This window comes from Arvicanthis niloticus, chromosome 15 (genome assembly GCF_011762505.2).
Source record: "Arvicanthis niloticus isolate mArvNil1 chromosome 15, mArvNil1.pat.X, whole genome shotgun sequence".
Classification (NCBI taxonomy): Eukaryota; Metazoa; Chordata; class Mammalia; order Rodentia; family Muridae; genus Arvicanthis; species Arvicanthis niloticus.
In genome coordinates, this window is record NC_047672.1 from 22,816,142 (window position 1) to 23,061,978 (window position 245,837).

General features: G+C 39.5%; 6 protein-coding genes across 14 annotated transcripts; 4 read left to right on the forward strand and 2 right to left on the reverse strand.

The window, feature by feature from the left end:
* Positions 1 to 6,403: 6,403 nt before the first annotated feature.
* On the reverse strand, positions 6,404 to 137,986 carry Mgam (maltase-glucoamylase). Of its 5 annotated transcripts, none has more exons than XM_076913481.1 (94): positions 137,826 to 137,986; positions 124,450 to 124,573; positions 122,640 to 122,767; positions 114,430 to 114,547; positions 113,021 to 113,130; positions 112,374 to 112,525; positions 111,121 to 111,292; positions 110,177 to 110,276; positions 109,449 to 109,561; positions 108,673 to 108,798; positions 106,620 to 106,751; positions 106,295 to 106,411; positions 105,302 to 105,415; positions 104,394 to 104,478; positions 103,006 to 103,123; positions 101,291 to 101,462; positions 100,012 to 100,128; positions 98,541 to 98,695; positions 97,284 to 97,368; positions 96,505 to 96,561; positions 95,879 to 96,003; positions 92,951 to 93,039; positions 90,940 to 90,989; positions 90,366 to 90,533; positions 86,517 to 86,669; positions 85,991 to 86,191; positions 84,019 to 84,170; positions 82,864 to 83,032; positions 82,515 to 82,611; positions 81,637 to 81,749; positions 80,398 to 80,523; positions 79,221 to 79,349; positions 78,865 to 78,975; positions 78,518 to 78,580; positions 74,613 to 74,747; positions 73,778 to 73,865; positions 72,656 to 72,794; positions 71,711 to 71,844; positions 71,563 to 71,597; positions 71,355 to 71,471; positions 70,807 to 70,955; positions 70,159 to 70,243; positions 69,214 to 69,270; positions 66,252 to 66,376; positions 64,581 to 64,669; positions 62,163 to 62,212; positions 61,599 to 61,766; positions 59,016 to 59,168; positions 58,489 to 58,689; positions 56,429 to 56,583; positions 54,878 to 55,046; positions 54,551 to 54,647; positions 53,451 to 53,563; positions 52,057 to 52,182; positions 50,690 to 50,818; positions 50,332 to 50,442; positions 49,986 to 50,048; positions 47,700 to 47,834; positions 46,858 to 46,945; positions 45,656 to 45,794; positions 44,747 to 44,880; positions 44,596 to 44,630; positions 44,391 to 44,507; positions 43,850 to 43,998; positions 43,172 to 43,256; positions 42,315 to 42,371; positions 37,159 to 37,283; positions 35,445 to 35,533; positions 32,963 to 33,006; positions 32,376 to 32,543; positions 29,333 to 29,485; positions 28,785 to 28,985; positions 28,246 to 28,400; positions 27,092 to 27,260; positions 26,768 to 26,864; positions 25,972 to 26,084; positions 25,488 to 25,613; positions 24,417 to 24,545; positions 24,062 to 24,172; positions 23,715 to 23,777; positions 19,726 to 19,860; positions 19,229 to 19,316; positions 18,291 to 18,429; positions 17,187 to 17,320; positions 17,036 to 17,070; positions 16,828 to 16,944; positions 16,281 to 16,429; positions 15,575 to 15,659; positions 14,333 to 14,389; positions 12,087 to 12,211; positions 11,037 to 11,125; positions 9,976 to 10,016; positions 9,227 to 9,397; positions 6,404 to 7,314 (listed from the first exon to the last, which is right to left on the reverse strand). In XM_076913481.1, the coding sequence occupies exons 2-94, from the start codon at positions 124,571 to 124,573 to the stop codon at positions 7,240 to 7,242; spliced, it is 10,851 nt and encodes a 3,616-aa protein (XP_076769596.1). In that variant the 5' UTR covers positions 137,826 to 137,986; the 3' UTR covers positions 6,404 to 7,239. The 5 variants fall into 5 exon arrangements, with proteins under 5 accessions (XP_076769596.1, XP_076769595.1, XP_076769597.1 ...); XM_076913480.1 differs by lacking the exon at positions 137,826 to 137,986 and adding an exon at positions 133,318 to 133,456; XM_076913482.1 differs by lacking the exon at positions 137,826 to 137,986 and adding an exon at positions 133,318 to 133,334 and having other exon boundaries at positions 124,398 to 124,573.
* Positions 137,987 to 149,682: 11,696 nt separating this feature from the next.
* Tas2r38 (taste 2 receptor member 38) lies at positions 149,683 to 150,678 on the forward strand. The gene has a single exon (XM_034519764.1). It carries the CDS (start codon positions 149,683 to 149,685, stop codon positions 150,676 to 150,678), a length of 996 nt encoding a protein of 331 aa, XP_034375655.1.
* Positions 150,679 to 163,681: 13,003 nt separating this feature from the next.
* On the forward strand, positions 163,682 to 173,751 carry Clec5a (C-type lectin domain containing 5A). Of its 2 annotated transcripts, XM_076913485.1 has the most exons (7): positions 163,682 to 163,880; positions 164,297 to 164,395; positions 165,139 to 165,213; positions 167,867 to 167,926; positions 168,322 to 168,458; positions 171,082 to 171,188; positions 172,534 to 173,751. In XM_076913485.1, exons 2-7 carry the CDS (start codon positions 164,317 to 164,319, stop codon positions 172,646 to 172,648), a joined length of 573 nt encoding a protein of 190 aa, XP_076769600.1. In that variant the 5' UTR covers positions 163,682 to 163,880; positions 164,297 to 164,316; the 3' UTR covers positions 172,649 to 173,751. The 2 variants fall into 2 exon arrangements, with proteins under 2 accessions (XP_076769600.1, XP_034375308.1); XM_034519417.2 differs by lacking the exon at positions 165,139 to 165,213.
* Positions 173,752 to 178,224: 4,473 nt separating this feature from the next.
* Positions 178,225 to 183,234, reverse strand: Or9a4 (olfactory receptor family 9 subfamily A member 4). 4 transcript variants are annotated; one of them, XM_076913486.1, is made up of 3 exons: positions 182,913 to 183,234; positions 182,052 to 182,155; positions 178,225 to 181,323 (listed from the first exon to the last, which is right to left on the reverse strand). In XM_076913486.1, the coding sequence occupies exon 3, from the start codon at positions 181,291 to 181,293 to the stop codon at positions 180,349 to 180,351; it is 945 nt and encodes a 314-aa protein (XP_076769601.1). In that variant the 5' UTR covers positions 181,294 to 181,323; positions 182,052 to 182,155; positions 182,913 to 183,234; the 3' UTR covers positions 178,225 to 180,348. The 4 variants fall into 4 exon arrangements, with proteins under 4 accessions (XP_076769601.1, XP_076769603.1, XP_076769602.1 ...); XM_076913488.1 differs by having other exon boundaries at positions 182,045 to 182,155; XM_076913487.1 differs by having other exon boundaries at positions 182,852 to 183,234.
* Positions 183,235 to 194,958: 11,724 nt separating this feature from the next.
* On the forward strand, positions 194,959 to 199,762 carry LOC117721056 (olfactory receptor 9A1-like). Its single transcript, XM_076913490.1, has 2 exons — positions 194,959 to 195,066; positions 197,430 to 199,762. Exons 1-2 carry the CDS (start codon positions 195,042 to 195,044, stop codon positions 198,398 to 198,400), a joined length of 996 nt encoding a protein of 331 aa, XP_076769605.1. The 5' UTR covers positions 194,959 to 195,041; the 3' UTR covers positions 198,401 to 199,762.
* Positions 199,763 to 211,848: 12,086 nt separating this feature from the next.
* Positions 211,849 to 217,257, forward strand: Prss37 (serine protease 37). Its single transcript, XM_034519614.1, has 6 exons — positions 211,849 to 211,967; positions 212,185 to 212,338; positions 213,526 to 213,667; positions 215,661 to 215,914; positions 216,558 to 216,694; positions 217,004 to 217,257. Exons 2-6 carry the CDS (start codon positions 212,305 to 212,307, stop codon positions 217,148 to 217,150), a joined length of 714 nt encoding a protein of 237 aa, XP_034375505.1. The 5' UTR covers positions 211,849 to 211,967; positions 212,185 to 212,304; the 3' UTR covers positions 217,151 to 217,257.
* Positions 217,258 to 245,837: the final 28,580 nt, after the last annotated feature.

Consider the following 245,837-nt stretch of genomic DNA (forward strand, 5'->3'; position numbering starts at 1 on the left):
TGACTGGTGGTGATACATGAACATCTACCTCCCTGTCTCCCCCCTCTTTCTCTCTTTCATCACCTAGCTTCTCCTCTCCTTCTTCTCCTCCTCTTCTTACTCCTTCTCTTCCTCTCAGTACTCCTCCCACCTTAGCTCCTCCTACATATCACCCTTCTTGTTAAAATGAAACTTTTCTCTCACAATACAATTAGAGCTTAATTATGCCAATTTGTACCTGTGAGGTACAAGATAGTCCTCATACCCAGTCCAACATTTTGTTGACTAACCAGAACCTCTGTCATCTCTCCTAACTAAAACACTTAGTTCTGAACCTGGCTTTTTCCTTGGCTTTAGGATGAATGTCAGCTAACGACCATCCACTCAAATCTTTTCTCTCAAGGTAAATAGCCAGAATTGGCTATGAGGCTATAAGTTTTCAACCCCGTCAGAAATCCGGAATGACTGAGTTAACTATAATTGTGGGAAGCACAAAGCATAGCTTCTAAAACTTAGCCAATTTATAGAGACCTCTGAACACCTGGACATTCCCTCTACTACATAACGTTGGAGCATCTGTTCTTCCGCCTTCTGGCCCAGGATCATCTGACAGACCTTAGTGATGCAGAATTATTAAGGGCTGATTACTCTGTCTAGGCAGATATAATCAGTCGACTGTTCTGCAAGTGTGTCCTTTTCTGGACAGTAATTTGTCTGTAGATGGAAAGAGGCAATTCTTGTCTAGTGGCTGTCTCACCACAACTGGAGTAACTCCAAAGATGCTCAATTTCTTCTTAGAATTCAATATAGGAAGCTGTCAGGAGCAGACAGGTCTCTAATCAAAATGAACATTAATACAGAAATGTTTGTCATGTCAATTCTGTGGATTTTTGATGTTTTGAAAACCAACTATCCATGTAAGGTAATCTGGACTGTTGCCTGTTAACTCCACTCAGCTATTTCTAAATAAAACATAGAAAACACCTAACAATAAACTCCAACCCATGAATTTGCTGTAGTTCCTTAACTCACAGGCTGACCATCTCAAATCAGTTATAAAAAGTTAAAGAAGGACTGGGTCTAAGCCTTGTATTCCTAAGTGTATTATACTGGTACAATGCCTATGAGGGTAACAATATTCATCTCACTCTTATATCAATAAGAGGCTCGTACCAATGAAAACCTTAAAATTTGTAATCAAAGTAAATTGGTGCCGTTTAAGAATTTATATCTAATTATACAGATTTCTACTAATAGGTTATGGCTATGCAATAAACCCTAGCTAATCCTCTCTATTCCCACAAAACCACTACTTTTCCCTAGAAAGACAGCCCAATATTAACCACCTTAGTCCCCAAGCCCAGGGAATAGGGGCGCTGACTCTTCATTAGCTTCTTCAAGCTGACTATGGGCGTTGAGATATTAGAAGAGGAGTGGGGGGAAGAGAAAATTGATAAGCCTCTGATGCTGTGTCTTCACTGCCTCCAGATGGAATTCCCGGACCTCAGAGGTTTGAGCAGGTCTGCCCAGCTTGCTTGTTGAGTAGATACACCAAGGCTGATCATTCTGCAATATACAATTCTCAAAACAAATTTTAGTATCAAGATAGTTTTTTTTTAAAAGAGGGCTGACATTTTATTAAGGATGTTGGTTCTAACCGCTTTCCTTTTATTCCCCCTCTTTTATTGGATATTATAATTACATTTCAAATTTTATCCCCTTACCGCATTCCCCCCAACAAATTTATTTTCATTGTCACTTCATAACCGTAATTTTGCTACTATTATAAATCATAATATAAATATTTGCATTTCCCAAAGGCCTTAGGCAACTCCCATGAAGGGGTAATTCACCCCTCCCCACAGGTGGTCTCAACCCACAGATTGAGAACTACTGCCATAGAGGACAGAAGAGAATTCACTTCCCCTGAACTCATATCTAGATGTTCGTTAACCACTGTATGGATGCTGAGAACCAAACCTGGATCCTCTACAAGAGCAGCAAGCACTCTTAACTGAGCCACTTCTCCAGCTTTCCCCTACTTCCTAGTCATTCTAAATAATCAAAACACTAAATAACCATGAAGTGGTAGGCAAAACACCTCTGGTGGATACTTTTCATGCCTGCAATGGCTCAGCACCTTTAAAAATTGTTCTTATGCTCAAAGAATTTCTCACCTTAAGAATTTTGCATCCTCAAGAAGGAAGACATTTACCTTATGTTTGTTTCAGTATAAGATAGCCTTTGTTAGAGAGAAAACACACCTACACCTCGTTTCAAATTGGGAAGATACATTGGACAAAGATTTATTGTTACAAACGTTCCTACTACTTTTTTAAAATGATTGTTCCTTCTTAGAATTGCCCCATAGTTCACGTTTGTGACATTATTCGTGTTGACATGGTGACACACAAACCCACACTAATTTAAAAATGTACTCGCAAATAACAAATGAACTAAAATCATCTTTCAGTTTGATAATTAGCAGCTAGAAGATATTGGATCATATACTGAGTTGATTCATGGAAAATTATTAGAACATTTTGGATGGAAGAGACAAGTATAGAATCTAGTACCTCACTGTTGTCAGTTGGCAAGCCAGAGTAAAGTTAGCTTTGGGTATGTATTAAGCAGTTTGTAGAGGTGAGCTGGTGGTTGGAACCATCACAGAAATGCTTCCTTTCAGAGCATCAACCCCCAATGTCAATGCAAATCTCTCAGTGATTCAGCTGGAAAAACAAGAGTAATGAGTGTTGGTAAAACTGATCATATCCACTAAAGACAGCACAACCTTGGCTTTGTTGGTACATAAGACATTCAATGTAACATTAGTAAAAGAAGAAATAAATTGAAAATGTTTAGAATTTTTAATTTTTTATTTTGACGAACTTATTATGATCATGGTAATTGTCAACTTGGCAGGATGTATAGTGGAGACAATGAGACAAACATCCAAACACTTCTGTGAGGGACTGAGTAATTTTTAAGTAATTTATAATCATGCCTCTGAGGAATTATGTCTGTTGGGATAGTTTGGTTGGAAGGTCCATACTAAAAGTGACTGGTGTCATTCCTTAGGTTTGGATTCTGTACTCTCTAAACTGGAAGAAGATAGCTGAATACAAGTTCTTATTGTTCTCAACCTCCTGACTGTGGACACTAAGGGACTGACTGGATCCCTTAATCTCTTAACACTTTGTCCTTCCTTGATAAACTGTAGCCAAAACAAATCCTTCCTTAAGCTGAATTTGTCAGAGCATTTTATCACAGCGATACAAAGAAACTAGAATTGTGTATACAAATTGGAGGTTTCACTGTGACATCTTCATGTGTGTGTGTATATATATACATATATATGCATATATAAATACATATATATATATATATATCTTCTCTCTCACACACATATACTTACATATATGTAGGTATATATTATACTCTAATATTACCACCCTATTATCCTCCTATTTTTCACACTTCCATGCCTCATTGAAGAAACATGTATATATTCATAAAATATATTTAAGAAATATATATGTGTATATATATAAATATACATATTGTATATATAAATATATATTATATATATATATTCATGACACATGACTATATAGTGACATAAGCAAAGCTATATAGATATATGTTGTAGTTTGAATGAGAATGCCCACCAAAGGTTTTTATATTTGAATGCTTGGTCCCCAGATGATGGAACAGTTTGGGAAGGATTAAGAGGTGTGTCCTCATTAGAGGAGGTGTATTACTAGGGTTGAGGCTTCAAAAGCCCATGCCATTTTCTGTTCTCTTACTCTCTAGAATCCCTATTTAATTACTTCTTTTATAAGTCACCTTGGGCATGGTGTTTTGTGACAGCAATGGGAAACTAACTGAGACAAATACTTATGGATGGAGGCTTCAGTGGAAGATGGTCCCGTGGGCTCACCACCTGCTGGCCAATTTAGCTATCATCTGGGCCCAGATCCAGCACTTTGAGTCAACGTACCCAACATCTACTCCATCTATAAACTGTTGGAACGTGCAAATGATCCTGTTCTTCAATATAGATTGACACAGCAGCCTCAAGCTTAAGCATTTCTGAGCACAGATTTTAAGTATTGTCACCACAAAGAATGATAAAGATATGACATTGTGACATCTATTCTTTACTTAGCTGTTTTATATTGTACTCAAATATCAAAATATTATGCTGTGTACCATAAGTATATATAATATTTAAAGAGTCAATACTGAATTCAAGAGACAAGAGACACTGGCACTTAGAATATTCTGTCCATTTTTGTGTAATGTTTTCTTTGTGGTGGTTGACATTTAACCATACACCTTTAAAAACATTCTTCCTTTTTTTTTTTAACACATTAGGAGGCATCCCGAAAGTCATCAGTGGGACCCTTGACACTACAAATGCTCCAAACAACAACAAAATGGGTTTCCAGTATGAAAGGGAAGATGTGAGGAAGCATACATACCTATTTGAAACAAATTGTATTTAAAAAATAAACTAAAATTAAATATCCCTGTTGACCATTCTACATACTTTCTTTTTATTTTAATTTTTAGCTATTATTTATTATTTTTTGTTTGCCATGCCATACATTTGGAAGTCAGCTGACAACTTTGTTAAATCCATTTACTCCTTCCACTTTTATAGGTTCTGAGGAATGAATTCATAACATGTAGCAAGTGAGTTCCCCATCTGAGTCATCTTGACAACCCAGCTACACATTTCCTTATACAAATTTTAATTAGTGCTTTAATCAATACAGATGTAACTCATGTTTTGTTCATGTCATGGTTGATTTTTTCTTTTTTTATTGGACATTTTAGTTATTTACATTTCAAATGTTATCCCCTTTCCCGGTTTCACCTCCAGAAATCCCCTGTCCCGTCCTTCTACTTCTGTGATGGTGTTCAGCCACCTGTCCACCCACTCCCATCTCCCCGCCCTGGCATGGAGCCTTCCCAGGAACAAGAACCTGTCCTCCCATTGATGTCCAACAAGGCTATTCTTGTATTCATGGCAGCTGGAGCCATGGAACCATCCACATGTGCTCCTTGGTTGGTGGTCTAGTTCCTGGGAGCTGTGAGGGTTATATTGTTGCTCCTTCAGCTCCTTCAGTCCTTTCTCCTTCATTGGAGACCCCATATTCAATCCAATGGTTGGCTATTAGCATTCTCCTCTGTGTTTGTCAGACTCTGAAACAGCCTCTCAGGAGAAAGTTCTATCAGGCTCCTGTCAGCAAGCACTTCTTGATATCCGCAATAGTGTCTGAGTTTGGTATCTATATGTGGGATGCAGCCCCAGGTGGGGCAATCTCTCGATGACTTTTCCTTCAGTCTCTGCTCTACTCTTTGTCTCTGTATTTCCTCCCATGGATATTTTGTTCCTCCTTCTAAGAAGGACTGAAACATCCACACTTTGGTCTTCCTTCTTCTTGAGCTTCATATGGTCTGTGAATTGTATCTTGGGTATTCTTAGCTTTTAGGCTAATATTCACTTATCAATGAGTGCATACCATTTATGTTCTTTCGTGGGTGAGTTACTTCACTCAGGATAATATTTTCTAGTTTTATCCATTTGCCTAAGAATTTCATGAATCCATTGTTTTTAATAGCTGAGTACTCATTGTGTAAATATACCACATTTTCTGTATCCATTTCTCTGTTGAAGGACATCTGGGTTGTTTTCAGCATCTGGCTATTATATATAAGGTTGCTATGAACATAGTGGAGCATGTGTCCTTGTTATATGTTGGTGAATCTTTTGGGTATATGCCCAGGAGTGGTATACCTGGGTCCTCAGGTAATACTGTGTCCAATTTTCTGAGGAACTGCCAGACTGATTCTCAGAGTGGTTGTACCAGCTTGTAATTCCACTAACAATGGTGGAGTGTTTCTCCTTCTCCACATCCTTGCCAGCATTTGCTGTCACCTACATTTTTCATCTTAGCCATTTTGACTGGTGTGAGATGGAATCTCAGGGTTGTTTTTCCCTGATGACTAAGGATGTTGAACATTCCTTTAGGTGCTTCTTGGCCATTCAGTATACCTCATTTGAGAATTCTTTCTTTAGCTCTGTACCCCATTTTAATAAATTACTTAAAGAACTCAAGAAGTTAGACTCCAGAGAACTAAATAACCCTATTAAAAAATGGGGTACAGAGCATGGTTGATATTTTACCAACTACAGTAAGTACTATGCTTCTTAAATAATATTCATAGCTTGTGAGAAAGTCATTACCAAGTTGTATGGGAAGGTGGCTAATTAGAAACCATAATCTCTTCCTGTACCAGACTGCAGGAGTTCTGATGGTACAGCAAACAAGAGAGACAAGCTCCGTCTTCTGAACACCTGGGAAGCCTAATGCCAAAGTGAAATCTCCAAGAACAAACATCACAACACTGACAATGTCTTTTAAATTCATTGCTTTATTTTTCTGTGGCATGTAAATCAAGGATGTTTGTGTGAACTGTTGTTATTATGTACATGAGATATGGTCAACAAATAAAATTTATACACTTTAAAGCACACTTCTATAAAATAACTTATTTTGTACATCCAACTTCTTCCTTTAGCTCTCTCTACTTAAATCTCCTTGTAGCCTTCCTGAATATTAATACTTTCTCCAACCCATTGTTCTCCTTCAAATGAGTTGACTCCTCCTTTTCCCTCCCCACAGGCTCCCTCCAGCTCTTGCCTACCTTTGCCTCACATCCTTCCTTCTTCCTTCCTTTTCTGTTCTTTTCCTTCTTCCTCCATTACAATCTCAGCATATTGGTCTTCTCCCTCATATCAACTTGCAGAAGATATTTCTGCACACTTCTTAAGGTTTTGCTTAGCTTCAAACAGGCTGCCATGGCAAGATTTCTATTGTATCTTTAGGACATCTAAATCCACTTCTCTCTCTCTCTCTCTCTCTCTCTCTCTCTCTCTCTCTCTCTCTCTCTCTCTCTCACACACACACACACACACACACACACACATACACTTCAACATGGATCACTTTCACTTTCATCTTCATGCTTTCAATAAATGCCATATGATGAACCATATATACCACACTAGTTATATAGGTACATTAGAGATATTATCTTTGGGAGTCATATACACACAAAAAAATAATAAAATAAAACCACAAAATATCCTAACCCTACTGAGAATGAAACAATTGATGAGATACAATAATTATATCATTATGAAGTACAAGTAGTTTAAATCTGTTCATAGTATCTTGTTTTAAAAACTTATGAAGAACTCCATGTCAGTGAATTGAAATAATGCAGGCTGATTTTTTTGTCGGTCACATTGACACGTAATATCTGTTGGAAAAAAAAACAAACAAAAAATGTATTGAGCACTAATTATATAAATTTTTCTGTACACAAACATACAGGGTGCAAGTCATTGAGCCACATGGCCTTGATGCCAACTATTTTATTCTCAGCTGAGGAGGATGTTTGCTAATCCTTAGAGTGGAATGATTGTTCTGTGATAAAATGCTCCCATTCATAACCACTGATGCATAGGCAAGCTGACCAGGGTGCCCTGTCTTCCTCTCTCCTGCAGGGGTGCTACCTCCCCTTTTACTTCATCTTCCGATGTCTCCTCAGCACAATCACCCACTGCCCAGGAAGTCTAATATTTCTGTTTTCTTATACCAAACACTTTACAGAAGCCTTATCATATGAGCAAGTTTTAAGTTGTCCATAAATTAGTTCACAACAGAATAGGGGAAAGTTCTTTAAGAGATTTTGTTAAAGGTGTTTGACAAGAAAACCACAGTACAACAAAAAAATTTTAAATTATAAGATTGAAGAAATCTTTTTTTCAGGCTATGAAATCATAAATTGTTCATATTTAGGGGAGAGAGAGAGAGAGAGAGAGAGAGAGAGAGAGAGAGAGAGAGAGAGAGAGAGAGAGAGAATATTATGGGAAGAACTGTTCTCATTTACCACAGCACAGAGTAACAGTCTTGGGACTGAAATATTATATGAATCCTGAGTTTCTAATTTTAATTTTCATAGGATGAGAGAATGTCTATAATCAGCAATTTTCAAATTACTTCAAGCTGTACACATATCGTAGAAAGATTGCCGTTGTCTACACAGTGGGGAGCATCATTGTTAACACTAGTGTTGTGAGTGTATGGGCTACAAACCATTCAAAGAATGCTTTAAGAAGGAATTTGCAATAATATCAAGAAAACATTGGGTTAAAATACTAATGTCTAATACATGTTTAGTGATCTGAGAGAAAACTTCAGACAAAAGTGTAAGAATTATTTCACTCTTAAGATCTGTTTATTTTACTCTATGTAGAATATAACTTAATTGAAAATCTTTTAAAGTAAGTATTATATCACATCTTCAACTGACACCAGGTACATTGATCATATTCCAGGTCAAGCTCAATGCCCAATACTAGTGGGCCAACACAAACTTGACTCAATGGGTTAAAAAATAGAATGAGAAAGAAAACATGAAGTTGGGTGGTTAGGGAGATAGAGGACGTTCTGAGAGGACTTAAGGAAGAAGGATGAACATGATCATTAATAAAATGGTAAATTTATCATGTTCCAATAGAAGGCCACACATTCTATAAAACAATGATATTAATCTCCAACTCATGAGGTTAAGGTATTATAAATACCTCTTTATATTCAAATTTTCTTTGATAGAGAGTAATTGTGTACTCTACCTAACATTTTCTCTGTAATATCATTTAAAATATTAAAATATTGAGATAAAACTCTAAGCCTATGGAAATTTCCAAGTTTCCATAAATTTAAATGGAAAAAAATAAGTAAGAAAAAATTGTTTCATTGTTTTCTCTTTTTCTTTTGTTTCCTTTTCTCTTCTTCTTTCTCCCTTTTTTCTTTCTTTTTTCTTTCTCTTTTTCTGTTGTTGTTCCTTCTCTATGGCACTTTCAAGAACAAACCAACTCTTTTTAGGGTAGTTGATAATGCCTGACATTCTATAAAATATTGTAGTTTTAGCTATTTGAGAATTTGGTTTTTGAAACAGAATGAGAAACAAGTGTCACTAAGGTTTTCAGGCAAGATGATAGATCTGGAAAGTGACCAACAATATTTTTATTTCCAAATGACGAATCTGTGTCTTTTCTTTATCTCCACGCTGTCCACAGCTGACTCTGAACACAGTGACTGGAGGGGCATTGCACAAAGTATTCCCAGCTTTGGAAATACCACTGGGCTTTCCAATGTTTACAAACCTGGGTTTGGGGGTTGTAGTCAATGGTGACTTCTTCATTCACCTCTTTCCAAAAGATCCTCACACTGGTAATAGAAGGACTGCCCAATCCCCAGATTTCAATGTAGCCTAGATACAAGGGTGCTGTGCCAGTGATGTAATTGTTATTCATCACATGTGTCTGCAATGTATTCTGCCAAATTGAAAATAAAACAGAAAAGAAAAAATATCAAAATAAGTTTGATTTTTTTTAGGCATAAATGTAAGTCATTTATGAGGCAGCCTCTGTCAATATCTTATGTTTTTGTTCTTAGATAGTGAAAACCATGACATCAGTTCCCTGTCCCCTGATGCTTTGCCCTGCCCACTTTGCATAGTAACCATCAGCCCAGTCTCTAGGGTAATGTTCTAGTTTAAGGATGGACTTGTACTCTGTAAGTTACAAGTTTCAAGTATCAAGAACTATATATTCTACACATGGAAAGGTCACAGCATGTGAAGAACATTTAGAGACAGCACAGGAAGGAGGGCTAGATTACACAGAAAGATTACCCAGCTGTACAATGGTGCATTAAAAACAGTCACTGATGAGACATGAGTAAGTGCAAACATTTCTAGGGAGCATAAGATACTCCCCTGTGAGGTTTGGAGGAAGGAAAAGATGAACAATAAAGAAATCTAGGAAGAACATACACAGCATCCCTATGAGATCCACTATTCTGCCAAGGCTGCAGAAGCCTACACTCCCTTCATGGTGTCAGTCATACTCACCTGGCTGACAGAAAACTTGGCCAAGTAGTACCTATTTGTATCTGCAAACAGACAAAGGGTCAGATGTGAGCTGGGCCTGTGTGATTCAAATTGCTGGCTTTCTTAGCTGAGAGTTGGGGTTGTTTGTTTGTTTGTTTGTTTGTTTTTCTTCATTACAGTAAGTTTGCTTTTGCAATGGATGCTCTCTCTGTGGAAGTTAGTCAGGTTCTACACTCATCCCCAAATGGACACAGACCTTTGAAATGAGTGTGGAAATGCATATAACTGTCAGCTATCTCATATAAAAATCACCCAACCCCACTTTACGTCATTTTTCTTACAGTCTATTTAGTCCCAACTCTCCCTAGTTATCTCAGGATTTCCAGATTCTTTTTGCTAGAAGCACACATCCACACCTGTAAATACACTGGTATACATGGAAATACGCTGCCTTGCTTTGTCTTGAGTGACAATGGGCACTTTTGAATGTGATCTTGAGAAAACTTAAAAAGCAAAACTTTCTGAGAAAGCATGGTGTTTGGCTGTGAGGTGGAAGTGATGGGAAAGTCAACTTGCTAGGAACCAGCACCTCTCAGGGCTTCCTCTGCCTCCCCAGTGCTGGGCTCTTTCTCATTTACGCCTTACTCCTCTGGAAACCACTGGCTTCTAAAACTGTGCTGCCCACAGCAGAAGGCACCATAAAAACTTAGCTGTACAAGTTTAAATGAATATAAATTAAATAAACTTCAGTTTCTTGGATGCCCTTCTGATGACATTTTGAGAGTCCATTAGACACTGTGTCTACAGCTGCATTGAGCAGCCAAAGCCCCTTGTGGCTAAAAGTTCTACTGTGTAGTAAAGAGTACTTGAGTTGTCCTCCTAAGAAGTTACCAACTCCCATAAACTCCTGATGGAAAGTCCCTCACATAAGCAGTGCATTTAGCATTGTCTCGCTGGGGCAACTAAACATGGAAAATGGTGTAAATCTCATGAAAGTTTATCTCAGCAGAAAGGCATGAATTTAAGATAATCAAAAACCTCACCCATGATATGGTCAGGAATTCCAGCCATCCCCTACTTACTGATGCTTTTTCCATCATCCCAGTAGAGCCAGCCCTCAGCAACTCCCTCATCATTCAACGCAGCCTTGAGGCCCATGAACTTCTTCCGGCTGTGGTGGGAAAGGAGAGAAGGATTAGCTTAAACAGCAGTCACAGCCACAAGCCAACAGGTTTCGCAGTGACAAAGGAGCAAAATGAAGTTCTTCCTGGGGTGGAGAGTGGGATGTCAGACCAGAAGACCCTGAGAAGCAGTGTTACATGCAAGCAGAAATAGCTGGACCATTGCGCATCCTAAGTGAATGGCTTCACCAAAGCATCCAGGGCTCTTTTCCAGTAAGGCTCTCAAATTAAAAACACATAGCTGACTTCCTTCTTTCCCCTTTCCTGAGGCTGTAAACCCCTTTCATGACCCATTGCCTAAAACACATGGAGGACAAATGGGTGAAGTTTTGAGGTGTGATGTCAGGTCCACATGGATTTCAGTGAGCAATTTCCATCCTTTTTCTTCACATAACAACACCTCCCCTTCCTCATCTGGGAATGGAGATGATAGTGACACTCCACTCAAATAATTTTGTTTCTCATTGATAACAGAAAGATGGGAAATCATGAAACATAGTTCTTACTAATGGCAAAGTCAGAGGCATGCAGCAAGATTTTACTTGGGGTTGGTGACTGGTGGATCACATATAAACTTAGGGCAAGAGCTCTTAAGTATCTCAGGTATCAGTTGCCAGATCGTTAAATGTTTTCCAGGAATGGTTTATTCTTAAGGAAAGAGTGGAAGATTCTAAAAATATAAATTATGACTACCTCCATTTTAACTTATATTATTGCAAATGGCACTTCTAACCTGCAATTTCAAACACTCTGATCTAAAACAGTGGATAAAAGTTGTTCAGAGTTCGGAGTTTTTAAAAAGTCCAAATACAAAACTGCAAAACAGAAAATTCAGTGCAAATACTTTCAGATTTCAGAGTTTTACAAAAGGGAGAAGGAGCTTCCTCCACACAAGAGTAAGCTCACTAGTATGTAAAGCAGAAACCTAGCCCCACCCCCAACCCCACTCACCTTAACTGGGTGTTCATGGCAGGCTCCTGCCAGGGCAGAATGTAGCCTCCACGAATATGAAGATTAATGTGCTCAAGAGGGGCTTGCAAGGTCATCCACTGCTCTGTTGCATTAATATCTACACCCTGTGGGCGTAGGGAGATGATGAGTGATGCACACATCCAGAGCAGTGCATTCAGCAGAAATTCCAACCACCTCCTGAACTCATCTTCTGGTCCCCACGATTCAACACATACCATCTATACATTCTGCATCCATCTGCTCCATAGAACACATCCAAAAGACTTGTTTCTCTGCCTTTATCTTTGAATATATCTGTCTTGTTTGACCCCTTTATTTTGCCTCATGTGGCATCTTTATCGTTCCCATGTGCTAGTTCTTGTCTTGCCACATGTGAAGTGAATCCTGCTACATATGTGACAGTTGTACTCTGGCTAGAGTCGGAAGTCTCATGTCCTTCTATATTTTCTCAACTAGGCAGGGATTCTTGGTGTTGGTACCTTTGATAGTTTGGACCAAATAATTATCTGTTGTGAGGCTATATTGTGTTTTTTTCTGACTTGGGACAGTTCAGCTGTTTTAGGCAACCTGGTTATCCTCTGTTCCAAGAAAGTCTCCATACCATACCAAATTTCATGGGACATTCAATAAGTATAGCATACTTCAGCCCAGAATTGATGGACTCAAGCAACTCCCCTGCCATAGCCTACCAAGAAGCTGGAACTACAGGCTTGGGGTATGGTACTCAGCAGTGCTGTCATAGCCTTTTAAGATGTTAAACAGTATTGTTTCTGCCCACTAGAGGACAGCGGCACTGGATCTCCAGACTCTTCACTGTGTTGCCATAAAAAATTTTGAAAAGCAAATATTAGCACACCATTGTGTTATTAACTCCAAATGGGAAAGTACCCAAAATTATAAATCCTAGAACTTAGCAGAGAGTTTTGCACTTTAGCAAGGCTATGACTCCAATAGTCTACTAAGATGCCTAAGGTGCAGACTTTAAGGCATCTCCACTCTCAGGTTCAAGTCTCAGGTTAAGCAAAAGCAGGCCACCCTCCCAGTGAGGACCTCCCTTAAGGTATATGCCCTGTGTGCCAACCTGTTTAACCCTAGTAGAAGCCCTGACACATTCAGAAGGACTGTTAAAGTACATGCCAGTCAACATGCAAATTCAAGACCATGTGAAAGCCACTTAAGGGAAATAGCTGCTCTCTTCCTACAGGGCCCTCATGCTAGATTGAAAGCTAACTCTTAGTGTATGTAAGAAAAAGCTAGATAGCAACAAAGGAGACAGGAAACAAAACTACTCAGTGCTCCTAGGACAGAGAAGCTGTTTGTTCTTGTTGAGTTAACACGCAGATTCACTGCAATGTACTTGAATGAGAGAGGCTAGGGTAGGGCTCTGCTTCTGGTCTTCCTGCTCTTCTCAGGAAGTCAGGGGAGATGGGCTAGTTAGAGAGGAAGGATGCTCCTTTCCTTCCATTCTCCCCTAAGAATTAAGCTCTCTCTGAAGTATCTTCGAGACCTTCTCTTCCAGCTTCTTTTCCATTATCACTATCGCCCAGATATCTACAACAGAGAGCCCCTGTATAAGTTAACATGTATTGTTTGGACATGTATTTGAGGGCTCACTTATTATATAATGATTCAGAGGAACGAGTAATGAGTACCTGTACCTGCAGTTCTCTTCCTTGGGTCATGAACCTTTGGGGAGTAAAATGACCCCTCTCACAGGGGACAGCTAAGACCATCAGAAAACACAGATGCTTACATTACAATTCATAACTAGCAAAATTACAGTTATGAAGTAGCAATGAAAATAATTTTATGGTTGGAGGTCACCAAGATATGAAGAACAGCATTAGGAAGGGTGAGAACTACTAATCTATATTATAGAAGCATATATTTAGACACAAAAGCAAAGGCCTCTATACTAGAAGTAAAAAGTGGTTAAGGGTACATTTTCAAGAAGTGAATAATCACCATCCTGCTTAGTAATGTCACACAGGAAGATAAAATGAGGCAGGCACTAATTGAGAAGTTCTCCATGTCACATCAGCTCTCTAATCTTGCTCTAACCCCACTCTAGAAGATGATAAAACATCAGCCACAAGAAATAAATGGTTTGTGCAAGACAACTGCACATGGTTTCCAGGGTGGGTGTTTGGTGTGAGATCTGTCAGATACAAAAAAAAGTTTGTACTGTACTGCTATCACGTTTTATAAACATTTAGAAACCTTACCGTGTAGTAGTCATACCAGCGGGCTCTGGGAAAATATGCTGAAACCTTTGTGACATTCTGAAATTAAACACAAACAAGGTGTCAGTAGTAGAACTTTATCTAGGACAGAGAAACCAATATACACAGAAAGAAGTTACAACAGTAGTGAGAGCCTTGAGTCTCACTCTTTTGTAATCAGCACTAACAGGAACACCACTTCCTCCTACTTTCTTTAAATGGAAAGGTTTTTTTTTTTTTTTTTTTTTTTTTTTGTTTTTTTTTTTTTTTTTTTTTTTTTAACAATGTCCCTCATAAGGTCCCTTGGACTGTATAACTTGAATGGCCTTTTCCTTACAAAAACACCCTACTTCATATCTAGAGAGAAAAACACTCATGTTTTGCTAAGAAGCAAAAGAAAAAACTTTCTAGGTATAGTAAGATCTGAGTAATATTAATCAGCCAGTCTTTAATCAGAAACCCAATCATTCTCAAAGGATGATTAAAATAAAAACAGATTTTAGCTGCTTTCAAGTTTCCTTACATAAGGAAGAGCTATGAGGTGACACACACTGCTATACAGCAGTTCACACAACAAACTTAATTTTAATGGTGAGAGGATTGAATGCTTGCAATGAGTTCCTTTTCTACAGTCCCTACCTGACTCCAAGCCCCCTGTACTAAATAAGGGAAAGCGTATATCTTCAAATATAACACAAGGTTATTTATCTTTTTCACTGTCCTATGGAGCAGAATTGTTAGGATAACTTTAGACAGAGAGAATCTGAATGAGGTCACCTAAGTGGTTAATTATGTTGAGAAAGTTGACAGAATTTAGGGCTGATTCTTCACAGTTCTAAGAAAAATTGATGGAACCAGGATGAATGGAGAAAAAAAGGAGTTGTTACAGTTTTGTCCATAACTGGAAAGAATGAACTTTCTGTCTCTACCTTGCCCATAACGGAGAGGTAACATAAAGACAAGAGGAAACACATGTGAGGGTCATTCATGGATTTGGCTTTGAGTCCAAGTTATCAGAATCAGTGGTAAACCTTTCTACTATGAAAGAATAGCATGCTCCGCCCCAGGGCATCATGGGTGTCCTGACTTCACCTCAATTGCCAGTACAACTTTTAATATTTCTTGGGTCAAGTTATAAGAAGGAAAGAAATGGAAAAGGTGGATCCCCAACACACAGGCCTTATCTCTGTGTTTATCCACCCTGACAGCGGTGGTCCTTCTACTCTCAGAGGCCCCCATACTCACAAACTCCAGCACAGGGCTGACTAGGAAGGCTGGACCCAGCAGGAACTGTTTGTCTATATTCCAGGTCTCCCGGTCTGACACAAACCTAAAAATGGAAATCAAGATGTCACAATCAGATTCCAAAAAGGCCCCAGCCTAAGATCCTAAAGAAATCCTCAAGTCTGAACTCAAGCCAGAAATGCAGCTGAGCCCAGCAGCATCTCTGCTCTGTTTTGATCACATCATATAGACCGCACTGCCTACAAGTCACTTCTCTCAAACCTCAGAAGGAATTTGGCCAGACTGGCTCTATAAAATATTTCCATCCCTCTTCAACACAGCATTAAATATAAAGATAGGCCTCATCCCCCAAACTCCCCCTTAAACACCCACTTTAGTGATAATGTTGCCTTTGTAAGCATAAACTACAGGAGATAATACAGTTTTTGCATGTCCCAATAAGGAATAAATTATGGTATTTTATTTATCTTTTGTTAAAAAAAAACCTTCTATCCAGGATTTATTGTTTGTATAAAATTGAGTTATAAGAGGGAATAAAGTATTCTCTCTGCTTAGACAGCCAAGAACAAACTGGACTGGTGATTTCAATTGTTGAATATTGTTGCACTTGTTGTTTCAGTTGTTGAAAGAATTGTTGCATCGATGCCCACACAGCACATTAAATGAGTCATTCAGTTGGTCACAAAAATTCCTGTTTGACACTTACTCATGGAGAAGAGGCCGCACAACTGTGCTGCCCTCCTTGTGGGCCTTGTACATCAAGGTGTAGAGATACGGCAACAGGGTGTATCTGGTCTCCAGCACACTTCTGGAAATATCCTCAAAGTTTTTATCCCAGGATACAGGGTCTTGTCTCTAAAGCAGAAGGAGTAAAGTTTTTAAAGCCCACGCAACATACCTAAGAATTCAACATCACCCAAGGCTAATTGAAACTGCATATTACAACACTAAAATGTCATATGCTAAATATAATTATGAAAGATACTTCTACAATAACAATAATGGACTGGGAAAATCAGCAAAAATTCTCTCAAAAAAAATTTTAAAAAATCTAAAAATGTTTTTCATGGAATATAGTGGAAAAGAGTTTCTAACCAAAAAGCCACCAAAATAAGTATTGAAGAATATTGTTTATAGGAAGAGGACGTAATGGCTTGGAAGATGTCTCAGGGAAAACAGACAGCAGGAATATACAGAGAAACTGAGGTGGTAATTTTAGTGGCACAGTACAGATGAAGAGGGTGACATCATACCCTGGTCCCAATGGTGTTGTGGTTCCTGGAGAAAGGGTAAAAGGCACCCAGCTGCATCCAGCGAACACACATCTCATACTGAGCATCTTGAAAGAACCCACAGATGTCTGACCCGGTCTGAAATAACATGGAACAAAGTAAGTTCTTCTTGTTTTCCAAGAGACACTGCCATCTTCCCAGGGAGGAGGAGCATGTAAAACACACTTACATAGGATATGCCAAAGAGGCTGAACTCCATCATGCCTGCAATGAGAGATGCAGAAGAGTCAGAACAGTGATTCTCTGCCTCCTCCTCCACCTTCACCAAGGATCTTCTTCCCATCCCTGCCAGCAGAAGCCCCTGGGCACAACCCACACACCAATGATGGATTTCCCCAGCTGGTCCCAGGCAGCTGTGTTGTCTCCCAGCCAGTGTCCTCCCCAGCGTCCAGAAGAGGGGAATGTGGAGCGGGTGATGACAATCCCTCTCTCTCCTGTCACCTCCTGCACAGCTCTGGTTAGGAAATTAAGGAGGAAAGTTGAGGGTAGGACAGGAAGGACCCAGATTGTGTTCTTTGGAACCATAGAGCTTAGGACCCTCTGGCTGATGAGACAATAGAACTAATGCTTTTTCCTAGTAGTCACTTAATGACTTCACCATATGGTAAACACTTTGCACTGTCCCAAAATATTAATCAATCACAAGACCTATCTGTTTATCTATTTGGTGTTTGGTCTTCTATAATCAATGAGATAACAGATAAATTCCTTTACTAGACTGAAATTGTGTAAGTTTTATACATTGAGGTCACCAGATGGGACTATGCTAAATCTGTAAGCTACCCTGGGATCATATAAGAATGGCTAAAAGTCTCAGTAGACATGATTCACTTTTAAAATAAAATAAATTATAGTACCTTGTTTTCCTTTGTCTCTTTTAACCAATGCTATCACATCACCAGGTGTAATATATAATCATTTCTTCTGTCCCCATGCACGTGATCCTCAAAAGGACAATTACTTTCTCAATGATGAGACACTGCCATATTTAAACCCACTTTATCAGCCATAACTAAAGATCTTTCCCTATGCAGAAGTACTTTTTAGTTAAGAAATAAGACTTTCTAGACAAGTAGATCTCAACCTCTGAGTCACAACCCCTTTGGGGTTTGAAGGACCCTTTCACAGGAGTTGCCCAAGACCATCAGAAATAACAGGTATTTATATTGCAATTCCTAACAGTAGTAAAATTATAATTATGAAGAAGCAATGAAAATAATTTTCTGGTTGTGGGTTCACCACAACATAAGGTACTGTATTAAAGGATCACAGCAGTAGAAGGTTGAGAACCACTGTTCTAGACAATTAACCACTAAATTCTTCTTAATCTCTAGAATGAACAATAAAAGGAAATACAGGGAAGTTGTACCAGTGACTGTCCATACCCACTGATAATGCCAACTGCAGAAAAGTGTCCCACTTACTCATAGGTGGGTCTGGTCTGGGACCACCCATACAGGCTGTGTACATCATAGTGTCGCACCCGGGAACCATCTGGAAGGATCTGCTCACTCTCCATGCACAGGGTCTTACTGCTCAGGCCCCTGTCCCTGCCTTCCAAATCTGAGAAAGAATTTAAGAATAAAAGGCAGTTCTGAATCTTCTCATTGCTGACCTCTTTTCTGTATTCTAAAATCTGTATCATAAAACTAACAGGACAACCCTTGGTATGTCCTTTTCCCTAGGAGCATGAGAACAGTGAACTGAACTGCAACATTCCTATGGGTGATTTCAACACCAAGTCCACTGGAGAAACTGATGGTATGGGAAAGCGTGCAAATTACCACATACTCTGGAACAATTCTGAGCTGGATTGTTGATGTACAAATTGCATCCTATAATTCCTATTTTACCCCTGATACAGAGTTTTCTGAATCTTGGCATAGAAAATTGAGATTCAGAAGTATCATAGCCTACGGAAGGTCACACAGCTAATAGAATAACTTATAAAACTAATATATAACTACTAGAACTTTAAATTTCCTTGACTCCCTGAGAATGGGAAGCTCTTTTCAAATAATCATTAATAGCAATTACATTTCTCTATATAAGTTAACATAAATCTGAAGAACTAATAAATTTATCTGTTAGAACTCTTTACAGACATTACCACTGTTGGATATCTTTTGTACTGACTATTGAAATTTGCACAGAGGCCTAGGTTCTTGAGCACACACACACACACACACACACACACACACACACAAATTATATATATATATATATGTTTGTGGTCCCAGTACACCACAGCATCAGTGAGGACCTGTCCTTGGTGGTGAGAGTAATTTCTAGCTGCTGGTTTCTAGCAGAGTTCATCTTTCCAGTCATTGCTCAGCTGGTAGAAAAAACTCAGGGTCCTTACATGGTATGTAGGGAGGATGGTTCAGAGTAGCATCACTGCAGCCAGAAGGAACTGCCCCATTCACAAAACTGGAAGGCTCATTCATATCCTACAAACGTAAGAGATGTGGTTTATACATAAAGATAGTCACGGAATTAATGAGTCAAGGAATTAATGAATAAAGCAGCCGGCCTCTAGTGATCCCTACAGATGCTTCCCAGGAAGAGCCATCATCCTCTGAGGGTAGGGGAAGTGGCTAGAAAGTACAACTCAACCCTCCACATCAAGCAAACTTCCAAATAGTTTCCAGTAACCATCACCAAAGCTTTGCCGTAGGTATTTTAGAGGTCCTAAGAACTAAGGAGGATCAGAATTGCTCCAGTCTCTGTCGGATGAAGTACAGAGTGGTACACCCACAGTCTTCCTGAATGACTTGCATCCTCTAGACTATATAAAAATCCCCCACTATCACTCATATATACACCCACATCTATCCATGTGTACACATGCATACTCACAATCCACAGGCCATCAAACTTCAAGCTCTTTGCTGGTTCCTGTGTGTTTGTGTGGAGTTCTTGGATCTCCTGCTTCCACCACGTGGCTGTTGAATTACGGAAAAAGTCTGGGAAGGCCACATAAGCTCGGTATTGCTACAAAAGTAACAAAATTCACCTGTCAGAAATGAACACCTTGGACAGCAAATACTTCCTAAGAACTTAGTTCAAATACACTTTTGTACTATGTGGTGGTTGACAACAGTAACCAGAATAATATATTCTTGGCATGTTTTAGAAATATTAAGTGCAGAGATACCTGAGCATAAACTACATACCATCCTTTTCAACATTTATACATTTTCTGGAGACTGCTTTTCTTTTTCATGTCAACACTCTGAAATTACTATTTCATGTTATAGATTCCTGGTCCTCAGGTTGACCCCTACTTTATAATAACTCTCCAGAGAGAAAGTAGGAGCCAGTGAGAATGTATAGGAGAAAGACATTTTTCTGGTACTGAATGCCAAGTTGGAAAAAAAAGAAGAAGAAAGATTTTTTTCACTCAAAACAAATGAATAACAATTCATAATATCAGACTAACTCCTATGTATCTCTGTTACTTGGATTTCAAAGAGTGCATAAAACCCATAATTTTATGCTAATCAGTGTAAGAAGATGTAAGTAGGAAGCTTCACCCTCTCTTTCTCTTCATCTACTCTCAAATAATAAAAGCAAGGTTCATATGAAAATTGGATCCAGGGTATCACTCTTTAATTGCACTGAAAGCTTTAGTGAGCTAGGGCTTTGACTAGTATTTTTAGATTGATCTTTGTACTCCCAACTCTAACTATCTTAGAACCTGAGAAGTAATTTTAAAATGATATAAGTTTTCATTAATTATTTATGGATTCATTCCAGTTAGAAACAGCAAGTATCAACAAAATCTTATATATTATTCCACTGTTGTTCATTTGGGGATGCTATGGTCTTTGGTATATTTTAATAAATGGCCTCCCCTATGTTATTTATCATATTATGAGAGTCAAAGAGCTAAGAATCAGAGAGCCAAGAGTGAGAGAGTAGGGACAATACAAAGAAAGCTTGGTCAGTGGGCTACAGTTACACAGGGTCCAATGTCTAGACACAACACAAAATAGGATGCTCTCAAGTAAACAAAGGCATCAAGATTCAGAGGTCTGACTCAAAGAGGCAAGATTCCATTACACTGGGGATCTTAATGAGTTACTTTCTGGTATATCCTTTTGTGAGAAATGGATGCAAGACAAAGAGATTTTTATATGACAAACAAGAGGCCAAGGTCAGTTAATGAGATCCTTACAGGGTGGAGGGGGAAGGGAAAGGGAATATGAATAAATAGAAGTTATGAGCTATTTCTGAGCCCAAATTAAATCCCTTATGGAATACAAGTGGGAAATTAGGCTGGCAGTGTTTTATTAATCTATGTACAGCTTTGATGATCCTTATATGTGCACTAAAAAATGACCCACCATTGTTCAAAGAACTGGCTCTGCCTTATTCTTTCTCTTATCAACACTTGTCAGATTGTATCTGTCCTCCATTTGACAGGTCTTCATTTTCTGATGTCATGAGTCCACCTGTATGACTGGCCCTAGGATTGCTTACAACAGTTCACTACAAAAATAACAAAAGGTATTTTCTGGATCCAAATCTACACTTAGGGATTAAAGGCTTGAGCCTTGATGTCACAAGCCTTCTGTTCTGTTACCTGGTCTGTTTGTTTCATACATGCATCAGCAATTACTGGACATCAATAAGCTTTTCCTCATGTGACTCAAAAAATGATCTTGTAAAATACATGTTTCTTATGACTATTCTATTGCCCAAGTGTCACTTAGGATAGTCTTAATATTTTATGTGATAGCTACTGAAGTATTTCTTACCAAGGCTGATTTCAGGCCTGATATTTCCTTGTGAAAAATTACCTGGATCAGAGCTTCAGGATTCCAGGTCATTTCATGCTTAATGTCACATAGTATTTCACCAGTTGTTATGCTATGAACATTGTTCTCAGATTATCAAGGGCCTAAAGATCAGAGTCAACATTGCTTTAAAGGCTGAGGCAGTATAGAACTTATAAGTTAATAGCCAATCCTATGATTGATGAAATGATACCTCTTCCAAGGTCAACAATTAAATCCCATAGAATCTATGTAATTGAATGTCTCTGACCTGTGTACCCATGAGCTAACTGAATTTCTGTGAGAAGTGATGGAAAGCAAGTCTTATCATACAATAAATGATAGATAATAGACAGAAAGTCTGAAAGGAAAAAGTAAGACACATAATGGGAAAGCAGATCAAAACATATATAGATTCTGTTAGTAACATAAATCAAACATAAAGCGAGCTTGAATAAATTATACTGATAGTTGAAATATTCCCTAATCAGGTTCTGTTCTTTTCTACTGCATCTACTAACAGAAAATAAAGATGTACAGTCTAAAAACCACAAAACCCTGTCCAAAGTGTGAAGATTTCATTTTATATCTACAGCACTATTGCTCTCAAAGTGACCAAGGTGTTCAGAGATCAAAACCCAGTAACTGAACATCACTGGCTTGCAGTAATGAAAAGTCTACTTTTACTATACTAGAGTTATCTCAAGTCTGAGCTATTGAACCCCAGCCACATTAGTTCTATGGAATATATGACTTCCTCTCCAGGACTGAATTTGGCCTTGAAAACTAACTTCTCTGTGGAATGCATGGATATTGATCCTAATTCCTGTCAGCCCCATTGCTGGTGACCGCAGTTGTTCTAAATCACTGAAAACCCTGAGCATTGGCTAACATCTGTACTTGAATAGTTTCCCAACAAGTTTGTAGCTCGGGGTTTTTGTGTGTGACTAATATCTTCAATTACAACTGCTGTGCTTTGTCTCCACAACAATGTTTAACTGGTTAACTCTTAACCCTAATGTAAGTTTTAGACATTGTAAGTTATACTACTGATTGAGACTACAGACACAAGCTTCTTCACTTAATCACCCCTGACTAGGTGACTAGGTGTCCTAGATAAACAGATCTTTTCTTGGACTTTCCCTATTCTCTAGGCAAGTTGAAAAAAAAAAGGAACACACACACACACACACACACACACACACACATGTGTCTGTCAGGCCAGGTACATATTCTCTAGGAAATTCCCACCCCTCCCTAATGACCCTGCTTAGATATTATCAGACCATCAAACGGTTGAGAAGAAACCAAACAGGATACACACCAGTCTGTTGGGTGAGCATCTTGGCCAGAATACAGACAAGAGCAGGAGGAAGCACATACTCATCCAAGCAACCAGCACATGCTAGTGTAGCTCAGGGGAAAACAGGTTCAGAGCCTCCTTTATTTGGATCATTTACGAAGAAGAACTTTCTCCCAGGAGAAAGCAAATGTATAATACAATGCTAGACTAAAGAGGTAAAAGCAACACTGAGACCCATAGCAGAGAGGGAATCGGAGGCAGAATTTATAAGTATGGAGATGGAGAAGCCTGTCTGTAGGGGAAAAATGTACACAGAAAAAAAAGTCTACTTGATAAAGACAAAGGCTGGAAACTACTTAAAGGAGATATCTTTTTAAAAGAGAAAAATGCTGCTTTAACAATAAGAACCACAATTCAGAGAGAGAAAAAAAATCCCTTAGAGCTATCTCTCAATTGAAAGTCTGTGGACCCTTGGATCCTGACAACTTTGGATTTAAGTCACCATTATGCCTTTGATAACCATGGGCAAGTAACTTATATTGTCCGAGTCTTAGACCTTAAAAACAATAGTATTGGCATCACAACACAAATCAAAAGAAAATGTGTGTGTGAGGTCATCAGTACATGAATGACAGGAAGGACACATGTCACAAGAGTATCTTCACCATGCTCAGTAGCACTAGTGGAAACTTCCAGAACTCTGGGTATGGCTTCCCTTTCAAGATAATCTTGACTTCACTCAAAAGCCACAAAGTGCCTTTTACCTCCAATTGATCGTTCCAGTCTAAAGAAGAGTTCACAGTGATATTAGGATAATCAGGCCAGACCTGGAAGCAGAAAACAAAATCAACAGAAATGCCTCAGACAATTTGCCATACACAGAATTTCCTAGAAAACTATAAGCCACCGTCCTACAACTTCAGCTTTTGTGTAGGATTGTTATATGGAGAAGTAAATTCCATAAAGCTCTTAATTATTGTCAGTAAACATTAGCTGTAAAATAAAATCAAAGCCCCAGTGACCAAATGGACTAGTGAAAGCCACATTTACAAACATGTTAACAAGTTCCTGCTCCAGGGTGAAGATTACTGAATGACTGCCCAGTTCATACCTTTCCCCAGACAATGCCTCCATCATTGGGATATCTGATGAAGACATCATTCTCCACACCCCGGGTGAAGGCAGGATAGGGCTGTGTCTCATTGCCAGAAATGGCTGGATCCTGCAGTCAGAGCACAGTACAGGTAAGAAATTACAATGGAAGATAAAATGGTGGCAAGGGTTGGAGGGTTGTTATTCCCCAGTTTCAATTTGCACTGAAGTTTCCATGGATCCCAAGAAATAGACTTATATTAATTACACTTCTATTTCTTGCCTAGAACATAAAAGGACAAACACCCTAAGGTGATCTCCACACAAGTCCACCCATTGTCCCATTCACAGCCACACATTCACACAGGACTAACCAGAATGAGGATGACCCGCATCCCGTTGCCCTTCATACGATTGATCAGGGCTGGAAACCCGGAGAACTTGGGGCTGAGCTTGAAGTCCAGCTGCCTCTCCATGTAGTCAATGTCTGAGTACTGCACATCCTGGGATAACACAAGGAAGACTGGCTGATGGTGGAGCCAGTCCAGGCTCCAAAAGAGAATGTCTCTGTCCCAATCTAGTGATGCCATGCTATGGGTTTGGTTTCTGGGATATTTTTCATTTTCTTTTTCTCATGTGGCTTCAACCAACACCCAAAATAACATTTAATCTAACATGAAAACAGAGTAAGATGAATGATAAATCTGCCTGGAAGGACTGCTGTAAATAGAAGTATAAGCACTATTAAAATCATGTGCTTTGAAAGCTGATAGGGCATGGTTATGGTGACTTCCCACAGCAGGCTGCCCTTGGAATCAGTGGCTCTTGATCATAGAAGCTATAACTAAGTGCTGATGAGATATGGGCAGTAAGTCTGCTGTAAGTCAATGCAATGCAAAACAAAACCATGAAAGAACTGCAGAATTAGTTAAATCTGTCACCTTAATGAGAAAAGTGTGTCTGATTACTCTCGGTATTGTTTTTCTGTAGTCCTTAAAAGTAAGGTGAAGAACAGAACAATACGCAGACAAACTTGATTAAATATGAAAAAGAATCGAGATCAGGCCTATTGAAAGCTCTTGCCCTCGAGCAGGGCAGGTTGCCTCCATATGTTATTTCCTGTCCAAGACTCTGTATTTGTTAGAGCTGTACTTTGGGGCTATAACAATTCTTTATAATGGTCTGACTAATTTGGGTTCATATTTTCTACTTGGGTTCATTTTTTTTTAGTTAAGCATAAGTACTATTGAAGAAATCTTTTATTATGAAAAGAACCTTATGACTAAATTTCTTGAGCCAACCCTACTTCCTCACTCTTAGTCTGAGTCACCAATGCTAAGATCCCAGGAGCAAGAATACACCTTAGTAGTAACAGGCTCCACACAGATTTGTTTAGCTCTGAGGTTGCAGAGCCAGCACACCATGAAAGCATGACATGTACATACATAGGGGATCTGCTTAGCCACCATCTCATCATACAAGTTGGAGATCTCAGTATCATTCTCATATCCATAGCGACACAGCTGGAATCCCAAGGACCAGTAAGGTACCATCACGGGACGACCAATCAACTAGAAAACAGACAGAAAGTATTAGTACTTCTAAGGAGAAGTTTGAATGTACATTAAAGGAGACTATTTGACCAATCCAAACTAAAGAAATTCAACTCTATAAATCATCATGTCCTCCCCACTACCACAACTCACTACCACTGCTAATACCACATTATGCCTGCAACACTATGACGATTAGAGAAGCCATAAATGCAATGCTGTTGGAATGTAGGGGCTGATCCCTGTTCTATAATATACTTCTTTCTGATAAAACCAATGATTGTAATCACCATGTGAGAGTCACACTAATAAACACAGTGACTGGGAGCAGAGAATGTGATAACATTAATACATGACAATCAAATGAGCTTCCTACCTCTGTGTACTGTTGAGTGACAAGCTCAGGAGTTGGCCCAAAAAATACATAAAAATCCAAAATTCCCCCTGTGGTGCGGTATGTCAGAGCAGGCGTGGGCTGGAATGTCACATCTGAAAACAGAACAACATCAACAATAATGAAATAATTGGTTAACCAATTAGACTTGAATTAGCTCTGTTTCTCGCTTCCATTTTATACCATTAGTGGCAGACATTCTATAGTAAACCAAAATAGAACTGAGAAAGGAAAAGCCCACAGGATCCTGTCCCTTTAGTGCTCGTTAACAGAGGTTTTAAATTTCTGAAACTCTTAATTATCATAATTTCTATATCATAATAGCATAAAACTCATAAAAATATCAAAGTAGCACTAAGTCTCAGCGTCCACCTCCTGTGGCCTCACTAGTAGTTACAGTATGTATTTCTGAACTTGACTTTCTGCCCCTTTCTTGTGTAGCATAAAAATATTCCCAATCTCATTTTGCCAGAGGCATTGTTCTAACCTAAAATCTTGGCAGTAATTCAAGTTATATAGCCAGTTGCCTCCAGCTGAGGAACTTGGGGACCCTCAGGAATTAGAATTTTGCTATGCCTTCTTATGTAAGTGTTTTACATAATACCAAATAAAAGTTTAGTGAACAAAGCAATCATAAATCTCTAGGATAAAATGAAGGCTAAGCAGGACAAAAAAACATTACCCAGAGATGTTATTTTTGACTTAAAATGTAACCAAGTCAAAGTCATTCTAAGGCAGTTCAAGAATGATTGGCACTCAGTAAGAGGAGTCATCCTACCCATGGCATTGCTGTTCATCAGGAGGACTCCATGGGCATTGCCATCCTCCTCCAGCCCCATGTAGTAAGGGTGGACACCATAGGAATTCTTCTTGTACTGGGAGAAATAGGGAGAAAAGAGGTTAGGAGACTGTGCATGAGAAATTTGATTGCTAAGTCGAGTCGGCTTCCTCTGCTGAAAACAGTGGAGGAAAGGGGACGATTAAAAATATGCCCATTCACCTAAATGTAGAAGGGATCAATCAAGTGGCATCTGGAAAGAAGCAGAAGCCGAACAGTATGGAGGGAGGGAGAGAATTCAGACCACAAACACTCTGCCCTTACCCCTGGAGGTTCATCCCTGGAAAACATGCCCCACGTGTGCCAGTTCAAGTCTATCTTGAAGGTTGTGTGCTCAGTTTCCCCAAAGCCATAGATGTATGTGGAGGGCAGGCGTGTGGAGATGCGGATGAACATGTCATTGAAGGTGAAGCCAAGGACCTGAGAGTCCCAGCTGCAGAGGAGAAGGAATATTTACAAAACAAAATCATCTCCATGGTGACTTCTAGCAGCTATCCCTCAAACAAAACGTAAATCTATCAGTGTAAAGCAATCTCAAATACCTCCATTAATGGCCCAGTGGTCACCATCCTCTCATCCTCCTTCCATTGCTGCCTTTCCAAGTATCCTCTGCATAGCAAGAAACCCAAGCCATTCTCACTGCCTCAACTGCTATCACTCACATGTGCCCTTCTCCTTGAGGACTCTCCTGCAGACATCCAGGTCTGTGATTAAACAGACCCCACTCCATGTCCCAGTTTTGCCCATATTCTTTTGTGATGTCTCACCAATTCTTCAGAGCTATTCACCTTCCAAAACCCATTTGTCAACCCTGCTTTATCTTCCCACTCTCATCTCTCAATTATGTCACCAAATTCTCTCTATAACGCAACATGCCAACTTCCCTGCTTGGACATCATGCTTTTTGTCTCCCCTCTATCACAAACATTACTGTTCTTCTCCTGGAGCTCCATATTGGGCTCTTTATCAATTTTCAAATGACACCTCTTCCTCAGAGAGCCAAACTCAAGACCACATTATAAGAAGCAGTGGCGTCTCAGTAACTTGGTTACCCTGTCCTTTTTCCTATACAGCATGGTTACAGCCAATTAGGCTCCTGCATTTACTGTAACAAACATTATCCATCATAGTTTGCTGAGAACAGGCACTCATGTGCCTCCAACAAGCGTCTTCACAATAACATCTAAGATGCAGAAGGGAGCCCTGAAATATTTGTAAAATTTTCACAGTAAATGTCTTACGAATCAATCTCAGGATGCTAAAGACTTCCCCTAATCACAGAGCAAATGGAAATTGCTTCCTTATGGTTCTGGTCACCGACAATGTGACACTTTAAGCCAGCTGTCTTCAACAACAATGGCCCTGATTTAGAATGTTAAGGAAATCAGCTCCTTGGAGTCAGACCAGGAATCACTTACATTACAGTGCCTGTACCCTTCCGACGAATTTCAATCCCAAATGGGTTCTCCTTGATGAGCACATCATAGAGGCGGCTGCCAGGGGTACTGGATGGAGTGCTGGGGATGTTCAGAGGGACTGGGACTTCATACCGAGTGTGGCTTGGATCATAGATCTAGGCCAGAGGAAATGCATTTGAAGATACAGGTGGGAAAATAACTTCTGATGTTCTATAATACTGTTCTATAATGGCCTCATTTCTCTCTGGATTCTGTTAAGATACAATTTATTTTACTGAGGAAATTTAAGTGCAAAACTGCTTTTAAGGTTCTGTAGCCTTAACTAGCAAAGAGCATCAGGATTAGAAAGGCCCTGTCCGGCCAGGCCGTGGTGGCGCACGCCTTTAATCCCAGCACTTGGGAGGCAGAGGCAGGTGGATTTCTGAGTTCGAGGCCAGCCTGGTCTACAGAGTAAGTTCCAGGACAGCCAGGGCTACACAGAGAAACCCTGTCTCAAAGAACCCTGTCCATACCTGACAGCACACAAACCCTGTGTTTACCTTAAACTGCAGCATTTCGTCCTTGTGGTATGTCACTTTCAGTTGCAGTTGATTCACAGGTGTAGAGGGGAAGGCATTGCTATAAGAAGAAGCCTTCACGGTGATGTCAGCTGTGGCTCCGTGTGAGTCATACTGAATGTTGCTGACTGAGTGCAGCTCATTAACAAGGTAGCAATAAGGGACCCCAGAAGTGTTAGATACCTGGGAAGAAAGTCAATATTCTAGATCAGCAGGGGATCCTGAATTATCAAATAGAAAGTGTTAGAAAGGGCAATTTAAATGAAGGTGTGTATGTGTGTGTGTGTCTGTGTGTGTGATTTTACACATACTATATCTTAATAGATTGTCTTCAAGAAATGTACTTACTAAAAATAACCCAGTCCTATCCCCAGTAATACTTCAATCTTCACCAGATTCCTTTCTCCCTATGAATTTGAGGCTATACAAAAGTATACCAATATGTCATGCTCATGAAACATTGAGTAGTATTCAGTACACACACACACACACACACACACACACACACACACACACTTCAGCTCCATTACCTCCCAGATACAGCCTCGAGCAGTGCAGCTTGCTTCAGAAGCCCCATGTTGATCTGGATAGCAATCTATCTTTTCCTCATCCCTAATGCTGAAATCCCACTCCACTGTATAAGATTCATTCAGGAGAAGTTGGATACCTGTAATAACTGCAACCTGTAGGGTGAACAAGGCACAAGAAATTTATCAATAAAAACGAAGCCCTCAACCTAGAACTGATCTTAATAGTTGCATGTAATTAAAATGGTATAAGAGAAAAAAAAAAAAAAAAAAAACTAAACAAAAATGGATAAAAGGAAAAAAATTAAAAAGCCCTTACACAATCTCAACAAGGCATATTACTGTCTTAAAGGAGGAGAGCTATGTATTAAGTGTGAGCCTATCAGCAACAATGGGGAAATGTCAGTCTACTATTCCATTAGTCTTTATTACGTGGTGTAATTATTGGGACAAATAACCGTTGTGTTCCTTTTCAATCCTTCCCTGACCTATATGTCCCTATTTATTTTGTCACAAATATCCTCTTCTGCTCTTCTAGAGTCTAGCCTTTCTTCTTGTGCTTCTCTCCCTGGAGCAGTGTGTCCCTGTTAGTGTGGGCACATAGAGAACATGTAGTGTCGAGCATAGTCCCAGGTTCCTGTGACGGTTAAAGTTGTCAACTTCCCCTACATGGGAATCACCTGGAACCTGGGTCTAGGACCATGCGAGTGGGAGGTTATCTTCATTGCATTGAGGAGGGAGCATCTGTCCAGTGTGAGTGGTGTTATTCCTGTCTTGGATCCTGGGATGAGTAACAATATACATTCGTTGCTTTCTGCTTTTTGAGAGATTGTGATGTAACCAATTTTTTTTTTTTTTTTTGGTTTTTCGAGACAGGGTTTCTCTGTGTAGCCCTGGCTGTCCTGGAACTCACTCTGTAGACCAGGCTGGCCTCAAACTCAGAAATCCGCGTGCCTCTGCCTCCCAAATGCTGGGATTAAAGGCCTGCGCCACCACCGCCCAGCGTAACCAAATAATTTAAGCTCCTGACATCTTGGTTTTCCCACCATGATGGACCAAATCTTTTTTTTAAAAAATTTAATTATCTATTTTATATATATGAGTACACTGTTGTTGTCTTCAGACACACCTGAAGAGGGCATCTGGTTCCATTGCAAATGATTGAGAACTACCATGTGGTTGTTGGGAATTGAACTCAGAACCTTTGGAAAAGCAGACAGGGCTCTTAACTGCTGAGCCATCTCTTTATCCCCCAATGGACCAGACCTTTAAAATCATGAGCCAGAACAAGATTTCCTTCTCTACTTGCCTTTGCCATTGCATGTTATCAAAAAAAAAAAAAAAAAAGGCAGCTCCCATTCTTATATTTCTATGAGATATTAGCCGAACTAAGTGAATTTGTTGAATATCAATTTAACCAATTGTAAAACTAGTGAGTTGGGAGGGGGAATTACATTTCTTTTCATACCTAACACTAATCTAAGATCATCTGCTTAAACCTTGAAATATTCTAATAGTCTACTTATCAAATTAAATATGAAATGTTTTCTGTAATCTTTTTTAAAATATCTGACTCTTATTTAAAACCTTTTCATTTTTTTTTAAGGAGGCAAGGTGACATTTTAAGAACTATCCTGATTCTCTTCATCTCCTCCTGATCCACTACTTTTCCATCTCACCAATTCTAACTATCCACTACCATTTCCAACAAGGTTCAAATACTATTTTAAGAGTCTTTGAAAATTAAATCAAGTACGACTTTTGTAGTTCACCACCTTAGACCCTACAAAATCTGACCACATGTTTCCTCTGGAATAAACTGATGTCCACTTAAAACTAAATGTTACTGATACTACATCCACAGGATTTTCAGGGTGATAATATGAGGCTATTCTCTGTTCTTGGACTGGCCTATTCTGATATCTCAACTTGAATGGGTTTACTTTCCTTTTATGGCAAAATGAGCCCATTGTGGAACATAATTCCTGATTTGTTACTCACAAAACACATGTCCTTCTGTAGTATTTCATTTTAGAATAGCAAAGCTCTCGGGTAAAAAGTACATTTTCATCTGTATTTTAGCTGTGGCTTTGAAAAGTTCACATCAACTTCACCATCAGCACCTGGGCAAGTGTTTCCTTCTCCCTTCTCTATCAGCTTTACCTCTGCCATTTTCTTTTTATTATCTTTCCTTTTTGCTTATTTTGTTTCCCCCTTTCTCTCTCTTAGTGTTGGAGTTAGAATCTTGATACAGAAGAAAGAAAGGGGTGAAAGCATTAAAACTTAAAATAAAATAACTTCACATATTAGGCCTCAGCACTGGCCATTAGCTCTCGGATCTGCATTCATTTAACCTGACCTCTTCTTTCCTACCTGTGCTATTCATGTTCATGTGTGAATATGTACATATATAACACACACACAAATATGTATGTGTGTCTGCATGTCTGTGTGTCTGTGTATGTATGTACGTGTGTTGGTTAAGGTTGTATCACTTCCCAGTGAAAAGTTATCTTGTTATCATCAAATCCAATACATAACAACCATTTGGGTAGGATTTTCAAATACTTTTGTCTTAAATATGTCATTAAATGTATATGTGTTTTGGAGTGTGTATGTGTGTGTATGTGTGTGTATGTATATATTACATATTAGATATTAGATATTACATATTATTACATATTACATATTATATATGTATGACTTTTACATGTGAGATATATATGTGGCTTATTTGTATGTGTATTATCTACATGCATATTATATATGTATGTGATCATAATAAAGTTTGTAAGAGAGCAGAACTCTTGAGAGACAGTAATAACAAAACAAAATCAAAAACATCTGCCCTTATCATCCTTGCCCCAGCAGCTCCCTGACTCATTTTACCTCAGACATGTCACTACATGTCCCACATGTCACCACAGTTCCTGACAGTCTGACTTATCCATCGGAGGTGCAGTTATCCTTTGAGAACCACAGCGACTTTCACAAAAAGAATCACCATAAAGCCAATTTTAAAAACCTCAACAAAATAGAGACTTACCTTCATGTTTGGATCATAACTGACTTGAGGAGACATCTGAGTTACCATCCCATTGTGTTTTACTGTAACATTGTAAAGGGCTTGTGTTCCAAAAATTTTAATCTCCTGAAATGCTAAGTTGTCGGGGTCCATGTAAGTTGACTCTAAAGTGCTCACATCCAAGCGGTTCTGAAATACATCAAGCATCGTTGTGCACACATGAATGAACTGAGGTTCTGTAGGCCCTCAAATGCCAAATCCTAGAGCAGACGTTCAGCTGCTGGGAAAGCCTCTGAGTAGAGAGCATTGACTAACATATACTTAGGAGAAAAAATGAGGACATGCAGACAGACCTTTTACTTAACTATATAAAGACACTGGTGGCATAAAACCACTTCAATTAGAAAATACTACTTGCTTTGATGTGTGAGTATTATTGCCTCCTTTTGATAGCATGAGTAATGAAATTACTGGGAATTAAGTCATAAACAGGAATGTGTATACTTATAGCCATTGCAGTAAATGTAGTCACACACATACACATGCCAATAAATGCTAACGGCCAGATAAAAGCCTACACTTCAAATTCCTGAAAACTTTCTACTTACTTGAGTGACCGAAAAGTTACACAGAATGTTATTGGTTGTGAGATCTGAAAACAAAAGAGAGATGAGTCAGACTAGCATGGCCACCACAGAAGGCCAAATTTATGTCCTTCCCTTAAAGCTGAGAGTTGATTTCAAAAACCGAAGAAGGATGTCTTTTATGACAGATGAATCTAGTAATACCACCTCTTCATTCATTCATCAATCAGTGAAAACAAGTTATTCGCATTTCCTGCCTACTGGCAACAATGCCACAATGAACACAGAGCCTGGATTCTCTTTGGTAAACTCATTTCATAGACACACATATGTGTGTGTTGAGAAGTTGAATGATTATATCATAAAGTCATTTTATTTTCAACTTTTTTTCTAATGACTAGACCAACTTCTATTTCTACCAAAGGATATCAGTGGGCCCTCTGGGCTTCTGCATCTGCACTAATTCTTGTTACAGTTAATTATTTCATACTGGTCATCCTGCAAGATGTGGGGGTGATACCTCATTATCAAATTTATTTAAATCTGAATTTATTGCTAGTGCTCACCATTTTCTCATGTATCTGTAGAGTTTGTGTGTGTATTCTCTGAAAGAATATCTATTGAGACATTTTTCCTATTTTAAAATTACATTATGTTTCCCCTTTTTCAATTTTTAAGAGTATTTCTTATATCTTCACATTGACTTTTTTGTCAAATGCATAATTTGCCCCATTTTTCTCCTGCTTTGTAAGCTGCCTTTGAAAACCATCAGTTTTTCTTTTTCTATATAGAAGACTTCAAGGTTTATATAGTAGTTTCTGTCCTTGGCTTTGCCTATGAAGACCAGTGATAAAAAATATTTTCCCTACTGTTTTCCTAGAAGACTTATTTATGCTCAGTGCTTAACTTGAAATCTTGCATACATTCTACAGTAGTGAAGATATGGACAGTACCTAGAAGTCCATGGGAAGATGGTGGGAAAATAAATCATGGAACATGTACAACACAGAGTCTTCAGCTAATGGGACCATAGGAATGCTGTACCATGTGACCTTGCATAAGCCTAAGGCACGCCATATCAAATGAAGGGAGCTAGGCACAAAGAGAAGTACTTAGCCACCATATTAATATGTGATTTGAAAAATTTTAAAACAAAGCATGGAACTGTTGTTGCTAAGGGGCAGGGGAGTAGAAAAGTCACTTGATGGGCAGAGACATTGAGTTATATGAGCATGTTCTGGGAATAAAATGTGTGGCATGGGCGAAACTGGATGTCTTCATTCTTGATCATGTTGATGGTAATCAGTAAATGATTAATATGTTGAAGACATTTGTAGAGAGAATATCTTATGTCTGTATGGATGTGGCACCTGTCAATAATAAATATGATGACCTGTGGCTTAGGCAGGAAGTAGGAGGTAGAACATCCTGGAGGAGAGAGAATTCTGGGATAAAGCTAGGCAGGAGATTCAACTGTGAAGATGTGATGAAAAAATAAATTGAAGCCGGGTGGTGGTGGCGCACGCCTTTAATCCCAGCACTTGGGAAGCAGAGACAGGTGGATTTCTGAGTTCGAGGCCAGCCTGGTCTACAGAGTGAGTTCCAGGACAGCCAGGGCTACACAGAGAAACCCTGTCTCAAAAAAAAAAAAAACAAACAAAAAAAAATTAAAAAAAAAAATAAAAAATAAATTGAGCGCATGGTACCTAAGCACAGGTAACCAGCCATGTGGCATAATATAGGTTAAAATAAATGATTTTTCTTAAGTTATGATTTAGCTGGAGAAAAGCTAAGCCATGTGACCAAGGTATTTGTGAATATAGTTTGAGTCTGAGTCTTATTTCTGCGAGCATGGGCTGAGAGGAAGAACCAGACCTAACTTCTTCAGATGTTGAGTATGTTCAAATTTTTTCAATCCATTATTTCAAATAAAGCTAAGATTTTAAAAACTGTATCTTGAGAATGACAAAATTATGAGTGAAGTATACAAGTTTAAGCAACGGTTTTTTTTTTTTCCATGCTAGTTTCACCCTTCAAAAAGCTCACCAAATGTTTCCATAGCATGTGTTCTGTGGGAATCTATTTCCTAAGCTAGAGTCACAAGATCAATATTGCACAGCAACTGATTATATTAAAGGACTGATTGACACATACATAGGCAGTAAGATGTGTATGCTTATCACCAATGTTAGTCACTCAGGATTTGGGGATAATATACATTTCAGAGCATATGAACTAAAGCACCAGTCATGAAAACTTATGTGTCCCTTAATGGTCTGTTAAAAAAATGAGTCAAGCCAACAAAAGAATTTGGGAGGTATGTTCTCCTTCCATGTATGGTTCATCTATCATGGCCTCTGGACAGTATAACCAGAAGCAATTTTTTTCTGGGTTACTGCTGCTAGGATACCTGGTGAGATTTCACCCTCAGGTGGATGACCAGCAGAAAGAAAGGGACAGAGTCTGATGCAGATCTTCAATGGTCACACCCTCTCAAGACACTCACCCTTTGACTGCCCATCATCCCAGAACAGCTCTCCTCTTGCTTCTTTGTTCTCATCCAGAGCAATGAGAAGACCAAGAGGATTCTTCCGACTGTGGGGAACAGATTCACATAAGACACAAATTCTTAGGGCTCAAAGGATTTTACCAAACATTTGCATCAAATTTCAACTCAAAAAGAGTCAACCACACATGACTCTTGATTTAGAGATGGAAGGAGAATAGCATAAGTGTCTTCCTCCAACAATAATTTTATTATAATCCAATAATAATTTTTATTATAATACAAAATAAAGTATTTTAAACATCTATGAAGGACTTAAGCATGTAACCCTCAGAGTTTCTGAACCACCACCATAATTAACATTAAAACTGCAGCTCTATTCACAAAATGGTTCATTAAGAGAGAAACAAAATCCTACACAATGTTGCTACAATCCTGGGCGTTTTTGACATCGTATTCCAGAAGAATCTCAGTGATTTGAAAGTTAAATCTATAAGTGTCAATGATGAGAAATGAATAATCAAAAAAGTAGAGGCAAATAGACTAGTGATATGCTGAGACCACTCGGTGCTAAATCACCTGTCTATCTAGTATGTTCTTCACCCTGGTCCTTAGGCCAAGTTTACTAAAAGCATAAACTCAAGTGCTGTAAAACAAATGACTGTACTGGAAAGTAGCATTTGGGGGGGGGGCATTAAAAGCCACCTTTATTATTAACATATTGAAAAAGATAGGGTTGTCAAAGTCAGCTTAGAATCACATTTTCATAGACAAGGGTTATTCTTGGAGGGTTCAGACTTTTAACTAGGGAGGCACGAGAGTTTAAATGTTTGAATCAGAAATTCAGTATCAGTGCATAAATTGATTTGAAACTGGTTATTTGATAGAGAGAGTGGGAGGGTGGAGGGAGAAGAGTAATGATATTTAATCATTTTTTTTCATAACAGGGACTAAGTTGAAAGACTAAGGAAGTGAGGGAGGTTCAAAAGGCAGTTTTTAAGCCCCCTAAGAAGTCCCTCTCTGTTGAAATCCACTGGAATTAAACTTTTAAACATATGAGGATTCCGATAAGTAATTCTTTCATAGAGATAGAATTATAATTGTGTAATTGAATATGAGAAAAAGTTAGTGGCTCAGGAAAAGTGGGAGAGATAAGTTTATGTTGTTAAAATCCAATTACAAATTTTAAAAGGTGCTCAGATATTGATCAGAAGCAGGAAACTGGGTTTGTAGGAGCATAGTTAACTTAACCCAAGTCTAGGGCAGAGATGGTGTGAGGTATGAGCAAACAACTACTGATATGTCATCAGGCCACATCAGGTAGGAAGAGTACTGAGTAAGATTGCACAGAATTGAGCCTTCTCAAGTCATGAGACTTACAATGTGAAAATGGAGGCAGCCCTGAGAGAGCCAGGGATACTGACCACCCCAATTGTCAATTTATCCTCAAAGTTAAAGTGAGTAAGGAGAAAAAGGAAACTCTTTCAAAGTCCAGCAGAATGGTTCTCTGTCAAGATCATGTAAGGTAGAGACATGGCAGAAATTCAAGAGCAGAGTATAGTGACACCACACACACAGACACATAAACCCACAACATAAACCTGATGGAGGAAATAGATAAAATACAAAACTGATACTGGAGAGATGACTGACTCTCATGACAAAAGACTAAGCTCAGAGGTGTGCAAAGCATAACCACATTCTCCTTATTCACCTTAAGTGAGTGTTCAGGGCAGGTCGTTGCCATGGCAGGATGTAACCCCCTCGGACATGAAGATTGATGTGCTCAAGAGGGGCTGGTAAGGTCTTCCACTCTCCTGTAGAATTGATACTTGCACCCTGGTGTCAAAAGGAGGAGACATGATGAGGTAAGCACACACTTCTCCCTGAGCAACATATCCCACCCACCTCCCTAAGCCTGCTGCTAGGACATCATCATCATCCATCCATCCACCCATCCATCCATCCATCCATCCTTCCATCCATCGCAAACCTCGTTTCCACCTTTGGTCATTCAATTGCTCCTGCATGAAGCCTGGATGTGCGTCTCCATGTCTCCAGGGGAGTCTCTGCTCTTTGCAGGATCTCATATAGACCTCCCCAGTACCCTCACTATACACTCTGTTTCTAAGGCATGGTGGTACTGGACAGTATCTGCATTTATTTCTTGTTGACTGGGGATCTGCTGTCCCTTCTTCTACCCCCCAAAGCTCCTAATACTTTTGATATATGCTCCATTGCAAAAATCAGTGTGAGAAGACTTATTTACGTATTAGTGGCTTGAGTTGAATTTTTCTGTCTTACATTTAACACCTTTACCTGACCTTATGTGTAAAAGGTGCTCACTCATCTGAGTCATAACTTAAAATTCGTTCACTTTTCTCAGCCACAGCAGGGCTTCATAATGCAGGTACGTTTTTGAATTTTTTCTTTTATTGAAAATAGATTTTTTTCATACAATATATTCTAATTACATTTTCTCCTCTCTCTCTACTCCTCCAAGTTCCTCCCCACCTCCCCTCCTATTCAGATTCATCACTTTTTGTCTCTCCTTACAAAAAAAGGCATCTAAGTGATTATAATATAATATAGCAAAACCAAGCAGATTAGGATTGGACAAAACAAACAAGCAGGAGGAAGAGCCCAAGAAGAGGCAGAAGAAACAGATATAGATGAAATGTCTCACTCATTCATACATTCAAGAATACCATAAAAACAGAAAAATCAGAAGCCATAATTTATGTCCAAAAGCTATAGGATAATACATACATACATACATACATACATACATACACACATACATACATATATACATACACACATACATACATACATACATATATACATACACACATACATACATATATACATACATATATACATACATACATACATATATACATACATATATACATACACACATACATACATACATACATATATACATACATATATACATACACACATACATACATACATACATATATACATACATATATACATACACACACACATACATACATACATACATACATAATACAAGTAAATGTAAGAAAATAAAATAAGAAACCTGAAATGACATTATGAGACAAGGAACCTGCAATGATGCTGTTGGGTCCATTTTTTTGTGGGCCATTTACTGCTGAGCATGCAGCCTCCCCTGAAGAGTAATTTGTTTCCCTAGTAAGCCTCCCTTGGAGAAAACTACTTTTTCATTTGAAATCAGTTAACAAAGATAGCTTCTGAGTTAGGAATTAGGGCATATGTCCACTGATGCTTTCAGCTCTAATATACATTGGTAAGTGCAGGCACCATTAACAATTAGCTTAGAAAGTTCTTTTTCATTGTGCTGTTTTATAATGTGTGTGTGTGTGTGTGTGTGTGTGTGTGTGTGTACATGTGTCAGTGTGTGAATATGTGTGTTGTAAATATGTGCTCATATGTGTACACATATGTATATGGCTATGTATCAGTGGTTCTCAACCTTCCTGATGCTTCGACTCTTTAATACAGTTCCTCGTGATATGGTGAGCTCCAGCTATAAAATTATTTTTTGTTGTTATTTTATAACTATAATTCTGCCACTGTTGTAAATCATAAGGTAAGTATCTGTGTTTTCTGATGGTCTTAAGTGGTCCCGGTGAAAGCGTTGTTTGACCCCGCCCTCCTAAAGGGGTATTGACCTGCAGGTTGTAAACTGCTATTGTATAGTGTCAGAAGCCATCTAGGAAAGGATAAATGTATGCAAGTACATTTTCTGGAGATGGCCCCAATGTTTTGTAAAGGTGTAATGGGTAAGCTCGAAGAATACAAGATCTGTAGACACTTCATCCCAGGATTGCTTCTTGCTGCTGATATGCCTTTCCTGTCACTATCACATAGCCTAATTATTCCTGAGCATCAGCCCATCCTATTGGGTAGATTTTCTGTAGATGAATATGAAGATGTACTCTCATGTAGTAACACTGTGTAGGCAAATTGATGCTTTTATAATCCCTAATCAAGATTTTACAAAATTCATAAATTTATACAAGTAATTTTGAGCCCTCTAAATGCTGCAAATAAAGTTCTGGAAATCTTCATCTGTCACAGGCTAATTGCACTAGAAATAAGAAAGCAGGCTTGAGATAAATTTACAATAAGGAAAAATATTCCTTCTAGGTTACCTGTGAGACTACTATCTGGTAACTAAAAGTCACAATAAAAGTGCAAGGACAAAAAAAGTAAAATATTGACTGGTTTATCTACACAAAACTTTAAAATAATAAGACACCAGGCAGATGATTTGTCTATTGACAAGACCTGCTGACTTGTGACATAAAAAATTACTGCTTTGTAGAATAAGAACTGGAAAACTCAGCTCCGTCAAAAAAATGCAGTTGACAACTTGAGTCAACACTTTTCTTGGGGCAGAATGGAAGAGTCCAAGAAGGTAGATATTGATTCATTCTCCATAAATGTTCTTTTTACAGTAAATTTATCCTAGAGTTATTTTGTTTGTTTGTTTTCCTTCTTTTGGACCTTGGTCAATAACTGCCAGGGTATTTTGCTCTGTGTTTCTTTAGGTAGCTGCACATGGTCCAGTAAAATGATGCTGCTGTCAAGTGTGCAAACACTGACATATGATGGTCTGACTACATCACAGGGTTGGAGCAGCCTCTTGGTTTTTCCTCTTCCTATTTTTAAACCTATAAAGTCACCTTCTTTTTAAGTCTTCAATGATGAGAGCAATATTAAGAAGACATTGCCATCTAATTTTTAATCTTAAAATAAAAAGTTGCTATGTTCAGTAGAATGGCTGATGCTATTGTTTAGCTTTCCTTCTAAAGTGGACATTGGCTTGGAATGTTCTCAGTTTTGCATGTGCAGCAGCAGAAGATAACCCCACATTCTACATTGCTACTGTTTTGTATGAAATAAATTGGTAAAGATTGACACCAAAAAAAAAGTTACTGCTTTAAACGTATACTGCTATAAACTTATGGGTTTAAAAGATAGATAATGGATATTCTGTCAAGTACCAGTCTTAGTTGAAAGACATGAGAACATTTCTGCTGTAACTCTCTGTCATTTTCCTAAACTATTGTCTTGAACTTGCTATGAACTTATGGAACATAAAGATGCTTTAGAAACCATGTGATCAATTACCCTGAGAAAATATAAGATCTAAGAATGACAATAAAATGACGGTGCTGCTTTCCTCAGCTTCATCTAGAGTGGATGAGTGTTTTATTCTACAGGCAAGAATTTTCTCTCTTCCTTCTTTCCTTCTTTCTTTCTCTCCTTTTATTTCTGATTCACAAAGACTTAAATAGCTCCAAGCCTCTTGCCTAGCCAGTGAGAGGGCCTGTGAGTCAGGGAGAAAAGATGCCCAGCAACTAAAACTTTTTTACTTAATCCCCTGCTACTAACAGCAGGAGTTAATTGCCAGAAACCAGTGGTATTTAGCCACAGAATAATAAGAAACCAGCGGCTTTTAGCCACAAAAAGATCATCAGTCTTTGGTCTTTACCCAGTGGTGTGTCCCACCTCAGTAACAGTACCCCTAAATGCTGGGGCTAGATTCAGCATTATATGAATGTTTATATGAGCATTAGTGTGTCTGTATGTTTGAGATCATGTGTCTGTGTGTGTTTGTATGTGTATATGTGTTCATATGTGTATACATGGCTGTATGTAAATTTTATATGTAAATCAATCTCTCTCTCTTTCTCTCTCTCCTTCCCTCCCTCTGTGTGTGTGTGTGTGTGTGTGTGTGTGTGTGTGTGTGTGTGTGCGCGCGCACATGCACGCGCAGGCCTGACTGCTCTAGTCATCATCCTCTCCATCTTGTTTGTTTGTTTGGTTGGTTAGTTGGTTGTTTTGAGACAAGGTCTTTCACTGAACTTGGAGATACTGAATGGCTAGACTGGCTAAATCCTCTTATCTCTCCCTCTGTATCAATAAGACAAGTTATATGATAAATGTCCTGACCTACAGCTTTCTGCAAAAGCTGTGCAGCTTTTTGTACAGCTATAGGACTTTAAAAAGTTCATGTATGTTTTCACAGTGCAACATGTCATTTGAGACAACTTGAACTCTTGATCCCTGGCCATGGCCACCCATACTTGGTCCCAAATACAGGACTTCATATTCCGTTTTGAAGCAATGTCTGTGTTTTTCATTGACAGTACCATATCTCACCTGTTTTAGCTAATCAGATGGAGCAATTCTTTGCCTCTGTGCAATAGCAGCAGACACTTAGAAATACAGAAGGAAAAAGCTCTCTACAAGGACAAATTCATGTAAACAAAAATGCGATCGAACATCACACTGTTAAGTGCTTTCTGGTGTCAGAAAGAGAGATTTTATTGTTATCACCATGTAGCTGACAATGATGTAAGCAAAGATATGCTTACATCAAGCCAGGCACAAGATGACAAGATTACATGTTTCTTTATACCACTTCTCTAAAAGAGTGACTAGTTCTTGACTGATCTAAATAGGAAGTGAGAAAATTTAGCTCACAAGGGTTGAGTGACTCTTGCCAGACAACAGCAGATGACTTCCAGAGTCAGAATTTGTTACGTTGTCTCATGAGTCTGTCATAATCAAAGACATTGAACTCTAACACTGCTGGGTACATCAAGCCAGGCACAAGATGACAAGATTACATGTTTCTTTATACCACTTCTCTAAAAGAGTGACTAGTTCTTGACTGATCTAAATAGGAAGTGAGAAAATTTAGCTCACAAGGGTTGAGTGACTCTTGCCAGACAACAGCAGATGACTTCCAGAGTCAGAATTTGTTACGTTGTCTCATGAGTCTGTCATAATCAAAGACATTGAACTCTAACACTGCTGGGTTTTATAAACATTTAACAAACTTACCGTGTAATAGTCATACCAGAGGGCTGTGGGGAAATATGCACTGATGTTTCGGGCATTCTGAAATTAAACATAGACCAGGTTTGGGTATTGCCGTCTGAGACAGAGTAAGCAACTTGCAATGTACCCTTGCATAAAATAATAGAGCTGAAATTGAATACAGTAACCCCAACTTCCTAAATATCACTGATGCAGAGAACTCCCGTATTCTTCTCCAAATTCCAAGCATGGAAATGGCCCAGCAAAAACTAGAACCTTCACTGAAGCCCTTTGGGGAACAGGAACTCAAAGAAATGACCCCCTCATGATTGAAGACTTACCCAACCTTTCTCTCGGGACACAATACCCAAGGTTAGGTAAAAAAAAAAAAAAAAAAAAAAAAAAAAAAAAAAAAAAAAAAAAAAAAACTACAGGTTCAAAAGTATTTCAAGGTGGTTTAATTAGCTTTTCTGTTTAGTTAAATGCTTACCTAGATACAGAAAGTATAAATAAATGGCTCTTGCTGTATGTGCAATTACATAAAGATGCAAGAAAAGTACCACCCAGCCACAAGGTGGCATATAGTGCTGCAAGCAGTTCTAAGCACTTCGGCTAAACATGACAGAGGCTATAAAGAATCCTATAAAGGCTACTTCCCATAAGTGACTCTACATGTTTCATTTTAATAAGTGGGAAAATAATCATGCTTAAATAAACTATGGAACAATGCTCCCCTTGACTGATGTAGAAGAGGACTTGAGTGCAGAAAACTCAAGACACAGAATTCTACTCTGAAGAACATCTCACACCTCACTTCATTCACCATATTTCCTCAGCCTAGCAGTTGGAATCCCCCAGTTTCCAGAGGCCTTTATACTCACAAGCTCCAGCACAGGGCTGACTAGGAAGGCTGGACCCAGCAGGAACTGTTTGTCTATATTCCAGGTCTCCCGGTCTGACACAAACCTGGAAAGGAAATTGAAGGTGTCACAGTCAGACCTCAGTAGAAATTTGGCTTAATGCCCTGAAGAAATGCTCAAGTCAAAACCCATGTCAGAGACCCTTATGTGTTCTCTGCCTCCTGTGCTTTCTGTTCAGCTAATGAAGACTGCATACCCCATACCATCCCATTTGTTATGATTCTAGAACCTCAAATTTTGTTGAGAAATGTGTTTATGGACAAACTGTTTCTTCATCATGGCACATTTTCAATGCAAACATGGTTTTTGTTCTTAAGTCTTTATTAGAATACTCACGGAGGTAACCTGAACAAATAACGGACTAGAAATAGATAACAAAATAAAAGTAAAGGAGGTCATATAAAGAAAAATAATGATATAGAATGGCAGATCTTTTCTATTAATTTAAATTCAATAGCTGGCCTTTCATTCAAGACCTGTGGTGAGCAGCACACAGAAGCACTGATAAAGTATGAGCTCCACTAGAACATGACTGATGAAAGAGAGTCACAGCTTCAGAGTGAAAAAATTGTTTTTAATCAACCCCTACCAAGAGGTTAAACACATTGCCTATTAACAGAAATCTATCTCAACACTTACTCATGGAGAAGAGGCCGCACAACTGTGTTGCCCTCCTTGTGGGCCTTGTACATCAAGGTGTAGAGATACGGCAAGAGGGTGTATCTGGTCTCCAGCACACTTCTGGAAATATCCTCAAAGTTTTTATCCCAGGATACAGGGTCTTGTCTCTAAAGCAGAATGAGAAAAGTATTTAAGGCCCACCCAAGACACCTAAGAATCTAAGGTCATTGAAGACATATTTAAACTAAATATAACATCTATAAATTATATACTAAACAAAATTATAGATGGAACTCCTATATAATTTTTAATAAACTTGGAAACATTAGTAAATTTCTCTTTTAAAAACCACTACTACATTCTGTATGAGCTATAATGGAAATTAGTCCCTAAGCAAAAAAGAATAATCAAAATAATATTAAAGATGGTGGTTTACAGGAAAGGAATTAATGGATCTAAAGATGTACCCAGGTAACACAGACAGCAGGTATACGCTCAGAAACTGAGGTAGCATATATATTTCCATGACATAATATGGATTGGAAAGTTGATATAGTACCTTGGTCCCAATGGTGTTGTGGTTCCTGGAGAAGGGATAAAAGGCACCCAGCTGCATCCAGCGAACACACATCTCATACTGAGCATCTTGAAAGAACCCACAGATGTCTGACCCGGTCTGAAATAACATGGAACAAAGTAAGTTCTTGTTTTCTAAGAGACACTGCCATCTTCCTAGGGAGGAGGAGCGTGTAAAACACACTTACATAGGATATGCCAAAGAGGCTGAACTCCATCATGCCTGCAATGAGAGATGCAGCAGAGTCAGAACAGGAATTCTCTGCCTCCTCTTCCACCTTCACCAAGGATCTTCCTCCCAACCCTGCCTGCAGAAGCCCCTGGGCACAGCCCACACACCAATGATGGATTTCCCCAGCTGGTCCCAGGCAGCTGTGTTGTCTCCCAGCCAATGTCCTCCCCAGCGTCCAGAAGAGGGGAATGTGGAGCGGGTGATGATGATCCCTCTCTCTCCTGTCACCTCCTGCACAGCTCTGGTTGAGGAAACAAGGAGAAAACTTGATGACAGGGCAGGAGAAGATTGGACATAGAGCTTCCTCCCCAGAATCCTTGCACTTAAAATATCTTGAAAAAATCTTTTCTGTATGACAAGGAATATAGAAATATGACCCATTAGAGGAGGACTGGCTACCTGATAGGGATAAAAATAGCAGTAAGGACTCTTTAAACAGTTCCTTTCAAACTATTTTATCATGTGACAAAGTCATTCACTCGCCCCCAAGTACTAAGCAGTTACAGGATCTGGCTATTTATTCTCCCATATTTGACTACTGATATTTGAGGAAGAATACAGTAAAGCCTATCAAGATTTACCTTAAGACACTTATTTTTCTTTTGGCTTACATTGTGAGTATGCTAGCTACTTGAACAAAAGGCCCATTGACTATCCCATATGGGTGGTCAAAGACAAACAACCACCTAAAGAGATAAAGACTCACTTTCTACATAAAGAAGAAAGGTTTCTGGCACTCAGTTACCTGTTTTTCTCTTTTAACCAGTGATACCACATTATTGACTACACTACACAATGACTTACATTGTACCTATGGGGATGCTCAAGAGAACTATTGATTTCCTCACAGGGATGTCTCCATAACTCCAAAGATGTTGCTTAACAAATAAGAATTGCTCCATGATTTTTACAATTACAGTATATTTACCCTTAGAGTGGGAAACAAATGAAAATGTAGAGACACTACAACCCCCATCACAGAAGTAGGGCCAACAGGAGAAAGCAGAGTCACTCACTCGTAGGTGGGTCTGGTCTGGGACCACCCATACAGGCTGTGCACATCATAGTGCCGCACCCGGGAACCATCTGGAAGGATCTGCTCACTCTCCATGCACAGGGTCTTGCTGCTCAGGCCTCTGTCCCTGCCTTCCAAATCTAAGAAAAGATTTAAGACAGTGAAAGACAGTTATTATTCTTCTCACTCATGACCTCTTATTAGTAAAACTGATCTGTAGAACTTAAGATGAATTTGATTTCCAACTGGGCACCCTCTCCTGACTATGATCAACTCAGGACAGTGCTCTGAGCTGAGGTACAAGAAGCATTCAAGTGCTATCAATTGCTGGTTTTCCTAATAAGGTAAAGGAAGTTTAAAAACAGAGTTTTCATTCATTTGAGTAAGCTTCGGCCACAATGGCAAATACAAACCATTTATTATTGTTAACACACTACAATGCAGCTTGTGATATTATATGCCTCTTTATATACACTCGACTGTAAAAAACTGATATGTAGAAAAATTGTGTAAGTTTTCTTATACCTCAAAGAAACTAAAATTTGGGGAACTGCCATAAACACAAATAAAAGCAAAGGGTCAACTGACTACACGACAAAGGGAAGCATTTTTTTCCTAACCATTGGTTACAAAGAAAATACAGGTAGACGCATTATCATAGAGTAGATAACTAAGACATCTTACAGTGAGAAGAAGCCTTTGAAGACATTACTACAGTTGAGAACCATCTAGAAAAATTTGAGAAATTTGCCCAATATCTCCTGGGTCTTTCCACACAGAATTAGGTAAAGTACTTCCTATACTTAAGTTGAGACACATTAATTCACAGTGCCTATGAGAATGTACCCTTGGTGCCAGGTAACCCTTACTGGTCAGGGTAACCATTGCTTGCTTGGCTTATGCACAGAGGACAGTGAAGATCAATTTTATATACAATATGAGCACAGCATCATGTTATTATGTAGAAATGAATCTGTCTGTATATATTTGATGAGACCGTCACACACTGCCAAAATGTGCTAGCCTAAGAAGGAAAGGTTGAGTGTGGGGAAGTTAGTTTCCTGACTTCCCAGAAATCCTGTCTTCTTCATAAAGTACAACTGATCTTCAGCTCCTGTCTCTCCTCAATACCATTTGTAATGACAGGCAATATTTACTTCACATAATGTCCCCTAAAAGGAAGAGGAGGAACGCGTTCCTTACGTGGCATGTAGGGAGGACGATTCAGAGTAGTGTCCCTGCAGCCTGAAGGAACTGCCCCATTCACAAAGCTGGAGGGTTCATTCATATCCTACGAATGTCAGAAACATTGTTTCCATTTAAATACAATCACAGCATATAAATTCAGAGTCAAGGAAATGGCAAAGAGAGTATTAAACACCCAGTAAGCTTTGGCTATCTGCATAGGGAAAATCATCAAATGCTGGGGGATCTAGCTATAAAGAAAGAGGAATCTCTGTAGGAAAAGTCCGCCTGAGGCAGAAAATTTCCAAGGATTTTATGTGAGGTCTTAGAACAGGAGCTTCAGGTAAAAGGCCATCTGTGGAGAGGATCCAGGCAGCTCCACACCTGGTTAGAGGGAGTGCAGTGGGACATATCCAAAGCCTGGGGTGAGTATTATTCTGTTAATATATTAAGAAACACAAAGTAAATGGACTGGAGAGATCTCTCAGTGATGAAAAGCACTTGTTGCTTTTGTGGGGTTCCCAGTACCAACATGATGGCTCACAACCATCTATAACTTCAGTCCCTGTTTGAGATATTACACCTTCATAAACACTAAGCACACACATAATGTACATACATGTGTATATTACATGTAAGCAAAACAGTATATACATGATATGCAGACATACACATGGGCAAAATATTCATACAAATGAAATAATTAAAAATCATTTAAGAAAATTAAAAGAGATTTATTGAAATCTTTTAAAAAAAATAAACAAACACAACTCTCCTACACTTCATCCAAGTAAGCACACACACGCACGCGCACACACACACACACTTTCACAGGCAAACCCGCACACATACACACTTACAATCCACAGGCCATCAAACTTCAAGCTCTTTTCTGGTTCCTCTTTGTTTGTGTGCAGTTCTTGGATCTCCTGCTTCCACCACATAGCAGTTGAATTACGGAAAAAGTCTGGGAAGGCCACATAAGCTCGGTATTGCTATAAAATAACAAAACTTGGTTGTTTGTCATGAATGATTACATTAGCCAACAGAATACGCTTAATGTGATCGTGGCTCATGCAGTCTTATACCACATGGTGATAGATAATGATAGTACAAACCAAGTCTATAACAGATATTTGGAACAACATTATCTTAGAAAAACATTTAAGATAAGAAAGCATAAAATACCATCTACTTAGAATCTGAAAAATATCCAGTGAAATTTCCCCTTACATCTCTATTTGGGTGGAAGTGATCAACACCCTATACTCACTAACTCATGCAATCCACCCACATCCTGATTGTCCATCCTTTCTTAAGGACTGATAAGTAAGGTAGAAGTCCTGTGAGACCTTAGCTAAAAGTCAGGTATCAGGTGACAGGTATCAGGCTGGTATCAGAAGACCACCCCACTGGAAGAGAAGCTAAAAAAGGTTGCATGTTGTGATTTTGCACCAACTAGTATGGCTCTCTGTGTGCTGTGATTTCCAAATCAGAGGAAGCCTTCAGTTACATGTAACCTATAGTGGGAGGAGTTAAGGCTTCCATTTTAGTTTATCTTTCTCTTTCCTAAAATTATAAAAACAGTGTCAACATCTTATATGAAAAGTGTGTTCAATGTATCACTCCTTAACTGCATTTTACAGGTTTTAGGAGCAAAGATCTTGTCTTATGTTTTCAAGTTGGACTTTACATTCTCGACTGTGTTTAACAGAATTAGAGAAAATAGTAGATAATCATTCACGCTCTGCCTGCTTGTAGATTTATGCCCCTCAGCAAGAGAAATGAGCCACAGAAATCTGTATGCTTCCCCTGCTATTTATTGTCAGACATTTTAGTTTGTGTGCCTTCTTTATGTCCTTCACAGAACTACAAGCATCAGGGAGCAAAAGAATGGCATGGCAGAGAGTAGCAGCAAGACTGGGCTGAGTCACTTCCTGGTGCTTACACAAACCAGCAAACAGTCTCTTGAGGAAGAACCTATACACCAAAAGAAAGCCCAGGAGAAGATGTTGAAGAACAGATCAGAAATAGTTCAGCATGCATTGCTGCTCCACACGAGAGGCAGAGTGAATCATTATGGTAATATATGGGACTTGTAGGATTTCTTTTAGTATAAAAATAGAAATAGATATCATGAAGTCCCTAACAAAGCAAATCTTGCCCAAAAACAGAGATCCAGCTTACATTAAACCAGAGACACGAGCTTTTGAAAAAGTTAGATGGAGTATCAGGATACACAGCATTACCAGCTACATCTGAGTGAGAACTGAATTTGCTATAGGATGTATCTATAAATTAAGCCAACCTTGCTTTACCATAAAATCACTTTTGTACTTCATATTATAGACAGAAACCACATATGCACCATTTTAACTACCTCAGCACACATACTACAGGCTATACTACTTTGTTTGCTCTGAGTTAACTTTTAACCTGTTGCACACATGGGAGGCTCAGCTGGGAGTGTGTGACCCCTGCCATACACAGAGAGGCAGTAATGAGGAATACAAGAGAAGCTGACTAGCTGAACTGTTGATCAGAGGCATAAGAGTTGATTTATGACTGCTTTGGTTCTGTTCCCTAAGGATATGTCTACTGGAGATGAGAAAAGAAGGTAGATTGTGTGGAGGTTAAGTTTCTGCATTTCTGGATCACCTGCCTTCTGAATAAAGTGCAGCTATTAAATGCAGACTTCCTGTATCTTCTCATTGGCATATCTGCTGATAGGCAACATGAACTCTAGCTTTCCAGTCTTACTTCTAGTCACTTTCCTGGAATAAGTGGAGGCCCAATTTCTTAAATGGCAACGGGGAAGACAGTTGAAAGTAGCATCATTGCAGCCCGAGGAGGCTGCCCATTCATAAAATCATTAAAGATAGAAACTACATGACCCATTCAATCGGACTTGGCATGTTCAGGTGTTCTCATTGGCTGCCTTGACCACCAATTGCAAGTTATGTTCTTTGACAACTGATGGAGAGACTAAGAAGCTGTGTGCTCTGTTTAAATCCTCACAAAGTAATAAATTATACATTGAAGATAGATGATGTGTGGATATAGATTTTATAAGTCAATAGATAGATAGATAGATAGATAGATAGATAGATAGACAGATAGATTCAACAGCCACAAGAGCCCTTTACCTCTACTTGAATGTTCCAGTCAAGAGAAGAGTTCACCACAATATCAGGGTAATCAGGCCAGACCTGTCAGGAAAAAAAAATGATCAATGAAAATATCTCAAGCTATTTCTCATACACTGAATTTCTTGAAACACTAGAAGCTAGCCCTTTGGTTATGAAATACTGAACCAAGCAAAAGTAGAGTCTATAAACCCCTTAACTGTTAACAATAATCATCAACTAGTGATTTTAAAATGAATAACAGAAACTCAGAGAGCAAAAGGAAGTAGTAAATATATATTTATAAACACACTAACAGGGTGTCTAGCCCAGGATGAAGATTGCTGGGTCAACACCTGGCTCATACCTTTCCCCAGACAATGTCTCCATTATTGGGATATCGGATGAAGACATCATTTGCCAAACCCCTAGTGAAGGCAGGATAGGACTGTGTTTCATTGCCTGAAATGGCTGGGTCCTGCAATCAGAGCACAAAGCAAGTGGGAAAACATAAGTTAGAACCAAAAAGGAATAGGGAAAAAAAGTAGAACTTTTGAGAGTGTCTCTGCTTCCTTCTAAATGATAGGCTTTCTGTAAAACCAATAAGTTCACTTTTTGTATGTCATTTCTTTACTAACAATGTGGGCAAACACACAGTATGAGGGACTCCCTGCACAACCCCACCCATTGTCCCATTCACAGCCACACATTCACACAGGACTAACCAGAATGAGGATGACCCGCATCCCATCGCCCTTCATGCGATTGATCAGGGCTGGAAGCCCGAAGAACTTGGGGCTGAGCTTGAAGTCCAGCTGTCTCTCCATGTAGTCAATGTCTGAGTACTGCACATCCTGGGATGACACAAGGAAGACTGGCTGATGGTGGAGCCAGTCCAGGCTCTAGCAATCAGCACTGCTTGTGCCTGGATATTTCAATCTATGGCATATTATGGCCTTGCATTTTGGGCTATTAATTGATTTTTTTAAAATTACACTCAAGCAAAAATAAATTCATTTCAATATAAACAAAAAATATAAGATAAGTATCAATGCCTATATTTAGGACTATTATTTTTTTAAAAAACAGATAAAACCACTGTAGAAAAAAGTCCTTTGACGTTCTCTAGGGGTGTGTCCTGAAATCAGTGATATTTGTTAATAGAAAATAATGTCAAATATTCAGTCCTAAGATAATATGAATCACAAGTCTACTAAAAAACAAAACAGTCATCACTGTAGAGGGCCCAGTGTTGGAGATGATCAAAGGTAGAAATCAGATAGAGATGTTCTATTATAACAGTGGTTCTCAACCTTCCTAATGCTGCAGCCCTTTAATATAGTTCTTCATGTTGTGGTGACCCCCAAACATATCATTATTTTCACTGTTACTTCATAACTGGAGTTTTGCCGCTGTTGTAAATCATAATGTAAATATCTATGTTTTCTAATGATACGAGGTGACCCCCATGAAAAGGTCCTTCAACCCCAAAGGGGTACAACACAACCGTTTGAGAACCACTGTATAATAGGAAGTATGCTGCACTAATACAATATTGAGCAATAAATACAACACAAGCACAAAGAGTCACAAGATGATTTCTGATTATTGGACCTCTGGTTTTGAAATGAATGTTATTGATTCTGTATGTAATTACATTGGAAACCCGATACAATATTCTATCATAGAGCAAACTAGAAGCTCAGAGCTCAGGGAGCATTGTGCTGTGCTGAACCCAAGAAAGCAATCCTTGTCTGGAATGAGCTCACTGGGTTTGGATTAGTGTTCTTAGTCAAACAAAACTAGAATGGGAGCAGTGTTTTATTATCATGTCAGTAAGGACACTATACTTAAATATCTTCAAGTCATTCCTTTAAAAGAAGCAGAGGAAACCTGATACGAGAGACAGCACAAACGAGCCAGTCTTAACTTCTCATTGTTAGTCTGAGACACCAGTGTTATGAGGATAATGATCTCCTCTGAATCACTGTAAAAGATCTAGGCTCAATGAGATATGACATGAGAAAGCACAATGTGCCACCTTAAAACCACACTTAAATCAGACAAATAAATCCCTAACAGATGCACGTACATATGGGATCTGCTTAGCCACCATCTCATCATACAAGTTGGAGATCTCAGTATCATTCTCATATCCATAGCGACACAGCTGGAATCCCAGGGACCAGTAAGGTACCATCACGGGACGACCAATCAACTAGAAAACAGACAGAATGTTAGAACTTTAGAGGAGAAGCTGGATGAAAGTTGGATATGAAATCAGAATAGTTTACCCAAATTTAGACAGCAAATTCAAATCCAGAGAGAAAGTACTGGGGTGGGGAGCAAGTCAGACCTCCCTGGACACACTGCAGAAAACTTCTAAAGGACATGTTTCAGGAATTCTGAAAAACCTGATTTTATTATTCATATTGAATATATATATATATATATATATATATATATATATATATATATGTGTGTGTGTGTGTGTGTGTGTGTATGTGTAGATTCATACATATATATTCATATTCAATATGTATTCATATATTATATATATATATAATATTTAGACATTAAAAACACAAACAGAGGAAAATAGCTAACTTAGAACATAGTCTCTAAGTCTTGCTGATTGTGTGTACTTGGACAGGTATGTGACATTTCTATGCTTGTACCTTTACCTGTAAATTAGAGCTAATAATAGGATTTATCTCAGATTTTGACTAAGTAAAAGTATGCATGACACACATCCATGTGCATTAAAATTAGATGCGGTAGATATTTCCTGCATGTGTGTTGATGTGGTAACTAACAGTGTTATTATTCCCTATGGCCATGACTCACACCAGCACTGCCAATACCACCATCATCTCTATCATCTACAATGTCATGATGTAATCTTTGCTGTCATAACTCCCATTGCTATCACAGACATAATCATCATCACCAACACCATTACTACCAAAACTATCATCACATCAAGCACTGCCATCACTAACATGAACCTGAATATTATACTCTATCCAATATCCACTCTACTACAACCCCTTTCATTATTGCATGTTCAGTTTACATCCCAACCATTTATTTTACCATAACAGTCATCATTCTCATGGTCACTTTAACCAATGATATTACCACTGTCTTTAATACCACCATCCCTCATCACACCATCAACATCACCACTACCATAGCTCTACTACACCATGGCTCCATCACACTCACATAGCTCCACACTATCCCCACAACTAGTTACCAAAAAGATTCTGCTACTCTGCAATAAGTGGAGAAAGCATAATTTTAATATTGGTAGGAATATATGTGATCTCCTTTATTCCATATTATATCTTCCTCTGAGAAAGAACAATAAATTCAGATACCACATGATAGTCACATTATATGGCCATCCTGTGCAGCAGGGTTGGAACACATTATGAGTGTATTACACACACAAACATATTTCATAAATAAATTTCTTCCTACCTCTGTGTATTGCTGAGTGACAATCTCTGGAGTTGGGCCCAAGAACACATAGAAGTCCAGAATGCCCCCTGTGGTTCGGTATGTCAGGGCAGGCAGAGGCTGGAAGGTCACATCTGAAAACAAAAGAAAATGACATCATGCTGAAACCCTGTATGTTGAGAGCATTGGCCTCGGAATCCCCTCCTTCTCTCTCTTCTATCATGACATACAGACAGCAGAGATTTTGAAGTAGGTCAACACAGTATTAAAGAAGTTAACTAAAAGCTATAGCTAGCTTCTACACTAGCTTCAGTGCATTGAGGTTTGGTCTTTTGCTATGTATTGTAATGCTAAATACTGGTCCCCAAGGTCTGGTTTCCCCTAAGGAGGAGAAGATCCTCACATATACCAGTGACGCTATGTAACTTTGCTCCTTAGTTTAAAACTAATGCTTGAATAAAGATACCTACAGCCTAAAGCTGAGCAGAAGAACGGTAGGGGTTGTTTCAGTTCCCAGGCTTGAGGTCTAAGGCAGAGACCACGAAGGGAGAGAGAGAAGGTGAAGAGAGGAGAGGATGTCATAGGGTAAAGGGTCATGATAACTGGCCATGAGAGCTGGCCAGTTGGAGTAAAAGCGGCCCAGGGTTATATCTGGCAAGTCACATCTCAGGATTATTTGGAGGGAAGTACACAAAATAACCACAAAGTGTTGATATTTGTTCAGCTTTAGTGTTGATTAAAGAATTATAAATATAAAATTACATTTATATATAAGATATATGAATATATTAATATAAATATATAGTAAATATAATATAGAGAATTATAAATATAAAAGTTTTGTGTCTTCTATCTGGGAACTGAAGAATCTAAGCTCGGGTAGAAACCCCTGATTGATATTAAATGTTTACTACAACAGCTTTGCAGATTAAAAGTTCAGCAAATTACATACAAATTATATATATATATATATAATTTGTATATATATATATAAAGGGTCAATAAGAAGGAAAACCGATACCACAAAAACTAATTTGGTCTCTAGACGGCTAAGTCAGAGAGATTCTAAAGAAATTGAGAAATGATTAGCACACAATAAGAGGACACAGGTGTCATCCTACCCATAGCATTGCTGTTCATCAAGAGGACTCCGTGAGCACTGCCATCCTCCTCCAGCCCCATGTAGTAAGGGTGGACACCATAGGAATTCTTCTTGTACTGAGAGTTAATGGGGAAAAAAAGATGTTAGGAGATTATGTGCATGAGAAAGAAACTCCACAAAAATTTGATTTCTAAGTTGAGTCGGCATCTTCTGTTAAGAACACTGGGAAAACATTATATCCATTTGCCTAAAAGTAGAAGAGAACAGTCAATAGACACATGCAAAGAAGAAGCACAACACACACAGAATGAATGGTGGAGACAGAACACGGACCACAAACACTTACCCCTGGAGGTTCATCCCTGGAAAACATGCCCCACGTGTGCCAGTTCAGGTCTATCTTGAAGGTTGTGTGCTCAGTTTCCCCAAAACCATAGATGTATGTGGAGGGCAGGCGTGTGGAGATGCGGATGAACATGTCACTGAAGGTGAAGCCAAGGACCTGAGAGTCCCAGCTGCAAAAAAGAAAGGAATATTTGCAAAAAAATAAAATCAGCTTCCTAGTGGTTTGCAACAGCTGGCTTTGTAAGGACCACATAGTTATTTATTTTCACCCATCAGTACTATAGTCCCATCCAAATAAAAGATGCAAAACTCATAGATTAAAATAACCACAATCATGCCTGCTAATGGTCTCAATCGCCCCTACTTTTTCTTCTTCACTGTATCATTATGTCCCTTTAGGGTTGTTCACAAGAACAACTCCACTCACTTTATCACCCTCCTACATCAAACTCCCCATGCCTTCAGGCCTTGACCCTTAATGATTCACTTTCTACATGTATCCAGGCCTGGGATATGAGCACCTCACACCACTTCACAGTCCTGCTCTCAGACTGCTCACTTCTCATGAGAGACTCCCATGGAGACTCCAGGGCTGTTCTTGTTCTAAAGCCCACTTAGCATCCGGGCTTTGTCTCCCTCCTTCATTCTCTTAGTTACATCACTGAAATCTCCTTATTGATAAATTCCTTCCAGCTCATGACTTATAGCATTCTATCACAAATTTTCCTTTTTCAAGACCTCTCTGTGGGACATCTAACCTAGGTTTTATTTCACACATCACCTCTTACTCAGACAGACAAACTCAGATCACAGCATCTGAATCAGTACATAGTGTGATTTCCCTTTTTTTCTAGCAAAGCAGGTGTCACTGTATCAAATTCCTCTTTATGAAGTAAGTTAAAATTTAGAAGGAATGGCACACAGGTCTAGAAACACAAATACAGAACAGCATCTAATACAGAAAAGGATTTAGGTAAATACTTGTTCAGTGAATACCCACAAACCTATAACTATGTCAGCAATCACTCTTAGAATATTAAAGATTTCTTCTAAGAGCAGAACACATTTCCTTATTGCCATAGTTAGATTGAGATACCCCCTCTCATAGTTTCAGACACTGTAGTACTCAGTTCTCAGTGAGTCACTATTTGTGGACTACTGAGAGATGTGACCTTACTGGAGAAAGTATGTTAGTGGAGAAAGTCTTTGAGAGTTCAAGACTCACACCATTCCCTGTTAGCTTTCTCTGTCCTGTTTGCAGTTCAAGATGTAAATTCTCAAATTTCCTGCTGCCATCACTTTCTACCTCCATTTCATCATCACTGAGTCTAACTCTCTGAAGCTAGGAACTCAAACTCTTTTAAAGGTTCTCTTCGTCATGGGTTTATCTGTTTTGTTTGTATGTTTTAACACAGCCATGGAAAGTAACTGATCCATCATGGATCTGAACATAGGCAGTGTGATGCTTTGAGCCAGATGTCTTCAAGGACAATGAACAAGTGAGGAATATTTAGAAGAACAGTAACACAGACTCAGACCAGGAACCACTTACATTACAGTGCCCGTACTCTTCCGGCGAATCTGAATCCCAAATGGATTCTCCTTGATGAGGACATCATACAGACGGCTTTCAGGGGTGCTTGATGGAGCACTAGGGATGTTCAGAGGGACTGGGACTTCATACCGACTATGGTAGGGATCATAGATCTAGGCCAGAGGAAAGCATTTTATATAAAGACCAGCATACGCCATTACTTTATGATGTTTTCCTAGCATGCTGACAGTGATAATAATTAACAATATTGCACCATACAATTCAAAATGTCATATGAATTTTGAATTACTACCTCACAAAATATTTGAGGATTGAAACACCAGATATCCTAAGTATACTGAACTGATCACTGCATAATATATATTGCTGTAAAAGCATGGCATCAATAGTGAAAATATTCAGAGTTACCAGTCATCTCAAAACAACACTTTGCACAAGCAGAGTAATCTAGAGATGAATAATTCAGCATACTTTTAGCATGTTGGACAGAGACTGGATCTTGTATATTTTATCTTCTGAAACTTCATAATCCAGGGCTTAATCAATCTACCAGTGTACAATGTCCAATTTAATAACTTGATTTGAGTCAAGTCTCATTATTATGGGTTCTAGAATACTTTATCCATTTCAACATTGTGGTTAACATGAAAGATTCATTCAGAAATTGGTGTGGGATTTCTAAACATATGGTTTACATTAAGTTATGTGAGTGTATAAATGTGTGGACATATAAATTATGCATTTAAAACAAATGAATGTTTTAGGATTTAAAAATGATTCTGAAATTTTAATATAAGCTGAGTAATTAAGAGTAAAAATTCAATTGTTGATATAATAGTAAATATCAGGAATAGGAACTGAATATGCCAAGATTATTGACATGAAAATCAGATGAATCCTTAAGATTAAGAAAGAAGACCTCACCATACCTGAAGAATATGAGCTAAAATAAATACTGTAAAAGGACATAGTAATTACAGGGAAATAAATGCTTAGAGGACACTAAGGTGATTTCCTGGAAGAATATCAGGATGAATCTTAAAAGCTTCTCACCAGGAAACCAAACACAAAAATGAGAGCAAACAGTTCAGTTCTGGTAAAGAAACAATAAACACCAAGACTCAGAGTGTTAAGGTGGGCTCAGAAAGACAAGCATGGTGGAGAGAGCTACCGTACAGGTAAATGGTTAGTGGGGAGAAGTTGATGCTGCACACCCAATCAGCTTCATTCTGATGAGGCTACACACATAAAACAAATCACAGTAGAAGACATAGAACTCAAGTTCAGATGGGGCTCAGATTCTCAGGGCTCCTTTAGGTGAGGGCTCTCTGCCTGGATCACTGACTTATATGCACCCAGCTGCATTGGATAACTCACTAAGTACCGGCCTGTGTGGGATTCCAATCCCACCATGGTGGAAGACAAATTCATGTCTAGGAGCAGCTCACAATTTAATAAGAAAACAAATAACAGGATAGCTAGTCAATCCCTACTTCCCTGGTTTAATTAAACCATGGAAGGAAAAGCAATCACTTTCATGAGTATTTCAAAGATGTCTCCAATTATTTTATTAAAAATCATACTTCTACACTTATATTGTCAATCACAAATCTGCCCAGTTTTCTCATTTCAGTTAACACCACTACCATCCATAAACACACATGAAATTTAGCAACATGCTAGTGATTTCTTGGGCATCTTCCATTTATTCAATAGGAATGATGGAGATGATCTCAAGGTCTCAAACACTCCCATTGTTCCCCATCTCCTTTCTTATTCCAGAACAAACTCAGCCATAACTGTCCTATCTTCCCACTAGCCTCATCTGCTTTCTCTCCATGTGTTCTCTCACAACCATTTCCCTTAAACCTCAATTTGAAATTAGGAGAGGTGTCTTTATTGCACCAGATATCTAACTGATCTCATTACTCAGATGATAGTCTACAGTGTTTTGCTATGAAAATGTAACTTTGGTCAGAATTTTGTAACACACAGTAGCGAAGAAAACTAGAACTGGAAATGTCCTGTCCATATTTGATAGCACACTCTGTGTTTACCTTAAACTGCAGCATTTCGTCCTTGTGGTACGTCACTTTCAGTTGCAGTTGATTCACAGGTGTAGAGGGGAAGGCATTGCTATAAGAAGAAGCCTTCAAGGTGATGTCAGCCGTGGCCCCGTGTGAGTCATACTGAATGTTGCTGACTGAGTACAGCTCATTAGCAAAGTAGCAATAAGGGACCCCAGAAGTGTTGGATACCTGGAAAGAAAGTCAGTATCCTATATCAGCAGGGATATGGAGTTATCAAATAGAGTTAGAAGAGACAAAATATGTGAAGAGAAAGCCATAGGTACATTCGTTCATATCAATTACATTTACATAAGCATGAATTTAAATTTCTGGTCTCAAAACAATATAGTAAATACATCTCACTCTTATCCATCTCACTCTTTAACCTAAATAATATTTATGTGGAGAGGTTCTGTAGATTTTTAATAAACCCATGGGTACAGGGCTGTGATAAATACATTGTAGATTGCATGTAAAGGGTTTTCAGTTTACATGAACATCTTCAACATGGTTACCTCCCAGATGCAGCCACGAGCAGTGCAGTTTGCCTCAGAAGCACCATGCTCATCTGGATAGCAATCTATCTTTTCCTCGTCCCTTGTGAGGATGTCCCACTCAACTGTATATGCTTCTCCCAGCATGAGATGGATATTTGTGATGGTGGCAACCTGAAAGAATGGAAATTTATCCTCAGTACAAAAGCCTTGAAAGATCTGAATCTTTTAACAGAAATTAAGTATAAATGTTATTTTTAGTCTATTATCATGCCCTGCTTTTAATAATTTAAACAACACACTACAACACATGAGGACACAAGTGTATATGTATATGTGCTTAGTGAGTAATCAGGGGAAAATGGAAATTATAACTATCCTATCAATAACTCCTATGCTTCATGATCGAAAGAGATAGATCAAGGAAGACTTGTTATGTTCAATCATTTTTTTCTTTCCTCCATGAACCACTATTCATTTTGTAAGAAATAAATTATGTTCATAATTTATTTATTCATAGTCTACCCAAAACATGATCCCCTTGGTGTGGCATTTCTACAAAATAGAGCAATATGAGTAACGTGTCTTGGATTGTGGGTCCAGTAGTAAACAATTACCTCAATTCCTTGTCTCAGATTTACCAATTAAGTGGAAGACTGGGCAGTGAGAAATATTATATAAGCTTCCATTTCTAACATCCTATTTCAAGTATGGAGTTCCAGACTGATAATGTAAGACTATAAGCCCTTTGATGCTGTTCTGATTCTCAGCAGTGCATTACCAAGACAAAAGCTCTCTAGGAAAACAAGGACCTTTCTACAACACATTACTACCCATCTTCTCTGCATAAAGTGCATTCTTCTTTCTTGGTATTTAAGGTTAAGTTACAGATTCTACCAATTAAAAAGCCAAAATTTTAATGATGCTAGGATAAGCCTGTCAAAAGGTTAATTTGAGTTCACTTGCTGGGCGAGGTACTCTATCTTTAGAGAAGGACCTGCATCTTCAACTTCACCTCTGCTTTACTCTTTTCTATCCGTTCCTTTCCTTTCTTTTTGTTTTCTCTTTTTCTTTTCTTTGTTTTTCTCTTTTCTTTTCTTTGTTCTCCTCTTCTCCTGTTCTAGAATAAGAGTATTTGTGACTGCATCCAACCTGCTACTTCCAGTCATCAGACAACATAGATCTTAGTTCTGAGAAAGTTCAACCTCTGAACCCATGCCAGCCACTTTTCGCCATTGAACTTGTAATTATAGAAGGCTACAAAATAACTTTCAATCTGTTTACTGTCTCAGACTTCTTGTCACATAACCCTGATGGATCCAAACCTATTCTATGGGAACGGGGTTTTGCCTGCATGCTTGTCTCTACGTTATATGTGGGCAGTACACATGGAGGCCAGAGTTGGCATTGATCCCCTGGAACAGGAGTTTAAAAAGTTTAGAAGCCGACATGGGAATGCTGAGAATCAAACTGGGAACTTGGGAAAAGCAGACATTGTTATAACCTGCTGAATCAGCTCTCCATCTCCATGAAACTCTGTCTTTAAAGATCATGTTCATTGGATGCCTTCTCCGAAAAGCTGGTCTCAACTACTCTACTAAGCCTTGGACATCCATTAAGACCAAAGCAAATATCATACAGAGGCTGATTTACACTCCTTATTAACACCTCCACATATTTTCATATTATGGGAATTGTATCTCATACTACCCAGATTCAAACAACAAAAATTAACTTTCTGATAAGGTTAACTGACTTAATTTCTATCAAATACAAAGCATGTATTCATATATGTGTCTTTCAGGTGTCTTACACTTTACCATAGACACAATCAACCACAGAATCCTTTATTTCTGACTTTTTACGATATGTATCCTCTTCAAGTATTGTCATGACAAAATGTCAAAAGTGATCAATATGCCATTTAACAAATTTTCAGTTGACTAGTTTCCCCAAATTTGAAAGATCCTCAAAACATTCTTTATACACCAGCTCTACTTCAATGAAGAACCACCAGAGAAGTCATCAGAATTGACTTGGAAAAGGTTCATCACAGGACTGAGGAAGAAGAGGAATGGAAGACAAGTCATACAGAAAGAGTGGATCCCATTACATCTGGAAAATACCATTTTCTAATTATCATCTAAGTTACTGTAGCACTATCAGCTTTTTTTCCAAAAAAATATTTTTGTACAAATTTATAGGATAAACAATATATGCTATGTCTTAATAAAGCTTAACAAAAGGAAAGAAACATTAAAGGTTAAATAAATAAAAGCTTATAAAATTTATTTATAGGATCTCTACCTCTACTTTCACATTAGAGCACAAGCCATCAACTTTCAGATTCCCTTCCTTGAATCCTGTCCCCATACACAGTTAGAGAAAATCCAACACAAAGCGAGAAGAAAATAAGGATGGGAAAACCGGGAGCCATGTTGGCTCCAATATCTCTGTCTTTACCATCCTTCTCCAATATTCTAACCTCTTCGCCTGGCCTCAGATTTGCTCTGGTTCTTCAGAAACCCATGTGATCTGAGCAACAAGTAGCATCATGACCCCATGGAGGTTTGTGGAAAGCCTCCTCAAAAAAGAAATACTTACCTTTAGGTTTGAATTATAAGTAACTTGAGGAGACATTTGAAGGAGAGCCCCATTCTGTTTCACTCTAACATTGTGGAATCCATGTGTCCCAAAAATTTTAATTTCCTGGAATCCTAGATTATTGGGATCCTTGTAGTTTGCACTTGAAATTGTCACATCCAAATGGTTCTGAAACACACCATACATAATTATGAATAAATTATGAACACATAGATTACCTATGACTTCAAACACTTCATCCTATTCCACACCCTCAAGCTACTCTGAAGGCCTCTCAATTTCCCTCCTACTGCATGTTGATGGGGATGCAAATTTATTTTCATATTCCAATAGAGAATGTGGGGACTAGTCAGACATTTTATAGAATTGTCTTTAGCAAACAAGTTGGTTTTATTATTACTACTGCCTCTTATTGATAACAAAGCTGATATAATTATTCTGAATTAAATCATAAATAGTAATTATTTACTTCTGGTAAATATTGACAATTAAATTATAAGTACAGAACATGCATAGTCATTTTATACATATTATGCACATTCATTATTCACAAATGCTACTTACTTGGGTAACAGAAAATTCACTGAAAAGGTAAATGTTTTTGGCCACAGTGTCTGAAAGAAGAAAGAGATGTCAGATTGTCCTGGTGACTAAAGAAGACAAGTTTCATCTAACCCAGACCCAGGCAGGCACATATTGTAAGGACTCACTTATAAATAGACATTAGACTAGAGTACAGGATAACCATGCTAGAAACTAAGAAACCAAGATGCACAGACCCAAAGAAACTAAGTAATAAGGAGGCTCCAAGAAAGATACTTAAATTTCACTCAGAAAGGGAGGGAATATCCACTCCAAATATATTGGAGGTAGATAGAGGGAGGGAACTGAGTAGAAAGGGGGTTAGGAGGTAAACAGGGATGATGATCAGGTTCAGGTTGGGAGTGGGAGAGGGCTGGAAGAAAAAGCAGACATCAGTGAGGGGCATCTTTGAAAATAGCCAAAGACCTGGAATGGGAAAAGCTTCTAGGAGTTTATTGGGGTGACGCTAACTGAGACTCCTAGCACCTGGAGTTCTAGAAACCTCTTATAGCCAGGCAGTACTTCCAATAGAGGGAAGGACACATCAACCACCCACAACCCTTCAACCCAAAATTTGTCCTGCCTATAGGATGTGCAGGAATATAGTTGGTGTAGAGAGAGTGACAAAATTGCCAACCAATGATTTTCCCAACTTGACACCCATCCCAAACTCTGACACTATTACTGATACTCTAATATGATATTTTGCTGACAGAAACCTAGCATAACTGTCTCCTGAGAGGCTTCATCCAGCAGTTGAGGAAAGAGATGGAGACAGCCACAACCAAACATCAGGTGGAGCTCAGAGAGTCTTGGAAAAGAGTGGAGGATAGGACTGAATGAGTCAAAGGGGTCTTAAGGAGACCCCAAGAAGACCAACAGAGTCAACAAATTAGGCCCATGGTGGTTCCTAAACACAACTCCCAACCAAAGAGCCTGCAGGGGTTGGAATTAGCCACCTTACATACACATTTGTGGCAGACAGGAGACTGGATCTTTTTGTGGGTTCCCTAAATATTGGAGCAGGATCTGTCTCTAACTCTGTTGCCTACCATTTTATCTCTACTGGACAGCCGTGCCAGGCTACAATGTGAAAGGATTTATTTAGTCCTGCTGGGACTAGATTTCCCAGGGTAGGGTGGTACACAAAAGAGGCTTTTCTTTCTCTGAGAATAATGGAAGGAAGTAAAGGAGGAAGGTATATTTGAGAATCAGACTTGGAGGAGAACAGGAAGGGGGTTTTGATCAGGATGTAAAGTGAATAAATAAATTAATGGACAAAAGTTTTATGTTAGTATGTTTTGATTTTTTCAAAATACCCGTGGTAGTGAAAAAACAAACATATCTATCAGCAGATGAATGAAAAAATTAAACTGCATGTACACTACACTTTAGTCATTAGTATTAAAAGAGAGAAGCTCTTCATTGTGAGAGCAGAGATTAATCTGGATCATATCGCACTAGGAGAAGTAGGCGAGACAAAAAAAGAGAAACAATGGATGGACCCTTTATGCTGGGGCTTAGCAGTTGAGCTCATAAACAGAAGTAGGCAGCTAGAAGGGTAAATTGGAGAAATCTGTTCAAAGACTATGAACCATGAAAAGAACAAGTTCTAGAGAGCCAACACAGCCATGGCTGGTTATCAAACTATCAATTTTGTTTTATCCGTGGCACAATGCCTATATGCCTGCAGAGTTTGCAAGGCCACATATTTGTCTTCTCACTAATTCTATAACCATGAAAGGATCCTTTGCAGTGCTCCCAAGGCAATGATCTGCTGAGAGTCATGAGAATTGTTTGCACAATGGAGACTAAGGAAAGAAAGGAAGAATGCAGGAGTAAAGAGAGGGAAGATGGAAGGAAGGGAAGGAGGGAGAGAGGGAGGAATGGATGAATCAAGGAACAAAGGAGGGAAGGAATCAAGGAAGGGAGGAAAAGAAAGGAAGAAAATGTGCTGAAACACATAAGATGCCCGTAATTAGGAATCTTTGTGCTTGTTGCCTCCCCTGACTCAGCTATGCCTTTAATATCATTAACAGTTCCACCCCCAGGACTTGAGGAGTGGGGGAGGGGATATTCACAATGAAGATGAATTACAGGGAAAGTCATGTAAATGTGTTTTGAAGAAAATAAAGTGAGGGGCTGCTAAACATTACTGACCAAAGAGAATTCAGAAAGCAAGAAACAAAGTTAGAGACACAAAGACAGAGAGGCGTTCTCCCCCTCTATCTGTGGTTCATCAATCATGGCCACTGACAGTACAGCCAGAAGGAAATGTTTTATCTGAAATCTGCTGCTAGGATGCCTGGTGAGATTTCACCCACAGCTGAATGACCAGGGAAGTGAAGGAACAGAGTCTGGTGCAGATCTGCACTGGCCACACCCTCTCAAGGCACTCACCCTTTGACTGCCCATCATCCCAGAACAGCTCTCCTCTTGCTTCTTTATTCTCATCCAGGGCAATGATAAGACCAAGAGGATTCTTCCGACTGCAAGGACCAAAATATATACAATAAATGAATCCTTAGAGCTCAAAGGATTTGGAAAATATTGCCACCAAATTTTAAATTGATAGAGGTACTAGTCACAGATGACCTCTTTCTTTCAGAGACAGAGGTAAGAATTCTAGAAGACACTTTCTCCAGTATTGATGTCACAAGTTAGATATATCCCAAACCTCAACAACAAATGGCCAGACAGGAAACCAGTGTGTGAGCATCAGAATCACTGTATCAGCTATAATCAATGTTGTTGTTGCATTGACATACAGAATGAGGACTGCGAGAATAGGGAAGAGTCTCAGACAGAGATGCTGTGGCATCCCTATATGAGAAAGTGTCTTCACGCATCATATAGAGTTATTATTATACAAGTGAGCCATATTTTATCTGTTTCTGAGCAAAAATTTACTAAGCAGAGAAAGCATATTTACTACACAGCAGTTGCTATACTTTTATATTGTGCTCTATTCATAATGAAGGATTTCAGATTTCAAAGATGGGGAAAAACAAAACTTTCATTCTTGCAAGGTACATTAATATGAGTACACAGAATAGCCTCAAGCTGAAAAGAGAAGGAACACCAAATCAGCATTGGATTATACAGCGTTTTATAAAGGTCTGCAACTTTAATAACTAAAGTATTGAGGGACAGTCAAAGAAACAGATAAGTTTACACCCTCCTAACAAATCCATGTCTGTTATAAATAAATATAATAACTCAGTAAAACCTTGGCATCAATGCGGAACTCTTCAGTGAAGTTAAGGCTACAATTGTGAAATTGAAAGTGATATACTAGTCATTTGAATTTGTACTCCTGAACCCCATTTTGAATCACAACAAAGAAAGGGCTGAGTGGGCTGGGGGTAAAGGGGAGAAACAAAAGTCTTAGGAGGATAGATCAGGAATGCTATCCCGGAAATGAGAACAAGTGGGACAAGAGCAGAGACCATGGGACAGACAGACAGAGCAGAGCAGGAGAGGAACCCACTGAATGCAGTTTTCTCAAGATGTGAGGTTTCAGAATTAAAATTTCAACAGCCCTCAGAAAAGCTGGGAGGCTGATCACCACCAGAGCTGTCAGAGTCCTGAAAATTGAAAGGGTTTAAAGTGGAACAGGGAAGATCTCTCAAAATCAACCAGGGTACACCTCTCAGTCCACAGCTCCTCAAGAGGACAAGAAAAATTCAGAGAGAATGTGTGATCACACACCTGAATGCACCCACACATGCAGACACACAAACACACACAGAGAGAGAGAGAGAGAGAGAGAGAGAGAGAGAGAGAGAGAAAGAGAGAGAGAGAGAGAGAGAGAAAACAGAGATAGAGAGATAGAGGGAGGCAGAACCATCCTTCCTCACTACACTCCACCTTCTGCTGTAGCACACTCTGGTCAACAGATCTGAACAAAATGTGCAGTTGTGAAAGCGCAATGCACATAGAGCAGAAAAAAAAAGCATCTTCAGAAAACTACTTCATCCTTGGGAGTCAAGGTTGATGTAAATGCAGCTTTTTATCACAAAGCAGTGAGCTCACCAGTACGCAAAACAGAGCCCCAGTGCCATCACTCACCTTAAGTTTGTGTTCAAGGCAGGTTGTTGCCATGGCAAGATGTAACCCCCTCGGACATGAAGATTAATCTGTTCAAGAGGGGCTGGCAAGGTCATCCACGCTCCTGTTGAATTAATCTCTGCACCCTGTGGCAGGAGAAAAGATGATGAGGGACAGAACACACAACTCCCTGAACAGTGCACTCAGCAGACCCTGCACAAAGCCAACTGATCACCACCATACAACACAGGTCATTATTATACTTTCTTTCTCCTCTGCTGTGCTGAAGCTGCTGCATTTAAAGTTTCAGATACCGTGAGATAGGAACTCCATAGGAAGGCCAACTGAGTCAACTAATGGGACTCTCAGAGACTGAGCCACCAACCAAAAAACATACATGGGCTATACCAAAGACTCTACCACATCTGTAGAAGATGTGCAGCACAGTCTCCATGTGGTCACCCCAACAACTGAAATAGGAACTGTCCCTAAAGTTGTAGTCTCACTGTGGAATCTGCTCCCTAGCAGGGCTGCCTTGTCTAGCCTCAGTAGGAGAGAATGAGCCTAATCCTGCATAGACATGATGTGGCAGAATGGGTGGATATCAAGGGGCATCCTACCCTCTCATAGTAGAAGAGGAAGAGGAGAGGAAAGGGGAAAACAAGAAAGGGCCTCTGTGAGGGGATGACATACAGAGGGTTGCAGCCTTGGGAATAAAGGTAAATAAGATTCTGTGAAAATGCCTGGCCTTTGGGGGAACTGGGAAACAATGAGAGGGTTACAACAGGCTTCATGAGGTCTTCATGTGGTTTCCAATAAATCTTACTCTACACTGTTTCCCAGTTATGGAGATGACCTTAGAAAATGTTGATACACCTTCTTAGCCCCTGAAACATTCTCTTCAGGGGCAATTCTAGACCTTTTCTTTCACCAAGACACCACTGATTGGCCATGCTTCTCATATTCTTTTGTTCATATGTCTACCAGTCTACCAGGTAACTAAATCTTCTGACTCCTGCTTCTTAAGAAACTTCTAGGAACTAGGATTGTTTACATATCCCAATCAGAATCTACCCAAAGTTTCTTTCCTCATTCACACTTTTATCTTGTCTCTCTTGTGTAAGGTACAGCCTGACCTGATGCATGACTTCAAACCTTCCTTCACTGCCTCAAACACATCAGGGTGTCCTTCTCCTTGGTGTTCATTCCATTGAAACCTAGTGATAGATCATTCTTTCTTGTGAGGCTGCACTCACAAGAACGGCTTTTGGATTGGAGAGCAGCAGAGTTGGTATCAGTTCACTAGAAGGCACTAGCAGCCCCATTACTCCATCCACAATGACCAGGAGACATTGCAATTGTTCCCTGCTGGGTATTGGAACACTGTTGCTTTTAGAGGTGAGGAGTAGTCACATAGTTTTCATCTAGTTGTGTTCCAATACATTAAAAATATAAAAATAAGTGATGTATGTTGTTTTCTCCTCTGTCAAGCTTGCTCAACTCAATTTGGGCTTTGCAGGCCATGTCAGTGACCTCCGCTTTATCTGATACTGCCTTTTCTTTTAACACCATTAGTAAAATTAGCCAATCCAGGAAACTTTTCCTCATTAACCTTCAGTCTTCACTTTTAAAATGTGGTAGAAGAAATCATTTACTTATATGCCAGTCCTTAAGGCAAACAGACATCAGCTACTGATTCCAGGCTAAGTTTCATAAGGCTGTGTATTCATATTAATACACCTAGTTCTCAACAAGATGCATTTAACTGGGCAAGGTCAGCACTAGAACAGGCTAGCAAGAAGCCTATGATACAATCTTAAAGATGGTTTATGGTCTCAAGGCCATGTGTACATAGGGCCAGCTTTATAATACAGAATCATTTTAAAGTCTGTGTCCTCAGATTATCCCTACTTAATCCTAGTCCAGGCTCTATATCAGGTATCTCCAACAAATCCATAAGGTCTCTTATACCCATAAGGTATAAGGAAATCACAGACACACTCAAAAGAAAGCAATGTGAGAGTCACTTAAACAGACTGTTAACTACTAAGAAAACCTAGAGCATCCCCGCTCTAAAGGCAGAATTAGACAATAGCAATAAAATAAAAAGAAGTGACTACATCCTCCCAGGACAGAGAGGAGGAAGAAATCCATTCAGTTCTTCATCATCCATCCTGGACCCAATCCCACCGTAATCTACGTGTGTTGTGAGCAAAGTTGCTGACACATGATATAAAGGGCTTTGTTAGAGGAGAGCAAACTGTTCAGCTGGACTCTTAGCTTGTGCTGGCCCAGGCATGCATCATAGATTGCTTCTGTTGGCTTCTCAGCAGCAAGTTCATGTAAACAGCTCAGACATCCAAGTCCTGCACTATGTATGTCTATGTGTTTTATATATTTATATATGTCTCATAACTATTGATATTTGATGGTGACATACAGCAAGTCTTCTTAAGATTACAAAGTACAGACACTGACTTTATTTTTATTATGTAGATTGGAAGAAAACTCTGAATCAAACTCCAGTTACTAGGCCTATATGCTAGCACCTCTCCACAATGGGCCAAGTCTCCAGCTCCAGAGTGTTTGCTTGTAATAAACTGCAGAGAGGAAACGATCTCTACAAATAAGAACCTCTATAAACACCTGTAGCATGATTCCAAGAATTTACTGGTGCACTGTAATTTACTCTGTACTATAATGATATTAACACAAAGCTTTAGACTCACATATAAAAAAATTACTAGCAAGCCTGGCACCAGTGAGATGCTCTGTGTGTCCTTTCAGAACACATGAAGGATAGCTTGCATGAAGGGTAACTGGTTATGCTCAGGAGTTATGAAATCAGGCCATGAAGATAAAGTGGTCAGTCAAGACCACACTGGTGATTTTCAGAAGTGGTACTCAGTTTGGCGTCTATCATACCCGGACACTCTGTATGCTACCACCTTCTGGATTGTATAAATATAAGAAAAAAACTTACCGTGTAATAATCATACCATTGGGCTTTAGGGAAATACACAGTGACATTTCTGGCATTCTGAAATAAAATACAAACAAAGTATGGGCAGTGGACTCAGCTAGCTAAGATACAGTGACCACTATGCATTGGAGAGAAATTAAAATGTTAACAAGACTAAAATATTTAGATAAAATTACATCATCTGTCTTATGGAGACAAAAATGATGCTCCTTTTTCAACAACAGAAATTAGTCTACAAAATTGGTGCTTTCAAAATGGCCCTTGGGTTACAGGACTTAAGATAATAACAATCACCATTCTCTTATAGATATTTTCATCTTCTTCCTAAAGAAATGCAGATGACTATAGAGCAGAAGAAAATTATGCAGGCTCAGAAAGATGGAAGATTGTTAATTATATATTCATTTTATTTTTTTAAAAAATGACTATATACAGAGCAAGTAATTAGGTTCAGGTTTCATGACAATGTACAGAAGGTGAGGAAACTTAACTCGTATCAATAAATGACACAAAGGGAGAGGGTAATAATATAATTGTATTTTAACCTCAAAAAGGGAGAATTAATTAAAGAGAAAAAGGATGACACATATTGCTGTAATTGGTTCTCCAGTTAATTATAGGTAAGAATAATAGAAAATAAGGAATCATTATATTCCCTACACTTGTCTCTCCATACTTGAGCTTAGCTCACAGAGAACTGATTATATTCTTAAATACTGGACAAGATTATTCTTCCTCTCAACTGTCCTGTAAACAAAATTGTTAGGATGGCATTAAAAGCTTTAAAGGCAGAAAAAAATATATGTGGAATTTAGCTCAGAAGACAGAAGATGCAAATGTAGAGTAAGAAACCATGTCTCACAAACCCTCTCTCCCAAACTCCATGTCACTTCAGTCATCCAGCCCATTAGTGGAATCCTTATCCCCTAAGGCCTCCATACTCACAAGCTCCAGCACAGGGCTGACTAAGAAGGCTGGACCCAGCAGGAACTGTTTGTCTATGTTCCAGGTCTCTCGGTCTGCCAGAAACCTGAAAGAGAAAATACAGGCACCAATCTGACCCCAGTGTGGCCTGAGAGCAGGTTCCTGAAGAAGTGCTCCAGTTCAAACTTCAGAAATCTACCCTCAGCCTCTGCCTTCTTTACACATCACGAGACTGATAAGGATCGCCTAGAACCAATGTCCTACATGGCATATTGTTCAAACTTCAGAAACACATTATCTGCTACAAAGCATCTTTCATTTCCACACTGTAATGCAAAGAAGAGTCTTTCCCCTGCCATCTCTCTTTGGAATGTCCACTTAGGTTATACAAACATGCTCCGGTCAGGGTCCACATAACAAAACTCCAACACCAAATAGGAAAGATCTTGTGCTCAGTGGTTTTCTTTCCTGAGTTCGGTTAATGCCTTATGCCCAATGCAAGAATTATGTATTTTACTGTATTAAAAGGAGCAATAAAGATACTCTGTCTGGAGCATTCATACAAAAGGTAACTTACTGCCTCAATGTGTAAAATTGTTTGGATCCACTTCCACCTGACATGATATGTAAATTGCCCACTGAACAACAGGATTCCTGCTTGACACTTACTCATGAAGAAGAGGCCGCACCACTGTGCTGCCCTCCTTGTGGGCTTTGTACATCAAGGTGTAGAGATACGGCAATAGGGTGTATCTGGTCTCCAGCACACTTCTGGAAATATCCTCAAAGTTTTTATCCCAGGATACAGGGTCTTGTCTCTAAAGCAGAAGGAGTAAAATTTTTAAATGCCTACTCAACACAACTAAGAATTCAAGGTCACACAAGGCTAATTGAATCTGCATATTACAACACTAAAATGCCATATACTAAATATAATTGTGGAAGATACTTCTACATAACAATAATGGACTGGGAAGATCAGCAAAATTCTCTCAGAAAAAAAATTTTTTTAAATCTAAAAATGTTTTTCATGGAATATAGTGGAAAAGAGTTTCTAACCAAAAAGTCACCAAAATAAGTATTGAAGAATATTGTTTATAAGAAAAGAACTTAATGGCTTGGAAGATATCTCAGGGAAAACAGACAGCAGGAATATATAGAGAACCCAAGGTGGCAATTTTAGTGGCACAGTACAGATGAAGAGGGTGACATCATACCCTGGTCCCAATGGTGTTGTGGTTCCTGGAGAAGGGATAAAAGGCACCCAGCTGCATCCAGCGAACACACATCTCATACTGAGCATCTTGAAAGAACCCACAGATGTCTGACCCGGTCTGAAATAACATGGAACAAAGTAAGTTCTTCTTGTTTTCTAAGAGACACTGCCATCTTCCTAGGGAGGAGGAGCGTGTAAAACACACTTACATAGGACATGCCAAAGAGGCTGAACTCCATCATGCCTGCAATGAGAGATGCAGCAGAGTCAGAACAGGGATTCTCTGCCTCCTCCTCCACCTTCACCAAGGATCTTCCCATCCCTGCCAGCAGAAGCCCCTGGGCACAACCCACACACCAATGATGGATTTCCCCAGCTGGTCCCAGGCAGCTGTGTTGTCTCCCAGCCAGTGTCCTCCCCAGCGTCCAGAAGAGGGGAATGTGGAGCGGGTGATGACGATCCCTCTCTCCCCTGTCACCTCCTGCACAGCTCTGGTTGGGATACAATAAGGGATATTGAAGAAAGCCTGGGAAAGGAAGGAAATAGAGCCTCCCCTCCAAAACCTCGTGCTTAAAGTATGGTGGCAAATATTTACTGCATCCTTGGAGGAAAGCTGGAGAACTTATTTGGGAGGGTTCTGCTGGTGATAGGGCCAATAATGGCAGGGACTACTTTCCATACTTTTCATCATTTACAAAAAAAGTTAAAAAATAAAAAATAAAAACAACAACAAAATCTCATCATGTGATGAACGTAAAGGTTCTCACCAAATAGTTATAAGTTTCCGTTACTCACCCAATACTTGGATTTATGTATTTGAGGAGGAAACAGAAATTCCAAGTTTCCCATAAAGTAATTTGTATTATATATTAAGCGCAAAACATGGGGTTATTCAATAAAAGAAGCATTGACTATTTATTGAAAGTGTCCAGAATGATTAAGGAACAAGCAAAAATATGATATCAAACATCTAAAAAGATTATTCAATTCTGAGATAAAGGAGGGAAGTTTTAGCCCCCCCCCCTTTCCTGTCTGTTCTAATTAAAGATAATTATTACCACTGCACTTGCTACATTGTTTAATGCCCTACTGTCCCCATATGAATGGGTCCTTAACCCCACAGGTTCCCACAGGTGTGATGGTGCATTTTTTTAAATCTTACATCTCAATTTTAATCACAAAGCTATACAAAATTAAGTTACTTTTCAACCCATAATATAGAAAATTAAGGACAAATTAGGGAATATAAACCCATCAAAACTGCCTCCTACACATTCCATCCACCAGAGAATGGTCACTTACTCGTAGGTGGGTCTGGTCTGGGACCACCCATACAGGCTGTGTACATCATAGTGTCGCACCCGAGAACCATCTGGAAGGAACTGCTCACTCTCCATGCACAGGGTCTTGCTGCTCAGGCCCCTGTCTCTGGCTTCAATATCTGTGGAAAATGATGAAAGTCAGTGAATATCATCAGACTTGACTCTCAAATCTTGGTTGCTTTTTAAGGACACACTAAGACTAATGGCCTCTGTCCTGGTCCAGATCCCCTTCCCAGAATAATGGTCTTCCCTGAGTAACACATTAACTGATTTTCAACATCAAATTCACTGAAGAAAATAGAAGTGTGTGAAGAGTACAGATTGTCAAATTTTCACTACAGGAAACATCCTAATATTGAGTCTTTAAAAGATTTACTTTTCTCTCTCTCTCTCTCTCTCTCTCTCTCTCTCTCTCTCTCTCTCTCTCTCTGCCTCTCTCTCTCTCTCTTTCTCTCTGTGTGTGTGTCTGTCTCTCTCTCTGTCTCTCTGTCACTCCTTCTGTGTGTGTGTGTATGTGTGTGTGTTGTTGTGTCTGACACAGAGAGAGGGTGCCTGATGAGACCAGAAGAAGGCATTCGAAACTCTGGAGGTGGTGGTTTGGAGTCCTCTGTTAGGATAGAACTCACTCTTAACTACTGACCTCTCCTTTCAGTCCCATAAGTTTTAATGCACAAGTTGTTTCATATTTTCTTATCTTATTTCTGTGAGGGGATAGGGTGGTCCGCTTCTTACAGTGTAGAAAGCTTAATTTGATAGTGTCTTTGTAAGGTCACATAACTCAGAAAAATATAGTATGTGGAGCTAAGCTATAAACTTGCATAATTCCAAAGTCCATGGGCTCCGTGTTTTACATATTGGTGAAAAGAGAAGTTCTGTAAAGTATGTAAGGTATTATATATCATAGTCAGGAGATTTCTCTACAAATTAAAGAAAAGTTTTCAAACATCTCCCATAAGATAAAATACTATCTCTTTTCTCTCAGGCCCCTTTTAACAAAAATAATGGCAGAGAGGTGCTCTTTGTGATCAGGGTACCCCCAGGATGCTGGGCTCATCTTCCTTCTAGCCAGTGTGCAAAAAATGTAAGGGCCGGGGGTCCTTACGTGGCATGTAGGGAGGATGATTCAGAGTAGTGTCACTGCAGCCTGAAGGAACTGCCCCATTCACAAAGCTGGACGGTTCATTCATATCCTACGAATGTCAGAAACATTGTTTCCATTTAAATACAATCACAGCATATAAATTCAGAGTCAAGGAAATGGCAAATAGAGTATTAAACACCCAGTAAGCTTTGGCTATCTGCATAGGGAAAATCATCAAATGCTAGGGAATCTAGCTATAAAGAAAGAGGAATCTCTGCAGGAAAAGTCCGCCTGAGGCAGAAATTTTCCAAGGATTTTATGTGAGGTCTTAGAACAGGAGCTTCAGGTAAAAGGCCAACTGTGGAGAGGATCCAGGCAGCTCCACACCTGATTAGAGGGAGTGCAGTGGGACATATCCAAAGCCTGGGGTAAGTATTATTCTGTTAATATATTAAGAAACACAAGGTAAATGGACTGGAGAGATCTCTCAGTGATGAAAAGCACTTGTTGCTTTTGTTGGGTTCCCAGTACCAACATGATGGCTCACAACCATCTATAACTTCAGTCCCTGTTTGAGATATTACACCTTCATAAACACTAAGCACACACATAATGTACATACATGTGTATATTACATGTAAGCAAAACAGTATATACATGATATGCAGACATACACATAGGCAAAATATTCATACAAATGAAATAATTTAAAATCTTTAAGAAAATTAAAAGAGATTTTATTAATCTTTAAAAAAATAAACATACAAACACAACTCTCCTACACTTCATCCAAGTAAGTACACACACAGAGACACACAGAACACGCACACGCAAAAGCGCGCACACACACACTTACAATCCACAGGCCATCAAACTTCAAGCTCTTTTCTGGTTCCTCTGTGTTTGTGTGCAGTTCTTGGATCTCCTGCTTCCACCACGTGGCAGTTGAATTACGGAAAAAGTCTGGGAAGGCCACATAAGCTCGGTATTGCTATAAAATAACAAAACTTGGTTGTTTGTCATGAGTGATTACATTAGGCAACAGAAAAAGCTTAATGTGAACATGGCTCATGCAGTCTTATACCACATGGTGATAGATAATGATAGTACAAACCAAGTCTATAACAGATATTTGGAACAACATTAGCTTAGAAAAGCACTTAATATAAGAAAGCATAAAATACCATCTACCTAGAATCTGAAAAATATCCAGTGAAATTTCCCCTTACATCTCTACTGGGGTGGAAGTGATCAACACCCTATACTCACTAACTCTTGCAATCCACCCACATCCTGATTGTCCATCCTTTCTTAAGGACTGATAAGTAAGGTAGAAGTCCTGTGAGACCTTAGCTAAAAGTCAGGTTATCAGGTGACAGGTATCAGGCTGGTATCAGAAGACCACCCCACTGGAAGAGAAGCTAAAAAAAGGTTGCATGTTGTGATTTTGCACCAACTAGTATGGCTCTCTGTGTGCTGTGATTTCCAAATCAGAGGAAGCCTTCAGTTACATGTAACCTATAGTGGGAGGAGTTAAGGCTTCCATTTTAGTTTATCTTTCTCTTCCCTAAAATTATAAAAATAGTGTCTACATCTTATATGAAAAGTGGGTTCAATGTATCACTCTTTAACTGCATTTTACAGGTTTTAGGAGCAAAGATCTTGTCTTATGTTTTCAAGTTGGACTTTACATTCTCTGCTATGTTTAACAGAATTAGAGAAAATAATAGATAATCATTCCCACTCTGCCTGCTTGTGGATTTATGCCCCTCAGCAAGAGAAATGAGCCACAGAAATCTGTATGCTTCCCCTGCTATTTATTGTCAGACATTTCAGTTTGTGTGCCTTCTTTATGTCCTTCACAGAACTGCAAGCATCAGGGAGCAAAAGAATGGCATGGCAGAGAGTAGCAGCAAGACTGGGCTGAGTCACTTCCTGGTGCTTACACAAACCAGCAAACAGTCTCTTGTGGAATAACCTACACACCAAGAGAAAGCCCAGGAGAAGATGTTGAAGAACAGATCAGAAATAGTTCAGCATGCATTGCTGCTCCACACGAGAGGCAGAGTGAATCATTATGGTAATATACGGGACTTGTAGAATTTCTTTTAGTATAAAAATAGAAGTAGATATCATGAAGCCCCTAGCAAAGAGAACCTTGCCAAGAAATAGAGATCCAGCTTACATTACACCAGAGGCACAGGCTTTTGAAAAGGTTACATGGAGTATCAGGATATACAGCATTACCAGCTACATCTGAGAACTGAATTTGCTATAGGATGTATCTATAAATTAAGCCAACCTTGCTTTACCATATAAAATCACTTTTGCACTTCATAATGTAGATAGGAATCTACATATGCACTGTCTTAACCAGCTCAGCACACATACCACAGGCTATACTACTTTGTTTGCTCTGAGTTAACTTTTAACCTGTTGCACACATGGGAGGCTCAGCTGGGAGTGTGTGACCCCTGCCATACACAGAGAGGCAGTAATGAGGAATACAAGAGAAGCTGTCTAGCTGAACTGTTGATCAGAGGCATAAGAGTTGAAATTTCTGACTGCTTTTGTTTCTATTCCCTAAAGATATGTCTGCTGAGATGAGAAAAGAAGATGGATTGTGTGGAGGTTAATTTTCTGTATTTCTGTGTCACCCGCCTTCTGAATAAAGTGCAGCTATTAAATGCAGACCTCCTGTATCTTCTCATTGGCACGTCTGCTGATATGCAACATGAACTCTAGCTTTCCAGTCTTACTTCTAGTCACTTTCCTGGAGGAGGTGGAGGCCCAATTTCTTAAATGGCAACGGGGAAGACAGTTGAAAGTAGCATCATTGCAGCCCGAGGAGACTTCCCATTCATAAAATCATTAAAGATAGAAACTACATGACCCATTCAAAAGGACTTGGCATGTTCAGGTGTTCTCATTGGCTGCCTCAACCACCAATTGCAAGTTATGTTCTTTGACAAATGATGGATAGACTAAGAAGCTGTGTGCTCTGTTTAAATCCTCACAAAGTAATAAATGATACATTGAAGATAGATGATATGTGGATATAGATTCTATAAGTCAATAGATAGATAGATAGATAGATGGATAGATGATAGATAGATAGATAGATAGATAATCATATAGACAAATAAACAGATAGACAGATAAACACACAGATAGACAGATAATACTTACAGAATAACAGAAAGACAACCTTGACCTGAATCTGACTCACTTTGCATGGTGTTTGAAACCTGACCAAATCAGTTTCTATTTGTTCTACTTTATATACTACATATATAAATAAAGATACAAATTTCAATACCTAAGCAGCATGGTCATAAGCATGGGTATTGCAGTTTGCTTGCAGAGGCCCAGAAATCAATGCCAGTGATCAGTGCATCACTCTCCTGTGCTGTTTACTAATCTAAGTAGTATACAGCAGTTGTGCCAGGCCTGAGAACTCTTCCCTAGGCTGTGGAGTGCTACAGAATATTTTCTTCTCTACTAGAACTACCTGCTCTAAAAATGAATTCCTCTACATAAGCCATGAATGAATTCCTCTACATACATCTTGAATATTGGTCATAATTTCTGCCAGTTCACTTTTAGTAACTACAGTCTTTCTCCTCTATTCCTAAACTCTGGCTACAATATGATATTGTAAAAAAAAAAAAAAAAATTGCCCAGAGGGCTCTTGGTAATTGTCCTCTAAATGTCTGATGCTTGTTCTCATGACCATGTTTGTGACCAGCTCAATAAATATATTTATCTAATTAATTCTTGAATGTTATAGTTTCAAAACCATAATTTCCACCTTTCTTTGACCACACAGAGAGCAGCTGCTTCATCTCATCAGCCTGAAATATGTGTCCAAATGATGGCACCTTCTTTCTGACTTGCCAGCTACACTAGGTAAGATGCACAGGATTCACATGCCTTGATATAATCCCTGTCTACAGAGTCATCTCTTCTGGAGAGAAAAGCAAGGAGTCCAGACATGTCACTGACTCTCCACAGGACCCTCTCCTCCCCTTAGAACACTGGGTACAGTCATCATAACCACAATTCACAGCATAGAAATGAGCCACAACCATGCATTGGGTAAATGGAGCTAAATGCTTCTAAACCACAAAGCTTACTGATAACCGTGAAAAACTGCAATTCAAGAAGCATGTGGTACTTAGAATCATCATAAAAAAATCTACGCTTACTAGAAAGCAATATATAATGCGAGGCAATAGTGACATGGTAAAAGCCATGATGGGGAATACAAAATCACATGAGTCACATGGGATTTATAATCATGAAGCTATAAAAGGCTGTCTGTGGTCAGAAGGCATGCAGTAAAATAGTCAAACACTAAATAGACTGCACATTCTATCTAAAAATGATATCTAAAGAAACAAAACACCTTAATTCAGAGAAAAACATCATTCTTAGAGGTATCATCCAATTGAAAGTCTACGAGCCTCTGGATTCTGACAGGTTTATATTTGAGATCACAATTGCATTATAATACATAACCCAAGTATTTTGAGTCTTAAATCTAAATAACAGTAATACTGATATGACAGTAGGAAGTGAGACATGAATTAGAAACAGAGTGGATACATAAGATCATCAGGAAACAAGTGTCTGGAAGGATTACCCGTGTTCTCAGTATATTTTCAAGCCACATCCACTGCCATATATGGGAATTTCTAGTGTTCTTGCTGCCATTTTCAAAAAACCCTGATTCATTCCACAACCACAAGAGCCCTTTACCTCCACTTGAATGTTCCAGTCCAGAGAAGAGTTCACCACAATATCAGGGTAATCAGGCCAGACCTGTGGAGGGAAAATGATCAACAGAAATATCTCAAGCTATTTCTCATACACTGAATGTCTTGGGAAACTAGAAAGTAGCTCTTTGGTTATGAAAGACTGAACCAAGCAAAAGTGGCGTGCGTCTATAAACCCCTTAACTGTTAACAATAATCATCAACTAGTGATTTTAAAATGAATAACAGAAACTCAGAGAGCAAAAGGAAACTGTAAAAACATATTTATAAACACACTAACAGGGTGTCTAGCCCAGGATGAAGATTGCTGGGTCAAAACCTGGCTCATACCTTTCCCCAGACAATGTCTCCATTATTGGGATATCGGATGAAGACATCATTTGCCAAACCCCTAGTGAAGGCAGGATAGGGCTGTGTTTCATTGCCTGAAATGGCTGGGTCCTGCAATCAGAGCACAAAGCAAGTGGGAAAACATAAGTTAGAACCAAAAAGGAATAGAAAAAAAGTAGAACTTTTGAGAGTGTCTCTGCTTCCTTCTAAATGATAGGCTTTCTGTAAACCCAATAAGTACACTTTTTGTATGTCATTTCTTTACTAACAATGTGGGCAGACATACAGTATGAGGGACTCCCTGCACAACCCCACCCATTGTCCCAGTCACAGCCACACATTCACACAGGACTAACCAGAATGAGGATGACCCGCATCCCATCGCCCTTCATGCGATTGATCAGGGCTGGAAGCCCGAAGAACTTGGGGCTGAGCTTGAAGTCCAGCTGTCTCTCCATGTAGTCAATGTCTGAGTACTGCACATCCTGGGATGACACAAAAACAAGTGGCTGATGGTGGAGCAGAGCTTTGATTCTGAACATTTCAAACCTGCCCTATCTTATATTGTAGATATGGATCTTAGGATAGTCAATGGGTTTTTTTGTCTAATATATACTAAAGAATGAAAAAAAATCTGAGTCAATAATGCCAACAAATAGATGTGTCTGTCTGGAAAGGTTACATAAAAAATAAATATAAACACCATGAAAGAAAGTACCATGAACACAGAACGTGTAAGGTATGAGTGTAATATAGTGTGGTGTAGTGGCCCTGACAGCTACCATTGAAACCAGTGGTTCTTTTTCAGAAAAAATAAGGTTAGATGTCTAGTCATGATACAGCATGAACTGTAAAAGAACTGCATGGTAATGCTAAACAAAACAGGTGGTTAGCATATAATAGCCAGTGATCAGAGCAATCGGAGTTCTTGTTATATGACATATTAGAGGCAGTACTTCTCATCTGTTGAACATTTAAAAATAAAAATGAAAGTACAATTCAATCAGTTGTGACAGTGGTCTACAGAATCCCCTGAAAGTGTTGGATCCCAGGTCCTCAAATGAAAAAGGTAGGTTCAGTGTTTTCCACTATAAACTCAATCTAAGTCTCCTGCATTCAGCAAGCAACAATCTAGAGAAGCAAATCAAATGATTTGCTGAAATGCTTTACCAGTTTTTAAGAAGACAAATCTATATCTATGAATGGCTGCCTGAATTTGGGTCAAGAACTTTTAGACACAGTTACCTTTAGAAAAATCTCTTAATCTTATGAAAAATATTATGAGTAGATGTCTTGAAATCATGCTTTAAAAAAGTGAATAGAAACATAGTACATCAGAAACTGCCTTGGTCCAGCCTTAGCGCTTCCTTGTCACACTGAGACATGAGTGCACTGAGAAGGTATTTTGTTGGAGACAGACTCACTGTGACATGTGGTAAAGCAGTGTATCCTTGCAGAACTCATCTAACACATTATAATATAGAGATATTTGAGGTGACCATGAGGTCACCATATGCTATGACATGTACGTACATAGGGGATCTGCTTAGCCACCATATCATCATACAAGTTGGCAATCTCAGTATCATTCTGGTATCCATAGCGACACAGCTGGAATCCCAGGGACCAATAAGGTACCATCACAGGACGACCAATCAACTAGAAAACAGAAGAAGAAGCACAGTGGAGGTTGTATATAAAGTAGTAAAGGGGTTTTTCCAAAGCTACATAATCTACCAATTTAAATCCAGAATGAAGAAGGTCCCTTTCCCATAGTGAAAAATTCCTTATAGCCTGGAGTTTTTCTTTAGGTTTCTTCCTGATCCCTACATAGCTAATTTAGAAATAAAACAACCAGACACATGCTTCCAGGTTCTGAGTATAATGAGTTTCTATGCCCACCTAGCTTGTGATCTTGGACAAATGAAGTTACCTTTGTGCTTGCTTCTTAATGGTTAAACGGGAGGATATTGGTAGTATCTATCCCATAGTATGTTTATAAAGAATGAATTACATATGATATGATCTTACAGACATGTGGCAATAGTTTAGCACATGTGTTTGTTAATTACTGTACTGTCAGTGTCACACCGCTCCTTGCCATTATGTTTCAGTACCTATATCACCACTATTATCGTGACCATTAAAAATACCTTAAACATCACAACCATAACCCAGTCAAAGATACCATGATACACTGGTCACCAGCACAACCATCATTACCATCAATTCTGCCATCGTTTTAACATTCTCACCATTACTACCACAACACTAACAACCACAATCCTCAGCAGCATCACCCCTGCACCACCACTGTCATTTTTAACATCACTTTTAATCTGGTCCAATCATTGCCCCTTTCATCTCCAATAACTGCACCATCACAAGCATCATAATCACTACTTTTATCCATGATACTACTAGATCTAGCAATGCTACTATCACATCTATCAAGATTACCATCTCTTTCTACCATAAATATCATCACCACCCCAAGCATCTGCATCACTATCACTAGCCTTATTAGAATATCTGTGTGAAAATATGTCTGTTCTTCTATAATATATTAAGAGGGTATAAATTCAATGACTATAGGGAATGAATATTTTTTCTCTTTGTTGTACAATCCTCCTGCCTCAGAGAAAGCCAACAATTATGGTGATTATGTGACTGTTACACTAATGGATGCATGCTTCAGAATGCCAAATGTGCTGAATAAAATGGGATCTGTGGCAAGAAATGTCCTGCAGAATCAAATTAATTCCTTCCTACCTCTGTGTACTGTTGAGTAACAATCTCCGGAGTTGGGCCCAAGAACACATAGAAGTCCAGAATGCCCCCTGTGGTTCGGTATGTCAGACCAGGCATAGGCTGGAAGGTCACATCTGAAAAGACAAAAACCAACCAAACAAAGACAATCTAAATGAGTCATCTTCACATTGAGGAAGAATCAGGCCTAAAATCCTCACTAGCTTTTTCTTCTTCTGCAGTTTACTGACAACAGGTACTCTGCAGTGACCCACACAGAACAAGAAGTTAAAGGAAAGTCCCTCAACCATGCATGCATGCTTCCATTTTGGGGTATCCTGTCATGCTATTATGGTTTTTTTTCAAATTTACATTTATAAATACACTCAAATTCACTATTATAAGCTTTGTTTTACAATAGTTTATGACTCATAAACAATAGTAAAAACAGTGCGGTGAGCATCAGTATGTATTTCCTGCAAAGTTCCCAGTGATAACATTTTATACAAATAGTGTATATTGGCAAAACTACTATAGACCAAAAAGCAGTTAATACCACTAGATATCGTGCTTGTGTTGCACCAGTTTTGTAAACATTCTTTTCCAGATTCTTGGCTATTTACCACTTTTAAATCTATCACACAAATGATCTACACAACATCATTCTCCTAAAGTGAATGTTCTGACTCACAGCTTCAAATTAACTCAAGTTATATAGCTGGTTTCACCAACTGATCAAAAAATATTAGGAACGCAATCAACTTTGTTGTTTCTCTGTTTGTGGTTATTACAAAAAAAATTATTCCCTGAGAGGCTGTATCACAGATGGGAAGGTCAACTATGTTATGACACTATATAAGAGAAACCAGCATACATAACAACACATGAAGGTGTTGCCCTACCCATGGCATTGCTGTTCATCAGGAGGACTCCGTGAGCATTGCCATCCTGCTCCAACCCCATGTAGTAAGGGTGGACACCATAGGAATTCTTCTTGTACTGGGAGTAAAGAGGAGAAAACAGAAGAGTTTAGGAAAACTGGTCCCTGAGAAGGAAACAAAAATCATCTACTTAGTTGTGTCCAGGCTTCTTAGGAGAATAAGTTAAACGCATGAGAAACAAAGCACAAGAAAATGGTTCACTTATCTAATAGCAGAAGGTAACTGTCTGGTGAAGCTGGGAAAGAAGAAGCACAAGCCACACAGTATGAAGGGAGGAAGAAAACATGGACCACAAACACTCTGCCCTTACCCCCGGGGGCTCATCCCTGGAAAACATGCCCCACGTGTGCCAGTTCAGGTCTATCTTGAAGGTTGTGTGCTCAGTTTCCCCAAAGCCATAGATGTACTCAGAGGGCAGGCGTGTGGAGATGCGGATGAACATGTCATTGAAGGTGAAGCCAAGGAGCTGAGAGTCCCAGCTGCAAAAGAAAAAAGGAACATTTGCAAAAGAAAATCAGCTTCCTAGTGATTTCCAGCCACTGCATTTGTCAGGACTACAGAGCTTTCTATTTTAACCCACCAATTCTAGAGTCTCTCCCCAACAAAATATGCAGTAGACACAATCATCCCTGAGTCACTGTTAATTGTTCTCATCCACTGTATCAATACTTCCCTTTACTGTTATGCACAGTAGAAAGTAAAATCACTTCATCACACTCCCATTCCATACTCCCCATGCCTTCTGCTCTTAACCCTGATGGTCCACTTTCTACATGTATCCAGGCCTAGGATATAAGCATCTGAAACAACCTCATAATCTTGCTATTCTGCCTGCTCACTTCTCATGATAGCCTCTGGTGGAGACACCAAGGCTGATCCTGTTCTAAAACTCATCTCATATCCAGGCTTTGTCTTCATTCTCTTAGTTATCTCAATGAAATATGTCGAAACTGATAAATATCCTCCAAATTATGGCTTAGATAATGAATATACACATACACAGAACTGCCTCTAGTAATTTCTCTTAGAGTACTAATGATTCCCTCTATAAACAGAATACACTTGCTAGATGTGGAGATTAGAATGAGACATCCCCCATAGTTCCGTATATTTGACTACTTGGTCCCCAGTAGGGCACTCTTTTCCTCTTTGGAGTACAAGATGTGAACTCTCAACTTCTGTGCTGACATGTCTGCCTGTTTCTATTTCACCATCATAGAGTCTGACCGTCTGAAGCCATAAATGCAAATAAACTCTTTTGCAAGTTCTCTTGGCCATGTTGTTTGTTTGTTTGTTTGTTTTTGTTCATTGTTTTGTTTTTATCACAGCCATAGAAAGTAACTGGTCCATCGTGGATCTGAACATAGGCAGTATGATGCTTTGAGTCAGATATCTTCAAGGAAAACGAGCTAGTGAGAAATATTTAGGAGAACAGTAACACAGACTCAGACCAGGAACCACTTACATTACAGTGCCTGTGCTCCTCCGGCGAATTTGAATCCCAAATGGATTCTCCTTGATGAGAACTTCATACAGACGGCTTTCAGTGCTTGATGGAGCACTAGGGATGTTCAGAGGGACTGGAACTTCATACCGACTGTGGTTGGGATCATAGATCTAGGCCAGAGGAGATCATTTGTATTGCACCATAGAATTCAAAATTATATGTGAAGATTTTGAATTCCTACCTTACAAAATTTTAGATAATTGAAACACCAGATATCCTAAGTATACTTGAAAGATCACTGCATAACACATAAATCTGTCAAAGCATGGTATTAATAGTGTAAATATTCACTGTTATCTCTCATTTCAAAACACTTTGCACAAGTATAGTACTTTACAGATGAATAACTCAGAATACTCTTAGCATGTTTGACAGACACTGGATGTTATAAGTTTTCTCTTCTCTAACTTTACAATCCAGGACCTACTCAACCTACCAGAGAACAATGTCCAATGTAATAGCTTAAGCTGGGTTCAGGTATCATTGTTACAGGCTCTAGAACATTTGTTCTTCCATTTCAACATTGTGGTTAACATTAAAATTTCATTCTGAAATTGGTGTGTGATTTAGAAACATGGTATATTGTTTTGTATGTGTATGTAGGGAACCTGAAAGTATGGAATTAAAAAAATCTATTTTGATTTCAAAAATTCCTACTAAAAATGAAATATAAGCTAAGTAATTAGAATCCACATTCTACTGTTGATTCAATAATAATTCATGGGGATAGGGATTATATTGGCCAAGTTTATTATCTTGAAACACACAGGAATCATGGAAAACGGTGGAGAAGAACTCAGTTACAGTTTAAGGATATGAGCTAACATAAACTCTGAAAAGAGGGGTTTGTGATTACAAAGAAGAAAATGATTGGAGGCTTTAAGGTGGTTTCATGGAAGAAATAGAGGATGAATCTTAAAAGCTTTGTCACAGTAAAACAAGCAAAAAAAATGAAAGCAGAGAGTTCTGGTAAAGAAACATTAAACACAAAGTGTTAACATAGGCTCAGAAAGACATAAGCATGGTAGGGAAAGCTACTGTACAGCTAAATGGTTAGTGAGGAAAAGTTGAGGCTGCACACCCAATCAGCTTCATTCTGATGAGGCTACACAAATAAAACAAATCACAGTAGAAGACTTAGAACTCAAGTTCAGAAGGAGCTCAGATTCTCAGGGCTCCTTTAGGCGAGGGCTCTCTGTCTGGATCACTGACTTATATGCTCCCAGCTGCATTTGATAACTCACTAAGTACCGGCCTGTGTGGGATTCCAATCCCACCATGGTGGAAGACAAATCCCTGTCTAGTAGCAACTCCAAATTTAATAAGGAAACAAGCAACAGGATAGCTAGTCAATTCCTACATCCTTGGTTTAATTAAACCATGGAAGGAAAAACAATCACTTTCATGAGTATTTTAAAGATATCTCCAAACATTTTATTAAAAACACAAATCTCCTCCTATATTGCCAATCACAAATCTGCTCAGTTTTCTCATTTCAGTTAACATCACTACCATTCATAGACATACATGCAATTTAGCAACATGCTAGTTATTCCTTGGGCACCTCCTTCTTCTAGTCCATAGGAATGACCAAGATGATCTCAAGGTCTCAAACACTCCCATTGTTCCCCATCTCCTTTCTTATTCTAGAACAAACTCAGCCATAACTGTCCTATCTTCCCACTAGCCTCATCTGCTTTCGCTCCATGTATTCTCTCCCAACCTTAAACACAGAGATTTCCTCAATTTGAAATTAGGAGAGGTGTCTTTAGTGCACCAGATATCTAACTGATCTCATTACTCAGATGATAGTCTACAGTATTTTGCTATGAAAATACAACTTTTGGTCAGAATTCTGTAACACACAGTAGCGAAGAAAACTAGAACTGGAAATGTCCTGTCCATATTTGATAGCACACTCTGTGTTTACCTTAAACTGAAGCATTTCGTCCTTGTGGTACGTCACTTTCAGTTGCAGTTGATTCACAGGTGTAGAGGGGAAGGCATTGCTATAAGAAGAAGCCTTCAAGGTGATGTCAGCTGTGGCCCCGTGTGAGTCATACTGAATGTTGCTGACTGAGTACAGCTCATTAGCAAAGTAGCAATAAGGGACCCCAGAAGTGTTGGATACCTGGAAAGAAAGTCAGCATCCTATATCAGCAGGGATATGGAGTTATCAAATAGAGTTAGAAGAGACAAAATATGTGAAGAGAAAGCCATAGGTACATTCGTTCATATCAATAACATTTACATAAGTATGAACTTAAATTCCTGGTCTCAAAACAATATAGTAAATACACCCCACTCTTACCCATCCCACTCTTCAACCTAAATAATATTTATATGGAGACTTTCTGTGGATTTAAATAAACCCATGAATATAGGGCTGTAATAAAGACATTGTAGATTGCATTTCAGGAGTTTTCAGTTTACATGAACATCTTCAACATGGTTACCTCCCAGATGCAGCCACGGGCAGAGCAGTTTGCCTCAGAAGCACCATGCTCATCTGGATAACAATCTATCTTTTCCTCGTCCCTTGTGAAGATGTCCCACTCAACTGTATATGCTTCTCCCAGCATGAGATGGATATTTGTGATGGTGGCAACCTAAAAGAATGGAAATTCATCCTCAGTACAAAAGTCTTACAAGACATAAAACTTTTTTATGAAAATTAAGTATAAATGTTATTCTTAGTCTATCCTTATGCCCTACTTTTAGTATTTTACACAACACACTACAGCAAATAAGGGCACAAGCCAATATGTCCCTAGGGTATAGTAAGTGACAAAGGAAAATGCAACTATTCTATGAAAACCTTCTATATTTCACTGTCAAAAGAGAGAGACCAAGGAAAGCCTCTTATGATCAAACTTTTTTCATTCCTTCCATGGACCACTTGACCCCCACTTATTTTTTAAGAAATATTTTCTCCTCCTTTTCCAAACTAAGTTATTCTTTCTTGTTCATCACTTCCCAATAGCATGCCCCTCTTTGGTGCGGATGCCTAGATTATAGGGCATGTGTGTAATGTTGCTTGGGCTGCGATTCCAGTGTTCTCTGGAATCTTACACAAATTACCTCAAATTTTGATATCAGATATACCAATTAAGTGTAAGATTGGGGGTGTGAAATATCATATATAAACTTCCATTTCTAACATCCTAAGCCTGGTATGTGGTTACAGACTGATAATTTAAGACTTCTGAGCCCTTTGATGCTGCTCTATTAACTCAAACACCATTTCCAAGGCAAACACTCCCTGGAAAAACAAGGCCATTTTGGATCACATTACTAGCTATCTTCTTGATATAAAATGTGCTTTTCTCTGTATTTCAGTTTTAAATTAGAGATTCTTCCAATTAATCACTGAAAATGTAATGACTGTAGCATAAACCCGGCCAGAAAATTTAGTTTGAGCTCATCTGCTGGGACCAAGGTCTCGTTCTTGATAGAAGGGCCTCACCCTTCAGCTTTATCTCTGTTTTGTCTTTCTTTTCTATGCTTATTTTTTTCATTTTTCTTTTCCCTATAATACGGCATTGTAACTGGATCCATTCAACTCATTCCAATTCAGAGAGAAAATAGACCTTACTTATCACAAAATTTAAGTACTGAATCACTGACACCAAATTTTCGACTTTAAAAATTGAATTACAAAAAAAAAAAAAAAAAAAAAACAACAAAAAAAAAACTTTCAATTTCTCCGCTTCTGACTTTTTGTCACATCAACTACATAAATCCAATCAGTTTTCATGTCTATGGGTGATGTGCCTGCATTATGTGTGTGCAGTGACCTCAGATAACAGATGTGGCATTGATCCTGTGGAACTGGAGTTACAGATGTTTGGGAGATGGCATTTGAGTGTTAAGAATCAAGCCAGACAGCGAAGACACAGCATCAGAGGATTGTCAACTTGCTCTCCCCCCCCCCACTCCTCTTCTAATATCTCAACGCCCATAATCAGCTTGAAGAAGCTAATGATGAGTCAGCGCCCCTATTCCCTGGGCATGGGGACTAAGGTGGTAAATGTTGGGCTGTCTCCCTAGGGAAAAGTAGTGGTTTTGTCGGAATAGAGAGGATTAGCTAGGGTTTATTGCATAGCCATAACCTATTAGTAGAAATCTGTATAATTAATATCAAGATGAAGATATAAATTCTTAAATGGCACCAATTTACTTTGTTTACAAATTTTAAGGTTTTCATTGGCATGAGCTTCTTAGTGATATAACAGTGAGATGAATATTGTTACTCTCATAGGCATTGTACCAGTATAACACACTTAGGAATACAAAGCTTAGACCCAGTCCTTCTTTAACTTTTTTAACTGATTTGAGATGGTCAGCCTGTGAGTTAAGGGACTATAGCAAATTCATGACTTGGAGTTTATTATAAGGGTGTTCTCTATGTTTTATTTAGAAATAGCTGAGTGGAGTTAACAGGCAACAGTCCAGATTACCTTACATGGATAGCTGGTTTTCAAAACATCAGAAATCCTTAGAATTGACATGACAAACATTTCAGTATTAATGTTCATTTTCATTAGAGACCTGTCTGCTCCGGACAGCTTCCTATGTTAAATTCTAAGAAGAAATTGAGCATCCTTGGAGTTACTCCAGTTGTGGTGAGACAGCCACTAGGCAAGAATTGCCACTTTCCTTCTACAGACAAATTACTGTCCAGAAAAGGACACACTTGCAGAATAGTCGACTGATTATATCTGCCTAGACAGAGTAATCAGCCCTTAATAATTCTGCAGCACTAAGGTCTGTCAGATGATCCTGGGCCAGAAGGCAGAAGAACAGATGCTCCAACGTTTTGAAGTAGAGCGAGTGTCCAGGTGTTCAGAGGTCTCTATAAATTGGCTAAGTTTTAGAAGCTATGCTTTGTGCTTCCCACAATTATAGTCAACTCAGTCATTCTGGATTTCTGATGGGGTTGAAAACTTATAGCTATTTACTTTGAGAGAAAAGATCTGAGTGTATGGTCATCAGCTGACATTCATCCTAAAGCCAAGGAAAAAGCCAGGTTCAGAACTAAGTGTTTTAGTTAGGATAGATGACAGAGGTGCTGGTTAGTCAACAAAAGGATGGACTGGGTATTAGGACTATCTTGTACCTCACTGGTACAAATAGGCATAATTATGCTCTAATTGTATTTTGAGAGAAAAGTTTCCTTTTAACAGGAAGGGTGATGTGTAGGAGGAGCTAAGGTGGGAGGAGTACTGAGAGGAAGAAAAGGAGTAAGAAGAGGAGAAGAAGAAGGAGAGGAGAAGCTAGGTGATGAAAGAGAGATAGAGGGGGGAGACAGGGAAGCAGATGTTCATGTATCTCCACCAGTCAAAGATAGTTGATATATCTAGGTTGGGTAGTGGGTTACACCTCTGATTGAACAATACCAAACTTATAAAGCCTATGATTAACATTTCTTAAAAAAAATGTATAAATGCAAAATGAAAAGGGGGCATGGGATAGGGGTTTTCTAAGGGGGGGGAATGGGGAAACAGGATGGTATCTGAAGTGTAAATGAAAGATCTAATAAAAAAAAAATATATACTACCAAGTGAAAAAAAAAAAAAAAAAAAAAAGAATCAAGCCAGAACCTCAGGGAGAGCAGCTAGTGCTATTAACTGCTGAGCCATCTCTCCATATCCACAAAACGCTATCTTTCAAGGTGCTGTTCCATCCATGCCTTCTCCGGAAAGCCGGCCTCAACTACTCTACAAAGCTTTGGACATCCATTAAGACCAAAGCAGATATTTTACCAATTTTGGTTTAGACACCTTCTTAATACTTTCATATATTTTTATTTATGTTAATTGTATTCCTGACCATCCTGATTCAAACAATGTTAGTTAGTACCATCAACTCTTTTTCCATAAAATATTTTTTGCAAATGCATATGCTAAGGAACCTATGATATGTCTTAATAAAGTTTAACAAAAGGAAAGGAACATTAAAAGTTAAATAAATAAAACTCCTGTAATTTTTTTATTCATATGATCTCTTTCTCTACCTTCACCTTAGAGCACAAGCCATCAACTTTCAGAGTCCTTTCCTTGGAATCTGTCCCCACACTCAGTTAGAGAAAACCAAACACAAAGTGAGAAGAGAATAAGGATGGGAAAAACTGAAGGCATGGTGGCTCCGACATCTGGTTTTATCTTCCTTCATCAATATTCTAACCTCCTCACTTGGTCTCAGGTGTGCTCTGGTCCTTCAGCAACCCATGTGATCTGAGCAAGAAGGGACATCATGACCCGATGGAGGTTTGTGAAAAGCCTCCTCACAAAAAGAATTCTTACCTTCAGGTTTGAATTGTAAGTGACTTGAGGAGACATTTGAAGGAGAGCCCCATTCTGTTTCACGCTAACATTGCGGAATTCCTGTGTCCCAAGGATTTTAATTTCCTGGAATTCTAGGTTATTGGGATCCTTATAGTTTGAACTTGAAATTGTCACATCCAAATGGTTCTGAAACATACCAAGCATAATTATGAATAAATTATGAACATGTAAATTACCTAAGCTGTCAAACACTCTATCCTAGACCACACCCCTGAGCTGCTCTGAAGTCTTTTCAGTTTCCCTCCTACTGCGTGTTGATGGGGATGCAAACTTATTTTCATAAGCCAATGGAGATAGTGGAGGAAACTCTCAGACCTTTTAGAGAATCGTGCCTTACAATAATAGCTGATTTGCTTCCTTATTACTATTGCGTCTTATTGATAACAAAGCTGATATAATTATTATGAATTAAGTCATAAATAGCAATTATTTGCCTCTGGTACATATTGATAATTAAGTTATAATTACAGAACATATATAGTCATTTTCAGGAAAATCCCACACAATATTCATAAAAAAATATGCTACTCACTTGAGTGACAGAAAATTCACAGAAAAGGTAAATGTTTTTTTCCACAGTATCTGAAAGAAGAAAGCAAAGTCAGACTGTCCTGGTGTCCAAAGAAGAACAGTTTCACCTTCTCTTTAAAACTGATTCTTCATGGGGGCTATCCCAAAAGCTTTTGATTGTACGTAGGCTATGTTATTCTAGCTGGGCTGCCTTGTCTGGCCTCAGTGGCAGAGGATGAATCTAGCCCTGCAAAAACTTGAAGTGCCAAGGTGGGGGAATACCCAGGGGCAACTACCCACTCAGATGAGAATCAGGGATGAGGGAAGTATTGTGGAGGGTGACTGGGAGAGGGCAGTAAGCAGGAAGTAAAGTAAATAGGTAAAAAATAATAATAATAGTCACTTGAAAAATAAAACTGATTTCTCATCCCTTTCCTGACTGCTGAGCACTTCAGCATGTCTGTGGATAACACTTCTTTCCTCTTGCATCCACCAGACACTTTGGCTGCTTCTGCATCTTTGCTGGATGATGTCACAGTGAATATGAGGAGCCAAGTATCTGTGACACATCATTTTCATTTCTTTGGGATGGTACATATGTAAACATAGGACTTTTTGCTATGTAGTAGTTGTGTTTTCAACATGTGAAGAAGTGTCTACTCTGCTCCATAATGGCTATGTAAATCTATTTTATGATTTGATGCCTTTGTTCATGTCATATTTAAAATCACAACACTATGCCCAATATCAAAATAGTTTTCTCCTGTGTTTCTTCCTAAGAGTTTTATGTTAAGTCCATTGACCATTTTTTCACAACACCTAAATTGGTGAAACGACAAACATATTTATCAGAAGATGAGTGGTTAAAAGAATTGCAGTGTGCATACACAATGGAATATTCTTTAATAGTAAAGCCCTGCACTTCGACAACAGAAGTGAATCTGGATCATATTATACAGATATAAATAAGTGAGACAATAAAGAGAAAGCAATGCATGGTCTCAGTTTTAAAAAGAGCTAAATAATTGAACTGATATAGGAGACAGAACAGTATGTTTTTCAGGGGCAGGTAGAATGGTAAATTAAGAAAACCTGTTCAAAGACCATGAACCATAATAAGAACAAATTTCAGAGATCCAGCATTGCCTTTAGTGGTAATGGCATCAGTGAACATTATGGTAACCAGTGCACAATGCCTGTATGTGCAGAGTCTGTGAGGCTGTATATTGTCTTTTCCTTAATACTATAACTAAGAAAAGATCCTTTGCAGTGCTCCCATGACAGTGATCTTACTGGACTCTTCCCAGTGAGTGTCATGAGAATTGCTAGTGCATTGGAGACAAGGGAGAGAGAGAGAGAGAGAGAGAGAGAGAGAGAGAGAGAGAGACAGAGACAGAGACAGAGACAGAGACAGAGACAGAGACAGAGAGGGAAGGAGGGAGGGAGGGAGAGAGAGACAGAGAGAGACAGAGAGGGAGGGAAGGAGGGAGGGAGAGAGAGACAGAGAGACAGAGACAGAGAGGGAGGAAAGGAAGGAGGAGAGAGAGAGAGAGAGAGAGAGAGAGAGAGAGAGAGAGAGAGAGAGAGAGAGAACATATTAATGGTAAGTGCTCATACTCAGGAATGTATGTGCTGTGCTTGCTACCTCCCCAACATGGATATGCTTTTCATATCATCATAGTCCCTGCCCCAAGGACTTAGGTAAAAGATATTTACAGTGCAGGTGAGTTACAGGAACAGTCACATAAATCTCTTTTGTAAAAATGAAGTGAGAGACTGTTAAACATTACTGACAGAGAATTCAGAAAGAGGGACACAGAGAAACAAGAGACAAAGACAGAAAGATGCCCTTTCACTGTCTATGGTTCATCCATCATGGCTTCTGGCCAGTACAACCAGAAGCAAATGTTTTCTCTGGGATGCTACTGCTAGGATGCCTGGTGAGATATCACCCACAGCTGAATGATCAGCAGGAGTAAAGGGACAAAGTCTGGTGAAGATCTGCACTGGCCACATCCTCTCAAGACACTCACCCTTCGACTGCCCATCATCCCAGAACAGCTCTCCTTTTGCTTCTTTGTTCTCATCCAGAGCAATGATAAGACCAAGAGGATTCTTCCGGCTGTGGGGAGCAGATTCACACAAGACACAATCCTTAGCACCCAAAAGATTTTGACAAACATTTGCATTTGTTTCTATTGGGAAAAGTTACTACTAGCAGCTGCTGTTGTTTTCCTTCCAATACAAAGACAAGATTGACAGGTACTTCTCTCTCTAGTATCAATAGTTCACATGGGATGGAAACACCTAAAGCATAGCCATAAATACATATAAAGGAGGCAGGAATATGAGATCAGAATCAATAGGTACAATAAAAAAAATTGTGGCTGAAAATATTATTTAGAAGACAGTATCAGAAGAGGAAGAAATCCTACACAATAATGCTATGGCTGGGTATTTACATTTCATGATCAAGGAGAAGTGTCAATTGCTATGAAGAAGACACACTTTTTCCCCATAAGACAGCTTTTCTGATCAACCAAAATTATACATTAGGATCATATATAGAATGGCCATTTCCCTTATTTAATTACTTATTATTTTGTCTTGTGAGACAAACCTAGATCACCAGGAGTTTGAAAGTAATGGCAAGCACTCTGCCAGAGAGTTGGAGATAGCATCTGACTCTAGCCTTTGAGAAAGCAGTTGGAAGTGGGTAAGGATGTAGCTCCAGTGAAAATGCATTTCTCAAATATACGTAGACTTTTGCAAAGCATAATGGGTGAGAAACTGAAATGTATCAAGACGGATGACTGCTGGGGGACTAGAGTAGCATGTTCTGCCAGGGATGGCCTGTGTTCTGAAAGGACTCCAGGAAAACTGCTGCTCAAGGCATTGTGAAACTATGCTCTGTTGCTTCTAAACACTCTACCCTTGCAGCCGAGATGTCAAGCCAGGTCCACGTTTATATTTTAGGAGGGGAAAATTCAGTAGCAATGTGCAAAACAGCCTGGTATTAACACAATTTGGAAAAAAGAAAAGAAAACATAAGTCTTTGTATTTATTTTCACAAAAAGCCAATCATTTGAAGTTTTAGAATAATAAATGTAGTTCAATGGAAAACATTGGTTTCCAGAATTCTAAGAATTCTCAGCATATTAAAATCAAATAATGTGCACATCTTCAACATGAGTTGAGGACCTCAGTCCAGCCAGTGTATGTTCTTTGGTTGGTTGCTCAGTCTCTACAAGCCCCTAAGGGTCCAGACTAGTTGACTCTGATGGTTTTCCTGTGGAGTTCTTATTCCCTTCAAGGCCCTCAATCCTTTCTCTAATTCTTCCATCAGAGTCCCCAAGCTCTGTTCAGTGTTAGGCTGAGTGTCTCCCCAAGTGTTTCAGTCTGCTGCTGGGTGGATCCTCTCAAGAGGATGGTTATGCTAGGTTCCCATCTGGAAGCATAACAGCGGATCATTAATAGTGTCAGGGATTGGTGCTTGTCCATTGGATGAGTCTAAAGTTAGGCAGGCTATTGGTCGGCCATGCCCTCAGTCTCTGCTCCATCTTTGTCCCTGTATGTCTTGTAGCATTTGGGCATCTCAGTTTTCATGTGAGTCTCCCAACAACTGGAACAGAGACTATCTCTAAAGCTGTTGCCTGTCTATGGGATCTGCTCCCCAAACTGGGCTGCCTTGCCTGGCCTCGGTGGGAGAAGATGAGCCTAGCAGAGATTCAACATGCCAGGGTGGGAGGATACCTGGGGGAGAAGGGAGGGGTGCCCTTTCAGAAGAAGGAGAAGAGGCATGGGGAAGGAATTCTGTGACATCTATGTCATAGATGTCACAGACCAGGAAGGAAGGCAGATCAGAATTTAAAATGAATAAATAAATAAATTGATGAAAAATAAATTAAATCAAATAAGGGAATAGTTTCAGAGACACATGACAGAAACATGCAGCTCTTCAGCGGAGTGCAGATGGAGTCTACAACTGGAGTCAATGATGAGTAGAAATCTTTAATATGTGTCAGTGTATATTATATTATCATATAATTTTTAAAGTTATTAAATTTTAAATATATTTTGATAATATTCTTTTCCTCCCACAAGTCCTTGCAGATTTTCCCCCAACACTGACCCAACTTTAAGTTCTTTCTCAAAAAAGCAAACAAATGCCCAATACAAAAAAAAGCAAAAGCAAAATATAATAAATAAAAGAAAATAAAACCACACTCAAACAGAAAAAATAAATACCACACTGGAAAAGCACATACAAAAAACCCAAACAAACAAACAATAACAGCAACAAAAATGAAAACTGGAATCCATCATATGTCTGTCAGCTACTCCTGAAAATAAGGCCTCTTCTGGAGTTGTTGATATACCCAGTGTCATTCTATTGGACAAAACTGAGTTTCCCTCTCCCAGCAAGTATAAGTGACACTTCAGTTGTTAACCTTTGCCCTAGCACCTGGACTTTCATTTGTCACAGGAAGGAAAGAGCTAGGTGGAAGGACTGGAAAGGAAGCTAAAAGTTATAAAAAGCTGAACAGTGGATCCAAAATCTAGACATGTGAATTCGTGGGCCAAGAGCAGAGAACCACCAACAGACACGTGGGTGAAGGCAGGTAGGTGATCATCTAACCAGGTTTGCCCAGAGTGGAGTCTTCCGAAGACATGAGACTTTCAATGCCAATGCTGAACGCACCTTTGGAAACCAAGACTGAGCATCCTGCCTGTCAATGTGTTCTGACGCAGGCAGAGAGGTTGGGGAGGGATAGAGTAAAAACCCTCAAAAACCAATGAGGGTACAGCTCTAGGTCATAAGCTTCTAGATAAAAGTCAAGTAAGGTCCAAAAAGACACACTTCACTCCAGCACCCTTCAAACCCGCAGTCTGGAGCATACTGTCCCAGAAATACTGTCCTTTGTCAGCCCTGTGCCCTCTTAAACAATCCCGTGCTGTACCTGACTTCTGTGGTTGTGGCTGGCTGTTGTGTGGGGAAGATGTAGCCCCCTCGAAGGTGAAGTCCAATCTTGTCTTCAGGAAGTTCCATCTCAATGCTTTGCTTTCTCCATGCCAATTGCTCTCCCTGAGGCAGGCAGATAAATCAAACACATTGGCTTCATAGTGTGTGGACCTCTGTCATGCTGAGCTTCCTGCAGTGCTATCTCCTTCTACTTCTACTTCTGAGGGATTTAGCAGAATTACTTTCTACCCAGACAAACAAATGAAAGGAAGGCTAAAATGTAGGTCAGCTCAGGGGTTGTAAAACAGTTTTGCCATGCTGAGCCTGTTGAATGTATGTTATGAGAACTGATACTTCTGAGCTAATCCTCTGATTTCTGGTCAAGCTCAAATCGTCCATGAGGCTCTCTAATGCTTGCTCACGAGAAGCACTTTGAGTCTTTATACTCTTGCTGAGTGAAGTGTTAAGGTGATAGATTCCTCCAGAGCTGTGCTGTGAACTTACAGAAAACACTGCAAAGGTACTCGTCCATGCATGAATGGTGGGACCTTAGCTCTAGAGAGTCACCCTCTCTATGCAGCTGCAGCTGCAGTCTTGAGTTTAAGAACAGTTCCAGCTACTTACGGTCTCATAGTCGTACCAGGTGGCATTAGGTACATATGCTTTCACTTTCTCTGCACCCTAAAATTAAATTTAAAAAAAAAAATTATTCTCACAATGCAGCCTCTGATGACATAAGGATGTTTTAGAATCAGGCAGGGACTTCCCAGCCATATTCGGAGAACATATAGCCTCCCCCCCCCTGTTGTTGAACTATTCCATTTTTTCTAGTACAGATAAGAGTCTGGATCAAGTGGGGCACAAATGGGATGGATTATAATTAGAAACAACAAAAATGATGATGATGATGAAATGTACTGTGGGGACAATTCCAGCTTTCTGTGAATTGCCTCATTTAATCCTCTCTGTGCCTCATTTGTTAGATGCAGTTATAATTCCTGCCTTTGAATTTGAGAAGCCTGCATTCCCACCTAGCTGGCAAAGAGCATCTACTCTGAAAACTTTGACTTCAGAGTGAGTGTTGGCCTCTGCTTCGTCGTGGCTCCTCATCTCAGAGCCATAATAGTTATAACGACCTGACGAGTTACAAGCTCATTCCCAAATCAAAGTCACCAGTAGGTGCTTTTACACTGATTGAGAACTTGTGTAGAAAAGGGGTCCTTTAAAAAAATAATAATGTATATCAGATATGCTACTACAAAATGCTCCTGGATAATCTTCTCCATTGACCCAACTAACCAGATATCAGCAGTGAGTTTGTAATAGAGGGTAGAGGTGATTTGAGAGGTAACAAGTGGGAACAGAGGCAGAGGGTGCCTGCCTGCCTCCATGAGAATGCTTGCCTGATCCAGAACAGGAGTGATGAGGAGACCTGGTCCCCACAGAAATTGTCGGTCTATGCCCCAAGTATTGCTGTCTTCATAGAACCTAGATATCAAAGAGATAGGTCACAGAGAGATAGATCAGTGCTCCTGAAATCTCCCCACAGTCTAACCAAAGCATATAGGCTACCTGGAAAACACCCACAATCATCACTGTATGATACCCACTCTGCTCTACCTCCCTCCACCCCATGAAGATCTCTGTCCACAGCCCGTACACCTTCCTGCTCTTCCCTAGGTGACACAGAAGTTCCTATTCCAGTATCTATTCTAGGCAGATCCCAGCCTTCAATATTGTTTTCTGTATCTCCCATTGAAATCTAAGTAAGATAACCCACAAATTTTATGACCAGCTTACTGTCTAAAACAAGATCTGGGATTGGAGCTAGCAGCTCAATGCCAGCATTCCCAGATATGTGAATGTCAGAATGGTCACAGTTTCAAGTCCTGCCTGAGCTCCAGAGAAAGTTATAGGCCCACCTAAGAGATTTAACAGATGCTGTCTCAAAACTAAAGGTGTTAAACAGGATTGGCATATAGATAGCTCAGTGGCAGAGTACTTGTGGACTATGTGCAAGGCTCAAAGCTCACTTCTCGATTTTATCTCCTCCCACAAGCACAGCAAAAGTAAAGAACTGCATCAGACCAAAAAAAAAATTGCCAGAATATACACAATTTTAAATTTTCTATTTTAAAATGTCTGCTTTTAAACAAGGGATTCCAGGAGGTTAAAATTTTACCCCAGAAGTGATCATGAGTGTGTGTACATGTCTAAGGCTTGCATCTACAACACTTACAACACTTTAGCATTATTTTGAAAAGGAAAGGTTCCCAAGAAACTGCCTGCTGGGTTAAATCAGAGATTCCAACTGGTTAGCTAATAAGAATAATGGAATTCTCAGGATCATTTTTGAGATTTTTGCTTACAAATTGCTCTTATTCCTAGAGACTCAACAGAATCCTAGCATCACAGGACGTATACATAGTACAAAGCCTCGTTTTAAGATTTTTCAAGTTCAACTAAAAAGAGTTGGGAGGGGTGGGAAAGTGGTAGATTTCTTGGTCAGTATATGCAAAGCACTGAGCCTGATCTACAGTGCACGCACGCGCACACACACACACACCTGACTACCTGGCTTGGGTGGTTTTATATTTTACTCTGATATTCTGGCACAGTCAACAACCCCCAGTTTGCATTAACAGAATGTTAGAACTTACTCATGTAGAAGAGGCCTAGCTACAGTGTCTCCCCGGCTGTGTGCTCTGTAGAAAAGAGTGTAGAGGTAAGGCAGCAGGGTGTAGCGGATGTTAAGGTAGTGCCTAGATGAATTCAACAGCAAGGAGTCAGCTCCAAAAGAAGCAGGATCCTGGTCCTAAAAAACAGAAGAGTTTGCAGTTGTGGACTGGCTATGGGAAAGCAATCTACACCAAGAATGATTTCAGGGAACATGCAGCATGACCCAGAGTTTCATGCAGCATGATCTGGGGCCTTGGTTTCCCTCTGTCTCTGAGTGACACAGCTGAAGAACTGAACCATGACACTGAATAAGCTGTCATTGCAACTTACAGCTCACACTGTCTCGCTCACGCTTTAGAACTGACCAGTTAAGAGGCATAATTAACTATTTAATTAAGCCTAAGTTAAATAATTTTGAAATGTTTCTCCATCTTCATTCTCATTACAAAAACATGCAATGTAGGAAGACTACAAAAAGGTTTTATAAACACTTAAAGTCTCAGCATTTCCATTTTTATTTTTAGCTTTGTGAGATTCCCATTTTTGTTTTAATGATGTGATAGCCCCTGTCACCTTCCTAGCATCTGACTGACCTTCTATTCTGTGACACTTCCCTCCAGCTGCCTTGTAAAGGGTAAGATTTGTGCCAGCTGCTGACTCAGCAGCTAATTATTTTAAATATCAAATATTAAATATTAATTAAATGTTTATTTAATTAAATTACTCTAAATATTTGATTAATGAAATATTAAATATTAATTAAATGGCTATTTAATTAAATTATTCTCCACAGCCAGGTATTTATCTGTATTTCTCATTTATGAATTTTTAAAACAAGTTTGCTAGGTAGCATAGGCTAGTCTTGAACTCCTAATCCTCCTGCCACTACCTCCCTAATAGCTAGGATTAGACATCTGTGTCACTGCATCCAGGCTCAATTATGAACTCTTACCCCTTTGCTTAAAAATTGACTGTTTGTTTGTTTTAGTTTGGTTTGGTTTTTGGTTTTTCAAGACAGGGTTTCTTTGTATAGCCCTAGCTGTCCTGGAACTCTCATTGCAGCTCAGGCTGGCCTAGAATCCAGAGATCCATCTGCCTCTACCTTCCAAGTGCTGGGCCACCTTCACCCAGCACAAGGTTGACTCTTAACATCATTATTTAAATGTATGTCTCCAGATTCTAGACCCAAGAAAGCCATTCACACAAAATGACCAACCAGTAACTATATTTTTTTTAAAAAAATAAACTTGCCTCAATGACAGCAATATGTGAGAGACTGGGACATTGGGACATTCCATCATCAACAAGTCCTCATTCATGGCAAGTGGGTCCCAAATCAGCATACATACAGTATATTATAAAGCTGGCTCAACAGAGTTCATGGTGACAATACAAACATCCAGTTGTAATGCACACCCAATGTACTTTGATTGTACTTCCCAGCTGACTTACTTTGTAGCCTTGGCCATTATGATTCCGGGAAAATGGATAAAATGCCCCCAGCTGCATCCAGCGTCTGCAGAGCTCCTCATAGGTGTCCTGGGCAAAGCCACATATATCGGCCCCTACCTATAATGACACATGGACAGCATGTTTAGGACATGCCCACCCCTCCTGTTGCTTTCTACAGGGACTTCTTAACGGAACTCTGTTAAAGCTTTTACCCAGAAGGCTGATGTGATGTGTCCAGAATCGGCATTTAGCCCCTGTCCACATCACTGTTAGATGACTCCTTTCCTCTGTGGTGTCCCATCTTATTAAACAAGTGGAACGCTGTAACTTTCTATAGACAGTTGTTGCTAATACCAATAATATTATTGGACCACACCCTTCTCTGAAGCCGAACTCTGATCACGTCACTCACTTCACTGAACTCTCCACAGCTTCCTTGCTATCCCTTCTATCGTTGCAATCTACCCTTGCAGATAGCCTCCTGCTCCAGGTTTCCACTCTGACCTTAGAGGCACATCTACCATCCCCTTTAAGTTCTTTTTGCTTGAGATTATTTTATGCTCTTAAAATGAGCTTCTCCCTGGATCCCCTGGTACCACTTAACCATCTTTTCTATGGAGTCTTTTGACCTCCTCCTCTGACTCACTCTGTCCCTTATAATCATATCAAATTAATAAATATTCTTCTCAGAATCTCTCATAACGCTTAATATGTGCCTTCCTTTGGGTTTTTATTCTAGGCTTGCCATAAGAATCTGTTTGCATGTGTACCTCTGTATTCTGTTCTTGTGTGCCACCCATATTTTATTTAGCATCTTGCACACAGTAAGTACTCATAAATGTATCTGATGAATTTGACTAAGCACTCCAAAACCTATCTATGCTGTGGGATTGTTTGTTCATCTGCAAACTAGTTACATAGTTGTGTTCCGTGTATGTATAGATCTGATTAGTTACATAAATGTGTTTCATGTATGCATGCATCTAATTAGTTACATAGGTGTGTTCCATGTATACATGCATCTGGTTTAGACTAAAGAACTCGTGCACTTTTTGTGTGTCAGACACTTAAGAAGAACATTTCAGGAGCTATCAGGATTGCACTTTCTATTTGCATCGGGCAGCTCAGACAATGAGGTTATGGTATCAGAGCCACAGTGATGGTGATGAAGAATGACGTTAAAGCCCTAGGCCATGACAGGATTTATAGTATAAAAACTTGTCAGAAGGAAGCTGCATCGGGACTGAGATTCATAAGAGAGCTTGGGAAAGAGACTCACCATTGGAATACCGAAGAGGTTGAACTCGAGCATGCCTGGGATGGACCACTGAAGGTCATTCCAGGTGGCAGTGTTATCTCCTAACCAGTGGGCTGCAAATTTGCCAGAACCAGCAAAGGTAGAACGTGTTAGGATGAAGCTTCTCTTTTCTGGGAACAGGGTCTTCACGGCTCTGGGAAGGGATGGATTTAGGGGTCAGTGGGAGCTCAGCTGGTAGAACAACAATAGCGAGAATAGTAAAAGACAAGCATCTCACATCCTCCATCCCTCTCTTAAATTGTTAGAGGAAATGTTAGAAGAAAGTACCGTGGCATGGATTTGTGATTTCTTTAGCTTTGCTTTAGACAGGCCATTAGACTCATAATTTTCTACAACTTCAAAAGCAGCCTTGAAAGAATTGAGAACTAGAGGTATATGAATTTCATAAAACAAAAGAGAAATGTGACCTAAGTAAAAAAAAAAAAAAAATACATTATTCTATCACAAGACCAAATAAACAAAACAAAAGTGGGCTTATTAACATTTCATACAATAGAAGTCTGTGGGTCTAACCTAAAACCTCAATGCCCATGGACATCTACAAGATACTTAACCCTCTGTATCCTTTACTTTACAATATGTAGAAAGACAACGTACATAGAGAGAAAAGCCTAAATGATGCTTACAGTATTTTGGATACTTGTCCTTGGATACATTTTTTAATAGTTTTCTTCTGATTTTCTTTTCATTCATTTACTCATTTGTTATCTCATTTTTTTATGTATTGTGCAAATACATGTTGGATTTCTTATTCTCTACATGCCAGTTTTTTCATCAGTAATGTAGGAGGAGCTAAGATGGGAGGAGTGAAGAGAGGAAGAGAAGGAGTAAGAGAGGAAGAGGAGGAGCTAAGGGAGAGACAGAGACGAGAGAGGGGGACATGGAGACTGATGTTCATTTGTCTGTAGCAGTCAAAGGTAGTTGGTATATCTAGGCTGGATATTGGGTTACACCTATGATTGTAAGGGCATCTTGTTATTGATCATTACTAAATATATAAAGCCTTTGGATAATCTAAGCATTAGAGTCTCGTTTGTACTGAGCCCGCATGGTTGATGGAATGGTCTGGGCAATGCCCAGCCTTGCAGAGACAGTGTGGAAGATTGGCAGAGGCATCTCCCATGCTGGCATCTCGTAGGTGGCAGGGCTGGTGTTTCTGGCTTGCCGTTTCTAGCTGCTGCGCGCATGTGCTTTCTGGTCACACAACATGGCAGCTGAGCTAGGCAGAAATGCGGCAGCTTAGATAGTCAGCTTTGCTGGCAGCTGTTTTTTAAATAATTACTACAAAAAGTAATGATAAGCATATTTTTAATATTTGTATCAGCTTTGTGTTTGTGTGTGTGTGTGTGTGTGTGTGTGTGTGTGTGTGTGCCTGTGTACATTGGATATATGCACATTATATGCAGGAGCCAGAGGGAACCAGAAGAGTGAATCTGATTCCATGAAACTGGACTTAACGGGCAGTTGTGAGCCACCCAATGTGGGTGCTGGAAAACAAATAAATGTCCTCTAGGAGACATGTTTTAACTGCTGAGCCATCTGTTCAAGATTGCCATGCCATCCTGCCCCGGTTTATCTTTCATTTAGACTTTTAATAAATACTATATAAGAGTCACCAAGCCTCTAACAGATCCATAATTTTATCACATATGAGTTTATAATAATAATGGACTCACTCTGCTGTCGCAATGGTCATGGAGTAGCCGTACAGATTGTGAACATCATACTGCTTCCCCCAGTGCTGAACTGCATCCATGCAGAGAGTCTTAGAGAACAAGTACCCATCCAGGACCTCTGCAACAACAACAATGAATATCCAGTCAGGGAAACCTTACATGCCAATTTCTTACTTCTTAATTACAGTACAACCTGCAAAGATGGCTGCACTGGGCAGGCCTTCATTGTGTGTTATCATCATCAACATGCTGATAACATGATGATAACAACATGTTCTTATCATCAGGAGATCATCTAATTGATGTAATTTTCTGATACAAAAATACATTGTGTCATTCACACACCTCTGGTTCTCAGACACAGAGAAGATAATCTAATTCAACTAGAATTTACATCGGACTTCTTTTTTCAGATGTGACTCAAAACATGAAGCATTAGGTGAAAATGTAATTTAATGTCTGACTCCTTTTGCCCTTAATCATATATTGCATAGAGAGATTGCTAGTCTTAGTCTCATTCTTAGATTCTCTGTTCCTTTTGTATCACTGTGGCTCCCACAGAAATGGACTGTGTGTTCTATTTATTAAAATAGCTTCTTAATAATTTATTTACTTATGATCTACTTTTAGAAATCCATTCTATGTGATAATGCTAAATTAATACTTCTAAAAACCAGTTGGCAATCCTAAAGCCCCTAACAAAACTATAAATAGCGTCTATCACTGAAAGTATTAAGTGAGAACTGTTTGGCCTTCCATCTCTTCAAAATTTGATTCTCACCTACATCTGCCTCAAGCTCCTAGTTTGTCATCAGACTGAAATGACCATGGCTATTGTAGTCCTTGAAGTTTTGTTCCATTCTTGATGAAAACACAATTTTCTTCCTGGCTCTGTGTCTTTCTTCAAACTACAATTAATCCTATAGTTCCACATTCATACCCTCAGAGGTCTGACTTCAGTTGACTATATAGCTCATGCCTATCCTTCAAGCTCTGAACAGCACCAGAAGTATCCCTCACCTAAAGATCAAAGCTATCCTCCTAGTATCTCTTGTAAGCTCTGGCCTATGAGGTTCATCTTGACAATGGCACTAACTACGACTAGCCTCTGGAATCAGCATTGTATTTGCTTTGCACTTTTCCCTACAGTGCCCTAGACTGGGCATAGAAGTACTAGATTACCTGTTGAGAATGTATGCCTCTTCAGAGAACCATAGCTAGTATATTGAGACTCTTTCCTAGTTTTCTATATATAGCACCCATATTTTCCTTTCACCGTAAACATTATGTTCAAACTCCCTTGCCCAATGGTTCAAGTCTATCCTTTTAAATCTAAAATATCACACACACACTGTGCCATGTCAATCAAGCTGACCACAATGACTTACTTGGTGTGAATGGGGGATAATTCAAGTTGTTTTGGGAACATCCAGAAACTGAACCATCAACGAAGTTGGAGACTTCATTCATATCCTACCAGACAGAGAACAAAAATCTATCAGGCAAAGTAGGATGCCATGTTTTTAATACTAGTGTTATTCTATTTTTCTAATAAATCAGAAAAATTAGTATAGATATTTATTTTTAAGAGTAGCCCCATGGATATGGTAGAAATATATGTTCTTATCTTCTCTACCCACTGAAAATTTTACAGAGTAAGTTCTTAGAATAACTTTGAAAGGATGCATATTTATAATCACTGAAAGTAAACAATTCCCAAATATATTATCAAAAGTTTCAGTTTATTTGCTGTCATATATTTCAACCTATAATATCTATGTGCCTAAATAGAACTGTGAATCTACCTACATATATATATATATATATATATATATATATATATATATATATATATATATGAGTAGGACAGTGTATCCATCTTTGGGTGCTGTAATTTTTATAATATAATTTTTGCTGTTACCTTTTTAGCTGATTGTATTATGTGAATCTTCTACAATTCTTTTATAAATAAAAAAAAATTTCAACTGTAGGCCAAAATTGTATTTAACATTGGTTAATGTTAACATGTGTTACATTCATTTTCATTTGATTTATGAGATATTACTCCTTAACACAGCCAGATGGTACTTTGTGCCTGTGTACTTTGGTTTTGAGTAATCTGTCACCATGTCAAAATTTAAAAAGCCTCAAACTTAAAATAAAGAGTGCAGGTACTTCATGACAATATAAGGAATATGTTATACTTGTCTTTATTTTTTTTATACACTACATGGCTCAAAGACAAAGCCAGAGTTACACACTGTTAATGTCTCTATGAGTAAGTCTTAAAACTCACAATCCAAATTCCATCAAACTCTACTACATTGTGGAAAAGCTCAAATTCTTTTGTCCACCAAACAGCACAGTTGGGACTGGTGTAATCAGGGAACACAGTTGTCCCAGGCCAGACCTGTGAAAGACAAAAAGAGAAAGCATTAATAATAAATTAAATGAATATAGAATAAGCAAAGAACTTTATGTAGGAATTCCTACTGTGATCGTGGAGACAGAGGCAGAAACCACAAATCTCAGCGTAAACTCTCTTAGAGAATCGACCACTCTCAAGGGAAATAAAAAGCCACCTGAGAAAACTACTTTTTAAAATGTCAATTGACTATTTAAATGAATTACTCCAAAGATAAAAACCATTGTTTAGTTTTCTAGTCTTCAACTCTGGTTCACAATACTATGTTGCTTCCTCTACTTTGAAGTCTAAGAATTGAAAATAGAGACGTTATGTATGAAATTAAATTTCATTACAATCTGTAGATTCTAACATTAGTTACATTTCTCTATTCTTTCTCAATCCAATTCCTTCAGACACTATAGTATGGAGGGAGGGCAAGGATATTAAAAGTAAAACAGATGATAACACCTTCATGAATAAGAAGACAACAAAATACTTTTTAAAGTGGTAAGTATATTAATCTTTGACACGAAACTGAGTTGAGTGGTATGGCTTATAATCATTGGATTTTCCTAGTAGAAGGTGACTAGTGCCACTTGCCAAGCAGTGTCAGTGGGGCATTGTGAGGAGGAGTGTAGTGACAAGAGGGAACAGAGTGAGGAGGTAGATACTCTGTGAGTTGCCATTTAATGGGATCTGGCTGAGAAAAGCATGTAAGAACTAAGGTAGATGGTAGGCATTTGTATATAAAAATGCAAAGAAAAATTTATCCTCAGTATGACCAAGTTTTTTGAACATGCACCAAAAAAAAAAAAAACCACATACTTATCCAGATACACTCAAACCCAGCCAGAACCAGAGCCACAGTTTCTCTACTTTTACCTCTCCGATGAGTGCACTGATGCCATCAGAACTATTCACCCAGATTTTCATTGCTGAACCCCTGTCATATGGGCCATAGGGATTGCTTGAGAGAGAGTTGTTGGAAATGGCTGGATCCTAAGAAACAAGATAACATCATGAAAAAAACTTACTTTAAGCTAAAGACTGGACTTCAAAAAAGTCACCAATAAAATAATCACATTTAAATACAACCAGTGAAGGCATTAAAATATTTTTGTTTCTTTGGATGGCAAGGAGGGAAAAGGGCACATGATGGAAAGAATGAACAAACACCTGATTTTGGAGGGAAAAAGGAAACACATACCAAAATGATAACAAGTTTCTGCCCATTATTGTGTAGCTCCTTAACAAACTCTGGGAAGCCTTTGAAATTCACCGGGTCATAAGTGAAGTCCCTCCTCTGGTCCATATAATCAATATCAGCATGCTGAACATCCTGAAAGAATACAGGCACCCATAATTTATCATCTACACATTTCTCCGTTAAAGAAACCAGCAAATTCTGACCTTTACTATTCAAGATAATAGCCAACTGCTGTGCTGGACTCTAAATGCAGTACTGTCAGTCTGTGTTATTCAAATGCACTTTTTCCCAGAGCGGTTTGAGAAATGAATGGCTTTATTGTATCCCTAAGATCAGCCCCACCCCTGCAATCAGATCAACTGCACGACCTATGACAAATCACTGGTGCTATAAAAATAAAACTCACCCTATGCCAAAGATAAAGAGAAGGAGGGGATTTCTCTTCTCCATTCTTCCTTGTTCACTATCCCAATAACTGTTTTTGTTATCACTACTACAATTCATTGGCATTTAGTCTTTCCTAGTTTTATATGAAAATACTGGTACCCAAACAAAGTTTAGACTGTGTCTATGAGCAGGAAGGACATGGAGAGGAAAACAGAACAGGATTATTCTAGAGATTTTTTAAAAATTGTCTCTTTCTATGTCTTCTTGAAACCTAGTTTCCCATTACAGCCTCCACTATATTAGAAATATTCAAAATTCGTCACTCAAAGCACAAACATTTAAGTACAACACGTACTCTGTGCTTTATTGAACTTGTAAGAGTGGACACCCAGATGCAACTCTGAGTTATTTCATCAGTTTCTTTCACACCTTATACCACTGTGCAACAGTACATCCTATTCCTCCATTCCTTAGATTATCCAGGAAGAAAATGTCTGCATGTATTGTAAGAAGAACCATACAGAGCAGAGACCAGCGATGGTGCTAGAGATACGAACTGGCAATCTTGTTCCCTCTGCTATCTACAACTAAATGGACAGGATTTAGAAGTAAGTACAAAAGACACATGATATTCTCATTACTGTGTTGGCTGTGCTTAATTTCCCTTAATTCAGCTCTGCCTCCACTATTTCTGTCTGGCATTCCTTCTCACCCTCAGAAACATAGTCCTGAGGGCTGGAAGACAAGAGAGGCCAGCCAGATCTTTGGCCAAAAGAGAGTTGAGTCACTCACCCAAATCACAACTCTAATTACTGCCTTCCCCTAGTCATCCTGAGAGTTTTCAGTCTCACTTCTTTTGCATTATGTTTCCCACATTTTCTTCCCCAATTCCAAAATGTCTACTGAATTTCGGTTTCAAATACAAAATGATCACAGTATGCCGGAAGGTAAATCCTGTTCACTAACTAACAAACAGCAGCCAAAACACCAGTGTGAAACAAACGCACCTCAACCTTGTCACTTGGTTTTGTAGATCAACTTAATGATAAATGCTGTCACCAACAAGCTAAGTAAACGGTTAAAATCAAATTATTTCCCTAATTTAGCTTCAGTTTCTTATATGTGAAAAAAAAAGGGCCAATTTAGATAACTTGGGCCTGAACCAGTTTGTGTTAGTATATGTGTGTGAATATGTTTGTGAGGGAATGGTGTGTGTGTGTGTGTGTGTGTGTGTGTGTGTGTGTGTGTGTGTGTTGCCTAGCTCTCTGAAATCTAGAATTATCTCCTCCTCTTCAATGTCCACACGAAATATTTGTTAAAATGTATTAAACCGTAAGGGATAGGGAGATGGAAGGGCTGAGTTAGGCATTACCTGACACAAAATCTGAGAATCTAGCTTATACCAAGGTCTTCGAGTAACTGCATATCACCTTTATAGTCAACCTCTAACATGATATTTTTGAGCCAAAACAATCCAACAGATAGATAGATAGATAGATAGATAGATAGATAGATAGATAGATATAGAGATATAGATTGCATAAAAATTCATTTTATTACCCAAAACAGGAAAAAAAATAACTTAAAGAGAAAGTATGGAGAAGTCAGAGGCTGTTCCCATTCTTCCCTCCTTGGATTTCAGGGAACTATGTTCAAGCTTTCTTACATAAGGGAGTTGTGCTGCACGGTTTCTATCCACAACTGCTTTCATATTGTCTAGAGTTCCATAGTCATACCGGCTGAGCTGAAACCCAAGTGTCCAGTAAGAAGGCAGAGCTGGCCGTCCAATGAGCTAAGAGAGATATGTGAAATGAAAGTTAGCATGGTAGTGGTGCATGAGGGAGACAGAGGTCTATGTAGCATGTCTTTCTTAGTTGCTCTATATCTCAACTTTAAGATCAGGTCTCTCTCACATTCAACATGGAATTCACTGACTGGTACCACTGTGTCAATGGCTGGTGAGTTCACCCCAAGGATCCCCCTGTCTCTTGTCACCCAGGAGAGATTACAAGTGTGCACCTAGACTTTCACATAAGTGCTAAGGGTCTGAATGTAGGTTTTCGTGCTCATGCAGCTTGCAATTTACCAATTAAATCATCTCATCAACACAATATATTTTAAAACAAAGCCTTTTTATGCATTGGTTTGTGGCACAAAATATATTCAATTTTCCAGTGTGTTGATTCATTAAGGTTATAATGTTAATCAACTTGTACATCCCCTCATAAGAGTAAGGCCACATTTGGGGTATCTTTATATCCTTTCACATCTTTTATAATATGAAAACTTTATAAAGAAATTTCCATTACATAGATGAAATCTGTCCTACGTTTTAAGTATTTCAGCTTAAGTGTGTCTAGCTCACATGTCTGTTTAAACTTACATCTCTTAAATATTTGCTACATAGGAGTCCCTTAGTCATAACTATGACTTCATATTTACCTCTAGATATTCTTGAACAACCTGCTCAGGTGTGTTCCCCAAGAACACATAGAAGTCCAGAATTCCCCCAGTGATGCGGTATGTGATTGCTGGGGTAGGCTGAAGGGTAACCTCTTAAAAGATTAAAATAGAAGAAAATAAAATTTAAGAGTTATTCTATTAAACATTATATCTATAAATGAGTATAAAATTGATGATGAAAAAGGCTTGTGCAGACCTTTGGATGCTAAATCAGTGCTTACTCTCAATGTCTATGTTCATCTTATATGTGCGCTGTGTGAACCCTACCTTTGAGTAGCACTGATCTAAACCAACAATTCTAAATATCCTATGCCCACCATTAACCCTGGGAGATGCTGATCTTTCTTTTCTTCCTTTGTGGTGACTGTGCTAGAACTGCCAGTTGAGATCACTTAATGTAGGACTAAGGAGGGATCGTGCTCAAGAACCTGTCTTACAGTAGATTATAGGAAGAATTATCCTAACTTTGTAACAGCAAATATACCAATGCAAGCAACCAGATTCAGTAGTTGAGAAGCGAGAAAAACCATTTTGTGCATAGGTCCCATTAGGCAGCAAAGTAAGAATGTAAAGTTAGAGAACATAGCCATCCCAAAGCCATGCTTTAAAGGCTGTGAAACGGATTCCCTCATTTAAACACAAAGCTGTAAAGGGATCATGGATACATCCTGTGCTTGTTTATTTGAGACTATTCCTTTGTCCTTTACCCATGGCATTGCTGTTCATCAGAAACACCCCAAAGGACAATCCACTATTATCTTCAAGGCACAGGAAGAACGTCTGCACACCATACAAGTTATATCCATCCTGTTGAAGACAGTTGAAAAATAATATTTACAATTAGTCTAAACATCATATTGTGTTCAATGAAGATGTCAATGAACTTTATGAGTTCAGATCTCTGTTCAGAGGATGTTAACAAGTGACAATTCTGGTATGAATACAGAGATCTTGACTTTGTTAAAATATAAAAAGATAAGGATTCTGAAACTACAGTTCATAGAATCTCTCTTCTCAAAGAGGTCTGCCTGATTCCAACTTAACCTTATATGCAAGTGCCCTATTGAGTTTTAATATAAATAACCACCATACAGAGCCCTAATGGGGCCAAAAGTCCACACTGCCCCTTGGTGTTGTTCATGTTTTACACCTTGACCAGCAAAGGTCTAAAGCTCTAAATTAGGTCATCATCACCAGCTGTTCCACATAAACTGCTCTCTCAACACATTTTCCACTTTTCTGATAGACATTTGGGAAGCAAGCATGTGTTTAAGTGAGACAGGGTGAGGATAAGGTGCTGTCTCTGCTGTCTGAAAGACAGTTTACCATGGGCTCTTAACTTGATTTCAATGGGAAAGTTATCGAGCATGTTCTATGTGACATGTTCTATGTACACATTTCAGTCATTTAACCATCACCGCCACATGAACCTCACTTTAAGTTTCACAACCCCTGAACGAGCTGGCTAAGCACCTGTCACTGCCCAATTTTATAGATGAGAAACCAAAGACCCAACAACTTGCCCAGAATCATATAGTTGATAAGTAGAAGATCTAAAATGCGAAACAGCTTCACTGGAGATTCTCACTCTGAACAACTATACTATAGGTTAAAGCTGTGATATTCAGAGGAAAGGGGCCTGAAAGCTTACCTCATTTGGGGTTGTGTCTCTGGAAAACATGGACCAAGTCTTCCAATTCATATCATGTCGGTACTGCTGGTGCACATGTTCGCCCAGACCGTATACGTTAGCACTTGGCAGGTGGGTAGAGAGCTGCAGGAACTGGTCAGAAAAGAGAAGGGGCCCAATACTTGAGTCAAACCTAAACATGGGAGGGAAACACAGACATGAGTGAGAAGGAGGGAGAGAAGGATACAGCGGCATAGACAAGTGCTCTCCTCAGCTCACCGACACAACACTCCCTCTCCAAGCCTTCTGCTGACATGTCCCTAAAAGGGACAACATCTCCAGGCCAGGTATGACTGTGGTACAACCCTTGCTTGTTCCTTAGACAAAACATAACCAGAGCACTGTATTCAAATTACCATAGACCCTTAATAAGTCTTGATTGGTACTCATGGTATTAGGTAGACAAAAGGTGGACAAAAGGGAAAAGAAAAATGTGCAGACAAAAGGAAGTAAAAAGAAGGATGACTACACACACACACACACACACACACACACACACACATGCTTGGAGCATAGTAAACTCAGCAGTTTGCACACTTCCCCTTATCATCATCTTGCTACTGCCACCCCCATGATAAGTTTACAGACTTTTTAATTTCATTTATATCCCTGGGTATGCCCCCCTCTGGAACTTCAAGTCTTTATGAAGCTAAGTGCTTCCTCTCCCACTGAGGCCAGACAAGGCAACCCAACTAGTAGAACAGATCCCACATATAGGCAACAACTTTTGGGATAGCTCCCATTCCAGTTGTTCAAGACCCACATGAAGACCAAGCTGCACATCTGTTACAAGCAAATGGATGGAACTTGAAAATATCATCCTGAGTGAGGTAAGCCAGTCCCAAACAGACATACATAGTATATTCTCACTTATAAGTGGATATAAGCCATAGAATATAGGCAACATGTTATACTCCACAGACCCAAAGAAGCTAAACAAGAAGAAAGGCCCAGGCAAGGAAGCTTGAGTCTCACTTATAAGGGGAAATAAAATAATCATAAGAGGCAGATGGAGGGAGGGAACTGGGATGGACAGGGGGTGGAGAGGGAAATGGGAGGTTAAGGATCAGGTGTGGAAAAGAACAGGAAAGATGGCTAGATGGACATAAAAATGAATGGAAATCTGCAACTGACAGCTATGAAGAAGTGGTGGGCATCTCCAGGACCAGATACAGATCTGGGATAAGGGAAGTACCCAAGTTTCCAAAACTTACAGCACACGATTATTGCTTTTTCTGGTGACTTTGATGCTAAATGGCTCCTTGAAGACCTCAACTTTGTAGTTCAAGGAAGAAGCAGCATTTCCACTGAAGGGTTTCACATGTTCATGGGGCACTTCATACCTGCTCTTGGTTTGGTCAGTCAACTGCACAGAGAGAAGAATAGAAACAAAGCCCAAGTGAAAACTTACCTATCTTTCAAAACCATCAGTGGCCTTTCCAACACCAGTACTTCCTATGCAGATAGACCTGGAAATTGGACAGCGATCAAACTGACATTCTATCTAAAGTAAAGTGATTGCTACATTGCCAGTTTCATATGCTTATTTGTTGGGCATACATCAGTCTTCAGGTAGCGGTACACTGTGATTCTGAGGACATCGATTCCCCCTAGAAAATTCAAAGCTGTGGCATCCTCTTGTTCCCTTTTACAATTCCCATTCTACGACAAATGGGTAGAAACTGAAAGCTCATTGGTAAACTCAGTATGTATTGAGGAAGTTTCAGCACAGAACAAAAGCTACTGAAGACCCTCCCAAAACCAGCATCACATAACTACACAATGTTCTCCTTTGCAGGAACCACAGTTATGAGGTAGAAGAGACCCTTGAAAAGATTTTGAAAAGCAAACAAACTCCAACCTTAAAGTGGAAGCGATTTGATGTCTGGTACTCTGCTGTAAGCAGGATGTTTTCGATGCCATTTCCAAACACGGGTGCAGAAGGTAAGTTGTTCAGTGCAGCTGTGAATCCTAACATGTGGAGGAGAAAAAGATGTTCATATTTGGTTCTCTAGGTTTGCAAATAATGGCTACATAAAATTAAACTTTTGGTCAAAGGGTCATGGAAATAAACACTTTTGTTTCTCAAAGAAGGGAATATACAGATACATATGCCCTGTATACACATTTCATCTTGAACTGGGCCCTGAAGCCCTTAATATGTTATCCAAAACTCCACATCCCTTTTCAATAAGAACTGAGTGAAAACATAACCCAAAGGACTGATTCTTATGCTTCGTGCTCATTGATCATCCCATGTCAATCACACACCTTTATGTCCTCAGTTATTAGTTTTTCTCAGTTAGGTTCTCAATATATACAGTGTCCTGTACACTGAAGTCATGTCCTCAGATAAACAGCAATTGAAGATTGCAGCCTTGAAGAGCCCCACCTCTTTACACTAGGGGCTTCTCTGCAGTAATACCCACTCTCACTCTCCCCTCAGAAGGCTTACCATGGTGCTCTTTGCTTAAGACTTGTCATTAACTAGGTAACTTCTGAAGCGTGCTTATAAAGCTGCAACTCTTTCCGCATCATAAAAGCAACACCAGAACAGAGCCATAAGGAATCTTGGGGATTATTAACTTCAAATTCTAGACTTTAAAAATAATAAACTTGAGAACAAAAATTGTCATGATAATTATATGAAGTCATGAAGGTGTATAAAAGTGAGGCCACACCTCTGCATACACGCTCTGGTTGTTTAGCTTGGAGCATGTCTTGGACTCCTAAACAAGGGAGTGGGAGAACTGACTCTTTTGCCTGCTCAAGAGTCCTTTTTCCTCTGACTGGGTTGCCTCTTTGATATGAGGGTTTGTGCCTAGTCTTGTTGCATGGTGCTATGCCACCTGCAGTTACTATCACTGGGAGCCTGGCTCTTTTCTGAATGTAAGTGAAGGAACAACAAATCTGAGGAAGAAAGCAGGTAGGGGAAGGGCTGAAAGGAGGGAGGGAAGGGAGTCTGTGGTCAGGATGTATATTGTATGGGAGAAGAGTAAAGAAAAAGTAAATAACTAAATCTTTATATACAAAGAAAAGACAAAAAAGAAATACATGCCAAAAAAAAGGTGGAAGCCAGAAACCAAATAAAATCTCTGAATTCCTAAGGCAGAAGGTAATTATTCCTTGCTGCCAAATACAATCTAATCACTGATAAGAGCAACGCCTACCTTTGTCACATGGGCAGTGTGACAGCACTCTGTGTGCTGCTTCAGAAGTCCCTTAGGAAGGAGCCAAGCCTCCAGGTCTAGGGTTCTACATTCAGCATACCTGCATTTGTGTCTACAGGGTCACTCTCCATTTTGTAGCCATGATTTCTGGAATAGTAGCAAGGAACACGGATTGATCCCTGAGGATCCCAACAGCAGCCACGCTCATCACATGTGGCCTGAAACAGAGATTAGACTGATCAACTCCATCTAGTCATAGAACATTACCTCTTAAGAACTACAAGTCAGTTCCTTTGAGATTCACTTTTACGAATGAGACCTTGGGCAGAACATCAAGACACAGAACTTCTACAGTTTTCCTTGTCAGTGTCCTTATGAAATGGTGTAAGAAACCCCATGTATGCTTCACACACAAAAGCTGGTAAATATATTTTAAAATCCTAAGCCATAATATTGTTACATCACCAGTATCCCAAAATACAATGGCCTTGTGTATACTATTACCTTTGGATTGTAAAAAATGAAAAAATATAAAAAGACTTTGCAATTCACTCTCTTTAGACATTTTCAAATCAAACCAATTTTGATTTGACCTTATATTCTGTTTATTTGTATATAGAGTGCAATGGTATCAACATTTGTTGGGTATCTATGTATGAACTAAATATACTCAACATACAAATGCAACAGCATAATATGACATCTGAAGTCAAGATAAATCATATCTAAGGGTGTCCCAGGTCTATCATGTCTAAAGGTATCCCCAGTTCTGTCTTGTTGGAACTTTCAGAAGGACTAGTTGGAAAGGCCATACTTTTTTTTAAAGGCTCAAAGAAGCTGCTTTTAAATCTGTATATTACACATCTGTACATATGTATGTATATTCCACGCATGACAAGTATTTCAACTCCCTACAAGACAGCAAGTAATCTTTCCTTAACAAACAGAATAGTGTATAATTTTTCCTTAAGGAATGTGCCAGCCTATACCATAATTGATGTCTGAGTCAAGTGGGAGCTAAAATGAGTACATTCTCTTTCCTCATGCATCTAATTTAGGAGAAACATCCAAGATAAACATTAACAGTGCAAATAAGTCTGTTCTTATATGTTTGGGCTTGAGATTAGTGCCTTACAACTAATAGGAAACAGTGGGATGACACTCCATAGATTCTGTCTGTCCTGCAGACAGAAGGTAGCTTTGGTCTTGCTCATTCTCTTTCAGTTTCTCCATTGGAGCCCCAACTATGGGAAAAGCAAACTGTTATATCATGAAATGGACCAGGCTACAAGGAACTCAAGATGGGATTCTCAGTATAACCACTATATAGACAGGAGTCATGACAACCCACATGGGTAAGCTATAAGGTTCAGCATGATGTCAGAAGACACCTTTAATGCGGCTTCTGAGAATCTCAGAGGTAAAATTACCCCACCAAACCAAACCCAGCCAGATTTTCAATATAGAAACCATGAGAAACTACAACTTATTCCATTAAGCCATTATCTTTGGGGATAATGTATTCTGTAGCAATAGATGATTAATATATCCTGTCACACTGTTTTACAGATATATAACTCAAAGTCCATAGAGTGAAGTGTTACAGATGTGAAATTCCTGCCAAAGGTTTCTTAGCAATAGAGAAATGAAAGCCAGAGCTCTTTATTTCTTTTTTCCCCATGTTCTGGGATTCACTAGATACATGTTAATGAAAATATGACAACATCTTAAAGATGGCAAGTAAAAAAAATGGTGTTATATACAAGTGACTACACTGAATCAGATGCTAATTTTTATATTAATACCCAATACAAGTTAAATATCCCTTATACAAAACGTTTGGAACAAGAAATGGTTTGAATTTCAGATTCTTTTCTTGGACTTTTGGATTATTTATCTTTATATGATGAAGTGTTTTAAGGACAGAATGCTCTAAACACAATGTTCATTATGTTTATATAATAATATTTATAACCTAAAGGTGACAGACTTTTTGGATGCCTTGCCCTTTCTGCAGTACTCGTGTTGAACCTAGGACTTCTTGCATGGTAAGCAAGCACTATACTACCCAACCATAGACCCAGCATTTGTAAAATACATTTACATTTTTCACTCATGAAACAATGATTTATGACTTGCAGTACTCAAAACCTTTCAGATTTTGGAGGAGCATGCCAGGTCTTGGATTTATGAAGTAGAAATGCCCAATCTGTTTTGAGAGTGAAAAAAAATAAAATAATGATGTCTACATGCGGCCTCTCTTGCTGCAGGAGCAAATTTTGCTGTGGTATAAACTGAACACAACAATTGCAGTTTTAATGTTTCCTTTCTTTTTTCTTTAAATATTAATATACTTTATTAAAATGTTTACATTATATTTTAATTTTTATTGGATATTTTATTTATTTACAATACAGATGTCATCCCCTTCCCCCATTTCCCCTCCCTAGAATCCCGTATTCCATCCTCCCTCCTCCTTTATGCTTTTATACCATTTTGATTACATGCATGTATTAAGGTCAGTTCTAGGTTGAGGGTCTAGCAATATAATAGATGCAAATAGTCAAGGAACAAACAAGACAATAAACACAAATAGTCAAAGAAAAAAACAAGTCATTAAACCCAATTACGTGAACACTCCTATGATCACTGTTTCTAAGGGCCTATCAGGATGACCAAAGTATTTGAGCCTACTTCCCTATCCTAGCCCAAGGTCATTTTCATGTCTTAAGCCTACTTCCTTGTTCTAGCCTAAAGAAAAGAAAGAAAGGAAGGAAAGAAGGAAGGAAGGAAGGAAGGAAGGAAGGAAGGAAGGAAGGAAGGAAGGAAAGAAGGAAGGAAGGAAGGAAGAAAGAAAGAAAAGAAAGAAGAAAGACTCCCTAGGAAAAGCAGTCATGGCAAGCATCATGTGGCTTGAATATCTGAAGACATCATAATGGGGACTGGTGGTGGGACAAAGCCCTATTTCAGTCCCTGGCAGATTCGGTCCCTGGCATCACAGTCCAGGCACAGTAACTTATGCTTATAATCCCAATGCTAGGGTGGCGATTTAGAAAAATCATAGATACAAAGTCACCCTCAGCTACAGTGAACTCAAGGCCAGTGATGCTGGATGTGTAAGACCCTGTCTCAAAAATAAACAGATAAATGATGTTGAACAAAGACACGAGATTCACAAAAGTTGAACATTGTCTCTCCTGTGTGGATTTGATGGGGGGAAGGACATAACAATGAAAGGTGAAATGTTTGCGATGTAAAAGGGGGAAGACCACAGGAGGAAGCCAGATGAGTATATAGTAGAGGGAGAGACCATGAAAAGGCCACAGTGAAGCCCTATGCTTTGTACAATTAATATGCTAAAAGGGGAAAGAAATCTAATTATAGCTAAAAAAACAAATTCATTTAAAAAATGCCTTGTAGCAGACACATCTAACATTTGAGCTCACAAAGTCCCCAAGTACAACAAGTGAGAGAAATGGTGATTTAAGGGTAACATTCATGTCAGACAATACTCTCAAAACTCAACCCAGCCTCACAGCTGATAGGAAGCCCTTTAGTCAACCAGGAAGATATCACAGGTCAGATATGACACATAACTAAGAAAGAAGAATCAATACATGTGGAGAAAAAGATCTTTAAATCATAGAAATAAAATTGAGATAGAGCATAATGGATTATTTTAAATGCACACCCCTGAGTAGATTATGATAGAATATGTAGATTAAAAATGCACACTTTACTTTTTACATAACAGACATAATCAGTCTCCCATACCTGCAAGTTTTCACATCCAAGAATTTAACTAAACTTGGATCAAAATACTTTAAACAAGTGCATCTGTACCTAACACCATCTTTTTTCTTATCTCCTAAAGCACAGAACATAACAATGCTTTACCTAACACTCACATTAGAATAGGCCACTTGAACAATCTAAGAATGACTAGTAGTATAAGTATGACAGTAAAAAAGAAGACCCTTGGAGGTTTTTATGAATGGGAAGCCATTTTACTCAAGGCATTCAGCATCTGCAGGCTTTTGGTGCATGTGGGTCTTGGGGAATATATTTAGGCTTTAGCTCCAACACACAAATGACTGAACTGAACTCACAGGTTTAGAGAAACCAAATCCTGATGATACTGTTTTAAAACAAAATCAAGCTCTACACTGTCCATCTCTTACTTGTCTTGACATTATTTAAGAACAACAGAAGATGAGAAATGAAGAAGTATTGTCGATATTGATATAAACCAGTGGATGTTGATCATCCCGCTGAGTCTGGCTGGCTTATGATAGATTTGGTCAACGTTCTACAGGATGCTGCTTCTGAGCCTGGCTGGAAAGAGGATAGGCAAACTTGCCCCAATCTCTTGATCCTTGAGCTGTCAGGAAAGAAATCCAATTGCCCTGGCCAATAAAGGATCTCTGCCCTCTAAGACAGTTTCTGAGCCTTCACAAAGGGGAAAAAGAAATCACCCAAGTAGAAGTATCTTCTCAGCTGTTTTGGCCAAGGTAGCAGATGCATGGGTGAATTCATCTTGAATCTCTCCACCATAATAGATCAGCTACTAGGTGAAGCCTGTAACACACTTGCAGCCAGCAGCACTCAGCATAGAAAAGGTCAAGTCAACCCTGATATGGGTCTCAACCCCATAAAACCATAGCAATTATATGGTAATTATAATTTTGTATCACTAACTTTGGAGTAGTTACTTTATCACAATATAAGGAGAGATAGGCCACTACATGAGAAGTCTTACTGTGTGGACATAAGGAATCTGCATCCTCCAGACCCACATAATAATCCAGGTATAGCCACATGTATCTAATGACTCCAGTGCTGTCGGGTCAGAGTCAACACAGTACTGGGATTTGTTGGTTGCCAAGCTAATTACAGGTTCAATTAAGAACCTGTCTCAAAAGAATGAAGTGAGATCGATAGAGCAGGGCCTGGCATCCTCTGCTGGCATTCATCCACATTTACCACACACAAGATTACGTATAAAGAGAAGCCACAATCTAAGAATAGAGAGTTCAGTTCAATGTTAGTGACTCTTGTGTTATGTTGAAATCCCTGAGTTCAGGGATTTCCAGTGTGATGACATTAAGAGAGGAGGCCCCTAATCAGTGATCAAACACTGATGACTTCACCTTGTGAATGGGATTCCATGCCTTTTCCCTTCTCCCTCAATGAGAATGTAGCAAGAAGGCCTACATCAGCATGAACTTCCCAGCATCCAGAACTATGAGAAGTAAACTTCTGTTTTTTACAAGTTATTCAGTTACGGCAACACAAACTGTATTAAGATAGCAATATTTAGTCAAACCCAGAGCATGCATTAGCAACTCTGATAAGCAATAGGCTCACAGTCACTCAGCACTTTCCAGGATAGTGATGTCATTGAGCTAAGAGTATATAGCAGCCCAAGATTCACTCATGTCAGTGCCCCACTCTGCTGTGGTGACAAATTTAAACACTCTTCTTTTTTTGCCTAAGATGACCTGACATAAGCAAAAACATAGGACCAATGAATCTCTATAGGGAGAAGTGTCCCATTTTCTAGTAAAAACAAGAATTTTAGAAATTAAGGTATTTAACAATAAAGGAATCCTAATTATCATCTACTCACAAAAATAGTCCCTGGTCATTTGTGTGTGCAGCAACTTCGTAAAAACTAAAAATAAACAAAGTCAATCTTGAGCTAACAAGATGGCTCGACAGGTAAAAGTGCTTGCTGCCAAGCCTGACGATCTGAGTTCAATTCCTGGGACACACATGATGGAAGGAGAGAACCAACTATCACAAGGTGTCCTCAGACTTCCACATTGTGCACAAGAGGTATGTAAACACACAAAACATACACACATAAATAGGCATGCAATAAAATAAATAAATAAAATTGACCTTGAATCAGGGAAATATGTTGATTATATACTGTTTCATAATATGTTTCATTTTGAGTAAGGTTTTAAAAGTTAACATGATCACCTTGTTCCATGTCAAGGTAAGATCTGATAGTAAAATTTTAAAGAAATACACTTTCTCGGCCATTTCATGATCCAGACCTTCAAGTCTCCAAATCAGACTACAAGTTATTTCCAGAGAACATTTCTCATGTCCATTGAGATTATAATTATAAAGTTTTTAATAATTATAGGGTGGAGAAGACTGGCAGGGTGGGTGGTGAGGAAGGACATAAATTTGGGAGGGGACATATGAGGTCTGAGAGGGGTTGGAGGGTAAAGTAAATGCAATCAAAACTATATGTGTATGAAATTCTCAACAGAGAATATATCTTTAAAGTGTTCATGAACACAGAGTGCAATGCTGTTAAGAAAAAAATCACTGCTTAATGAATATGTTTATCTGAACACACACTGTCTCGCTGACTGATAACTTGAAAGAGTAGACAAACAAACATGACAGTACTCCAGTCAGAGTTCTTCAAAGCAGAGCCAGGATGAGAACCCAGGCAGAAGCTCTGTTTCTCTAAGGTGCTCAGGTTCCATGCCTAAACATTACATAACTTCAAGTCTATTTCTAGGACTTTGTAGCTCTCCCTAGAATCACCTAATGACTGTGTTCTGGTGTTATGTAAACCCAGAGTAATATTTAAGTAAATGCTTGTAATTATATTAGCAAAACTTACTATATTTGCTGATGTCATAAAACTTGATCACTTAAATACATAGGTAAGAAACTGGAATTTGGGAAAGGACATCATAAGGCAAATTCAGAATCGATAAATAATTTGCAAAGTGTGTAATCAATAAAAGATAACAGCCTTTCCAAATCTTAAAAGTTAGCCTTTCTAATATCATAAGGATTATCATGACTGTTTATGGAGAATATAAGTCAACAACTTTCATATTAATTGACTATCATAGTGATTAAAAGGATAGAAAATTTTGTTAAGTGTGTAAATTTGTTCTCCCTTGTAATCACAAAATACCTAACCCTGAAAACTTAAAAGTTTTTTTTTAAAGTGTTTAAAAGTATTATCTAATAGCCTTTTCCTAAACTAAATATATGGAATTTAACTATAAATTTCTGTTCTCTGCCTTCAGTAAAATCTGGAATTGGTGGTAAAAGCCTACATCAAAAATGAGGGTAATGGTCCCCTGATTATAAATGATGAGCTTAAAACCCATATCAAGAGCTGTCTTTCAAATCATGGATTACAGACGTGTATGAAGGCTAAAAAGTCTGCAATAATCAGAAAAGTTATTTAAACTTGACACCATATACAGACTGAACTGTTAAAAGAGCAGTCAGGCACATGCAGTTTTACTGTATGTGCAAGGAAACTGAGAAGAAATTGACATCTCAGAAGAGATTAGAGGAGGTCTCTGGAGAGCCAGCATCAATGGATGGCTGGGAATGGAGATGCAGCAATAAAGAAACATAGCCCTAAACTGACTCATCTTGACATTCTGCTAATCTCATAGATGATGTCTTACTTAGCCATCACCAGAGAAGGCTGTGCGACACAGTGAGAACAGAGTAGCTACCACACATGTCCAAGAACTCATGCATCAGGCGTTCACTCTGCATTTAATGCTGATCTGTCGTGTCACGTGAGTGGACTTCACTCAGAAGACTGTACTCTGTTTTCAATTAAATATTTTGATTTGCTAAATGTGAATGGTGGGTCATGTGCGATGACTTTATTATCATAATACTCTTGGATGTGCACAAGCTGGTTATCTAGAAACATTGGACTAGAGTGCCATGTCCTTGTAAGTTCTTTACTCTGGCATTAATTACCTTTTTCCTTCCAAAGTATAACTGCTGAAACTTTGTCCTTATGCTAAATCATGCTTTGAGCACATGCGTGATATTTTATTGTAGATCCCAGATAACCTTTTGAAATGGCATGTTGCCAGCAACAAGAAAGGCAATGAGAGAGTTGAGGACTGCAATCAAGTGTAGCCTCATGAAAGATAAATACACTTTCGCTGTCTAAAACTTTACATGGAGCACACAGAACACTAAAAATATGGTATTAGTTATCTGAAATTCTGCTTTACTTGCTAAAACTGGCAACCCAAGGGTATGTTCTAGCTCTTCCTCCCTTGAAACCACATGACCCTACATACATGAGAACAGACTTAGGTTATGTGAGCTACCAAAGCTGTTGTACACACAACTTTCTACGAAATGGGATATAGGGAAGAAATCTATAGGAAGAAGAAAAGGAGGAGAAAGATGAGGAGAGGAGAAAGAGAAGGAGAACAAAGAGAAGGATGATGAGAAGAAATTTCACCATGACATGAATTCTTTAATGCCAACAAGATGCATGACACAAACCTTGTCAGATGATTTGTCAGGGATGCAATTTATTCGTTCCAGCTCACTTAGCACTGGGCAATTGGGAGAGTTAAGAGTGGTCCTGGTGATGGTAGTGTCTGGAGTGCCAGTTGTTTCAGCATCTAAGACTACCATATCACAGAAGCAGACAAAATGACAGTTAGAATTGTGACCACAAGCATTAGACAGGACCAGGTTCTCAGCACTTCCAACAATCTTAACTCCTCTACTTGGCTGTGCTCTAGTTCAATGGGCTTAAAATTCTGCAGTTTTACTTTGTAACACCTTGTTTTTTTCTTGCTAACTGTATTTACCTCGGTGTCAACCAACATCATCTACTTCTTTGCTAGAGTTCCCCTGCAATATGGTCCATATGAGAAGAGGGCTTCATCATTAGATGCTTGTCAAACTAGACATGAACTTCCCTTTAGGCCAGGTAAATAAACCATACCCTGTGGGTCAAATCAGGTCAAAATGTGTGTCTAAAAATGAAGTATTCCTGGAGCATAAATGTACTCATTTATTGATAACTATTTTATTTTGCAATGGCAATAGTACACATGATAACAGAAACTGAATGACTCATACAATCTAAAGACTGAAGGTCAGAAGACAGCCTGCATGAATGGTTTCTCTCTCCATTATGTGGCTTCCAGAGACTGACCTCAGCTCACGGAGCTTGGCAGCAAGTGCCTGTTCCTACCAAACTATCATCTCACTAGATCTTACAATCTAATACCTATTCTCTGGGGACCCATGCTGGAGATATATACAGAGAAGGCACTAACAGTGCCATCTTAATCACAGTGACTACAACTCTGTTTTGTCAGGTGATCCCTAATCCCTTAGGATACTTCCAAGTGGTTGTATTCTTTGGAAATGTAAACTCCGAAGTGAAAAAAGTCATAAAGGGATGCACAGGTCTAGAAACTACCCCAAGGCTACAAAACTTTGATTTCTAATTTAAAGAACAGTAAAACATAAAAAGCATTCTTGTTGTTCTCTGAAATAGAAAAGAAGCTTTATTTAAGATAATGTCTTTGTTAAATAAACAAAGACATTACAAGAAAATGTTTTTTTTCTAATTGTTCTTTGCATTGAGGTTTTTATTTCAAAAATGATGCATTAAATACATTGTGTTTGTACCAGCATCTGCATAAGGCCTTAGCTCCCTCTTCAGGCTTATAAAACTTTAAAAGTTAAATGTTTTTTAAAGACCCTTATTTTCTGCAAAAAGCAGAGATTGATGTAGCTGAGAGTTGAATAGAAAAGACAAAACTGATTTGGCTGTGTTCAGTCATAGGCTGGCACTTCATTGCCTAGTTCCCACAAGAACTGATTCTTATGTGAGGCCAATAGCAAAGCCTGGATCATTCAGCATGTTCTAGCCCTTATTTTGAGATATATCAGCTCAAAAAACACTGAATAAAAATAACATGAATAGGTATTAAGAACCAATTTTTCACCTTAAATAGTTAAATTGATATATAGTAAATACACATATTTCTATTTACATAGCATGTTGTTCATTATCAGTATTCACAGAATTATAATTATTTTTATAACATTCAGCAAATATATATCAGAGATTACAGAGTTGGATCCAATTAAAAATGGAGATGAAAGCTTCAGAATTCAAACCTACTGTCTATTGACCTGCCATGCTTTGTCAATGATCAATAAGATACGTACAACCTGCAAGCGTTCACATCCACATTCATACATACACGAAGCAATATAAAAGCGTGGTGTCTCTACCATGGGTGATGAGTTTGCTCTGGCATGGGAGAGACTCAGAGTGACTCGTTACCATTTGCTTCCTTTGAGTTGGCTAAGAGCACAATTAGAACCACCGCGATGATGAACAGAACCAGCAGCAGAACAATGAGCACAAGCTCCAGAGTGCTGAACTTCTTAAACCTTCGTCTGGCCATCTGAAAAAAATGGAAAGCAGTTTCAGACTTAAAATGCATTTAATTGGAGCTAGTACATTTTTAATGCCAAAGCTCAACTGTGTACAAAACCTTCCACCTGAATTTTCAAAAATAACCAGTTAATGACGTTTTTGTTTTATCTTTATCTCTATTTGGTTGTCACCCTTGCTCCTGCATCATTAGGAGACAAATCTCAAATTTAATACCTCTTATTTTGAAAATATTAAAATGTATTTACAAAACACAAGAAATTTTACAAAGCAATCAGCAAAGATACTATCATGACACCTACATGTATTTACAGTAATTCCTTATTGTTACCAAATACCTAAACAGTGTTAAAAATCCACCATTTATAAACTTTTCAAATAAATTTTATAATTTTTAAAGTAGACTTCATAAACATTGGGTCTAACAAAGATGAAAGTAAGGTGTATGTATTTTAATTAGTTTATATCTGAGTCCCTTTTCATCAAAAGGGCCTGTTCTGTAGACAATGCATATACCTAGATGTCATTAATTACATTCTCACCATGTTAGCATGTTTCATTCATATTTAAAGTTAGTTAATAGGATCCAGAATTTTCCAAGATTTATTTTGATGGTTTTTAGCAGCAAAGGAGTATAGACGGTCGACCATCTTCATCAGGAAACATAAAATCTTGTTTTCTTTTTGTGGTATAGCAGCCATTGGCATTTCCCAGATTTATTATCCCATTTAGAATTATGTATCAGCAGTACTGTGATTCTTTAATCCTTTAATTGTTAGAAGAAATACTTCTATAAACAAAAATAACACCTCATCTACTATTCAGTTCACAGGCATGCAGTTCCCAGAGGGAATTCAATATTTTAACTCCTTTGTTTACTACTTGTCAAAATGCTTGTTTTTCTGGTATCCTTCAGAGGAGACTGAATTTAATTTGTTTCTAACCATTTTCACAAATTGGTGGATTTAAGCACATTTAACTCCTACTAATCCATTGATAACATTAATTCTTGTGTCTTGCTATATTTGCATAGAGGGGATCTCCTTAAGTTGCCAAACCCCGCAAGAACCTTTTGTAATATTTACTCCTTTCTGGCACAATCGGATATCCCTGGATCCTCTTACACTTTCCATGCCTGGTCTGTAATTGTGTTTCTGCAAGGATTCTGTTCTTTTTAATGGATGTAATATCTAGGAACAATAGTGGAGATGAGAGATAATGAAATACAGACTCAAGAATTTGGGATTCCAGAGCTTCATGCATCAGCTTAGGTAGTAGTCACTTTCTAAGGTTGTCCCCCAAGGAGTCCTTTAAGATGTGCTATCTTAATTTATTTCAGATGTCTTTTATTTTGTATGTATAACTGTTTTTGCTTGCATGCATGTGCATGCACCACATGTGTGCTTGGTACCTATAAAAGTCAGAAGAAAGTTGCAGCTGCAGATCCCCTGGAACTGGAGTTACAGAAAATTGTTTGTAAGCCACCATGTGGGTGCTAGGAGTCTAACCCAAATCCTTCACAAGAGTAACTAACAATTGCTTTTAGCTGCTGAGCCATCTCCCCAGTCTCCAGGAATTATTATTTTAAAAATACAGAAAGTACACATTTACTTTTTGTTATGATTTGACTATATATACATCCTTCCTGTGATGCTATGATAGTAAGAGACGGTGTCCTTGAGAAAGAGATTATCCTAGGGCATGTGATCGGAAACAAGGATGCACACAGTGAAGTTCAGTTCTTATCAGCATGCCCTAATGTAACCTTATCTTCTGTTTTATCACCCTAATATCTGAAACACACAGTAAAGCGGCCTGTGTGTATCAGTATTGCTCACTCAAGGCTACCTTCCTCCTCGCCCCACCCATTATTTTTCAGGACACTTTGTAAACTGTGTACTGTCAACTAAAAGAGAATGTGTCCTGATTTCTCTCCTCGGACCTTGATATATAACTCTGATATTTAGTTCCTATATCTTCATTCTCTTGTCTATCAGTGTGTATTTATATACTCTCTCCTCAGTCAGAAGCATCCCACAGCTCTCTGCTCAGAGATTAGATAGCAAGAGTAGTTGCTTCTCAAATACTGATAAGAGGACAAAGTAATCGGAGTTGACTCTTACTATACAGAAGGAAGTGGAGCTGAAAGACCTTCTTTCTGAACTACCTTGTGTTTTCTGAGGATAAAGTACCTAACTCTAGTGTTCTTGGTTATTATCCATAATACCTCACATAAGTACAAGCTTTATAAGAAATCCCTCAATCATTGTCTTTCTTGTAAAATTCCACAGCGGTTAATAATATTTCATAATTGCTATAATTAAATTAACTAATAAGACAAAAACTGATTCTATGTTCACTGTAGGAGAAGAGCTATAAGAACGACATTCCAAGTAGCCATGGCTCTTTCTCTTTGCTGACTGCTTACAGTTGCAATGTGGGAAGTTGTTCTTTATGCTAATTTTAAATACTATGTTACATGCTATGTAAGAACATCTCCACATCTGTATAAACCACAGACTCCATGACATCTTGGTAAAAATTTAAAGTTAGACCCATAACCCAGGAGTTCCATTTGTGGTAATTCATCCTATCAGTGCAATTGTGCATTTGAAAAATAATGTATACAGTGATGTTTTTTCACCATGAAAACAAAATACTGTCTACAAAGAGGCCTCTGAGTACATGAAACAATAAAAAAATAGAATAGTAATGTGATGTCCCAAGGATATACACTTGGCTTCTGGAGGAAGAGATGATTTTTTTAACTTGGAAATAACTAGTAGCTAAGTCCATTTATCCAGGAAAGAAAACAGAGGTGATGGCCCAGTGCTCACTAAGATCTCCTGGGTTGCAGTGGCAGGAAGAGATATCAAAAGAAAAGACAAGAGAAAGCCAGAGGAGAACTTCTGACATACTGATAATAGCGTATTCCTTGATTGGAAGGGCCTGGTAGAGAAGATGCATCTAAACCAAATAAACGAGGCTGAGAGGACTGGAAGGTAAATGTGGGAAACAGAAATTCTAAACCTTCCAGTTGGTAAAGTTCTCAACCAAAGTTCTATCAAGCCACCTAAGAGCTGGAGTCAGGAACGAAATCAGAGCCACTATACCCAGAAAATAAATAAATTAATTAATTAAATAAATAAACTAATAAAACAAAGAGCTTTGCCTAAAAATTGTAAAATGAGGAGCGTAACAGAGACCTTCAGAGGCTTCATAAAAATTAAAAAGTCAGTAGAAATTTTAAATCAAACACTGGCTGGAAGTCAGACTGCAGCTACAGAAAGCAAAGCTAAGCAGTTCCCATGGCCTTTCTTTGGCACCATGACTGAGGAAACAATGCAAATGAAGAACTGGAACAGTAGAGAAGTTTCTCCTCAAGTGTCTTACTCTGAGAATAAAGGCAGCGCCTGAAGGAGAGAAGAGGAAGAAAGGATAGAAACGGAGAAGAAAGAATGAAATGAAGGATGTACTCTAACTGCTTATGGAATCAGAAGCAGGAAGAGGAAAACTGAAAATGTTCTAAAGAAGCAAAAGGCAATGGAGGAGGTAGACAGAAGACTGAAGGAGCTGAAGGGGCTTGTTCCATTTGTGGTAAATCATCCTATCAGTGCAATTGTGTATTTGAGAAATAATGTATACCGAGTGACAATACCAACCCACCAGAGCTCCTAGGATCTAAACTGCCAGCCTAGGAACATACAAGGAGGGACCCATGGCTCCAGCTGTATATGCAGTGGAGGATGGCCTTGTTGGGCACAGGTGGGAGAGGAGGTCCTTGGTCCTGTGAAGGCTGGATGCCCCAGTGTGGGGGAATTCAAGGGCAGGGAGGTGGGAGTGAGTGGATGGGTAGGGTGGGTGGGGGCACACCCTCATAGAAGCAGAAGGAGGGGGAAGGGGATAAGGGGTTTCTGGTGGGGGGGATGAGGAAAGGGGATAACATCTGAAATGTAAATAAATAAAATATCCAATAAAGAAGAGAGACAGAGAGAGAAAGAGAGAGAGAGACAGAGACAGAGACAGAGAGAGATTGAGAGAGAGAGAAGCCATGAAGACAGGTCCACCCAACTGGAATAGCATAGGAATCACCAAGAGACTATGGAAATGGTGCCAGCATATGATGAATATTCAGTATAAGGGACGAATATGAGAAAACTGGAGGTGAGCAGAAAGTTCCCGGTCCCCACAAAAAACCCTACTTTCCCTAAATACCCTAAAGATGTTGCCAGACTACTGCTACCTGTGGATTCCACCTGAAAACCTGGGAAGGCAGAATAATAAGCATAGCTACTGGCTGCTTCAGAGTCCTAAAAGCAGATCTGTGGGCTTTTATGACATTTGAGGTGACATTATAATTATTGTAATGGGGGAAGCACTAAAATTATGATTCTCGCAGACAATACTATGAAGGGGAAGATCTAGGTTCACTTTAATCTGCCTTAACAGGTGAAGCAAACAAAACAGGAGGAGCCTACTACTTCTGTCTGTCTTCTCTAAATTCTTACCCTCATCCTTTAATGCTGGCACTATAAATTCTGTAACCCTTCTGCCTCACCCCAGGTACTGTAAATTCTGTAATACTTCCCCATCTTCTCAGCCTATGAACATCGACTTACAGAAAATAATATTTTTGTCTACAACGAAATATACAAAGAAATGGAGACCCTAGGTTCTAGCCAACTTTGACTTTGAGAGAAAGGCCATTCAACTCTGGAATTTTCCTACCCTTCCCCTAACCCTAATCCCACCCACCCCTACATGATGAAGGCTTGAGACTGAGAAGTCTATTCTGTTTTCAAGCTTGCCCTTGAGTTAGCTGGTTCCTTCTACCAAGCCCTATCCTTGTCTCCGGGTTTTGATTTGTATGGGTTTCAGTTTTTGGTTTTGTGTCTTTTGAAGCTAAGCAAGAGATGCATTTAGATTCTGGTAACAATAGTTTAGGTTGAATGGCCAAGAAGTTCATGTGATCATTTGTAAAATCTGGTGGTACTAATCTTTTCTACCATACACTGGCTTCTTCAACTTATCTATGCACCAATTATCTGATCTCTCTCTCTCTCTCATTCTCTCTCTCTCTCCCTCTCCCTCTGTGTGTGTGTGTGTGTGTGTGTGTGTGTTAGCTTAAAGCAAGCATAAATCTAGAGTGTAGCCCTGCTGTAAATTGGTAAGACAGACGCTTTCAGTGATTTAAGGTGACAGTCTCTTTAATTACACTGAGGAGAGAACCGGAGAGCCTTCCTGTCACATGTGAAGCTTGGGTTCCATCACCAGAACCACAAGTTTTAAAATGTTGTTTCAGAATAAAAAATAAGAAGGACTGGGAAATGAAAGAAATGCTTTTTAACAACTGCTGCTTGGTAATCTGTCATTATTCATTGAATATTCTTTTGGTTAATCCAACATATAATTGAAATTTTAATGCTAATGATAATTGTAGTTGACAATGATGGAGCAAATGTACTAAGAACTCTCCATAATCCTCATACCAGCAGCACAAAAATTAAGCTTTATCAGATCACATTACCTGCCACACAGCAGATAATAGGGGAACGGGGATACAAATGCTGCCCTTGGGATTACAAGGCCAAGGTTCCCATCTCTACTCTGTAATCTATGCTGCTGGGCCCACAGCACACAGGGTGCAACAGTTTATGCTTCATGGATGATTGCAATTTTATCATTATCCAGGGCTGGACTGCAAATCATAGCTGCCTGCACACATCAAACATGCATGATTTTCTGTAGTTCTCATAATCATTTTTCAGTAGTAATTATTTTCTCCACTTCACAAATAAGTTAACTGAGATTTATAGGTCTTGGTAGTCCAAGGCCCAGCTCTGTTAACAGAGCCAAGTGTCAACAGACAACCAGAAGCTAATATCTATTGTGTGCCACAAAGGCAGAAAAACATGTACATGCATGAAAAATAAGTGTTTTAAAATTAAGAGATGATGTACATGAGAGAAGCATCTATGTAAAGACAACAAAAAGGTTTACAAAAGGAAGTAAGCTTTCTGTCATTTCCGTCTCCACAGCAGCTGAGATATTTGTATAAGCACCTATAAATATCAAATCACATTGAGTTTAGGGACCTCAGCATATTCTCTATGACTGAAGAGAAACAGGCTACAGATGTGCATTGTAGCTCTGATTTATTCATCATAAGTTTATCAAAGCCATGGTTTTAAATGGTGGAAGGGAAGTGTGCTTGCAGTTTGCTTGTTTACCACATTTATGGAGCCCCCGCTGTATGTAAGCATTCTTCCAGGAGCTGGTTATGCTCAGTGAACAAAACATAAAATTCCCTGCCATGGTGGAACCTATGTCCTTCTGAATAGAACAGCAAAAAACGTACTAAATAAACCATACAGCAGATTACACTGTATAAGGTCTGTGGGAAAGCAAGCAGAGAGAAAGCAGAGGAACATGGGGGAAGAGATGCAATGTAATGAAAAGATCAGTCAGGGAAATCCTAACAGAAAAGGTAAGAACTATTATTGCACATAAATCATGTAGATCCAATAGAAGTTTTCCATTTTGAATAAATACTTGTCCCATCTTGTTGAGGTTAGCCCCGGACTTGTATTTTGATGTTAATTCCACTTTCCTGGGAGGGGATGCAGAGGAGGAATGAATCAGGCAGTACACAGGTGACTTCTATTGAACTTTCTGCCCACCTTAATTTGTGAAATAAAGGCTAGAGCCAGTGATTGGGCAGAGAAGGGAAGGTGAGAAACAAAGGTTGGGGGGGGGGTAGGAGAGAGACAAGGACTGGGGAGGAAGATGATGAAGGAGGACGAGATGAAGAAGGAATGCAATGGAGAAGCAGGAGGTGGAAGGACAAATGCATGACTTGGAAAACCCGCAAGTTATAAGGGTCTCATAGCTGGGGAATAGAGTAGTGTAGTGGTGAATCTGCCCAACCCAGGCGTGCAGCATATATTCATAATTATTGAGTTGTGTTTTCTTTGACCAGTCATATTTGGGTTGGAGAACTACCGCAACAACGTCTCATTTAATGGGCATCATTATAGCTATTGGGGCAAAGTAAATGGGTAAATGACATGAGGGTCAAATGATTAAAATGGGTTTGTCAGTTAACGTGACAAAGTTGAAAAACTCTCCTCTTCTCTGAAGGAAATCCAGTGTTGGATCCAAGCTGTTCTTTTAAAACCCATATGATAACAGGTAAGGGATCTAGTAAAAAGCTTTATAAGAACCAGAATGAGTCGGTTAGAAGGCTCCAACCAGTGTGGTTACTTCACAGAAGTGTTCAGCAATATTTAGCAAGTTTGGCTGTGATCACCTGGCTACTTTGAGAATAGAAAAAGAAAAATAAGCTAAGTGAAGAAATCTAATCCTACCGGGGTGTGTGACCTCACAGAACACTTAACATGAGACCTCGGTTTTCCCTGCATTCTTTAAAGAGACTGTATCCTTCTGTTATTTCAAGCCAGGGCACACAAGACTTTCTCTTCCTTATCACCCCCACCATTATGGTCAGAAAGAAGCCTACTTGGAAATTTTTTCTTCTAGGTCTTTCTCATTCTTAGTGGCCCATGCTTATGAAACACTTAGTGATGTAACTAGATAGCTCATAAAAACTCCCGCATGATAGAATGACTGTTTAAAACCAGGGGTACCAGCCTGAGTGAAATGGTAATGGGCTTTCTTTAATTCAGGACACTGGAGAAAATTTCATTCCACTTCCTTTCAGGCACCTTTCCCAGAACACCAGACCAAGAACCACACCCTGTAGCACCCAAGGTCCTACTTCCCATAAGTGTTCTCTGTCCTGTACTGTGACGCCAAAACAAGAGTTCAGGAGTTTCCCCGAGCACACTAGAACTGCTGTTCACACTGCTATAGGAAACACACTGGCAGCTTTTCCAGTGAAAACATGGAGTGAGTCTCTTCCTTTTTCCCAATGGTAACACCTTCCTCTTTCTGTGGCCAACTAGAAAAGAGGTGCCCACTGTTTTAGATAGGCTCTAACAACTTAGTAACTATTAACTGTTACCAGGAAGAAGCCAGTAGCAATCCCTTGTTTTCTCCTCTTCCCCTGGGCACTTCCATTCTGTGTTGCATAGAATAACCAAACTAAATATGCATGATTCCGTTTGTGACTTCCCTCTAATTCCACCTGAGATCTCTCCTAACTCCTACCTCAAATATTCCTCTGGATATTATTACACCTGTAGTCACATCTCCTTGCCTCTTCACTAAAACAATTCTGTGTATGATCAACAAAACCACCAAACCCACAATCAGTAGCACCTTCCTTATCCTGACTACCACGGATACTCTAATTATCATTTCTCTGCACAGCTTCACACTCTTTCAGAAATGACTGTCCCACACAGCTTCGTTCTCACCTTCAATCAAACTTCTTTTCTTAATCTCCCCTAAGTTGTTCGAAGAATCTGAATTTCTGTCTGCTATCTCATCCCAGATACCATTCTTCACACTTAAACACCTTCATACACAAGTACATGGATTTAATCAGGCTTACAGATCCTGCATGGATCCAGAGGAATGCACACGTAAACACACATGAAACACGGGCTTACCCAGAGGGGGAAAAAAAATAAGTGAGTTAAATTTTAAGTGTGTGCTTGCATAATTTCGGTGGTTGTTGGTTTTGTCCAAAGTATCAAAGGCCCTTTGACCAAAGAAGGTCGGCACAAATTACACACACACACTTGCACACAGGTCTGAAGCCACAAAGGAATATGCCATTCATAGACAAACCTCATTGTCTGCTGCAGTGGCTCCTGGTGGCTCTGAAGAATGGCCTAGCAATAAAGACTTGAGGAGAGCAATTCACAGAACGCAATCCAAGGGCTGGTGACTGCTTTCTGGCCAATCAAGAAAATGTTAATGACCTTTGAATGCAAGTCACAGCCAAGCTTTCATTTCCAAGACCAGGACTGTTAGTTAATTAGTAATCAGTCTTTCTCTAAGGCAACAGTCCTCAACCTGTGGGTGACAACTCCTTTGGAAAGGGCAGTGTCAAGTTATCTTTTCATAGAGATCACCAAAGAGCATCAGAAAACACAGATATTTATATTATGATTCATAACAGTATCAAAATTTCAGTTATGAAGTGTCAACAAAAAATAATTTTATGGTTGGGTGTCACCACAACATGAGGAATTGTATTAAAAGATAGCATTAGGAAGGTTGAGAACCGCTGCTAGGAGAACATCTTTAAGACCTTAGGGCAAGAAATCATGGCCATGACCCATTGTTTTCCTCCTTTGTGAGTTTATTTAGCCCTCGGGACCTTTAAGATGTCTGTTAAAATAACACAGAGTTAAGTAAATATATAGACAGTAAAAAAGAAAGAAAAATAACTGGTCTGGAATCCTAGAATAATTCTGTTCTTTCTCAGAAATTATCAGCTTCTCAGATATTCATTGGCAATAACACAATCTGCTGACTTGTGATGGAAGAAACTTGTCTTGAAAATGTGATCAAAGTACTTTCATCTTAATACCATGAAAATGTTCTTAAGTTTGTTTTCTGCTATGGAGACCCTTTGTCAACCTCATATCTGGATATGCTTAGAGCTGTTTTTACATGTATGGGTAAAACATAGAAAAAAGGATACAAAAAAAAAACAACTTACAATGAAATGGTTACTAGATCATTTAAATTGCAATGACAATTTTATTTAATGATGTTTTGACTAATGGTATAACAGTAGGCATAATTATTATTGGTATTTCAAAGTAGTAATAACTATTAACAGTCTTTCAATATTGTCTTAATCATATGAAGTAGTGTAATCTCTTGGACCAAAGTCACAAGTGCTGCTTAATGCTACTGTGGTTTACAGTCAAAGTTTATACTAAAAATAAATGCTAACTCTCAGTGAGGAATTAACAAAGAATGTGTGGTTATTTCACCCTTCTAAGTTCACCGAGTTCTCTGGTTTATATCTAGAGACTACAGATACAGAACCCTTCTTTATCACTGAGCAAGTGTTCTCTAGGTAGGGCAGAGTCCTTCCCAATGACTGCCTCACATGTAATCCATAAACCTGGGACAGCAGTCCTTGAAGAAATAAGAACAAAAATCAAAGACTAATAGGAAGGCTTTTATGACAATATATCTGAATAATTTGATATCTATTGACCTTATTAATTTTTAAGTGTAAATTTTATTTTTAACCCTTTTTAAATTTTATTCTTTAGTAGTTTATTTTTAGTTTTATAAAGATCACACTCTATTACATATTGAGATTTTAAAATTTTTAAGGCTGTTTTTTCACTAGGCGCCATTTTAAAAGCCCTGCTTAATCACCCCTTACACTGATCTGCTTCTATGGACCACCAAAGACTCAGGAAATATTGAGACAAAAATAATCGTAATTATGAGCTATATCTACAACCCAGACAAACAAATGTTACCATCTCTCATCCTGGTCACATCATAACAGCCTGGAACAATCAAAGTGGAATCATTTTGTCTTTTTTTGATAAACTCAGTTCCTTATCCTTAAGTTTCTCGTATCACCATGTATCATGAACATCTTGTCAGGAATCAACCTTCATCAGAGAACCAAAGGACCAACAACTAATGAGCCTTCTGTTCCAAAGACTTTAGGAAATAGAGCTTCATAAACTCAAGGATCTACACAATGATCCCTTTGACTATTGACCGTTCTCATCTCTGAAGAGTGTGGCCTACACAGTTGTCTCCCTAAGCATCATCCTCTCTCACACTGGGAGTGCTTTCTTCCACAATGGTTTCCATGCTCATCCTTCAGGAGTACCTTATTTTACTGTATAACATACACTATGGTCTGAATGTCCCATCTGAATTCATTACTCATAGAACACAATTACTGAGGAGTGGAATGGAGGCCAGAATAATATCCCAGTAACATTATACAAATATAGGCCCCTCCCATTATAAATGAGGAAACCAAGGCCCAGGAATGTTGTGAGGCTTGTTTTGTTGCTGACCAAAAAAGTCTAGATCTAAGTTCAAAGCTCAGGTCTGCTTGCTAAACCAGGAGCTTGGGTAAATAAATCTGTTTCCTTAACTTAAAGGATGATAAAAGTGGTACCTAGCCAAAAACTTATAAAAATAAAGCAATGCAGGAGGTAGAAGTTGATGTTACTTCTTTGACTGTGTCAACTTCTCTGTCAAACATAACTCATGGTTCTGAACACAGCAAGAAAAAAATGGGACATCTGTTTCACACAAGGCCCACACAAAATATTGGCATGTGTGACCTGGTCTGATTATAGTAACAGTAAGATTTAGAAAATTCTGCTCCAAGTCCTTCATTTAAAAGACAACTCAGGCAAGTCCAAGAAAGAAGCACTAGGATGTTTTGAGTAGTTTACTGCTGAGTGACACAATCTTCCCTTGGCCTTAGAGATGTCATGAAACCATGGCTCACTGGGAACTATGAAGATCTTTAAATGTAAGGAATATGTAACAGGATAGGAATATGTGACAGGACAGTTTCTCTACCCCTTCACCCTTTGAATGGTTCTTAGATTCCCATGTATAAATCAAGCATTAGTCCCTTGGCTATTCTTCCCCTGCAGTGACAGAAACTATAGTAATGACCCACTTCTCTACACAGAGTAATTCAATGTATAGCTTTTGTGTTCTGTAAATGAGGCACCACCAGAATTCAATACTGATGGAGGGATCCATATAGCCCGCATTATACTAAATGACTCAAACACTTTCTCCATTTCTTCCTCAGACTATACTCTAAAGTGGGTACTTTTATCCTTCAAGGTGAGAAACTTGAAGCACCAACATAAACTTGCCCAACCATGTAACACAGCAAACTTTTTAGTATTTAATTCAAAGTACGACCTCTCCCTCTCCCTCTCCCATGGTTCCCAGTAGTGCAGATGTATCTCAATGAGAAATACTGGAAGATACACATGGTGTGTCAGTTGGCACAATGCTAAAGGCTATGAGAAAGAAGTGAGAGGGTTCATGTGACCATTTAACACAATCATACATCATGGCAAGCACAGGTTCTTGTTGCTTTTCTCATACCTCCTCTTCCTCAAGGATTTCCTTCATCGCATAGCAGACCCCTGGGTACCCATTGAAGCTCTGTTATGTGAGTTTCTTTCAACTCAGCATCACAGACAAAGCTCTAAGAGGGCTTAATCTGATATAGAGTCCAGAAAGCCAGGACAGCCTCGTCTATATCCTTTTTCCTCCTTGCAGACTCTTGTGGGCTCTGTCTTCCTAGATAAAGCCATTTTATAAACAGTCTTCTTATCAGTATACATTCTACCATCCATGGGCTGAGGGTGACCGACACACATCTGAAGGCATTCCTTCAGTCTGAAGCTGTTGAGTACGGCATTTAAATAAAAGCAAATCATTTTTTGAAGAGTAATTCAGTCTTGCATCACTAAATGACTGTTTGTAAGTCTCCAGTTGGAATGCAGTGTCATTAAAAGCATGGTATTTGAAATGAAATGAGCCTGTGCAAATGGTCTATGTACTCTCTGCCTATCTCAATCAGTCATTTAGAGTTTCTGAAATTCAATTCTCTCACTCATAAATTATGGGTTATACTATAAATACAATGTTTTTTGACCAAACCTGAGATAATTAGTAGCTGATCTGGAATTCCAGCCCCTTTTTACTGTTGTTGTTGTTGTTGTTGTTGTTGTTGTTGTTGTTGTTGTTAACGTAAAATATCACTAAGCAGTATCTAAGCTGAGGTTCTGTTAAGAACTGTTTTTCTCCAGTCTGCCTGTGGTGCACATCCATAATTCCAGTACTCGGGAGGAAGAGGCAAGAGATCACAAGCCTGTGGCCAGCCAAAGCTATATAGTGAAACCCTGTCTCACAAAACCAATGACTAAGGCTCTAGCTCAGCGATAGAGTGCATATCATGTCCATGGCCCTGAGTTCCAATTCCCTATATCTCAACACAAAGCTGTTTCTCCAATTTGTTAGCCTCCAAATAGCCCCCATTAAACTGAGCTAAAAGAGAAGGATCACTGAAAACTGACTCATGGAGAAGAATATATAACACACTAAACTGATTCTACAGGATATTGGAAGAAAACTAAACCCAGGTACCATGCCAATCCCCCATACCACCCACACACATACACACACACATACACACACACACACACACACACACACACACACACACATGCTCAAGCCCATTCCATCTTCCCTCTACCTCTTGAAACAATATCCCCACACACTTTCCACTGTACCTCTTTATTAAGACTGAGATCTTTCCCTACCTTTGTTCCACATGGATACAGAGCCAGTCACATCACACGCCACCTGGACCGGGAGAAAAGGAATTAAAGTGAGAAGCAGTCTTCTCTGCCCAGAAGTGTTAGAGGAAGGTGAAGATATAAACAACACACAGAGAGGGTTGCAGAATTTCCTCGTGTTGTGAAATGCCTACTGTTCCACCATTTTATACTACCTTTGTCATTCCCCACCCCTGGGTACAGATAAGAGCATTGTGCATGTAGGAATCAAGGAGAGAAGGATTATAATAATACATTACCTAATACTTACGTGTTCATAATAAAACTGCATCTGTACATGACACCTTGCCACTTTCTGGACATTTAATCTGCATCATCGTTTAGATAACAACAGTCCCATGGGATAAGGCAGGTATTTTAACCCCCATCAATAAATGTGGAAAGAGAAAAAAAGCATCTGCTAAAGGTCACTCAGTGCCACACCTGCTGCCCTGATTTTAACCTAGTAATCCAAGGGTCATAGAGTCTACAGTCAGTAAATCTAGATTGAAAGCTGGTCCTTGCATTCAATAAATTCAACATTCATTTGCTACCAGGTTGACAAAACGGAAACCCTTGAATTCTATGAGTTATCAAATTCTACTGTCAGTATCCTACCAGTTATCAGATTCTACTGCAGTATCCAGAGATGGCTACCTCCCTCCAACTCATATCTTATATGAAAACTCCCATCATTTTCTCTGTGGCTTCTTCATCCTACTGGGATGCACCCCCTGCCCTGAACAGTCCAGTCCTACAAGGGCAGCTCAATATAACCCTAACTTTATGATTACAACCCAAACAACAGCACTGAACAGATAATTTAAACGTCTTAAATGGATTCTCTACCCAGACATTTGGATTGGAGATATGAAATACACATTGTCTTGCTAGGCAGTAGGTCTGTGGGATTATGTCGTGCTGCTGAGAAACAGAAAGTAAAGAGTGTAATTAAGTATTTGCTTGTCTCAAAGAAAATTGGATAGATATACAAAGAACAGCCAGAATAAGACAATTCAAAAACCTTCTGGGATATAGTTTGTCCACTAAGGGATGCTATTGTGCTCTGAAAGGAAACCATGGGACCTGTAAGAAGTGGAGCCTAGGGAGTGGGCCACTGAACATCTTGCCTTTGAGAAAAAATAATGCACATCTTATGGGAGCCTGGTTAGATCTGGTGACAGTACAGAAGTGTAACTGTCCCTTCCTTGGGCTTTGGCTTTCTGTCATATTGAGTAATTTCCTCTTCATGCAAAAGCTCCTGCTATATGCCATAATGTAATGAAGCCAACCCAGCGTCCAACTCCTAGCCAGATCCAGCAGCATACTGCTGAGACTTTGATCCCTCAAAACTGTGAGCTAAATACACCTGTTTTTCAAAAGAAGGAGGAGGAAGAGGAGGAAGAGAGGAGGAGGAGAAGGAGGAAGAAGAAGAAGAAGAAGAAAAAGAAGAAGAAGAAGAAGAAGAAGAAGAAGAAGAAGAAGAAGAAGAAGAAGAAGAAGAAGAAGAAGAAGAAGAAGAAGAAGAAGATTAACTTTTAACTTTCCTGGGGTATTTAATACTGAAAACAGACTAGTATAAAAACCAAAAGCAAAGATGATAACTACCAATGTTTCTAATATCTGTGAAGATGATGTATAACCTTCATGTGACACTTCTGATCCTTCATACAAACACTACTTTATTATGCTATCATTCTTACTACCCACAATGGGAATATATGTGTCTCTGTTGCTGTTTCTAAATATTTCCAGGCCATGTAAGTAAAGGGTCCCTGCTCGTCCTTCCCTGAGAGGCTCAAGTGGTCTTCTTTCACCCAGTACAAACAAATATCTCTTCTAAAACTTTAATCACTCCAGTTTATCCTGTACAACCTCCAAATCTCCACAAAAACCTATGAATTGTTTGTAGTTTGTGTGTGTGTGTGTGTGTGTGTGTGTGTGTGTGTGTGTGTGTGTGTGTATCTTGTATATGTAAAGTAAAAAGCATGCGTCCTATAAGGGTATATGATGGCTTAGTGGAAAGTGCGTAATACATTCTCACTTTCATTCAATTTTAGACGAAGATTGTTGAAGAATAAGTGATATCAATCAACTTTGAATCACAAAAAATATGGTAGTAAATATGACCATAAGTAAATATGTATGATTTCTTCTAAATGGTCTTTGATAGTTGTATTTCCTTCCATTCTCATACCATGGATGGAGAGCTAATCTGTTGTAAAGGTAAACAGTCTAAGTTCACAGATAGTGTCTAACAGCCATGTATAGGCTTTGCCATTGTGTCCTCTTCTCTGACCCGGTCCACTTTCCCAGAGTGCTTTTCTCTCCCACATTGCTCTCTGGGACCCACTGTGGCCCAGAGGGCCCACTGTTTCCTGCTTGAACTCCATGTCAGTTAGACAAAGACCCCCTCAAAGAATGAGTGCCATAGTGTTCCCTAGCCTTTTCCCTTACCATCTGTGAGAGACCTGGGCATGGCTCATAACCACCCAAGGTACTGCAGCTCTGTTAGCTTTATTAAAAACCTCCTCCCTTTAGTTCATGGTTGTGGACCAAAGGGAAACTTGAAAAATGCCCAGGTTTCTTTAAAAGGAGTCCCTACCTGTGGGACAATGGAGCATACCAGGAAACTTGGTAAGGTTGAGCAGGTTGAAAGCACTGTAGCAGGAACTTCACCTGCTTCAGACCAGGTCCCTGTCATGTGACCACACTCCCTACATAGGAACATGACCTATGGTCACATAAATCAGAACAGAGTTCTCCACAATAATGAAGTACCTAGAGGCCCTGTGTGTTTCACCAATAAGCTTCCCTTGCTGGGCATTCCTTTCTGGAAAAGGTATTTAACCTCTGGTCCACCCTGAGGAGGTACTATGCACCTATTTATCATGATGAACAGTCAATAGACAGTATAGATAAATATGGACTCTCTTTGATCAAGAACTGCCATGGGGAGTGTGGAGAAAGCCTTCATCTACAGAGCCACAACCTAAGTCTCCCACAAAAGGCCCCTCTGTGCTCCCAGGCAATCACCACTGCTGAGCTAAGATAGTTTCCCTCCACCCACCTGGCTGCCCCTGGGCTGTCCTTAGGTCCATGGACCTCAGACCCTCTGTTCCTGGTTCTCCTGCAGGGTTTCCAGTGGCAATTGAATACCCGGGAGTCAGGGCACCCCAGCTTCTACCTCCCACATCTTATGTGTATATGAGTGATATATTGGTACTTCCCTTGAACCCAGGACTCTGCTGCAGCACAGGGTAAATGCAGTCTGGTGGCCCCTAGTTTCATCTGGGCAGTGGAGTTTCCACACCCGAGCAGCAGAAAGAATCATGGAACCATTCCTGCCCACAGCCCCTGCCAAGTGAGCCTGTTTATGCCCCTAATCATATGGTTTTGTGTTGGTATCATTACTGGCTGTATAGCACCTAATCCAGAGAAACACAACTGAAGTCTCTACTGTGTGACAACTAAACATCTTCAAGCTATCTGTACATGAGACCTTGAGAAATTTGGAATAAAGATTAATTAGTAACTGGAGGGAAAGGACAGGGTAAAATAAATGAGCTAGGGGAGAGAGAAGCCTTAACTTCACAGCATACTAGTATGGCTCTGTCCACATCCCTTTGACAGTTATGTGTGATGAAGTCGTATGCTTTAAAATAGAAGAACTAAAGGCATCTTTTATTTCTACTCCCGTTCCTCCTGTTTTCTGATTCATTGTGACAAGCAAACTTAGGAATCTAATTTACCTCTTCATTTCATTTCCTGGTATCACATGCTGTAATAGACAATTAGATTTTGAACACTTCTTAAACACAAGGTACCTCTTGTTTCTCTCCTTCTGTAAATATTTTAGTAATAGTTTTTCTCCTCTGTCACGCCTACCCTTTTCCTCCTCTCACTCCTTTTTTTTTTTTTTTTTTTTTTTTTTTGCTCTGAATGTTTGATCCCCAAAGACTAGATTAGCATTCAAATTAGTTAGTATTAGCATTCAGCTTCCAGTAATAGACTCAAACATCATGGCTCAAAGACAAGGAGTTTTCATGTATCATAGAAAGAAGAGCCTGGAAGACAGCAGTTGCTCTGGGATCTGAGGTTATAGGGCTGAGTGTTTGACATTTGTCTGTCCTTTCATGGGTATCTCCAATCATAGCAGCCAAGTTTCCATACAAGAAAAAGAAAGATGTCGGGGCTTTCTAAGAATTCTCGCCTAGTTATTCCTTGCATATCACCAGCTATTATGTGGGAAAAAATGAATACTGATCTTATTTCTAGTTGGGAAAGTCATGTATCCAACAAAGGGGTTGTCAGTAATGAAGCAGAGGGCTCATATCACATAGGCACTTGGTACTACTCACCACACAGAATGGTAATCCCATTGGGCAATCCCACTTGGGCTAACCACATGCTCCAACCTTAACTGCTGCAGACTTCTGGCTCAGCACTCTTTGGGAGCTACGTTTGGTTAGACAAGAATAAAACTCATACTACATTCCCTTCACTGTTACATACCTCACATAAGAACAACAACTCAGAGAGCTTTGTAGGACCTTGGAAACTATAAAATATTCAAAACGAACCAAGATCCTTCAATGTCTAACTGAATATCTGTCTATCTGTCTATCCAACTATCAATCAATCAATTATCTATCTATGTCTGAGTTTCACTGTGGAGCTCTGGCTGACCTAGAACTCACTATGTAGACCAGGTTGGCCTCCAAGTCACAAGAGATATTCTTGTATCTGCCTCTTGAGAGCTGGGATTAAAGACATGTATTACCACACCCAGCCAAAGTGGTTTGTGTAATTATTATTATTTTTATTTGTATACAAGTAGGGCATGTATGCATGCCTATATGAGTAAATGCCACATGTATATAAGAGAGAACCCATAGTGGCCAGAAACGGGCTTAGAGAGACAGGTGGTTGTGAGTCACATGACATGAGTGCTGGAAGACAAATTCAGGTCCTTTGGAAGAACAAGTCATCTTAAACAGCAAATGATCTCTCCAGCTCTGTTGGATCTTATTTATTAAGCACTCAAGGAAACGACAAATAATTCCCATGGCTAAGAAGACAACATGGATCCTGAAGAAAAGACCAGTATGCAAGCCATGTTCCAGTTCCTGCAGAGTGAGTGGTCATTGCTGAGCTCCTGACAAAGTTCTCCCCCCCCCCCCCCCCGCTATATCTTAGTGCTTTACAAATGCAAGTGTGCTGTGTGCATCAGAATCTCCCAAATGGCTTACTAAATGCAAACTATGGGGCTGTACCTTTAGGCTTCTGATACTGTAAGTTAAATTGGAGACTAACAAGTTCCACTTCTTAATAATTGGGTTTTTTTTTTTTTTTTGTCTAACTTCTTAAATTCTTTATATATTTTGGATATAGCCCTCTATTGTATGTAGGGTTAATGAAGATCATTTCCCAATCTGTGGGTTGCAATTTTGTCCTATTGACAGTGTCCTTTGCCTTACAGAAGCGTTTCAGTTTCTTGAGGTCCCACTTGTCAACTGTTGATCTTAGAGCCTGAGCCATTGGTGTTTTGTTCAGGAAACTTTCCTCTGTGCCAATGACTTCAAGGCTATTTCTCACTTTATCTTCAGTTGGCTTCAGTATATCTGTTCAGTGTAGATCAGTGTATGTTGAAGTCCTTGATCCACTTGGACTAGAGTTTTATACAAGGTGATTGATATGGATCAATTTGAAGTCTTCTACATGCAAACCACCAGTTAGACCAGAACCATTTGTTAAAGATGTTTTCCTTTTAACACTGTATGGCTTTTGCTTCTTTGTCAAAGATCAAATGTCCATAGTGTGTGCGTTTATTTCTGAGTCTTCAATTCTATTCCATTGATTGACCCGACTCTCTGTAAAAACCAAATAACCCAATTAAAAACTGGTCTTGTCAGGCATCAATGGGAGGAGAGGTCCTTGGTCCTGTGAAGGCTCAATGCCCCAGTGTAGAGGAATGCTAGGGCGGGAAGGTGGGAGTGGGTGGGTAGCTGAGCAAGTACCCTCATAGAAGCAGGGGGAGAGGAGATGGGATAGGGGGTTTCCAGAGGGGAAACCAGGAAAGGAGATAACATTTGAAATGTAAATAAATAAAATATCCAATAAAAGATTCCTTATGCTTCAAAAGATAAAAAGAAAACTGGGTACAGAGCTAAACAGAGAATTCTCAACTGAGGAATCTCAAATGGCTGAGAAGCACTTAAAAAATGTTCAAAATTCTTAGTCATCAAGGAAATGTAAATCAAAATGACCCTGAGATTCCACCTTGCACCAGTCAGAACAGCTAAGTTAAAAACTCAAATGACAGCACATGCTGACAAGGATATGGAGAAACAAAAACACTTCTCTATTGCTAGTGGGATTGCAAACTGGTACAACCACTCGAGATATCAATGGCTACAGAAAATGTGATTCATGTACACAACGGAATATTATTCAGCTATTAAAAATGAGGACATCGTGAATTTTGAAGGCAAATGGGTGGAACCAAAAAATATCATCCTAAGTGAAGTAACCTAGACCCAAAAGGACACGCAAAGTATGTACTCACTAATAAGTGGATATTAGCTAAAATGTACAGATAAAACAGTAAGGTCCAAGTGAGGATGCTTCAGTCTCACTTAGGAGGAAGAACAAAATAATCACTGGAGGAAGAGAGGAGGGAGCAGAATGGGAGAGGGGAGGAGGAGAGACAAAAGAGGGCAGGACAGAGTACGGAGAGAGGCAGGAGAGAAGCCCAGAAAACCAGGAGAATGAATTGAAATATGCAGCTATGGGGAGTTGGGGGTGGGAGGTAACCTCTAGAAAGTCCCAGAGACCTGGGATGTAAGAGGCTCCCAGGACTCCATGGGAATGATTTTAGCCTAAATGGCCAACAGTGGGAAGATGGAATCTGAAGAGACCACCTCCAGTGGATAGACAGGGGCCCCAGTGGAGAGATGGGGCCATCCACCCATCTTCAAAATTTTGACCCAGAATTGTGCCTATCTAAAGGAAATGCAAGGACAAAAATTGAGCAAAGACTGAAGGAAAGGACATCCAGTGACTGGCCCAATTTGGGATCCATCCCATGAGCAGCCACCAAACTCTGACACTATTACTGATGCCATTTTGTGATTTCAAACAAGAGCCTAGCATGGCTATCCTCTGAGATGCTCTACCAGCACCTGATTGAAACAGATGCAGATACTTAAAGCCAACCATTGGACTGAGGTTGGGGACCCCAATGGAAGAGTGAGGGGAAGGATTGAAGAAGCTGAAAGGGATGGCAACCTCATAGGAAGAACAACAGTATTAACTAACCCAGGTGCCTCAGAGCTGGCAGAGACTAAGCAACCAACCAAAGAACATACATAGGCTGGGTGCCTTCTAAATGGCTACACAACAGGTTAGTTCCTAACCTATTCGTTAGTTCCTAACAGAAGTCTGAATTCAGCTATGGCAGTTCTACAACAGAAGGATGACAGCAAAGAAGACACAGGTCGTCCAGAAGAGGTAATAAAAGAAGACCTCATCCCAAATCCATCTGAAGAAAATCTGCCGAGTTTTCTTTTCAGTGTCTTATTTTACTAATACCTGTGCTAACCTTGTATGGAGACAAACATGTTGTTTCAACAAGTCTAGTGAGATTTTTCTGCTTTTTCCTTAGCCATAAACAGTGGTCTCTTGAAGACATATGAATATACCCAGATTCACTTTTTCCAATTCTTCTGGGGATGGGATTGAACTATGTCTCTCCTTCCTCTACCACCCTGAGGTTGTTTCTCAATACCTTGCTTGTCATCTTGACAGACAGCCTGCACCCCAACCCCTCTATATATATATTGGACTGAGAAGAAAGAACATTGCCAAACTTTCTCATCCTATCAAGGCAGGGCATCCTTCTCACTTAGAGAAGATACCAATGCTGAAATCCTAGCTTTTCGTGTTTAAGTTTGGTGAGTTTGCCCAAGGTATTTGATCATTTGATCTTTCTGAAACCTCTACTGTCTCATTAACAAGTTAGAAGTAGAATTTGCAAGGAAATTTGAAATTAAAAAAAAATTAAACATACAATAATACATTAAGTGGAGTCTAACATTTCAGTTACATAAAATATAGGAATAAATTATGACTGAACTAAAATAAATGCCCAAGGCATGCACACAGGACCAGAAAACTGGGAATTCTAGAAGTCAAATGGTCTGGCGCCACCTAGTGGGACTCATCAATCTAGCCCCCTGCACTAGCGAATGTCCAAGCAAGTGGCAGAATTATGAACTATTTTTTTTTTGCCTTTCAAACTTGTAATTAAAATGTATAAAACAGTGTATAAGTTGGGTAAATCAAATATATAGTTTGAATAAATACATTATCTATTTCATTTGAATGACATTAAAAGTAAAATGATATTTTACTTATCTCAAAATATGTATTTTCTCAATAATTTATTTTTTTATTAACTTTACATCCCAATAGCAGCACCCTTCCCTCTTCTCCTCCTTAGCTGAGATTCTTACTAGTGATTGGATATGGAGACTGAAGTGTCCACCTCCCATAGCCAGGCAGAACTTTCAGTGGACAGAGGGTACATCAACCCATACACAAAACCTTCAGCCCAAAATTTGTTCTGCCTTCAAGATGCATAGGCATAAATATGGAACAGAGATTGAGGGAATGACTCCCTGATAATTGCCCCAACTTGAGATTCACCCCACGTGAGAAAGCCAACCCCTGACACTATTAAGATACTCCACTCGTTTGCAGACAGGAACTTAGCATAACTGTATCCTGGGAGGCTTCATCAAGCAGCAGATGAAAACAAATGCAGAGACCCACAGCCAAACATCAGGCAGAGCTCAGGGAGTCTTGTAGAGGAATGGAGGACAGAATTGTGCAAGCCGGAAGGGTCAAGGATATCACAAGAAGACGTACCAAGTCAACAATCCGAGGCCCAGGGTGAGGGACTCACAGAGACTGAACCACCAACCAAAGAGCATGCATGGACTGGACCACCTACATATTTATAGCAGATGTGCAACTTGTTCTTCCTGTGAGTCCCCTGACTATTGGAGGGGAGGCTGTGGACTCGGTTACCTGCTATTGGACCCCCTTTTTCTACCTGGACTGCCTGGTTGGGCCTCAGTTGAAGAGGATGTGCTTACCCCTGCCGGGACTAGATGTCCCAGGGTGGGGTTGCATTCAAGGGAGGCTTTCCCTTCTCTGAAAAGAATGGGAGGGGGTTATGAGGGAAAGAATGTGTAAGGGAGGGCCTGGGAGGAGAGGATTATGAACTCCTAATTTCAGTCCTTTTTATTTGATTACATGAGAAAATTGTGATTAGAACAGAAGATGGGAAATAACTAGTCATTTTAGGAGCAGGGAACTAAAAACTGAACAATTCATTATTGTCCTTGTCCAGAAGCATGAAATGTCCCTGTTTCTTGGGGCAGGAATGCCAGGGGGCTCTTTGGTTTATCTTTTCCTCAATGAGCACCCCTTCTTGGCAGCACTACATGACCATGTGACGGAAACTCCAGTCCAGACACCAACCCCTTCCCGTGAACAAACGGCTTTGGAACTAGGTCTCTGGATGTTCATAGTGGAAAGGATTGTATTCATTTCGTTAGGAGTTTCAGCCATCTCCTAAACGACATCAGGGTTACCTCTCCAGAGCGAAGACCGTCATGAAAGGCTTGATCAGCATTCTGTTGAGGGCTACTGCTGAAAAGCTGTGTCTTCAAGATCGAAAGAATGAAATGTACCTCTGGGCTAAACTACACAAAACATAAGTTACAGCTACACCTGTCATCTACTTAGTAGAAAGCAGCTCCTGGGAAGGCTGACTTACGTCCTCTTACCAGAAGAGACTGGAGGAATCATTATTTCCTTTATGGTATGATGTGCTTTTGCTTCCCTACCCTGATTCAGTTTCAGCAGCTTATGCAGCTATAACCATGTAGCTGTGTTCAACCTGATTGCTTGTCTAACACGCAAATCTGTATCCTTTTTTTTTTCTCTTCTTCACTCACTCTTTTTTCATTTTCTTTTCTTTTCTTTTCTTCTATTTATTTCTTTTTCTTGGATACTGGCTTGGCCTGGGCATGCTTCCCTGGACACTCATAGCTTCCTCTTGTCATCTGAAGCAGTTCACCACTACCATCTTCCACCACATGGTAACAAAGGGCACAGTTTTCTCTTTTCCTCTTCTCTAACTTCCCTAATGCAACAGCTCCCTGCCCTGGGTTTTTTTCCCTTTAAATCTAATACTATTGTCCTCACACTTCCCTCTGAGCCCATTCTTACTCTCTTATTAAAGAGACTAACAATAAGAGAAGATTCCAGTTCCCCCCAGTATCATGTGATACCCCAGGTAAGGCTAAGTGTCCCCATAATAACAGAGATGCAGGGATTCATTTCCGGTATTCACACTTGCTGAGAGAGGGTATCCCAACCCTTTCCCATGAGTATGACCCAAGCCATGCTCCATCTGCCTGACCCTAGGAAAATAACTGAAGCACATCTCCGTGAATGAGTGGGGACAAGTTGGGAAAAGAACCAGTCACTGGCCATTTTATATTTTAACTCACACACAAGCCAAAGAAGTCATTTTGCCCCCCACCCCCACCCCCCAGCACAGCCTGAACCCTTGCTTCCAATCTCACTTCCTTCTGCAGGCCAGTCTGGCTCCCTCTGTCTGTAAAACAACCTCTTTTTCTCTATAGCCCTTGAGGTGATGTTCTCTGCTTTTCCTGCTCTTTACCAGGGACACCCTTTGTCCTTCAGGATGTCACCACCCAGTCTGTTTACTGCCAATGCTCTTTTTTTCCCTTTTAACATCAAGTTGTTTCTTTCAGCTATGTTTACAATCTGTGGCCGTTTGGTGGTATTTTCCCTCTAAGTAAAATGAGCCCTTTCAGTAAGGAGTACATTCTGTTTTCATGTGAATGGTAGTTCCCATTTAGTCCCCTTTGGCTTGTTTTCTCTAGGCTTTACTGTGACCTTCCTGCCCTCTCTTCACCTCTGCACCATTGCTTTAATTCTATGTAGCTTAGATTGTCTTGTACACCATGGAGAGTGAGGATTAAGAATTCTTGGAGCCGGGTAGTAGTGGCGCACACCTTTAATCCCAGCACTTGGGAGTCAGAGGCAGGCGGATTTCTGAGTTTGAGGCTAGCCTGGTCTACTGAGTGAGTTCCAGGACAGCCAAGGCTTTACAGAGAAACCCTGTCTCAAAAAAAAAAAAAAAAAAAAAAAAAAAAGAATTCTTGGATAGGAACATTCACCTAATCATATTAAAGAATACTTATGGTAGGTCAGGCCTCAGTTGTGAAATGAGAAATGCAAATGTGAAGAGACCCCATTTCAAAGCCTAGATCACTTATGGCTTCTGTTTTGCCTACAGGCAGTGTCCCTGGGCCCATAAACAAATCCTCCTCTTCTCTGTGCAGAGAGATCCATGTGGGCATGTAAAACCAGACCTTGCCTGGTTAGGGAACTGAAACTCAATCTTGTTTACATTCCCGTTGCTGCACTGTGACTTAGGGGTGGGGTGGGGCTGTTGGGTAGGTACACCTGAGTTTATTAAAGCTTTTGCATCATCCAAGAGCAAGACCCATCATTGCTCCTCCCTTATCATAAGCGTTCATGCCAAACCACAAGATACTATAAAGTGACAACATCCCTTCCAGGTTTCTTATTGGGGATTTGTCTTCATAAGGGGAAAAAAAAACCTGGGCAAGATTTGGAATCTTTGCAAAGGAAAGCTCTCAGTTCAAGAAATATCCTTTCCTGCTCTGGTGGGTGAAATCGGAGTTTTGGGTTAGTTAATCAGAGAAGGAGCATCATGTTGACTCTGGCTCCTGTTTTGACCGTATCCTATGAAGCCAAGATTTCATTTCTGTTCCTTTCAGTCGTGGAGTTTGCGGTGGGAATCCTGGCCAATGCCTTCATTGTCTTGGTAAACTTTTGGGACATGGTAAAAAAGCAGCCATTGAACAACTGTGACATTGCACTGCTGTGTCTCAGCGTCACCCGGCTTTTCCTGCAGGGCCTTCTGCTTCTGGATGCTATTCAGCTCGCTTGCTTCCAGCAAATGAAAGACCCACTGAGCCACAACTACCAAGCCATCCTCACTCTCTGGATGATCGCAAACCAAGCAAGCCTCTGGCTTGCTGCCTGCCTCAGTCTCCTCTACTGCTCCAAGATTGTCCGTTTCTCTCACACCTTCCCGCTCCACTTAGCAAGCTGGGTCTCCAGGAGATTTCTCCAGATGCTTCTAGTTGCTCTTCTTTTCTCCTGCATCTGCACTGCCCTCTGTTTGTGGGACTTTTTTAGCAGACCTCTCTCCACTGTCACGTCCGTGTTGCACATGAACAACACAGAATTCAACTTGCAAATTGCAAAACTCAATTTCTTTTACTCGTTTATCTTCTGCAATGTGGGTTCTGTCCCCCCTTCTCTGGCTTTCCTGGTTTCCTCTGGAGTGCTGGTTATCTCCCTGGGAAGTCACATGAGGACTATGAAGTCCCAAATCAGAGGCTCTCGTGACCCCAGCCTTGAGGCACACATCAGAGCCATCGTATTTCTGGTCTCCTTTCTCTGTTTTTATGTAGTGTCCTTCTGTGCTGCTTTAATATCAATCCCCTTACTGGTGCTATGGCACAATAAGGGGGGAGTGATGGTTTGTATAGGAATGATGGCAGCTTGTCCTTCTGGACACGCAGCCATCCTGATATCGGGCAATGCCAAGCTGAGGGGAGCCATAGAGACCATGCTATTCTGGCTTCAAAGCAGGCAAAAGGTGAGAAGAGTCCACAAGGTACTTCCCAGGACACTCTAAGTCATTAAATATGCTCCTCACAAATATGCTTCCAATTCTTCATGAAGTTTTAGTTTGTTCCATAAAATATAACTGGTATCCATTCTCCTTAATGTCAACAGACTCTCTAACAGTAGAATAAAGCAATGAAACTATGTGGTCTAAGCAAATATATGAGTGTTGGCTCCTTAGATGTGTTTGCTAAAATGAACCAAAAAGAAAAAAAAATGTGATATTCATTGTAAAACCTTTCTGCACTGAAGCTCATTATTGATTATGGTGCCCCATGGGAAGTCTTTTCTTCTAAAAAGAAAAGCAAGCTTTAAAGAAAAAATCCTGTCTTTTAGTACATTTGCTAAAACTCTTGATCAGAACAGGTGCTTGGGTCACATGAAAATAGTTACTGCCTGCCCATCATTCAGACTCCATGGTTTCCATGGAAATATGAGATGAGAAAAAGAAAACTGTGCAGAAACGACTATGCCATAACTTCTGCTCCTAAGTGTACTATGTAAAAACTCTAATGGGGGTCCGTGACTAGGGTTTATTTTGAAACTATGTTGAATCCAAAGTGTACTTCTTCCTGTTTCACAGGGAGAGGGGTGAGGTAGAGATTTCCTCTGCCTGAGCTCTGGATAATAGAACATCGGCTGCACCTCTTGATGGCCCAGGTGTCTTCATCTATCTAAGTAGGCAGTTTGCCAGAAAGGCTGAGCTACAAGGTGGTCTGGGAAGACCCAGCTCTCCATCTTCCTGCATAGGAACTGAACCAGGAAAGCCTTCCAAAATTCAAATCTAGAGATTCAAAAGAGAAAGTTATAGGTCAGGTATTTAAATCCATCAGAGGGGTCAGTCCACAAATCTCTCAGGAAGGAAGATTTTCCTTTTGTGTAGGTGCCATTGAAAAGCATTGACTCTTCTCAGGCCTCTATTATTGGTAGATGCAATTCTTACATTTTTCCAAGCAAGCAAGCCTTGTCTTCAACTCTGATGACCAAGACTTCCTCGGTGGAGTGGACATAGCTTAAAGTTTCCTTCAGCAACTCTAATTCCCACTCAGGATTCCAAGTATAATCACTTGAGAAACTTATACTGAAACCCCATTGCCACACTTCAGGCCAACACAAATCAAATATTTGGAGATGGACCTAGATGACATATTTCTAGAACTCCCTCAGTAATCTATGGTACAGCTAATATCAAAACCACTACTCTTGGTGCCCTGTTGTTTGCGTTAGATGGTGTGACGCCCTCAAATTACATCATCAGCTTTTGGCCCCATGTCTCCCTACAGTACTTGTGGAATATCATCTGAAAGGGGAAAAGTAGTCTTTTTTAGTCTTTCTCTTTTTGAGTATTATCTGAATTATATTGAATTATATTATCTTACTTATATCTTATTGTTCTCTATGATTTTTTAAAGAGCACCATTTGAAGCAGTTTGAGGCCACAGAAAAATACACAGCTAAAATTATGTAGCACATGCAGCCTTTGGAGGTTTGGGACTTTCACTTAATATCCTACATCTGAGGTTTTTCTGTCTTCTTATGGGTTGGCAACTCATTTCTTTCTGTGCTAAATCATATTCTGTGGTCTGGATAAGCAACCCTTGATCCATTCACTAACTGAAGAGTGGCTTGCTGTTTCTGAGGCTTAGAAATTAGCAGTTAATGCTGCAGGAAACATCTGTGTGCAAATTCTCTGTGTACATGAGCTTCTGGTTCTCGGATCAATTCCAAGGAAATCGAATGTTGGATTACATGGTGCTCGAAGCCAACCATTGGATTGAGCATGGGGTCCTCAATGGGGGAGTTAGAGAAAGGACTGAAGGAGCTGAAGGGGTTTGCAACACCATAGGAGGAACAACAATATCAACCAGCCAGACTCCTCAGAGCTCCCAGGGACTAAACCACCAACCAAAGAGTACACATGGATCCAGCCACATATGTAGCAGAGGATGACCTTATCTGGCATCAATGGGAGGAGAGGCTCTTGGACCTTGGTCCTGTTGGAGGCTCGATGCCGCAGTGTAGGGGAATGCCAGGGCACGGAGGCAGGAGTGGGTGGGTGGGTGGGGGAACACCTTCATAGAAGCATAGGATAGGGAGTTTCTGGACAGGAAACTGGGAAAGGATAACATTTGAAATGTAAGTAAAGAAAATATCCAATAAAAGAAATAAAAAATAAAGCAGACTTGAAGTTACAAAAAAAAGAAAGAAAGAAAAAAGAATGTGGTTAATTTTGTGAGGACATACCAAACTCGTCATTTTGCTTTGCCACCACAGTGACAGTTCCTTTTGCTGTGCCTACTCTGTACTCCAGCATCCTGACAGCTGTGTAGAAGATCATCGTATTGTTTTCACTGTCGCTTCCCTGAAAACACTCCGTGTGGGCCTCTTCTCCTGTGATTTCTTCACAAAAGTAGTTTCAGCATATTTCTGAAATTTATCCATAATGTTATATGAATCCCAACTTACCTTCTATTTAAAAGTTTTTACAGTCAATATATATTGGTCTTACTCTTCCCCAACTCCTTCCAGCTCCTCCCTACCTCCCTCGCCACCTAACTTCATGTTCTTTCTCTCCCACACTTTCTCAAAACGAACCAAAAAACAATCAAAATAAGCAGAATCAATAAGACAAGAAATACTAAAACCCAAGTTTATTGTTTCACTCTAACTGATGCTGCACTTTGTATAGCTAGCAGATTTTATTAATAAAGTTTTTATGAATATTCCTGAATTTGTCCTTTTGCAGGCAAAGCTTTTATGTCTCTTAGATACTTCAGTGTGCATGCAGTTGCTGTGCTAAAAAGTTCAACTACAAGAAATTATCCAAGTTTTCTGAAGTGGCCCTAGTATTTGACGTCACCCACCACAATATAAGGAAGTCATTCCACATTCTCACCAATAGAAATTTGCCACTTCTAGTCTCAATTTTGGTCATTGAAGTGAGACTGAAATGCCTTTAATTTTTATTTCTCTGATAACTGCCAATATGAACCACATATCTATGTATTTCTTTGCCATCTTCTTATACATTTTCTACTACAAACTAATTTGCACATGTTTTATGCTGAGATATCTTTTTACTACTGATTTTTAGGACTTCATTGATCTTGACATTTTGGACATATATAATATATATGCTATACAATTCATGAATATAACTACACACGCAATTTATAATTTTTAAGAGTTCATTTTTACTTATTATTTATATTTTATATATGTGTACATAAGTTATATGCACATGCTTCATATTTGCATATGTGTGTGAATATAAGTATATTCCAGAATCCATTCAAATGAAATTCATTTGTGTGAAATACAGCTACTATTATAACCCAAACTATGGTTTATCTTTTCATTTTCTTGATCATACACAGATAAGCAGAAATTCTGGATTTTGATAAATTCAAATTTTATACCTAATGTTTGTGCTTTTTTTATTTCCTCTAAGACATATCTACTTGCCTCTAAAAGACCTCATTGGTCTTCTCTGAAGTTTTAATAGGTTTCATTTTTATGTTTAAGACACAAATTCAGGTTTAATTAATTTTGAAATGAACATTATGTTGCAAATTATTGAAGGGAGTGCTGACGTTTCTTTGTATTCCATCCATGTCGCTCAATATTATTTAGCAAAACCTTTCATGCCCTTCATGTCTTTATTAAACTAACTCTAATAGCTCCATGAATATTGATTATTCACTGGTCCCAATGGTGCTCAATCTATTTTTCTAGGTTTTAATCATAACACTACTTTTGTGATTACTGTAGGTGACTAGTAAAGTTTGAAACCGGACACTGTGAGTCTTCCAAATTAAAATTTCTAAAATTCTATCTCTATATATGCATATGCATGTATACCTATATATGAGAGAGTAAAAATTTGTATAATCACTTTGAAAATCAGTTTGGTGGTCTCTCAGAAAAATACTTCTTCCCCAAGAATCAGCTATACCACTCCTGGACAGATACCCAAAAGATGCTCCACTATACTACAGGGACTGTTGGTCGACTATGTTCATAGCAGCTTTATCAGTAATAGCCAGAAACTGGAAACAAACTAGATGTCCTTCAGCGGAAGAATGGATAAAGAAAATGTGGTTCATCTACACAATGGGATACTGTTCAGCCATTAAAAACAAAGTCATCATGAATTCTGCAGACAAATGGGCAAAATTTGAGAACATCATCCTGAGTGAGGTAACCCAGAAAGTCATGCATGGTACGTATTCACTTATATGTGGACATTAGTCATAAAGTTCAGGATAACCATGCTACAATCTATAGACTCAACAAAACTGGGTAATAAGGAGGGCCCAAGGGAGAATGTGTGAATTTCTCTCAAGAGTGGAAACAAAATAGTCATCAGAGGTAGATGGGGAGAGGAAACTGAATGGGAGAGAAGGTGAGAAGGAATGGAGATGGCAATCAGGTGAGGGGAGAGGGGGCAGGATATGGCTGGGAATGATAATTGATGGGGGGCATCTCTGAAATTAGCTAGAGGCCTGGGCCAGGAGGCTACAGGAAGTCTATGGAGGTGACCCTAGCTGAGATTCCTATAAGCAAAGGATATAGAGACTAAATAGGCTACCTCCTGTAGCTAGACAGGACTTTTGGTGGAGGAAGGGGGACATAAAATCTTTAAGGAATAAAGGTGTACAAGGATAAAGATAGAACAGCCAACCAGTAACTGACCCAACTTGAGTCCCATCCCATGTGAGAAAGGCAACTCTTGACACTATTAATGATACTCTGCTATGCTTCAGATAGGAGCCTAGCATAACTGTGTCCTGAGAGGCTTCATCCAGTAGTGGATGAAAACAGATGCAAAGACTCAAAGCCAAACATCAGGCAGAACCCAGGGAGTCTTGAGGAAGAGTGGGGACAGAATTGAATGAGCCAGAGGGGTCAAGGAAATCACAAGAAGATCTACAGAGACAACTGGGCTCAAGGGTGCTTATAGAGACTGAACCACCAACCAAAGAGCATGCAGGAGCTGAACCTAGGCCCCTATATATTTATAGCAGATGTGCAACTTGTTCTTCATGTGAGTCCCCTAACAATTAGAGCAAGGACTATCTCTGACTCTGATGCCTGCTACTGGGTTCCCTTCTTCTGAACTGCATGGTTGAGCCTCAAGTGAAAGGATGTGCCCAGTCCTACTGGGACTAGATGTCCCAGGGTTGGGGGTACCCAAGGGGGTCTTCTCCTTCTCTGAGGAGGTGGTAATAGGGAGGAATTTGTGATGGCAGGACTAGAAGGAGAGGAGAGCAGGGACTGCAATTAGGATGTAAATGAATAAAAATATATAAATTATTGAGAAAAAAGAAAAAAACAAGTTTGCTGCTTTCTTAGTTTTTCTTCATCAGTATAAAGTCATCTTTTCATTGTATTCCAGCCTAGAGTACTTTTGGATCTCCTGCATCCCTGCTTTTAATGTGACAATTTTCTATAGCTGTCTTCAAAATATTTGGTTTTCAGAAACTTGACCATGAAGTGTGTAGACGTGAGTTCCTTTGTATGGATCCTATCTAGAGTTTGATAACCTTCCTGTTTTTACAACCTAGGTTAATAAAGTCCTGAGGATCAAACCCAGGACCTCACATGTGTTGGGTTAATGTGTGTCCCACGCCTTCCTCCCACCCCCCGCCCCCATGGGGCTAGGACCAGTGGGAAGTTTGACTTCATTCTCCCCACACTGTCGCCAGGCTATGAGAAACCAAGGGACCCCACTCAGGGGAAGTGGGAGAGCACAGTCTGAGGTCCCTGGTGACTGCCAGAGTTGGCTGGGGGTTCCCTGGGGCCAAAAGACAGCCAGAGACCTCTACACACAGAAAAGCTAAGAATGAAATGGGGATGTAAAAGGTGGATTGGCCCCTAGCCAAACGGGAGAGAGGGAGAGAAGCTCCGGCTCTGTCCCCTGGGGATGAGAGTTCTTGGTTTGGTCACAGCTGCTTGCTTGACTGCTTGGATTGATGGTCTCCTTGGCTGGGAATGCAGATACAGAAGATTAGACAGCTGCTCTGTAGACAAAGCCCTGTTCCACTGTTCCCCACAGCAGATTTCAAAGAAGAGTCGTAGTCCATGGTCTTAAGATATTTATTGTCATGGCAGAAAATGGATGAAAACTATACCCTGGTATTTTCAGGGCGGGCCTGAGGTTAAATACCTTTTGCAAGGAGGAGGGTCTGGAACTGACCTCAAAAATTTCTTATCCTGATGATTTACCCATTGTATGAGTCTAGAGTATCCTCTCCAACACAAATTGCTACACCCCTGCTCTTATCTTGATCCTCAGTTCAGTGAAGAATTAATATAGAGATCTGTCTTCTGGTTCTGTGGCCTGTAGTCAAACCCTCTACCTATGGAGGGGCTAGTAGGAACATTGTCCTATGTGACCAGAGGACCCCACTCTATGGAGGTCTTCTGCCTCATGTCAGGAGCCTGTGTCAAGAGCCTGGAGAGCATGGCAAAATGCCTGCCGTGCCTTGCAGGGGACCATACAGGTCTCTGGTGGTTTCTAGCCAGTGCTCAACCAGAAACCAGGTTGCTTTTCACAATCCTACACATATGGGATGTGAAAACATTTTACTTCTGAGCTATAGCCTTAGCCAAAAAGGCTATAGCTTTTTTCAGTACAAAAGTGTAGGCTGAACTGACCACAAAGATTTCTTATTCTGATGATTTACCCATTGTATGGGTCTAGACTATCCTCTCCAACACAAATTGCTACACCCCTATTCTCATCTTGATCTTCAATTCAGTGAAGAATTAAAACTGAATTATTCAAGGATCCAATTTGAAAAGATAACAACATTGAATTTGTCTTCTGTTTCACCCTTTGACCCATCAGTCACAGAGGGGGTGTTCTCAGTTCTGAAACTTGCTTTTTCTTTCTAGGCCTCTCTAAAAGATTCTTAAGAGAAAATATCTCAGCGTGTCTCCATCTCAAGCTTTATATCCTCATGCATTTACTAGAGAAACCTTAAGGAAGGGTTGCACGGTGGCAGAACTGCAGCTGAGTTGGCTGAGGAACTCCAGTTTGGCTCTCACTAGGAACAGAGAACAATCAGACACAGTCAGTACTTGATTATTAGTTCAGAAATATATACACACAATATATATACAGACAACAATAAGATGATGATACGGTGCATTTAATTAGGTGTCCAAATAAGCATAAGCAAAACGTGTGACCATAGTTTGCATCAGAATTTACATAAATGATATGGAATAAAAGGTTTAGATGAAGACTGAAGGAGCCGAAAGGGTTTGCGGCCCCATGAGGAGAGCAACAATACCAACCAACCAGAGCTCCCAGGGTCTAAACCACCAGCCTGGGAGCACATAGGAGGGACCCATGACTCCATCTGTATATGTAGGGGAGGATGGTCTTGTCGGGCATAGGTGGGAGAGGAGATCTTTGGCCCCATGAAGGCTGAACACCGAGTGGGGGGGGGGGGGGGAATTCGAGGGTGGGGAGGTGGGAGTGGGGGTTAAGTGGGGACACATCCTCATAGAAGCATGAGGAGGGGGATGGGGTAGGAGGTTCCTGGGTGGTGGGGGGAATGGGGGTAAGGGGATAAAATCTGAAATGTAAATATAATATCCAATAAAAATAAATTTTAAAAAAAGGTTTAGATGAATGAGCAGAGCCAAGGTTTAACTGAGATTTCTCATATTAGGTTCTCAAAGAACCTAAGAGAAGGAAGTGACATGATTATGACATTATTTTATAAAGATTCAGTGTTGTGTAGGATTATTTTGAAAGAGCGAAGGCAAAGTCTTTGAGTCATTTGCAACTCGATCATAATAAAAGGAAAGAAGTTTTGTGTTTCAGGATGTGGTAGTGGAAATAGAGAAGTTAAAGAGATCCAAGGATGGTTTGGAAAAGCATCATCATCTAGTGATGATCGTCTAGAGTGATCATCTAGAGAGTGGTAGGTAGAGAAGAAATTACCATGGCTGATTCAGTGCTTATGATGCAATCACCACCAAGAAACGAAGTTGAGAGAAGTTGGCTTCTTCCCTCCAGCTTTGAGGAAATGCTAGTGTAGCTTAGGACTTACTACAACAGGGTTGACAGCAGATCGCTGGCAGAGGTTTAGAAACAAGGAGTGCCTTATTCACATTAGATGTCAGATCTACAACTGGACTCATAATCAAAAGAGAAGGTTTTTTTTCCCCCTGCGGTGCTAAAGATTGAACCCTGAGCAATTAACAGAGCCCCAACCCCAGTTGCTTCTTCATCCACTTTGATTTAAATCTATTGCCACTTATATTCCATGAGCCACTATGTCCCTGTCCCTTAAATTTTCTTGTCAAGACCTGTAATATAGTGTTACAAAACGGTTTGGTTGGAACAACTAAGTCTATGGACAGACAGACAGGGAAGGAATAAACATGTAAGTCTACTACAGACTAAGAAAACAGTCTTTAAAAATTAAAATGACCCAGCTCATAGTTAAGGGAAAATGTGAATAATGAAGGATTGACCTCAGTAAAAGCAATAACAAGAAGATGACCAATCAAACAACATCAGAAGGTCCAGGAAGTGGTTTATTGGTAGAATCTATTCAAAGTATGTTTTATTCTGTTGGTTTACAAAGCATATGTAACTCAATATCTTTACTAAAGTATAATGAACAGACAGCCACTAGTATAAATGAGTTTTTATTTGTAAATTCAACTGTTAAAAGAAAATACTTCTGAAATTACATTTGTAGAAATATAAGATGTATTAAAGTGTATAAGAGGACTGCATAGGTTGTTTGCAAAAATGGTATCTTTTGCGTAAGGACCTTAATCACCCCTGATTTTTAAAATATGAGTTGGGAGAGGAAGGTCTAAGTGACTATAGAGTACTGTGTTAACCAGACTTTTATTTCTGTTATAAGGAAAAAAAAAACATAACTTAAAGGAGAAAGGATTTATTTTGGCTCCTGATTTCAGATGATGTAGTCCATGGTTGGCTGGCTCCGTTGTTTTGTGGCCATGTTGTGAGAAAGCATCAGGGTAAAGGGGAGTGATAGAGCAGAACTGCTCACCTCCTGATAGCCAGAAGAATAAAAAAAAGACAGGAAAGGGCTGAGGCAGGAAATACCATTAAGGACATTCTCGCCACCTCCCAATGATCTACTTTTCTCAGCTAAGCTCATCTTCCACTGTTCCACAACCTACCAACTGTTGATTCAGAATTTAAATCCTTTGATGTATTAAATCAATGATGAAGGCAGATACTTCTCAGAGGCTCCTCTTCTGAATAATAACATCAGGGACCAAGCCTCCATACATAAGCCATCAGGGAAAATAGTGCTTATCTTTATTATAACAAGTGCAACACCTAATCTTATTGATGATAAGAGATATCCTGAGTTGCCGGGCGGTGGTGGCGCACACCTTTAATCCCAGCACTTGGGAGGCAGAGACAGGTGGATTTCTGAGTTCGAGGCCAGCCTGGTCTACAGAGTGAGTTCCAGGACAGCCAGGGCTACACAGAGAAACCATGTCTCGAAAAACCAAAAAAAAAAAAAAGAAAAAAAAGAGATATCCTGAGTGACGCTTAGAGCCAATGAATATAATACACCTTAAATCTGCACACATACACACATGCACATGTACACACACATTCTAATGTTGATAAAAACATCTTATGCTATAAATACAACTCATTCTGCAAAGCCCTCAGATTTTTATGATTTCAGACATTCAAGCCTATGTAGTACCCAGCCTCAGTTACCAAATTCATGAACATATTAACACAATGTGTTTCCTGATAAATGATGCAATGAACAGACTTCAGTTCTTTGTGATTGTGAAAGGTGGCCACAGTGGTCTCAGTTACTGTTAAGCATGACTTTAAGATGTTTCACACAGACCTACTCTCTCATCATGCTTATCAAATTTCATAGTAAAACACCAAGGCTTTCTCTAACACATAAAAATAAATTGTATCTTGATATTTTATACATTATATGCAAATTCATTGTATAAAACTGTTTATCAATACTACAGATTAATATTACTAACTACCCACAATGGTTATTTACATCTTTATAGCTAATTTTTGTCTACTAAGGTCTGAGCCACATTAACTATCTTCAGCAACTGTGTATCCAGCTAGAATAGATTTCACATTAGATTTTATTTAAGCAATGTATTTTTCCTGCACTGCATTGACATCCTTTGGGCAATATGTCATCTATAAAAAAAAATCACAATAACATCATTAATTTACTTGCAATGGAAATCCTAGTTTTTTCTTAGTTTAACTTTCATCAGTATCTTTTATGAAGAGAAGTTACTAACCAGAGCTCCCAGGGTCTAAACCACCAGCCTGGGAGCACATAGGGAGGGACCCATGGCTCCAGCTGTATATGTAGGGGAGGATGGCATTATCAGACATAGGTGGGAGAGAAGGTCCTTGGTCCAGTGAAGGCTGGATGCCCCAGTGTGGGGGAATTCGAGACTGGGGAGGTGGGAGTGGGTGGCTGGGTGGGACACATCCTCATAGAAGCAGGAGGAGGGGGGATGGGATAGGGGGTTCCTGAGTTGGGGGGAAATGGGGAAAGGGGATCACACCTGAAATGTAAATAAATTATTCAATAAAAAATAAATTTAAAAAATGAAGAAGTTATTTTTAATTTACCTTATAATAGTATCTCTAGTTGTATTTTTGTTGGATCCAATATTAACATCTCTATATTTCTTCTCTGATTATCCCTTTTCCCTTTTCCTCTGACTTCTGAATTGCTATCTTGGTAATAGCTTCTGACTTCCTCATTCTTTTCCTATGGTATCTAATGTATTATTCAGAGCCCTTATCCTACTGTTTGTTGCTTTTTAATCATCAACTAAACCGCCAAGTGACTCTTGTCAGTTTAATGGCATTTTTCTTTTACAGAATCAATGTTTTTCATCATCTTTTTAAAAGCATAGGTGAGGTGTGGTCTAATATTTCCCATGTCATAAAGCTTATGTAATTCATAGATGGAAACTGGGTCTTTCTTTATAATCCTTATTTCACTTGAGTTTTGTTCCCATATTCATTTATTTATTTTTATTCTTCTTAAACTTTTTGGGGGGTATGGGGGACAGATTCTGAGACAAGGTATTTCTGTGTAGCCCTGGCTGTCCTGAAACTAGCTCTTGTAGACCAGACTGGCCTCAAACTCAGAGATCTGCCTGCCTCTGCCTCTCTAGTGCTGGGACTAAAGGTGTGAGCCACCATGCCCAGCATCCTTTACATTAAACTTTTAAGTGAGATATGAAAAAACTTTACCCATATGCATATCTGTAATGGCTACTGATAGACACTGTAAGAGTCAGATCTTACAGGACTTGATGAAGAAAGATAGGGGCTATTTCTTTTTTTTTTTTTTTTTTGGTTTTTTGAGACAGGGTTTCTCTGTTTAGTCCTGGCTGTCCTGGAACTCACTCTGTAGACCAGGCTGGCCTCGAACTCAGAAATCCACCTGTCTCTGCCTCCCAAGTGCTGGGATTAAAGGTGTGCGCCACCACCGCCCAGCATGGGGGCTATTTCTTAACAACTATTTCTTAACAACTATTAAAGACATTAGGAGTAGGAAGTCTGTCTTCTGAGTATTGTGCTACACCTGTCTCGAACTAAAATAGCTTGATATTGGTGATGTACTATCTTTAGCGTCTAACTAGAATGATTCCCCTCTACAATAGGACTTGTGGTTTATTCAATCGGTCATTATGATGAGTGGGAACCAAGTGTGTTTCCATGATATCTCTGTTCCTGGTAAGCTGCAGACCTGAAAGCCTTACACAGGCTTTGAACCACCCCTGTCCAGGCCCCACACCTTCCCCTCACCTCCATTCCCTAACACATTTGTTTGGATATATCACAGTATTCTATTAGAAAGCATTTCTACTTATTACAAACTGGATTTTTTTTTCTATGAACTCTTAGCTGCTATATAAGCTGAGTGGCAATTTACATTAAAACCATATAGTTTTTGTAATGTAAGTTAAGTTTGTTTGCAAACGAGGGGATGGTTAGTGATTATTCTGAGTACTGTCATCACAGTCTGAAGTCCATGGGTTTTAACCAGGAATCTGCATGTTTGGAAGTGGTCTAACATCTACATTATCTCTGAAAACAATGACAATCCACTCGTCAATTTGGATAAGTGGTGTCACACAAAAATCAAAGATCGTAACTATTTATTTTATGGGTCTAATGATAAGTCCACAAATAGAAGTTTGAATGATTTGCATAAAAGACAGATGCCGTTTTCAAGTACAGTGATCCAAGGGCTGTGGCTATACCAATGAGAAACAACAGTAGTGAGAAAATAAATAGCTTTAGGCTGCATAGTTTCCGAGTGTGAAAATTATAGTGCACAAGTGGATAATCATGCAAAACTTCTCCCATGGAACAGGTACCTAGTATCATGGTACTAAGTAAGGGATACCTAAACCCAAATGGGACAGGCGAGTAGAGGGTAGGCACAAGGATTTTCCTGAAGAAACAAAGTGAGGTCTAAGGGATGCACCAGAATTACCTAGTCAAAGAGGACATCGAGGAATCTGGAATCTGTTGTGTGTCTGAAAGAGAGAAAGAGAGAGAGAGAGAGAAACTAATTTTGCATAATTATATGATCAACAAAGGTGTATTATGTAAATATATGATAAAAATATGAGACCACAGAGAAGATATATAAAATAATTCAGTTTGGCATATAAGACCAGAACAGATTTGGTGCCAATGAGAGGCACAGAACCACCACATATATCACAGGCTAAGAGAATATCTAGCATGTGTCTGAGTACTTAGCATCCATGAAAGAAGGAATATACAAAGATTTATATACTACACTAAGGAGCCAAATATCATCCTGTGAGCAATAGAAAGTTAACAAATGAAGGCTAAGTTTGTGCTCAGGCATGTGGTTTTCCAAATCCTCGTAGAAAATTTCCCCTGAAAGGAACCTTCCTCCTGCAGAGATAGAGGTTCCCTTCCCCTTTTTGCCCCGCCTGCTCCTTTGCCAAGAGCACTGAACAGGAAGAAGTGTTTGCTTGGAGATGCTCCTAGAACAGAGAGGTTGTGAAAAAAGACATCGCCCGTTATCCAAGCAAGAGCATATATTCAGAAGACAAGAAACCCTGCTCACCGCACCAAGTATTAACTTATCAACAAGACTCCTATCTGTATGCCAGCCCAGACATCCAGAAAGAGAACAAGTAAGTCAGTCTTGTTGTCTGTTTGTCTGTCTGTCTGTCTGTTGTCTGTCTATCTTCTGTTCATCTGACACATACCCCTGACACACTTGAGACTGTAGCTTTTATAAATGAAATTAACATTGTAAGCTTATGAGCAAGGGTCATTTCAAGACTAAATATTCTTGAATTGCATGACAATTACTTATTAGACAGGATTTATGAAACCACAAATGGAGACAAGTTTAATACCTAATGCTAAAGTATCTATGAAGGAGAGAGTTTCCTATCAGTGTTCTGGACATGTATGGGTCACCTCCTTTCACCTGTCAATGGAATGCTTGTCTTCCAGCTCTGCCTTGGATACTCTGAAAAGGACACAAGGCTAAGGCCAGCAGCTTTGCCCTCAGATTCTGATGCTGTTGTTCTTATCCCCACAGGTTCCTGAATCCCCATCATCATGAACTGGCACATGATCATCTCAGGGCTTATCGTAGTAGTGATCAAAGTTGTTGGAATGACCTTTTTTCTGCTGTATTGTGAGTATTTTGGGGAGCCTTCTCCCCAGCATCTTTATTGTTTTATTCTACTCAGAATGCCAGATTGAGTGTAAAGGTTCAGTGCCCAAGTTTTTCCACATTGTCTTCCACACTCTGGCAGACATGTGGGGTCAGGTTCCATGATCTACAATGGAGATACACAACTGACTGTAAAAAGGATAGAGCCCTTACCTGAAGCTTTTTAGGAAACTCTTCACTGGATAATCTAAACTGTAATATTTAGTCTGACTTTTTTGTTGTTGTTATAATTTTAAAAGTTACTGTTTCAGTTCAACACAATAAAGCTGTATGAAGAGCTAACTATAAGAGCAAGATTTAACAGAGGTGTGTGTGTGTGTGTGTGTGTGTGTGTGTGTGTGTGTGTGTGTGTTTTGTGTACATAAATTCTTCTCAATAAATCCATTAGTATAAGAAGCCTCGTAGCCAAAGATTTAGTTCTGAAGCTAGTAGGAAAAAATGGAGGAAGGAAATGTGAGTAAATGGCAGCAGTTGAGTAAGAGGTATTTTCCTTGTGACCCAATGTGAACATGTAATAACTATAACGGGCACAGAAAAAAATGCACAAGTAGGTAAGCAAAGTGTGAATATACACACACCCCATGGAGGTAGAGAGCTCAGTGCTTCCTCCTGTGGTCACAGTTTCCTGGTATCCCCTGTGGCTTATTTGCCGCCTTCATTTGCAGCCACACTGGGGCTGAGCCACTAGCTGGTTTTCTTTGCAGTCCCACAGGTTTTTGGCAAAAGTAATGATGGCTTCATCCCCACGGAGAGCTACGGAACCACTAATGTGCAGAATGGTAATCTCTCTAGCATCCAGCTTCTATGTCCTGAATTCTAACAGTTCCTATGAATTTGCATACAGATGCTACATGAAGGCCCTGTTCTCCTTTACAAGTGTGAAAATGAATAGAAAACTCATTGATTATTGTCTCTTCCTGATTTTTTCCACTATTGGTACTAAGGACCAAATCCAGGGCCTTTCTCATAGAAAGGACAGTCTAGTACTAGACTATACGATCCCCAGCCCCTGTATGACATTTATGATCCTCAGTTTTCCTTCTGGGTTTGAAAATGATATATGGGACTACAATAATGTACTGTAAATGAATTTCATAGATTCTTACAAAGAATTGTTACAAACCAAATTCTATTCAGGTGTGGTGGCTCACACCTTTAATCCCAGCATTCAGGAGGCAGAGGCAGGTAGATCTATAAGTTTGAGGCCAGCCTGGTCTACAGAGCCAGTTTCAGGCCAGTCAGGGCTACACAGAGAAACCTCGTCTGGAAAATAGAAAAGAAACAAAATTCTGGCACTGGAAGATGGTTCATTTGGTAAAGTGTCTGTCCGCCATGCATGAAGACCTGAGCGTAGATCTCCAGCACACAAGTAAAAGTCAAGTCTTTGCAGTGTGTGTCTATAACAGCAAGACTGGTGGGTGAAGACGGAGATAAAAGGATTCCTGGTGATCATTGGCCAGTCAGTGTAGTTAAATTAATGAATTCTAGGTTCAGAAAGAGATCCTATCTTAATACATGAGATGGACAAAGATTGAAGAAGGCTTCCAGTGTCAGCCGCTGGGCCCCTCACACATTGACACACAAGTGTAAACACATCCTCACACACATGTCCATACACCCACTCAAACACGTACATACAACGCACACACACACACACACAAACACACGTACATGCATGCTCGCACACATGAAAGAAGTCATGTTCCAGAAATAAAAAAAAAGACTGGGCATCATTTTGTGTGCTAAAAATTATGCTAGACCCACCATGGGCTAAGAATAAAAACAGGTTGATAATCAAGCCTCATTTATAAAACAAAAGGATTAATGCCAGATGTTTTGCATACAGAGGCCATGGTGCCTCTAATCCCACCTCTCTTTTTTTTATTTGATTTATTCATTTTTACATGTGTGAATGATTTACCTTCACATATGTATGTGCACCATACGCATGGGGTGCCTATGGGTGCCAGAAGGACGCTGTATTCTCTGCAACTAGAGTTACAGGTGGTGTGAGCCAGCATGAGGGTGCTGGGAACTGTGTCATTGCTCTAGCCCTAAGCCCACTCTTGGTGCAGCTTTCTGCTAGAACTCCGTGACACTGCCTCTTAAGAGATCGGTTACTGTTGACATCTTTACCTCCAAAACAAAAAGTAATTTCTGACTTACAAAAACGGTCTATTCTAATATCAAAGTCTCTGAGCTAGGGAGTACAATAAAATATGAATTCTCATGTCTGTTTTACCAATAAGATCTTAAGTGACTAGATGGCATCTCAGTAAATGAAAGTAGCCTGAAGCATAAACAACAAATAACCAGGGCCCCTGAGAGGACATTTCAAAAGCCTATGGAGCCACTGCAGCTGTCTGCTCAGACAGCCAGTGCGTCCAAGAATAAGGAGCCCCTTAGGGGCCATTAATCTCCACATTTTGTATTTTAAAAAGTGAACTTCTACTCTTAGAGGAATATGTAGATCAGTTACCTATTTCCTTATCTGCTGCAACTCCTGTATCCTGGGTCTGCTTTAATCAGTTACCATCAATAGAGCTGAGGAAATATTAATGAGAAAAGCATCTAATGGTTGCCCAGGATTGAAGCCTCTCATAGAGGATTTGGAGTCCAGAAATAAAGGGAACAGCCAAACTGCTGTGTGGAGCCTGGAGTAAAAGTATGTGGGCAACAAGAAAAATGGACTTGAGATTGTTTATTTTTCCTCTTTTTTTTTTTTTTTTTTTTTTGGAAAGAGGTCACAAAGGTGGATGGGAGTGAGCCTGGGAGAACTGGGAAGTGAATGTGATCATGGTGTACTATGTAAAATTTGCAAATAATCAATAAAAATATTCTGTTGGGTAAAAAAAAAAAATAAGTGCTTGAAAAAGCTCTCTGGAAACAGTGTCATATAAGAAAGGAGTGAGAACTTTCCTGGGAGATCGATCTCTCTCTCTCTCTCTCTTTCTCTCTCTCTTTCCCCTATCTATCACTCATTAATCTCCTAAGCCTTTCACATCTACTACCATAATGGGGGTGGATAGGTAGGTAGGTAGGTAGATAGATAGATAGATAGATAGATAGATAGATAGATAGATAGATAGTAGGATTTGAGTACCAAGTATACTAGATCATGGTAACAGTTAGATGGATGCTTCAAAGACATTATTTCTGACTATTCTAGTTCAGAGTGGCCAATGCCTTTGTCCTTTCCATAGCATCTCTTTCAGTGTCTTCCCTTCTTCCCTCCTTTTTGCACCTTCCATCTCAAATCTACCTGCCCCAAATAGGATTTTCATCAAGGTTGGTGGTTTTTCTTTTCACCTCTGGATCATCTAAAACATCAGGGATGTTTAGAAACAAATCACTCAGAATTCAGCAGCCCAAAGCCTAATGACTGCTGTGTTCACTGTATATAGTAACCATCGGGATTTCTTTTCATTTCAGTCTCACAGATTTTTGGGAGAAATGACGAAAGCTTCTTTCCTACAAGGAGTTATGGAACAGGTACAGTGCATGATTCTGGGCTCCTCCCACTTCCATGGTATTTAGAAGCTAGATTCTCTTATGTTTTTGGTTGTGAGCCTAGCCTTTAACAGCTGAGCCATCTCTCCATCCCAGAAGCTGGATTCTCAAGAACTTTTCCCAACACCTCCTTCCTTATGAGACTGGCTCAAAGGAACCATGAAGTGCTTTCATCCCCTTTATTTTGGGGACAGGAAAGCAGACTAGAGTGATGGAATTTCTTCCTGAATTGGGAAGAATTTATATCATGATGTAATTACAAAGAAATGTGCCCCACCATTTTATGATTCTGTTCCAGGGCTCACACTCCAAACCACTAATCACATGTATTCCTTCTCTGCCTCTGTCTCTGCTCCTTCCTCCTCTAATCTCTCCAGCCTGTCCCAAAGACTGGGATTTTCACCTAGGAAGATGCTTTTTCTTCTCCACCTCCGAATCATCTTGGAAAGCCAGCAGGGATTATTGTGCAACACAGGGATCCACACTGGCAATTGTCGACACTCCAGAGAAACTGGTAAAGCATTGGGATGGTGTGAGAAAATAGTCTACCGCCGCTGCAGTTGGTGGAGGCTATGGAACAATTTGGTGATGTAAGGGTAGGATGATGGTGAGAAGTAGAGATGTGCCTAGCTGAAAAGTTCACAGTCCTTGTTGTAAACCTGAGATTGGAAAGTTCTTCATTTTCATCTAAGCTAGAAATCCAGATTTTGTTGTCTTCCCTATAAACCACAGCATCAAGCCAGTACCCTAGGGATGGATCAGGACATTTAAAGTGCAAGAATTGATCAAAGACCTAATGTCTGAAGGAGTGGCTTAAGGACTGCGAGGATAGCTCAATGGGTAAAGTCATGTGCTACCAAGCCTGATGACCTGAGTTGAATCTCAGAGATCTGGAATTGACATAATACAAGGAGAGAAGCAACTCCCACAAATTGTCCTCTGATCTCCACAGAAAGGCTGTGTCACTCGCATGTGGGCACATATGTATGTATAAAATAAATAAATTTAAATAAATAAATAAATAAATAAATGTCATCTGAACCTACTAAGATGGCTCAGCAGATAAAGGTTCCTGCCACACTGGCCCTGGTGACCTGAGTTCAATCCCTGAGATTCATGTGATCCCAGAGAGAACCAGCTCCCACGATTGGTCCTCTAACCTCCAAAAGTGCCACATGTTTGACTGTACACATAAATATATACACACAAGCTCACAAAAAAACACACTGACCCAAAAATGAGTGTTTGAATGAATGTTAAATACAATAAAAATTTGTTACTGAAAAATTACAGAATATTTTGTGAGATGTTAATGTATATAGTAAAGGAGGAAGATATGAGACGAAGATACTAATGTATCATCTCATTGTACATAAGAAAAATATATTAATATAATTAGTAATGTGAAAAACAAAGAATTAGATAAAACTTTACTTTTGTAACAATGAAAACAGACTAGTACTATGTGGCAGCTTTGTTTATTGTATCCTTTTACCTTGTGATGGCCTTGAAACATATTATTACACATATTTTATGCATATGCAATGAGGAAACTGGAGAAAAAAAGTAATGTTTTAGTATTTGTGTGTGTGTGTGTGTGTGTGTCCATGTGGGCACACATGTGCCACAGCAAGCATGTATATGTCAGAGAACAGCCTCACCTTCAACCTTGCTTGAGACAGGGTGCCTTGTTATTCACCACTGCATAGCTAGGTTAGCTGCTCCCTTCCCCCAAGTCTTCCAGGGATCCTCCTGTCTCTGCCTCTCATCTTGCCATAGAAGAGCTGGAATTACAGAAGTTCATTGCATCACTGGGCTTTCCCATGAGTTCTAGGAATCTGACCTCAGGTAGTCACATTTATACAGCAGATGCTTCACTGCCTGATATTCCTTCTTCACCAAAATAAGTTATCTGACCAACATCATATATGTAAACAATAGAACATTATATTTATCAATTTACAGTTGTCTCTTCTTCAAACCTTACCATTGGTTGGATGCTAGGTACTAGGCTATACACTATTCATATTTTTCTTCTCTATCTCTTCCTCCCAAAAATATCATCCTCTGATGGGGCAGAATTTTCAAGAAGGCTGTCCCTGAACAGATGGCCAAGGCCAGCAATCAGAATCACACAAATTCTTTAGGATGAAGCACTCAAGAGGAAAAGCAAGATATTTTCACGTGCAAGAGAGGGGCAGAGGATGGGGAAAGTAAATAGAGGGTTAAGAGAAAAGGGAATGAGAAAACTTGAGCCCTCTGTTTCCTCTACGCCCCATTTAAGTTTTGGTGTATCCAATTCCCACCATGCTACTCTGCTCAGCCTCCTCTGCATACTAACCACAGAAAAAGATCACAACATTGATGCTTCAATGATAACTCTCGATGCATTTTTCCCTTGATTCAACTTAATTGAGAGTGTGAAATTTTCTGGAGTAATGAAAATCCTACAAAGAGAATCATGCCAGGCATAAAATGTGTATTTGAAATGACCTGTTTTTAATTGTGATGTCTTCCTTCTCCACTCCTTTTGCTTGACTCCAAAAAACAATACTGACATCATCAGAGTATTTATCAGTTGTAGGAAGCCACGGTTAGCGGTGATACATTCCGCCATTCCAAGATGGCGTGGGCATCCTGTCCTCCCACAAGTAAACAACTGACTGCGCAGGTGCAAGAGGCAAAAAGCGCGCCAAAAGTCACTGCCCATCCCTGGGCATATTATGGGTAATGAGTAAACAGCCAATCAGAAGTGAATACGTCACTCTAGGGTGTATTTAAGCAGCACCTCTTCCTGTCTTTCCGTCTTTTCCGCTCTGTAGTATTACCCGATCACTACCCCCCCCCCCCGTGTCCTTTTTCGCGAGCAAAGGGGACTCGGGAGGAGCGTGGAACAATCAGTAATGTAAGTTCTTCATCCTTTACATTAGACCTTCTGCACCTCGGTCCAGATATCCAGATTATCTTACTTCCTGCAAAATTTCAGAACTTCTCAGGGATTAATGGCAAGTGTCAGTGTCAGTCAGCATCTAATCCTTGGCTGCCTTCCTGAGTCCCAGAACCAGACCAACCATTTACCACCAGCTTGGGATGCAGCAGTGAAGAACTCACTGATAAGCTTCTTTTTTAATTTCTAGAAGTTTCTTCAGGACATAGCTGGTGATGAGAATTACTTTATTGGTTTAATACGTCGGCCTGGAGAGAAAAAGTGGCGCTGGGTCAACAACTCTGTGTTCAATGGCAAGTACGTGAACAGCCTGCGTTTCTCTAAAGATTTTTGCACAAGACAAAGCCTGAGAGTCAGACTTAGCTCAGAGGCTTAGACTGGACTCTGTTCTACTGTTCTAGTTGCTTCCAACCCATTTCTTTCCTGTTTAAATTTTTTATTCTTTTTATTTATATTATCATAATATATATTATCATATATATAATATATGATAATATAAATATATTATTATATCATATTATATAACAATATAAATATATAAATATATTATCATAATATAATATTATATATTACTACATTAATATTATAATATGTTATAATTATGTTACATTATATATAATATTAACATATTACAATATATATTAGAGCTGCTACTGTACCTCATATGATATTTCATAGGTCATTGAACTATTTATCATGTCATTTCCCCAGATATAGCTCCTTCATTTAAAAAAGTTTATTATATACCTATGCCTTATCTATGCCTCAAAGTTGAACCTGTAACCCTTAAGATCACCTCAGGGCATCACTCCATGGAGTCAAAGTTTACAGGAGGCTATATTATTCCATTATTTATATGGAAATGATGAGTCAGACAAGGACCAAGCTGGGTCTCCAACCCACGAATGGATATCCTTACAGGGGGATGAAACTTAATATCCACTCAGTGTCTACTCTCCATCAGGCATTGAGCTGTGCTAAGCATGGATTACCTCTTCCTGTGTTCACTGGGATGCCATGAAGAAAGCTTTTATTCCTCCCAAGCTGTTGAACTGAGTATGAGAACAGTTAGAAATGTGTTGGGTTTCCTATGCCAACAGGGTAGAGCTATCATTGGATTCTATAGTTCCTTGATCCCAAATAGCATGCAACTTTTTCATGAAATGAGACTTTGCAGTCAGAACTAAAGGATCCGAATGACAGAAAGGAAGTATAAGAATGCCTACAGTTGCCTTCACCAAGTTTATCATAGAGCCATCTCAGATCCAGGAAAGAATTAAAAATATCCCTCTCCTCCTGCCTCGGGTCTCCCTGTTATAAACATGCATCCAGTACTAAAATGTCATTGGAGGTGACAGCACATGGGATATTTTCAACCTAATATGAGCAAGTTAGACCTAGATTCTTGGAATCTGTGAATGTTCACAGGAGAGTTGAATCAGTGGGTATGGGGCAGGATTGGTGACAGTGTATTGAAAAGCAAGGACCTACATTGGGATGAAAGATCCAGAGCCAGGGAGGGTGTGTGGTGGCATGAAGCTGCATTCCCTCCATGAACAGCTCCCATGAGAACCTCACCTCACTAACAGTTAAAGTCAGAATAGAAACCAGGATCCTAACCAAGCTTTCTCTTTTCATTTAGTGTTACCAATCAGGATCAGAACTTCGACTGTGTCACTATAGGTCTGACAAAGACGTTTGATGCTGCATCGTGTGACGTCAGCTATCGCTGGATCTGCGAGGGGACTCCCAAATGATCATAGATCTCTACAAGAGTGATCTTCACAGAGCCAACAAAAGAGATTAGTTGTGAAGGAAACCAGTCCAGGAAATATAGCGCATCAAAGACTGTGCCAATCTTCATTAGGTGGAGGTCCCTAAGGAATCCTCAAAGTCAATATGTTACTCCCTTTTACAAACATCTTCACATGGTAAAACTCTTTTTCTGCACTAGGTATTCCCTAAGACCACACTCCCTATGAGAGGGGACTGGATTCTAGTTATCTCCAGACAGGGCCAGGTTTCTGGAGATGAACTCGATATGGAAATGCAGTCTGTTTCTGTAGACTGAGCCTTTTGACTAATCCGTAGAGTTTTCTCTGTTGACAGAACTATGTCATCCTTAGAGAACATAGACACACCACTGAGGAGAAACTGCTCATAGAACAGATATGAGAACTGTTAGGAAGCACTATGAGCAGAAGAATATAAACTCGGCTCCACAACCTCCTCCATTCCCAAAAGACTCCCATTCTCATACTCCATCTTGGAAGCAGAGGCCCTCCTGAATTGGGGGAGGACCTCTACAGCTCGGCTTGGAACTGAGCAAATACTGAGGGAATGAAGAAAGTTCTGAATAGAACAGAGAGAAACACGGAGGATAAGGAAAGAAATAGGAAGAAAGAGGAAGTGGGAAGGAGGGGGGAAGGAGTGGTGGGCAGGAGAAAAAGAGACAGGAGGGGCCAGGAAAAATACTCAAGCTAAATTTTTTTCAGGTTTTGGATAAAAGTCTGTTGTGACATATACCTTTTCATTAGAAGAGAAAAGGCAAAATTGGGGACAAATGGAAATCATGAGAGATGAAGTGGAGGTTCATTTGATCACAAGGAAAGGAAGGCAGGAATGAGGTAGAACACTTCTTGGGCACCTTAACTGTTATCACAAGCGTCATACATACCTAAAGTGTAGGGAAATAAGAGATGTATTGGTTGTTTTAAGTAACGAGAATTAAACTGCAGAGAAGCCTATAGAAATCTAAAGGAATTAAAGCCAGCCAATAATCAACTCATTATTTTCAACTAATAGCAATATGTATGTGTATCAGTAGTCAAAATAAATTGTAAATTCTGTTGTTACAATACTAAGTTGTTTTTCTAATTTCTAGGTTTCTTTTGGTGTATTAGTAGGTCTATATTTTTTTAATGAGACAATGTAATACCTATTAAAACGTGCTTGGAAAAGGCCATCAGAAATAATCTAGTAGATATTGGAATTACATTTGTAACCCGTGAGCTAGGTGTTCTCTGATAGTCTTTTTTTATTGGATATTTTATTTACATTACAGATGCCATCCCCTTTCCCCATCCCCCCCCCCCAAAAAAAACCCCTATCCCATGCCCCCTTTTCCTTTTTGCTTTTATACACTTTTTTAAGATGTTAATCAAAGGCTTTATAAGTTTGGTATTGCTCAATCAGAAGTGTAACCCAATACCCAACCTAGATATATCAACTATCTTTGACTAGTGGAGACACGTGAACATCTGCCTTGATATCCCCCGCTCTCTTTCTCTCTCTTTCTCTCTCTCATCACCTAGCTTCTCCTCTCCTTCTTCTCCTCTCCTTACTCCTTCTCTTCCTCTCAGTACTCCTCCCACCTTAGCTCCTCCTACATAGCACCCTTCCGGTTAAAATAAAACTTTTCTCTCAAAATACAATTAGAGCATAATTATACCAATTTGTACCAGTGAGGTACAAGATAGTCCTAATGATCAGTCCATCATTTGGTTGACTAACCAGAACCTCTGTCATCTCTCCTAACTAAAACACTTGGTTCTGAACCTGGCTTTTTCCTTGGCTTTAGAATGAATGTCAGCTGAAAACCATCCACTCAGATCTTTTCTCTCAAGGTAAATAGCCAGGATTGGCTATGAGACTATAAGTTTTCAACCCCGCCAGAAATCCAGAATGGCTGAGTTAACTAAAATTATGGGAAGCACAAACCATAGCTTCTAAAACTTAGCCAATTTATAGATACCGCTGAACACCTGGACAGTCCCTGTACTACAAAATGTTGGAGCATCTGATCTTCAGCCTTCTGACCCAGGATCATCTGACAGACCTTAGTGCTGCAGAATTATTAAGGGCTGATTACTCTGTCTAGGCAGATATAATCAGTCGACTATTCTGCAAGTGTGTCCTTTTCTGGACAGTAATTTGTCTGTATATGGAAAGAGGCAATTCTTGCCTAGTGGTTGTCTCACCACAACTGAAGTAACTCCAAAGATGCTCAATTTCTGCTTAGAATCCAATACAGGAAGCTGTCAGGAGCAAACAGGTCTCTAATCAAAATGAACATTACTACAGACATGTTTATAACGTCAATTCTGTGGACTTCTGACGTTTTGAAAACCAACTATCTGTGTAAAGTAATCTGGACTGTTGTCTGCTAACTCCACTCAGCTATTTCTAAATAAAACATAGAAAACACCCTAACAATAAACTCCAAGCCATGAATTTGCTATAGTCCCTTAATTCACAGGCTAACCATCTCAAATCTGTTAACTTAATACATTAAAGCTAGGTCAAGGTAGAAAGAAGCAGATGTAAGCCCCAGAACTCAGACAACAGAAAGGAAACCTTTGTCCTTTTTGAGAAAAGGGAACCTGTGTTGCCACACTTCCTGTCTTATGACAAAAAGAGTTGCAGACTCCTGGTGTCAGGAAATGAGGACATCTAGTGATTTCTGTGGTTGAAGTCTGAATATCCCACAAGATGAGAAGTTACTCATGTACAGGTTCTTAAAGAAGCCTAGACAGGGGCTGGCATGAGAAAGAATATTCAGGGACTCTGTATATCATTTCAGTTACTGGGAAAGGGTAGATAAATATGGCCTTTGTTAGGAGCAGTATATGAGTTTTAAAATGAATTTAGTAAGACATGTGGGTTGGAGTTTTGACTTTGCCTCTAAAATACTTTCCCTTACATATCAGGCACACTAGGTACAGTCTTTCTAGCTTCATGAGGGTATAAGTAACATGTTCGAAAATTTACCCATTTGAATGTACAGCTCCATAGATTTGGTACATTCACTGTGGTTTACAGCCATCACCTCAAAAAGAAATCCTGTAAGCATTAGGTATCACTACATCATCTCTGTACTCCTCTCAGCCCTATGGAGCCACACTGGTCTACTTCCCATCTCTACAGAGTTTCTTATGCTGGTGTCATGTGAATAGAAGCATACAATGTATGGCTTTTTTTTTACTCTTTCCTCTGCTTAGAATAAGATTTTAAAAATTGGCCCATGCATTCCAGCATGTAGCAGTGCTCCAGTCTAAATCTCGAGTGTCCCCCTCATAGGTCAAAAGCTCACTCCCTAGGATTGTGATAATGGAACATGGTAGAGCCTTTAAAAGGTAGTAACCCCTAGAATGTATAGAGGACCCTGAGAGTGTGCTTTCTATGAGGGCTGTACTATCCTCACCCCTTTCATTTTGCTCCCAAGCCAGGAGTTGTTGTCTTCTATTTTAACATGAAGTGTGGCCAACTAATTATGGATTGAAATCTCCAAAATCTTTGGATAAGTTACTTATATCAGGTATGTGTTACAGTGGTACAAAGCTTGTTATCACAATCTATAGATGTCAAGAATATTAACAAAATAAGATGTGTTGAGAGTCTATAGTCTATAGATGAATGCTATTCCATTGGTTTATTCCTTCAACAGCTGATTGGTCTTTTAGCTTTGTACCTGTCAACTAGCATAACTACTCCAAACATCACTTCTCAAATATACACCTAGGAGTGGAATTGCTAGTTCATGTTGTTATCTGATACATTATTTAAAGAACTTTCTGTCTTCAAAACCCTTCCCGTCAGGAATGTGTATGAAATCTAATATTTTCCATACCATTGTCAACACACGCTCTTACCTAGCTACCTTGCTTTATGCAAATGTGCTCCCATGGTGACTTTGATTTGTATTTCATCTCCATTATTCATCATCTTTCTTGTACTTTGAATAACCTCTTCTGCTGAGAATGATGTTTTTGTTCATATTAGACTTTTTAACTTAAGATGTAAGGAAAGGATATGGCCATATCAACACACCTTATTTTGTTAATATTCTTGAGCTCTCGGCTTCTATGTAAAGATCTAGGAAAAGGCTCTGCAATTGAGTTTTTATGGCATGCTGAAGATTAAACCCATCACTTTCTACATACTATGCCACTTTTCCCCCAATAAGCCATAGTGTCCTTCCTTTGTTTTTTTTGTGGGGTTTTTTAGTAAAATTTATCATTAAAAATCTTGTATATGGTACTCAGGGCAATAAAACAAAAGCTGGTTGGTAGGCCTCCATAACTGACATGCCAGATTCCAAAACACTGACACAATTAGAAGGTGTACAATCAATGCAACTTACATTAAATATTGTAAAAGAAACAAAAGTACTTTAACTTGACAATTAAAGAGCCTTAACACATGTAATAACACCTGTTTGAAATCCAAATCCTGCTCCAACTTTATCTCTTACTGACATAATATCATAGAGAACTGCAGCTAACTTCCAAATATGTTTCTGAAAATGTTCAGAACCAGACTTCCAAATGAAGACTGTTATTTCCAATATTGGATTGATTTCTAGACCAGTACATGATTAAGTCAGAATAATTGGTCACATTTAAGAACAATACAAGAGTCATTATAACTTCTCTTTTTGATTCTCTGTTACACAAGGTCTAAAAACTTGAGGCAGGGTAGTTTGTATCATCAGGGGTATAGGTAAGCAATGGTGGGTCAGGAATAGATGACATCTGAAATGTAAATAAAAATATCCATTAAAAAAGAGACATATAGGTAGGAAAACATGTTCTTAGAAAAATCTGTTATGCTGTAGGATTACTATAGCAAAAATGTCTCAAAGATATAATATTAAAAGGAACTTGAGTATCTGTAATTGAAAAAAAATATCTTGTATGTGTATAAAAATATCACATACCAAGACCAACCAGACCCAAAGTCTATACAATTAAATGAATTTATATATAATTTGAAATGGCATTTGAAATGGAAGCTGTGTAACTTTACATTAAATTTTATATTTTCAGTAGTGAGTATATTTTAAGCACTTACCCACCACTCAAGCCAAAAGAATGACAGAATTAGAACTTTATAAAACAAATAGTTTTGTGTCCTCTTTCTTAACTTCTTTGTTTTAAGACAGGCTCCTGCTACACAGTTAATGCCAGCCCAGAAGTCAGCGTGCAACTCAGCATAGCTTCAGGTTTACCTCTTCCCTCTGCCTCCTGAGTACTAGAATTACAGGTATGCATCCAAAACTGTTCCCCAAAATACCATGATTTAACATCAGGACTACTTAACAAAATCTCTCTTTACTTGGACAAATGTGTGTATGTGTGTGTGTGTGTGTGTGTGTGTGTGTGTGTGTGTATGTGTGTGTGTGTGTGTGTGATGAAGGTCTCGGGCCTGTGGCATATATTAAAATTGGATAGGAGTCTGACTTTGTATAGCCTTTAAGACAAATAAGAGAGATTCAATTATTTTATTTTATATAGGAAATTTTATTTATAATTCATAATATAAATTAGTATATGTTTACAGAAATAAAAAGAATATTAAAAGATACATGGTGCCAAGTCTTTCCTTCCTTCATGCCCACCTCATTGCCATAATTTCAGGACAACTAGTTACCATTTCCTTTTTCTGTTGCCATCCATAGTGGCTGCGACTGTGCAGCCATTTTTATTCTGTACACTCTGCTTTTCTTGCTTAAGAATGTAGAGCTTATAGCATTTCTAGCCATTGCAGAAAGAACATCATTGTTCTGGCAGCTTCATAATAGTTCATTGCATGGATGAAATGTTGTTTAAACAGCTCCCTGTGGACATCCCATACAGCATCAATTCATAGCTTTTAAAAATTACTACAGTGGATTACTACACAAAGTAGCCATGACCAAAGAAATGGTAACAGTGACTAGGAGCAGGGTGGAACTGGTGGAAAAGAGGGAAGTTGGGCCTCAGAGCAACACTGGAAACAGATGGACAACCGAATGGAAAACTTTTGGTTATTTTGAGTAAGGAAAAAATGAGAACCCAGGAGTACACTGTAGAACTGGAACCACCAATAGAGGAACTCAGAGATGAATTGGGGAAGCACAGCAGAAGAGGGTGAGCAGATAAAGAAAGACAGAAGCAATGGAGGCCTGGAAAAAAATGAGGACTGAGCATCCCAGAGAGGAACAGAGGTGGCCTCTTCTTCAGCCCTGTGTACTGCACCCCTCAGCCCAGGACGATGGGAAGCCCAGCCATCTTCTCACTTCTCATTCTATCTCCATCACCTAACTTCTTTGTGGTAGGAACAGGATCTGGGTGATAATTAAGAAAACACTCCTTCCCCAGGTCGTTCTCTTAACACCTCAAGAAAGCTCTCCAATTAGGGAGGTGGTTGCTAGGTCTCGGGTAGCCCATATGTCTAGGAGTGAGCGCCTGCTGGACTAGGCAAGGATTTCTGATGGTTAGATAAAAGCCAGCATTCCTCAGGAACAGGTAAACTGATTCCCATCTGCCTGAAGGAGTCATTTCCCTTCCCTCTGGCAGAATGGGCATATGGCTACCTGTAGTTGCATATAGGGCTCATGCTGGCCTCCAGATTCCCTCAAGCAAGTCGTTGTACATTTCACAATCTACACTGGTCTCCTCGTCCTTGCCTCACCTGAGCACACTCATTCTTCACATGTTCCACATGATTTGTCACACCTTTTACCTGTGGCCAGCCTCTTGCTCTCTTGCTTCTCTCACTCTTCTCTCTTGCTATGTTCAATTCTCTATCCTCCTGTTATCTCCACTCTGTTCTCCTACTCTCCAGCCCTGGCTGTAACCCATCTGTTTTCTCTCTGCTCTGGACTCTTCCAGATACCTCTGGATATATACTCTCTCTTATTCATAATAAAAATCTTCCCCGCTAACAATGGAGTGACCTTGACAAAAATTTCCTTACTATACGCTCTCACGTGGTTTTAAATTTTCCCATAAAAAAAAAACAGGGCAGATACACAGCTGAACTCAGAGGGACTATGGCAGAATACAGAAAACCTATACAAGTTCAAGCCAGAATATGGAATCCCAGCACAAAGGAGGGGACTTGAACACAAAATCTCACTCTTAGCCAAGAAGCAATTTTCAACGGAAAGCTTCTGGGAGAGGGAAAATTGATTGTCTTCAATGGAGTGGCACTTGTACTACAATGGAGTATCAACCACACTCCACAGTAGACATCATGCTAGGAGGAGATGATCAACACAGATAAGGCTTGGTGTTTTTTTAGTATATTTTTGTTGTTGTCATTGTTTTGTTTTTGTTTTTGTTTTTTGTTTGTTTGTTTGTTAGCCCTGGCTGTCCTGGAACTCACTCTGTAGACCAGGCTGGCCTCGAACTCAGAAATCCGCCTGCCTCTGCCTCCCAAGTGCTGGGATTAAAGGTGTGTGCCACCACCGCCGGCTATTGTTTTGTTTTTAAGAGAAGGAGAGTATGAAGTTGGGTGGGCAGGGAAGGGGAGGATCTAGGAATATAATCCAAAAATATGTGGTCACAATTTCATCTTAGAACACAGATTATTTGATAATGATGGTGATTGTGGTGCAGCTCAGAGATGTTCTTCTCAGATTATTCCAACGTTTGTAGCATGTGTTTGGCCATGTAGATGCCTCAGGACAAGGTTAGCTCTTGAATAAATGGTAGCAGCGGTTCACTCCATCCCGAAGGGCCTCTATGACTTTGTCATTACGGAGTGTGAAGATGAAAGGGTTGAGGAAGGGAGTAACAATCGAAATCATTAGGGAAACCACCCTATTGTAGTCAGCTGCCTGTGTCTGCTTGGGTTTCACATAGAGGAACAAGCAGCAACCGTAGCCAATGACGACGCAAGTGAAGTGGGAGGCGCAGGTGGAGAAGGCTTTCTTCCGGCCAGAGGCTGAGGGGATCTTGAGGATGGTGGCAATGATATAGGTGTAGGAGACAATTGTGGGGATCAAAGAACCAAAAAGAACAAAGACCGCCATTAGAAAGAGGATAAACTCTATGAAAATAGTATTATTGCAGGATAATTTGAGCAACTGCCCTCGGTCACAGAAGAAATTGTCCACCACATTTGATTTGCAGTAGTTAAGTTGAAACGTAGCATAAACTGGCCAAATTTGATAAAGGAACCCAAATATCCATGATACAATTACCACAGAGTTGCAGGTGCGACTGTTCATGATGACACTGTACCTCAAGGGGTTGCAGACAGCTACATAACGATCCACGGCCATTGCTCCAAGCAAAGAAAACTCCGTGGTCCCCAGAGCAAGTTGCAGAAAGAGTTGGGCCACACACCCAGCCAAAGATATACCTTGCATTCCAGGGAGCAGCAGCCCCCAAAGCATCACAGGTACAATAACGCTTGTGACCAAAATCTCCAGGATGGAGAGGTGAACAAGAAAGAAATACATGGGGGACTGCAGACGCTTATCAACACAGACGATCACGATGATGACCGTGTTTCCCACTAATGTCACCAAGTAGAAAAAGCAGAAGGTAGCAAAAAGGATATGGCGTAGTTTTACAGAGCCAGGAAAACCAACAAGATAAAATTCAGTGGCACTAGTGTGATTCCCCAACATTTAGTTCTGAGTCCTTGTTCCTTGTGAAATCTAGATAGCAAAATCGAGAAGACAATGTTTCTCACCTCAGAATTATTGAAGATATTACTAGATTCAAAAAACCATTTCCTTGAGTTTCTTAACTCCACAACTTGGCTATTATTCCTATCCAAAGTTGTTAAATATTTAAGAAATCACACATGTATGAATTCATGTATGTAAATATATATGGATACATAATAGAAGTGTGCTGGTTCAAATGGATACATGTGCTAATCATCAATACCACAACATTTACATCATACACAGGGAAACTCACCCAGTATAACATGTACCTTTGTCTCTCAACATGACAGAAATCCTGCTACAATCTGCTGTGATCAGCCGTCGCACTTCTTTCCTGATCATGGTCTGCTCAGTTATAGTACCTTTTCTCTGCAGTTGTATCCCAATCTTACAGACCCCCACTGCACTTCAACGATTCTAAGTACCAGTCAATCTGACCTAGACGGGGCTCTGTATCCTTTATGTCCTCCAAACACAGGCTCCATTTCTATTGTGTTCATTTGAAAGTTTCCACCTTTGCAATATACGGGTCAGTTATGGGGTGTGGCTGGGAAGTAGTATCTACACAGGATACTGTCATAAGAAGTAGCTTTTTCTAAAAGAAAGTATTATATCTTCCTCTGACTCTGAGCTTGCTCCCTGGAATAGCTTGCACGCCTCCATTTTTTTTTTTTTTTTTTTTGTATGATGAAAGATATCTCCTCACCTCTTACCTTAACTGAATAAGTTTTCTGCAAGCAAGCCAAGAAGAGGCCAGACTAAGTAAGGGGGCTCAAACTTTAATCTTCAATTTCCATCTGTCCTGAGAAGTCTCCACCTGGGACCAGAAGGCAAGAAAATAACTTAGGAGCAGAGATGGCACCTCCTACATCCCTTGGGTCTCGAGCTCTACTTTCCATGGGAGATAGAACTTCAAATGACTTGTCTAACCTGTCACTGACTCAGTCCCACCAAACAGCTTCAAAAATGGCCCATCAGCTCTACTGTGACTGCCTGTTTTCTCCACAGTCATAAGAGGAAAGGAAAACACCAGAATGCACCAATGGATCAGCCTGGGTTCCTTCCCTCACCTCATTCAGGTCTTTGCACAAGTGCCTCCTCCTCCTCCCAGCCTTTCATGTAAAGAAACCTCATTTTCTCTAAAGCAGAACAGAACACCTATAATACCCTCCACCAGGCTGTATGTTCTTACCACTGCTCTTACTGGTAAGATCTACCATCAAATTATATGTTTGCCTGCTTACAACTGAACCCCACATTTGATTAACACATCCAAGGCTTGCCCTCTATCACTCTCATACTCGTATTGCCAGTGTCAAAAAAAACAACTTTGATGACATATGAACTCAGCGGCTTTTTAATGAGTATGCCAATGAATAGAGATGAGGACATGGGAACTGAACAGAGAGTACAGCATGATTTTGTAGATCTGCCAGTCCTAGAGCTCTACAGATAGAAGAATGGGAATAAGAGAGAGGTGGGATTTGGGAACAAGTCAGCACTTTGTACCAACCCTGCACGGAACCAGGTAGATGTGGTCTCTGCAAAGGAGGAAGATATGACTTCAGGCTCACCCTTTGTGCAGCTCCTCAGTCTCTCTTCAGCGTGTCTTTGTCCTTAAAACGTGAAAAGCCAAGTATTTCTATGATGGTGCTTTGCCGTTTTGTAGCTCACAGGCAGAAGCCCCTGGAAGACATCTCCAGACAAGGGACTCAACTAGAAAGTTCATTGCCTTTTCTTCCACTGGCATCTCTTGGCTAGTCCAGCCCTAAGGCCATAAGGCAGAGCCAGCGGCTTCTTTGTCCATTCATAATAAAAAACACTGTCCACACACAGTGAGTCTTAGGCAAACATCCAGAAATCATATTGTTGCATAAAGTTCATTTGTCTTCTTCCCTTATATTCTCTGCTTTCTTCTTTCTTTCCTATGTCTGCCCCCAAGGATAGTGAGCTATCCACTAAGGTGCAATTTCTAAAGTTCAAAGATACACGAGGGATACTGGCAAAGAAAAGCTGAACAGAACTTTTATCCTTCTCTCTGGAGGCTAATCAACTTCTGGAACCCTGAAAAGTCATTTAGTCAGGAAACTTGAAGCTTCCCTCATCGGGAACTTCTGAATCCCCAGGTTAGCTTCTCTCGGGTTCTAAGTTATGAGCAAACAACCCAGGCTGGGAAGTGGCAGCCTCCTCATCAGATCTGTACCTAGCCTTGATACAGTTTAGCCCAACAGAACCTCAGCCACACTCAAGATAGTGCTCTCACTATGGGCTCCTATAGGAAGATCAAAACCCAAAGTCACAAAATGAACTGCCAAGAATTGTCTCTGTGTCTCCATGTTAGGAGCCTACTTTCCCTACTAATCTCCATCTCCTATCAGGTATACTGTGCCTGAAGTTGTGTATATTATAGCAATAAAACACAAATGGGGAGAACTGCCCCCATTTAAGCATCATAGTCTGTTAATATCAGGGGTCACTGAGACTCTCCAGCACACACATTTTCCAATGGCAACCACTAAGCTCAGCGAAGCATTTTTGTGAGTCTTCTCATGTTATGCCTCCCTAATCTACCTGAATTGAGGAGTAAAATATAAAGAAATAATACTTGGAAGTGACAGAAAAATATTATATACAAATGAAGATGGCTGGGATGCTGGGTAAGTAGAAAAATTACAGTTAAAATAATATTTTTAGGACTGGGAGATAGGTCATGGGGAGAGTACTTGTTGCAGAAGCATGAGAACCTGAGCTCATAGCCTGAGAACCCAGGTCAAAGGGTGTGATTGGTAGTCTGAGTCTACTGTTCCAGAACCAGAGGTCTCCCAGAGCTTGCTAGCCAGCCAGTCTAGCCAACCAGTATGCTCCAGGTACAGTGAAAGATTCTGTCTGTGAGAATTTAGAGAGAAGAATGGGAGGGAGATACTGATGCAATTATATTGTAATCTTGAAAAATAAGAGAAATTTAAAAATTAAGATGGATACCAGCAAAGAAGAAACATAACGCTGACCTCTCACCTCTATATGCACAGGCACAAGTTAGAACATCCACGTCACATATGCACATACACACATTTGCCACACATACACACACACCACAATAGTAAATAATCTTGTTTTTACATCTCAAGTAACTACTATAAAGTATAGTTTTAAAACAAAGTTGTATTGATCAAGCAGAAAGCTCTACCCTGTCTCCTATGCCCTCCATTGCTCAGACCACAGATCTTCCTGCATTCCCAGAGGCCTGCTCCCAACAGGCACTACAAGGCCTAAAAACACCAGGGACAACCAGATGGCTAAAGGCCAGCATAAGAACACAATCAACAAAAGCCAGGACAATATGGCACCACCAAAATTCAGCTATCTTACTACAGAAAGTCCTGGATAGTCTAACACAGCTGAAGCTCTAGAAAATGACCTTAAATCTAATCTTACAAAGATGATAGGAGCCTTTAAAAGGAAAATGAGTAAATTCCTTAAAGAAACACAGGAAAATAAGTTCGCTAAACCTACATCCCACTGACATTTTGACTGACATTCAAAATACATAAGGAACTCAAGAAGTTAGACACCAACAAACCAAATAACCCAAATAAAAATTGGGTACAGAGCTAAACAGATTTCTCAACAGAGGTATGGTCTAGAAGCACTTAAAGAAAGGTTCAACATCCTTAGCAGAGAAATGCAAATCAAAATTCTGATATTTCACTTTACGCTCATTTGAGTAGCTAAGATCAAAAGCTCAGGCAACAACACATGCTGGCAAGGATGTGGAGCAAGGTCGCATCCCCCATTGCTGGTGGGAGTGCAAACTTGTACAACTACTCTGGAAATCAATCTGGCAGTTTCTCAGAAAGATGAAAATAGTTCTACCTGAAGACCCAGCTATACCACTCCTGGGCATATGCCCAAAAGATGCTGCACCACCCAACAAAGACACTTGCTCAACTATGTTCATAGCAGCTTTATTCATAACAGCCAGAAGCTGAAAACAACCCAGGTGTCCCTTAACCAAAGAATGGATACAGGAAATGTGGTTTATTTACACAATGAAGTGCTATTCAGCTATTAAAAACAAAGACATCATGAATTTTGCCAGAAAATGGATGAAACCAGAAAATATCATCCTGAGTGAAGTAACTTTAACCCAAAAGACGCGCATATTAGCCATAAAGTACAGGATACCTAAGCTACACTCCACAGACCCAAAGAAGCTAAACAAGAAAGAAAGCCCAAGCAAGGATACTTTAAACTCAGTTAGAAGGGGGAATAAAATAGTCATAAAAGACAGATGGATGGAGGGAACTAGGTAGTAGAAGGGATTGGAAGGGGTGGTGGGGATCAGAATCAGGTGTAGCAAGAGACAGGAGAGAAGGCCAGAAGTCCGGGAGAATGAATGGAAAGTGGGGTCTGGTGGAGTTGTGGGGTGGGAGGCATCTCTAACATGTTCCAGGATGAGGGAGGCTCCCAAGAGGCTATGGGGGTCGCTTTAGCTGATGCTCCTAGCAGTTGAGGATATGGAATCTGAAGTGGCCCACCTCCTTTAGCCAGGCATGGTCTCAATAAATGGATAAGGACGCCAAACTACCCACAAAACCTTTGACTCAAAATTTGTCCTGTCTACAAGGAATACAGGGACAAAGATGGAGCAGAGACTGAGGGAATGACCAACACCGTAACTGGCCCAACTTGAGACCCATCACATTAGTAAGCACCAATCCCTGACACTATTAATCTGTACTATGTAATCCCTGACACTACTAATCACTCTGTTGTGCTTGCAGACAGGAGTGTAGCATAACTGTCCTCTGAGAGGTTCTACCCAGAAACTGACTGAAACAGATGCAGAGACCCACAGCCAAACATTGGATGAAGCTCAGGGAGTCTAATAGAAGAGTTGTGGGAAGGATTAAGGGCCCCAGAGGGGATCGGGACTCCACAAGAAGACCAACAGAATGAACTAACCTGGACCCTTGGGGGCTCTCAGAGACTGAACCACCAACCAAAAAGCATATATGGACTGGACCTAGGCCCCCATATATGTAGCAAATGTGCAGCTCAGTTTTCATGTGTATCCCCCAACAACTAGAGCAGGGGCTGTCTATGGATCCCACATACAAACTGAGGCCTTGTCTGGCCTCAGTGGGAGAGGATGTGCCTAGCTCTAGAGAGTTGATGCTCCAAGGTGAGGGGATACCAAGGGGAGTCTCCACCCTGTCAGAGGAGAAGGGAATAGGATGAGGAAAGGGCTGTGTGAGGGAGTGACCAAGAAGGGGAGGCAGTGGGATGCAAAGTGAGTGAATATATGAATGAATGGATGGATGAATGAGTGAATGAAAAAATAAAAACAAGGACATCACAAAATTTCCAGGCAAATGGATGTAACTAGAAAATATCATCCTGAGTGAGGGTAACTCAGACTCAGAAAGACACCCATTGTATATAGTCACTTATTAGCCATAAAGGGCAGGACACTACACACTACAGATACAAAAAAGCCTCCCATTCTATGAGGAAAAGAGGAGGAAGGAATGAGAGGACAAGGTATAAGGGCGGGACTGGGAGGAGGGAGGCTGTGATCAGGATGTAAAGTGAATAAATGAACAAATTAATAGAGAAAAGTATTGATTTTGTGAAGGTCTTGTTTAGGCAGCATACTTGTTGACTTCATGAGTGCCCTCTATCATATCCAGAGGACATTGTTTCACCCTGGTCCTCCCTGACCTCTGACTCCTACTGTCTTTGCTTCTGCAATGACTTCTCAGCCTTGCAAAGGAGAGAATGTGGTATGGATGTCTCCTTTGTGAGTGAGCACTTAGCAGACACTTATTTTCTTTTGCTTTGACAGTTGTGAGTTTCTTTGTCAACCACTGTTTACTTCACAAAGAAACTTCTCTAATGAGGTCTCAGAAATTCATGAATATGTGAGGATAGAGATATAAATTTAGAAGGTTGTTTGTTATATGTACATTTAGCAAAACAATAGTAATAAATTTACCCCTGAGGACTGTGATGTCTCCAATCACAGGTTCTTGGACATATTTAAAGTACCAGTGATGTTTTCCTTCTATAGAGCTGGCCTTAAATCCAATGAGAAAGTGCCGGGTTACTTCCATAATGTTCATACCACTATTGATTCCATGAACATATTTTATCAAGCTGGTCATTATTTGTAACTCAGAGGGTTCACAAGCTGGGTAAGATGATTGGTGATAATTTATATTCTATCAAGCACCCTACATAGCACCTTATGGTACTATAAATCTTCCTAGAAGAAAGAAAAATTCAAGGCCAATACTAAGCCTGCCAACATTTTAACATGGTGGGGGAAGGGCTGAAAATCTCCTGCTACTAAGGAGCTTCTGATAATTTATGTCTACTGAAAGAATGAGGTTTTGATAATTTATGACTACTGAAAGAAGAATCAATTTTTCTTTAAGAGTGTAGCCCCTGTATTAGGCATAAAGCAAAGGATAACCATGCTACAATCCACAGGGCCAAAGAAGCTAAGTAACAAGGGGAGCTCAAGGGGGGACTTTTGAATCTCACTAAGAAGGGGACTAGACATTGGGAGAAGGGAACTGGATGAGGAGAGGTTGGGGATGAGAACAGGACCAATCAGGTATGGAAGGACAGTGTACTAAGATAGAGACTGAGATGGAGGTTGCGGGGGATTGGAATCACTAGGATAAGCTAGAAACTCCTGGGCAATGGAAACTCCTAGAAATCTACAAGTGTGACCCTAACTAAGACTCCTAGCAATGTTGGGAAATAGAGCCTGAACCAGCCATCTCCTGTAACCAGACAAGACTTCAAATGAAGGTACCGGGACACCAGCATAGCCACAAAACCTTACACCTACAATTTGTCCCTTCTACAAGATGTACTGTGGTAAAGTTGGAGCAGAAAATGAGAGAGTGGCTAACCAATAACTGATTCAAGTTGAGACCCATCCCATGAAAGGAAGCCCACCCTAGATGCAGCTAATGACATTCTGTTATACTTGAAGACTAGCATAGTTGTCATCAGAGAGGCTTCACCTTGCAACTAATGGAAACAAATGCAGAGACCCACAGCCAAACATTAGGTGGAGCTTTGAAAATCTTTTGGGAGAGGAGAAAAAAAATTGTAGGAGCCAACGGGGTTAAGGACACCATAAGAAAACCCACAGAGTCAAATAACCTAGGTTCACAGAGGCTCACAGAGACTGAACTGCCAATCAGGGAGCCTACATGGGCCTGACTTAGGCCCTCTGCACACATGTGACAGTTGTGTAAATTGGTCTTCACTTAAGACTCCTAAAATGGGAGCAAGGGCTGTCTCTGACTACATTGCCTGCCTTTGGGACCCTTTCCTTCTACTGGACTGACTGCCTCACCTAACCTCAATAGGAGATGTGGCACACCTAGTCTTACTGCAACTTGATATGCCATGGATGGTTGATATTCATGGAATCTCTCCTCTTTTCTGAAGAGAACTGGAGGAAGCATGGATTGGGAGGTGGGGGCTGAGAGGAAAAGGGGGAACTTTGGTCAGATTGTAAAATTAATTAATTAATGAAAAAATGAGTATAGACCATGATAGGTCAACCAAGAACTAGAGAGTGGCTTCATATCTATGAGCTAGTATTTATGTAGTATTTTCTGTCACTGTCATCAAATGTTGTCTCATTGTGTTTAGTCTTCAGTTCAGATAGGTCAGGGACATAGCACATGAAGATTTACAAAAAGAAATGCACAGCTGATCACTGGATTCACTGGGTTATTAAAATGGCATGAGGTGTCTAAGAGAATGATATCTTGGAGGGCTATCATGATAACTAAAAGGAGAATATGATCAGAGTATATTGTATGCATGTATGAAATTATCAAGGAATTAATAAAATACTATGTATTTTGAAATAAAATTGCATAAAGTGACATATTATAAAATATTATTGTCCTCCCTTCCCTCATAGTAGGATATTCACCAGAGAAGACTATTTGCACATAAATTTAAGCCAATAGAAAGTCTTTATTAGACAGTCTTTATTACACTGTGTGTTCAGGATCCCAGTGTAACTCCAAACCTTTTTCAGGGTGATATTTTAAGCACCAAAAAACCCCACACATCCTGGGTTGACACACCTCAGTTAGCAAGAAGAGTTAGCCAGAAGTGGAACTACAGAAACCAAAACACAAGGTTAGTACATTTAAAGACTATCCCAATACCATGGACTTTGATGGAATAGGTCTTTGTTTTCATTTTGGCAAGTAGTGCCATCTACATGATGTGTTTTGTGGCCTCAATGGTACTTCCACAGTGGTATCAGTTGTGCTATGGTCTAGGGGCCTGTTACACCCTGTGCTTGATCCTCTTGATACATTTATAATATGGAACTGGAACATCTGCAGGCAACCTGGACACAGTCGTATGCGGATACAGGTGGAAAACTATAGATAGATAGATAGATAGATAGATAGATAGATAGATAGATAGATAGATAAAGTATAAGCATGAAATACGCTTTTCCAAATTGCCAGTTACATATCCATCACATTTAAATAAATATTTAATAAATATCAGCATATTATAGCTACAATATTATTTACATAATTAGTATGTTACCCATGAACATTTCATTTCTCTCACTTAGTCCCACAATGTTTTATTTAGTTTCTATTGCTGTGACAACACATTAACCAAAACAACTTTGGGAATAACAGGTTTACTTCAGCTTACACACTTCCATATCACAGCCCATCACTGAGTGAAGTCAGGGCAAGAACTCAAAGCAGGAATTTGAAGCAGCCCCACAGAGGGACACTGCTTACTTGCTTGCTCCTCAGCTCACAATCAGCCACTTTTTTTCTATAGTCCAGCCCCACCTGTCTACATGTGATACTGCTCACAGTAGACTGGATTATTACCAATCAAGAAAACACCCCAATAATGTATCTACAGATAAATCTAATGGAGGCAATGTATTTGTATAGATATTAATTATGCTAAATTTTATGAAATTATGCTAAATTTTAGCTATTATCCAAAGATTCTCCTGTCATGCACAGAAATCTGTAATCTCATTACATGACATCATATAGTGACTACCCTGAGAGGCTCCAATCAGAATGTTACAGTGTTAGTTATATACAGATCTTAAAAATGAAATAAGGACATATCCAAAGGTCCTTATCCTCATGACAGCTGTGTCTCCTGTTGCTCAAATAGTCGCAGTTTGATACCCAGGTGATGGCATTTGAGTGACATGAAAGTCAGGCTGCTGAAAAAAAAAAAACTGGAAAATGCTACCGAAAAAAAAAGTAGAGGCTCTCTCAGTTGCTCATTCTCGCTCTCCCTCACTCACTCCCTCCCTGTTATTATAAAACTGAACAAATTCCCTATTTCCAGGCATAATTCAGTGTCTCCATCTGCTTCTTCAGAATTATTAACTATACATTGGCATAGTAGAAACTGGAAGAAAAACAAGAGTGATAAAACTCCATTAGGAAAAAGACTATTTCTGGTAAACATAAATGTACAGCTACCACAACACCCATTAATTCCACTTTCATATAGTTGCCAAAAATAAATAAAAATATGTCCTCACACTGAATTTCATTGTGATGTCTATATTAGCTTTATTGATTTCATTGAACAGTGACTAAAGTAAATATCCACTAGCAACAGAACTTTATACAGTATTCAACAGTATTCATACAAGGAAACTTTTCTAAGCAGTGAGAAGGATTAGGTAGTGATAAACACAAGAGGAATGATCTCAAAGTCCTCATACTAACAGGAAGATTAATAGTCCCTAAGCACTGCATGCTTTGTGGTGCTATCACACCATGATAAAGAACAGGCAGAATATGCACCAAACTATTCCTGGGGATGATCATATCAGTGCTGGTGGGAAGTGTAGAAATGATATGGGATGATTTCAGGGTAAGTTATTAGCTTTAACAAAGACTAATTTATGTTTGGCTAACTTTTTACTTAGGATTTGACCTATGTGCTAATGAGCAATACTGTCCCATAGTTTTTCTTTCTTGTAAAGAACTTCCATAGGTTTTTGCACTAGAAAAGCTTTGCTTATTGTAAAAATGCTTCTGAAAATATGCTTATTTTGCTTTATTTAACTGGCTATCACTTCACCTGAAATATTTGGAAAGCATTATTGATAAAAATATCTAGACTATGAGTTTTAAACTGTATAACTCATGAGATAGTTTTATTATCTTACTTTAACCTTAGATGGTTCCCTCCTTTGGTCTTTTGTCGCAATTCTGAGCTTTTTATTTGTGTGTGTGTGTGTGTGTGTGTGTGTGTGTGTGTGTGTGTGTGTCTTATTACTTATTGCCCTTGTTTGCCTTCCAGAATTTACAAACAAGTCCCCATTGCTGAAGAAACCATGCACTGACTCTTTAGACATAGGACTCAGGATTTGAGCTGACACTAATTAGAAAGCTGTCTTCCTAAGGAACAGCTTTCATGACACCAGAAGGTAAGGAAAGCAATCAGTAGCTATGAACCAGAAAAAATGGTAAGATACTTATTGCTAAGTGTAATAGTGTCACTATTTCTAGATGGCAATCAACAATTGTCTAAGTGTCTCAGCCTGCTTAATAGAAGGAAACTTATGCTTAGCACTATAAACCTAGCAAACAACATGTGACTAGTAAGGTCATGAATCTTACAGGATCCTATAACTGCCACCTGTGAAATCATTGTAATTCCTAACTAGCTACTAAATACTTATCTTTTTAAAACTATTGTCTTAAGCTTCTTCATATTTCCCTTTTCTTTGAAGATGTATTAAAATTTATCATACAGTATATTTTGATCATATTTTCCCTCACCTCAACTCCTCCCAAAGTCTCTGTACCCCTTACCTGTCCAACTTCATGTTCTACCCTCCATCTTTATACACAAACTTAAATGTATACCTCACCTCTCATCAAAGAAGTGTCTTTTTTGCAACAGAAGGAGACTACTACAAAACACCTACAACCAGCCAAATTTAAATAATATCCAACACCAATTGGTACATGTACAACACAACTCCTGAACCTAAGGTTCAGGTATCCTTGTGGAAGAGGGTACAGAAAGATTGCAAGCCATGAGTCCAAGAGATTGTGCCTTCCAGCTCTGAGACAAGCGACATCCATGAAATAGCATCAGCATCACCACCTAATCAAGAACTGAACAATTCCAACAGTTGACATTCCAGCACAGAATTCTCACATGGAGGCCCCAGCCCTGAATGAAGATCTATAAGCAATTAACAATTAACAAGAGAATTAGTCTCCTCTCGGGATGAGCCCCTCCATTCCCATACCAACTGGTCAGTCCGAGAAACACATACATGCAGGCTGAACTGAATGGAATCAGCAGGTTGTTTTATGTGTATGTGACAACAATGGATAAAGAAAAGAAAGCTATCTAACCCTGAAGCCCTGAGGGCCGGCAGAGAGAATGGAAACAGGCAACCTCCGGGATGTGGAAGGTGAGTGGGGGGCCCTCTAGAATGTACCAGAGACCTGGGAGGTGACAGACTCTCAGGACTCAAAGGGAGGGACCTTAGATGAAGTGTCCTAGGGTGGGGAGAGGGAACTTGTAGAGCCCACCTCCAATAGAAAGACAGGGCATCAAGTGGGATGATGGGATTGCAGTCCCAGAGTCAAAAACTCTGACCCAGAATTGTTCCTGTCTGAAAGAACTGCAGGGACAAAAATGGAGAAGAGCCCGAGGAAAAGTAGGTCCAGTGACAGGCCCAAATTGGGATCCAGCTCAAGGGTAGGCTCCAAAGCCTGACACTATTACTGAGGCTATGGTGTGTTCACAAAAAGGGGCCTATCATGACTGCCCTCTGAAAGACCCAACAAGCAGCTAAAAGAATCAGATGCAGATGTTTACACCCAATCCCATGAACAGAAGTTGGTGACCCCTGTGGTTGAATTAGGGAAAAGCTGAAAGAAGCTGAGGAGGAGGGCGACCCTGTAGGAAGACCAACAGTCTCAACTAACCTGGACTCCTGAGATCTCTCAGACACTGAGCCACCAAGGAGGAAGCATATACAAGCTGATATGAGGGCCCCAACACATATACAGCAGAGGATTGCCAGGTCTAGACTCAGTCAGAGAAGATGCACCTAACCCTAAAGAGACTTGAGGTTCCAGGGAGTTGGGAGGTCTGGTGTGATAGGGGTACGGGTGAGGGGACATCCTCTTGGAAATGAGGGGAGGAGGTATGGGATGTGGAACAGTCGGAGGGTTGACCAGGACAGGGATAAAGTCTGGACTGTTAAAAAAAAAAATCAAAGAATAAATAAATAAATAAATAAATAAATAAATTTAATGTTTAAAAAAGAAAAAATAGAAAGCTGTGAATTTGACCAGGGTAGGAAGGACAAGAGGAAAGGGTAAATTATCTAATTATATTATAATTAAGTTAAGTTTTCCACAAATAATAACAACAATTAAAAGATACTGAACCCAGAAACTTACACTGGTTAATCAAGCATCAGAAGCTTTGTAATAAAAGAGAGACATTAGTTACCATGCTTGTTCTGTCTCATCATGTGATGCTTTTTGTGTTAAAACGCAGCAAGAAATTATCTATCAAATACCATCCAGTCACTAACATGATGCTGTTGGAATTTCCATTTTCTACAAGTGTGATCCAAACAGACTTCTTTTCTTTATAAATTATCCAGCCTCAAGTATTTGATGGAAGACCAGAAAATAGAACAAAATCAAAACTTGTTGTCAAGAAACAGCATTGTTACTGCACATGTATCTGAAAATATATAAGTAGCTTAGGGAGTTAGGTAGAAGTTAGGGTAGCTATGAATATGACAAAAAGCTTTTGTTGTCAATTGATGGAGGGCCACTAATCTTGCCCCACTAATCTTGCTCAATATGCCTGAGAAAACGCTTTTAAAAGGAGAGCATGAACAACTTGTGTGTGCTCACATAACAAGGTTTCAATCTGTCCTTGCTTGGCTCCACTGTTTCTAGGCAGAACATTATTGTCAGGACTATGCTGTAAAGCAAAGAGCCCATCTGGTGGTGGCAGACAGGAGACAGAGTTACCCAAGGAAGGGCAAAGGAAAAGTCATGTTCAAAGGAAAAGCCATCTTCAAAGTCATGTTCCCAGCAATCTACCTGTTCCAAACAGAGCCCACTTCCTAATACACCCAATTCTGGCTTCTGGGATTTTTACATATACATTGGAACCTTTGGTACGGTCTTATTAATGATAGCTTTATTTTGTATAGGATTGAAATAAATGGATGCACATAAGGGAGGGGAGGGCAGATTTGAACTGTTTGTGGACAACTAAGACTTGAAGCCAGGGAGAAAGCAATCTGCATGATAAGAAACCTTTGGTGAGAGGGTGTTCCACTTAGCCCATTACACAGCGACACTTTTAAAAGTCTCAACTCTGATCAGCCTCAGGAGAAATGGGGTAATAGTTTCTTTAACTTTCTTTAGACTATATCCCTAGGGTCCCAGTGAACTAACTTTCTTCACTGAACAACTTCCCTTAGGGAAACACAGTGGGGTGGGGTGAGAGGTGGCAGAAGGAAAAAGAAAGAAAAAAAAAACAATTAGATACCCAATAGTACTAGGCATTCTGGGTTTTCCCTAAGTGCCAGTGTGAAGAAAATTCCTTGTTTCTGAGAGTAAAGACAGAAGCAGCTTGCTGGTCTGTAGAGCATGCTCAGCCCAGATCAGCCAGGAGGTAGCCTGAGCTGAACTGCTGCATCTTGTTCAGATCGTTTTTTTTTTTTTTTTGTTTTGTTTTGGGTTTTGGGTTTTGGGTTTTGGGTTTTGGGTTTTGGGTTTTGGGTTTTGGGTTTTGGGTTTTGGGTTTTGGGTTTTGGGTTTTGGGTTTTGGGTTTTGGGTTTTGGGTTGGTTTTTTTTTTTAAGGTGAGTTTCTCCTCTTCCAGGATTACCTTTCTGTAAAGGAGAGAGGAGCATGCGCTGAAATGAGCATCTCTAGGGCTGGCTGCCTAGTAGAATCAAAAAATTAGACCCTGAGGAAGGGAATAGGAGTGCGGTAGAATAGACAGAGTCAGAAGAAGGGCCTTTTCCAGGGAATAGAGCACATCTGGATCTGCTGGGGGCCAGTATTAGACACGGGAAGAGAGAGCTCTTGGTATTCTCAAACCCCCACCCTCTTAACTTTTCATATGGTCCTGGCTAGGCAAAGATTATAAAAAGCAAGTGACTGAGTTCTCCCAGCCAATCTGTCCCTACTCCACAGTGGATATTTCATAAAGATCTACCTGCAAAGACTGAAGGTTGAAAGGACAGTGTCATAAAGACAAAGAAAAATAAAAACAGATGCACCAGAATTGGTTGTAGCAAAGATAGGATAAGCTTTGCCCATAATGTTTTATTTCCTTCATTAACTAATTTATAGATTGACTAAACAATATTCATTGAGAACTAGCTCACTTTCCACAGTAAGCAGAATGAACAAGAAGGGCAAGGAGCTTCCTCTCATAGTGTGAGCACATGGTGAGACAAGTGAGCATAAGCAGGACTTGGCATTCAACATTACGTGTAAGAGCTGACAACATAAGAAATCTTATGCCCAAGTAAAAGGTACTATGTGTTCTTTTATAAGTAGTAGTGCAAAATAACCTCTTAAGCCTGGACCTTAGGAACAGCCTAAAGACTACAAAAGATAGACCCCAAATCCTAAGGGGCTGAAGTCCTTGTCTATTGCATACTAGTGACCGGTAGAAAATTAAATTTCTCTTATGACTCATGCAGCAAAGCATGATTAGAGAAGGAATGTTTGCTCGGAGATGATTTCTTAGAATTACTATACCGAGGTCATAGCCATCTATCTTTTGTAAGACCAAGGTAGACTTGGGTTTCATGGATGAAAGCTTTGACTCTTTTCTAGAATGTTCAGCTCTCATTTTAAAAAAAAAGGGATATTACTTGGACCCAAAGCCTCCTGTTCACCAGGTCAACATAAGGAAAACATAAGATGAATAGAAGTTGAGGATCTAAAGTCCTCTTCTAGACCCTTTATCTGGCTCCTCCTTCTGTCTTTCTGGTGAGTGCAAGCATTAAAGTCTTGGAGAAGGATGCCCTTGCTTGACAAATTTTAGTTACTGTTTAATCCTCTGCAAAACCGGGTTTACTGAGGAGAAAACAAGGAAGAATTTTCTTCCCAAGAATAGGATGGAGGAAGATACTGCCCAATCAGGGAACGAGCCAGACAATGGACTGGGGGAAACTGAGTCATGATCCTCAGCCTTATTCTCAATCATCCTCACAGTTCCATACCGCATCCTCACCAAACACAGCAATGACAATGGGCAAAATAGACTCTTTACAAGAGGGTAAACGGAATGTACATTCTGGAGAAACACAGGAACTAAGCATCTCTGAGAATATTCCACCAAATTTCCCTCTAGTGCTAGAGTAGCAATCCATAAAACAGAATACACTCACCAGAGTTATTGCAGATGATGTGAGCTAATAATTAAAAAAAGAGTCTTATGTGGCCTAAGAAGCACACTCATTGGATGCTTAGAGTCAAAGATGGATACTTAGAAACTGTGTACAGGAATAGGAGAGTGCCAGTTGATAGGTTTCAATAATGTGGTGTTAATTACTGAGACCATTTTTTGTCCAGTTCAATATTCTTCAGGGTTTGGAAAATCTGTTATCATCAGCTGTGTATAGAAATAGGACAGCATGAATCTTTCATAGTCATGGAGAACTTATGAAGAGGAGGAGAGTATATCCACAATAAAGAATGGTATCTACTCCTTGTGTTCTTAGTATACATGAACATCTGCTAAGTTGAATAAATTAATGGATTTTAGTAGAATTTTTTGTATTTGCATGCATTAGCCACTCTTCAAATCCAGCACACCCTCCAAATATCTGACTCTGCCTGATATCTAACTATTGAATCCCACATAGAGGTTGACATTGTAACTTCCACATAAGAGAAAGCACTTCTCTTTTGTTGTCTGTCTCCTTTGATTCTGCCCTAGCCATTGTACTGCACATGACTGGATCACATTATTCAAAATATGAAATGACAAGCAGTGTTCTCTCTCCATTTTCTTTAGAGTGCATACCGACAAGTGCTCGGAACCAAATGTTGGCGAACTACTCTAGTGCCACAGAATTTTTTCTGTTAGGTTTTCCTGGCACCAAAGAACTACAGCATATCCTTTTTGCAACCTTCTTTCTCCTGTACTCAGTGACAATATTGGGAAATATGCTTATCATCATAGTAGTCTATGCTGACAAACGTCTGCAGTCTCCCATGTACTTTTTCCTTGGCCACCTCTCTGTCCTGGAGATCCTCATCACATCTGTTGCTGTCCCTTATATGCTCCAGGGACTACTTCTACAGACACAGATAATATCTTTGTCTGCATGTTGCATACAACTATATTTGTACCTTTCTTTGGGGAGCTCAGAGTTAATATTAATAGGGGTGATGGCAGTGGACCGGTATGTGGCTGTCTGCAACCCTTTGAGATACAGTGTCATTATGAACAGCCATACTTGTATCTGGATGGTAACTGTGTCATGGGTAGTTGGTTTCCTCTTTCAAATATGGCCAGTCTATGCCACATTTCAGCTTACCTTCTGCAAGTCAAACCTAATAGATCATTTCTACTGTGACCGGGGACAGTTGTTCAAGCTATCCTGTGAAAACACCCTTTTCACAGAGTTTATTCTGTTTTTAATGGCTGTTTTCATTATCATTGGTTCCATGATCCTTACAATTATCTCTTACACATACATCATCTCCACCATCCTCAAGATCCGCTCAGCCTCTGGCAGGAGGAAAGCCTTCTCTACCTGTGCCTCCCACTTTACCTACGTTGTGATTGGCTACGGCAGCTGCTTGTTCCTCTATGTGAAACCCAAGCAGACACAGGCAGCAGAGTACAACAGGGTGGCCTCACTGCTGGTGTTGGTGGTGACCCCCTTTCTGAATCCTTTCATCTTCACTCTTCGAAATGACAAATTCATAGAGGCCTTCAGAGATGGAGTAAAGCACTTCTGCCGAGTTCTCAAGCATTAGGGCTACCTGGAATACCATCTTCATTGTGGGCCTTAGCAATCTGAAAACACCAAGCAAGTCAAACCATTCTGTAATAACCGTTTTCCACGTCAGATTGTGGGTGGTTCACAGAGAATATTAAGATTTTGAGTAGCTGCCATTTGTAATGAAGTGGATTCTATCTAGATTACTCAACTATTGTTAGTAGTGTTTTGTTTTATAATCTTGGGGATTGAATCAAGTACTGCTAACATTAATCTGTAAGCCAGCCTTCAGCTTGTTATTTTTAATAGATCAATATACAAATATTTATAGTTACAATACATTTGATAAAATAAATTTGATTTGTATAATATGTGAACTATTGGCTCATATTAGAATATCTGAACATGTGTGTGGGATTAAAAGTGAAGTTTATTCTCTCAAAGCTAACAAATTTTTTTATTCTAATTTCTAAGACCATCTTCCTCTACATAGCAATAAGCTTTCATTGTGTTTTCATGAGGCTTGATGCTTATAATTGCTGAGCAATCCTGGTACTAGGCTCATGCTTCAGCCATCTTACACGTCATGCCTCCATGTCTCACTAGTGACAGCACCTCACTGGGAACTTTACTATTGACAGTAAGGAGAGAGCTCACTCCGCAACACTGGTCCTTTAGCAGTCTCAGGCCAGGGTTTCTCCAGATGCATCTTTAATAAATGAACTTTCTTAAGGGGTGGCAAAGAATGTGTTGCAAAGAGACAGGTTCTGATGTCACTTATACTATCATCCCAGGCCCCTGGAGCTGTGCTCTGAAGTTAAGTGACAAGGCAGAACTGGCCTGGCCGAGTGCTCACAGAGAAGACTGGGGAAGGAGTGGCTGCTGGCCCCTCTGTGTGGGCCTCACATGCTACAGTTCTAGCAGCTTGGCTTTTCCTGGCTCTCCACTGCTCTTTATTCTGAGAAGTTCTTCTGAGTCCTTTTTCAGTCTCTCTTTCTGTGATTTCCATGTTCACTTGGGCATTCCTTTGCCTTCTCTCCTCCTTTACCAGGATCAAGTTTGCCAAGCTGCCTGTCATCCACCAAGCTCCCCTAGCATCTGTTTCAGTGTCACCCTAGTCCAGCTCTTGCTCCTGTCACACTCTCTCAACATTCGTGCATTTTATGATACAAATTTGTAAATCTCTTCTGCCCCATCACACAAACAATTATACAAGTTGATTGTAACTCAGATGTCAGCATTTGGCTGCTAAAACCGTTGTGGAACTTTGCTTTGGTTGAATGCTCCAAAGCCAAGATAAGAAATGATAAGAAGAATAAGAACATGTCTATCGTGTTAGAAATGTCCAGAATATACTGCTTAATAAGAAAAATAAAGATGTGAAATTTTTAACTGTTAATTTTTATAAGAAAAAATTAGAGTTATATATATATATAACATATATGTATATGAATGTATTTGGAGGAAGCCAATCTGGGAGGGAACACAACTGGCTCCTCTGGGATGTGATGATTAGAATGGGACTCAAAAAGGAGTGGTAGGAAAGACACGAGTGTGGTGCGCTTTATATTACCTTGAGTTCTATTTCATTATGATGTCCTACTTCACTTACACACACACACACACACACACACACACACACACACACACACACACACACACAAAAGAACATCCTGCTTGCAGATGTCAACAAGAGTTGCTTGTAATAGTGGGGATATCTAAGCTCTTCATTGGGTTTAGACAATTTGTGTCTATAAATCTAAATAGAGAAAATGGAATGGAAAGAGGAGATGGATTTTTCTTGTGTAGACGGCTTGGCCAATTTTGTAAGCATAGAGGTATAGAGCATTCTTTTGATACTTTGTGCAACCATCTTATGCATGTTGCAGGTAGCTTTGATCAATCTGGCTTGCTTTTGCACTTCTCAGGTTTAAATTAGTATTCTGTCATGCAGAGATACTAACTGCTGTAAAATTTACTCTCTTCATTTGTTATTCACATTTGTGTGTTATCTGGGGGGTTTGTTTTGCTTTTGTGTTTGTGAGGGTTTTTTGCTGTTTTGACGTAGGAGTCTTGGTTTGTTGGTTTTGTTGGTATAAAATTCATTTTGTAGAGCTGGCTAACCTCTAATTTGTGGTTTCTCTACCCAAGCCAACTGAGTTGGGTTACTAATGTGTACTATGGTAACTAGCTTGAACATATTGTCTTAAAGTATTTTCCCCTTTAAAAAAGTTAGCAACAGTAAGTGATGGTGTAAGTAAAGTCTTACAATTAACAAAAAAATGGAGAACACGTGAATAGAATATTTAACTGTTAGTATCATACTGAGGCATTAGCATTATTAAGACTACTATGTGTATTATCAGTTACAAAATGAATAATTCTTCACATTAAAAAGTTATATATTATATACAGATACACATACAAATATACATCATGTAAGTGTGCACACACACACACACACACACACACACACACACAATTTTCCCCTTTGGTTTCTGTAATCTATGGTCTAGCAACATGGACAAATTCAACACCAGTGAGTATTCCTAGGTCTACATCCTGATCTTTTGTAATATATCTTGACACAAGAAACCAAAGCTTCTCGCAGAAATTGCTGACTCCAGGTCTATTAAAAAATATACACAGTAGGCTTTAAGTTCAAAGCAACTTGTTATGCAAGTCAACAAGGATAAGTTATGTCAGAGAGGTAACATGTTAAGTCAACAACTGGAGAAGATTTTTATTGGCCAAAGATGAAAGAAAATGTGCTTCAAAAACATAATAAATAAATAAAACAGACATTTTAAGACCATTAAATATATTTTATATCTGTGAGATAACAATGATATTTTAATAAGTATTCACTTTCTGAAGATAATATTCCTTATTCATCAGATATAAATCTGCTCAAGCCTCTAAAACTGCCTTTCAACTTCCATAAAAATATGGAGAAATGAGGCTAAAAAGACAGACCGATCGAAAAAGGCACTTGCCACCATGGCTGAAAACATGAGTTCAATAGAGACTGATTCCCACAATCTGTTCTCTGACCTTTACACACATGCCTTTCATGTCTGTGCCACACACACACACACACATGCACACCATACATACATTAAAAGTGGATGAATATGATTTTTAAAATATTTAAATGGGCCAGCTAGATGGACCAGCAAACTTGTCACTAAGCTTCCTAACCTGAACTCCATGCCCAGCAAATTGCCTCTAGTGCTATGAAACATGGCTATCCACACAAAGCACAAAATAAAACAAGAATGTATAAGTACAGAAAGATATGCTTAACTGTACAATAAGAATTGAAAAAAAACATAGCTAAAGATGATTAAAGATTGTATTTATCAAAGTATCTGATTTCCTCAGCCAATAAATAAGAAAAAAGTGCAAGGCTCACCATTCCTCCATACACTTTAATAACAAACACTTAATAGCTGTGGATCATGCTAATGTGAACTGGGGTGGGAAAACCATCAGGTTATGCAATGAAAGGGTTCATTGAAAATATGGATCCACATCTACGTTCATGAGGCTGCTGCACATGATGCAGCATAGGTGAACATTGCCAGCATCACCTAAGGCCCATTGCACACTTCAGTTCAAATTATTGTTAGGTCATTGCACATCCGGAAACTTTTTACTATTGCCAAGTTTTTATTAATTAACTAACTTATTTAGTTACCCAAATCCCAATCAAAGCTTCCCCTCATATTCTCCTTTTTTACTTTACATAATTCATTTTTTATTCACACTGCAGCCCAATCACAATCCCCTCTCTCCTCTCACTGAGTTACAAAAACAAAGAAAATTAAGTCATCACACGACAGAGTTGTCTTCATACTAATGTCTATAGCTAAGTTATAAATCAAACAAGACACCTATCAGTGATGGAATGATCATAAAATATGAGAATACTATTCATTATGTAAAATAATGACTCCTATCATTTTCAGCAAAATGGAAGGGACCATTAAATTAGGAAAATATTTTCAACACCGAAAAGTTTTCTGCTTGACTCCCAAGGGGCCAATTATTTCCCCACTCTGAAAACTTTGTAAGGAATCAAAGCAATTATCGCCTTCCTGAAGAACACATACACCTTAGCTTTTATTAATAAATATATCAGGACACAAACCACTTGGATTTTCCTCTTGAGACATTCTTCTATAGTTCTTTCCAACTTGTTTTAGTTTGGTTTCTATAGCTGTGATAAACACCATGGCCATAAGGTGTTAGGAAGGAAACAAGGAAAAGGTCTGTCTTAGCAAGAAAAAAGTCTGTCTTCATGTTCAGCTTTTAGTCCATCACTGAGGGAAGCCAGGAGAAGAGGGCTCAAGGCAGGAACATGGGGACAGGAACTGAAGAAGAGACCATGGAGAAGTTCTGCCTTCTGGTTTGCTTTGCTACTTTTTAAATGCATCCTAGGCCCACTTGCTTAGAGATAGCATCCCATCACCCTGCATCTCCCACCTCTGCCAGGGAACTAGACCATTCTACAGCAATTAGCAATTAAGAAAAGCCCAAAGAATAGACTTGAATGCATTGACACAGGAGACAACTTCCTGAACTGAACACCAAAAGCTCAGGCAATAAGATTAACAATTAATAAATGAAACCTCATGAAACTGAAAACTTCTGTGAGACAAAGGAGACCATCAGTAGGACAAACTGGCAGCCTACAGAGTGGGAAAAGATCTTTACCAACACTACATCCCACAGACAAATAATATGAAAAATATATAAATAACTTAAGAAATTGGACACTAACACACCAAATAATCTAATTGAAAAATGAGGTACAGAGATAAACAGAACCCTCAACAGAGGACTCTCTAATGTCTGAAAATCACTTAAATTTTCAACATTATTAGTCATCAAAGAAATCCAAATTGAAACAATTCTGAGATTTTGTCTTACACCCATAAGAATGGCTAAGATCAAAAAAAAAAAAAAAAAAAAAAAAAAAAAAAAAAAAAAAAAACCTGATAGCACATGCTGTTGAGGACATGGAGAAAGGGGAACACTCCTCCATTGATGGTGGTTATACAAACTTGTACGACCACCTTAGAAATCAATTTGTCAGTTTCTCAGAAAATTAGGAATAATTTCAATAATTCCAACTCAAGAGTCACCTATACCACTCCTGGGTATATACCCAAAAGATGCTCCACCATACCACAAGGACTCAACTATGTTCATATCGGCCTTATTTATAATAGCCAGAAACTGCAAGGAATCTAGATGTCTCTCAACCAAAGTATGGATAAAGAAAATGTGGTTTATTTACACAATGGACTATTACTCAGCTATCAAAAACAATGACACCATCCTGAGTGAGGTAATCTAAACACAGAAATACACACATGCTATTCTCACTTATAAGGGATATTAGCCATGAAGTACAGGGTAACGTGATGGTTACCTCAAACCCAAAGAAGCTAAGTAAAAAGGAGCGCCCAAGGTGGGGGGGGGGGGGTTGCTCGAATCTCATTGAGTGGGGGAAGTAGAAGAGACATCAAGGGTAAATGGAGGAAGGGAACTGAGTAGAGAGAAGAAGGTAGCAGGAAGGATATATTGTGGGAGGATGGAAGGAGAGAGTACTGGGAGAGACAACTGGAATGGGGGACAATCTCTAGGACAAGCTAGAAACCTAGGACCATTGAAACTCCCAGGAATCCATAATGATGACCCTTGCTAATACTAGCAAAGGTGGATATGAAACCTAAAACAGTTATTTCAAGTAACCAAAAAAGACTTCCAATGTAGGGATCAAGACACCAAACCAGCCACAAAACTTTAGACCCACAATTTGGCCTGTCTACAGAAGTTTCAGGTGTAAAGACAGAGCAGAAATTGAAGGAAAGGCTAACCAATATCTGGCCCAGATTGAGACCCATGCTATAAGAGGAACCCCACCCTGATACTAGTAATACTATTCTGCTACACTTGCAGACAGGAGCCTATCATAACTGTCATCTTAGAGGTTTTACCCAGCAACTGATGAAAACATATGCAAAGACCGACAGTCAATGTTAAGTAAAACTTGGAGAATCCTGCAGAAGGTGGGGAGGAAGGCTAGAAGGAGCCAGACGGGATCAAGAACACCAGAAGAAAACCTACAGAATCGACTAACCTGGGCCCATAGGGTCTCATAGAGACTGAACTGCCAACCAGAGCGCATACATGGGATGGGCCTAGGTCCTCTGCACACATTACGGTTGTGCTGCTGGGTCTTCATGTGGGGCTCCTAAAGCAGAAGCAGGAGCTGTCTCTGACTACATTGTCTGCCTTTGGAAACCTTTCCCTATAACGCACGCCTCCCGTGTCGCCCCACACCCGTGGAAGAGAAACATGAGAGACAGTATTCGGGTAGTTACTGCAAACGAGGCTTTACTCTGTAACACACACGTGGAAAACGCGGAAGGACGCGGAAGGGGCCTAGCTTAAATACAGCCTAGAGTGACGTATTCACTTCTGATTGGCTGTTCGCTCACCACCCAATATTATGCCTCGGGATTGGCCAGTGACTTTGGCGTGCCTTTTGCCTTTTGCAACTGTGCAGTTAATTGTTTACAAGTGGGAAGACACAAGGCCAGCGCCATCTTGGGATGGTAGATTATACCACCGTTAACAGCGGCTTCCTACATTTCCCCAAACTGAGATGCCTTGTCTAGCCTCAATAGAAGATGCACCTAATTTTACTGCAACTTGATATGCCAAGGCTAGTTGATATCCATGAGAGTCCTCCCATTTTCTGAGAAGGGGAGGGAAGGAGGAAGGGAGAAGGAGGGATTTGAGAGAAGGTAGGGTAAGCTGCTATCTGGACTAAGTAAATAAATAATAATTTTATAACTAATAAATTATTTTTATAAATAATAAATAATTTTATAAATTTTTAATTAAAAAAATTTAAAGTGTGAGTATTTACAATGAATTGTTAAGGGTACATAAAGTAAGTAACTATTTCTACATAAATTCAAAATTGGATAACTCTGATGGGTAAAACAAAGATAATTTTAACAAGGCATTATTATATCCTGCCTTCAGTTTGTTTTTTGTTTTAAATTACAGTTTCTATGGAAATTGACAACCTTAGTGAGATGTTGCTTCCAATGTAAATACCAGAATAGTATAAACTATGAATTTCTCCACCACCTTGTTATAGATATTCACCAAACTAGTTTGCGTGCTGGCCCCTCCCACATCAACTAACACTCAAGACAGTTCCTCCCACCAGGCATGCCCACAGGTCAGTCTGATCTAGGCAATTCTTCAGCAGAGGTTTTCCTCTTAGAGGACTCTAGGTTGTGTCAAGTTGACAAGTAAAGCTGGGACTTAGAATATGCGTTTGATAAATACAGCCAATATAAAATAAAATAAAGATAAACATTCAGAGGTACCAACCCAGGACTTTTTGGTGTAAAAATGTTTATAAACTATATCCAGACATAAAATGACACTTGATATTTATGATTCCTTTGATTATTTAAATGAAATGTCTAGTTCACTTTCTCTAGTAGAAATATGGAAATTGTGCAGCACTGTTAGTTTGGGCCCCATCTCACCACTCCAAGTATTATATCTTGTATACATTTGTATATAAAAATAATGCCTGTTTATTTGTTTGGTCATAAACTTTCAATGCTGTATCAACTTTTTACAAATGCTATATTCCCAATTAAAATATGAAAAGAAGAAAAAAGGAAAGGGAAGGGAAGGGAAAGGAAGGCAAGGCTCACAAGCCAGTATGATAGAGGTGACTCTTCAATTGATGTCTCCTCTTCCCAGGAGTGTCAAGTTGACAGACATCTTACACCTCTTAACCATACTCTTTATTGCCTTCACACACTTCTCAATCACACTCTTTGTGGCCATCACACACTTCTTAATCCATCCCTTGTTATAAGTCAAGCACACTAAGTTCTCCTTTTCTGAAGTGATAAGTTTTGGTGATTCAGGGCTTTGGAAATCTGGCATAGGATAGACAATTGTCCCATTATTATACATCACACAGCCAGAAACAGCAGTGTCTCACAGGTAAGATAAAATAAAGATTATTGTGGAATCAGTCTCTGATATTTTCCTAAAGAGTGATTGTGAAGTGTTCTCCTTTCCTTTTCTGCCATCTCTTTCCTTAGCAATGTTCTTCCTGATTCTGCTCCTAGAGATAAGTTCTGAGAAGGGGCTCCTCAGGAGTCTTAGCCTAGGCTTTGTGCTACTCCTAGGTGAAGTATGCCAAATTGTTCAACTTTCCTAACCTCATTGACATTGTAGGGAACTATGTGAAGCTGGAGAAATATCTGCTTTGATGAGAATGGGTCTTAGATTCATTGGTCCCTTACAGTTTGTAGTAATCCTATTGCCTCTGCCTTCTAAGTGCTGGGATTAAAGACATCCATTGCCACACCTAGAGTAGCATCTTTCCATGAGTATTCATCTTCTCAGCAACCAGGACCTCCCTAGCTGTACTTTACATGTTCTCCTTTTCTTATCAACCTATAAATTTTTCAAATCTTTCTTTTCTGCCTTTTGCTCCTGATTTTCACTTCAAATTTGGCTAAATGCCACCAGTAGTACTGGTGTAGTATTTCTTCTGTCTGGATGTTTTGTGTCATTAATATTTTTTCTATTAATTAGTCCATCACCTTTAAGCTAGGTCTCCCACAAAGTATTAGGACATGGACAAAATGCATCCAAATCTCTGGCCACAATGTTGCAAGCATATCTTCCAGTCTGAATCCCAATATAATAACACTCATTCTCATCTGAAATTTTATTAACAAAGCCTCAATAATTGTCAACAAAATATTCTCATCAATATTTGGATTTTTTGAGCCCTTACCAGAATCTCCTGCTAAATTAACCTATAGCACTGTAGGCTTTCCCTAGCAAACCAATCCAAATCCTTCCTTCAAACCAATTCCCAAAAGTTTTCCACATTTTCAGATATAGTAAAAGCAAAACCCATTTGAAGTGGGTTTGGCCTGATGCTGCTTGTATTGTACTGTTAATTTTGGTGCCCAAAACTGCTTACACAGGTGTCTGCATGTAAGACTCTGAGTGACCCTGCCCCCATTTGGTTCCAATCGGTAAGTAAAGATGAAAGTAGTCAACAGCTGGGCAGAGCAGACAGAGGTAGGACTCCTAGGATTGCCAGAACTGTGCTGTGAAAAACAGGGTGAGATGGCTGAGATGTAGTATAAATGGAAAACAGCCCCAGGAGGGGGAAGGGATGCCCAAAAGGTAACAGGGCAACAAAGATCTACATTTTAATTTGGAGGGTGTTAATTCAAGTATACTGGAGGGAAGGTTTAAAAGTGCCCAACCATTGAGCCAATCAAGGCATATCAAAATTAATTGGGGCGTGTGTGTGCGCGTGTGCGTGTGTGTGTGTTTCATTCATAGAGCACCTGAGAGGTGCTGAGACTTGCTTTTCCACAACCCACCAGGAGCTCAAAGCAGATTAACTAATTCACCACTACATACATCCCACTTTCCACAACTATGTCAATTACATGAGGTAATCATCTTGCAAACAGAAAAGGGTTATTTTGACTTAGTTTTGGGAATTTCAGTCCATGCTTTGGGCCTGCATAGAAGAAGGGGCAGGAGAATATAGTGAAAGCTATTTACTTCATGACCAAGACAACAAAAGACAGAGTGAGAGAAAAAGCAGGGCCCTAAAATCCACTTTAAGGACATGCCTTCAAACACACAAAGATCATACAATAGCTTCTACCTCTTAAGGTTTTCATCACCTCCTATGATAGTTTGAGTGAGAATGGGCCCAATACATTCATATATTTGAATACTTGATTCCTACTTAGTGGAACTGCTTGAGAGGGTAAGTGTTTCTTGGAAGGGTGATGTCACTGGAGGTGGGCTTTGAAGTTTCAAAAGATTCATGACCCTCCCAGTATGTTCTCTCTACTTCCTGTTTTTAGATCTGGGTGTGTGCTGTTCTAATGCTATGCCTGTCTGCCTGCCTGCTGTTATGCTCCCTGCCATGATGATAATGGACACCTATTCCTCTGGAACTGTAATCTTCAAATAATCTTTTCCTTTTATAAATTGCATGGGTTGTTGTAACGGGATATTTTCCCCTCAAGTTGGGAGGAGCTAAGGTGGGAGGAGTAAGGAGAGGAAGAGGAACAGTAAGGAGGGGAAGAGGAGAAGGAAGAGGAGGAGCTAGGGGAGAGAGCAACAGAGAGAGCGGAACATGGAAGTAGACATACATATATATATATATATATATATATATATATATATATATATATATATTTGGGTATTGGGTTACACCTCTGATTGTGTGGACATCTTGTTATTGAGCATTACCAAACTTATAAAGCCTTTGGATAAGCATTAGAGTCTCATTCCTACCGGGCCCACATGGATGGCGGGATGGTCTGAGCACTGCCCAGCCTTGTAGAGACAGCGTAGAAGATTAGCAGAGCCATCTCCCATGCTGGCATCTCGTGGGTGGCAAGGCCAGTATCTCTTACCACCTGGCTGGCCTTTCCTAGCTGTGGTGCACGTGTGGCCTCTGGCCATTGCTAGCTGTGGCGCGCACATGGTTGCTGGCAAAGGAACATGGCAACATAGCTAAGCAGAGCCATTGCTGCTTAGATAGTCGGCCCCAAAAAATGCCGTTTTAAATATCTCCCACTACAGATTGTGATGATTTATCACAGCAATATAAAAGTAAGTAAATCACTTCTCAAAGTATCAAGATGGCAACCACACCTCTAACACATGAACTTTTTTTCAGAGACATTAAAAATCTGAGAAGCAACAATTTACACTAGGATCATCTGATTTAATCTTTCTTTTCATTGATAAAATAAATCTAAAATTTAAAATTTATTGATTCTGTAATCAATTTTCTGTTATAGGCTATGAATTAAATTATAGCATATTAAATATTAGTATTTTACATACCTCTAATGAAGGAGGCAGATTTCAGATGATATGGTTTGGAATGTGCAAATGATAAGAAAATACATGGTAGTAATAGAATAAAGTCAGAATTGTTTACCCAGAGAACCAGTAGCAATAATAGATCTATAAACAGGTTTCTTAAGGAACATTCTGAGATCTAAAATGAGCAAATAAATGCAGACTAAGTGGAGGGCAAATAGAATCACGTGTATCGGACATGCACGAGATCTTTGAAGTAAAGTCTATATAAAGCTACAGAACCATGAAAGCAACACCTTTCCTCCTCATCTGAGGATCAGACATGATTGATGCAAAAGGTTGGAGGTACGATGAGAACCAAAGAACAGAGAAGAACCATCCATTTGACCATACAGAATGCCGTTCTGTTCCCTCTGCTGTGTTCTCCACTTACCATACCAAAACCTATTAGCTTGAACAGAAGATCCATATTGGCTAGAACTAGAGATCCATTACTATTCAATGTGCCTCAACTAAGGGAAGGTCACAGAACAATAATCTCAATGCTTGAAGAAAAAAAAATGAACCAGAAAAGAAGTCTGTAGCAGTGACTTGTGTAATGGTAAGAGGAATTGGAGACCAGGCACAAAACTTCTGAAACTCTTGATAGACTAAGTTAAATCAAAAAGCTGAAGAGACAGCATTAGAGAGGCACCGTTGCTTATGTCTTTGATCTGTCTATCTAGAGACATTGCTCTCCAATGCTTATACCCAGAGCTGTTTTCCAATCCCACTGATTGCCCTGGTCTGCTGACAGTGGTGGACATCCCTGAAGAGGCAAATGGGCTGAGGGCCCCAGCTGCTGATAACCTTCTATAGCTTGTAAGGAAAGAGCTGGTCCAACATGAAACACAGAAAGATTAGAAATACAGTCACACATTCTGAAAGTTAGTCATGTGATAAACTTCCTGAAAGATAAGTAGGTAGGTAGGTATATATATATACATACCTACATACATACATACATACACACACACATACAAACACATACATACATACATACATACATACATACAGTACAATACAAGATACAGATTGATACTTGTTATATTGAAATGTAAAAAGATATGCAGAAAGAGATCTATTCTCAAGTATACTCAAGCCCAGAAAACAGAAAGACATAAGTAGGTTGAATCATTGAGAAATTGAAGCCACAGTCCAATCAGTACAAGAGAGCTTGTAACTAAAAAGTATGATTTACTCTAGAACAACAATTGATGAGATCTATGAGACCAGAGAAAAATTAAATGAAAGATTTCAGCATGCAGACAGGACACAGATGGTTTCTTAGAGAAGAGTTCTCAGGGAGATAGAGGCTACATATAGTTCAGTTGGGTAAGAACACACAATATATTTGTCATATTATAGGCAAGAATGGTCACATTATAAACTTTAATTAGGCAGTAAAGGGGAAAAATATAATCAGTGAAGAACTGAACTCTGGGTCTGGTTTGGGTGTTGGCAGACAGAAAAAACACCCATGTGAGGCCACCCTGGAATATACAGAAAGACTCTGACTCATAAACAGTGAGAGGATTGCCTTCTGGCCTATCTTCTTTGCTTTGTGTCAGCTACCAATCCCAATAAACATTTTCTGCCAGGGACTTCCCATGGCCACACCAGGCTGGAATGCAGATCAGCCCCTTGCCCAGCTACCTTCTGAGAAACTTCTACTTGCAAGTAGATGGAAACAGTGAACTTCACAACTAAACAATATGCACAAACTGAGAGACCTTGAGGTACTCAGTCCTAAATGGTAGGTTTTCATCAAATCCCTCTCTCCAAACATCAGGAAGTCTGCAAAAGAGAAGGTGGACAGATTGGGAAAGCCAGAAGGGATGAATGACCCCCAAGGAAACAACATCTTCCAAACACAATAGGACTGATGTACGTATGAACTCAAAGAGACTACAGCAGCACACACAAAGCCTGCCAAGGTCCCAGAGATGGGTTCTAACATCAAACCAAGGAGCTATTTGCAATTGATAACCACTGGCCCAAAAAAAGTTTTCTCCAATGAAGCCTTACTAGGTATATTAATTACTTTTCAGGGTAGGCCTCATGCTTAGGAGTAATTGGCCAACAGAAAATTAACTCAATGATATTTTTGTAGACCTTTTCTCTTCTTTTGTGTTTGTCTGGGCATTTCTTTGGTCTTATTAGTCTTTTGCTTTTCAAGTTGGGTGGGTAGGGGGTAAATAGGACCTGGGAGGAATTGGGGGAGGAGAAAAACATGATCAAGATATGTTGTATGAAAATCATTTTGTTACTTCACTATGTAAAAGTCACTTAAAGGGGTCTGTCTTTTGAGTTGTCATCAACACATTAAATCTTGGATTCAATGTCATCTAGAATACAGACCATTTTCCAACTGTCAAAGATAGTTAATTGTTTCATGTGAGCTTTCATTTCATATTCTCAGCTCAGTGATTAGGACCAAAAAAGGCCCAGCTGGAGATGACATCTGAGTGATGAAACAGTGACAGATGTAACAAAGATGGGAGGGGCTAAGGGGAGCATTAAGTGACCATTAGGAGGTTCAGAGCAAACCATTAAGGGCATGCTCTCCCTGAGCCAAGGTCAAGAATCCTGCTCCTCACAGCTCTGTCCTCAGAAATTCTGCAAGAAAGGTAAGTGTTGAGCCTGGAGTTCCTCTTTTCAAACAGTTGAACTAGCTATATAGTAGTTTATAGAGCTTTTAGGAGAGTAACGTATAGGAAGACTGGGACTGAGAAGTTCATCAAATCAAGCTTCTTTCCCTTTGCCTGAAAAGTTCCAATAGAAGCATAGTCTCCCGTTTCTCAGTTTTCCTATCTGGAGTCTTCTCCACCTTCTGCTTTTGCCTAGAGCCCTTACCTCGCCAAACCTGCTGGGTCTTGTAGACATCCCTCAGCAGACAAGTGGGCAGAAGATTCCAGCCTCTGCTGATCTTCTTTCTACACCTCACAAGGAAAGGGCTGGACCATCATGAAACTTATTGTCTATTTCACCATCCTAGCTGGTATGTATTTAAGACTTTGTACTCTATGTAGAACATAGTGAGGTGAAATAAGTGGGTTGATGGGTTGCAGGTCTATGCATATCTGCTGATATGAGTAGAATCTGAGTCTCCTCACTTAGACCTTATCCAAGGGCTTAGCACAAACAATCTACCTTAAGTATTGAGCTATTGAATAGATTGTGGCACAAACCTGCCCTGGGGAACCCTCAACAATGAGAATTTCCCCTGGTTATTGAGAAATATGAGCCTCATTGCCTTCTGGAAACGTCCTAATGTGGTCACAAGAACAGAAGGCCCAGTTTGACTTCTGATTTCTCGTCTGTATCATAACTTGGAATGCAGGAAATGGTAAAGGTACTAACAAGGGACTTAATTCAATGGTTTCTACTTCTGCAGTCTCTGCCTCCATGAAGAATTTTTCACTACCTCATGTCACATACTAGCTGGGTTGAGATTGAGCAAGCTAACCCAAGACCTAATATAGAACTCAAAATCTGTTGCCTTTATTAATAACCTATCTTCTCTCCTTTGAAGTTTTTAAGTACGGTCACACAGAGGTAAAGCATAGGTCCAGTTGTGGATGGGTCAACAGAAGTACCAGTAAGAGCATAGAAGAGAGTCCTAGTCAACCTACTTCTCTCTTACACTCCACTGCTTTTTTTTACATTTTTAAATTTTTAAATCAAGTGTCACTAATATTATTTTTGATGTGTTCTACTTCCTTGTGTGCTTTTTATTTCAAAGTCTAACATTACATATTAGATATTTATCCTTCCATGTTTAACTATTATTACATATTGCTAAAAATGAATACACTTGTTAATCCTCTTTGCCTACATCTGGTTATGTCTTTAAAATGGATTCCTATCATTGGAATTGTCAAACCACAAGTTATGAACTAGTTACAACTCTTGATGCCCATCTCTAAATTGCTTTCCAAGAAAATAAAATCAACTTATAAGCAGTGACAATATCATTTATATCATACCCTTGCTTACAATGAATATTGCCAATATTGCCATTCTTGTGTCTTATATAAAGTATATCACTTTAATTTACATCTTTATTAGAGAAAAATAATTCCACAGCCAATTGATTACTCTCTTAAAATCATGAATACTCCTTTTCTGCTAGGAATATGCAAATGTCTCATTTACTCTAATATTTATGTGATATTGTTTTCTCAGGAACAGCTTTATTCACTCACTCATTTGTGCAGAAAGAGGACCATGCTCCTTACTTAGCATACCTCAAGTCTAACTTCAATCCCTGTGTGGGTGTCCTCATCAAGGCCAGCTGGGTGCTGGCCCCATCTCACTGCTATTTACCGTGAGTATTAAACATCCCCTCCCCAAGTGTGTTCTCCTCATCCTAGTGACTCTCAGTCAGGGACAACTTTCCCTGGGATAGAAAGGTCTGAAGGTATTCTGGATTTTCACAATCAGGAATAGTTCTACTAGCATCTAATGGGAAGCACCCTAGCAAGATGCTGTAAAATTTCTGTAGACGATATCTCCACCTAATAGTCTGTGTGCTGCTGGTCAAAGACTGTTTTGTGCTGCTATACCTACCTCCCCTGCTGCCCCATCAGCTTTTCAAGGTCCCCCCAACGGAAATGTGATTACATATGATCAAGTAGGGGTTCGGCAGATGACTCAAATCCATAAGCTGAGTAAATTGAAAAGAGATGTCCTTTAAAGGAAGTAATAGTAAAGAGATAGTTCCATGTCCCACGAGAGAAATACTGAGGAAATAAAGTGACCATCCTTATTCTAAGAGAAAAGAATGATTTAAGAGAATAGGAACCATCCCTGCATGAAGATGCTATGTGATAGGAACAGTGACTTTTGCCAAAAGATATTTTTTTAAAAATCTGTGGCAGTACCTCCCAGAAAAGGTCTGGGAAGATAAATACTCCAACATCACCTTTCTCCCTCCAAATACTTTCTTGAACTTCCTATTGACTAGAACTCAGAGAAGAAAGCTCACTGATTTAAACCATATCACCTTCCAAATCTTCAAAATAAGGTGGGGGATGGGGGTTGATGGTGGGCTTGTTATCCAACACTCTGGTCATTTTATTCTCGTGTATCCACTAGAATGGAAATTACCTGCTTGGATAAATGAGGCCCAAAGAGAGTCAAATACTAACTTTTACATTCATTAATTTCCTCTCCAATGGACTCCAATGCATATTCAAAAGCAGTAGATAACAACTCCACTGTTTACTCTGACCACAAGTAAATCACTCCTGTGCGTGCCCAGAACTTCATTTGTAAAATGAGAATTAACATAAGAACCACTGCACAAACTTAATGTAAGGAAAAGGTAACCCAGATACAGTTCTTGTCACAGTATCTTGCACAGTGTGTCATCTAATATCCAAAATGGTGGTAAAGATGATGGTGAGTGGTGGTGATGATGATGATGGTGATGATGGTGATGATGACAGTGAGTGATGATAGTGATGATAATGGTGAGTGATGATGATGGTGATGATGATAGTGAGATGATGGATGATGGTGAGTGGTGATGATTGTAATGATGGGTGATGATAGTGAGTGATGATGATGGTAAGTGATGATAATGGTGATGATAGTGAGATGATGATGATTGATGATGGTGAGTGGTGATGATTGTAGTGATGATGATGGTGGGTGATGATAGTGAGATGATGATGGTGAGTGATGATAATGGTGATGATGATAGTGAGATGATGATGATGATGATGATGATGATGATGATGATGATGATGATAGTGAGTGGTGATGATAGTGATGATGATGATAGTGAGATGATGATGATAGTGAGTTTTGATGATGATAGTGATGATGATGGTGAGTGATGATGGTGATGATGATAGTGATGATGATAGTGATGATGGTGAGTGATGATGATGGTGATGATGATGGTGATGATGATAGTGAGTGGTGATGATGATAGTGATGATGATAGTGAGTGATGATGATGATAGTGATGAGGATGGTGAGTGATGATGATGGTAAGTGATGATGGTGAGTGATGATGATAGTGAGTAATGATAGTGATGATGATAGTGATGAGGATAGTGATGATGGTGGTGGTAGGTGATGACGATGGTAAGTGATGATGATGATGAGTGGTGATAGTGGTGGTGATGATGGTGATGGTGATAGTGATGCTGATGGTGATGATGATTGTAATGATGATAATGAGTAAAGATTATGATAATGGTGATGATGTGATAGGGGGTGATGATGGTGCAGTGCTGGTGGTGGTGGTAGTGGGTGGTGGTGTAGTAGTGATAGTAACAGTGGTTTCTTCCCATCCCTTCTTCCTCCAGAAATCTGAGGGTGATGTTGGGAAATTTCAAGAGCAGAGTCAGAGATGGGACAGAGCAGACAATTTATCCCATCCAGATTATCCGCTACTGGAACTACAGCCACACAGCCCCACAGGATGACCTCATGCTTATTAAACTAGCTAAGCCTGCCACCTTCAACAACAAAGTCCAGGTTCTTCCCATAGCCACCACCAACGTCCAGCCAGGCACTGTCTGCACACTTTCAGGTTTGGACTGGAGTCAAGAAAACAATGGTAAGCACACTTTCCACAGCAAGCAAAGCCATCAGCTTCACCCTTAGTGAGGAACATCCATATCTTCAGAGCTGTGAGGTGAGCTAGAGTAAAAAATGGCTCAAGGCCAAAGGGCAAAGCCCCCAGAGTGGTCTAAGGAAAGAGAGAGCTGTCTAGAATTCCATTACTCCTCTATTGTCAGAGGATCAAGTGACCCTTCACTGGCCTCTGCAGGACTTCAGCGGCTGGATCCCATGGGCCATCAGACTGCATGGAGGCCATACCTTATTGTCACAGACACAATTTACACTAAGGAGGTGGTGGTCATACTCCCCCTACATGTTCATTTCACATGTAAGGGACATTTTTGGAGAACCTCAATCAGATCATTCATAGATACAGAGTAGAAAGAAAATTGCATTCCAAAGCACATAAGACTATTTCACATTGGTAAAATGGTACTATGTGCACCCGGTACTTCATTTCTGAAATGAGGATAATCTGCAGGGTTAATACTCACCAATACAAACCTTTGAGGATGTTTTTGTTTTTCCTTTCTCACCTTATACTTTATGCATATACAAAATACTATCCATTGACGTCTGGGAGGTGAGGACTAGGGATAAGCCACAGCTGTGAGACGAGCCAGATGTTGTTCCCTCAGGCAGGCACCCTGACTTAAGGCAGAATCTGGAGGCTCCAGTGATGACTGACAAAGACTGCCAGAAAACTCAACAAGGACGCAGACACAGAAACTCCTTATGTGTCAAATTTGTGAAAGTATTCAGCCGAATTTTTGGGGTAATACTTTTGTCTATGTTCAGATTTCATTTATTTGCATGTGTCTAGTTGGCTATTTGATCATATTATATTTTGATTTCCAAGTAACTTGAGACTTTGATAAGGTTATTACAATGACACCTACATTTTTTCAGTAATAGTCTTCCTACAAAGGATTTATTTATTGAAGAGCATCGTCTAACCCTGGTTGATAACATCTTGCTGATGTTCATTCCCATGGTTGCAACAAAAAAGTGTGAACACAAGCATTGCTTTCACTTTTTAAATTTTCTCTCTCCCTCACTCATTCCTCTCTCTCATCTCTGGCAGGAGGTTGCCGTAGCTACCGTCATTTGTAAAAACAAGTTCCAGGGAATTGAAGTTGGACACTTCATGGGAGGGGACGTTGGCGTCTACACAAATATTTACTCATATGTACCATGGATTGAGAAAACCACTAAGGAGAAAATGAAATGACGCCCTGCTTTTCCCTCTGCGTGTCATTCTCTCTGCCATGGACTAAAGGAGCTTACCTGCTCCCTAAACTCAAATAAACTTTCCAAATAGAAAGTTTGGAATGCAGCACCCTGGGAGCCTGTCTTGTGTCCATGTCCACACCACATTACAAGGAAAGATATTACATCATTCTGGGTTCTCCATCATGCATAATGTTCACAACAAACCTTTGGTTTTTTGTGTGTGTATTTTTCCCATTTTTATTGGATATTTTATTTATTTACATTTCAGATGTTATGCTCTTTTCCCATTGCCCCCCCCCCCCAAGAAATTTCCTGCAAAGATCAGGAATTCAAGGCCCACACCTAAACATAGTAAAAGCAATATACAGCAAGCCTGTAGCCAACATCAAGCTAAATGGAGAGAAACTTGAAGCAATCCCACTAAGAACAGGGACTAGACAAGGCTGCCCACTCTCTTCCTACCTATTCAATATAGTACTGGAAGTCCTAGCCAGAGCAATTAGACAACAAATGGAAGTCTGTATCCCATTTTTAATAGGGTTATTTGGTTGTCTGGAGTCTAATTTCTTCAGTTCTTAGCCCTCTATCAGATGTAGGATTGGTAAAGATCTTTTGCCAACCTGTTGGTTGCTGTTTTGTCCTATTGACAGTGTCCTTTGCCTTTCAGAAGCTTTGCAATTTTAGGAGGTCCCATTTGTCACTTCTTGATCTTAGAGCAAAAGCCATTGGTATTCTGTTCAGGAAATTTTCCCCTATGCCCAAGTATTCGAGGCTTTTCCCCACCTTCTCTTCTATTAGTTTCAGTGTATCTGGTTTTATGTGAAGGTCCTTTATTCACTTGGAGTTGAGCTTTGTACAAGGAGATAAGAATGGATTGATTTGCATTCTTCTACATGCTGACCTCCAGTTGAACCAGCACCATTTGTTGAAAATGCTGTCTTTTTCCACTGGATGGTTTTAGCTCCTTTGTCAAAGATCAAGTGACCATAGGTGTGTTGGTTCATTTCTGAGTCTTCAATTCTATTCTATTGATCTTTCTGCCTGTCTCTGTACCAATACCATGCAGTTTTTATCACTATTGCTCTGTAGTACAGCTTGCAGTCAGGGATGGTGATTTCCCCAGAAGTTCTTTTATTGTTGAGAATAGTTTTCGCTATCCTGGGGTTTTTGTTATTCCAAATGAATTTGCAAATTGCTCTTTCCATCTCTATAAAAAATTCAGCTGGAATTTTAATAGGGATTGCATTGAATCTGTAGATTGCTTTTGGCAAGATGGCCATTTTTACTATATTAATCCTGCCAATCAATGGGCATGGGAGATCTTTCCATCTTCTGAGATCTTCATCTATTTCTTTCTTCAGGGATTTGAAGTTCTTGTCATACAGATCTTTCACTTGCTTGCTTAGATTTACACCAAGATATTTTATATTATTTATGACTATTGTTAAGGATATCATTTCCCTAATTTCTTTCTCAGCCAATTTATCCTTTGAGTAGAGGAAGGCTACTGATTTGTTTGAGTTGATTTTATATCCAGCCGCTTTGCTGCTGATGTTTATCAGGTTTCGGAGTTTTCTGGTGGAAGTTTTTTTAATTTCCTAAATTTCTGTTGTTATGTCTCCCTTTTCACTTCTGATTTTATTAATTTGGATACCGTCTCTGTGCCCTCTGGTTAGTTAGTCTAGCTAAGGGTTTATCTACTTATTGATTTTCTCAAAGAACTAGCTCCTGGTTTTGTTGATTCTTTGTAAAGTTCTTTTTGTTTCTACTTGGTTGATTTCAGCCCTGAGTTTGATTATGTGCTGCTGTCTACTGTTCTTTGGAATATTTGCTTCTTTTAGTTCTAGAGCTTTCAGGTGTGTTGTCAAGCTGCTAGTGTATGCTGTCTCCAGTTTCTTTTCAGAGGCACTTAGAGCTATGAGTTTCCTGGCTAGCACTGCTTTCATTGTGTCCCATAAATTTTGTGTGTTGTGCCATCATTTTCATTAAATTCTAAAAGGTCTTTAATTTCTTTATTTCTTTCTTGACCAAGTTATCACTGAGTAGAGCATTATTCAGTTTCCACGTGTACGTGGACTTTCCATTGTTTTTGTTGTTATTGAAGACCAGCCTTCATCTGTGGTGATCTGATAGGATGCATGGGATTATTTCAATCTTCTTGTATCTGTCGAGGCCTGTTTTGTGACCAATTGTATGGTCAATTTTGGAGAAGGTTCCATGAGGTGCTGAGAAGAAGGTATATTCTTTTGTTTTAGGATAAAATATTCTTTAAATAGCTGTTAAATCCATTTGGTTCATGACTTCTCTTAGTTTCAGTGTGTCTCTATAGATTCTGTTTCCATGATCTGTCCATTGCTGAGAGTGGGGTGTTGAAGTCTCCAACTATTCTTGGGTGAGGTGCAATGTGTACTTTGAGCTTTAGTAAAGTTTCTTTTATGGATGTTGGTGCCTTTGCATTTGAAGCATAGATATTCAGAATTGAGAGTTCATCTTGGTAGATTTTCCTTTGATGAGTATAAAGTGTCTTTCCTTACCTTTTTGATAACTTGGTTGAAAGTTGATTTTATTCGATATTAGAATGGCTACTCCAGCTTGGAAAATTGTTTTCCAGCCTTTTATTCTGAGGGAGTGTCTGTCTTTGTCACTGAGGTGCATTTCCTGTATGCAGCAAAATGCTGGGTCCTGTTTATGCATCCAGTCCACTAGTCTATGTCTTTTTATTGGGGAATTGAGTCCATTGATGTTAAGAGATATTTTTAAAAAGTGATTGTTTCTTCCTGTTATTTTTGTTATTATAGGTGGAATTATGTTTGTGTGGCTATCTTCTACTGTATTTGTTGGAAGAAGATTACTTTCTTGATTTTTCTAGGTTGTAGTTTCCCTCCTTGTATTGGACTTATCCATGTATTATCCTTTGTAGGGCTGAATTTGTGGGAAGATATTGTGTAAATTTGGTTTTGTCGTGAAATATCTTCGTTTATCCATTTATTGTAATTGAGAGTTTTGCTGGGTATAGTAGTCTGGGCTGGCATTTGTGTTCTCCTAGGGTCTGTATGACATCTGTGTAGGATCTTCTGGCTTTTATGGTTTCTGGTGAGAAGTCTGGTGTAATTCTTATAGGTCTTCCATTATATATTACTTGACCTTTTTCCCTTACTTTTTTCTGCATTTTACTTTTGTTTTGTTTGATGTTTTGATTATTATGTAACAGGAGGAATTTCTTTTATGATCTAGTCTATTTGGAGTTCTGTAGGCTTCTAGTATGTTCATGAGCATCTCTTTCCTTAGGTTAGGGAAGTTTTCTTCTATAATTTTGTTGAAGATATTTAGTGGCCCTTTAAGTTAGGAATTTTCACTGTCTTCTATACCTATTATCCTTAGGTTTGGTCTTCTCATTGTGTCCTGGATTTCCTGGGTGTTTTGGGCTAGGAGCTTTTTGCATTTCGCATTTTCTTTGACAGTTGTGTCAATGTTTTCCATGGTATCTTCTGCACATGAGATTCTCTCTTCTATCGCTTGTATTCTGTTGGTGATGCTTGCATCCATGACTCCTGATCTCTTTCCTATATTTTCTATCTCCAGGGTTGGCTCCCTTTGAGATTTCTTTATTGATTCTACTTCCATTTTTAGATCCTGGGTAGTTTTGTTTAATTCCTTCACCTTTTTAGTTGTGTTTTCCTGTAATTCTTTAAGGGATTTTTGGGTTTTCTCTTTTAGGTCTTCTACCTGTTTACCTGTGTTCTCCTCTATTTCTTTAAGGGAGTTATTTATGTCCTCCTTAAAGCCCTCTATCATCATCATGAGACATGATTTTAAATCTGAATCTTGCTTTTCCAATGTGACGGGGTATCCAGAACTTGCTATGGTTGGAGAACTGGGTTCTGATGATGCCAAATAACCTTGGTTTCTGTTGCCTATGTTCTTGTGCTTGCCTTTTGCCACTGGTTATCTCTAGTGCTACCTGCCCTCGCTGTCTCTGACTGAAGCCTGTCTCTCCTGTTATCTTGGTTGTGTCAGAACTCCTCAGAGTCCAGCTATCTCTGTTATCCTGTGATCCTGAGATCCTGAGTGTAAGAACTCCTGGGAGTCAGGCTGCCTCTGGGATCCTGAAATCCTATGATTCTGTGTCTGTTAGAGCTCCTGGGAGTCCAGCTTCCTTTGTGGGATTAGTTGCAGAGCAACTGCTCTGAGTGCAGTGGATCCTCTAGGATGGGTCAGGATATGGTGTCTTCATGGGAGCAGACCAGCTAGGAGTCTACCCCAGCAAAAAGGACCAGGCAGAGGGGCCAAAAGAGGAGTGGAGTGGTTTTCATGAAGGCGGGGTTTTGGTGGGTAATGGGTCCAGAGTGAGCCAGGCTCTCAGCTGCAGCTCTGGGGCTTTGGATTGTGGAGAAGGTTCTTACCTGCTGCTCTGAGTGCAGTGGATCCTCTAGAATGGGTCAAGATATGGTGTCTTCATGGGAGCAGACCAGCTAGGAGTCTGCCCCAGCAAAAAGGTCACAACAAATCTTTGAATTTATCATTTAACTCCCTTTATCAAACAAGTTTTTGCATCAAAACTTGCGTCAAAAACCAAACCAAAGCATCACTATTAATTAGTAGCTGTCAAGGCTTAGAAAGGAATGGAATGGAATGTGAAACATCGTATTTTAAGCCCTGTGCATTTAGTGCAAATATATGGAATAATCCATGGTTGCTGTGGGCTCAAGGGTGATTCATAAAAAGGTAAGAAAATGAAAAGAAGAAAAAGTGGGAAAAAAGAGAAAAAAGTAGGAAAACTTGGGAATCATTCTTTAAGTTCAAAGAAAAGGAAAACTGCCTAGGGGAAGGGCAAATAGATTTGAAATCTTGGCAGCTACCCACCGAAGGCAAACAGAGGGAGCTAGAAAGTTATGCCTCCTAAGGGGGAAAAACTCATAAATGAATAGTTCAAGCAGGTCTACGAGCACCTACCTTAGTGGGTGAGACTCATGAGAGGAGTAGTCATTCCTTTCCTTTCTTACCATGTCTTCAGGAGTGCCATTTTTCTTCCCACCATTTGACTTACAGTGGTGGTCTAACAGGGGATATAGCAGGACATTTTCATTAGTGGAGGAGGGGTTTCCTATCAAAGGAGGCTCCCTATTTTGTCCAGACATAGGAATTATATATTATCTAAATCAAAGAGGGATAAAAATAGACTAACTTATATCATAAAGAGACATAGGATAGGATCCATAAAGACACATAGTCTATCCTATGTCTCCAGAGAACGCTAGCTACAAAAGGCAGATTACAGTTGATTCATCACTACTGCTATTGACATGTTCTACAAGGTCCCAGAGTAGCAAATAGCTGTTGAACAGAAGCCTTCTCTCTACCTTCCTGGCTATCATTCTGTCTCAGCATCACAACAGATACTGGCTCCTATTTACCTGCTACCTCATTCAAAGGACTTCAAGTGGCTAAGTTCTCAAGCACTAGAATAAATTATCCTAAGACCCACTCATCTCATGGCTGCACTGACACCAGCATGCTACAGAGGAAGAGTCCACACATGGAAAATGTGAGAAGTAAACAGTGGAACTTCAGGCCAGTATCAACAATTTAAGTGAAAAAAAATTGTAGATCCAACATCAAGGTAAAGATGACATCTAGATGTAAGAAGGATGGAATCCCAGGGCAGCTGATGGACAAGAGAATCAGAAGGCTGGAATGAGATAAAGGGAAGAAACTGTGTTGAACCACAGACCCTGACCATGACCTTTACCAAGGCAGGAAAGCAGGTTCCAGAATTGTGGCTGAGAAACCAGTAAGGTATTGCTATACATTGAATGGTTTTGTACCCTCACAATCAAATGTTGAAACTTAATTTCCCAAAGTGATGGTATTTGGTGGTGGGGACTTGTCATATGACTAAGTTATAAAGTTGGGGATCCTATGAGTGGCACGGGGGTCCTCATAAAAGAAGATCCAGAAAGCTGGCTTCTCCGCTCATACCATATGAAGTTACAGCAAGAAAATCTCAAATTTCTAGACAGAAAATACTGTAACAAGCCAGACATCCAAGTTTGAAATTTTTTTATTGACATGACATAGTACCTTTATGAACCTTTAAAATACCTATGATAGAAACCTAGCATAGATCAGGAGCCAGCATTTATAAACTCTTACCAAATAAGAACTTAGGGGAAAAAATTTTACTTGTAAGGCATAGCTGGAGTCCAGTTCATTTATACAAAGCTTGTGACTTAAGTTCACACTATTTTTACTGTGGATCCATACTTCAAACTAGTTTTGATTTACTGTTGGTTTTACTGCCAGATGCAAATTATGTTTAGAGGTAATGCATCCCTTTGGTGCAATGGTAGGATCCCATGGGGGTGTTTTGTACAAAAGCAGACCATTGGAATTGCCCATATGAACAACTTGATCATGGTATATGTTCACCTTTATTCAGTATTGCATTTTCTTCAAAAAAACTTGTATTTTTAATATATTTTATTTACATGGACCTGTAATTTTTTCTCTTATTTTAAAGATTTTATTTTCTTTATATGAGCACACTGTAACTGTTCAGACACACCAGAAAAAGGCATCAGTTCCCATTACAGATGGTTGTGAGCCACAATGTAGTTGCTGGGGACTGAACTCAGGATCTCTGAAAGAGCAGTCATTGCTCTTAACCACTGAGCCATTTCTCCACCTCCAGGCCTGTAAATTGCATCCCTTATTTATTTCTATCTGGTTTGGACACTAAATTTCTATTTTTTAAAATGATGCTAATTTCTACAACAGTCACTGCTGCTTTCTCCACACCTTTATCTGCAACTTTAAATTCTCTCACAACTTCCTTTCCTCACCAAATTGCATGTTTTATTTCCTGCTTCTCTAGCTGCTCTGTCTCATAAGAGCAGCAACAATGTCCATATTCTGAAAGATACCGTGCTTGAACTACTCTCTATCAAACAAATTCCTCTGTCACTCTTACTCAAGTTCTCAGGGCGTGGGCAGAATGGAGTTATACTTACTTTTTTTTTTTTTTTTTTGATAGAATGTAATGAGTATTTGGTTCTATAACTAAAATGTAGTTAATTAAATTTCACAGAAAGAAATGAACTTAGGGTGAAGTATGATAATACCAAACATAATGGATAAAATTCTAAAGTTATTACTCAATTATTTATATTACAACAGATATGAGGCTGCTTTGTGTTTCAGGAAGAATGTAACCCTGACCTCTGTGCTGATTAACCAAGTTAGCAGGTATTGGTCATTATTATCTAGTAGTGAATGTAATCACTAGAAAAACTAAAAAGTATGAAAAATTATTGATTATAGCCAAGAGAGAGGGACTAATGATGGTGAATGCATATTTTTCTATACTGTTTGAGCTATGTTTACTCGTGTTCATATATTATATTCCATCAATTTAAACATTTATTCCAAGTTGGTTCCATGCCAAAGCATAACATATAATTGAAAGGGAGATCACACACACACACACAATCAGCTACAATTTTGAAAATGCAAACTACAAAAGATGTAATTACATAGGATTCAATTCAAGAACAGAAATTTGCCTCCAGATTTGTATTCTTGCTAAAACACAAAGCAGGCTCACACCTGTCACAAATTAAATCATCCACAAGAAGGGTAAGGAAATCAAATCCCAAAAGGTGCATGGGACAGAAAATAATTTTATTGAACTGTAATTGCTAAACTAGAAACTATGTATTTTATTTATGTATACATCATGAAATGACTAGCACAATCAAGTTAATTAACATACCCATTGCTTCATATAACATTATCTTTCTATCCCTCCTCCTCTCTAGTACCCAGAAAAATAAGATCTCCCTCTCCCCTCCACCCATCCACCTCTTCCCCCCTTCTTCTCAAGAGAGGGGAGGTCTCCCATGGCTATCAACCAGCCTTGGCTTATCTAGTTGCAGTAAGACTAGGTGCATTTTCATCGACTAGACAAGGCAGCCTAGTTAGGGAAAAGGAATCCAGAGACAGGCAATGTAGTCAGAGACAGCCCTTGTTCCCAATTTAGGAGTACTACATGAAGACCCAGCTGCACAGCTGTTACATATGTGCAGAAAGCCTACGTCTATCCCATGCATGCTCTCCAGCTGGCAGTTAAGTCTTTGTGAGACCCTATGGGCCCAGGTTAGTCGATTCTGTAAGTTTTCTTCTTGACCCCTTTGGCTTCTTCAATCCACCCTCCCCCTCTTCTACAGGAGTCTCCAAGCTCCACCTAATAATGTTTGGCTGTGGGTCTCTGAGTCAGTTTCCATTAGTTGCTGGGTGAAGCTGCTTTGATGACAGTTAATGCTAGGCTTCTGTCTGCACATATAGTGGAATATCATTTATAGTAACAGGGATGGGCTCCTTCTCATGACATGGGTCTCAAGTTGGGCTAGTCATTGCTTGGCCCGTCCTTCAAATTCTGCTTCATCTTTTACCCCTGTTATTCACAAGAAAATGGAGAAGCTGCAATGGAACTGTAAAGTAAATAAATAACTTAATAAAAACAAACAAAAAACCAGCCACACTCAAGCCCCTCGGTTTTAATGTAGCAGTACCTGGCAATGTGTGTTGAAGACATGGTGAGTAATTGTGGTGGTTTAAGTGTGTGTGTGGGGGGGGGGGTGTTAATATCCCTTTGCAATTTTATGTTCCTCTTTATTTACCTATTTATGTGACAGTGGTCATTAGGTTGGATTCACATCTTGACTATTTTGTTCTTAAAGAAAATCATGAAAATTGTGATCTGTCAGGAAATTTAAACTTAGCTCCAAAGCACAGCACAATTATCAAATTTGAAATATAAATTGTTACTTTATGTGTTTGAAGCTATTAATAAGCTTAATCATTTAATAGAATAATCCTAGTATATTTTGTGTGTATAAAATGACCTACCAAGATGTCAAGAGACTAAAACTAGAGTAAAAAAGAAATTAAGACTACTTCCTCTGTATCATTTACCAGCTGAGGATGTCTTGGGTGAATCATGACACCAGTTTTATCACTTGTAAAGTGAGGATAGAATTAATTGTCAGCATGCAGTTGTTATTAAAATGAAATGAAATAATGAGTCTATGTATAAATAAGAATATAATATTGTCAGATTCTGTTGGCATTATTATAGTCAAAAGGGACATCTATTTTAAAAGGACTAGTATAATAGACACTCATCCTCTAGCAAAAAGTACTCTTTTATTTTAAAAATAATTGATGTTATCATCTCCAGAACACAAAAGATGGTACCTGACCCAATGTAGCTCACAATGATACCATCAAGAGCTAGCCTTCCCTTGAATGGCAACTAGTGCCCACAAGTGAATAGCATGAAACAATTTGCAGCTTTGGGTAAAAGAAAAAGAATGACAGAAAAAGTGAATTATGAAAGTAGACAAACCTGATTAATAAGAACTAGAAAAATGACCATGAAACTTTGATTATTGTCTTGCTTATTCGTTGACTATTTGTGTTTATTGTCTTGCTTGTTCCCTGACTATTTGCATCTATTGTATTGCTAGTTCCTCAACCTAGAACAGACCTTAATACTTGCATGTAATTATAATGGTATAAAAGCAAAAAGGAGGAGGGGGGATGGGATAGGGTTTTTTGGGTGGGAGAAAAATGGAGAAAGGCAATGACTTCTGAAGTGTAAATAAATACAATGTCCAGTAAAAAAAAAAAAGTAAGATGAAAAAACAACCAAAAAAAAAAAAAAAAAAAAGAAGTAGAAAAACATTAAGTGATATTAAGTAGTACTTACTTGGATTCCAGGTCCCCTAGAAATGATCTCAAAAAAAGAAACAAGTCCGGATAAAATAAAAAATAAAGCAGAGGAAGTAAAGTTCATAGAGAAAAGGATGTGATTTACAGACTGAAGAGTGAGGCTGGTACTTCAGGAGGCTGACTTGGTATCATGAAAAGAAAGCTAGTCTAGGAGTCAGGGAGCAGCAATGGCTCCAGCGCTGTAACAAGCTCTCTGTGAACATGTAGGCAAGCCACTGTCTTTGTCTGGACCTCAGTTTCTTGTAATACAAACAGGAGCTTTAAGACTAGTGAGTACAGCTAACCAGTCATACTCATGTTTATTATGGGCTAGTTCCAGTCACTAGCAACATGAAAAAAAAAAAAAAACAAAAAACAAAAACTACTGCTGTGAATTTGGTTACAAATGGTCTCCAACCAACAAACACAAAGACTAAAGCTCCAACTGTTGCCAAGGAGAGGCAAAAGTGAACCAGAAAGGTGAAGCTATGACTTTTCAGGAGCTTTGTTCTTTGAGACCAGAAATAAGTGAATTCAGTGCTCATTTTGCCCCATACAGGTCCTAAGTCTTGCCTATTAACATAGATCACAGGAGTTAACTGACTTTCACCCTAAAAGGTAAGACTGGAGCTCAAAGAATTCTCCAGAATGTAAATGTCTTGTTGTTCAATTAGATTTACTAAAGTGAAAAAGTGGTAAATTGATTTCTCCTTAAATAAAGCTTGTCTATAGTTACTACCATTAATAGATAAGTGAATGTTCACAAAAATTAATGATAATATTGTGATGGTTTGTAAATGCTCAGCCCAGAGAGTGACACTATTAGAAGGTGTGGCCCTGTTGGAGTAGATGTGGCACTTGGGCTGTGGGCTTTAAGACCCTCATCCTAGCTGCCAGGAAACCAGTATTCTGCTAGCAGCCTTCAGATGATGTAGAACACTCAGCTCCTCCTGCAGCATGCCTGCCTGGATGCTGCTGTGCTCCCACCTTGATGATAATGGACTGAACCCCTAAACCTGTAAGCTAGCCCCAATTAAATGCTATCTTTATAAGAGTTGCCTTGGTAGTACTCCATTGTGTAAATGTACCTCATTTTCTGTATCCATTTCTCTGTTGAAGGACATTTGGGTTCTTTCTAGCTTCTGGCTATTATAAACAAGGCTGCTATGAACATAGTGGAGTATGTGTCCTTGTTATATGTTGGAGCATCTTTTGAGTATATGCCCAGGAGTGGTATAGCTGGGTCCTCAGGTAATACTATGTCAAATTTTCTGAGAAACTGCCAGACTGGTTGTACCAGCTTACAATCCCACCAACCATGAAAGAGTGTTCTTCGTTCTCCACATCCTCACCAGCATCTGCTGTTTTTGATCTGAGTTTTTGATCAGCCATTCTGATTGGTGTGAGGTGGAATCTCAAGAATTTCCCTGATGACTAAGGATGTTAGGTGCTTCTTGGCCACTTGATATTCCTCAGTTGAGAATTCTTTGTTTAGCTCTGTACCCCATTTTAATTAGGGTTATTTGGTTCTCTAGAATCTAACTTCTTGAGTTCTTTGTATATATTGAATATTAGCCCTCTATCAGATATAGGATTGGTAAAGATCTTTTCCCAATCCAAACCCAGACACTATTGCAGATGCCAAGAAGTGCTTGCTGACAAGATCCTGATATAGCTGTCTCCTGAGAGGCTCTGCTAGAGCCTGACAAATACAGATGTAGATGCTTGCAGCCAACCATCTGACTGACCACAGGGACCCCAATGAAGGAATTGGAGGAAGGACTGAAGGAACTGAAGGGGTTTGTAACTCTATAGGAAGAACAACAGTATCAACCAACCAGCCCCCTCTCCCCCCCCCCAGAGCTCACACTGACTAAACCACCAACCAAAGAGTGCATATGGAGGGACCCATGGCTCCAGCTGCATATGTAGCAGAGGATAGCCTTATTTGGCATCAATGAGAAGAAAGGGCATTGGTCCTGTGATGCCTTGATGCCCCAGTGTAGGGAAATGCCAGGGCCATGAGGTGGGAGTGGGTAGATGGATAGGGAAGCACTCTCATAGAAGTAGGGGGAGGGGATAGGATAGGGAATTTGCAGAGGAGAAACTTGTAAAAAGGATAACATTTGAAATGTAAATAAATAAAATATCCAATAAAAAAAAAAAGAGTTGCCTTGGTCATGGTATCTGTTCACAGCAATAAAACCCAAATTAAGTCAAACATAATTTCTAACTAACATTTTATTTTCAATATAAGAAAATATAACATGTACATATAATGTAAAAAGTAAATTAATCATTTACCATATAGAGAGGAAATATAATAAAACTTCTATCAAACATAAAGCCCTGTCTTCATTTCTATAATGCAGTAAAATAATTTACATTTTCAGAAGAAAGAAAATGTTAGTTTATACTCTTTAAGTTGGTGTCAAAGTAGAAAAATCTTTAAAGATATAAAACCCAACTCTTTTATAGAAAACTGACAAAAGAAGGTCCCCCCAAAATATCCTTACTTCCCTATTTCCCTTTGATCATGGGCTCCAAGCTCTCTAAACACATACTGTCTTCTACAAAGCTTCTCTGATAAATCTGGTTCACCCTAGGGATGGACATGATCAACATGATAGAATGGAGAGAAGCGCAGGCAGCCATGAGTGTGTCAGAAGCTAAGATCAACAGAACCCTTGGAAGGGACAGAGAAGGGGCTATCTGCCATGTAAAACAGGTGATGGACAAGAAAACAGACCAAGGCAGTGATGTAAGCCTGTTGCCAAAACATCTCTCCTACCAGTAGTTATTCAGTTAGGGAACCTTGGAGGAACATAGCAATATAGATTGTATAAACAAAGCAATTGAAATATGGAGATGCTAGGAGATCTGGTAAAGAAGGGAGAAAAATGCCCTGCAAAAAGTGACCCAGTCTGAAACTGGAAAAGTCCTCTCACTTTAGGAAAAAAATAAACATACTCTCCCAAACATCTACACTGATAACACTGGCCACCTAAAGTTTTGGCTACTCGGAAGCCTTGCCACCTTCCTAGGCTCAAGCCCAACTGTGGAACTGTTTAGGAGTGTGCACAGTTGGAGTACTCAAGAGGTGGGACCCATATAGGTTATTGCTATGTGATATCATTTTGAGATTATATTCAACTAGACGTCTACCCCCAAGAAAGTCTTTTCCTATGAAAGCAATCCAATTGACTCAATGGGAGCAACTGATCAGTCATATTCACAAGTATCAAGGCAAAGAAGGACATGTGATGGTCAATTCTGTCAGCTTGGATTGGATGGAGAAGTATCTAGAAGGACAGTAAAGCAGGTCTTTTTGTGCAATTTTCACAGATAATTAGATCATAAGAGGTCTAACTTCATTGATGGATCTATCCCATAATGTGATTATGTTATTTGAAAGTAGTGAAAGGTAGGAGGGAGGGCCTAATTAGAGGAATCTGGTCACTGGGTAAATATCCTTGGGTGTTACAGCTTGCCCTGGACCTCTCCTGTATTCACTCACTTTGTTCCCACCACAATTTTCCACCAAACTCTCCTATGCTAAACTGTAAACTGAAATCAATCCTCCTGCCTCGTAAGCTGTTTCTGTCAGATATTTTGTCACAGAAATGAAAAAGTAACTAACACAGGACATAGATATATAAAAAGGCAGAGCATGGTAACTCTAGTAGAATATGACTCTAAGAAAGACAAAGAAGTTAATGAAATCCCTGAAAGGGTATTAAAACGAGTGATTCCAAGGAAATACAGTAGTCTGTAAGAAAACCCAGACAGACAATTAAATGGAATTAAAAAATGGTCATGATATTAATATGAAATTCAGCAGAGATATCATATAAAGAGCCAAACTGAAAGTCCTAACAACATACTATATTCAGCAGAAGAAAAATATTTCTGAACCTAAAGAGGTTTATTTTTAATTTCTTGAAATAGAAAAAAATAAAAACAGACTAAAGGGCTGCAAACAAATGCTTGAATCATATGCATTTCATAGGGTAAAAGGAGGGGGCCAAGTTTACATCTCATCCCCAGCCATGGATCTAATAGCAATTGTTAGCCTCTTGGAGAGGCAGAGTCCATTTTTTCTAAGATTATAGACCCTGGTTAGTTGACCATGCTCCAGTAGAAGGCCATATATCCAAGAATATTTGTGCAGTACAAATTGTTCTTGATGGGCAGGAGTGGGGGACACAAAACTAGATGAATGGAGAAAGGGGTGTTATCTTGGAAGAGTTGGGAAAAGGGTAAATTATGATCAAAATATGTTGTGCAAAAATCTCAAATAATCAACAATTTTTGAAATCCTGCAGGAAAACTTTTACTTTCCCAAGATTGTGCCTTTCTTGCCACAAGATCGCATAGAGGCAACTCCACTATGGCAGCTGCTAACCTAAGCACAATTGTTCTCTAAATAAATTGTATTCATCCAGCTATTTTTTTAAATCTCAAGATTATTATTAATAAGCATATGTAATATGGAAAATGCTAAGTGTATTCATATTCAGAGTATTTCCAGTTTCTGTCCCATCCACCTAGAAAGAGAAGTTCTTGCTCTCTGATCAGTATGACTGACACATGAAAATTGGCAATAGGAGGAAGTAGCAAACTCCACATTCTGGCTTCTTGGTACAGCCAAGACTGCACTCTCTGTGGAGAACAAGATAATGAGCATGGGTGACAAGGCTCAGGAGCAGCTAACATGAATAAGCACACTGGCTGCATAGATCTTACAGAGAACAATGGGAGATGTTTTATTAGATCCCATAGTATGAAATTTGAAGAGGAAGATGAGATTAGAGACAAAAATGTTTGGAAGTGTAATTTAACTTCTTTCAGGGTAAGTTTAGTTGGGCATACCGCTGAAAGAATGGAGCATGGGAAACCTGTGACTTAGCAGTGGAGAAACCTGGGAGAGAGCATTTTAGTCAGATGACCAAGGTTAGCATCAGTACTGGACAGGCCATGTCAGTTTTTTGGTACATGTCTCCAAAAGTCCAACCCCTCAACCTGACATGAGAAAAAATTTCATGCACCCAAATGGAAAGATTTTCTATAAAATGCCTTAAAGATCATCTTCAAAATTATAAAGATAATGAAACATAAAGAGGGTCTAAGAAATTGTCACAGATTAGAGGAAACTAAGAAGAAGTGACAATTAAATGAAGTGGTGGTGTTCTTTTAAAAACAACAAAAAATGTATTCTTATCAAAAATTGCTTCAAAGTGGTGCAGTGTACTAAGTAGAAATGTATCAATGTTAATTTCTTAGTTTTAACACTATCTTATTTACATAAAATAATATAATTATTAGAAAGTATGGATCCTTTCTGTGTTTATTTTGGAACATACAACTTATTGCTGTTGACCTTGGTTACCTCCTAGAGGCGGAAGGCAAGTCTTTATTGCTGAAGACACTATGAACTCCAGAAATGGAGCTGAGACCCCTAAGCTAAAAAGCAACACACAGTCCTACCAGGCTATGACATTTTTGATCCACATCAACAACCAGCATGGAATGATAACTCTAAGGGTGCTGTGACGTATACCTTGATATGGTAGCTAACAGTTCTCTAGTTGCACTTAAGATCTGCTAAACAAGGGTAAGACCATGTCTGGAACTGAAACTGAGCACCACTAAGTGCTAGTGAAATCATGGTTATTAGAGGAGAATCTACAACCATGAATGTATTAATTTATGATCCCTAACAACAACATGTAAACATTTTTCTTTACATCCACAGATAACTGTAGTTTTTACCCCCTATCAAGGAAACTTATCTTTGCCACAGATGGAGACCACTACAGCAAACCACAACCAATAAAAATGTGAAGCTGGGGAGCTAGTCCCAGTGAATAGATCTATAAAACACTTTGGCAGCCAAGACTCAGGAAACATTGCAGGAGATGGGGCTGAAAGATTGCATGAGCCAAACAATCTGAGAGTTTGCTGTGAGACTGTGTCTTTTAGAAATATCAGAAGCTATGCTCATAGAGCCTCATCAATATGCCTGTCCAAATGTGAGCTGAACAAGGATGACACAGGGATGAACATGCCAAACTGGATGGAGAAGAGTCTACAAGAACTCAGTCCTACACAAAGACCTCTAAGCAACTGTGGGAAGCTTAGAACAGACATGGTCTTCACCAGAGAAGAGCATGCCAAGTGGTTGTCCAGTGCCAAGCAGTCATCCCTGAAAACATACATATTAGTAACATTATACAGGTGATATTTAAGACTATATATGCATACTATAACAATATACATGCAATGTTTGAGAATATATGTGTATATTCATATATGCATGCAATAGCATTTGAGTAAAAAATGTAAATTTAAAGGAAGGTGGGATAAAAACGTGGGAGGATTTGGAGGGAGGAAATGGAAGTGCTGTAATTATAATCTCAAAAGGAAAAAATGAAAATAAAAACTATTTTATAAATTCAAATAAAACTAAAATATATGTTACCTGTTTGCATGAGAATTACCAGTTTGGGGCATTTATTATTTTTGCTTTTCAGTAAGAGACTTATAAGACTGAGATGTAACCATACTATTATCTCCTATCATAGATTCAGGCTGGCAAAATGGCTCAGTGGGTGGAGGTGCTTGCTACCAAGCCTGATGGATCCACATGGCGGGAAGGGGAAATCAGCTCCCACAAACTGCCCTGACCTCTGACCTCCACAGGCACACAAAGGAATCTTGCACATGAGTGCATATGCACATAAACACACAGGCACAGGCACATGCATTAAATGCAAAAAGTAAAATATGCTTAGGAAAGAGTCAAACAACACAGAAGAAAGCCCAGGCTTTCTGGATGTTAGCCCATCAAGGCAAGTTTGCCATAGCCAGAGAAGCCCTCACAAGGGCGCACAACTCAACTGCAGCTTTCAGTTAGACCCTGCTACCTATTAGTTCCTCTAGCAGTGGGATGAAGTTAGGAATAGTGTTTGCCAGGCATAGGAAGGTAGTAAGTTTAAAATCAGATCTGCCACTGCCTCCAATTGAACCAATCAATGGCTATCTGATTAGACAAGCCTCTCTATGCTTCAGATTCCTCTCTGTGATGGATGTTTACCTCATAGGACTATAGACTGCTATAAGAGGGCATTAACATTCCCAGGAAAGAAAGCTATTCTTATCATTTACTTTTCTGCCCTTTGTGATTTTCTTACTATACTGCTGCTCTCAACAAAGCCAGAGGACAACTGACATGTTATTCGATGTCTGTAAACCCAAAACAACTCCAGAGCCCCCGTAAAGGACAAATATAAGACGAGGCTGTCAATTTGGTCCTTTAAAGACACAGAGGTTCAGGATGGTTTCCACGGAAAGATGGTGAATTCAAGCTTTCCTCTGTGTGTGTATGACTTTACAAATGAAGAGTTGAAGTATCGGAGGAGAGATGGTGATCCAAGGATAAAGAAAGGAAGAATATTGGAAAAAGCAGTGACCAAGCAATGAAGACCAAAGCAGAACGGCAACACAGAAAACAGGAAACACCCAACTTCTACCCAGCTCTTCCAGGGAAGACAATGGGCCAGCAGTCTCAGTTCCATTGCCTATAGAATACTGTAGACATGAGAGCTCTGAGTCCATGGGCTTACTTGGTCTCTGGAGTTGCCTTCTTCCCATGTGGCTGTTTACTGCTGGGTGGCGTGTGAGAACACTGAGACCAGTAGGCAGACTTCCTGCCATGCTCCTCCTCTAAAGCAGAACTCAGTATTTTATTTGCCTCCTCCTGCCTCCAAAACAAATAGCCCTCTGCGCCTACTTGGGTACACCAACTGGGGAGTTGGGAGGATCTTCTGGAGCAAAACCTACACACTGCAAAAATCTTTGGGTCCTCCAGCAAATAGCAGGAGACAATAAATGGAGTCTCCTAAATTAAACGCAGGTCTATCACATGTATCCTACAATAGGCTTCCCCAAGAGCTGCTGTGTTTCGACATGTTTCTCTGAGGAGTTTTGTTTATTTTGTCTTTTTTTTTTTTCTGACTATTTTACATTTCACAATTTTTAAGGTTTTTAGCATATGGTAATTATACATAAAATGGATTTCATTTTGACATTTTCATAGATGTATTATATAATGTGTTTGAACACAGTCATCTCACATGACCTTCTCCTGTTCCCCTCCTACCGCCATTGATCTCCTTCCTCTTCCCATCCAGTCCTCATTATACTTTCATGGTTTGGGGTTGGCTTGTGTTTTCTTACAGTGTACATTTCATTAGGGTTTCTTAAAGAAACAAGGGCATTTTAGCAGGGATACACTACATGAAAACACTCTCCTTCCTCCAGCAATTACTAACACTGTATAGATCCCCAGGGAGGGGTAACATTTTGTGAGCCCACTCCATTACAGGATATGGAGTAGCCCAATCTTCCTCACGTCTTGTGTAGTAAGTCATAGCTACTATGAGTTCTAGAGTGCCGAGGCCAGATTATACCTAGAAGAGTGTTCCACAGTATTCCACCCCTTCCTTTGGCTCTTAGCTTTTCTTCACTCCCTCTTCCATGATGCATCCTGAGCTTTAAGATGGGGTTCATATAGATGTCCCTTAAGGTAGAGCACATAAAAGCCACTTGTTCTCAGCACTTTGATCAATACAAGTCTCCGAATTTACCATTGCTCGCTGAAAAAAGGAGCTTCTCCAGCCAATGTAAACAGTAGTACTAATCCATGGGTATAAATATAATTAGTAATAAGAAAATCTCATAGACACACCACATCCATTTAGAAAAACAACAGAAGTTGCCTCCCCTCTATTATGATCTCCACAATCACAGGCATCTGAACAGGTTTAAAGAATGAGGTGTTATCGAGCCTCCACAGGACCAAGCACATCCCCTTCCACTGAGGCTGAACAAGGCCATGGACCAGCCTATGTATGCTCTTTGGTTGGTGGCTTAGTCTCTGGGAGCTCTAAGGGATCCAGTTAGTTGATACTGTTGTTGTTCTTCCTATGGGGTTGCAATCCCCTTCTACTCTTTCAATCCTTCCCCTAACTCTTCCATAGGGGCCCCTGACATCACTCCAATGGTTGGCTGTAAGTATCTGCATCCTAGCACAGGTTGCCAGTGAATGAACTGTGAGTCTAGTCTTTCAGGTGAGTGGTTTGACGTATCAGGATGAAAGTAGGCATATGAAGTCAGACACAACCAGGCTTGATTGCCTGTCTAAATGAGTGACCCTGAACATATTACTGAATTTCTCTGCACCTGTCTTACTTTCACATAAAGATAGAGATGGTGTCACTGTGTACACAGGGTTGCTGTGAGAAACCAATTGAGAAGAGGAAGAGAACAAACACACCAATAAGTACAAGCTGAATGTTTTCCATTCTTTCTGACTAAGAAAGACGTGTAAAGATCAGCTGCCTCAAAAACCCAAGAGATGTAATCTTTGATGGTGGGATTTGAGTTACAAGGACAGTTAATCTTGTCAGCCTCATAGGATTTAGAATCATCATGGAAATATATGTCTGGATGAATCTGTGAGAGTGTTTTCAGAAAGGTTGGACAGAGCAGGAAGACAGGCCCTGAATGTGGGCTGCACTGTCTGATGGGATCAGGTCTCAGACTGTGCAAAGGAGAGTGAGACTGAACACCAGCACTCAGCTCCCCCTGAAGCCTGGGTTTGGTTATAACCAAGCAGAGCTGCCCCATAGCCTTGTACCTTGCCTTCTGGGCCTTGGTTGACTGATCCCTTAAGCTGTGAGCCAGAATTCAACCCTTCCTTTCTGTAAGTTGCTTTGTCTGAGCCCATCAGAGCAGAGAGGAAGTGCTACTTTCCATATTTATCAGAGAAGCTTCATCTCACAGTGGGCCACAGTTAAGGCAAAACTGTTAAACGTGCTGACAAAATAATTGTGAGGACTCGGCCCTAAGTGAGACACTCGTATCAATGCCCCACCAAGGCCCAGGAACAGTGAAGAGGGAGCAGAGCGACTATAAGAAGGATGGAGAGGAGTGCTGTGGAATGCTGCCTTCTGGACATGGCAGGACCTGCACGGACCTGTGGCTGCCTGTTAGAGACCAAGCCAGTCAGCATTCCAACATAGATGAGGAGAGCTCCTGAAGCTCACCCCTGGCTGACGAGCCATTGACACTTGCTGGCTGCTACAGGGTGGAGAGACATTTTCCTTTGAGAGTATGGCCATTGGTAGGTTGCCCATCCTCCCAGTGGATGGCCCCACATGCATGCCCATATGGGTAGCACCAACTGGGTTTAGTGGGTGATATTTTTTAAAAAGAAGAAGAGGAGGAGGAAGAAGAAATATAGTTGGAAAGAGGAGTGTGTTGGAAAGAAGGTAGAAGAGGGGTGTGGGGATGGATATAACAAAAAATACACTGTGACCTTAATGTGAAACCTTCAAAAAATAAATAAAAATATTATTTAAAAAAAAGACACAGCTGGGGGCTGGAGAGATGACTCAGTGGTTAAGAGCACTGACTGCTCTTCCAGAGCTCCCAACCATCTGTGATAGGTTCTGATGTCCTCTTCTAGTGTGTCTGAAGACAGTTACATAGTACCAGATTCACTGTGAACTTCGGTTTTATGCAGTGATAAATATGGATCTATTTGCACTCTTCTACGTGCAGACATCCAGTTAAAACAGAATTTGTTGAAGATATTTTTTCTTTTTTCCATCGTGTATTTCTGGCTTCTTTAACAAAAATCAAGTTTCCATAGGTGTGTGGATTTATGTTTGGGTCTTTGATTCAATTGACTTAATCAACACGTCTGTTTTTATACCAATCCCATGCAGTTTTTATTATTACAGCTCTGTTATTACAGCTTGAAATCAAGGATGATGATACATCCAGAAATACTTTTATTGTTCAGGATGATTTTAGCTATCCTGGGGGGGGGGGGTATTTTGTTTTGTTTTGTTATCTGTAAGAAACTGTTTGTAAAGAATTGTATTGGAATTTTGATGGAGATTGCATTGAATCTTTAGGTTGCTTTTGGTAGGATGGCTTTTTATTAAACTATTTAATCCTAATGATGTATGTGCATAGGAGATCTTCCCATCTTCTGATATCTTCTTCAATTTCTTTCTTCAAAAATGAAGTTTTCATCATTCAAGTGTTTCACTTGCTTGCTTAGGGTTATCCCAAGATATATTTCTTGAGGCTATTGTGAAGGGAGTTGTTTCTCTGATTTCTTTCTCAGACCATTTGTCATTTGTTTATAGGAGAGCTACTGACCTACCCTTCTTTCTTTCTTCTTTCCTTCCTTCCTTTCTTTCTTTCTCTCTCTCTCTTTCTTTCTTTCTTTCTTTCTTTCTTTCCTTCCTTCCTTTCTTCTTTCTTTTTAGTTAATTATCTATCTAGCTACATCTCTGAAGGTATTTATCAGCTATAGAAGTTCCCTGGTAGAATTTTAGGGTTGCTTATATATATTATTATATCATCTGAAAAAAACCAATGCTTTGACTTCTTCCTTTCCAACTTGTATTCCCCTGATATCCTCCAGTCATCTTATTGCCCTATGTAAAGCTTTAAGTATTCTACTAAATTGATATGGAGAGAGTAGACAGCCAGCACTTGTTCCTGATTTTATTGGAAATGCTTTGAGTTTATCTCCATTTGATTTGACGCTAGCTGTAGGCTTGCTGAAAATTGTCTTTATTATGTTTAGGTATGTGACTTGTATCCCTAATCACTCCAAGACTTTTATCATGGATTTTGTCAAAGGCCTTTTCAGCATCTACTAAGATAATCGTGGTTTTTTTTTTTTCCTTTCATTTTGTTTATATGGGAGTTACATTGACTGGTGTTTCTATAGTGAACCTTCACCCTGAAGAAACTTTAGTTTCATGAGGTCCATTCATTAATTTTTGATCTTAGGCTGTGTTAACAGTGTTCTCTTCAGGAAACCTTTTCCTGTGTCAACGAGTTTTCCTACTTTCTTTTCTATCAGGTTCAGTATATCTGGTTTTATGTTGAGGTCTTTGATCCATTTGAAGTTGAATATAAAAGTAATCATAGTCATTGTATCGACAACAAAAGCAGAAAAAAAATAACACAATTTTTCTGTAGAAGTTGGAAATGTCAAAAAATTCAGAATATACAATAAATATTTTATTTGTAAAGGTCTGTACATACAGTCATCTGTCCAGTGCTTCTCAATCTTTCCTATTGACTCATGGAAGACTGACAGCCATTTCTCCATCCAAGATCTCATGCATTCACACAGCCAGACGTCAGAGAACACTCAAGCTATTCTGAGGTAATGCTGACCTTTGGTGCCATGCATTTGAGGAACGGGTACAGACTGTGCCCCTCTTTTCCCTCAATCAGCTCTGCTTCTTCTCTTTTCTTGCACTCATTAACACAGATCACACCGCTGCTGATGATAGGTATGCCAGGCAAATTCCTATGCAAATTACCCTTCTTATGGACTAAAACTGTATATAGGATTCTCTCTTGGAAGAAAAATTATGTAAGTGCCAGAAGATAGGGTAAAAGGCTAAGAAAGGTCATCTCTAGATTCAATATAACTATTGTATTAATTAACTCACAACTTTTATACTTACTTGCACTTGGTACCACAGAAGATGGGCCTTGTGACTCAGACATGGAAGGGGAAAGGACTGATGAGGTACTTCCCTTTATAGCTGAACTATTTGCTACTCATAGATCCTGGGAGAGGGTAATCGTGATGTTGTATAATATAAATGTTGTAATCATGTTGTACATCCATTGCTGATCTCACCAAGGCTCCAACACATAGCTCCAAAGCTATGGATTGCCCTGGGTATAGTCACTGAGTAACAAAACAAAATGAATAAACATGAAAATGAGAGAGAAGCTGTGGGAAAGAGTGTGACTGACAGGAGTGGTAGGGAGATGGGAGAGGGTTAGAGGTGAAAGTGATAGATATGCTTTGTGTACATATAGTAATTAAGATTGTCTAAACAATTTTAATTAACAAACATTTAAAAGTTGCTTTTAGTTCATGATTTAAAATACTGCTTCTTCCTATGGGGTTGCAAACCCCTTCAGCTCCTTCAGTCCTTCCCATAACTCTGCCATTGAGGTCCCCACACTCAGTCCAATGTTTGGCTGTGCACATCCACATCTGTATTGGTCAGCCTCTGAAGAGCCTCTCAGAAGACATCAGGCTCCTGTCAGCAAGCACTTCTTGGCATCAGCAATAGTGTCTGAGTTCCCCTCATAGAAGCAGGGGGCAGTGGGGTTGGGATAGGGGATTTGTGGAGGAGAAACTGGGAAGGGGGAATAACATTTGAAATGTAAATAAATAAAGTAACCAATAACAATAAAATATTGCTTCTTCCCAAACAGTACTTTCTATTAGAGAAAAATGAAAACAAAACAAACAAACAAACAAACAAACAAAAACAAAACAACTCTGCCTGCATTTCTGCAGGCCTGCTAGCACCAGGACAACTAGATGAGAACCGCCCCACCCCCACCCCCACCAATCCTCTGCCTGCTGGATCCCCTTGGGGCACACTGAGCAGTGATAAGCTGCACCTTCTTCCTTGTGTGTTCTGTTTTCTAGTTTTCTGGCCCACAACTCTGCTTGCATTCCCACAGGTCTGTCAACACCAGGGATAACCAAATAGGAAAGAACCCCAAACCCCTTGTCTTCCAGAGCCCCTTATGGCATACCCAGTAGCAGTAAACAACTACACCCTGTCCCCTGCCCTATATTTTTGGACCACAACTGTGCCTGCATTCCTGGAGGCCATTCTAGCACCAGGGACCCTAACCATAAAGATACTAGGGACCCCGAAATACCAAAGGCCACACAAGACACAAAACCCCAGGAGAGACATGCTACTGGATCTGAAGATTCACTAGTCAGTAGAACCCCAGGCCACTCAGGCCAGAAGACAGAAAACAGAAACCAGGGATGGGGGAGGGGGTGCTAAAACACCCATTCAATAAAGATAAACTCAGAAATTAGGATCTGAACCTATAATAACTGTAAAACCCAGGTGACTAAAGGCCAGCATAAGAACATAGTCTACAAGAGCCCAGGGCAATATGGCACCACCAGAGCCCAACTATCCTACTACAAGTAAGCCCTGGATATCCTACCACAGCTGAAACACAAGAAAATGGCCTTAAACCCAATCTTGTGAAGATGATAGAGTCCTTTTTTAAGAGTAAATGAACAAATCCCTTAAAGAAATACAGGAAAATACAATCAAACAGGTGAAGGAAATGAATAAAACTGTCTAAGAACTCGAAATGGAAATAGAAGCAATAAAGAAAACACAGTCTGAGAGAATCCTGAAGATGGAAAACCTAGGGAAGAGAACAGAAAATACAGACTCAATCATCACCAACAGAATACAAGGGATGAAAGAAAGAATCCTAGGCATAGATGATACAATAGAAGAAAATAATACATCAGTCAAAGAAAATGTTAAATATAAAAAGCTCTTGACATAAAACATCAGGATTCTATGAGTGTGATGCTAGCTAAGACTCCTAGCAATGAGGGATATGGAACCTGTAATCAGGAAAGACTTCCAATGAAGGGATTAGGACACCAACCCAACCAAAAAATCTTAGACTCAAAGTTACCCCTGCATACAAAATATACAGGGGTAAATGATGGAGCAGAATTTGAGGGAAGAGCCAATCAGTGACTGGCCCAGCTTTGAGACTCATGTCATGAGAGGAAGCCCACCCCTGACACTATTAATGACATTCTAATATACTTGCAGACAGGAACCTAGCATAACTGACATCAGAGGGCCTTCACCCTGCATCTGATGAAAACTGATGCAGAGACCCACAGCCAAACATTAGGTGGAGGTTGGGGAATCCTGTGGAAGAGGAGGAGAAAGGTTTGAAGAGGCCAGAGGGGTCAAAGACACAACAAGAAAACCTACAGAATCAACTAAAATGGGCCCACAGGGTCTCAGACTGAACTGCCAACCAGAGAGCATGCTTGGAACAGAGCAAGGCCCTCTGCACATATGTAACAGTTGTGCAGCTGGGTCTTCATGTGGGACTCCTAAAGTGGGAACAAGGGATGTCTCTGACTACATTGCCTGTCTTTGGATCCCTTTTCCCTAAGTAAGATGTTTTATCTAGCCTCAACAGATGGAAGATGCACCTAGCCTTATTGCAACCAAGGCTGGTTGGTATCCGTGGGAGACCTTTCTTTTTCTGAGAAGGAGGGGGGCACAGTGGGGTAGATGGGGAGAAGAGATAAGGTTAGAGGTAGGGACTGGGAGGAGAGAAGAAGGGTGCGATTAGGATGAAAAGTAAATTAACAATTCAATCAACTAAAAAGGAAAGAGAGAAAAAAAACTTCAAAATGATTCATTAATAAGGAAACCCAAAATTAAGTGACATAAAGAAACTTGCTTTCCTATAGGTGGATGATACAGGATATTAAATATTTATAGAATGCTATGAGAGTGTGAATTTCAATTTGACATAATGTAGACTCTCATGGGAGCTTAAACTGTGAGTCTTCCTTGGGGCAGTTACCTTGATTGCACTAATTAAGGTGTGAAGATCTGCCCACCGTGGGACTGTCCAGGGATCCTGGACTATGATCTATGATTCTACTTAGTGAAATGGGTTAGATGAAGAACAATAAGCATGTCTTCATTGTTCTGTTTTGTTTGCTTGCTTGCTTGTTTTGATTTGGGTTTTACTGTGGAGTGATGTGCCCCAGTTGCTTCAAGCTCTCCCTTCCTTGACTTCCTCACCATGATGGGTTGTACCTTTAACTTTAGGCTAAAATGAATGCCTTTTCTTTAACGTGCCTTTGTCAGATTACTTTATCACAGCAACATGAAAAAAAAAAAAACTTAAGACAATGGTCTACATATCATGCCTTTTAGAAGACAAACCAAAACATTTTTTTAAACTTCTCGTTAATAGTTTCTTTTTTAAAAAAAAAAAAAAAAAAAAAAAACAGATATGTGTATATGTAGGTGTTTGAGTGTGGGTTTGAGTGTAGTACCTGTGGAAGTCAAAAACAATAGTTGGGTCTCATGGACCTGGAGTTATAGGTGGTTATGAGCCATGTGACATGTGTGCTGGAAACCAAACTTGGATCATATGCAAAAGTAGAAAGTGCTCTTAGCCACTAAGACATCTCTCCAAATCCAACTGATAATTCCTTAATGGCAGATATTAAGCAGAATATGTTGAAATCAGAAAAACTCCAAGCCTGTAACAATGAAAAAAAAAAAAAAACTCCAGTGAAGATTTGGGGCAAATGCTTAAACAAATTCTTGTAATTTTTCCAAGCAGCAAAAAATTCAGTAAAGAAAACAGCACATCTGATGCAGGTGGGGAGAAAAAAAAAAAAAAAGAAAGGATGGGCTACCTAAGAAACAAATCATCAGAAATTTATAAAATCAACTTAATATGTGGGGATTATGCTCAGTCCAGAAACCATAGGTTGGCAAATAAAAGACCCAGTGCCAGGCGTGTGATACCTCTCTTTGTTGGGCAGAGGTATTATTCCCGGCACCCCACCCAAACAGTACATATGAACCACTGCCATTGCACTCAACTGCCCATCAGAACTTGATGGCAAGACTCTAATGCTTAAGACACTACACATAGTAGTCACGGGACATGGAGAAATCAACTTGATATTGACTAGGAATCTTCCTCCCTGATGGATAGCTCTCATAATACTGGAAGTCTGCTAGAAGTATGGGGTATCTTGAACAGTCTTATCCAGGAAACCCTGGGTAATTTAATAATGGCCAATGAGGCAAAATGTGCCCATAAATGCAATAATGGTATGAATTATTGGGGTAATCAACCACTTTATGATAGGATTCAAGGCCCAGTCCTCTGTGAGAAACATGTCTAATACTGCAAACCTGGCCAAGAACTCATAGTTGAAGTGGAGGCCTCAGTAATGAACCTACAGCTATTATTTTGCTAAGCAGACATTGTCTCAAATTGCCTTCTAAATCTCTATCTTTCTATCTTCACATGCAGAACAGAGCAGCTTTTGGACCACATCAGAAAAGTTTCTTTGTGAAATAGATAGTAGTTAACATGGGCACTCATAACACGCCAAAGTTCAGAGAGTACCCAGCCAAATAGGACATCTATTTCACAACACAACAAAGTGGGTAGAAAGATTATATGAGTCACATAAGATAGATATCAAAGCAAAACAGTGTCTTCAGGATATGACAGGACCACTGCACTCATGAATTCTTAACAACTGTTGTCATCTGCACAAGACCTACAAAAGATCAAGCCAATCAACTTTCTAGCACAGAGTTGCAAGGGAACTAGGATCCTGCTCCTAAGGAGATGTGGACAGTTTAAGACTTCTGGAGAAGAGGAATTCAGCTTTCTTTGATGGTGTGGCACCTGGTAGTTCTACTACATTCCAACAAATGGTCCACACCAGAAGTATATGGACATCACAAACTGATTATAATGGGTTATTAATCTCTCTCTCTCTCTCTCTCTCTCTCTCTCTCTCTCTCTCTCTCTCTCTCTCTCTCTCTCTCTCTTCTCTGTCTCTCTTTCTTTCTTCTTTTAAACTCCAGATTTTATTCACCTCCCACCTCCCAGTCCACCCTCTGACTGTTTCACATCCCATACTCCTTCCCTGCCCCCTCTGTCTCCACGAGGTTGTCGCCACCCCCAACCCCCACCCTACCAGACCTCTAAACTCCCTGGGGCCTCCAGTCTCCTAAGGGTTAGGTGCATCCTCTCTGACTAAACCCAGACCCGGCAGTCCCCTGCTGTGTATGAGTTGGGGGCCTCATATCAGCTGCTGTATGCTGCCTGATTGGTGTTCCAGAAATCTTGGGAGTCCAGGTTAATTGATATTGCTAGTCCTCCTACAGGGTCACCCTCCTCAGCCTCTTCCAGCTTTCACCTAATTCAACCACAGGGGTCAGCAGCCTCTGTCCATTAATTGAGTACAAATATCTGCATCTGACTATTTCAGCTGCTTGCTGGGTCTTTCGGAGGGCAGTCATGATAGGGGTTATTAAATTTTTTAAAGGAAGTTTTGGGTGAGGAAGATGAGGGAGAATCTAGGAAGATTTAAGAGAATTGAAAGTGAGCATGATAAAATATATTTTATAAAATTCTCAATTAACTAATAAGATACTTATTAAAAATAAAACCAGTGCTTTCTGGAGCTCCCTATGTTTTCTGGAAGCCATTTCTATAGTAACCTCAGTCAAACCTACTTAGTCTAGAAGTGTTTTTGCATTATAAATTGTATGAAATTAAACACTTAAGGGTTTGTCTTTAAATTTTAATTGTCATTAATAATCATAATCAGACAAAACAAGAGAAATACTAGTAACTTTTCTTCCTGAGTGAGGAGAAACTAGATTCACAAAAGAATCCCCTATCTGTCCATTGAAAAGATGAATCATTGGTTGGATAAGATATATACTGTATGTATTGCATATATTTGAAAGTATATGTTCATTATAGGAAGTTGGTAAAATACAAAAATATTACTCAAAACTTCCAACATGAGCTGGGGACGTAGTTCAGTGATTTAGAACTTAGCCGGTATAACCAAGGTTTTGGGTTCAATGCCTAGCATTTTTTTAAAAAAGTCAACCTCCAACATAAAAATAATTGCTGTATGTATGTTTATATCTGTTTATATATTTCCTTTTAGGCTTTTCTTCAGATGTACATATTTTTATGAAAATTAGTATAAAGCATATATGTGGTTTTGGGTTTATTTTACTTAAGTATCATGTGTTTTGATTATAATGTTATAAGTAATTATATACTATTTTATCATAAATGCATGAAGACATGTTATTGCTAAAGCATAAGTTACTTCATCCAAGTAACATAATAGAATGGCTCCTGTTTTGATAAAACAAACTATTGAGCTGTTTGTTTCTTATGACACATCTTGGAATTTAGGCACC

Excerpts from the sequence above, each read along its gene's own strand:
- Mgam (XM_076913481.1), bottom strand. The coding sequence starts at position 124,573 with ATGGCCAGACGAAGGTTTAAGAAGTTCAGCACTCTGGAGCTTGTGCTC. Across the intron at positions 110,277-111,120 it reads GAGACACAACCCCAAATGAG|GATGGATATAACTTGTATGG; the intron begins GTAAGCTTTCAG and ends TGTCTTCAACAG. Across the intron at positions 71,598-71,710 it reads GCTGGGGAAATCCATCATTG|GCATGATGGAGTTCAGCCTC; the intron begins GTGTGTGGGTTG and ends CTCTCATTGCAG.
- Tas2r38 (XM_034519764.1), top strand. The coding sequence starts at position 149,683 with ATGTTGACTCTGGCTCCTGTTTTGACCGTATCCTATGAAGCCAAGATT.
- Clec5a (XM_076913485.1), top strand. The coding sequence starts at position 164,317 with ATGAACTGGCACATGATCATCTCAGGGCTTATCGTAGTAGTGATCAAA. Across the intron at positions 165,214-167,866 it reads AACCACTAATGTGCAGAATG|TCTCACAGATTTTTGGGAGA; the intron begins GTAATCTCTCTA and ends TTTTCATTTCAG. Across the intron at positions 171,189-172,533 it reads AACTCTGTGTTCAATGGCAA|TGTTACCAATCAGGATCAGA; the intron begins GTACGTGAACAG and ends CTTTTCATTTAG.
- Or9a4 (XM_076913489.1), bottom strand. The coding sequence starts at position 181,293 with ATGTTGGGGAATCACACTAGTGCCACTGAATTTTATCTTGTTGGTTTT.
- LOC117721056 (XM_076913490.1), top strand. The coding sequence starts at position 195,042 with ATGCTCAGCCCAGATCAGCCAGGAG. Across the intron at positions 195,067-197,429 it reads CAGCCCAGATCAGCCAGGAG|AGTGCATACCGACAAGTGCT; the intron begins GTAGCCTGAGCT and ends CATTTTCTTTAG.
- Prss37 (XM_034519614.1), top strand. The coding sequence starts at position 212,305 with ATGAAACTTATTGTCTATTTCACCATCCTAGCTG. Across the intron at positions 215,915-216,557 it reads CTGGAGTCAAGAAAACAATG|GCAGGCACCCTGACTTAAGG; the intron begins GTAAGCACACTT and ends TTGTTCCCTCAG. Across the intron at positions 216,695-217,003 it reads TATTCAGCCGAATTTTTGGG|GAGGTTGCCGTAGCTACCGT; the intron begins GTAATACTTTTG and ends CATCTCTGGCAG.